The 269,399-nt window shown below is 54.3% G+C and overlaps 8 protein-coding genes, 4 long non-coding RNA genes, 2 other non-coding genes and 1 pseudogene across 29 annotated transcripts; 9 read left to right on the top strand and 6 right to left on the bottom strand.

Annotated features, from left to right (window-relative positions):
• Positions 1 to 7,371: 7,371 nt before the first annotated feature.
• LOC149875484 (uncharacterized) lies at positions 7,372 to 13,605 on the top strand. Its single transcript, XR_016440038.1, has 3 exons — positions 7,372 to 7,728; positions 8,888 to 8,947; positions 13,490 to 13,605. It is a non-coding gene; the product is annotated as an uncharacterized LOC149875484 (long non-coding RNA).
• Positions 8,615 to 8,708, top strand: LOC149875486 (small nucleolar RNA SNORD35). Its single transcript, XR_016440098.1, has one exon. It is a non-coding gene; the product is annotated as a small nucleolar RNA SNORD35 (small nucleolar RNA).
• On the top strand, positions 9,155 to 9,244 carry LOC149875485 (small nucleolar RNA SNORD35). The gene has a single exon (XR_016440100.1). It is a non-coding gene; the product is annotated as a small nucleolar RNA SNORD35 (small nucleolar RNA).
• Positions 12,058 to 16,768, bottom strand: LOC149875483 (secreted frizzled-related protein 2-like). 3 transcript variants are annotated; one of them, XM_090031789.1, is made up of 5 exons: positions 16,669 to 16,768; positions 16,417 to 16,561; positions 14,835 to 15,402; positions 13,601 to 13,678; positions 12,058 to 13,105 (listed from the first exon to the last, which is right to left on the bottom strand). In XM_090031789.1, exons 3-5 carry the CDS (start codon positions 15,313 to 15,315, stop codon positions 12,801 to 12,803), a joined length of 864 nt encoding a protein of 287 aa, XP_089887915.1. In that variant the 5' UTR covers positions 15,316 to 15,402; positions 16,417 to 16,561; positions 16,669 to 16,768; the 3' UTR covers positions 12,058 to 12,800. The 3 variants fall into 3 exon arrangements, with proteins under 3 accessions (XP_089887915.1, XP_089887914.1, XP_089887916.1); XM_090031788.1 differs by lacking the exon at positions 16,669 to 16,768 and having other exon boundaries at positions 16,417 to 16,656; XM_090031790.1 differs by lacking the exon at positions 16,669 to 16,768 and having other exon boundaries at positions 14,835 to 15,321; positions 16,417 to 16,655.
• A 9,582-nt stretch (positions 16,769 to 26,350) lies between these two features.
• LAMTOR1 (late endosomal/lysosomal adaptor, MAPK and MTOR activator 1) lies at positions 26,351 to 44,157 on the top strand. The gene is made up of 5 exons (XM_090030856.1): positions 26,351 to 26,577; positions 36,015 to 36,160; positions 38,905 to 38,982; positions 39,547 to 39,673; positions 43,411 to 44,157. Exons 1-5 carry the CDS (start codon positions 26,536 to 26,538, stop codon positions 43,501 to 43,503), a joined length of 486 nt encoding a protein of 161 aa, XP_089886982.1. The 5' UTR covers positions 26,351 to 26,535; the 3' UTR covers positions 43,504 to 44,157.
• A 1,013-nt stretch (positions 44,158 to 45,170) lies between these two features.
• Positions 45,171 to 49,874, bottom strand: LRRC51 (leucine rich repeat containing 51). 2 transcript variants are annotated; one of them, XM_090031785.1, is made up of 5 exons: positions 49,785 to 49,874; positions 48,756 to 48,853; positions 48,181 to 48,386; positions 47,602 to 47,750; positions 45,171 to 47,322 (listed from the first exon to the last, which is right to left on the bottom strand). In XM_090031785.1, exons 2-5 carry the CDS (start codon positions 48,850 to 48,852, stop codon positions 47,148 to 47,150), a joined length of 627 nt encoding a protein of 208 aa, XP_089887911.1. In that variant the 5' UTR covers position 48,853; positions 49,785 to 49,874; the 3' UTR covers positions 45,171 to 47,147. The 2 variants fall into 2 exon arrangements, with proteins under 2 accessions (XP_089887911.1, XP_089887912.1); XM_090031786.1 differs by having other exon boundaries at positions 45,171 to 47,189.
• A 188-nt stretch (positions 49,875 to 50,062) lies between these two features.
• On the top strand, positions 50,063 to 93,278 carry NUMA1 (nuclear mitotic apparatus protein 1). 9 transcript variants are annotated; one of them, XR_016439672.1, is made up of 27 exons: positions 60,706 to 60,863; positions 68,474 to 68,546; positions 69,294 to 69,379; positions 72,885 to 72,964; positions 73,840 to 73,922; positions 74,306 to 74,386; positions 74,857 to 74,941; positions 75,884 to 76,007; positions 76,583 to 76,740; positions 77,261 to 77,378; positions 77,790 to 77,907; positions 78,769 to 78,909; positions 79,363 to 79,485; positions 80,213 to 83,821; positions 84,669 to 84,710; positions 86,495 to 86,563; positions 86,745 to 86,855; positions 86,955 to 87,173; positions 88,113 to 88,270; positions 88,462 to 88,708; positions 89,153 to 89,420; positions 89,705 to 89,841; positions 90,325 to 90,540; positions 90,762 to 90,878; positions 91,078 to 91,245; positions 91,350 to 91,461; positions 91,890 to 93,278. XR_016439672.1 is itself a non-coding variant. In XM_090030852.1 (26 exons), exons 3-26 carry the CDS (start codon positions 68,505 to 68,507, stop codon positions 91,336 to 91,338), a joined length of 6,693 nt encoding a protein of 2,230 aa, XP_089886978.1. In that variant the 5' UTR covers positions 50,486 to 50,814; positions 56,495 to 56,567; positions 68,474 to 68,504; the 3' UTR covers positions 91,339 to 93,278. The 9 variants fall into 9 exon arrangements, 7 of the variants coding, with proteins under 7 accessions (XP_089886977.1, XP_089886978.1, XP_089886976.1 ...); XM_090030852.1 differs by lacking the exon at positions 60,706 to 60,863 and adding exons at positions 50,486 to 50,814; positions 56,495 to 56,567 and having other exon boundaries at positions 91,078 to 93,278; XR_016439671.1 differs by having other exon boundaries at positions 91,078 to 91,461.
• Positions 93,279 to 94,029: 751 nt separating this feature from the next.
• IL18BP (interleukin 18 binding protein) lies at positions 94,030 to 100,853 on the bottom strand. Its single transcript, XM_090054958.1, has 8 exons — positions 100,223 to 100,853; positions 99,794 to 99,862; positions 99,507 to 99,572; positions 99,288 to 99,417; positions 98,958 to 99,143; positions 94,696 to 94,764; positions 94,414 to 94,479; positions 94,030 to 94,312 (listed from the first exon to the last, which is right to left on the bottom strand). Exons 1-8 carry the CDS (start codon positions 100,239 to 100,241, stop codon positions 94,030 to 94,032), a joined length of 888 nt encoding a protein of 295 aa, XP_089911084.1. The 5' UTR covers positions 100,242 to 100,853.
• A 2,314-nt stretch (positions 100,854 to 103,167) lies between these two features.
• Positions 103,168 to 156,847, bottom strand: RNF121 (ring finger protein 121). Its single transcript, XM_090030847.1, has 9 exons — positions 156,753 to 156,847; positions 149,255 to 149,292; positions 147,731 to 147,872; positions 139,539 to 139,693; positions 138,835 to 138,942; positions 137,255 to 137,375; positions 122,472 to 122,605; positions 111,353 to 111,454; positions 103,168 to 109,499 (listed from the first exon to the last, which is right to left on the bottom strand). Exons 1-9 carry the CDS (start codon positions 156,807 to 156,809, stop codon positions 109,379 to 109,381), a joined length of 978 nt encoding a protein of 325 aa, XP_089886973.1. The 5' UTR covers positions 156,810 to 156,847; the 3' UTR covers positions 103,168 to 109,378.
• A 318-nt stretch (positions 156,848 to 157,165) lies between these two features.
• Positions 157,166 to 167,184, top strand: XNDC1N (XRCC1 N-terminal domain containing 1, N-terminal like). 4 transcript variants are annotated; one of them, XM_090030845.1, is made up of 11 exons: positions 157,166 to 157,291; positions 157,932 to 158,111; positions 160,362 to 160,482; positions 161,122 to 161,260; positions 161,811 to 161,966; positions 162,251 to 162,414; positions 162,892 to 162,959; positions 163,127 to 163,353; positions 164,288 to 164,375; positions 164,562 to 164,713; positions 166,078 to 167,184. In XM_090030845.1, the coding sequence occupies exons 3-11, from the start codon at positions 160,438 to 160,440 to the stop codon at positions 166,311 to 166,313; spliced, it is 1,275 nt and encodes a 424-aa protein (XP_089886971.1). In that variant the 5' UTR covers positions 157,166 to 157,291; positions 157,932 to 158,111; positions 160,362 to 160,437; the 3' UTR covers positions 166,314 to 167,184. The 4 variants fall into 4 exon arrangements, 3 of the variants coding, with proteins under 3 accessions (XP_089886971.1, XP_089886970.1, XP_089886972.1); XM_090030844.1 differs by lacking the exon at positions 157,166 to 157,291 and adding an exon at positions 157,378 to 157,452; XR_016439670.1 differs by lacking the exon at positions 157,166 to 157,291 and having other exon boundaries at positions 157,644 to 158,111; positions 164,221 to 164,375; positions 166,078 to 166,214.
• A 5,042-nt stretch (positions 167,185 to 172,226) lies between these two features.
• LOC149875476 (uncharacterized) lies at positions 172,227 to 181,401 on the top strand. Its single transcript, XR_016440037.1, has 3 exons — positions 172,227 to 173,393; positions 176,066 to 176,237; positions 180,797 to 181,401. It is a non-coding gene; the product is annotated as an uncharacterized LOC149875476 (long non-coding RNA).
• A 3,694-nt stretch (positions 181,402 to 185,095) lies between these two features.
• Positions 185,096 to 208,956, top strand: LOC149875475 (butyrophilin subfamily 1 member A1-like; annotated as a pseudogene). Its single transcript, XR_016443229.1, has 10 exons — positions 185,096 to 185,209; positions 186,723 to 187,070; positions 189,698 to 189,978; positions 193,321 to 193,428; positions 195,287 to 195,319; positions 195,416 to 195,448; positions 195,545 to 195,577; positions 196,523 to 196,543; positions 197,495 to 197,738; positions 202,427 to 208,956. The product of XR_016443229.1 is annotated as a butyrophilin subfamily 1 member A1-like (transcript).
• Positions 208,957 to 215,709: 6,753 nt separating this feature from the next.
• On the bottom strand, positions 215,710 to 223,197 carry LOC149875474 (uncharacterized). Its single transcript, XR_016439669.1, has 5 exons — positions 222,460 to 223,197; positions 220,578 to 222,342; positions 219,756 to 219,870; positions 218,168 to 218,266; positions 215,710 to 216,364 (listed from the first exon to the last, which is right to left on the bottom strand). It is a non-coding gene; the product is annotated as an uncharacterized LOC149875474 (long non-coding RNA).
• Positions 223,198 to 227,859: 4,662 nt separating this feature from the next.
• LOC149875473 (uncharacterized) lies at positions 227,860 to 230,845 on the top strand. Its single transcript, XR_016439668.1, has 3 exons — positions 227,860 to 228,173; positions 229,058 to 229,108; positions 230,724 to 230,845. It is a non-coding gene; the product is annotated as an uncharacterized LOC149875473 (long non-coding RNA).
• Positions 228,685 to 242,276, bottom strand: LOC149875472 (E3 ubiquitin-protein ligase TRIM39-like). Its single transcript, XM_090030842.1, has 6 exons — positions 241,702 to 242,276; positions 237,496 to 237,591; positions 235,912 to 236,142; positions 235,110 to 235,132; positions 234,899 to 234,999; positions 228,685 to 230,948 (listed from the first exon to the last, which is right to left on the bottom strand). Exons 1-6 carry the CDS (start codon positions 242,098 to 242,100, stop codon positions 230,407 to 230,409), a joined length of 1,392 nt encoding a protein of 463 aa, XP_089886968.1. The 5' UTR covers positions 242,101 to 242,276; the 3' UTR covers positions 228,685 to 230,406.
• Positions 242,277 to 269,399: the final 27,123 nt, after the last annotated feature.

Below are 269,399 nucleotides of genomic sequence, written 5' to 3'. Positions count from 1 at the left end.
GCTCAGGACTCAGAGGGAACGGCACGGTTCGGAGGCTGCTACTCCAGCCTCTATATAGGGGCAGGGCAAACGAGCGGGCCGGAGCGCGCTCCTCAGCGGGTAGTAGGGCCATCTCCCTGGAGGCAACTTCATGAATGAGGGGCAAGAGTTTTTCAGCACGACTGACCACAGGGGGCTGGAGACTGCCCTACACCCACCCTTGCAGGGGATCGTTCTGCTGTCCCTGGGTAATGTCCAGCCCTGGGTGCAGCTCCTGGGGCAAGGCTGAGGCACCACACAAATCTCGCTTAAGACCTCTGCCCTGACAGGAATGTCACCCGTGAACCCAAACCCCAGCTACAGATGGTGCAAAAGGAACCGTGGGGTCGCACACCTTTCACGGCCAACAGTCGTGATGGGAACACAGAGGGGCAAACACAGACCCCATGGTGCCGTCCTCTTTTCCCACAGCACCAGGGCTCCCACCACATGCTCAGGGTGGCTCCTGAACAGAGGTAACTCCCATTTGCACGGCATGGGGAAGTAGGACTGGCCCAGGTTCACAAAGGGTATCTAAGTGCCGAATAACAAGTCATTTTAATAGGAGTTTGCCACTTAAACACCTTGGAAAATCTGGTCCCAAGTGCCCATGTTACTTGGGCCTCATTGACTGAGAAGGAGTTTTTAAAGCATGACCCCAATATGCTTTGAGCACCGGGGAGGTTTGAAAGCATGACCCCTATATGCTTTGAGCACTGATACCCCACCTTCCCCAACCCCAGCACAGCAAAGGCAGGCAGTGTTTTGCGGTCAAACACCTGCCCTGTAGACGCTTCTCTATGACTTGATCTCTGTAACGCGGACGTTGCTAACTCTTGAGCCATGAAGCACCCGTGGGTGCCGTTGTAATTTTGGCCCAAGATTTCTCACTGCCATGTACTTACAAAATTAGTAACATCTATGAGAGAAAAGAAGAGAAGAGCTTTACCACAGTGCAAGGCCTCGCTGATCTACCGCGCAGACGTGCCTGGTCAGCATGCGGACATACAACCCGACCGACTCCTTGTATGACTCGATTCTCTTCCAAGGCAGAAGCACCGCGTCTGCCGGACATGCCGTGACAGGCTAGTTAGAAACCCAGCAAGTCCCAGCTGGGAAGTGTCAAGCTAGTGGTTTGTGGTCACTACAAGCAGAATAAAATTGATGGCACTTCTGAGCCATAGATGCCAAGTGGCTTTACAAAGGCAGATAAAACACCACGACCAGACACAGGGCAGGGGAAGCAACCTGTGATAGCTGACAACCCGCCGAGCTCTGCTCACAGCTCTCAGATCAGCACCCGCTAAACGAATGGGCTTCGTGCAAACGCTTGCAAGAGTGATGGAGCAGCTGCCTGGTGCGAGGCAGGTCCAAGGTGGGAAGTGGGATGAGAATCCCGGTCTCCCGGCCCTCAGGCTGGTGCCACAGCCACCGGGCTCTGCTGCCTCCCCAGGGGAGGAGCACGAACCCAAGCGTCCAGCCAAGCAGACGCCTGCAGGGCAGGGGACTCGCCCCACCACCAGTACCAATGGGCAGAAGTCAGGCTGCAGCTGCAGGAGGGAGTTGGGAACAGATGTCAGGGCCGGCAGGAGGGGAAGGGAGTTCCCAGTTCACCCCTAGCAGAGGCATGGCCATGGCAGCATGGGCGTCCGGAGTGGAGTTGCTGTGGCCACAAGCCACCTCCTAGAGCAGGGGCGAGCAAGATACAGCCTGCAGGCAGGATCTGGCCTGTTGAGGGATTTTATTCAGCCATGGTGGGTCCCTTGCGCCTGCGCGGCTCAGGAGCAGGGGCAGCCCAAGCCTTGGTGCATGCAGCCAGTCCCAGGCACGTGACAGGGTTGCTGCCAGACTCAGTCTCCGGGCAGGCTCCGCGGTGGCGGCTCGCTGCCTGGCTGCTGCTGCCAGTCCAACCTGCGCCCACGACCAAGGGTGCTGGCCAGTGCGGTGAGCTAAGCCGGGCAGAGGGGTTGGGGCCGCGGGTGGGCGGGAAGTGGCACCCAGGACCTGGACAGACGGGCTGAGATCACGGGGCGATGACAGCGTGGGCCCGAGGCGTGATCCGCTCCGGCATGTCCCAGCCTGTGGAACTGGTGCCACCGCAGGGATGTGCGGGTCACGGCTCTGCCTCTGCACGATGACGGACCCAGCCCTGGGAACAGCTCACGGAAACTCCTCAAGCAGCCCTGCAGCCCAACTAACTGCCCACCGCCGTCCTAGAGATGGCACGGCCTCCAAGATGCAACCTGCCCTCGCCCTGCAGGCAGAGGCGTTCAGCCCCCAGCGCTCCTGGCTACAAGCAAGTGCCACTGCAGGACAGCCAAGGCTGCCCAGTCTTTCGCCCTGAGCAGCTTCGGGGGCTTCATTGGCCAGGCAAACGCCCAGCCCCGCAGCGAGCAAACCCCCGCGGCGCACGACAGCTTTGTCCCAGCTTCACTGGCGGCGCAGCAGGGCAGCGATGCAGCTGGCAGACCCCAAGGTGCCTGTGCCGCACCCCTCAGCACTTGTTCACAGACACACTCACAGACCGGGGCCTTCGCTGCCAGCTGGCCTTTGCTATGCCAGGACATGGGGGCACTGCCTAGGACTTGGATAGGTGAGCAAAATCTGGGGTCATGCTGGGTCAGGAAGCCAGGGTGATCAGTCCAGGAGCAAAGTCCAGGGTTGAGCTGAGTCAGGAACAAGGAGATCAGACGAAGGCAGAGCTAAGAAGTGAGCTAGAGGGAGCTTACAGGCAGTCTTGAGTCAGGTTGCCCTGTTGCCCTGATTAACATCTACTAATTAATTATAACAAGGCGTGGCAGGAGAGAACGCGGGCGGTTAGCCCAGACACAGATGGGCAGGCCACAGGGAAAGCGGCCCCAAGCAGGCCCCCTGTTACACCCTGCCAGAGACTTCAGAGTGGCTTTGACCAGCCTGCATGGGTAGTGACAGGGCGGCAGGGCAAGACGCGCAGCCGTGGTCTTAGACCAAGGCCCTCGGTTCGAAGTTGCAGCCTGACAACCTCACCCACAATTAAAGTCTGAGAGCACCTGTGCTCCCCCGCCCATCGAACTATTACTTGGCCGGCCATCTATTTTGGTTTGTTTAAGTTCTGTTCAGGGCCAACAGATCCGGCGCCCCTTGAATATTTAGACAAATAGGATTTTTTGTCTAACCCTGTCAAGCCTAGGCTGCCAATGGCCTTGTGCAGAAGAGCACCTTAGAAGGGGGGGTCTTAGTCTTATCCCTGGCAGAGGAAATGCTGCCAAAACATTGTGGCCCCAAAGTCCACTCCATAGTAGGAGAGGTCGGATATTTAACCCAGGTCAGGGTGGCCGCAGTTTTGGTGAAAAACACAGCTGTGGGGGAAGGAAAAGATTGCAGACAGGAGTCACTCCCTGGGTATTTTCAATGAACTCTTCAGAGTAAAAGTGCTTCCGAGTCCAGTGCTTTGTAGTGGCTTTCCATGATACTGTCCTATTGCACTGTAGGAAAAACAGCTGAAAAACAGCCCCGAGCCTACCACGGGTGCTGGGCAGGACCCAGTAGATCTGGGGTTCCCTGGCAACCTGAAGAGGACCAGCAGAAACCCCTGGCAGGACAGAGGTGATATAAAAATCACGGTTCGCTTCTTTGGAGGCTCACGAATAATAATCCTTCAGGCACACATTGTTAGTAACACAAAAGGTATATTTGCAAATAGGGTCAGAGCGAAGACAAAAGACTACACTCTGCCCGCGGGGACAACTTCTCAGCAGGCTTTATCCCCTCTCTCCTGAGCACGTGTGCAGAAGCAGGAACTCTTACAACTCATTTCCGGTTCATACAAACATATATGAAATGACATCACGTCATCCGTCGCATGTGCATTATAATTAACTACTTAAGTATGCGGGGTGGATAGGCTTATATGCATTAGCTAATTGCGCCTGCTCAGAAAGTACTTTAGGTTACCAAAAGTTCAAACCTTCTCTGCCCCAAGGACAGGACCATTAAAAATTGCAATTTACTCTTATCTGCATGAGAACGCTAAGGAGTATATGCCTTACTGTAACAAAGAGATAGTAAATTTGCAAAACAGAGAGAGAGTGATACCTTAATACAAAGAGCCCTCAGTAGCTTCTCCTCCAACCTCCTCCTCCCACCAGGGAGAGCTGACAGCTGTGCTGTTCTAACAACACTATTGATAATGCATTTTCAATAATATTTCTAACAGAGGAGTGCTGGATACCCACAGTGGTGTGGGGGAGCGACAGAGACCCCTCCACGGAGCAATGGAAACCCCCAGCAGAGCAATGGACACCCCCTGGCATCATGGAGGAGCAGAGGAGACCCCCAGCAGCATGGAGCGTCGGAGACCCCCAGCAGCACGGAGGAGTGGCAGAGACCCCCGGTGGAGTGACGGACACCCCCCGATGATGACTGTGAAGCTCAAGCTAAGCTGGGCCTACTTACAAAAGTTAAAATACAAAATATGGATGACAACTGCACAGTGCAAAAGGTTGCGAGTTTGCGGCTGGACCTTCTGAAAAGAAATAATAGGGCATCACTTGCAGCTTCTCTTTCTATATTTTTGACATGCCTGGTATGTAACAGCCAGAGGGGAGCCTGGGGGGTGGGGGTGTTGTGGGCTGCTTGGGGCTCCTTGCGCTGCTGCCCTTGCCCTGGGTGTCTGCAGCCCAGCAGGCAGGACCTGGTGCCGGAGACAGCGCTGCGCCACAACCCCTTCCACTGATGCTGCGTCCCCATTTGGGGTCGTGACCCGCAGTTTGGGAACCGCTGGATTAGGTCCCTGTTGGCAGCCGTGGGGCAGCCCAGGTCAAGCTGTGCTCATTGCATTTCCCAGCCCCTCGGGTTTCATGGGGATCAACCCCAGACAGTGTGTGTGGGCGACAGTCCCTTGCTCACCTGTCCTGTGGGAACAGAGATTTGGATACACAGCAGTGGTTGGAGCTGTGCAAATAATGTTGGATGAAACAGCTTGACCAAAACATGTGGATTTGTGAAAATCAAAGCACTTTTGTGCAATCAAAGCACTTGGCTGGGATGATGCAGTTGGGGCTGGTCCTGCCTGGAGCAGGGGGTTGGTCTAGGTGTGATCTCCTGAGATCCTTCCAACCCTCATTTTCTACGATTCTGTGATCCACCCATTCTAATGAAATGTTTGGTAAGAAAAAGGGAAAACATTTCACTTTGCTACATTTCATTCATTCTTTTATATTCTGCACGTCTGTGTCTTAAAAATATTGGTCTCTGTCTGGGCAAGTCTCTAGTCAGAGATGTCCAGGAGAGTCCCCGGGTGCCACAGAGTCATGGTGCGGGGTGGCCCAATAAGTGTTTCCATCTTTAATCCCAGGCCAAAAACAGTTCCTTATTCAAGCCATTATACTTAGTACAGTGTTCCTTATGCGAGCGATTATACTTAGTACAGTGGGCATGGGGCTGTTAGTTGGCAGCCTGGCACGGCCGAGCCATGCTTTGGGCCAGGCAGGACTGTAGGCATGGTTCCTTGGGACAGTCCCCCAGTGGCATTGACAGGAAATTTGGGGTGGCCCAAGAAATATTTTGCCCCATAATCCCATCCTAATCTGACCTTCATTTAGGGCTCTGTACTTGATGCGGGATATTATTTTACATATTAATTAGTACATATGCATAGCTAATAAATTCATCTCTGTTTAGAACGTACAATTCATTAATAACAAGTTTTTATTGGGTATAGCTTAGCTTTGAAAAAGGCATCAGGAACCAGGAATAAGAAATAGGGAACTGGGAATAAGGAACCAACTTCAGTCTCATCTCCTTGCAAGTAGTACAAACACAGAGAACAACTTTATTACAGAAACAAAGGCAAAGAAAACAAAGGAAACACTAAATACAGTTTAAAACACTACCAACTACAAGGCACAGTTCACAGATTGCACCCTTCTGGGGTGGCTTCACCCATGCCCAGGCAGTCTGGGGCTTGGGGCTCACCCCAAGGGCAGTTACAGGGGACTGTACCCCGATACCTGCCCTTCAGCAATAAACTGCAGAGAGGGCTTCACTGGGGAGTCTTTTCAGCTGCTCCTTGGGTTTGCTGGGCTGTGGGGAGCTGCTTAACGTGCATGCATTTCCAGCCGTAATCCCAGCCCAAAAGCCAATTCTTTATTCGAGCCCATATATTTAGTACCGTGTCTGGGGTTGGGGGCTGTCACATTAACTCTGGCTCTAGACAGCACAAATTCCCAGTCCCAATCCCAGCTCTGCTGGACAGACACTGCAAAACGAAACTTCAAAGGAGAGGTCAGGCCCCTCTCACTGGGCCTGAACTGGGCAGCAAATGCTGGCCAGGCCTGTACTGCACTGAGGCCTAAGCTACGGGTGGGGTTCAGCCATGCAGCGAGGCTGAAGCACCACAGCTGCAGAAAGAGGAGAAGAAAAGGCCCAGGCCTATGGCTGTGCCCTGGACATCCAGTCTCAGCTGTACCCCATGTGCAGCGCGGCGGGGGCACATCTGCTCGCCAGCTCTCACGGCTTTCATCCTTGCTTTGCACCCCACAGCCAGCTCTGGTCCTGCGGAGGGGGAGAGGGAAACCACAGTCGGCACATCGGCCTGGGCTTCAGGACCCCCAAAGAGGGATGAAGGGGTGGGGGCAGGAGGAGAGCATGGGCTGGCTGTGCTTGCAAGGTGGTAGGATGAATGTGTCCCTTCCCTGCAGAGCAAGGAGAGGGCATGGGGCTTTGTTCAACCCTGCAAAACTCAGCAGCCTACACAAATAGCAACTGGAAATCACAGAATCACTTCGGGAGGAAGTGGGGAAATCATTCTCGCCGGGAGGGTGCTGAAGCCCTGGAACAGGCAACCGAGAAAAAACATCACATCAGTGCTCAGGAACTGGGCGCAGGGAGCAGCACAAACACCGCCGATGAGCGCTCCCCCTATGCAACAGGGGTCACCCGGAGAGGTGGGGGAGTCTGCATCCAGCACCTGGGGTGGCTGGGCTGATGTAGTCGGGGGTGTTCCTGCTTGGAGCAGCGGGTTGGACTAGATGCGAGGTTTTTTTAAACCTATGGGTTGGGACCTGAAAGTATGTTGCACAAATATGTGGAGGAGAATGAACAGAGTTTTAAAAATGGATTCTGCTTTACAAGACAGGAAGGTGACAAAGAGTGCCCCCCCAACCTCACACACAGGCCCACCCTCTGCACCCCCACCCGCCCTCACTCTCCTCCCCATGCAGCCCTGCAGTCTGTCCCCGCACCCCTTCCCTTGGGGGCAGGCTGGAAGGAGGGGCAATTTGCCCTCCAGCCAGGGGGCAGGCTGGACTGGGATTCCTAGAAAAGCAGTTGCTCTTAGTTTGCACTTTTTCTCTACTACAGCAAGGAAAAGAGCCGTGTTTTTGCTGCAGAGAGCCTAGAGACCTCAACGGCAGGTTTCTGTCTGAAATCCCTCGGTGTCAATCCCGGAGATTGCGTGAGCCCATGCGGCACCCTTGAAAGGGTTCCACAACACCTTGGTTGAGGATCGCTGGTGCGGGGGCGTGGGTAGCCATGCTGTGGGTGCAGCCTGCATTTCTGCTTGCTTCCTCTCCCCTGTCATCCTTCTTCCTGCCCCTCAGGCTGAGCGGGTGAGCCAGAAGCAGCCCACCAACTTCCAGAACAAGAAGCATGTGATTCTCAAACGGGGGCAAGGAGATTCTCCCCTGCTGCTACCACAACATCGGCCTGGGCTTCACGACCCCCAAAGAGGTATGAGGTGGTGCAAGATGAGGGCATTGAGCCCAGTCAGAGCTGGTTTTAGCTCTGACTTGGTGTTTTTGGCAGAGAAATAGGATTAATGTGTCCCTTTCCTGGACAGCAAGGAGCGGGCATGTGACTTTGTTCAGGGGCTTTGCCAAACTCTGCAGTCTACAGAGATAGTGGCACTTAAAGGCTGGAAATAGAGAACAACTTTGAGAGGAAGTGCAGAAAACTTTCTCAAGAGGAGGGGGGTGAAGCCCTGGAACAGGCTGCCCGGCGTGGTTTCCATAGTGCAGTTTCCATGCAAGACCCAGAGAGATGAAGCCTTGGCTGGGATGATGTAGTTAGGGCTGGGCCTGCTTTTGAGCAAGGGGTTGTACTAGATCTGAGGGGGGCGGGGTTTCAACCTATGGGTTGGGACTCCAAAGTAGGTTGCAAGACTATATAAGAGGGTCATGAAGAGATTTAAAAAATGGATTGTCTTTTTAAAGGACAAAAATGTGACAATCAGTGGCCCTCTGCCCCACACCATGTCTGCACATGCTCACCCCCTTGCTCCAGGCACCCCCACCTGCCCTCACTCTCCTCCCTACACTGCCCTGCCCTGCCCCATGCACTAGGGAGTGGGATTGGGGGCCGGGGCAGCAGGTCAGGGATGAGGGGCACTGGGTCGGGACAAGCCATTGATGTTCACACATGGGTCCTGGTACAAAAAGGGTTGAGAACCACTGGACTAGATGTGACCTCCTGAGGTCCCTCCCAGCCCTCGTTTTCTAGGATTCTTTTGAATTTTGGGCAGCATCAGCAGTTAGGCAGAGTCCTGCAAGCGTTTGTTAAACTGCTGCGTGGCTTGCTATAGAAACCAATTCTTTAAAACTCACTTTTCCCCCTTCCTGACACATGATGTTTGTTCTCATGACGGCCTTCCAAGTCCCAGTGGTGACAGGGCTTTGACGACAGTTGCCAAGTGGCCTGACTGATGTCAGTGGATGGGAGCCGTGTCGTGCAGCTCCAGAACTGGTGCACCAAAAACCGCTGTACAGCTTCAGTGCTGTAGCTATCCAAAGTCCCCTTTTGCACAGGGGTAGTGCTCATCAGTGGTGGTTTTGTATTTTTTTCAATGCCTCTGGTTCCCAAGTACTGATCTCATATTTTTCTGTGTTTTTAGGCTATTGACAAAAATGCCTTTTCACTGGTAATGGGTCTATTTGTGGTCGCATCCTGTCAGGTAAGCCGTGAGGGATTACCTTGAGTTTCACAAGTAGAGAAGAAACGTTTCAGAGCTTCAGTTACGTGGACACAGGCAGAAAAAAAATGCTCTTCCAGGCTTTTCCATGCAGCCTCAATCTGTGTATCAGTTTGAGCAAAGCTTAGGAGCTGCCCCATGTCAATTAACTGCTCTCTCCTCTCTTTACTGCTTCTGTGGTCCTTGAGCTGCAAATGGTGTTGTTCTCACGATGGTCTTCCAGGTCTCCTGGTGAAGGGGCTCTGACAAGACGGCCACAAGGCTTTGCCTAGCAAAAGGACCCAGGATGTGGGTGGAGAGCTTTCTTTAGATTGGTACCTCTTAGCTTGGCTGGAATTGTTCACAGTAACATAAAACTATGGACCAAATAAATGCAGTGAACATTACTTGCACGGGGCATGAGTTTTTAGGGGCTGTTTGGTTGGTTTCTGGGGTTTTTTGTTTTTTTCAGATTCCTTAATATTTTCTAGAGATGGCTGGTATGTCTTTGAAGGTAGATTGTAGAGATCTAAGTGTAGAATCACAGAAAGTCTGGCTAGGCCTCTTTCTATGGCTCAGGAGGTCATCTCGGCCAGCCCCCTAGACAAGCACACTTGTGCTGGCCAGGCTGCATGTCCCCTGTCAACCTGGTGGCAGGAAGCACAGCATGGTGCTGTGCGGCTCCTAGGGCAAAGGCGGCAGGGCACAGAGACCCAGCCTGCAGTGGGCAGCCCACCTCTGCCCCCACGCACAGATCTGGGGGGCACCTGCCCCCTATGCCTCTCCTGAGGTGCATGCAGCAGTGGGAGCCACCCGCCCATGACTCTGTCTCATGACCTGCCCCTACCCCACTTGCTCCCCCACCATGGGGGCCCCAATCTGCCCCCCCACCCCTTCCCCTCCACAGACTTACCTGCTGGGTGCTGCTCTACACATGACAGGAGAAAAAATCCTGAGATTTGAGGGTCCTTTTGCAAGATCATGAGCCAGACTGGATTTTACTTAGAAATTGCAACTCTCATTTCCGAGAGTTGGCATTACTGCCTTTGTAACTTGTTTCTTATCCCAAGTTATCCAGTCTTCAAGTTCCATACTCCAGATCAGACTAAGCTTTTGGTTTTGTTTCCTTCTATGGAAATTGTTGTACCTGGTTTGCCTAGCGTACCAATCAACACTCTCTTTTTTTTCCTGTTGCTTCATAAGGCACTCTGTACAATTTTATTGCTTAGTTTTGGGAAGGCCTAGACTCTGGCTGAGAGCTTTAGCATAACACAATATGCCCACTACAAAGATCACTCCCAGAGCTTCAAGTAAAAGACATAGCTAAATGTGCATCCCCTTCTTCCTATTGTGCTGGAGTTGGATTCATGCACTGTGGCTCCTTATTGCAGAAAGAAAGATTTTTATGTTTGTATTTATTTATTTTTGGAAGTCTGTGGTTCTCTGAGTATTCAAGAGGGGGCAGGGAAATGGTTAAAACAGCATGTTGGCTGCGCCCCTTCCAGGGTGCAGACAGTGAAACTGTAACACCACTTGGTTTCATTTGAGTTGTCAGCTTTGTCTGTCTGCTCCTGTTTCGCAGTAAGTGCACCAAAATGGTGGCAATTTAACCCTGTTTCATTCATACTGCCATGATTCCAGCTTTGCTCACTGCAGAACAGGAGCAGATGAACCACGGGCCCCTTCTCATCCCCTCCCTCTCTCTTCCTGCATGCGCCACGGCATCCTGCTGCAGGCTGTCCAGGGATGGTCAAGGCAGGGACTGCCCTGTACTGGTGGGTCCCCATCTCTGCTGGAGGGATAACAGCCTTACAGAGGGAAGCGGGACTGGGAAGGGGCCCGCAGCCTGTTCTTGGCTGCCACATCCTCCCCAACCCCCAGCCCGTGGGGTGACCACCATGCTGCACCCTCAGCCCAGCTAGGTTGCATCCCCAGCTAGTCTTACAGAAAGGCTGCTCCAGAGTCTCATTCAGTCCCCCTCCCATGCCATCTTTAGACCCCCCTTCATTTGAAAAGTCCCCAAGACCCATTTTCCAGGCTAAACTACACAATGGCTGGAGTAACCGGCACAGGGTTCAATTAAAATCGTCCTGGAGCAGCCCCACCCCATGTAGGTACCTGGGGAGGTGGGCTGGGGGCTGCGGGGCCTGCTAGCTGTGCAGCTGGGGGGCTGCCAGGATAGCCCGGGGGGCTGGAGGAGTTGCCCTGGCCCATCCCGCCCCCCGGTTGCTGTTTTTCTTGAAAAACAAAGGTTCTGTGCCTGGTGGGGCTGGAACGCCAGTACCCTCAGCACTGCCAGCCTGGGGGCCTCCGCTGCCTGCCGAGGGTCTCAGCAAGACCCCCAATCATCTGTGCTTATGTCTAGCCTCCAGCAAGATACCCAGACTCTCTGGGCTGCACGTGCTCCACCTATTCAATGGGACAAACTCCTGCAAACCTGTCTTGGAAAAGGTGCGGGTGATCCACGGAGGAAGCAGCCATCCCTGGAAAGCCTGGGACGTGCACAAGAGCTGCGCCACGGGGTGGAGTTGTCGAACTCTGCCCAGCAGCCGAAAGCGTAGCCGACCGTTTAGCTGTACCGAAAGACAAAGAGGGCAGAGCTATGGGTACCCTCCAGCCTTGATGCAGAACGTTGAATCTTTAAGTCGCCTTCACGTTATGATTTTTCTCCATGTCTTTGGTCACGCCAGGACTGCGGGGAGGTAGGGGCAGTGCATTTAGTTATACACAAACCCCATCCCCATATCTGGTTGCTGATTGGCACAGCAAGGGGTTTTGTACCAGGGAGGCAGGGCTGCAAGGGACCCACTGGCCATCACCTGCTGTCTCCAGGGCATGAGGACGGCCCAACCGAGCTCTATGTTTCTCTGGAGAGCGTCTCCTTGCAGGAAGGTCCCTTGGGCTGCAGAGCCGGGAGATGATTTGCGGGGATGTTTGCATGGCTGGTTGTCTCACACCAGGAGAGAAAGGGACTGATGCCTCCTAAAAGTCCTTTCCCTTAGGGGTGTTGGCTGTAGCCGTGTTGGTGTAAGGACATAGGCAGACAAGACTCTTTGGGTAAACCTGATATCTTTAATTAGACTTGTTATTAGTCTTTCCCTTTGAGTGTGTTCCTGGCTGTGTGTGTGCCAAGAAGTGACAGGGAGGCAGAACAACGAGCAGGAGATTTTTATTGAAGCAAGTTCTCCAGTTCAGCAATGCCGGCAGGTCTCTCCACAGAGCCGAGCTATCAGCAGGACGGGCTCCAGAGTTGGACTGTAATGCCAGCCCAGGGAACGGGCCAGACTGCTCCCCAGACTCCCTGTCCCCAGCACCCCCCACATCCTCAGGGACACTAATGCACTACTCCATGCACAGATGTGTGCAGGTGGTGCGACCGCTGCTGCGCACGTGGTCTCAGGACCCATGCACACAGAACCAGCCTCAGATTTCCTCGCTGGGGCTGGAGGGAGCGGGGAGACAGGCCATTTCCAGAGGGGGACAAAGTGACGCAACCATGCATCCCAGAGGCCCCACAACACCCATCCCCTCCTCGTCTCCTGGGCAGGTGTCTTTTTTGGGGTGCACAAATGCAGCTGTCCGGGGACAGCTGGGGTGTGGGCGATCAGGCTTAACACTCAAGCTGCAAGCCAGGGCATCGGAAGCAGGCACGGCCAGGAGGGGGAAGCAGTGGGTCCAGACTGGAGCCAGGAGCGTGGGGGCAGGAGCAAGGAGTCAGCGGGCAGGAAGCAGGAGTGAGGAACCGGTGGCAGGGCAGCAGGCCGAGATCCCGGACCCATGTGGCTGTCAGGCTAGCCGGGGGCTGGGGGCCTGTTTCTGCAGGTACGACCTGGCTACATCTAACCTGTTCTGCTCTCTAGCACCGCAGCTTCCTCACTGCCCGGCTCAACCTCTTCAGCTCCTTGTCCCCCCGCTGCCACCGCCGGACCCAGGACAGGACCAGGCGGTTGGACACCCTGTGCCCCATGGCCAGCAGCACGCTGCTCGGGCCGCGGAGCTCCTCGCAGGCGCAGGCCTCCCCGTCCATCAGCCACAGCACGGGCTGCCTCTGCTCCTCTTCCGACCAGCCCTTCTGCTTGTAGAGAGTCCGGCTCTTCAGCTCAGGGATGACTTTGAGGTCCCCGTCCACATAGGACAGGGCTTTGATGCTCATTCGCAAGGCTGCGGGAGACAAGGAGGGGGGACAGGTTGCAGCAGGGGCGGCTGAGCAGGACTGAAGCAGGTGAGGCAGGTTCACCTGCAGAGGACAAGCATCTGGAGAAGACAAGACTGAGGGGGGTTGAATAGGAGCCTTCAGCTCCCTGCAGGGGGGCTGCAAGAGGATGGAGCTGGGCTGGTCTCAGATACCAGCGATGTCTTTGCCCCATCTCAGCAGCCAAGCTGGAGACGGCACCCAGCTGGTTTAGGGGGACTGGATGTTTGGACCGGGAGCTGTGCGTGAAGTTGAGCATGAAGTGCTTTGGTTCAGGTGGACCTGTGCTTTGGGGTTTTTTTGGCCTTGACCTCACTCCATCCTCCCTGCTTATGGGTTTTCTTTCCCTCCAGCATGTTGCCCAGGTGCCGCATGAAAAAGGACTGCCTGGCTCTATCACTTGGCTCAAGCCAGCTCCCTGGAGCACTGCTCCCAGACCCACCAACCCCATGCAAAACCCTCACCGAAGTCTTGACTGCAGAAGTTTTCCAGAAACTCCTTCTCATTTTGCCCGAAGCTGACACAGGCTGTGCAGACGGCATCTGGCAGAGAAAGGAAAGCAACGCTGAAAGCCAGAAGAGAGAAACCGTAGCAAGGAGCAGGGGAAAGTTTGTGTGGTTCGCAGCAGTTAGAGATCAGGTCTGTCCCTCCTGGTTTTCCTAGATCGGTGGTTTCCAACCTGTGGTCCATGCACCCCTGGGGGTCCACAGACTACGTCTAAGGGGTCCACAAAAGATGACTACGATCAATCAAAAGGATGTGAAAGCCCACACTTACAATTCAAAGGGATCCGCGCCTCCATTCGAAATATTTTTAGGGGTCCAACAAATGAATAAAGGTTGAAAGCCACTGGCCTAGAAGACTTTTCAGATGACTGAAGAGCCACCCAGAGAGAACTGAGATGGGTTTAATTCAGGCTGGTACCATCTCTTGGCTTCATGTATTTGTTTCCAAATGACTCAAATGTCTGCAAAACACTTGGGAGAAAAGACTTCACTGGTAAAGGAGGCAGCACCTGGGCGGCTTCAGGCAAGTCTCAAGCCACACAAGTGGCTGGAGAAATCACAGGGAATGGATATTTGCAAGAGAAAAGAAAACCCATTAGAAAAGCCCTCCAGGGGTGAGAACAACCCAGCACCAACCACTGGCAGGTCACCTCTGATTGAATTAAGGGCAATCCAAATTGTTCCTGGTCTGCAAAACACTTGAGTCAGTCAGAGGGTGATTTAATCACCCATCAAGGGAGCAGAAATCCAATAGATGTAATGACTGGAAATGAGTCAGGGACGATCAGTAACCCTTCCTGCAGCTCCCCACCCGCTGTGGGGGTGCCACTATACCCTGGGCGGGTGCTGGGCAGGGGGACAGCCCAAGGGCTGGGGAAACCAGAGGGTCCCAAGGCCCTGAGATCCCAGAGGGGGATGTCTGCATGCAGAGGAGGGGGCGGCTGCAGCCATGGCACAGCTGTTCTGCATTTCCAGGCTACCGCAGGCCCGGTGGAGGGGAGACACGGAGTGGCGGGGAGGGCAGCTGTGTCTCGCACAAGCAAAGAACCAGCCCCAGGAGACCCCATTAACCAAGCACAGACTCTGGGGACCCCCAAAACGGGATGAGGGCTGGGTGGGGGGGTATGAACCATCCTGAGCAACATCCTCCAGCCAAGTGGGAGGTGTCACCCCCAAGGTCTCCCCAGCTCACCTTCCTTCAGCAGCGAGGGCCTGTCCCCAGGGCCGGCGGGCGGCACACACAGCTCGTCACCCTGCGGGAACCGGCTGCAGTTGAACATGTCGGGCCAAGGGAAGCCGAAGGCGGCCATGACCGGGGCGCAGCCGTCCCGCACCTCCTCGCAGAGAGCCCGGCAGGGCGCGACGGGCTCCCCGAGCTCGCTGAGGCAGACGGGAGCAAAGAGGGAGCACAGGAACTTCTTGGCGTCCCCGTGACAGTTCTTGGAGAGCAGCGGTGCCCACGAGGACGCCTGCTGCAGGGCTTCCTTCATGCTGTCGTGGCCCAGCAGGTTGGGGAGCCGCATCTCGGTGTAGCCCACGCCGTGGCACAGCGCCATGCCGCGGGGGATCGGCTTGCAGCTGCTGCGCCGGGAGCCCGCGGGGAAGGGGAACGGGGCGGCCAGGGCCCAGGCGCAGCCGGGGAGCAGCAGGGCAAGGGGCAGCAGGGCAGCCATGGGGCACTGCAGGAGCAAGAGGACACAGGCCGCGGGGTTACCGATGTTGGCTGGCCTGTCCGGGAAGGACCGGAGCGTGTGCACAGGCTGCGTGAAAAAAACTTTGGTAACTTTGGGTGTTACGCACCATCTCACCTATTTTATTCCCTCCTGAGAAGCAATTCAGAAGCCAGCCACCCCAAGCCTTGTAGGGCAGCACAGAAATCTAATCAATCAGCCCATGTGGCCTAGCCCCTTGGCACCGGGACAAGGGGGAGTCGCCAATTTAGTGCTTGAGGGTTGGCCCCAACTGACTTGTCTGGGGTCGAACAGAGCTTTTCATCTGACCCCATGCAATTTCCACCCCCACCCCTCCATTTGCCCTAAATTCCCCTCAATGTCCTCACCATGCCTCAGTTTCCCCGCATCCATTCTGGACAGACCTGACACCCCTTTGTTTCCTGCGTAGTGGCCAAAGCTGAGCTCCCGGCTGGCAGAGACGGCCTGCAGCTCCATCCACCATCCACCAGGTCCTGGCCTCCTACGTGCTGCCAGAGGGGAGCTGCCCCTGCACCCACAGCTCCCCGTGCCTCCCTCCCACCCCCTGCTTATGCCATCACAAGGGGGGCCGGTGTGAAAGAGGGAGAGCGCCCCGTGCTCCATCCACATATGCTCCCTGCCTTTGGCCCCAGCTCTGACACTGGCTCCCTGGGAGACCTTAACCATGTCCCTACCCTTGCTGTGCCTCAGTTTCCCCATCTCTAACATGATGATCATGCTCCCTCCTCTCCCTATCTGTGTAATGGATGGGGATGAGTGGGGTCAGAGAAGGGCCAGGGCAGAAAGCCCTGCTTTGTTCAGCACAAGGGTGCCCCCACCTTGGTCTTAACTCTCAGCTCCCCACTGTCAGGCTGCCGCCCACCCCTCAGATGGCACCGACCCTCTGGGATGGGTCTGCCCGTCTCAGCCCAAGCCCAGGACCTTTGCTCCCCTCCTTCTACCCCAGCCTGTTTTCTCTGGGATCCATTCCCCCACCCAGACCCTGAAGATTGCGCTTCCAGCATGCAACAAAAGACCCCAGCCCCAAGCCAGGCCTGCTGCTCGCCCCTCGGGATGCGGTACCTTCTGTGCTTGGAGCCAGGCGAAGCAGCCTCCTCTGGTCCTGGGCCCAGCAGCTCCAAGCAAGTGCCCCCTTTGGGGACCCGGAGCCTCTTCTCAAGGGTGCAGAGCCTCACCTTCGTGAGCTCCAAACCAGGATGTTTATCCTCTGCAAATGATAGGTTTGGGTCCCAGGCTTTGAGCACAAAAGTCCTGGGAGGGGGGGGTTTAACGGCAGGAAATCCCCAGCCTAGGAAGGGGCTGTAAAAAACCCACCGTGTAATTAGACCTCTTTGCTCCAGAACAATAAAGCAGGAGCTGCAGGCGCTGCAGGCACCCATCCACCCATGCTCCCTCCAGCCCTGCCCACAAGGTCCCCGTCCGGGTGGCAGCCAGAGGGATAGGAACCAGCTGGGATTTTGCAAGTGCTTATCTGCAGCATCAGAAAGGGGCTGGGATGCACATGAAAGCCCCCAGGTCTTTGCCCCAGCAGAGCCAAGCCGCCCTGAAAGCATCTGCAGGGAATTATCCATAAGAGACCAGAGTCTTTTATCCTGGCTTGTCACGAGGAAGAGGATTCGGGGTAAATTGGGAGGGGGTGGTGATGGCGAGACGACCGCCTTGCTGTACTGACATCCTTTGCATGTGCCTCCAAACACTCTGGAGGGGGGTCACCACTAGGGACCTCTGCCATGGATGAAGTGAGATGGGCAAGGAAGAGGCTGGGCATGCTGGACCAGTGAGAGAGCTGAGTTATATATATATATATATATAAATTTTTTCATGTTCCAGGTCAGCCAAATCAGTTCCAAATAATAAATAATATCGGTTGAGCAGGACAGAGGCCTTGGGATTTGGATGCCCCCAGATGCTACAGGCAAACATCCTTCATCCCAGACTCTTAAGTCTGGGGGACTTCAGATACAGAGTCATGACCTAAAGCAGAGTCTCCATGAGATGCTTGCAGCAGAAGGGCCATGTCCTGGGGGTGAGCTGCTCAGATTCCCACCAGCCAGGGCCAAGCTGATACCCCCTAACTGGTCCCTTACAAGGCTGGGCTCTTTAGGGAGCAGAAATAACCTTCAACAAGTGCCTGGCAATGCACGGTCCCATTGACTGGGGGCAGCCACCCACTCCCAACCCATCAAGCGGCCTTCCTTCTCCCCGCAGAGGTGGCCGCCTCATCAGCTTTTCATTTAATCTTCCCTGTTTTAAACAGGAAGGGGGAAATTAGCTAGACCGCAGCGAATTGCTGCAGCCTTCAAGGAGGGTGGGACTTTGGAGCCAGTTCAGAGAAGAGCCGGAGGAATGACTTGCAGCTTTGGCAACATGTCTTCCGGGGTGGCGGGGGGCAGGATGTAGGGAGGTTCAGCTCTCCGGCTTCTTGACGGGAAGGCTGAGTGAGGAATTCGCCCCTGCTCTATGAACCCTGGCAAGGGAGCAAGGCATATAAGCCCAGGGGGGCCCTGGCTTAGCAGGCTAAGTTGTACCAGCGCCAGCAGCTGGGAGCTGCAGTGAGTGGGATCAGGAAACAAGGAGCATGGACGTGCCGCTCCACAAGTCCAGGAGGGAGCGGCAGGCTGCAGCTCAGCCATAAGTCACTGGCCCCGAGGCAGGTCCGAGTCCCATGCCGTGTGCGATGCAGGAGGCCGCGGGTGTGCAAGAACTTCCCTGTGCATACGCCAGAGCCCTGCTCCTTGTCTTGCATAAATGCCATGGGTGCATGTGGCAGGAGCTCACGGGGGCTGGGACAGCAGCTTCAGTCCCTGTGAACACCAACAGTGAAGCAATCAGGACTCATGGTGGAGGTGGCATTTTTTATTTGAACAACTAGATTTTTGCAAAAAAAAGCCTTTAATTGCAAGCTTCCGGGCACAAACCCTTCATCGGGCATAGGAGAAAAGACTGTAAAAGTTCTCCTGGGTAGAATTGAAGTTCATATTTCATAGGGGAGCTGAAGGTGTCGTAAAAATCTCCTGCTTGGAACAACTCATTTTAAATGCAGATTAGGCTCAGAGAAATGTTGGAATAGTCTGTTTACCTCAAAGTTGTTTGGCACCAACAGTGCCAGGCATTCGATACCCCCCAAATGCATGTCTCCCCTGTAGCCTCCCCTGCTTGCCCAGTCCTGCCCCAACCTCAGTCCTACCCTGAGCCCCCACTGCTATTGCAGTACCGCCCCTGCCTAGGTGCAGCCTCAGTGCTCCTGCCCCAGCCCAGCCTCTGCTTGGAGCCCCAGGGGAGGAGAGTCCCCATCCCCAGGCAGTTTGTCCCAGTGCCCTGTGGCCCCAATGGGTGGGAGGTCCTTCCCAAGCCCTGCTCTCAACAAACCCATTGCCTCAGGCCCTGCCCTGTTCATTTGGGGGCACTGCCAGTCTCTTTTGCTTTCCAGCAGCCTCTGACCCCTGCTCCATCTCCTGTCCTCCAAACCACACCTCATTCTCACCCTTTTTTTATATGGCGGCACTGCAGCCCCTTTAGCATCATCACTGCTCGCCTCTGGATCCCCTCCAGCTTTTCTACATCCTTCTCAAAACGCCGCCCCCCAGGCTGGACACGGTGCATCCTTTCTGGCAGGTCACTGCCCTGCATGTGGCTATTTGGTTCGTCTGTGTTGAATTTCACGTTGTCTATCGTTCAAGTCTCTCGTGCCAACCCTGTTTCACAGCAGCATTGGGAAGTGGACAAGCATCAAGCAGCAGAAAGGCTGTCAATACACTAAAGAGATTCATTTTACCCATCATTTAACCAGAGCCAGGGTCTGCACAGAGGACCAGACCCATGAATTCAGCCTCTGGCCCCTCAGCAGGTGAAAGAAGCATTGCCATGTTTTATCCTTGCCCTCGTGACCTGGTACTCACTGGACTTCAGAGGAAATTGCTTTGGGAAAGAAAGGGAAGGTTATAGAAGGGCTCTGCGGGCGTGATCTGAGCAGAATGCTGTGTAATTAGCAGCATCAATTACACGCTGCTCTCGGCATGGTCATGGCAGGCCTGGAATTGCAGGCGCATGGGACCTTCCTGGGATCTTGGCTGATTCCCCCACCATGACTGACAGAAGACTGAGGGGGATTGAACAGCAGCCTTCAACTCCCTGCAGGAGGGCTGCAAAGATGATGGAGCTGGACTGGTTTCAATGGGAGCAGATGACAGGACACAGAGCAATGGGCTCAAGCTGCAGCAAGGAAAGCTGAGGTTGGATATTAGGGAAAATTTTCTTGTGAGGAGAGTAGTCAAAGCACTGGAACAGGCTACCCAGAAAGGTGGTGGAATCTCCATCCCTGGAGGTTTTGAAGACGTGGCTTGACAAAGCCTTGGCTGGGATGATATAGTTGGGGCTAATCATATCATATCATATCATATCATATCATATCATATCACAGAAGTCGGGTCTAAGCGACCTTGTAGATCTTCAAGTCCAACCCCCTGCCAGGGCAGGAGAAAAACTGGGCTCAAATGACTCTAGCCAGGCAGGCATCAAGCCTCCTCTTAAAGACCCCCAGGGTAGGAGCCAGCACCACTTCTCCTGGAAGTTCGTTCCAGATCCCTCCGCCCTGACTGTGAAGTAGTTCTTACAGATGTGTAATGTGAACCTCCCCTCCAACAACTTGCGGCCGTTATTCCTTGTTATGCTGGGGGGCACTCAGGGAAACAAGGTCTCTCCCAAAGCCTTCTGGTCCCCCCTAGTGAGTTTACAGACGGTCACCAGGTCCTCCCTCAGCCTTCGCTTGTACAGATTTCATAGACATTAGGGCTGGAAGAGACCTCGGGAGATCATCGAGTCCAGCCCCCTGCCCAAAGGGCAGGAAGTCAGCTGAGGTCATAGGATCCCAGCAAGATAAGCATCCAATTTACTCCTGAAGGTGTTCAGTGTAGGTGCTTGAACCACCTCCGCTGGCTGAACAGGTTCAGATCCCGCAGTCTCTCACTGTAGGGCCTGCCCTGTTGTCCCCGGATCATGCGGGTGGCCTCCTCTGGACCCTCTCCATGCTATCCACATCCCTCCTGAAGTGCGGTGCCCAGACCTGGATGCAGTATTCCAGCTGCGGCCTGACCAGTGCCGCATAGAGGGGGAGGATCACTGCCTTGGCCCTGCTAGAGATGCACCTGTGGATGCACGACAAGGTCCAGTTAGCCCTGCCAACCGTGACCTCGTGTTGTTGGTCCATGTTCATCTTGGAGTCAATAATGACCCCAAGATCCCTTTCTGCCTCTGTGCTCTCAAGAAGGGAGTTTCCCATCTTATAAGTGTGCTGCTGGTTACTACTGCCCATGTGCAGCACCCTGCACTTGTCAGTGTTGAAGTGCATTCTGTTTTTGCTAGCCCACCCCTGTAGCCTATCCAGGTCCTGCTGCAGTCTTTCCTTCCCTACTAGTGTGCTCACCTCACCCCAAATCCTGGTATCATCAGCGAATTTAAACAGGTTGCTTTTCACCCCGTCATCCAAATCGCTGATAAAGAGATTGAACAGCGCAGGCCCAAGGACCGAGCCCTGGGGGACTCCGCTGCCCACTTCCCCCCAGGTCGAATATGACCCATCCACCACCACTCTCTGAGTGCGACCCTTGAGCCAATCTGCAATCCATCTGACTGTGTAGGCATCAATGCCACAGTCACCTAGTTTTTTAATGAGGATGGGGTGGGAGATGGTGTCAAAGGCCTTGCTGAAGTCCAGAAAGACTACGTCCACGGCGACACCTGCATCCAATGCCTTTGTGACCCAATCATAAAAGGCAATCAAGTTGGTCTGACAGAAACTGCCCCTAATGAAACTGTCTGGTTGCCCTTGAGCATCATCCCTGAAGCCGGCCCATCACAGATGTGCTTCATGATGATCTTCTCAAAGAGTTTCCCTAGGATTGAGGCAAGACTGACAGGCCTATAGTTGCCCGGGTCCTCCCTCCTCCCTTTTTTAAAGATAGGGACCACATTGGCTATCTTCCAACCATCCGGCACCTGGCCTGAGCACCACGAGTGCTCGTAAAGCCGTGCCAAGGGCCCTGCAATAACCCCTGCTAGCTCCCTCAACACCCTGGGGTGGAGAGCATCTGGACCCGCTGACTTGAACACGTCCAGCCCCTCCAGAAGCTCTCTAACCCCGTCCTCCCCAACCTGAAGTCAGGAGGCATTCCCCTTGAGTCCGTCTGGCATCCCAGCGGGGAAGTCCCGGTCCCTGCACAAGAAAACGGAGGTGAAGAATTGGTTAAAGAGTTCTGCTTTCTCCTCTGGCACAACCAGAGGAGCCACCATATTGCCCAGGGTATCTTGCAGGGGGCTCACTTTTCCCGGTGCTTTCTTCATCCTCCCTATATATTTGAAAAAGGACTTTTTATTATCTTAGTTCTGCCTTGAGCAGGGGGTTGGACTAGATGTGACCTCCTCAGGTCCCTTCCAACCTGAATTTTCTGAGTTCATGACTGGGCTGGGAAATGATGCAGCCTTATAGCTACAGCTCCTGATGGTCAGAGGGAACAAGGGGCTCCCTAGTCCAGGGGAGTGCTCTGCAGGGCATTTCCACTGCCTTGTCCAGGGCTGTTTAGACAGGCCTGCCCTGGGACGGGGTTCCTGGGGCTGGAGGTAACTGCCTCAGTGCAGCGGTGCCCAAACAGGTGTTGAAGGAATAGACACCCTGGTTTGGAACAGGGACAAAATCTCCCCCCGTTAGGACAGACATACTTTTTGGTTCAAAGGGTCTTCCTACCACATCCCTTGAGCAGGCATTTCTGGAAGCTACTACCAGACAGAAAATCCCCCTTCCTTTTTGGCCTTCACCTAGGAGTGTCCAAAGGGCAGAGGAATGAGGCTTCTGTAGCTGGGAACTGCTCTAGCTCTGACACAGAAGCACCATCTGTCCTTGACAGTGTCCCTTGAGGCTGCACTGTCAAAGGTTGGCGGCCGCAGTCCCCCTTGCCTTCCCTGTGGCAGGGTTGGGTGTGATGCCTGGTGCTGTGCCCATTGACTGTTGTTTTGCTCAGAGGCTGGGCAGTGAATTTGTCTGGGATGGTCTGGACAGGGCTGATGCTACCTCAGGCAGGGGGCTGGACCAGACGTGAGGTCCCTTCCAGCCCCGCTGCTCTCCCTCCAGTGATCCCTCCAGTTTGCACCCAGCCTGCAATCTTGAGAGACAGGATGGAAATCAGCTCCCTCTCCTGTCAGGATTTCAGCTCTGCAAGGCTAATGAGAGTCGCAGCTTGTTAGGTGGGACATCAAAATCATGGTTTGGAGCATTAGCAGAATTTGCAGGGATTACCAGGGATTAGTTGACAGGGGTCACAGTGTGAATGCTTCTGCTAGGAGGCTGGAAAAAAAAAACCTGACAGCAAAAAAAATGGACATTCCAGCAGCTGAGTCTTCAGCACCAGGGGCTGACTAACCGTGGCAAAGGTGGCAAAGTCTCAAGCGCCTACGTACCAGAGCTGGATACTCCAAAGAGCTAATGAAGGAGTGAGGATATGCCATTGGGTCAACCCCACCTGTGACTGCAGCACAGAGCCTCAGACTACACAACACATGCTGCAATGCCTGCTGCTTGAAGGCACACGTGAAGTGAAAGATCCCGCAAAGTAGAATAAATGAGTGGAAGCACGTGTAACAAAACAGTCAAACATGGTGTAGCGACATGAAGAGAAGAAGAAGAAGATGGGGCACTTCAGCTCCCTAGAGAACGGCATGACAGGGCGTGAGAAAGGGTCAGGTGCTGGTCATCTCCGTGCAGAAAACGGCTGCTGCCTCAGGCAACTGTGATGATAAATTCCTAACTGCAAAGCGTCCAACTGACTGGCTGCCAGTTCCGTTTCCCATCGGCTCAGATATCCCAGGCCTCTATTCAGCAAGCTAATGGAGAGCAGTTACTGCCTCGGCGCACACATGGAGGTCTGCTAAAACCTCTCCAGGGCAGGACTAGAGACAGCATGCTCTCTCAGGATACGTGTGTGTAGGTGTGCACGACGCATTGATCTGTGATGCAAGCTTGTGCCAAGAAACTTCCAGTAGCTCCAAAGGACCAGGATGCTGTTCCTGGGGATGATCACGGACTAGTTTTTCTCTCTCTCACCAGGGAAATACGCAATGCAGGCAGGGCCTCTCCGGTAAGTGGCTGGAAATAGCAAGCAGGAGATGTGGCCCACATGGCAGGCCGAAGAGGAACGGGCTCTGTAGCTCACAGGATGGAGAGGAGGGTAAAACTGAAATCCACTCTGCTTCTCCTGCCTCGGAGCCTCACAGCCTCGGTGGAGAACAGACCTTTCACAAGGCAAGGAAGGAAGCATCAGGATGAGCTTGGGTTAGGGGAAGTGAAAGAGGGAAACAGCTTCACCAGCCTGCCTTCTGTTTGGAAAGGAGCAGAGGAGCCAGACTTCCAGGCCACTGTAAAGCTCAGCCCGAGGCTGCCTGTGCTCCATTTACCACGTGCAGCAGTTGCGTGTCCTGTTGATCGAATGGGGACAGTCAGGTGCGTTATCCAAATTTCCCTTCCTGCTCCGGAGACACAGGAGGTTCCTCAGCAAAAAGAGGTATACCAGCTCCAGACCTGCCCCCCCCCACATCTGGGATTTGGCTTCATTAGACACAGGAATCCCTGCATTGGCTCACATTAAACACACACCATGTCCCCCAAAAAGCAGGGGCTGGGAATAGGGGTGCATGTTCTAGGCAAAGAAATACAGTAATAGCAGTTTCAGTCACTGAAGCATCCACGTAGCAAAAGCGACCCCATCCACCGAAAGCAGAACAAACCGGGTTGGGCTCCTTAGCTGCTGCAACTCAGTGACTTAAGTTTCATAGTTTGTAGGGTCGGAAGGGTCCTGAGCAGATCATCAAGTCCGACCCCCTGCCATGGCAGGAAAGAGTACTGGGGTCAAATGACCCCAGCAACGTGTTCATCCAGCCTCCTCTTAAAGCCCCCCAGGGTAGGAGCCTGCACCACTTCTCTTGAAAGTTGGGTCTAGATCCTAGCCGCCCTGACCGTGAAGTTACGCCTCCTGATGTCTAGTCTGAATCTCCCCCCTGCCAGCTTGTGACCGTTATTCCTGGTCACTCCTGGCGGTGCTCGGGGGAACAGACACTCCCCCAGTGCCTGCTGGTCCCCCCTGACTAGTTTGTAACAGGCCACTAGATCCCCCTCGGCCTTCTCGTGCGGAGGCTGAACAGGTTCAGGTCCCGTTGCCTCTCCTTGTATGGCCTGCCCTGCTGTCCCCTGACCATGCGAGTGGCCTCCTCTGGACCCTCTCCATGTTGTCCACATCCCTCCTGAAGTGCGGTGCCCAAACCTGGACGCAGTACTCCAGCTGCAGCCTGACCAGTGCCGCACAGAGGGGGAGGATCACCTCCCTGGCCCTGCTCGAGATGCATCTGTGGATGCATGACAAAGTACAGTTGGCCTTCCTGACCGCGTCCCCACACTGCCGGCCCATGTTCATCTTGGCGTCAATGATGACTCCAAGATCCTTTTCTGCCTCTGCCCTGATGAGAAGGGAATTTCCAGCCTGTAGGTATGGTGCCAGTTGTTCCTCCCCAGGTGCAGCACCTTGCACTTGTCAGTGTTGAATCCCATCCTATTCTCATCCCCCCACCCCTGTAACCTGTCTAGGTCTGATTGTAGCCTATTCCTCCCTTCTAGCGTGCCCACATCCCCCCACATCTTAGTGTCATCAGGAGATTTGAACAGGTGCTTTTCACCCCCTCGTCCAAGTCACTGATGAAGATGTTGAACAGTGCGGGCCCGAGGACCGAGCCCTGGGGGACCCCACTGCCCACATCCCTCCAAGTTGAACATGACCCGTCCACCACCGCTCTCTGGGTGCGGCCCCCAGCCAGTTGGCAACACATCTGACTGTGTGGGGTCGACACCACAGCCCCCAGTTTCTTAATGAGAACAGGGTGAGAGACAGTGTCGAAGGCCTCCGAAAGTGCAGGAAGACAACGTCCATTGCTACCTGCGTCTAAGGATTTGGTGACCTGGTCGTAGAAGGCCGCCCGGTTGGTCTGACAGGGCCTGCTGCTAATGAACCCGTGCTGGTTGCCCCTAAGCTTAATCTCCCCCGCTCGCCCCTCCGGGACATGCACCAGGATAATTTTCTGAAAATGCCTACCTAGGACATAGGTAAGACTAACTGGCCTAGTTTTCCGGGTCCTCCCTCCTCCCCTTTTTGAAGACGGGAACCACATTGGCCTCTTCCAGTCCTCTGGCCCCACACCAGAGCCCCACGAGTGCTCGCACAGCCGTGCCGGGGTCCCTGACTTACAACATGAAAGACTGTTTTTTGTCTTCATTCATGTCAGATGCAGGAAAATACAGTTTAAAAAAACGAAAAAACAAAACCACACTAACCACTGCATTTAATGGCTGCATCTAGTGCAGTGGCTCCCCGGCAGTTTCAGGAGGTGCCCCTGCCTCTCTGGCAGGGGGAAGCCAATCCAGGACATGAGGGTCCCAGGTGCGTCGGCCTCAGCAAGCGCGAGAGCAGCAGCATGACCCCTGGGGATGCAGCTCCCTCAGACACCCGCACCCCAACGGTGCAAAGAGAGCAGAGCTGAGCCGCACTCAGCCGGGGCACTCGGCAGGACAAGGAGCAACGGGCACAGGCTGCAGCAAAGGAAGGCAAGCCTGGAGAAACTCCCTCACTTCGGAATCAAACAGAAGAAAGGGGCTCCATCCCCGGAGGAGGTGAAGCCCCGGCTCCACCGCAGCCACAACTAGCACACACCCCTGCCTGAGAGAACCCCCTCCGTGCCCCAGCCTTTTATATAGCCCTGCCTCTGTCACGTGACCAGAGAGCTGGGCCTCCTTCCCACGTGACCCAACGAACGCGCAGCCGGTTCCCCGCCCGCCCCACGTGACGCCGCAAAGCTCCGGCCTCCCCCACCACGTGACCCCTCCCCCCCAGCGGAGCGCGCCGATTGGCCCCTCCCTGTCTCCCCTGCCGATCACGTGCCGGGGAAGTGGCAGGCAGGTCACGTGCCCGGAAGCGGCGGAGTGGGGCTGGGGGGAGTGGCTGCCTCTTCTCCCTCCTCCCCTTTCACCTACCCCGTCTCCTCCCTCCCGCTTGTTGTTGGAGCGAAGGCTCATGTGACCGGGGCGGCCGGGCCCAGCCGGACAGCGCCCCCCGCTCCCGCCCCTGCCTCCCGGCCCGGCCTGGCCCGGCCATGGGGTGCTGCTACAGCAGCGAGAACGAGGCCTCCGACCAGGTGGGGGAGGGGTTCCTGGAGGGGGTGGTCCCTGGGGCGTATGCGCTGGGGGGTGAAGGGCCCTGAAGGGAAGGTTTGGGGGGGGGACCTTGGGAGGGGAGGGGCTCAGGGGGTCCCTGAAGGGAGGGGGATGGGTAGGCCCTTGTGGGAGGGGGGGCTTGAGGCCTGTGGGGAGGAACTGCTTGGGAGGTGACCCCAAAGTAGGGCCTGCCCAGGAGAGCGTGGGCTGGGCGAAGGCCACTTGGGGTGGGCATTGGGTGTCTGGGGAGGGTGCGTGGGGGCAGGAGGCTGCTCTCCCTGGGGAGGCTGAGGTTGGGAGCAGGGCTTGGGGAGGGGAATCGGGGAGTGCGGTGCCCCCATGTGCATGGGGAGGGGGGTGTCTCCCAGTGTGCCGCAAGCAGGAGTTGCTGTGGGTGCCTGGTGCGTGGGTTGGAGGGGGGGAGCTCAGTCAGGGCTTCCCCATCCTGCCGGTTGACCCAGGAGGGAGGTGGGGCGGGGCTGGGGCCGTTGGGGTGGGTCTCTTCTGAACCTGGTGGAGACGCAAGGCTTTTGGGCGGGTTTCCTCTGCAGCTGCTGTGGGCAAGCGAAGGCAGGCAACTGGTCGGTCGGGTTCCTTCCTCCCCCGTTTGCTGCATTACAGGCTGTGGGGGGTGGAGGCTCCGCTGCTGGTTCTGCCTGAGCTTAGGGTTCTGGTGCCAGAAAATGAGGGAGCAGGCTCCCCCTTTCCACCCCTTGCCCTCCATGCTGCTGGTCAGGGTGCTTGGCTTGGGTTCACCAGGGCTCAGAGGCCTCGTGCCTACAGTGGCATGGAGCTGGGCCCCTCCATCGCTCACAAGTTGCTATTAGTGCCGGTGTTACGGCAGATTCATAGCTGTGCAAGAAGTTTAGGGGTCTCCTTTAAATTCCCAGTAAGCTGGTGTCAGCTTTGCCAAACCCTTCAGCAGAGCTGACACTAATTAAATCCCCTGGTTGGCAGCCTCAGCAGAGAATGGCTTGAGCCTTGGAGACAGTGTTCCCTTTGCATGCTTACAGGTGGCTCTCGCAGAGCTGCCTGGCGTTTGCTGGCAGTGTGTGGTGAGTTTTGGGAGGGGCGGTGGGCTTGTTTTGTTGCATCCCATACTGTAACCCTGTGGACAAAATCTGGTTCAGCTGGTCCTTCCTCTTGGAACAAAGCAGCTGCAAGTGAGACGGGAGGACCACAAACAGCATCTTCCTTTGCTCCCTGGGAATTATGTTTTATCCTGGTCTTCTGGTCTTTTCCCAAATGAATGAACTCAGGACCTCTCTGAATGCAAATAAGTTTTAATTGTGGCCACCATTTAGTGGGAATTGAACTCAAACCAAAGCTCCTTACAAATATTCAACATGCTCCTGAAGGTCCACTGCAGTTCTGGAATGTGCTTGCTTGTGTTCAGTGACGGCCTGCGCATCCCGGTCCAGAGAGAACTTCTAGGTACAAGCATGGGGTAGAGATTTGGACCTTGTTTTTGCTAGACTGGCTAGCAACTGATGGAGGGAAACCAGCCAAATGCAGGATACCCCCTGAAGCCAGGTAAATACCACTGTATGCAAGGCTTGGAGGAGATGGGGTAAGAAGCTGCCCCCTATATAAGGTCAGTGCACGCATGCTGGACAGACGGGAGCTGCTGCTTAAATCTGTCCCAGGAAGACCCTAGATTGCTGATTAGGTGCTATTAGATGCAGCTATTCAGTGACATTGGAGATAGTGGGATTGCCGGGAGGATGGAGATGATAATATTCTAGGGTTAATTAATGACTCTTGGCAGCAAGGTTGCTCCTCAATCAGAGCTGTGTTTGCTTTGCTGGGAGCTTGAAAGGACTCTTGTTTCTGAGGCTCCGGTGATGTGGTCTGGCTTTGAATGGGGCACGCCCGAGTTGCAACAGGAGTGAAGTGGGTTGGAAGTGTATAGGCAAACCCAGTGCAAGGGCTCTTCTTGACTAGGTCACAATCCAGCTGGCTTTAACAAGCACCTGCTGACTGAAACTGGCCCCTTCTGCTGGTCTGGTGACAGCTGAGTCGTCCCAATACTTAGTCAGTGGTGGAACAGCTTACTCAGGCTTGCCACTGGGAAGTCTCGCTCTGTGTTTGTCTAAACCTTCCTTAATTTCCTTACTTCAGCTGTGCAGAATCACCATGGAGACCAACCAGGCCAGACCTTTATTTGCCCTTTGCCCGGAGAGTTTAGTTGATTGCCTAGACTGCCTGAGCCTGCTTTGTTGGAGCTGGTGGTCCTGCTACCTCTCTCAATTCATCCCCTCCTGGGCCCCTACACACATTTGAGGGCATTCATGTGTAGCTGGCACAGGACACACCTTTGCAAGCTCTCATTGTTCAGCTGTGCAAACCCAAGCTTGGCCCCTTCTTCCCTGGCAGGGAAGGCAGAACTTTCACCCATGCAGGATTCGAACCTGTCTCTTCAGTCCTTCCACTGTGTGGATGTTCCTGGCACTGTCTGGGCCTAGACACTGCCTCCCCAGAGCCCCTCAGACTGGAGTAGATGGGGGTTGGGTTCAGGGTGCCTTGTCACAGCCTTGGGAGTGGATGCGTGTGCATATCGGCATGGGTCCATGTTCTGCGCTCTTCTACCCCTCAAGTATAGGCATAAAACATTGTCCTGTGCTCCTGTAGTAAGACTAGGCCCAGGCAGTGAAACACAGGGAGGAAGCAGCTGAGAGGGGCTACCTCTTCCTTCTGCTCAAGAGTGGCCTTCTCTCTGGTAGCTGGGACCCATTATATGATGCCAGCTGGGCCTGTTTCCTGGCTGGGCAGCATGAACTGTACAAACGTCTCCAGCTGTTGTGGTCACCCTCCAAAATGGGAAGTAACCAAGGGCTCGTCTGCAGTCAGCTGCTGCCACAAGGAAGCCAGTAGACTGCAAGGCAGATGCACAACTTCAGCTGGCTCCGGCTGGAACTGCACAGCCTGCTACGGCTGCTGTGTGGGCAGGGATACAGTGCGCCCTGAGAGGTACTAGTTATCAAAAGAGTCGCAGCAGGGAGCACAAGTGCTGCCCAGTGGCTAGGAGACCATTAAGTCTATCCCCCTGCATTTGCAGGCTGCCCTCAAGGACTCCCCAAAATCCCCACTTTATACCCCTGCGCACAGCTGCAGGGCAGACCAGAAACCCTGGGCGCACCCTGTAGCAGGGGAACATGGGCACTGCCTGGTGATGGGGAGCAGTCAGTAAATAGCTGCTCAGAGGATCTCCCCAGGTCACTGCTGTTTGCAGAGCTGGTGTATGGGTGGTAAGCTGGGGGTATGCCCACAGCCATAGTGCCACCGGCTGAGCTCGAGTCCTGCTGAGGGGATACTGGGACTGAGACCCTTGCCATATGGGCCAGAATTGTCCAACCATGGCCCTGAGCAGTGAGCCCCTCCGTTTGGGGCATGCAAGCTCTGGTGTCACTGGCACCTCCTTGCTGATTCTCACGGTTCCCTGGGGGCAGAAGGATGGGCCTCTGGAGATGGTGTTTCCCACAGTGGGGAGGAGAAGGGAATGGAAGTGGGGGGGTCTGAGTAGGTGGGGTTGGGGTGCCCCTTGGCTTTCAGGTTTTGGCTGGGCTGCCTGACTTGTTGGAGGCTATGGACTTTCTCCTCATCCTCTAGCTGTTCCTTCTGGAGTCTTTCTCCACTGCGGAGAGTGGTGGCCTTCACCATGCTGTGCAGAAGTTAGAGTTGAGCCTAGGTCCCAGTGTCACAGAAGTCCAGGGGGTGGGGGAGGTAAGGGCTCCTTTGCCTCCCAATAGCTGATGTTCCCAGTCTGTAGCTGTGGCAACACTTGACAGCTGATGCTCTGAGCCTGTCTTGGCTGCCTGTCAGTGCCTAATCCTCCTTCCTGGCCCTGGCCTGTTCTTAGAAGCACTTGGGAATTAAGCCTCAGGTCAGGCTGGAGCTGCGAGAAGCTGCTGGCTCTGGGGCTTCAAGCTGGTGATGCTCTGGGCATCTGGCTCCTCCATCGCAGGTTTTTTCCTATGCATGGATTCCCCTCTGACTGTACCTCCAGCACCACCCTGCTTTCTGTAATGCCTCTTGCTTTTCTCTTGCAGACAGGAGGATTTCTCTCCTGTCCAGGACTTGGTCCCATTGCTGATCTGACTGATTTCCTTCCCCAGAAGAAGGGACAGGAACATGATGCAGCGTTTAAGTGCTGGCAGGAGAGAGGCCTGTTCACCTGGTCTGAGATACTCTTGTTTGCCTGGACATTGCATTGCCCAGCTTTTCAGCTGCAGGATCAGCCTCTCCATCCTGTGACAGGCAGGTCTGTGGACAGTGGTGTCCCTAGGCCCAGGCAGAGGGGTGGGAATTGTGTAGCCTGCTGCCGAATGCAAGTGACTGGGATTCTGTTAATGACAGAGGTTTGAATTTGGGGTCCCCTTGCCTCTGGCAGTCTGCTCTGTGCTTGTTGGGGTGGCTCATCTGTCTGGGCAGGGCTGGGGAAGTGCTAGTAGTGAAGGCAGGCTCCCCTTGGTGCTAGGGAGTCTCTCCCAGAAGTCAGATGCAGTAGTGGTGCTGTGCTACAAGCAGCCTCCCCTGTGCCCCTGCAGGTCTGGATTTCTTGGGAGAGGGAAGGGGGCATCTCCAGGCCCTGTTTTGGGGGGACGGGGTCTGTCTCCCATCTACTTCTGATTAGTAGGTATGTGATTATCAGGAGCTCCCTGTTCTCTGTCCCTTCTGGCTGCCACAAGCAGTGACAGCTTTGCCAAGGGGCAAAGGGATTTTCCAAGCTTTGGGCCCAAGATCTGTGAAATTATGACACGGGGAGAATAGGATGGGTTTGTGTCACTGGTGTGAGACATGCCAGTCAGGGTAGTGCGCCCCCAGCAGAAGCCTCCCCCGACACCCCTCTATAGAGGGCACGGTGCAGCAGCAAGCTTGGCTGGTGATCGGGCCCTAGGACCTCTCCCTGTCCAGTGGAAAGGCCTCATTCCCCACATGGCCCTCCTGGGGAGCCTGAGCTGCGGACAGAGAGAGCGCTCCTTCCATTTTGCACTAAGAACTTCTGGGAAAGGAAATCTGACACGCTGTGGAGGCTGGGAAGGGCAGTGGCTGGGAGGCGAAGTCCTGGCTTCCACACAGATGCAGCTGTCGTTTAGAAACAGACTGGCTTGCATTCGTGGGCCGAACAGAGAGAGCCCAGGCAAGCTGAGAAGGCTGCGGAGGGCTTGTCTAGCTCCCCAGCCACTCGGCTCTTTCCACTGCTGACCTCAGGCTGGGTGCAAACTGGCTTTGAACTCATGGGGTGCTTTAGGGGTGAGTGCTGCGGGGACAGTGCTCCTGCCTGTTACGATGTGGACCCTGCACCTTGATGGCTTGGCCATACTCCATTTTCCCCCATGCATGGTGCTGATCTCAGTGTAAGGAGGAAGAATCCTGCAGCAGATCCCCAAGCTGTGACCCCTTGGGCTGAGAGCCACATAAACCCAATCCAAGAGGGGGTTGAGCAAGAACCCCTGCCAGCCCCTTCCTTCATGTCAGGGAAGTGCCTGCCTCTTCCAGGGCACTGCTGGAAGCTGGAGAGATCTGCTCCCCACTGAAATGTCAGCATACCCTCTGATCTGGCCTAGCTCACAGTTTTCTTCCCAAGGGACCCCATTGAGCTTTGCACAAGGGCTGCATGACTCGGCACGACTGGTTACGTCAAGGGCACTGACTACCTTTGGGTGCAGCAACTTCGATGTACTCTTGTGCATGGCTGGGTACAGTTGCACTGAGGGACTGTGGCTGGCTCTGCTCCTCCCAGGAAGCACAGCACCCACACAGGCACAGCAGCAATCCCAGACAATTAAGGCCTGCTTAGTAAGATGCAGAACCTCCTCACTGGCTGAATTGCTCTCACAGGCTGCTTGGCTTGGCTGTTGATGCACACAGGGTAGCACAGGACATGGGGACCTTCCAAGCCATTGAGTCCAGCCCAGCCTTCAGGGGAAGGTGGAAGAAGCCCGTTGGGGCCGTTCTGCTCAGTCCAGGATTGTCTCACACCATCTCCAAGCTCTATCTGTGGCTCTGAATTCCCTTTGCGCCCTCCTACCTCCCCTGCTGACTGCAGGAGGTCTCCCCTGGTTATTTACTGGGGCCTCTTTCTAATTTTAGCATAAGGCTCTGGGTGGCCTGTGTTGCTGTAGGGAGCAAGTATCTCAGTGCAGAAGGTCTGGAATAATCGAGTGATATCCATCCTGTCCAGACTAGGAAAATAGCTTGCCCAGAGGTTGGTGGGCAGGGTGTTAAGCACGGCTTTGCAAATGAACTCCTTTGAAAGTTAGCTGGTCATGTCTGGCTGTAGGACAAACCTGTTCTACTAGTTTAGCCAGGGCCTGGTATTGCCCTGGGCTGAGACACATGCCTGGTTCCCTGGAGAGATGTTTCCTTAAGTCCTGGCTGGCTTGTCCTCACCTCACTTAGCTTTGTGAATTCATGGGCATAAGCATCGCAGATTTTCAGCAAGTGTCAGAACTCCTATTCCAGTTCACTGCTTGCTTCCCTAATGCCAGCCTCGCTGCTGCTGCTACCCTGGCTTCTGACTGTGGCGATGTGCTGGACCGAGCTGTCTACAAACGGGATGCTTACTATGGCAGCTCCATGGAAAGCAATAGCGTAGATGGATCGTGGGCATGGTTGCCATCATACTGCCAAACCCTGCTGCATGAATTTGGGGGCCCAGTGAGAGATCTTTGTGCCCCAGCAAGTCGAGCTTCCAGTTTCATTGCTCTGGCAGTGAACTAGAGGTCTTGGCTTTTGCGGAGAAGATGCAGCATATACAGGGGTCTCTTTTGTATAGTGTCAGAGATCAGCTGCCAAATCTATGAGCCCCTGTCTGTTGTTATTGTTCAATGTGCAGACTCCATCTGCCCTGTCTGGGCACTTGTAAGGATTGCAGCTTTCAATCAGGAACTGTGCTGTTTGTTGGGCACTGCATTCACACGGGCTGTCCAAGATGCTCATCTTGTGAAATGTTGTTTTGAAGCATCTGTATCCAGATCTCGGTCTGTTCAGCTTGACCCATGCTTCTCTGTCAAGGTCGTGCCCAATGGGGGACTCATTTGGTGTTGGTGTAAAATGCTGTAGGAGTAGGTTTGACTTTTCCCAGCAGTCGGCCCACTCCATTGCTGCCCATAGGTTTGGTTCAGCCTCTCCTGTCTCTTCCAGGAGCTTGTGGGCTTCGTGTAGGGCTACATCAAGACCATTTAGAAGCCAGGGCTGTCCCACAGATGGCACTTCAGGTATTGCACCGAGGGCAAAGACTGGCTTTGTAGACTTAGTGACCTCTCACTGGGTATGAAGAAGGGCAGCCAGGAAATGGAGGGTCCCTGTTTGCTGGCCTGGTGCAGCTGGTGGGCGGTATGGCTCTAATTAAAATGTGATCAGCTTTAATTGAGTGCTCTGATAGGGAACCCAGAGCACCTCTCCCCTGCTCAGTATGATTTCAGCTAAACAGAGCTGTTGGCATGCTGCTCTCAGCTTTGCAGTTGCTTTTGGGTTGGCTGAGGTGCTGGATACACATCAGGACTGTTTTAAATAGCTGCTAGGACATGTGATGAAGCAGATGATGTCATGGGGGACTCTCACTAAACAGGGCTGATAGAAAATCCTTTGCAGGAAGGGTGAAGGTGAGCATCAGAGGGGCTGGCTCTGCTGGGTAGACCTTTCTTTCGAGGTCTTGTGAACTAGTAGATCTTCTACTTGTGGGTCCCTTTCAAGCAAAGGCTGGAAGAGAAGCTCGTTTTCCTCCTCTTTAAACTTCTGGTTTGGTTCCTCGACTTGGAATTAGAGAACGGTGGGACCAGGTGAATAAACTGACATGAAAAAGCCCCCTCTGCATCTGCGGAAGAGGTAGCTGCCAACAAGCTCTTAAGGAAGCTGTGGGTCCGCAAGCTCTGCCAGAGACTGCACCCATCCGGTGGCTTGGCCCTTTTTCAAGCTGTCCAAGCAGGTGGTGTTTGAATATGTAGCTGCTTTGTTTTATGATGGTAAGTTCAGGCATCGCAAGCTGTTTGAAGGTTACATTTTTAAGCATCAGGCTTACGTGAAAACCATTTGAAGTCTCCTGTGTCCCACCTTGTCTGAGAACTAGCAGGCCCAGGAGGCAGTGCATCTCTGGCCTCTCCTCCCTAGAGCAATCTTTACTCAGGGACATGAAGGCTGGGACTGGGGCAGCAAGCCTGTGGTGTGCCCAGAGGGATCCTTGTACTTGGACCGACTAGTATCCCCCGGATCGGCTGGCCAAGGCATGTTCCCCTGAGTCTGGTAGGGAGTGGATCACGCCGCTGCAGCCTCCATGATCACTGTACGGGGGGGGCGGGGGTGCTCTAGTCCTGTGATGCTCTTCTGAGGGAACTAGCCTGGCTGCGTGTCTGGATGGCACTTGGCTGAAGTTGGATAAAGAGACCTTTTAAGTCATCCACTCAGTACTGGGGGAAGGTTTTCCCCATGTGGCTGGTGGCTATGATGGACACACAACTGTATTATGCCACCTCTCATTACAGTCAGTCCATCTGATGGTGTCAGTGGTCAGCAGAAGGCTTGGCCTGCATGTGACTGCCCCAGAAGGGCCTTACCAGGCAAGGGTGGGCTGTGTGGAGGACAGCTTACCTGTAGTATAGGTACCTGGTGTCGGTCCCCGGGGCCATCACCCTCGTACCTCTTGTGTGCAGTTGCTGATGGAGGCTAGGCTTGTGCGTACTGGTTTAGCAGTGTCTGCTGGAGGTGCAGCATCTCTTGTGATGGCCTTTGGACAGGAGAAAGCTCTTGTGCTTCTGATTTCTGCAGGCAAGAGGGCTCTGCTAGTGCAGCTGAGCTTGCTGGGGGACCTGACAGAGATGCCCTGAGGGCTTTCTGGTGCAGATGTGCCCTAAGAATGGAGGATCTTCACTTGCTCCAGATGCTCGAGAGAAAAACCAGCAGAGTAGTTTCTCGTTCCACGTTACTGGGTTGGGGCACTTATATAACTGTCTCTCCAGTGGGACAGTGTTGTGTTGCAAGCTGGGGGGGTGGGGTGCTGTCTCTTCTCTTCTGTCTTGGTGGCTGGCAAAAAGCTTCCAGATCCTGGAGCATGAGATGCCTTCTGCTTGTGGTGGATACAGACCTCATATGGGGAGAGGAGCCAGAGAGGAAGGCCACAGCCTGAAGGCTTTGACCAGCTGCTTGCCCATGCTTCCCGTGTTTTCTGAGCACTGCTGGGGGCTCTGGTGTTCGGCCTGCAGGAGAGGGGAGCACTCAGCCAAGGAGAAACCTTTCTGGTTGCAATCCAGCAGTGTTCTGATGGGGATGGGTGTGGGGTAAAAGCTGTCCGGAAGCGCCATGTAACCAGGCAGGTGCTGTTTGAAGGGCTGTCGGGGTTTGAGCTAGCTGGCAAATCAGGAACAGATGAGCTTCCTTGGAGCCAGAATTGAGCTTTCCTTCTCTCTTTTGCTCCCTGCAGGAAGAGGAGACAAAGCGGCTGCTGGAGCCCGCTGCCAGCCCCCCAAACAAGGCGCTGAATGGCACGGAGCACAGCTATCACAACCTGCCATCTGCCCGCACTGATGAGCAGGCCATGCTCTCGTCCATCCTTGCCAAGACCGCCATGTGAGTTGGGGCCTGGAGCCATAGCTCTGCCCCCGTGGTGAATGGGGGCTGGAGTGGGGAGGACAGAGCTGGGGCGGGGAGAGGAGGTGGCAATGGGGTCTGCACGGTAAAGGATTGCTTAGACTTCAGCAGAGGAATTTGTCTCTTCTGCAGGCAGGTAGAAAACGGGGCTGGAAGGGATCCCAGGGGGCCAGCTAGTGCAGTCCAATGTGGGTAGGGCCCACAGAAACTTTGTAGGCTGGTGCCTTGCTCCAGACAGAACCATCCCTGTCTAAACCAAACCAAACGAGATCTCAGTTTGGGAGTGAGGAGGAAATGGTGAGCATCCACAGCCAAGCCATCCAGTCTCAATGTGCTCCAGCCTGTGTGAGCCTGAACAACGGAGCTAAAAGAGAGCAGGGTGGGGGCTGGGGGCCTGAAGTCCAGTTGCGTCCCCTCGCAGGCAGCCACACCCCATAACTGCACCCCGCGGCACACCAAACTCCATGTTAAAGCTAGTAGTGCCTTTGGCTCCCTTGCTTCAACGGGTAATCTGGTGCAGAACATCTTTTCTGTGAGGGCTGAAAGCATCCCTGAGTGTGTTCCCATCTGCTTCTGAGGCTGTATTGTGCATGGTGTCCATGCCCCGTTGCACCAAAGCATTAGTGCCTAGTGGTCTGGTCCTTACAGTGCCAAGTAGCCATTGCTGGCCCTTGGCTTATACTGGCAGGCTCCCTGAGGGCACTGAAAGGTGAGAGAGATCACCTCCACAGGGTTTTGTCATGGTGCCACGGTATAGCACTGTTTTCTGTGGCTTGGAGTGCCACATAAATCATCAGAACCATAGAGAAGGAGGGTTGGAAGGGACCTCAGGAGGTCACATTTAGTCCAACCCATTGGTCCAATTGGGACCAGCCTTGACTACATCATCCCAGCCAGGGCTTTGTCTACCCAGGGCTTAAATACCTCCAAGGATGGAGACTCCACCACCTCTCTGGGGAGTCTGTTCCAGTGCTTTACAACCCTCCTTGAGAGAATTTTTCCTAAAATCTAGCGTAAACTTCCCTTGCTGCGAATTGAGCCCATTGCTTCTTGTTCTGTCATCTGCCACCACTGAGAATAGTCCAGCTCCATCCTCTTTGGGATCCCTCTTCAGCTAGATGAAGGCTGCTATCAGATCCCCCTGCTCCCCCCCCCGTCTTCTCTTCTCATTATGTCATGTATCACATTCCATCTGTGCTGCAAAATTTGGACTGAGCTGGCTTTTAGCACCTAGGCTGGGAGGGATCTTCCAGCTCTGGAGCATGGCTGTCACAGGCAGTCTGGATAATTCCTGCTTGGTCTGTCAGGCAGATGAGCTTGGGGCAACGAGGCCTCAGGCCAGGGGAGAGAGGTTCTTCTTCAGGTGTTGCATGGTCTCAGACCCATAAGATGGGGCCTGGCACAGGAGTCACTAGTGAGGTCAGACTGGAGTCTTCTCTGCTTCAGTCATGGGCCCAGCAGGGCAGGATCCCCTGAACCTCTGGCCTGGGAGAAGTCACTTAATTCTCCCTGCTCCATCTGCAAGTTGCGGGGGTGGTGACTTGCATTTGTTCAGTCCTTGGAGCCCTAGTTGACATTGCTTAAGCTTGGAAACTCAGTGCAACTTGCTCTTGCCGCCCAGTCCTCTGTCAACAAGCTGGGAAGAGAAAACTCAAAGTAGGAGCCAGCCCCGAAGCAGAGAGGTTTGAAGGCCATGGTGGAAATGCACGAGGCCCGTTGGGTGCATCTGGCATTGATCTGTGCCATCCCCAAAATGGAAAGCACTGCTGCCCCCTTCACCACTGAGGAGACCGAGGTGCCGGGGCAGAGCATGCAGTGAGTCAGCTGGGGTCAGAACCCTGGTTTCCCACCTCCCAGTGTAATGCTCTGCTTACTGGCCCAGGCTGTCCCCCTTACAGGGCCGGGGGAGGGAGCTTTTCATTCAGCACGGCCTTGGGGACTTGGTGCCCCCACTTGGATGTGGCTGAGCAGAAATCCCTCCTGGGTGTGTGTACACACAGGCAGCACCCCCTCCTCACCCTTCTCCCCCACCCTGGGTGTGTGTAACTTGATTGCATGTGCTCAGCATACTGTGGGCTGCTGGGTGAGAGGGTGTGAAGCTGGGCCTCAAGGCTGGACTCTTTCTTAGTAAGGGAAAGAGAATACAGCCTTAGCCTGGCATTGCTTGGGGAGTTAACATGGTGATCATGGGAGTAGCCCAGGGGGCCCTGTGACCCATCTACAGCCCAGAGGTGCTGGGAAAGCTGGAGCAGTATCTCTGCCTCAGTCTGAAATGGCTGAATCCAGTACTTCCCGTCTGTGGCACAGCAGCTTCCACATGTGGGTCTCCTCCCAGCCCTTGAAGGGCACAGGTATGTTGGGCATGGCGGGAGGCACTGATTTGGACAAGTGAGAGGCATCTTCAGGCCACAGGCAGTCCCTGCTTGTCTGGCTCCTGCAGCTGTCCTAAGCGCACAAGGCTGGCAGTGGCACAGCCATGTTTCCGTGTGGCGGGAACCCCTGCCTGAGAGGACAGGCTCTGTTCCAGCCACCTGACTTCTAGCTTTGTGCTAGACCCACGCTCCCATGCAGGCAGAAGCCCATGATCAGATGGGGGAGTATTACTGCTCCCTGCCCTGGACCCGAGGGTGCAGGGTGCAGCTTCAGCACCCAAGAGACTCGGGGCTGGGACTTAAACTGAGCTGTGTGGGCTGCAGGACTGACCACCTTGCCTCCTTCCACAGTAACATCATTGACGTGTCGGCTGCCGACTCCCAGGGGATGGAGCAGCATGAGTACATGGACAGAGCCAGACAGTACAGGTAGGGGAAGCCCCAGCTTGGGCGGTTGATGCTGTGGGGTGAGCAGAGGTCTCTGGTCACGAGATGTGTGGCAGGACCCTGGTACAGGTGCCCTGGGCAGCAGAAAGGCTGGGAGCTCTGGGGGCTGCACATGACCCTGGCGCCATACATGAAGCCTGCTGTCAGTGAGGAGGCAGCACTGGCCTGCCTTGGCTCAGCCCTACTGAGGTGTTGACACCCTGCTGCCTTCCCTCAGGCTGGGGGTGGGGTGGGGCATGCTGGCTTCAGGACAAGCTTGCTGGACTGGACAGATAACTTTCAGGGTTCTCTGTGCCACCTGGATCCTCCATGGGGGACTTGCTTGGGGATGTGCCCCTCACCAGGAGTCTGGCTGTTTAGCAGCTGCGGTATCTGTAAGTGCAAGATGTGGGGAGGGGACATCTCGTTCAGAGCTGGGGCTTTCTTCAGGTATCTGAGGCCTCAGCACAGCCCTGCCTTGCTGCCCGGTGTAGAGCCTGCTCCACATCGCATGCTAGGAGCTGCCATCTGATTCTTAACCTCACGCTCTACTCTCCCCACACCTAGCACGCGGCTGGCGATGCTGAGCAACAACCTGACACACTGGAAGAAGCTCCCGCCTCTGCCGTCTCTGACCAGCCAACCACATCAAGTGCTAGCGAGTGAACCTGTCCCCTTCGCAGACTTGCAGCAGGTGAGGAGCTCCCTAGACCAGAGAGCAGGTGTCCTGTGAGCTGACCCATGGAGTCCCTCCCAGGCTAGACTTATTCCCCCCCTCCCCCCCAAGCAGTGCTTGGTGATCCAGCAACTCGTGGTCTTCTGGTTGAAGGCACTCTTGCTTTCCAGTCATTGAGGAGCTTCCCAAGACTCTGCCTCCATGTCTCCTTGATCAGTCTCTTCCTGTTTCTAGCCTTACTGAGTGTAACCCAGTGGTTCCCTTCCCTCCAAACTTACAAGCACTGGAACATGGTGTATCTTATAAAGATCCTGCTTTAGCCATTCTTTCTAGCTTCCCAAAGCCTGGATCAAGTCTGACCAGGCTAAATATACCTCTGCGGCCTTCATTTCAATAACCACAGATCTAGATTCTTTCTTCATAGGTTTGTAGGAAACTCAGGCTGGAAGGGACCTTGTAAGGTCATCTAGTCCAACGCCCTGCTTAGCGCAGGATTGTCTGTGAGTAAACCATGCCAGCCATGTGTTTTTCCAACCTGTTTTTGAAAACTTCAAGGATGTAGACTTCACAGCTTCTCTAGACAGCCTGTTCCAATGTTGGACCACTCTTGGAGTCAGAAAGTTCCTCCTCATCTCCACTCTAAATTTACCTTGTTGCAATTTGATACCATTGCTCCTGGTTCTGCCTTCTACAGCCACACACAAGTCTCTCCCATCCTCTTTATAATCACCCTCCAGGTATTTAAAGACTGTGATCAAATCCCCCTTCAGTCTTCTTTTCTCCAGACTCGGTAACCCTAACTCTTTCAGCCTTCCTCATTAATCTTGCTTCCAAGGCCTCTGACCATTTTTGTTGCTCTTTGCGGGGACTGTTTCCAATCTCTCCACATCCTTCTGAAGTGCAGGGCCCAAAACTGGACACAGTGCTCCATGAAAGGCTACCCCAGTGCTGAATGGAGCAGAAGAATCACTGCCCTCAACTTGCATGTAACCCAGGATGCTGTTGGCCTGTTTTGCACACTGTAGGCTCTTATTCAGTTGGTTTCACTGCCTCAAATTCCCCTAACACCCGAGAGCCAGAATTTATTTTTCCTTGGGCCTCAATACCCTACAGCAAGGTCTGCAGAGCTGAGCAATGCCCCACTGTCTCCAGAGGCCTGGCCGGGCGGAAGAGGTTCTGTAGCACTACGTTTTGTAGCACTACCTGTTGAGCAACTGGGTTGCCCAAGAAGGGGCAGGCTCATCCCTTACCATCATCTTAGCTCATCAGAGGGAAGTGTGGGGACACAGGTACATGGATCTCATTTCAGAGGAGGAACTGTTTCTGAAGAGCAGTGGCTGGTGCAGTCTGACAGTTAGGTGTGGAAGAGCCAAGAGCAATTAATTAGCAAAACTGCTCCAACTCCACTCCTTCCTCCAGAGTTAGTTGAAGAGGTAACAAAATGTACCAGCTGCTGCCCTCTTTGAAATGCCACCCTCTGTTCTCTTTCTAAAAGCGTGCTGTGTGTCCATGCTCTAAGAGCGCAGTCGCATTTACCTCTGGGTCATTTAGCTAGGGTTTTCCTCCAGAGCAAGATGGTGGTGTCTGAAGTGGATGCACAGCTGAGCCTCTAGAGATATGTGCAGTAGGGGCAGTTGCAGAGCTTCACCTCTAGCAGGTGGAGGACCATAGCCTGTTGGCATGGAGGAAATGCCCCCCTGGGGTGAAGATGACTGGTTACATAGGTGCACTTACCCCTCACTTCCTGGAAGAGTTTGGCCCTGGGGCTAGTCTAGATGACTTTGTGAGGTCCCTTCTGGCCCTACTTCCCTACAATCTTATAGACAGACATGTGTCTAGGATGGTTTAGTCAGGGACAATCCTGACTTGAGCAGAGGGCTGGACTAGATGACTTTGTGAGATCCCTTTCAGCCAGACTTTCTTATAATCCTGTGACTTAAGCCAGTGTGGCAGGGCTGTGCACCATGCATCTGCTCCACTTTTGCTCTGAAGTAAGTGTGTCATGGCCACAACCCAAGAGGGGTGAAGACACCAGTGATTTAAAGTCAGTGGCTCAGCTCTGCCCAATTTGGAAGCACTGAGGTCCTGTTCCTGCTTATGCCGGGGTGATCTGGAAACCTTCCCTTGTTATCCTGCCCCAGGAGCAGAGGCCCAGCATCACTCAGAGCAGAAGCCTCATAGTGCACACCACAGTGGGGCAGAACAAGGCCTCTGTGTGTGGCTGATCCTGAAGAAACATCCTGGGCTCTGCAGGCTCCTTGAGCACTTTAAAACCAACCCTGTGGATGCTCCTGCCTCAGTGACTTCACTGGCTGCCTGCAGTCCTGCTTTTCTTTGCCTTTCCTAGTTGCCACAGTACGTGGCTGCAGACGGCTTGGCTCCTACGAAGTCCTGCTGGCCTTGATTTAGGAGGAAGCAATCTAGGGAGACAGCTGTCTCTCATCCACTGCACTCATGTGAGGCTGCTTAGCAGCTGTAAACGGCTGTCTCATTAGAGGGCCAAGCTCATTCATGATCAAACCAGGGAGGCAAGGTGAATGCTTGCATCCGTCACTGCAGGTTAACAGGAAGGCTTGTGCAGACCTGCTTGGGCTGGGCTTCTGTGGGATTTCTGACCGCTGTGGGCTTTGGCTGGGCCCGTACCTGTATGAGAAGTCAGAAACAATGGTAGTCTGGTGGCACTTGTTGCTGAGGAGTTCTGAGCCCAGCACAGTGTTCATGGGAGCTGTACTGGGAGAAAGGCATCATTCAGATAGAGATAGAGGTCATGATGCTTGACTGCAGAGCAGCATTTGGAGCAGTTCTTGTGTCAGAGGAGCTTGAGTCTGACTCTTGCTGTCATCTGCTTTCTACTCCGCTGTGCATTTCCAGCTGAATCCAGCCTTCCCTGTGGCACTAAACAGCTCCCCCATCCCCTCGGATGTGGCTGAGATGGGAGCTGAGCACTCTTCCTATAGAAAGCCTGTGCATTTGTAAAATGCCTTGGGGTGAAGGCTTAAACTTCCCATCCTCAGCTGCTGCCGCCTACCAGAAACGCACTGCTGCAGAGCCACGAGCCTTGTGGGGCTGTCATAATTGATGCACCTTTTCCTTATCTTAGATATTTGGATACCTTGGCACCTCTGTGGAGAACACCAGCTCCTGGGCTTTCTGCTGGGCCTCGTGCCCCTGCTTCCCCGTAGGGCAAGAGCTCCCGGGCTGGATTCTCCCTCCCTTGAGGCAGCACTTGGGCAGCTATCTGTAACTGCAGCTGACCCCAGTGCTCCATGTGCTTGGATTATCAACGGGCAGCATTTCCCCTGGGGGTGGAGGCGAGCCTGCTTTCCAGCCGGCTCAGCCACGAGGGCCCTGAGCCTTCTGTACATCACAGGGGTCAAGGGACGCACCTGGCAACTTCAGCTCAGGGTCTCATTCTCCCAGGGGCTGGAGGCTGGAGGGCGGTGGGGGGTGATGTGGAGAGCTCTATATGGGTTGTAACTGCAGCCATGGAGGGGAGATGTTTGGCTGGGGCCTTGACTACCCGGAGTCACTGACTGTGAAGGGGCTGACCAGCAAGCTATTCAAGCTGCTTCTTGGTGGGTACAGCCTGGCAATGCACCTGCCTCTTCCCCTCCCTGCCCCTGCTGCAGTGACCAGCCCTCTTAGGCCAAGGCCCCTCGGTCATTGGCATTGCAGCCAAACACCGGGTCTCTGGGGTATGGTTCTCTTTCGCTTTCCCATCACAGTCCTTCACGTGCATCTCTCCTTGTCCCCAGGTGTCCCGGATAGCCGCCTACGCTTTCAGCGCGCTCTCACAGATCCACGTGGATGCAAAAGAGGAGCTCGTGGTGCAGTTTGGGATCCCCTGAGCTGGCGCCCGTGCCCGCCCGCACCCCCTCGCTCTTTCTGTTGCCCTCTTCCTCTCTCCCACCGGCGCCTTGCTGCCACAGAACTTGTACAGATCCCCCCATTTCCTACTAATTGCCCAGGAGACTGGCACCATCGCCCAGGCCCCGCTGCTATAGGAGGCCAGACTTGGTCCCAGGCTTTCCTTTTCTCTCATGTGCGTGTGTGCGGGGGGCAGGCTAGCATAGCTGTGGGGAGGGGAGATGTTGTATTTCATAGGAAGCCTGTATTGTTGAGCACAACGGGAGGCATTTCTCCAGCTCCCGGGTGCCCTTATTTCAAAGACTGGGGACAAGTTGGACTCCTGGCTCTTGGCAGGTTGGGCGGGCTTCAGTATCCCTCCCAGTCTACCAATTGCTGGTTCAGGGGATGCTGCCCTTGAGGCAATGCCCCCCAGGCCCTCATATGTTCCTGGAGGGCTGGGCTGGTTGGTGTGTGTGTGTATGTGTGAGTGTGACAAAGGCATGGAGCGGGCCCCACTTGTGGTGCTCCGCGCAGAGCTCTGTCTGCCTGACGCCTGAGGCTCCACACGCCCGGGCCTTTCAGTTGGATTTTTTTTTTGGTTGTTTTTGTTTTTTAATTTTTTTTTGGCACCGTAGATAAAGCCCTTTCATTCAGCCCCAGGTCCCTGCTGTGTTCTTTCTCCGCTGTGAGGCAGGAGCTCCCTCAGCACTCGAGGGATGGAGGGGTGCAGTGAGGACTTGGGAACGTGGTTCCCCTCCTTTGGCTGCTATTGGAGGTGGTCACTTTTGTCTGATCTCCTTGGGCTTCTGCAGCCCGTGTTAGCTGGCTGGCTCTTTTCTGTGCCGACTCATTTCGTGGTCCCTGGATAAGCTTGGTGCCAATGCTGCATCTGCCAGGGGGTTGCAATCATCGATACCCAGGTGCTGTTGACAGGAGGCCTGTGCTGGTTTCCAGAGCAGGATACCTGGGAAAGGCTAGACCTGTGGCACTGGGCCCCAGGTATGGATCATCTCAGCATGGTGGGTCTCACTCTGCTTCTGGCTTGGAGTGCTGGGTTCTCTTTTTCATCCCCTGAGCCTCTGTTGTTGCCATTGGGCAGTGGCACCCTCAGGCCTGGGCATGAGGCAGGCAGGAGAGTGCGAGTCCCTGCCCTGCGTCAGCAGCACTTCATGCCTCTTCCCCCACCTCCATAGTTGCTTGTCCCTGCGCTGCTTCTGGCCTGCTGCCTGAGCAGAGTCTGGGCCTGTGGCAGTCAGTGAACGTCTCTGTGCTTGTTTTGCCCACTGGGAAGAGTGCCCAGCCTTTTTCAGTGCCCCTGCCCCTTCCCGAGGCCAACACTGCAGCTCAGAGCCGGGGGAACTGGTCCCCCAAGGCAGCAAGGCAAACATAGGGGTTTGCTCGTCCCTGGGGCAACTGCATTGGTGTAAGTGTAACGATCAAGCCATACCATGAAAGCAAGGGATCTCTGCCCGACTGCTCCCATAGGCAGAGGCCCAATTCCCAGGCTCTGCTTTCCTGGCTGCCTGATCCCTATCTGTGCTACCTTCCGCTTTGCTGAAATTGTCCCCCCAGCTCTGTTTCTAGAGCAGTCCTTCCACTCTGCAGTGGAGAAGCCTGGGCTGTGGCTGCAGGTGCTGGGTTCTGACCCTAGGCCTGAGGTCTGTGCCCTGCCGACCCCAGTGCAGTACAGTAGCTGATCTCAGCTGGACATCCAGACCCAGCCATAGGTGGAAACGGCAGGACTGCTACAGCTTCCTGCATTGGAGCGGAGCAGCCTGCGTCTCCCCCAGCACTGGCAGAGCCTCATGCTCTGAAATGTCTCCAGCCCTGAGAGCCTCTGGAAGGGAAGGGGGAAAGCCCCCAGGTTCTTCACTGAGCAAAACACACCAGCTAGGGGCAGGTTTTAGCAGGGAAGGTAATGAACCTTAGGAGCAGCTTTTGGGGAGGGGGAGAATCTCTAGCAGCAGCTGCCCTTGTGAAATGAACTCAGATTCAACCGGGAGCAGGGGTGCTGGGACAGCCTGGGGGCAGCCCCTGGGCTACTCAAGTGGGGCAGGCTGATGTTTGTGTCTTGGGGGTCATTGCCACTGGGGGCTAAGTCTGAGCCGGATGCATGTGCATTGCTGAGTGTTTAATAGGACGCTGCCACAGGGTGGCAGGAGCAGAGTACATGGGCACCAAGCACGATGCCCTTCCAGCTGAGTGCTCAGGGCAGCTCCTCACAACAGAGCAGGCAGGAGCATGACCCCAAGAGGCTGAGCTGGGACCCTCAAGTCCCCCACTGCTCTGGGTCTCGTGTTCTCGTCCCAGCTAGTGACCTTTTGGCTTTGGTGGCAGAAGTCCCTTGCGGGGGGCAGGTGCCTTGATGTGGGTGCGGGGCCCTATCCGGAGCTCTTCCTTGACTTGATGCCCCAAGGAGCCTCTTCAGGAAGGTGCCTTCCCTTTGGGTGGGCTGGTTTCAGCCAGGCACAGAAATGAGTCCTGTACCCCTCTACCCCTCCCGGCTATGTTGTTGGCTCCTGTGGCTCTGAGCCAGCTGCTGGGACTCGGAGCAGCAGGAGGGCTACTCTGTTGTGCCAGGGAAGGGTGAAATTAGCCCTAGCCCATCACCCCGTCCCCTTGCTGCCTAGGGGGGGTCCCATGTCTTTCTCTGTAGCACTAAGTCCTTTGTTTCTGGGGCTGCATAGGGGAGAGGGCCTGGTACCTTGCTTTGGTAGCTAGCTTGTTCTGCTCCCTGCAGTTGTTGCCTGGAGCAGTCTGCATTGGCAGTACCTGGGCAGCTGCAAGGCTGGCAGGGGCAGCTCCTGCCCCTTGCTGTGAGCAGGGAGCTGGGGGTGGCTTTGGCCAGAAAGGGGCTGTAATGGTAGGGAAGAGCCTTGTGGTTTCCAGGCGCCTGCCAACTACCTGCACCCCAGGGAATGATGCCTGCCCCTGCCAGCCTGGAACAGGCTGCCTGAGGGTAGGATGGATGGAAAGGGGCCAGCCTCCTTGCTGTGGCTGGATTCTGGGGCAAGGTACTTCCGGGCTACTGGCCCTCCCCTACTCGGCACCAAGCCATGCGGGTGGGTTTTGGGCTGTGGATCCCACTTCGTGCCTCTGCCCGGTGGTCTCTGGGGCTGCTGTGCTGGGAAGGGGCTCATGACTTCTGGTCATGGGCTTATGGCCATGGTTGCCAGGAAACCACTCGAGATGGCAAAGGGCACATGAGCTTCTTGGAGGTGTGCGGTCCTGGTGGGTTGTTGCCCTTCACAATTCAAGCTGACTTGGAGATAGGGGTTGGCACAGTGCAAGTAGGACTCATCTCAGGCTAAAGCAGGCGCCTGGGACACCTGGGTCCTTGCTGTTGTTCCCCCTGTTCTCAGGACAGCCCCAGCTCTCTGGCACTGGCTCAGCCCAGTCCTCGGTCACTCAGGCCCTGCTCCACAGTGCGGCGCGAAGGGTTTATTCCTGTGTCCCATGGGGCTTTCAGGCTCTCCAGGCTGGGGAGGGGGCCATGGACCAGTTGTGGATCTGCAGCTGTGGTGCCCAGCTTGAGGCCTGTCCTCAGAAGTGCGCTCTCTTCTTCTTGGCCTTCTTCGGCTGGGCGTTCATGCGCTTCCAGATGGTGGCGGTGGAGCGGTCCTGCTTTGTCACGGTGCTGAAGTCAAAGGACTTGAGCTGGGGCAGTGTGGACAGCACGTAGCTCCTGTGGGGGCATGGGGACAGAGCTGGCACCTGCGGTCACCAGCCGCGATTGCAGGTGGCCTGCAAGCCAGTGGCCCTGCTGCAGCCTGGCCCTTTGCTTTGGAGGGACAGACACAGAGCCATGGGGCAGCCTGCTGGGGAACAAGAGCTAGTTTTTAGCAAGTTCCAGTCCAGGCCCGGTGATGCCACAAGAGAGAGGCCTGGACAAGCACCTCCTGTGCCCACCCCCAGCTTGGCAGGGGCACCTGGGCAGTGCTGTGACACCCACCCCCTCCCTGTGGGGCTGCATGCAAGGCAGGAGGAGTCTGCAGGGGTGGCCCCTGACCTCTCCCCATCCTCTGGCTCCTGCTCCCCCATGCCCTGGGCTGGGGCAGGCAGAGCGATTCCCTGGGGACAGGCGCATCCCTGGGTACCTGTAGCCCTTCTCCTCCTCAATGGGGTTGCCGTGCAACGTGAGGCTGCGCAGGTGGGGCAGGACGGCCAGCTTGTCCACCTCGCCCAGGCCCTGGATGCTGTTCCCGTGCAGCTGGAGGCAGTGCAGGTTGCGATACGTGGTCAGGATCTGTGGAGCCCAAAGCCTGGGGGTTAAGCGGGGGGGCACGGGGAGGTCCTGTGACAAAGTGCCTCCCCACACCCCCCAAGCAGCCAGGAAAGTGAGGCATGGGATGGGGAAGGACCCCCTCCCCACAATGGTCCCCGACTGAGAGAAGCAAGGGGTATGCACCAGTGGTGCTCAGCACTGGTCTGGCTTTGTCCCATTGACATCCCTGCCCCCACCCAGTTGATCTGCAGTATCTGGTTCTGCTGTTCTTCCCTGCCTCATCCCAGACCCTCTGGGAGTAAGTCTGCAGCAGGGGCACAGTGACCTCCAGTGCGCCACACACATTTCACAGGTGGGGAAACTGAGGCACAGAGGGTAGGTGGTCTAAACCGGGGCTGGCAGCAGAATCTGCAGGCCCTGTGCCCAAGGCCTGTGTCCCACGTGCACCCACTGGGTCGATGGTGGGCAGGTCGTTGAAGGAGAGGTCAAGCCAGGCGAGCTCCTCGGGGTTCTCCAGCAGCAGCTCCAGCGTGGGGCCCAGGTCCGTCAGCTCGTTGAGCGTGTTGTTGTTGAGGCGCACGGCCCGCGTCAGCATCCGGCCCCGTGCTGAGCATGGGATCGCCCTCGGGCCAGCCCGTGGCTCCTCCGTCTGCAGGTCTGGGGAGCGGGGAGAGACAGCTGGCTGGGAGGCTGGGCACAGCCGGGCCCCGTCTGCGCCCGAGTACCCTGGGGTGCGCTCCCCCATCTGGCTTCCTGCAGGGCTGCTCCCGGGTTTCCAGGGAATGTGGCGTCCTCATGGTTGAGGCGCTGAGCTGGTACCTGGATTAATATTCCCAGCTCTGCTACTGGTGCTCTGTGCTGCCTTGGGCAAGTCCCTTCCCCCCTCCCCCCTTCATCTCTGCCCCATGGAGGCCACCTGGAACTGGGCAGCTGGGTGTGCAGGAGGTCCCCCCCTCGCTGCTGCCGTGCCCGCCCTGCCATGGCTTTGTGCCCTGCAACGAGGCGGCACTGGGGGCCAAACCGCACCTTGGAGGAAGCTGATGCCTCGGAAGGAGAAGTCCAGGGGCGGTGCCCGCAGCGAGGGGCTGCAGCTGTTCCAGCGCCAGCTCCGCGTCCCGGCCATGCTGGGGAGAGACGGGGCACGAGTGGGCACGGCTCCCCCCGCGCTCCCGGAGACTCCCCCCGGCTGGTTAGCAGTAGAGGGGCTAGGCCACGGCGCGAGGCCGGGCCAATCCCAGGCTGACGGGGCCTCATTTGCTCACGTGCTGCACGGATAAACGTTGGGGGGCCCTTTGCACTCGTCTTCACACTCACTGGCCCCTGCCACAGATCTGCACACTCACTAACCTGCTTACCCTTGTGTTCATGCTCACTGGCTCCCAGCACGTTTGCACACTCAGCAGCTCCCTTGCACTTGTTTTCACACTTGCACAGATTTGCACACCCAGCAGCTCATGCTTTTTTTTACACTAGCTGCTCCCAGCATGGATTTGCAGTCAGCTCCCTTACACTTGTTTTCACACTTGACTACATGTACACCACCACCCTTACCCTTGCTTTCACACTTGCTAGTTCCTAGTGCAAGTTTTCACATTTGCCGCTCTCTAGTTCCCAGCACAGATTTGCACACTCACCAGGCCATTTGTTTTTGTTTTCATGCTCACAAGCCCCCCAGCACGGATTCACACACACACATTAACCTGCTTAGACTCATTTTCACACTTGTCATTTCTCACTGTGGATTTCCACACTCACTCATTGCTAGTTCCCTGGACCAATTTGCACGTGTATTGCCCCCACTTACATGTGTGCTCCCACTCACCACCCCCCTGCACAGATTTGCATGTGTGGCACTAACCCCCTTACACTTGCTTTCACACTTGCTGCCCCCGCACGGATTTGCACGCTTGCTAACACACTCACCCCTGCGTTCGCACGCGTGCCTGCTCCCAGCACAGATTTGCACACTCGCCGCTAGTCCCCAGCAGATTTGCACACCCGCTCACCACCTGCCTCGCACACTGGCTCCTCCCGAGCCCAGCTTTGCACACTCACCGGCCCTGTCGCACGCGCGTTCACACGTGCTAGCCCCCAGCCCGGGTTTGCATTCCACCACCCATAATCGTCTCCATGGCAACCCGAGCCCCGCCCAGGAGCCGCACGGCACGCCGGGAAGCCGAGTCCTTCCTTTCCTCCCCTCCCTTCTCGCGAGATCTATGCCCGCCGCGCGCGGCCTACTGGGAGCGGGAGTCCTGCCACCCGCCACGTAACGTAGGTGCGGACTGACGTCAGTACCGGGCAGCCAATGGGGAAGGGCTCGGGGGGGCGGGGCGCGGCGCAGCGGTTTGAATCGGGGGCGAGGTAACGGCCGGGGGGAGGAGCGGTGTCGGGGGGTGCTGTGCGCTACGGGGGACCTTGTGGGGCACAGCCCCCCCCCCCCCCCGCGGCCGTCTTTGGTTCTGGGGAGTGTGCCCTGGGGGAGGCTGTGCCCTGGGGGGGATTGAGGGGGATATTTGGGGTTGTGCATTGCTGGGGGTCTGTGCCCTGGGGGGGGGATAGAGAGGGTATTTGGGGGGCAGGGGGGTTGTGCATTAAGGGGGTGGGCTGTGACCTGGGGGTGGGAATTGTGGGGGGTTATACCCTGGGGGGGAGGGGGACGCCGGGGGCTTTCCGCAGCTCAGCAGGCGCAGCCGTGTTTTGCGCCCCTCGTCTGAGCTTGGCCAAAGCACGTGACGCTCACGCCCGTCCTCCCTGACAGGGGGTCTCGCTCTGGCCCTGCCCGGACTCTCCTCAGCCACAGGGCCCCGTGGGCTCGTGGCTGCGCGCGAGGGTCGGGACAGGCGGGAATGAGGCATGGATTGCTGCGTGCCCTCACGGAGGTGGTTTGGGAGCAGCTTCATGTGTCGGCGAAGCCCTCGATTGCGTCGCAGACCTCGTAGGTCTCGGATGTCTCCTTTCCTCGCATGGTTTTAACCTCTCCGGAGGCTGTTCGTCCCTGTCTCGCTGTGCGAGCGGATGCCTCCACGTTGAAGGGTGTCCTTCCCGCTCTGGGATCTTCATCTGCTGGTAGCTCCAGCAAAAGCCTGTGAGTTCAAGTCCCGGGTGTGAGGATTTCCCGGGTCACAATCGAGTTTAATTTATACCTTTGCAGCACGAGGTTGGCGTCTTGGTCAAGCGCTGCTTTCTCGTTTTTTGTTTTTTGTTTTCCCTCTTCTGTTTTATACCTTCACTCCCACTTTTTTAACTACTGATTTTTGGTGGTGGTTGCAAAAAGTGGGATTCAAACCTAGTGCGCTGAAGGGTTGACACGACCCCTTGTTTGATTAATGACAGAGAGGCTCTAATAACTATACCACAAGCAAGCTATAAAACTAAATGACAGGAGGGGTGGGGAAACAACTCCTTCCCAATATTCAGTAAATGAGCTGTCACAAAAGTCCGGTATCTGTTAGCTGCAATGGTGTCTCTCGCCAGTACAGTCAAGGAAGCGGCTTCAGTCTTTGGAGTGGCACCGGCGTGGATGAGAGCAATCAGCTGGGTGCAGGTTGCAATACTGTGGTGATTTTTCTCTCTCTCTTCTGAAGCCCATTTTGCTAGCAACTCTCTTTCTTTCTTCAACTCTTGAATTGTATAGCTTCAAAGTATTCCTCCTTGGTAGCTGGTCGATTGAAGTCTGAACAAAGCAGGTAGGGAGGGACCATCATGTTACAGTTGCTAGCTGATCAGATCCTGTTTTGGGTCATCCCGTTGTACAGCGGTTTTTTGCAAGTTTTTGATCTGTCTGGAGGTTACAGTTGGATCTAATGGGGTGGGTCTTGATTGACTGAATGTGACACCTCGGGACATTGCTGCTGTTTGGGGTAATTGTTTGAACAGTGGGGCAGAGCCCCAAATTTTCTGAACCTGGTAATGGTTTGTGGAGACATTTACAAAACCCCAAACTGATATTTCTTCTTGTTTTGAGAAATATGTTTTAATCAAGGGAGGATGTGTCAACCAGGAGGATACAGTCACAGAGGGAGATGCAGTTATTTATGAATGGTTTTGCATAATAAGACATTGGGTACATTAGTAATTAGAGCAGGAGATGAGATCAACTGGGATTGTTTCATTTCACATGGTCCCAGTTATGATCTTGCATTCTTGTGCAAGATGCACTGTTATTGTATTTCGGTCATTTAAATTTCATGGGTAGGTCTGGCCAAGCTTTCATGGTCAGCCATGGTAAAGTAATTCTACTAAGGACCTGGAGTTTGCAAAGGGCATTTTTGCTCTGTCTGCATAAATACATAAAAAGGAAGCTTTCCAGAAGTGGAAACTTGGACAAACGACTAGGGAGGAGTATAAGAATATTGCTCGGGCAAACGGGTGAAATCAGGAAGGCCAGTTGTAACTGGAGTTGCAGCCAGCAAAGGATGTGAAGTGTCAGAAGAAAGGTTTCTACAGGGATGTGAGGAATAAGATCAGGGGAAGTGTGAGTCTCTTACTGAATGGGGGAGGCAACCTAGTGAGTGCGTCTACACAAGACATTTACTGCAGTGCTGACTAATAAGCTCCACAGTAAAACTTAAGTGTCTACGTGTGTGACACTAAACTAATTTACTCTGCCACAACATAGTACTTGTATATACGAGCATTATCCTGCAGCGGAGTCCAATATTCTGCCACAGCACGCGTGTAGACTGGAACCGGGCTGGCTGGGGCATGAGGGTGCTTCGGCACGGGGGTGCCTGCTGAGCATCTTCGTGTCTCAGCCATCCCCTCTGCATCATGTTGAGCTGGGTTGCAGCAGCCCTGGGGTGGCAGGCTGACCTCGCTGGTCCCCTGCCAGCCAGGGCTGCTCTGACCCGGCTCAATGTGCTGAGGTCCCAAGTGCACATGTAAACACAACGCCTGGGAGCAATAAACTCTGGTGTGATATGTGCCGGAGTTTGTATCACATTAATTGAACATGTAGATGTGCCCAGTGATGATGTGGAAAAGGCCAAAGTACTCAATAACTTTTCTACCTCATAGACAAGGTCAGCTCCTAGACTACTGTACCTGGCAGCACAGTTTGGGGAGGAAGTGAGCAGCTGACTATGGTGAAAGAGCAGGTCAGGGACTATTTAGAAACACTGGACGTGTACAAGTCCATGGGGCTGGATGCAGTGCACCCAAGGGTGCTGAGGAAGTTGTCTGATGTGATTGCAGAGCCGGTAGCTGTCATCTTTGAAGACTCATGGCAATCAGAAAACGACCTGAACAATTGGAAAAGGGCAAACATAGTGTCCATATTTAAGAAAGGGAAGAAGGAGGGTCCAGGGAACTACAGACCAGTCGGCCTCACCTCAGTCCTTGGAAAGATCATGAAGCAGATCCTCAAGGAATCCATTTTTAAGCACTTGGAGAAGAAAGTGTTTAGGAACAGTCAGCATGGATTCACCACGGGCAAGTCATGCCTGACTAACGTGATTGCCTCTATGATGAGATGACTGGCTTGGTTGGTGCGGGGAGATGGGTGGATGTGGTATATGTTGATTTCAGCAGAGCATTTGATACGGTCGTCCGCAGCATTCTCGCAGGCAAGCTAAGGAAGTACGGGCTGGATGAATGGTCTGTAAGGTGGATAGAAAGCTGGCTGGATTCAGTGGCTCAGTCTCTAGTTGGCAGTTGTTATCATGGCTCAGTCCTGAGGCCAGTTTTGTTCAAAGTCTTCATCAATGACCTGGAAGATGGGATGAGTGCGCCCTCAGCAAGTTTGCAGATGACTCCAAGCTGCGGGGAGCAGTAGATGCACTGGGCTAAGATTCAGAGAGACCGTGACAAATTGGAGGATTGAACCAAAAGAAATCTCATGAGGTTCTAAACTCTCCATCCTTCAAGGCTTTTGAGACCCAGCTAGACTAAGTCTTGGCTGAGATGGTGTAGTCGGGGCCAGTCCTGTGTTGAGCAGGGAGTTGGACTAGATGTGACCTCCTGAGGTCCCTTCTAACTCTCACTCTTTTATGATTTTATAAAGTATCTGAGGGAGGTAGGTTCTCAGACTTTTCTTTCTCTTATGAGGAAGGAAGGCATAGGTATTCAGAGCAGTCAGTGCATTTAACCAGGAGGTATTCTTGGTGCACTTTTGTCCTTACTTGTTCCTACAAGAGTGGCCCTAACCTTTTTCAGTTAGATCATAAAATCTCCCCTTTTCCCACTCACTATTTAAGTGCCAGTTGCAGTGTACACTGCAGGCATTTGGCTGAGATTATCCAAAATCTTCTATTTCTCCTCCCATGTGGGCTGTATTACTGAGCAGGTTTGTGCAAGATCCTTGTTTTACTTGGGCATCTTCCAGGAAACGTCAGACCTGTTGTAAGTTAGCCTGGAGAGAGTGAAAAAATGACTTCTAAGCTGAAGCTCGATAAAGTTATGAGGAGGATTATGATGCGTTAGCCTGTGTAAGCAGGGAGCTGGACTCAATAGCTCCAGAGATCCCTTGTTGCTGCAGACGAGAGACATGATTTAATGTTTCAGTGCTTCAGCTCTGTGAATTACCGCATGAGTGTCAAGTGTAAACCCCAGGCCACCAGCTAGACTCTGACTGCTTCAGTTGGTATCTAATCATGCTTTTATTTCCTCCTCAGTGTCCAAGAGCTTCACATTTATCAAATAACAATGAGCCAAGAGCTAGCTTGAAATGTGACAACTTAGCAGAGCTCAGGCATAGTATACCGGTACAGATACTAGCCCTTTGACTTGGTTGGTGGGAGAGGAGAGTCATGTACTGATTGTGATCGAGTTTGGAGCGCACCCACTACTCTTCCAGGCTTGCTGCTAACCAGTAGACACAGTCCCTCGGCCTAGGAGGGGTTTTGCACCTCTTCAGGCAGAAGGCAGGTCAGGGTGGCACCTTAGAGACTGATTAGTTCAAAGAGGCATAAGCTTCCATAGGCAATGGCCTGTTTCACCTTTGAAAGTTTATGCCTATCTGAACCAGTTTCCAGTCTGCCCTGTCTTTTGCTTGTCTTCAGAGTACTTGTTCAGGTAAGCTCCAAACTCCCACTTCTGCGGTCTTGGATTTGTCACTGAATCTCTCTGACCTTCAGTTCTTCATCTTATTTGTCACTGCTTGGAAGATACTCACTGCTGCAGTGCTGGGTGATAATGCAAAACCCCAGAAGAGAATACACCTCCTCTCCATGTCTTGTTTCGACTGTGTAAGCTCTGTGGAGCAGAGGCTCCCTTGCTCCTAGTGGTTACAGCATCCAGCCTGACACAGCTGTTGGGCTCTTTTATTATTTTTACGGAAGTACAGTTTTTTTGTTTTTTGTTTTTTTTTTAGCCACTGGTGTCACTGTATCTATCAGTCCTGCTGTTTCCCAAAATAATCAGCTGGGTTCCCTTCCTAGCCCCAGTCTTATGCAGCATAGGACAGGTGGAGGGAGAGAGTTCTTTAAGAATGAAAAAGGTCATAGTAAAGCCACAAAACATGGCAGGGTGATTTGAGAGCTGCTTCTAGTTGGTTATGGACTTAACCAGTCAGACTTTACCCCCCTCCCCCCCCTTTCTGTAATTTTTCTGTATTGTGTTGTTTTTTGTTTGGTCCCAGCTAAGGAGACTGGACTGCCTTTGGCCTTTCTCTTTAAGGTAGGTATCCTGGAAGTAGGAAGCTGATCTGCTTTTATATTAGTGTTCTTTGAAACTCTTCATTGAAGTGATTCGTGCTCCTCTGCTGCAAATGCTCCAGGGTTCAGTCATCATCATAGTTTATTTGCAGTTGGGCCTGGAGGTGGAGGAAGGACTTCATGACGGTCTTGAGGCCCTTCCTGCCCTGTGGGTCTGTGCTGTGGCACAGTAGGAGCCCCATGGTTCTATGCTTTTGCACCCTAGGCAGCCTGTAACCTGGGAGAGCAAAAGTGAGGAGACTGTCACTTCTTGTATTCAAATATGCCTTACATTTGTAGTGGCAAGGTGTGAGCCTGCCTTTACTGCTGTGGTTGTACTGAGAGGCCCTCATGTTGTCCATGGGAGGTCTAAGGGGATTTGAAGCAAAGTGTGCAAATGTGTCCAGCACACTAGTCCAAAAAGATAACCTGCTGGCCAGGGTGAAGAAAACTCTGCCCCATGCTCTCCACTGTACCTTGGCCAAAGCCAAAGCATTGGGCATGGGCCAAAAAGTGCTCTGTCTCCAGTGTGTTTGTTAGAGCACTGATCGCTCCTCAGAGCTCAGTCTAAAGGCAATGCAGACACCATCAAAATATCTCACTCAGAACAGTGTTAAATAGAATGAGGGTGGGAAGGGATCTTAGGAGGTCACATCTGGTCCAACCCCCTGGTCAAAGCAGGACCAGCCCCAATTACATCATCCCAGCCAAGGCATTGGCTAGCCAGGGCTTCAAAACCTCCAAGGATGGAATGTCCACCACCTTTCTGGGTAATCTGTTCCAGTGCTTTACCACCCTCCTAGTGAGAGAGGTTTCCCAAATATCCAACCTCAACTTTCCTTACTGCAACTTGAGCCCATTGCTCCTTGTTCTGTCACCTGCCACCGCTGAGAACAGCGAGAGCTGTTCAGACATGTTCATAACAGAAGTACCAGTGTGGGGAGAGGGGAGGGAAGGAGCATTATCTTGGTACTTCACAGGTATTTGGGGTAGGGCAGTGGGTTTGTGAATCTCTAGGATCCCAGGATAAAAATCTTTGTCCTCTGATAAATTGGTTGCATTTTTTTTTTTTTTTTTTTTTTTTGCTTTATGCTTGGTAGCCTTACTTCTCTTCTCTGGATTAACTTTTTGCAGACAGGGCTGAATGCTGGAGAGTATGATGCCAAGCCTCTTGGTGATGAGACACTGGGAAGACAACTCCCTTAAGGTATGTCTGCCCAGCAAAATGAAGGTGTGGTTGAAGTATGTTGGTGTGCTGGAGTTAGCTTGATTTTTAGCTAGCACAAGTAACAAAAGGAGTGAGAACATGGGAGTTAGCATGTGCTAGCAAGTAGAGCATGGCCTGAGGATGCCAGAAGGGTTGGTACCCTTGTTAGTAGCATATGCCAAAGTTCACAACGTTGTGCTTCCACTGCTGTTGTTACTCCTACTAGCTAGATTATGTTAGCACATGCCACAGTCGCACCTTCCTTTTGCTGTATGGGCATATTCTATGTTGGAAGAAATCTGCTGTGTTGCCATTGGCCTTGCTAAATAGAAAGAAGAGGCAGAACAGCTTTGTAGAGCACTGTGCAAGAATTCCTTGACTGTAGATAATGCTCATAATGCCTTGCCTCATCTCACACCTCACCTGCAAAGGAAAAGCTGGAGAAGGAGGCTGAGATGCCACTACGTCAGAATATTTGAAGCTCTCAGTTGTCTCCCTGTCCTATGGAGAAGAGGTTAAAAGACTTGACCAACAATGGTGCTTCTTGATTTGCCATCTCTTGGTGCTTCCAAGTGGGTGGGTTGCAGGCCACAGTTTTTCAGATCCTTAGTGAAACTCAACTGAAAAGTGCAGCAAGTCTGTCCTGATTCAGTACAGATCAGCTCTTTTGAAGGAGGCTGAGCCATTTTAAGTGTGGCTAAATTAATGGAGCCGATTTGACACGTAGTGCTAAACTTGGGCCCTCTGCTTTTTTCCATAAGTAATTGAGCTGTGGTTGTGGGGAGATTTTTCTCCTTAATCTGGGCTGGGTGAGGTGCTGTGCATTATGAAATGTCAGTGTGGTATTCTGTAATTTCTAAAGTCTTTCACTTGTATTTTAAATTCTGTTCTAGGCCAGTTGTAAGGTAGCTGTTTTCAAAGCATAGAAGTGCTCCAGATACAGCAAGAAGGGAATGCTTATTTTGTTGCTCTGTTGTGCAGTCTTGCTTGGGATTCTTGTGGGATTCTCCTGAGATCCAAGCTGTAGATATGGGTATGTTTAGTAGCACTCTTTTTGCTGGATGTAAGGAAACTTCCCAATTAGATTTGGCAAACAGATTTAAAGGGACATGGTCAGAGATGGAAACCAGTATTAAGAGATTGAGGGAGCCTTACCTGCTGTTAAAAATACCACTGGATTTTGTTGCTGTTAAGAGTCAGAGATGTGATTTTTCTCTCTTGGTAGTCTGAAGATTTGCTTTTTGCCTTAGTGTTGTCTTGGAAAATGTACATGGTGTGAGCATACTCATTCTTCTTATTGGATTCCACTTTCAACACCACATTCACTACCTAGGTGTTGCTAGTGTACACTGCGTCTGGATAAATAAAACAAGCGGGGAAAGTGTAGCTGATGCATATAGAACTGGATTTGATAACTTCCAAGTTTTGGATCAGACTGGATCTGACCCCTTCTTAAAGAGGCACATGAGAAATTTGAGTTAGTGCATCTCTCCAGCTGGTAGACCTGAACATGCATGTGAGTCTTTCTGATGGCAGTGAGCTCCTTTGAATATTGTTTGTGTGCTTACAAGTGCTCTTGTGCTTAAGGCACTGGATGGTGACTTAGGAGACATAGGTTCCATTCCAGCCTCAGCGGCTGAGGACTTGCATGCCCTTGGTCAAGTCACTTATCCATGCTCCTAGTTGGCTATACTGAGTTCTCTTGGGGATTGTTGCTATTCCTGAGTTACTTGTATTTCTTACATCCTGGCATTTCAGTGTGCCCTTGAGGTTTAGGCCTCATGCCATGATGGCTTTCTTGGAATAGAAATACTTATTTCTCTTACACTGTGGGTGCCAGCTGGCACCTAGTCTGAGTCACCTGTAATCACATTAATAGGCCTCTCTTGGGCTTAGACCCTTCACTTCTGTTCCTTCCCAAAGGCACTGCCGATGGTAATTAGTAAGCAGATTCCTTAAAACAGTAATTTGAGAGCACAAGCACAAGTGTATCTGGAACAATAGCTAGCACAGAGGTGGCTCTTCCCTAAGGCTTACCTTGCTCTGTCTGGATGGACAGAGTCCTTTGAGCTTTCTTCATAAAGCTTGTACAGGCAGTGGCCTACAGTTCACCTGTCTCCCCTTCTGCTGCCTCCAAAAAGATTCCTAAGTGCTTTGTGGTCTTTTGATCTCTAGACCCCAGCCTGGAAAAAACAAAGCTCACAGTGTATTGGAGGAGAGATGCACAGGACCCTTGAAGTGAATAGCAGGCTTCTGTTTTTCTAGTTCGTATCTAGATGTTATATGGGGAACTGTTATGTTGCCTTTCTGCATGGCTACTGAATTATGTATTATCAGTCTAAAACATGAGATAGGTACATTCACACAGGAAAGCCTCATAATGCGGTATGGAAGAGCTGTCTAACTGACTTGTCACACAAGGGCTCTACAATTATTGCACAGCAATGCCTACAGCATTCACCTATGAATACTAATAAGTAGCAGTAGTGATCACTTATCTCCTTTCTTTCTCATGTGGATAAATACAGCAAAGTCAGCCTCGTCCAAATCTGTATAGCATGCTTAAGATACCAAATTGTACCTTCACTTCTCCATCCATAAATGAGTGTTTTTCCTTCCGGGTATTTTTAAAGCTCAATTGGTTGGTATGGAAAAAACCTTTTGAGAGCTTCAGCAAGAACATGTTGTACAGAACAAGGCAGAAAACACTGTGTACGAGCTGTTCTCTGAGGATCTTGATGAACTCATTAAACCTCCAGGCTCCTGTGAAATAGGTGGAAGTGTCCTTGTTCTTGTAGGCTGATCTGATAGAGGCTGCAGCTTGGTCAGCCTCAGCCGTGAGCATCTTCAGGCCACGACTAGAATTTAATCCTGTGGTCTATCCAGGCATCCATCTCTGAACACAGCCTTCTGTTGGCAGCTCTCCACATCCTCAGCCAGCACAAGACGAGTAGCTAGGATGAACGGGGAAAGGAAACTGTGTCTCTGAAGGTTGTTGCTTGCAGTAACTTGGGTGGGCAGCTCCTGTGTAAACTAATGCAGCCTCCATTTGTGCTCTTGGCTGTCATTGGCATTGGGTCCTGCCCTGTAGACAAAGGGTGCCCGAGAGCTTTCCAGCTTCTCCGGGTTGTGCATCCTGTTGGCACAGTTTTAGGATGCCTCTGTGAGAACAGTAGGACACGGATCTTCCCTCTCTTTAGATTTTCCCTGTCATTGGGAGGCAGCTGGACTCCTTTTAGGCACTGCAGGAATGCTCACGCATTTCCAGCAGCTGTTTCCAATGGGTATACTCGGCCTTAGAAAGGGAGGATTGTTGCAAAGGCCTGCGCTTCTGTTGGCAGTGAAGAAGTTAACAGCTGAGGTGGCTTGGCTTGAAAAGCTTTTTCCATCCTCCTTTACTTTCCAGATGCTTTCCTCGTCACTGGGTTTTAGCATCTTCCGTCTCCATCTCACATTGGCCAGGTCCTTTCTAACCCCCATGTCTCTGGCTCCATGCAGACAGTCAAGAGTTGGTAGGTTAAGAGATGTTCCAGCTGAAATGGTTTCTGAGATGAGCTGGGCCAAGCAGGGCACATGGGGCCTGGCTGTATAAAGCCATGCATTGAAGGAGACTTGCCTCTGGCCGAGCCATCTTGGAGGCTGGTTTATCTGGTCTGCACTGGAGCATGTAAGGGGCTCCATTGCAGCCTGGAAGTGGCGATTTACAGGGGTCCCTGAGCCCCTGCGTTGATGAGAGCTCTGCACAATGGCACGGCGCAAAGGGGATCATCTCTGTATTTAGCCCTACATCTCTGATCACAGAGGCTGCAGGGTGGGGGTTGGCAGTCGCTCTCCATAGGCTGGGTCCTGTGACTAACACAGCTACCTTTTAATATTTGTGTGGCGCCATGCCCGTGCCGAGCTGGCTCGCTTTCTCCCGCCTGCTACGCCAAGGTATAAAACAGTCGCCGAAGCGAATGCGTCTCCGTGGAGGGAAGAGGCTTCATGGGGGCAGATGGGGCTTTCTGACAATGCGCCTATTTAGTAGGACGTTCCAGTCCCGAATTGGTGGCAGCTTGCCACAGGCCGAGGCTGGCTTTTTGTGCTGTGTGCCTTTAAAGAAAGCAGACTCCTTGCTGTGACGTCTCTCTGGCTCCCGGCCAAGAAGGGGGGGGGACCATCTCCTGCCAGCCTGAGAAGAAAACCAACAACTTTTCTTTTGTGTGTGGTTACTCTCTTATTTTTGTCTCTTTCACCGGTTTTAAATGCTAATGGCGGATTCAAAACCTTACCCAGGTTGTGGCTTTTAGAAGTCTGGTAAGGCCTGAACAAAGACTTTATCTTTCTTGTTTGTTTAAACCCGGGTGGGGAGGGGGAGCGTAAAATCCTCTTTGGGCTCCAAAGTCGGGCTGGCTTGGCTGGATTTTTTTCTTTTCCCGCAAAATCTGTAGGGTTGGAAACCTTCTGCGTGTCCTTCAAGGTGCAAAGAAATAACTAAACTCTGAGGGCGACAGGCCAAGTTCGATTCGCCAACATCCGGGTGTTTGGGCTTTCCCGTGGGGAGGGTGTATTTTCTTTCCTCGCTAGCAGTCTCGGTGTCTTTCTGCGTAGCTGCGGTTGGGACGATCCTTTCATCCAGCTGCTGGGGGCTGGGATGGATGTGGACCCGGTGCTGAGGCTGGTGCGGGGGATGTAGGATTGTGCATTGTCTGTTCATGACCCAAGTGGGGAGTGCTCCAGTTCAGGCGACTAGCTTTGAGCTTTCTTCAGGAGGCTGACCCCCCCTCCATTTCCTTGCTCAATTCAGCCCCAGCTCAGAGGCGCGGGGAAATCCATGGCATGAGCAGACAGACAGCATAAGCAATCGGGCGGGCTTGTCTCCTCCCTGGGCTGTGGTTTTGAGTCCAAAGGAGCTTGCTTGCGTAACGCGGTATTTTGTCTGTTGTAACTGCGGGGAGAAGTGGCAGGGGACAATGCTGTGTCAGGGGCAAGCCATGGTGGCCTGGGCTTCTGCTGCTGTTGCTGTCGTCTATCAGGTCTGTCGTATTCCTACCAGCTTGGGGTCCGCTCCTCTTTGTATTCAGCTGGGATGTGTTCTTCGAGCTTTGTGTCAGCACAGGATGCGTAGTTAAAAAAACACTTAGCAGTGAACCTCACGGCAAGACTCAGGTCCTTGTCATGTTATGTCTTGAAACCTTGTTCCGCGCCTTTCAGCAGAAATGAAATTCCCTTTCCCTCTGGCCCTCTTGAGCTCCTGATCTGCTCCCTCTGCCTGGAGGAAAGAGCAGTTCCTTTGCAGATCCACTGTGCCTGCCTAAAGCCTGCCGATGGCTAGCACAAGGCATATTGCCTACTCTGGAAGGAGTAAGCGGGTGTCGAACAATTTGTCAAGCCTTAGCAGTGCCATCTGCCAGCTCTGACAAGATGCAGTGGTTTGGGCATGAGGCTGGGATCCAGGAAGGCTGGCATTAGCATCCTAGCTTGGACACGACTTCCTGCTTAGTCCTGACTTGTCTTATGGGTCTCTTTATCATGGCAACATCTACAAGCCTTCCCCAGGCAAAGCAGAGCTGCCGAGGAGCTAAGCTGTAATTACCAGGGTATTTCACTTTTGCCTCGTTTTCTGGTCCACATAATAGAACTAATGCTTGAATTATTGGAAATGGTGGGTGTTTTAAGTCACAGTTTTCAACCTTTTCTTCTGAAAGTCAAGTACCTTGATGTGAGGGGTGTTTGATGTTCCACTGAAGTGAGTGGGAGAGTTGGGTACTTGGCAAAGCAAAGCAAAGTGATTAGAAAAACAGTAGCCTTCAAATTTGCTGGTAGAAAATGGAGAGCTCCAGAACCCCAAAATGTGCTTGGGTGCTCTGCTCCCAGCCCTTTCATTGTGCCTGGGCACTTCCACAGCTCCTGGATAGCCTGGGACTCCTGTCAAGTGGAGTCGAGATTGGGCTCTCCCAGACCATGAGGTCTCTGCTGCTTGAGGGCCAGGGCTGTCCAAAGCCTCTCCTTTTGCATGAGCCACGTTGGTGATCAGAAGATAATGGTGTTTGCTTCTGCCAACCCCTGTCCTGCCACCTTGCGCTGCAGGAATTTGGGCAATAACAGATGGTAGGATCCCTCCTCGGGTCCCTTCACTAGACTGACCTGCCAAATGGTGTCATATCACTAGGGCTTGACCTCTGAGCAGCTACCCACCCTGTAGCCAGTGCAAGATCTTCCCTGGGGACAGGCGGCTAACCCAGGACTTTTTGCAGCAAACTCAGATTTTTGCATTTCTAAGAGTGCTTTCCCTAGGGGAATGGAGCGTGAGGCAGTACTGTGTTGCCTTCTCAATACTGCAGACAGGCCACCTCATTATCTGTGTTGCTGCTCCCAGCTCTGCCAAGCAGCACCTGAGTTGAAATGAACCATTTTGCTGCCGTTCTCAACATCTGGACAGCAGCAAAATGTCAAGAATGGCCTGGACTTTGTGCTCCTTAGGGAAAGATGTTCCTCACAACAGCTCCCCAGGTGGTTACTTGGCAGAGGCATAGAATAGAGGGTCTCCCACTTCTTAAAGAAAAATGATGCTGAAAAAGGTGGGACCTATGGACCATTGCAGTCAGACACCTGCTAGACTGAGGGTGTAGGGAGAGCTCTCCTCAACTGGCCCAAAGGCTGGTACCTGCTACAAAGGGCAGCACCTTCTAAGGAGAAGCTGGGTGTGCCATAGGGGCTGGCCTGTTCCCCGGGAGGCTGGTCCTGGATTTGCTGAGGTGTGCCTCTTACCTAGGGGTGGGCAATTATTTTGGGCAGAGGGCCGCTTACTGAGTTTTGGCAAGCCATCGAGGGCCGCATGGCAGGCAGCCCAGGGCAGATTAATATTAATTTTCTAAATTTTCTAGGGGCCCCGTGGGCTGAATAGAATGGCCTGGTGGGCTGCGTCTGGCCCCCGGGCCGCATTTTGCCCACCCATGCTCTTAGCTGTTTAACTAGTGGCTTTAGTCCTCTCGTTAGTTTTATCTTTTGAACCCTGGTCATGCATGGAAAGGGTGCTACGACAATGGGTTTATGACGGTAGGGGCCTGGACTTGATGGCCCTGGATTTCCCTTCCAGTCTCATGTTCCTAGAGCTACTTGCACATCCCAGATACCGGGCAATCCTGCTAATCAGTCCATTCTCCTAAAACTCTGCAGGGCAGTCTGAGAGCTATGCATGTCTGCCTGCAAGGTGCTCTGTTGTCTTGCCAGCCAGCCTATAACAGCGTAGCAACTCCACAAGAAGCAAGGGTCACTGCCCAGGAGATGCCGTGATACTGGGGCAAAGAGGCAGTCGGGTCTGTCCTCCTGGAGCTCTGGCTGTGTGCTTGGCCTGCCACCCAGAACGCCAAGCTGTCAAATGTTTCTCTTCTGCAGCAGCTGATTTGTGCTGGGCCCAGGTGGGGAGGGAAGGGAGGCGGCTGCATGCTGGATGCTTAAGTGATTGGCTTCCCATGCCTGTTTTGGGGGCGGGGGTCAGGCCAGGGTGCCTTCTTGCCATGCAGGGCAGTCTCTAATTCCTTGCGAGGAATCACTAGGGCAAAGTGGGGAGGAGTTTGTGCTTTCTGAAATGTGAGAAGGGAAGAGGACCATACAGGAGCCCTTTGGTCTCTAGTAGGAGCTGGTTTTCCCTTGGTCAGGGGTAGTCCTCAGCCTTCCAGGGAGCTCCAGGGGAGAGAGCTCCAGAGGGAGCCTTCAAAACCCCCTAGTCTTGTTTTGGGAAACCTTTTACTGGTGATGGGCTCTGCCTTGGCTAGGGAAAGCCTGGGATATGCTCATGGCTTAGCTTCTACTTGAGCCTGCAAGAGGTTTGGCAGCGGCAGGTGAATGCATTTTGATGGATAGATCTGGCGTGGCCAGCCTTCGGTTTTGGAGGGAAGGCTTGCATCTTGCAGTGACCCTTGGTAAATATCTCCAGGTCTGGGTGAGCCCCCAAATGTTCTTGGGATGCTTCTTACCAGCCCAGCTGTGCATTCAGAGGACACGGCCCACAGCCACGCTGGCACGAGGGTTCAGTGCTGCTTGGGGTACGTGTGAGGAGCTGGGTCCACAGCACTGCTGGTCTTAGCACAGAGGGAGTTTTGCCAAGGAGAGTCAAAGCACGTGAACGGCCGCGTCTCCATGCTGCTGTGCAGTGTCCTTTGCCGCCTCTGTCGCCATCCCAGCTGGGGAGGAGGGACTGTCAAGTCAGCTGAGATCCCAACAGCTTGTGGTTGCTTGAGGTCCCATGACCCTTTCAGCAGGAGCTGGTTGTTAACACCAGCATCCTGCCAGATTCCGGCATGGGTAATTGCATTCTGCTGACCTGGATTCCCTCTGCTCCCTTTTCTAACTTGTGCAGTGTGGTGGAGTGTGGCCCTGTGCTGTTCAGCACCTGCTCTGTTGACTCAGGGCAAAGGGATCCCCCTGAGGCTGCCTCCTATCTTGTTAGGGCCATTGTGAAGCCTGGAACTGCTCCCACCCTTTCTTCCCCAACCCCAAATTGGCGAGTCCTCAGGGGTGAGCCACACGCTCCACTTCGTTTCCCTGTTGCTTGTGGTTATGTTTTCTTAGCTCCAGTCCAGGCCCCTGGGGCTTCCAGATACTGCGAACCACCAGCTTTGCTTCCACACCCGGGCAGGCCCAGATAGACTAATCACAAAGGCAGGATCAGCTGCTGCTGCGCTGCCAGCTCCTGTGCTGAGAGTCTGCCATACTGAAGTGAAAGCTGTTTCTCCTGCTGCAATTGAACAAAACCTCATCTGGGGAGACAACCAGCAGAGGCCAAGAGGGGTAGGGAAAGCTGGAAGGGGCTACTGCTGGCCAAAGACATCCCTTCTGCAGTCCAGCCCAGTGGGCAATGAGGCAAAGTGCCTTTTATGTGCCCCCCCCATCTGAGTAGGGGGCAGGAGACCATTGCTGCTGCTGTGGCTACCAGTGCAGGAAACCTGTCCGTTTGTTACAGAGCCGGGCATTTGAGGCCCTTACTCCACAGGCTGGAGGGACAAACCCAGCAGAGGACTGCATTCCTCCCTCCAGATTAAAACTAGGAGGTGTAGGGGTGCAGGGTCCGAAAGGAGCCCAGCTTCAGTGCTGGAAGGTGCTCCGGAGTGACTCATTGCACTGTCATTGCCCTTGGGACCCCAAATAGGAACTTTTAGTGCTTTAGGATGCACTGATCTGCTACATGGAGCAAATCCCAAATGTCCTCTCTTTACAGAGTGGGCAGGCTCTCTGTTGCCCAAAACAAGAGATGGGCTCAGCCTAAGTTTAAGGGCTGGAAGAGGAGACTTTAAAGCACGGGTGGCAAACTCAGGTGACCTCATGAGCCGGCTGGGTGTTGCTGGGCTGGACGGGACTATACCCCCTGTGCAGCTTCTGGTGCTGGGTCCAGTTTGTGCTACTGCCCCAGAGTGTGTGCTGCCCATGGTGCATGGGCTGGATCCAGCACTGCATGCATCATGGGGTCAGTTTGGGGTGCCACGTTCAGCTTGGGTCCATATGCTGTGTGCAATGCTGAATCCTGCCCACAAGCTGCAGGCAGAACATGCCCTATTCCAGCTCTGGGGGCCATGAGCAGCATGGCCCAGACCAGTGCCTTGTGCTGCTGCCTGCCATGCCAAGTACTGTCCATGGGCAACACATACCCCATGCTGCCTCCCCTTGGCTGGAGTCCTGGGGTTCACTGTGCATGTGGGGCCAGCTTGGGGTGGGCATGCCCACAGCATGCAAGCCAAACCTAGCACTGCATGCAGCACAGGGGGTCTGGGGTGAGGGCTGCACATGGTGGCCCCTGCATGCAGTTAGTAGGATGGGGACTAGTGCATGGGGTTGGGCCAGCAACCCATGGGCTGGATCCTGACCCATGGGCCATGTGTTTGACATCCCTGCTCTAAAGTGACAATAAGCGAAAGATTGGGGGATGGCTAATGGAACAAGACTGACTGTATTTACTTCATTCCGAGATAAGGGTTTTTTCCCCCCTTTAACATGGCAGGGGGAGAAGCCCCTTGTCTTGGAATCAAGCATGAGGCAGTGCAGATGCAGGCTTCTGCTCTGGCCCTCGCCCCAACCCTAGCAAATGCTTTGGGGTTTTGAAATGCTCTAGTTGTGTTCCTCCAAAGGCTTTTTAGTCTTGGGCTGTAAGTGATCACTTGCGGGAAATACCTATATCTGGAGTCCTGTGTCCAGCTTTGGGTCCCCCGCTACAGAAAGGATGTGGACACATTGGAGAGAGTCCAGGGAAAATGGTTGGGGGGCTGTGGGACATGATTGGTGAGGAGAAACGGAACTTAGCTTATTGAGTCTGAAGAAGAGAAAGCTGAAGGGGATTGAACAGGGGGGTTGCAAAGAGGATGGAGCTGGACTGTCCTCAGTGGGGGCAGATGACAAAACAAGGGGCAGTGGGCTCCAGCTGCAGCAAGTTTAGGTTAGATATTAGGTTAGATATCAGGGAGAATTTTCTCAGTAGGAGGGTGGTGAAGCACTGGAACAGGTTACCCAGAGAGGTTGTGGACTGTATCATGGGTGGTTTTTAAGACGGTGTTAGACAAAGCCTTGGCTGGGATGATGTAGTTGGAGCTGGTCCTGCTTTGAGCAGGGGGTTGGATTAGAAGTGACCTCCTGAGGTCCCTTCCAGCCCTCATTTTCTTTGATTCGATGATCCAGCGGGCAGGTCTGCGTGTGGCGTCCAGCATGCTGCAGGCCTCCTCTTATCCTTATGCTTGTATCTTAACCAAAAACCCTGCAGCTTGGACTGGGTTTGTTCTCCAAATCCTTGGCTGCATCTTCAAGCCCTCAGCACGAGAGCAGGCCAGGAGGCAGGTTGGGGGCAGGTTCCCCACTTGGCTGGCAAATCTAAATCTGTGAGTTGCTGGAGTTGCTAAATCTGGAGGGGCAAAATCAACTGTGGTGGATAGGCCCCAGGCCCTGCTAGAACCCTCTGAGCTACAGTGCTGGAGCAGATGTCATGTCTCACACAAAGGTTCCTTGCAGGGCACTTGTCCTTTGCTTCCCTGTTCAGCAGGGATGGGAGAGGGATGGAAACACCTTGATCCCAGACTTGCCGGTTCACAAGGTGACCAGCAGAAGGTGGCATTTGGAGGACAGCCTGGCAGTCGCTCCCCTTCGAACCAGCTGGTTCAGAGGTTTGCTTCCCCTCTGTCCTGTGTGTTCAGCTTGTCTGGGAGCTGCTTGGGGCAGGGACTTCCTCCTCCTCTTTCAGCATCTGGTTCTGTGCCGTGCTGGTGCACGCCGGCTCCTCGGGACTTCCATAATAGACATGATTAATAGGTAGCTTGCCCCACAGAGAGAAGCGAGACAACCTGAAATAATAAACAGACTATTCAACGTTTATGGCTTTCAGCTGAGTCCCAACTCTCATAGAAATTGTAGGGCCCAGGCATTTTTTAATTGCTATCTGAGCTGCATTTTAACTTGAGAATTTAGGTCATCAGACTATAATTGCTTTGCTGTTGTCAATTAGATGGGGACTCTTTTTCTCGCTGTCTAAACTGTTGTAAAATTGTTATGGGTGGCTGAAATGCCCTCTTTCCTACCCCCAGAAGTGTGTACACTGTGGGTTGGATGAAACTGTTTCCTCTTGACTAGCCCATGTGGAAGATAGGAAATAAATACCTGGCAGTGTTTAGTATTAGCAGCTGGAGCAGGGGCCTTCAGGCCGGCAGACCGGGGCATCATTTCCAGTTCTACGTCATGTAACCACTCCCAGCATCTTTCCCTGCCTGTAAACCAGACTGCTGTGTTCTCAGCAGGTTTCACAGCAGTGGGAAGGCACAGGGCTAATGCCAGCCCTGTGTTAGCTTCTCCTTTGCCAGAATTGGTGCCCACTGTCAGGCACTGCCTGGATATGAATCTTGTTGCTGCATTTAGGCTTTAACAGCTCTTTTTCTTTTTGGCCCTTCTAGGTGCGGAGGGTAAGCTGGCAGCGTTGCAAGGATGCCTCTTCACACCTCGAGAGCCACGGCTCTTCTTGCCTGGGTAAAATGTCCCTGCTTCTTTTGGTTCTTGCCTATTGGTCTTTTGGCCTTGTTTGATGCAGTTTCTTCCCCCTGGGCTCTGATAGGGAAGGGTCAGGGGGATGTTTCTGCAAAGCACCGGGCAGGGGGTATTCATTTGAAGGAGTCTCTTTGTGACTGCAATGGGAGGGTCCCGGCAGGGGTTGACCCTTCCTGCTGGGTGTTGTTACCTTCTGGCTGCTCCCTGCAAGGCTACTAAGTTCTAATGGCATGATATGGCAGGAAGTGAGGGTGTGGGGCAGAGTTTGCTCACAGGTCCAGTTGGAAATCCTGGGCCTCCAGGCTGGGGTGGAGACAGAGCTCAGTGCTTAAGGTAGAGTTGGAGGTTAAAGGGAATGTGGTCAGGGCACAGTAGGTGTAAAATGAGGCAGGGCTTCTCATGGGCACACCCAAGCAGTGTCTGAATTGACTTGAACCTCCGTGGAGAAACAAATGAGGGTCTGTATTGGTGTCTTGGCTTTGAGTTGGCCCACGTTTGACCACAGAGTGCAAAGCTGTAAGTCCCAGGAGCTGCACTGGCCTTTCTCCTTCCAGATAGGTAGTCTCAGGCTTGGTTTTGGGGATGGAAGCAGGGTTTGAAAGAGACTGCCTTATGCCCCAGAAGCTGCATGTTCAAAGCCAAGTGCTTCACAGAGCAGGCAGGTGCTGGTAGTCCTAGACTGGCTTTCTGCTGGGATCCAGCTTTTTGATTGTCCTGTCGCATCCCCAGGTCAACAGTCTGAAAGTTGACAGTGCCCTTGGTGACCTGGCACAGCTCCAGGACTGCAGCGTCTTCATCAAGATCATTAACAAAATGTGAGTAGAAAAGAGCTACCTGGTCCCCCCTTGAACTGCCTGGCAGGACTCTACCCAAGAGTGCAGGGGTTGGCAGCTTTTTAGAGTGGTGAGCTGCCATGCCTCCCTCCATAGCACCCACCCTCCTGCTGCCTGTACCACCTGTGCCATATGCTGCTGGTTCTTGTTCCCAGAAGCAGTGGGTAGCGGTGAATTCAGTACTGTAGAAGGCAAGAGAGAGCAGCTGGGAAGGCTGCAAAGGGGAATAGCAGCAGGGTAAGGGGGACATGCCAATCTTAGCTGCATGCTGCTTTTCCCCAAGCTGTGGCAGCCTAGATCCAACCCACAGGCTATAGGTCACCAGCCTCTGATTGGGACGGTTTTAGTCTACCATCCACTGGCACGGGATCCAAATACAAAGCCCATCTGCCACAGGAACAGGTTTAGAGCCTGCCTGGGTTATCTGGGAGGCTTATGAGCAGCTTCTTTGCTCCAGGAGAGAAAGGACTGTAGGCCTAGCCTGAGGGGGTCCAGAGCACCCTCAAGTCTCTCAAAAGCAGGGTCTGACTTTGAGAGGTTCAGCCAGTGCTGAGGAACCCCACTGAAGCACAGCTCCATTCAGACCAGCTGCGTGTAGGCGATGTGGCGGGACTCTGACTGTGCTTCCAACTTCAGCACTGACTTCAGCGTGCAAACAAAAGGGTGGGCTGCCAGCTGCAGACCCAAGAGCACCCCTTGGGCCTGAGTCACATGCCTCATTCCTTCTCATGCATCCTGGAGAGATCCAAGGGTCTTATGTGCCATGGCTTGTGCGCTTCCATGGGCTACAGCTGTGCAATGATGCCGAGGGCAAGGACAGAGCATGGAACTGTTAAATCGTCTAGTGACACAGTGCCCCAAAGAGCCTAGCTCACTCCCACAGTTGCTGTCTCTGCCGTGGTGCACAGTCCCAGACTTGAGCTGTAGAAATTGCCCCAAGTGAATGCAGAAATCCAGGAGGGGTTGATGGAAAAGACCCATGCACCAAGTTAGTGCCGCCTTCTCCTAGTCCTGGCAGTGACATGGAAGCCCAGAAGCTGCTCCTCCACCTCCACCTGACAGGGGTGATTTGTGGCAGCTGTGGCTGCTGAGTCACCTGTCAAGAGATGGCCTGGCTTCTCTCCACCAGTACATTTCAAGCTGCCCCTGGGAATGCCAGGCCTGCTGCTGCCTCGTGTCTCTGGGACTCCGAGGCCTCTAGTGTGCTATGGGCTCTGTATGCCATTCCAGCACTGAGCAGTGCTTGGCTGTCTGGGGAATATGGGGGGAGGAGGTGACATGGCTTTGGGGACTGAGCTCATAGCAATGCCTCGTCCAGGCACAGCTTTTACTGCCTGTGAGCCGGATTATAAAAAGCCTTTACAACATAATGGAAGCTGGAATTGGAATTGGGCACGCTCAAGCGCTGAGTCGCATGCAGGAGCTGAAGCAGAGAGGAGCCATGTGTGGAATGGGAGGCTGTTATTCCTAGTTGGGCGCTGCCTTGCATTGCAATTTCTTCCTTTGGGAGCCTTGGTGGACGCCTGTCTGCTATAATTATCCCTTGCTGTGTAACAAGAGCCTGCTCCAGAGCTGGGATCTGACTGTGCAGTGGGTGGGTGGGGAGGAAGGAGCTGCCTGCAAAGGATATATTTAGTCAGACCTGGTTAATCTAATTCCGATTAACAAATTAGCAGACCTGTCTGTATGAACTGACTTGCTGGGCCTGACTCCTGTCCAGAACAGGAAGAGGGTATGAGGGAAAGCCTGGCTGGGGGGAGCTCTGAAATGAGGCGAGTGGATAGAAAGCCTTCTAAAGTGTCTGCATGTGGTAACCTAAAGGTCCCAAACACATTTGCAGTCACTGTCCAGCTTCCTTCGTTCCTGGACAAGTCCCAGCATTTGAGCATCTGGGTTTGTGTCACAATGGGAAAAGACCTCGGCCAACCTTGAAGCAAGTGAGCCAACAGTGGGCTCTTGTTGCCAAAAAGGGTAAACAGCATCCTGGGCTGCATTAATAGGAACGTTGCCAGCAGATCGGGTGATTCTTCCCCTGTATTCAACACTGGGGAGGCCACATCTGGAGTCCTGTGTCCAGTTGTGAGGCCCCTACTACAGAAAGGCTGTGGTGGACACATTGGAGAGAGTCCAGTGGAGTGCAGTGAAAATGGTTGGAGACCTGGGGGACATGACTTGGGAGGAGAGGCTGAGGGAACTAGGCTTATTGAGTCTGCAGAAGAGAAGACTGAGAGGGATTGAATAGCAGTGTTGAACTCCCTGGAGGAGGGTTGCAAAGAGGATGGAGCTGGGCTGTTCTTAGCGGGGGCAGATGACAGAGCAAGAAGCAATGGGCTTAAGTTGCAGCAAGGGAAGTTGAGGTTGGATATAAGGAAAATCTCTCTCACGAGGAGGGTGGTGAAGCACTGGAACAGGTTACCCAGAGAGGTAGTGGACTCTCCATCCTTGGAGGGTTTGAAGACTCAGGTAGACAAAGCCTTGGCTGGGATGTAGTTGGGACTGGTCCTGCTCTAGCAGGGGGTTGGATTAGATGTGAGCCCCTGAGGTCCCTTCCAGCCCTTATTTTCAATGGGTGTAAACGAGAATTGTAGATGGTTATTGCCCAAGTATGTGCTGCTCTTCCTGGCTGTTGGAAGAAAAAATGTGGTGGTTTGGACCTAGGGAAGTGGAAGCTGCTTTCCAGGGGCCCCTCAAAGCTGCACCAAGCTGTCAAATGCACAGAGAAGGTGCTCGTAGCCTGGGTACAGTGCACAGCTCCTCTGACCTTGCTGGTGGGCACTGCTGCATCTCCACGCCAGAATCTGGCCCCGAGCTGATGTGAGAAGCGTTCTGAGCCACCGGTCCTAGCAGGGCCATCTGTTAGAAATTGGGCTTCTTCACAGGCTGCCCGGGTAGTAAGGGACACTCCTGCAGTTCAGTCATGTTCTGGGGAAGGGGCTGATTGGCTTGAACTGGCAAGCAGATGCCCACCAATTTGTAAATGGCTGGGGCACCCAACGCATTCTCTAAATCTAGTAGTTCTCTCTCCCCTTAAAACTTGTGTCCCTTCTTGAGCTCCTTCTGCTGACTGCTCTGGAACCATAGTATCCCCTCCCAGCCTTCCCTTCCTTTCCCCTCCCCGCCTCTTGGCAGCTGCACAGGCAAGGAAATAAACACAGCCATGTTAATGCGGGCTCTGGAAAAGACTGGGAGGGTGGATCTGTTTATGAGCTGGGTGGGGGAAGGGAATGTGCATATTTTATGCTGGTTGTAAGTACTCCAGGCAGCAGCGTCTTGTCAGCAACGTGCTGTGCGCGTGCTCAGTCCCCGTGGCAGGCTGCCGAGATCCCGTCATCTGGACCAGATTTGTTCCCCTGCTGGTGCAGGGAATAGGGAAAGCAAGAAACCTATTGCGTAAGGCTCTGTCTTCCTGTAACAGAGCACCAAGCCTTGCACGAGCAGCTTCGGCCTCATCCCCAGGGGGTCAAATAACCCGTGTGTACTCTTTCAGCCATGACACAGAGGAGGGAGAGTCGGCTCTGCAGCAGCCCCTGCCGGAGAGGATAGCGTTTATCTGCAGCTTTCTACAGAGTAAGGAATTCCACCCTTCTGGTTGTGGCTTTCTAGGTACACTCAGTCCCATGTGAGCTGAGTCACTGATGTAACCAGTGCCCCATGGATGTAAGCGGTGTTGCCATGAGGCTTGGCAGCACAGGGGAAAAGTATCTTACGGAGATGTCTGCAGATATGCTCTAGAGGCAGAGCAGAGCGCTTGCTCTGGGATCTGCCCAGCACAGGAGGTGGATATCTGGCATGCTAACGGCATCCCCACCTGATCATCACATGCCATTAGCATAACCAGCCCAACACATCTGATGCAACAGGGTATGGCTGGATCTTTAGGTGTGTTAACCTTGGGTCTCAGTCAAAATGAGCTGGAATATCTGATCAAGAAGCAGCGACTTCTGTGACAACTAGATATTATGCTTGCTTTCCATAGTGGAAGTGGGTGTATAAATCTAAAGGGGATGCAATTTGGGGCCAATACTGGGACACCAACAGGAGTAGAGGGATTGCCAAAGGGAGCTGGATCAGAGGCTTGGACCAGGGAAGGCCCAGCCTGATCCCAGCAAAAGTGAAAGGTTAAGCAAAAGACCTTGCCTGGTTACCCTGTTTAGGGTCCAAGGCTGAGCTTCAGCAGCGAGCTTGTTGCCCTGTCTTGTGTTGCCTGGGCAGTGCAGGTGGGGATTCTCCTCCCCTGGCATATTGGATGTGTTGAGCTGGTTATGCTAGCCTTGGTGTAATGAGGGGGTGGGGATGCTTTTAGCATGCGATGATGGGGTGGGGATGCTGTTAGCCCTCGGGGTTGGAAAGTGAGGAGGAGGGAGGAGGTCTTGAATCCTGCCCCTTGGAGGCAAGTGCAGCAGAGACTCCGGTGTAACCAGCCCTTTTGCTTTCCATTGCAGAGCACTGCAAGCACAAGTCCACCACGGAGAGCCTGGTGTCAGTGGAGAAGCTCTTGGAGGGAGAGGAGCTGGAGCTGGCTAAGGTACCTGTAGGTCTCTGGTGTCTGTATGAAGCGGTAGCCAACAATGGGTCCAAACAGAGAGGTGAAGCCTTCTGGGACAACTGTAATGGAGCTCTTATGTTACCTAAACCTGTGGAGGACATGTGCAGTAAGAGAGCAGGCATGGTGCTGGGCGCAGCAGCTTGCACAAATTCAAAGAAACTGAGAATGACTTTTGGGTGACCGAGCCAGTGGTGCAGGGAGAGGGGGATGCACGTGCAGACTCATTCTCCTCTTGTGGCCTCACACAAAGCAGGAGGCAGCACACAAGGGACGATGCAGCCACCAGAGTGAATCTGTGTCCAGCTGAACGCATGTGTTATGGAGCTTAATTCCTCCTTGTGACCCATAGCATCTGTTTCCAGGTGACTGTGCTACTCCTGTACCACACCTCCATAAGCATCAAAAGCCCCAAGGACTGGAACGAATTTGAGTACAAAATCCAGGTAACCCTCCTTGCAGGCTTGTTGTATGACACTCCATCCAGCCACTGATCCAGCCACAGGTGTGGGGGGAGGAAGCGTGATCGTGTATAGGGGTGTCAAGTGAGCAGAGACAATTTTGTGCCTGCGGCTTTGGGTTGCAGTCCCAAGCCTGTCCCTGATGGGTTGTGAGGCCTTGGGGTATGGCACATCTCCTCCCTTCTTTGTCAGTTAGACCTCCCAGCTCCGGTAGTGCTTCCTTCCCTTACTTCCATAAGCCTCTCCTGGCAGCTGGCATGTTCCATGCCCTTCTGCCTAGCATGATAGGTAGAGAATCACGGGCTTGGCAGGGCTCTGATCTCTGGGCCACTTGTTTTGCTTCTCAGTACCTCTCTCTTAAACGGTGCTAGGGGGGGTGGCAGCTCTGGTGTTCCTTCCCACCAATGCGTACCTACAGCAGCCTGGCTGCTCATCCCGTGCTATCTCTTCCTCAGGCTGAGCTGGCCACCATTCTCAAGTTTGTGCTGGACAATGAAGAGGGCCTTAGCGAGAACCTAGAGATCTTTCTGCAGAAGAGAGGTGGGTTCTGTGGTGGTGGTGACTCACCAAAGCTGGCTTATCATATCACTTAAAATAGCAGGCGCTGTTGGCACTAGCCCTGCAGAAGTGGCTGGGCCCTGCACAGGGAGCAGCAGTTTGCTTGGCACGTTCCCATCCCCCATCAAGTGGGAAAGGTTGACCCCATTAGTCATCAGGTTTATTATAGTAGTTCCTAAGGTCTAAATGGGAATGGGACAAAAATAGCCCTCAGCTACAAGGGCACTAGGGTGAGAACCAGTTCCCAGCACGGGGACCTTCCCTTGTTCTTTTGCCCTCTTGTGTTCATGCTGCTGCCATCTCAGTTGGCTACGATGGCCTTTTCCAGCAGACTGGTGCCACCAAGCGGTGGATTCCAGCGCTCCAGGAGCAAACTTGCTGTTACGCAGAACTTGCCAAAATGGGGTTGGCCCAAGCCCTCAACACAGCAGTGGAGCCAGCCAAGGCTGCCAAACACTGAAGGACTGCGTTGTTTTAGTGAGCAGATCCTCCTTCCCCAAGGTCCTTCACTTGGGGATCATGTTTTGTGCCACGGAGCGCTGCCAAGAGCCAGACGTCCTGCCTCGCTGCTACTGAGCACTGCAAGAATGAGGGCGACAGCTCTGCTTTTGGTCCCACCCCACCTCTCATGACACTGCTCTTGGGGAGGGACAGGGTGGATTGTGCTTCACAGCTGTGATGGCAGCAGATGTCTTGTCTTGTGCAAGGACATCAGGGCAGGGCAGACCCCATACTCTCAATACCCCTGTGGAGCTGACCAGCCTATGTGAGGAGGATGGTGTTGGTGCAGGACTGACCTCACTAGTATCTGACCTGTGGTTTGTAGGACACAAGCATTCAATCTTGAACATTTAAGCTTCTAAGCCTTCCCCATCCCCTGCATCAGGGCAAGCTCGTTTGATGTCTCTTGATTTTTCTCCCCAGCATCATCATGTAGTGTCTCCAGCAGCAGCTCTGAGGAGCATTCCCCAATGTTCTCACGCCAGCACCCGCGTGAGGTGCGCTTCCTGGAGCTGCAGAAGATTGCCTCCTCCTCCAGCCTGAACAAGTATGTTCCCAGCCTCCCTAGGCAGCTTTGGCTTTTTCCTGTGACCCTGGCCTGGGATCCGTCCAGCAGGAAAGCCCCTTCATTCAGTAAGGAAACAGAGATCATACTGGGATGCTCTGTTATCCTGAGTACTGATGTCCCCATAAAGCAGTTGTTTCTTAAGTACTGGTTCCCCTCCCATGTCCCAAGTCAATCTGACATCTTGTGAAAGGTTTGAGAGACTGAGGTTGGTGGTAAAGATCAGGGGCAGGTTGGGAAGAACTGAGCTGAGATCTCTTGCACTGAGGAGTAGAGCTCACCATGTCCTGATGACTTACTGCAGGGCAGAAGGGAGTTTGAAGAGCCACTGTCCTGGAAGGGAAAGTCTTTGTATCCACACCCCAATGTCTGGGACTTGGCATGGGTAGGATCAAGGGGTAGGGGTCCTTCTTTCCAGGCAGTCATCATGTGCCAGTATCCTAGATGTCGGTGCCCCAGTGGGTCTGGGATTCTACTGAGGGTGTTGGGGTGGGGGTAGCACCCTCCGTCTCTTGGCTCTCAGTCTTGCACAGTGTGTAGCTATGGTTTCGTGACAGCTTCCTTCCTGGCATGCCTGCTTCACCCATGGGTGACATCCTGCAGACCCCCCAGTTCCAGCTGAGACGACTGAAGAAGCAGCTGGTGGCAGAGAGGGAGAACCGGGATGAGCTGGAGCTGGAGCTGGCGGAGAACCGCAAACTCCTCACAGAGAAGGGTCAGTAGCTGTTGGCATGTGCTGGGCTGGAAGGAAGTGAGCGGCACTGCAGGCCATGTGATTGTTAACTGCTCAGACTCGGTCTGTGCCAACAGCCAATAGAACAGGCTTATCCTGGGGGCTTCTGGTTCCCTTTTTTCCTACCAAAATAGAGGGAGGTGGTGGCTGGAGCTGCATCCTCCACACTTGTGTGGCGTAAGGGAAACTTCTGAACCAGAGACTCTTCTGATCCTCTGCCCTGGCAGAGCCCATGTAGCTGATTCCCCTCTTGCACTGCTAGCAACAGAAAGCTGCTACAGCCAGCCCTGCTGGAGACTTGTTAGTTGGGTGGCAGCTCCTAGCATGGGAGCTAGGCAGCAGCTACAAGCCAGGCACTGGGCAATCCCACCAGTTGCTCCTGGTGTGACCGGGATCGTGCAGCGTGGTCATTCACCCGTTGGGGCACAGAGGCACGTTGCTCAGCTTGTGCCCTTTGGGCATTGAACGTGGACAGTAACAGTGCCTCCCATCTCCTCTCCAGAGACTCAAATCACCATGCTGCAGCAGCGGATCGACCGCCTGACCCTTCTGAATGAGAGGCAAGCTGCTGAGCAGCTGGAGCCCAAAGAGCTGGAAGAGCTGCGGGAAAAGAATGAGAGGTAACTGCTCAGGGCTGCCCTGGTCCCCTTCTGAGCTGGGCTCAGACCCACATCCTTTCTGTAGCACACAGGACAGGAGCTGAGGCTTATGCTAGTCTGAAGCATGCAACAGCTGCTATTGTCTCTCTCTGATTAGATTCAGCTGAATTCCCTAGGGGTATGAAAAGGGACTTTTCTTCTCCTCAGTTCCTCTTAATCCTCGTAACTGGCAGGTTCGGAGATCCAGGAACTCTTTAGTTCTAAGCTGGTTTCTGAGTAAAATCCAGCATCTCTCAGTGCCTCGGGACCCTTATCATCTTCCTCTTAACATTGAAAACAACAGTTTTGCAGCTGCTTCTCCCCCTTCTTTGCCAGTGGCATTCCCTCCTGCAAGGCAGGAAACCTAATCCGCTCCCCTCCTCTCTCCCGTAGCCTGATGATGCGTTTGCATGAAGCTTTAAAACAGTGCCAAGACCTGAGGACCGAAAAGGGTCAGATGGACCGAAAGATCACCCAGCTCTCAGAGGAGAATGGGGACCTCTCCTTCAAGGTACAGGGCACCCCTGCTTCTCCAAGGTGATGATCTAGCCGAGGGGTGCTCAACCTCTGGCCCACGGGCCAAAACTGGCCTGCAGAGTCATAGCATCCAGCCTGCAGGGCTTCCCATGGGTGGGGGAAATTGGCAGTGGGGGAGCAGTGGCAGTTAATATTGCCACCCTCCCTGCTGCCAAATTCCCAGGCATGACTGGGATCTTTCTTCCTCCCTCCTCTTTTCTCTCAGCTACTCTGGGCCATACCCCCTACCCTGCTCCTGTGGCTGGATCAGGGCTAGATAGTGTCCCTACCTTGTCATGGAGACATGTTGGAACTGGGCCAAGCCCCCTTCTCCCATGTGTCTGGATCAGAGCTGGGTCCCCTGATGTGTCTGGTCCAGATGCTAGATCAGAACCAGTGTCTGGATCTGGCCTGCAGGTAGACTGGGCACTGCCCATCAAGCCCACGAGACAGAAAGGCTTAGCACCACTGATCTAGCCTGCTGTAGTGACAGCCTGGGATAGCACCATGCTTTGGACCTGGGCAGCAGCCATTGTTGTAGGAGCTGTTCTCACATACAGCTTGATTGTTGACTGGCCCCTGGCTGTCATCAGAGGCATGGGGGGCTGGGTTAGGGGATGACACCGGGGAGAAGAGTGATCTGGTGGTGATAAAGCTCCCTGGACTAGGACTTGCTCACCAACTGCCTCTTGTATCTTTGGGCAGGTTATGTTGCCCTGCCTTGGTTGAGAGAATGAGCTGTATGTGAAGCTCTGGGATATTACGATGTTGGGGGTCCCAGACACCTTGCCAGCATGCTGTGTGTACCCTCTAACCAGGCGGTATGTCGGGGGGGTGGGGCTTCCATTCCATCCAGCTGCGGGAGTTCGCCAGCCACTTGATGCAGCTGCAAGAAGCTCTGAATGAGCTCTCTGAAGAGCACAGTGCAGCGTTGACACAGGGGGGTGAGAAGCAAACCCACCTGGAGAGCGAGCTCCACAATGCCATCCAGGAGAAGGTGAGGATGCACTGGTGCAGTACAGGGAAGCAGCCAGAGCTTGGAGTCCAAGGGTCTCTGGTACTTCCAGGAACCCTGTTGGGGTGGGAAAGGGGAATCCAGCACTCAATGTCTTTGGGCTTGTGGGGCCTAGGAGCACCGCAGAAGCAGCGTGCCTGTCTCCACAGGAGGAAACCCTGCATTAATTATGAGGGAAACGGTGCTCAATTATGCATGGTATTAGCTAATTCCTGGGGTGGGGGGTGGGATCCATTGTACCCTTGTGAGGAAATAGTGTCTGCGGTGAAGGTCCCAAGTGGGGAGTGAGCAGAATCCAGCAGTGGAATGAGCAGCCACGGAGCCCCGACAAGAATGCAGAAGGTTTTGCCAGCCTGAGTGAGAGCTTTTGCTGATGTCTGAGTTCCTCCCCTGCCCGCAGCCCAGATGTGCTAATGCATGTGCCTCGTTCCCCAGAAATGTTTGGAAGAGAAGATAGAGATTCTGCAGGGGAAGATCTCCTTGCTGGAGGACCAGTTGGCGAAGCTGGGGGACGGCGCCATGGAGGAGAAAGGAGAGGTTATGGGAGATGTCCTCAAGGTATGGCGGGGTCTCGTGTGAGCTAGAACAGAGAGAGCAAGTATAGAGAGGTTTTCAGAGCAGGCTGTAGGGGGAATCTCGCTTCCAGCTGCTGTGGGAAAGCACAGCTCAGCCTGCTGCCTCTTGCCTGTGCACAGGGATCAGCACTCCCCCCCGCCCCCTCCCCCCCCCGCTCATTTAAAAGGAGCAGCCTCCAGGCTTCCTGCCAGCATGACTGGAAGAGTCTGAAGAGCATCTCAGGCCATCTGTGTGCCAAGGAGAGCTCAGCCCTTTCTGTTGTTCATGTGGATTTTACTTCTCTAAGCACCGCAGCAACTGACTGTCCTGGGTGGCTTGCCTGGCAGGGCTGGGCAATGGCAGCAATAGGTGGGTGAGGTCCTGCTGCTGGCGCAGGTGTTCTGTAGTAAAGGCAGCTCGGCTCTCCTTTGGGGTGGGTATGTTTGGTATTGCAGGACTGAGGAATCTCCAGCTTATTTTGCAGCGTAGCTTCTGCCATGGTGGCTGGGTGTAATCATCTCCTGTCCCCACACAGTGGTGGGTCCGACCCAGTCAGTGAGGCTTTCTGCCCCAGGACTTGGAAATGGTGGGAGAACTAAAGAAACTAGCTCTTGCTGCAACTGTAAGGCAGCAGAGCACTTTCCAGGCTCCCTGTTGGGCAGAAGTGTCTAGGTCTCCTCTGGAATATTACTGAATGCCATCGATGTTTCATTTCTCTCTGCTCTCTCAGCTTGAAGATCTAAAGCAGGAAGTAGCAAGCCTCACTGCTAAGGTGATGGAGCTCCAAGCCACCATCGTTCAGCTGGAGGAGGAGAAGAGCCTGCATGAGGCGAACCTCCAAACTGAACAGCAGCACTTCAAAGAGGAGAAAGCTCAGCTCATGGAGCTTATTGGCAGCCTCCAGAGCTCAGTCTCCGAGATCCACCAGGCCAAAGAGAAGCTGGAGCAGGACTCCCAAGAGCAGGAGGCACGCCTGACGACTCAGGTGAACACGCTTACTGCAGAGATCGCCAAGCTCAATGCCTTCGTCCTCCAGAAGGAGCAGGAGCTCATGAGCCTGCACCAGCAGGTGCAAGAGGAAAGAACCCAGAAGGGACAGCTAGCCAAAGACCTCCAGAAGCAAGAACAGTCTTCCAGGGAGACGATCCAGGGGCTGAGCCTCCAAGTGGACCAGCTGAGCAGCACCCTGAGGCACAATGAGGAGAAACTGCTGCACGTCACCCAGCAGATGGAAGTGACCAGCCAGGGGGAGGCCAGACAGCTGGATGCCTTGAGAGAAGAGCACGAAAAGGCCCTCCATGAGAGGGAACTGGCTGTGCTACAACTGCAGGAATTCCAGCAGGGAAAAGAGGCAGAGCTGGCAGCCTTGGCCACCCAGATGCAAACCTTGGAGAAAGCCAGAGACACCAGCCAAGCCTCTGTGCTAGACCTGCAGAGGGAGAAAGCCCAACTGGGCCAGCGAGTCCAAGACCTGGATGCCAGAGTCCTTGAGCTCACTGCAAAGTGCCAGCAGAGTGAGGTCCAGGCAGCAGCAGCCGAGTCGCTGAAAGCCCAGCTCCGAGAAGTGGAGACCAAGCTAAAAGAAGGTCAGCAGAAGCTTTTGGAGAAAGAAAAACTGGCCAAGGAAAATGCCCGGCTCCAGGAGCGGCTCCTGTTCCTGGAAGAGTCAGTCCGGAACACGGAGGGGATCTTGGAGGATGAGAAAAGGAGGGCTTCCGAGACCCTCGAAGGGAACCTGGCCCGGATAAACGAGCTGGAGACTGAAATCCAGAAGCTTTTGGAGCACCGAGATCAGATGGCTCGGGAGGTGGGTGAGGAGAAAGCTAAGGGACAAGCGCTGGAAAGGCAGCTGCAGCAGCTGGGAGAGGAGTATGGGGAGAAGATGGAGACGCTGCAACGTCAACTGGTACAAATATCCTCAGTGGCCAAAGGGGATGAAGGTGCGCGTGAGCAGCTGAAGGAACAGGTAAGATCCCTGAGCAAAGACCACCAAGAGGCCTGCCGGCAGCTGCAAAAGGAGCAGGGAAAAGTGGCCGAGCTGGAGGAAAGGATCCAAGAGCAGCAGGAGAGGCTGGCGCTGGCTCAGTCGGACCTTGCTGGCTCCCTGGCACGGTTCAAGGAGAAGGAGAGTGTGGAGCAGAAGCTGAAGGCCAATCTCTCTTCTCTGCAGGAGAAGATGGCGGCTTCTGACCAGGAAACAGCCCAGCGGGTTGCCCAGCTGCAGGCAGAAGTGAGAAAAATGGCTGGGGCCCTTGAGGGGGTCACCAAGGAGCTGTCTGAGGAAAGGCTTAGGAAGACTGAGCTGGAAGTGAAAGTGAAGCGTCTCCGAGAGCAGAAGAGCAAGGACCTCACCATGGCGGAGGCCGACCTTGCCCGCGCTTCATCAGTCACAAAGGAAAAAGAACTGGAAGCAGAGAAGCTGTCTGGGGAGGTCAAGCGGCTGAGTGCCAGGCTGGAAGAAACCCTGCAAGCTCACAAACATGAGTTAGCCCTGCGGGACAAGGAAGCCGAGCACCTGGCTCAGGAGGTGGAGCAAGCCAAGGCAAACCTGGCGGCGGAGAAGGCTGGCAAGGCAGAGCTGGATGTCCAACTGCAGAACACCCTCAATGAGCAGAGGACTGAGCGTGCCACACACCAGGAGGAGCTGGCTAGGTCCTTGGAGCTGATCGAGGAGAAGGAAGGGGAGCTGGAGGAGCTCCGTCTGAAAAACGTCTCTCGCGGCGAGGAGCTGAGAGACCTGCAGAAGACGGTGAACAAGCTGAAAGGGGAGCTTGCCTCCGTGGAGGCCCTGAAGGAGCGGGCGGCCAAGATGGAGAGCGAGCTGCAGGGCTTCCTGGAGGTTGCCAGAACCCGAGAGGCAGAGATCGACAGCATCAAGTCCATCGTGTACTCCAAGGAGATGTCCCTCAAAAGCCTGGAGGAGAAGATCCGGCACAGGGAGCAGGAATCCAGCTCCTGCCAAGACCTCTATCAGGAGAAACTGAAGGAGACTGAGGTGCTGAACTCGGAAGTGCAGAAACTAGAGCAGAAGTGCAGGGAGCAGCAAGACATCATCACCAGCCTGGAAAGAGCGGCTGCTGAGACCAAAGCAATGACGGCCAAACACCAGGAAGCAGAGCTGGAAGCTTTGAGGGAGATAGGGCAGCAGAAAGCAAAGGTGTCTGAGCTGGAGAAACTCCTTGAAGCCTCTAAATCAACCCAGGCTGGACAGGGGGGCACCATAGAGACCCTGAAGAAGGAGCTGCTGGAGAAGGGGAAAGAGCTGTCTCGGAGCAGAGAGGCCATCACAGCAGCAGAGAAGGAGTTGGCATCTCTACGTTCTTCTGCTCAAGAGAAGAGCAAATCGGAGGAGAGCTGGAAAGAACAAGTGTCGCAGTGTCTCCAGGAGGTGGAGAGGAAGAACAGCCTGATCAGCAGCCTGCAGCAGGAGAGGTCCATCTTCCACCGGCAGGCGGTGGAGAAGGAAGCGGAGAGCAAGGAGCTGAAGCGCCTGATCACGGCAGAATCGGAGAAGAGCAGGAAGCTGGAGGAGCGGCTGCGGATCCTCCAGACAGAAATGGCCACCGCTGCCTCTCGCGCGGCAGAGAGGTGCTCCATCATGAAGGCTGAAGTGCAGAGCTACCAGGAAGAGACAGAGAAGCAGAAAGCATCCATTGATGCCCTGAAGAGGCAGCTGAACTCCCAAGGCGAGCGCCAGGAGGAACTCCGTGCAGAGGTGAAGGCCTGGCAGGAGAAGTACTTTCAAAAAGAACAGCTGTTGTCCCCCCTGCAGCAAGAACTCGCCAAAGCCCAAGCCCTTGTTGGGGAGCTCATGCCCATGAAACGTCTGTACCAGCAGCAGCAGGTCGAGCAGTCCTCTCTGGAAAGCAAGCACCGGGAAGAGCTGGAGCAGAGGCAGAGAGCTACCAGCACCTTGCAAGCAGAGCTCGCCAAGGCCAAAGTGGAATTGGCAGAGGTCCGCAGCGTGAAAGAGAGATTCGCCGAACAAGACCGAGCAGTGCAGAGGCTACAAGTGGAGAACGCCAGCTACCTGGAGCGTCTCGCCGTGCTCCAGCAGGCCAATGCCAGGCTGGCTGAGGAGAACAGAGGGCTCAGCGAGAAGTCCAGCCACGGGCGACAGAAGTTCGATGCTGAGCTTAGCCAGCTGAAGGAGAAGCACGCCCAAGAGCTGGAGCGCCTCAAGCTGGAGTCGGGGAAGCTGGTGGCTGGGAGCAAGCAGGAGGCTGAAGAAGCCATGAAGAAGCTGGAAGCAATGACGAACAAGTACGAGAATGCCAAAGTCAAGGTCCTTGAGGAGAGGCAGAAATTCCAGGAGGAGAGACAGAAGCTGGTGTCTCAGGTAAGTCTCCCTTGGGGCAGTTTAGCTGGATATGAGCGTCCTCAGGCTGAGGGGAGGGGGGCGCTGACGAGAAGGGAAGGGGAAACCACTTCTTGTGCAGCCTGCAGTCCTGTATGCATACAGCCCAGTCATGCATAGTGTCCCACCAGGTCTCAGATCGTTTTCCAGAGCGGGGGAGGTTGGACTTGATCTTTCGAGGTCCCTTCCAGCCCTTAATTCCTGTGATTCACTGGAGACCCACCCACTGGGTCTCCAGGGCTCTGGATGTATGGCTCCTCTGGGCAGGACTGTACCAGAGAGCGTTAGGGTCCACTCTTAAATACACCCCCAACTGACTGTATTCAGGTCTTACTTGGGTGGGAAAAGGAACAGCTGCTTCCATGGACCCCCAGGAACCGGTGCTCCTGTCTCTGCCAAAACATTGATCCTTGCTTGGGGAACGCCTTTGAGAGACATAGGTGACCTGGCTGGGTAATTCTGCCACATGCTCAGTTGGACAGGTTAGGAGGCTGGAAAACACCATCCCTGTCCACAAGTGACCCAGCAGTGCAGTAGCTCAGGCTTTCTTTACGTTCCAGCGTGGCTGTGACTTCAGAGAGGGGCACTGGGATGACAGAGCAGGTGCTAGCACTGCACAGGGTTGAGGCCCTGCCTCAACTCTATGCATGAATTGTAGAGCCAGTGCGGTCATGTAGGTCGTGGTCTTGGTCTCCCTCTCCCCTAGCGCCCGGTCAGGGCTGAGCAGAAGCCCTCCCCAAGCTCCCTCTCCCTGCCCTTAGGCATAGACCATCTGTTTCCAGCGTGCGCTGTATTCACTGTCCCTTCCTTGCCCACCCCCTTTACGCAGGTGGAGCAGCTAGAGGTATTTCAGAAAGAACAAGCTAAGCAGGTAACACATGCGAAGTGCCCGCTGCTTAAACGGTGACAGTGCATGACTCTAGCTGCTGCTGCTTCCCGCCACAGCTGCCGTCTCCTGTTGTGAACTGTTTGCAATGGGGACTTGGCTCTGGGTGGTCCCAGAGCGAGCCACGAGCGCTGGTTTGCTCCGAGTAACTGGCTTGGGCTCTCACCCCACTGTGGGGGGGCAGTGCCAGGGCCACGTGGTCTCTAACCCAAAGCCACCAAGTCCCATGTGTCTGCCCTAACATCGCCGAAACGTCTCGGCACACAGGTCAGCATGGCTTTCCTTTTCTCCTTTCCCGCTGCAGTAGCACAGCAGGAAGATAGCTGTGCAGGCTTTGTGCCCCTGGCAGCATCTGAGGGATGGGCACTGCCAGCCTGGTCCTCCCTCTTAATTGCTAGTCAGACCTGCCTTGCCCCCACCCTTCCAGAGGCTGAGCCTCAACTCTCTGGGGCTCTCCCATCCTTCAATAACAAGGCTGATGTTCCCTCCTGCAGCTGAGCTGCTATGCTAAGCTGAGTGCTCTGGTTCCAGCGAGGCACTTGATAAGGGAGCATCAACCAAGTGAGAGACCTTGGTGTAGATCCGCTCTGGAAAGTGGCCTTAAAAGCACCTCCCCTCTCAACCCCGCCTCAAGCGTCTGCTTCCTGTGTGCACCAGTGCTGCAGGGGCTGGCTGGCAGTTGCAGTCGAGGGCCTAGTGTCACCACAGTGCTGTCTCTGGTGACACTTGAGTTGGAAAGGAGCCCAGCTGGCCTGAGTCCAGAGCAGGTCCCAGCACCAGCTGTCGAGAAAGAGCATGCTCCCCTGGATGGCTTTAAAGTCCCCTGTCCCAGTGTCCAAGCTCACCTACATTCCTCAAACTTCTGTTGCATGGCGTCCCCTTCTAGGGCTGTGCGTATGTCAACCCTTTCTGCCCAGTCTGGGCCTTGTCAGCAAGCTTCTCGACTTGCGATCTGAAGTCAACCCCATGCCGAGCAAACCAGATTCCAATTCTAATACTGAATTCCCCAAACCTCCTCTCCAGAGGCTGGTCTGGGCCACACCAGTGAGGGTGACTATCCAGAGGGCACCAAAGACTCTCTTAATCCCTGGTTCTAGCTGCCTGTCAGGCCTTGTATGTGTATGTCACCTCCTCATGTTGACGCTTGGATAGCAAACAGTTGGCAATGGAGACAACTGCTGGAGCTTCTGGCCATGGGGGAAGATCTCTTGGGTCGTTGTGTAGTGTCTCTACATCTAACCCTCTCATTCCTCGCACTGGTTCCTCATCTCTGATCTTTATGGTTCCTCATCTCTGATCTTCATGGCTTAATGGACTTTGCTTCTAACATGACCCTGCTTTTCTCATGTAAATCAAGTGCTTGTGCCAAGAAAGACTAACAAGCTATTATGAGCTTCCAGAGCCTGCTAACCCACCCCCTGGGGTGCAAGCTCCAGCACTGGGGTTGCTGGAATGAGTTCTGCGAGCGGCTGCATTCTCTGCTGGGGAAGGTTAGGACTGTAGAGGACTTGGCATTGTGGACAGCCCTGAACTCCTCCAAGTGCAGCAGGGGTCCGAGCAGGTCTCAGGGCAGTCACGGAGGACTTGGACCTGGCTCATGAGGCAGGGGGTGGCACCAGCCAACCCTCTCATCTCTAGGAGGAGGCTGGGTCCCGTTAGTAGGGAGGCATGGATGCTGTGAGGTGGATTAGCATCTGCGGTTGGCTTGCATAAAGCCCCCGGCCCTGCAGTCCCCAAGGAAATGGTATGACTGACCCCTTCCTTTCCAGGTAGAGGAGCTGAACAAAAAGGTGGCCCAGCATGAAAGAGTCACTCGCGCCCAGCAGCAGAAAGTGAAGGTAGCCGAGGCGCGGGGTGGAGGGGTGCACAGAGCCTGCTGAATCCCGGGGGCTTTTGAGCAAACTCGGGAGGTGACGGCTGACTTCTCTCACTCCTGCTGCGTGTGGGGGTGGCCAGACAGAGCTGGGCATCATCCAAGCTGGGCACCATCTTGTCTTCTCCATCTGCCTCTGACTGTAGGTGCTGGAAGGGGAGCTCCAGGAAGAGACCAGTCGCCAGCAGAAGAATATCTCAGAGCTGCAGGAGCAGCTGGCCCAGAAGGAGCAGGCTGCAGAGCACTACAAGGCTCAGGTATGGAGAGCTGGCTCCCTCAGTGCCACTCCCTTTCCCCCAGGACCCTGGAGGGTTAGGATGGCTTGACTGCAGTGTGGTGCTGCTCCTTGCCCCTAGATGGAGAAGGCAAAGACTTTCTATGACGCCAAGAAGCAGCAGAACCAGGACCTGGCCGAGAAGCTGAAAGGGCTGGAGCAGCTGCAGACAGAGAACGCAGAGCTCAAGGCTGAGTCGGAGCGGCTGGCCAAGGAGCTGCAGCAGACCGTTCTGCAGGCCAAGGAGTCGGAGCTCAGCTGTAGGAATCTCAGCAGCCAGGTCCGCAGCCTGGAGGCTCAGGTATGCCCTTCTGTGTGGGGAGGCACCAGCTCCTTTCCTTCCATCTGACCTCATCAGACCCTGCTTTGGGGCATCCACTTGCCATTGCTAAGTTGTGGCTTGTGGTGCTCCTTGCTCTCCCAGCAAGCCCACAGCTAAGGAGAGGGCAGACTTCCAACCCAACATCATCCTTGTGGTGGGCAGTGGGGGGTCTCACTCTCGAGGTAGTGGGCGATGCTGTAGGTGACCAGCTTCCACCTACAGTCCTACAGTGTCTTTCCTGTGCTCTGACACTCTCCACTGGGCACATGGGACATCCGGGCTGCTCGGTTCTGCCAAGCCTCTGACCAGGAGACTCCTGCAGGAGCAGTGGGCTAAGGCCTGGGGGTGGTCTGAGCCCCTGGGACCCGGTTGGCTGATGGCTGTGGGCAATGGATCCTAAGACTGAAGCAGCTTGTCCCGTGAATGCCATGCCTTAGTGGGCACCAAGCCTATGCCCACAGCGCAGAGCCAGGCTGTAATTCCTGCTCCTTCTCCAGGGCCATGAGCTGAGCAGTGCTGCACACTCTGCAGACTAAAGAACTTGACCTCTTGCCTAGAACAGACCCTAGGTGTCTCGATTCCCAGCCTTTTGTCTGCAGCCAAGAGGCCATCCTTCCCCCCTTGTTACCTGCAGTTGCTGCCACATGCTCTAGGGAAGCACTAGCTCCACAAGAATATTGTTGCTGGAAGTTGGCCATGTCCCCTAGTCCCGCTAGTGGTGCTGGCTGGGCTGCATTTGCCCTCTAAGCTCATAGGAGCAGGACCTGGCTGGATCTGCTCTGTCCTAGAGTGTCCCCATGGCCTAGAGGGGTGGACAGGAGGGGGGTCCTACTGCACTTGAGCTGTGTGTCCAGTGAGGCTCACAAACCGTGCTCCATTCCCATGCAGCCTGTCTCACTGCCCCTCCCGCCCTGCCAGGTGGAGTTTGCAGATCGCCAGCTCCGGGAGCTGGGCAAGTCCCAAGTGGCTGCAGACTCCCTGAAGAGCCGAGACCCCTTCAGTCAGCACCCCGGTGACATCAGCACCGACAGTCTGGACCTGAGCAGCGATGAGTTGCAGCCGCTCAACTCCACCAGGTACCTGGGGAGCGGGGATCCCGGGGGCCTCTGACTGGGGGAGGGCATTGGCTGTGCTGATCTGTCATTGGGGTCCCCTACCTCCCACAAGCCATGCCAGTGGTTCTCTGCTCCCCACTAAATCCAGGTTGGGTGCCCCCGCCCTGCCCAGGCCGGGGGCTGCCACATCACGCTGTGTTCCCTCCCTGTAGGAAACCGGGCCGCTCCAAGTCAGAGACCTCCGCTGTGCCCGACAGCGCCGAATCGATCACGTCCCAGCGCCTGCCGCGGAAGGTGGAGTCCCTGGAGAGCCTCTACTTCACACCCATCCCCAGCCGCACCCAGTCCAAGCTGGAGAGCAGCCTGGGCTCCCTGGGTGACCTGTCACTCGACTCTGGCTGCAAAACCCGCTCGGCGCGCCGGCGCACCACGCAGATCATCAATATCACCATGAGGAAGGTAACACGGGCCAGAGGCACCCCAGGTTCACACCCCCGGCAGCACCAGGAAGGATTTCTTTGGTGTTCCCTGACCTTCTTGCTTCAAAAGCTGGCTCAGGACCCGGCACCATAGGCCCCCTCCAGGATGCTGAGCCCTCCCTGCAGGCAGTCCCATGCCAAAGAACCCCTGGGATGTCTGGCACGTGGGAGGGCAGCAGAGGAGCACCAGTTGCACAGGGTGTCCGCCTCACACTGACCACCCTGGGGGACAGTGGTTTCTGCTCCCTTCCTGTCGACCAACTCCCATGTACTGAGGCATCCGCTGTCCCAGCCCGCAGTGAGCTGGAGAGGCGGCTGGGTCGGCCAAGATTTGGTTGCCTACCTGAGGTTAAGTGGGTCTGCCGTTTGGCAGGGGTCACACTCTGGCTGGCCTCCTGTTCTAACCCCTGGCTTCCCCCTGCAGAAGGAACCCGACAGCGCTGCCGACACGTCTTTCTACAGCCTCCGGTCAGAGCTGTCCCAGAAGAGCCCCCTGGCCAAGGGCAGGCTGCGCTCGGGGGTCTCCACCCGCTCGCTCACCAGCTGCCCCTCTCGGGAATCCCTCGCCAAGCCAGAAGCCACCTCCCCTGAAGAGACCCCGGGCAACTCTGCGCTGCTCAGCCTGCCTGGCTACCGGCCTGCCACCCGCAGCTCCCTGCGCCACTCTCAGGCGGGCAGCAGCACCAGTCTCGGTGAGCTTGGGCTCCATGGGGGCGTTGAAATGCTTGGCTAGCGGCCTACGAATGTGGCACTGAGGTGGAGGCTCAGCCCAGGCCATGGTGTAGGTCTGTCTGAGGGGCAGCTTGGAAGTGGCTGCATGGGGTCAGGGTTCCCTGGCAAAGCCATGTGGAGAGGATTTTTGTAGTGTGTGGGTGGTAGCATTGTGGCCTGTGGGAGCTGGCGAAGGCCCGGGGCGGAAGTCCCACCTCTGCGCCAGGGCCTCGGGCGTGCTGATGCTTCCTGCTCTGGTTTGCAGGCCGGAGCAGCCTCTACCTGGGCACGTGCCAAGACGAACCAGAGCAGCTGGACGACTGGAACCGCATCGCCGAGCTGCAGCAGCGCAACAGGGTGTGTCCTCCCCACCTGAAGACCTGCTACCCCTTGGAGACGAGGGTAAGAGCCGGGGAGACCTGGGGAAGCACAAGCTGCTTACCTGCCCGACCTGATCATCCTCTGCTCTAGGGCCAGGCGAGGCTGCTCAACTCCTGGCAGTTTCCCTGCAGCTCCTGGGTTTGAGGACTTCCATGCAGTGGTCTGGTAACAGGCTGAAGCCACAAGGAGCTGCCCATCCTGGATCTAGTGAGGGTTCCCCGCAGTTGCCCATGGCTTTCAGCTTTGTTCTTCCAGGCCATGTCCACTTCAGTGTGTGCTTCTCCAGCTGGGATCCCTTCCTGTAGCACCCTGTCCATCTTCCCTTCCCTCTGCGGGACAGAGAAGCCATAGACTGCTTTAGCAACAGTATCCAGCCCCCTGCGGGGGGGACGGTAGTGAAGATGGCTTCTTTGATGCCCAACGTGCACAGATGCTGCGGTGACAGGCCTGTGCACCCTCAGGCTGCCCCTCACTTATTTCCTCCACGCCTGCGTGTTTTTGCAGCCCTCCAGCTCCTTGACGGCCATCACAGACGAGGATGTGAAAACAGGCGACCCGCAGGAGACGCTGCGCCGGGCCAGCATGCAGCCCTCGCAGATCGCCGAGGCCATGGGCCCCCGCCACAGCACGCTCGGCACCAGCTGGCGGGGAGGCATCACCACCCGGCAGCAGAGAAAGCGGCTCTCGGGCGAGTCTCACCAGGGCCCAGACACCCCTGAGGTGAGACCAGCGGAGCCTGGGGCATGGAGCTGCAAGTGCTACGTGCAGCCTTTGCTCCTGCACCTCTGCTGGATCTTGCCAGCCCCCTCCATTGCCTCCGCTGCTGTCTGCCCCACATGTGCATGCTTCTAGTGGATATGTGTGGGCACTGACTCGTTAGGTGGGTGGGCAGGGAGAGGGGACTTACCTCCCTGGTCCTCAATCCCTCCTTCTTTCCGTAGTCCAAGAAGTCAACCAGTTGCTTCCCGCGTCCTCAGACCCCCAAGGACCGCAACGAAGAGCGCAAGCGCAGCACCCAGGGCAGCAAAAAGAGTGAGTTGCAGGGAGCCAGCAAGCAGGTGAGTGCCTAGTCTGCCAGGTGCCGGGCTGGCTTGCCTGGCAGAGATGTATCTGAGTGGTCAGGATCGGGGCTGGGTGCGCTGCTCCAGCTCCTGCCCCACTGCTCTCCTGCTGGGGAGTGAGGAGGCTTTGCAGGCACTAGGAAGCGGGGCCGGCAGTGCCGTGCTAAGCATGGAGGCCCCCTCTCTGCCCCTGCAGTCAGAGAGGCGCCAGTCCATGGCATTCAGCATCCTGAACACACCCAAGAAGCTGGGGAGCAGCTTGCTGCGCCGTGGGGCCAACCGGAAAACCACTCCCAAGAACTCCCCGCATGGCAGCACCCGGCGCTCCCCCCGCATTGCCACGGCCAAGTCACCCAAGGGCAAGGTATGGGGACCCCGGAGCTGGGCAGGGTGGGGCAGGGCGGCCTGTGTCAGCACCACCATTGGGCGCCTGTTCCCCTGCACTGCCCCCAGTTAGGGACTTTTCAGTCACCAGCCTGAGCTCCTGTGCTCCCCAAGCCCGAGGAGGGCTGCCACGAGCCCTGTTCCAGGCCATCCCTGCGTGCAGGATTGCTGTGCTCCTCCTTGAGGGGAAGAAGAGGTTTGTCTTAACCGGAGGGATACGGTAATTTGGGGGCTTCAGGCATTCCCTGGGGGCCCCTGGCTTGAGGCAGCATGTAGTCAGCCCGAGGCCAGGTCATGCAGCGGCATCCCTGGGGCCCCTACTACTGTGTCCCCCTTCCTCCCGCTTCCCAGTTCTCGGGCCTGCCCTGGGGAAGCTGAAGGGTGGCAGCAAGGCCCTGCGGCTGGGCCTGGCTCAGAGACGTGAAGCTGGTCCCTGCGCGCTGCACCTCTGCTGGGTGCAGAGGCCTTCAGGGAGGCACCTGGAGAGGCTGAGATGTGCCAGGTCTGGCTGCAAGTGCTGTGGGACGCACGAGCTCCCCTCACTTCAGCCACCTCCTGGCCCTGCTGGGCCTGCAGCAACTCCCGCCCTCGCCAGCAGGTCTAAGCAGCCTCTCTCTCCCTCAGGCCAACCACAAGTCGCTTAAGGACATGAAATTCTAAGCGCACTCCTGGCTGCGCTGCCTGCCTGGGCAGAGGCTGCCCTGGGCACTTTCACCTCCAGCCTGTCGCCAGCCGCCTTCCATCTCGCCGCCACTGCCCTCTCTCCCTCCCTGCTCAAAAGCCGCCAGCAGGGCTGCCCCGATGGACGCTGCCGGAGGAGAGGAGAGGAGAGGAGAGGAGGGGGACAGAGGGGCCTGGACTCCAGCTGTGACAAGTGCCCAGACACCGCCCCTGCACTGAAGTCATGCCAGGCAGGTACCGTCCCACATGCCTGAGCAGAGTCTGTGGGGAGCGCCCCAGCTCCCTGCGATGTGGAGGGGGCTGTGGAGGTGTCGGCACCTCAACTCCCTTCTCCGGCCGTCGGAGGATGCAGCGTGCCTGGCGTGCAGAGCAGAGGCCAGCAGTGGGCACCGCTGCCCTGCGTGGCCCAGTTCTCCTAGCTCCTCCCCCCATCAGAACCCCGTTTGCCTGCCACGGGATGTGGCTTTCCCAGCAGGGCTGCCTTGTATCCCCTACGGCCCTGCTTGCGGCGCTGGGGGCAGTGCTTGTACAGAGCCCGGGAGCCAGCAGGCTGCCACGCGCTGGCCCTGGCACTAGTATCATGTACGTACTAATTCCTTATCATGAACATATCTCCAGTGTGCACTTGGGCCTCGCTTGCCTGGCAGCTTCTCGCAGGGCCCGTAGCGGGGGCTCCCTGCTCCATAGTAGCTCCTCACTCGGCCTCCCCTGCCCAGACCCATCTCCTCAAGCGCTGGAGGGAGCCGGGTCTTCCCTGCGTCGACATGAAGCGCACAGGGCTGACCAGAGCCACGTCCCTAGGGCAGGCCACTGCCATGTGGGCTGTGGCCATGGGGCATCTCCCTCCACAGCAACTTCTCGTGGCCTGGCAGCCCCGGAAGTGCCTGCAGCGGATCCAGACGGGCAGCCCTGTGGCAGGGCTGCTGGCTGTGTGCAACTTGCCTGGCCCTAGGGGCACCAGGATTGTGACCTTAATGGGACAGGAGAGCAGGAGCAGTAGAGCCCTGGTATCCCCGCAGGGACCCTCACATCTCTCGGTGTAAGTAGGGTTCGGTGGCTATGCCTTGGCTCCCTGCCCTGCCTGCAGGTACGAGCCATGCCAGGAAGGTGCCCCTCGTTTCCTTGACCCAAAGCTGCAGCATCCCCTGTCCTCGTGTCTCTCACAAGCAGCGGCTTCTCCAGCCCCCAGCGGGGGTGTGGCAAGGGCAGGGAGAGGCACCTGCAGAAGGGACCCCTCTGGGCAGCCCCCCAGCCCCTGCCTCCTTGGCCCAGCCAGCAACAAAACGTTTTTAAATGTTTCTACTCTGTAAATAAACTGTATTTTTCTCCTGAGGCCTCATCTCTGAACTGCTTTGCAGCCAGCTCCACCTTCCTCCCCGGGGCCCCCTGCTCAGGGCGTTGGCACAGCGGAGCGCTGGCCCCAGGCTTCAGGGCTCATGGCAGCCCAAGGAGCCGGCACACGTTTGAACAGGAGAGCCTGGGGGAGCTCGTCCAGCTGCACCATGTGCCAGTTGTGCCTCCGCACTCCGGGAAGGGCCAGCTGCGTTCACCTACCCCCCTGCCCTGGGGCAGAGGATGGTGCAGCACTGGGGCAGCTGCAGTGGTGGTGGGGGGGTGCAGGTTTGAATAGCTGCTCTGTGCCTATAACCCTGTGTCGCCTCTCTTCCCCTCCTGCAGCACCACCTGTGCACACCCCCGTCCTGCCCTGGGGCACATCACCAACCAGACAAACCCAGCCTGGGTCCCAGCATGTCTGGTCCCAGCAGGGCCTGGACCTCTCGGCTGCTTTCCAAACTCCTTGCTGGGTCTGTACCCCTGGAGCAGCCCCAGCTTGGCGTTGCCACCAGCACGACCCCAGCAGAGGAGCGTGGCTGGAGCTGAGACGTGCGTGGCAGGGAGGTCCTAGGCTTTTTCTGCCCCGAGACACTTGGTACAAGGCGGGAGGGAATTTGCCATGGGAAGGGTCTTTATTGAGCTGTCCCCTAAGGGGAAAGAGGTGGCGCCTGCCCCTGGCTTCAGCCCCTAATTGCACGGCCTGTCACCCGGCTGCTCTGCTGCCCAGGGACGAGGGGACCTGGAAGAGTCAGAAGCGCAAGTGCTTCTTGCGGCCCAGTGCGCAAGGCTTTCCAGCCACCCCCATCCACCTGCCAGCTGGGCTGGTCTGGGGCTGTGGGCCCAGGGCCATTAGGTGCACAAGGAGCCTTGTCTGGCTGCCGCGTGAAGGGGCATGGTGGAAGCGGCACAGGGCCAGGGCTCTACCCAGTCCTGTCCAGTGCCATCGGGGTGCAGTATCTCGACCAGCCAGCACACGAGCGTCCTGTCTGGGAAGGCGCTCTTCGTCTCGCGTGACATGGAGTAGTTTGTCCCTGCAAGGGGGGGCAGAAGTAGGTGTGGGGCTCTCTGCTGGGGGTTGCAGCGCTGGAGCAGGGGGTGGGTGTCAGTGAGGTGGGGCTGGGGGTGCACTTACCCAGGGCAGGTCTTGGGAGTGGTTTGAGGGGGTAGATGATCTCCGGGAGCAGCTTGGAGCTCGCGTCTGAGGGCAGAGAGCGGCTGGTGAAGCGGGGAAGGGGATCTGGGACTGGGCACTGCCCTGCCTGGCTCCTGGGGTAGGGCACTGGCTGTACAGGCAGGGAAACTGAGGCATGGCATGGGCAGGGGCCAGACTCAGCCCAGGTGCTCCACCTGGGATCCCCACCCCCGCCTGGGCAGGCTCTGGCCACAGCCTCACCCCAACCTGCCCGCGCCTCACCTGCGTGGCGGAGCTGGATGCAGCCGCAGAGCAGGACGAGGGGGAGCTGCGCGCCCGCTCTCCTGGGACCTGCAACCAGAAGAGGAGGCAACGCTGAGCCTGGTAGGGGGCGGGGGGAGAGGGAGCTGGGCGGGGGGTAAACTGACCCTTCACCATGCCTCAGTTTTCCTACCTGTGCAGCAGGCAGAGGGGTCTTCCCTGTACCTGCAAAGCCCTCTAGCTGTTCCCCAGTCCCACCACATCCCCCACAGCTGCCTATCCTCCCTCTCCCCCAGTCCTCCTGCATCTGGAAGGGGGCTTGGACCCCCCTCCCACGCCAGCAGCAACCCTAGCGCAGCAAGGCAGGGCCGGGGGCAGCCCCTGTGTCCAGGGGCCCTACCTGCCGCCGGGCCTGGGCTGCACATCCTGCCAGCTGGCTCCAGGCTTTGGAGGTGGCATCTTATAGAGCCGAGGCCCTGCCTAGCCGGAGCTGACTTGCAGACACTGGACCAAGGGGAACCCTGGCAGCCCGGGGACTGTGAGGGACGTGGCAAGTTGCCTTCACAGGTCCGAAAGTTGGAAAATGCATCAGTGCTGGCACCTGCTGAGCTGGGCAGGGTGAGGACGGAGTGGGGGCCGCCTGGCCAGGGCTGAGGGCACAAGGGTAGGGTGGCGGGGAGAAGTCGTGGCAAGGGGCCAAAGCCTGGGGAGCTGAGTGCTGCTGTGTTGCCAAGCAAAATGAGCCCAGCTGCGCTGGACTGGGATCCCCAATGCAGGCCATGGAGGGGCCTCAACTTCCCTGCAACTGCTGCCCTGCACAGCCTTGGTCATGTCCCTCCCCATGATTTCCTTGGGCCCATCTCTGCCTGGGGGGATGAGGTGGGCAGGGTGCCCATCCTCCTCCCCATATGGGCACCATGTCACCCTGACCCAGCCCCACCTCAGGCCCAGTCCCTGCCCCTCCTCCAAGGCCCTCCCTATAGTGTCGGTGGGGAGCAGCCTCGCTGGCCCCTGATGGAGGCAGGGCCCCATGCACCCCTCTGTGCGAGCGGCTGAAGGGAACGCCAGGGCCATCATGTCCTCCAGGCCCCGGCCCGTGTCCCCACAAGACGTTCTCCTGTGGGTACGGGGACTGCATAAAATCACTGTGCAGGAGAGAGAAGGGTCAGACGCAGAGTCACAACTTTTGAGCGTTTTTTTTGTAAATATATATCTCTATCTCTGTATCTAAAGAGATATGGATATAACGGTCACATATAGATGCACACACCTAGTCACTGCATTCGTACCCCGCCATGGGAACCCGTGCACCCATTACATACAACCCTCACGCCTGCCGAACAGTGCTCCCACACACCCATCCGCAAGGCATTATCTCCCTTAAAAACCCTTGTCTCTTACTCCTGTCCCCGAATCCAGGGTTTAAAACTCGGTTCATTTGCTGTTGCTTTTGCTGGAGGACCTGCAGCTGTTGTTGCCCTCATCGTCGTCCTCCGATCCGGTTGTCTCGAGGTCCTCTTTGCTGGCGCTCTCCGTTTCCCCGCTGCAGGGTCGTGAAAGACCCTGAGCCGAGTGTCCCTCTGCCAGGTGGGTTTGGCTGCGTCCTCGCTGCTGCCAATTTGTGGTAGTGGGCCTCGCACTCGCTCGGAGCCACTGGGGTGCAGTCTACCCCCTCGAGGTCCACGGGTGTGCTTGTCAGGAGGTGGCTGCACCTCCACGGGGCGCTCCTCACGCACCACGTGACCTGGTCGAAGCGGGCGGACGAGCTCCCCTGGTGTTTCGGCAGATGTCCACATAGCGCCGTCTCTGGTCAGCGGTCTGAGCCCTGTTGCTGCTTCGCAGAGCCGCTTTACCTTCTTCCACACCTCCTTACAGGAGGTGCCACTAGTCTCCTTGGCAGATTGCCCTTGGGCAGCTGGGTCTCCCCGGTTGCCCTTCTCTACATCTCTGGGCCTCAGTGGGAGGGCTCGGTGGGCTATCCACCAGTTCAGGTCTCTGCGGTCTTTTATATGTTTCCTCACGCCGTGACAAGCATCGCCCCGGAGCAAGCCCACGATGCATCTCACCGCCTCCTGCATCTTCTTGTGGCTGGCCATGGTTGTGGGGCCTGCACGCTGCAGCCTGTGCCCACTGCACGGCTCGACCAGGGTTGTGTGGCTCCCCAGCGGGTTCGCGAGCCAGTCGGACCGTTGGTCAGCATGAAAACCCCCTGCTGTCTCAGGAGGGGTCCTGCAAAATATCTCACGAGCCCGACTGTGTTGGACCGTGCACCTGTCGCCAGTTTGCAGCTCCAGGTCGCGTACGTTGCCCACAGGAACAGGAGGATGTCTGGCATGCCCCTTTCCCCCAGCCCGTTTCGTCTTGTGCAGGGTCTTCCTAGCTGCCTTCGCCCATGTGGATCCCCGCAAGAAAATGCACGTGGCTCCCTGGATCCTGTGGGTGAACTGCTCGGATGTGGGCAGGACCTGGGCCGTGTCCAAAGCACCAGCACGACGCTGCCTCCACAAGTGCCAGTCACCCCCCAGAGAGAGGCAGTGCAAGTGCTGCGGACCCAGCTTCTGCTTTCTCTTCACCTCTGACATTTCCCATGTTTTCTTGCCACTCAGCTCAGGATTGAAGACCCAGCCCCTGCACCCTGCTGCCCTCGGGCTTACTCCTGGATGCACGGGTACCAGCCAGGGCAGCCATGCCAGGAAGGTGCCCATGGTTCCCATGACCCAAAGCTGCAGCATCCCCTATCCTCCTCATGTCTGTCCCACGAGCGGTGGCTTCACCCCCAGTGGGGGAGTGCAGAGGGGACCCAGACCTTGCCCCCCGCTCCCTGTGCCTGTGCTCCTTTCCCCGGCAGTGGCCCCTGCTCAGGTGTTGGCACAGCGGAGCGCTGGTCCTGGGCTTCAGGGCTCGCGGCAACCCAGGGAGCCCGCACCTGTTTGAATGGGGGAAGCTTGTCCAGCTGCAGCATGTGCCTGCTGTGCCCCCATCCTCCCCCATTCGCCCACCCTCCTGCCCCATTCCCCTCCTGCAGCACGGCCTGTGCACACCCTGTCCTGCCCCGGGGCACAGCGCCACCCAAACACACTGGAGCCCAGGCTCGGTTCATCTGGTCCCAGCCGAGCCCGCGACCCGCTTTGGCTGCTTTCCAAGCTCCGCGCTGTGCCTGCGTCCCTGGAGCAGCCCCAGCCTGGCACTGCCAGCAGCATGACCCCGTCTCTCCCACCCAGCTCCTTTCCAGAGCTTTGTTTAGTCCAGCCCCTCCTGCAATGCCCTAACTGCCTGAACGGGAGACTTTAGACCAGCCCCGATCGTAATCTCCCCACAGTGATGTTGAAATGGGGGCATGGGCTCGGCTGTGCGTCGGGAACCTAGCGCAGGACGGTTTATCAGAGTCCTCCAGACAAGATGGGCCCCTTTCAGGTGCTTCCAGCTGGACACCCAAGGACGGCAAAAATATCAGCCATGTTTAAAACATTGGCTGTGAAGTGCAGGCTGCATTGGTCAGAAAGAAGTTCACAAACCTGGAGTTTGCTGGGCTCAGTTTTTAAGTTAAAAAAAAAAATCTTCCTTTCGAGCACATTTTAACCTTAAAAGCTCCAAGCCTTTTACAGGGTGCACGCAAGTGCAAAGCCACCTCTGGGGTAGGAGTAAGGTAAAAAGGGAGAAAAGTTGCCAGAGGCTCTTCCCACCCCGAGACACTTGGTAGGAAAAGCAGGAGGGAATTTGCCACGAGTGGGGTCTTTATTGAAGTGTCCCCTTAAGGGGAAGAGGTGCCGCCCGCCTCAGGCTCCAGCGCCTTCTAGTCGCGTGGCCCATCATCCAACTGCTGCTGCCCAGGGATGAAGCGCAGCTGGTCCTGGCGGCCAAGCACGCGAGGCTTTCCAGCCATGCCCGGTCACCCGCCAGCCAGGAGCCTTGGAGCAGAGCCCGGAGCCACCAGGCCCAGGGTGCGTGGTGCACGAGCAGTCTTGTCCTGCTCCCGCCTGCAGGGAGGTGGTGGTGGCGGTGGCAGAGGAGTGGGGCCTGGGCTCGGCCTGGCAGGAAAGGCAGCTGCGGTGTGATGCTGATCCCCAGGGCTGGCCCCTGTCTTCAGCTATACCGGCTGGAGAAAGGTGCTGGGTGAGAGCCAGGCTCGTGGGGCGCCCTGGACACTGTCCCCTGTGCACGCAGCGCAGGCTCGGCCTTCCCCTCAGCTCCAGCAGCTGGGGAGCCCACCGACCCAGCTCGGTGGGGAAATGCGGCTGCCTCTGGGGTGACACACGGCAGCACAGGCACCTCAGGGCTCTCACCTGTCCCAGCCTGGGCCCTCTGTGCCTGCTGCTTCCTCTGTCGCGGGCTGCCACTGGAGGGTGGCGGTGGCCAGCCCGGCAGGGCTCTTCACCACACACATGAACCAGGTGCTCAGGTCCTGTTCGGAGAAGGCCTTGAATCGCAGCTCCCGCTGCAACACAACGCCGGTGCCCACGGGCTCCTTCCTGCAGACGGAGACATGGATGAGCCTCGAGCATCCCTCACAAGAGCCGCGCCGTGCCCTTGAATGGCCTAGTGCTGGGCACCGGCGGGAGCCCCAGCCCCAGGAGCCAGCCCCGGGGGTCCCGCCAAAGCGGCCTGGCACTCACTGCACGGCTCCTTCCTGCACGGCGCCGTCAGGGTACAGTTTCTCTACGAAAGAGCGGTTCGCCAGCCAGTACATGAGGGTCATGTCCGGGAATGCGCTCTTTGCCTTGCACGACACAGAGAAGTTTGCCCCTGCGGGGGTGGAGGGGCAGAAGCAGGTGTGAGGCTCTCTGCTGGGGGTTGCAGCGCTGGAGCAGGGGGTGGGTTGGGGGTGCGCTTACCCAGGGCAGGTCTTGGGAGTGGTTTGAGGGGGTAGATGATCTCCGGGAGCAGCCTGGAGCTCGCGTCTGAGGGCAGAGAGCGGCTGGTGAAGCAGGGAAGGGGGTCTGGGACTGGGCACTGCCCTGCCTGGCTCCTGGGGTAGGGCACTGGCTGTACAGGCAGGGAAACTGAGGCACAGCGTGGTCTGGGGCCAGGCTCAGCCCAGGTGCCCCAAAGGGGACCCTGCTTCTCCCCCCGCCTGGGCAGGCTCTGGCCACAGCCTCACCCCAACCTGCCCGCGCCTTACCTGTGCGGCAGAGCTGGATGCAGCCGCAGAGGAGGACAAGGGGGAGCCACGTGCCTGCTCTCCTGGGACCTACAACCAGAAGAGGAGGCAACGCTGAGCCTGGTAGGGGGCAGGGGGAGAGGGAGCTGGGTGGGGGCAGTGATCCTGGAGCCCTGCTCCCAGCCAGAATAAGCTGTCCCTTCACTGTGCCTCAGTTTTCCCACTTGTACAATGGGCAGAGGGGTCTTTCCTATGCCTGCAAAGCCCTCTAGCTGCTCCCCAATCCCACCACATCCCCCACAGCTGCCCCTCCTCCCTCTCCCCCAGTCCTCCTGCATCTGGAAGGGGGCTTGGACCCCCCCCCCCCATGCCAGCACCGACCCCATTGCAGCAGGGCAGGACCGCGGGCAGCAGGAGCGCTGAGTCCTGCCCTTGCCTGCCGAGCCCTACCTGCCCCTGGGCTGCACATCCTGTCTGCTGGCTTAGCTGGCTTGGGACGTGGGAGGCAATAGCTTATAGAGCTGAGGCTCCGCCTGCACAGAGCTGACTCACAGGCACCGGGCCAAGGGGAAACCCTGCTGTGGTTTTTCCAGTAGCCCCGGCACTTACGGGTGAGCCACAGGGAATGGGCCGGGCCAGGCCCTGGGAGTGCCAGGGTCTTCAATGCCTGGCAGGGGCTACAGGGCCAGTGGTATGGGGCAGCTACTGGGGAACCCCCCCATAGTTAGTCACCTCCAGTTCCATTTTCAGCAACCGGCTTTCTTGCCTGCGTTGCCTGCCGGGCCAGCCTCCGGCTTCTTTCTGTTCCCTCCAGGCCGGACCGGGCGGCGCACCCACTGCAGGTACTGCCGCAGCTGACAAAGGTTTTCAAGCCGAAAGTTTCCTAAGAGAGCTTTTTATGGGCTTGGTGTTTTTTCCATAATCAACTTATCAACACAAGAGAAGCCATCACACAGCGTGAGTAGCAGATCTCCCACACACCCTCTTTATGTTTCCCGGTTGCCTGCCTCCCACCCTGGACCGGCGGGCAGCTTCCCTGTGGGGAACGGCCCGGGACCTGCTCCTTCCCCTTCTTCCGGCAGGGAAGCATTGGGACAGGGCTGCAGCTGGGAGGGAGCCCCACAACCCCCAACATGCCCTCTGCCCCCCCCACAACCACACTCCCCCATACGCACCCACACCCCACACACGCCATGCACACAAACTGCATGTAGCACACACGAGACAGATACACCCCCCCATCCCACACACCCAACGCACACCGTGCACCCCCCCCAGCAATATGCAAAGCAAAGACTGCTCTGACGCAATCCCCTCTATATACACTACGCAAACACAGATCATGGCAAAATAGGTATTTTAATTGTATTAAAAATGTATACGTGCGACTGTAGGCATTTGAGTTTTGGTGGAGGAGCTGGTCTTTCCCTGGCTCTAAGATGACAACCCCTTCTCCTCCCAAAAGGAGTCTTTTGTTGGGGGGTGGGGCAAGGGGAGGGATGTCCAGGGGGCAAAGGTCAGGGGTTAGAGGGTGGGACTTATGGTGACAAGGGGGCAGGGCACATGCCAAGGGGAGGGGCTACATACGCAGTACTCCGCGGCTCACCAAAACTCATTAAGCGGCCCTCGCCGGAAATACTTGTCCGCCCCGGTGTGTGGGGTCCCAGTGCACCCGGGAAGGTCAGGGGGCTCCCTGTTGCTTCGGTGTCTCCCCGAGGATTGATGCCCGCGTCAGCGCAGCGGGGCGCTCCTGCACGGGCCTGTCCTGGGCTCAGCTGCCTCGGGGCGTCGGAGGCAATGTCTTGTAGAGCCGAGGCCCGGCCTGCGCGGCGCTGACTCGAGGGTCCGCTCTCGTCCTCCCAGAGTCCCTGGCGCTCGCCAGTGAGCCATGGGGAATGGCCTGGCCAGGCCCTGGGCGTGTCAGGGTCCTCGATGCCTGTCAGGGGCTACGGGGCCAGTGGTATGGGGGAGCTACTCGGGGACCCCCATGGTTAGCCCGTGCCCTGCCAGCGGCTCACAGTCAGGTGTGGCCCGGCCGTGCCCGCTCCGTCATGCCCAGCTGACTGTGTGTGGCCCGGCTCCGCCTGTCAGCTGCTCCAGCACCGTGCTCACCCAGCCAGGAAGTACTTGTGCCAGGGAGACAGCCCATGGGACTCTCCTGGCCATCCCCTGTCACCTGTTAGGCCCCTGCACCACTGTGCCGGGCTGTATGCAGGAGCACAGGCAGTGTGGTCCAGTGGTTAGAGCAGGGGGGCAGGACCTGCACAGTGGGGGAGCTTCTGCCTGGCTGTGGGGGCAGGGAGAGGCTGGGTCCAGGGGATGCTGGGGAGGAGGCGGCTGTCGGGGCACTGGGGCTGCTGCCTCCGGCTGACCCCGCACCCTGGGGCCGCCTGGGGTCTGCCGCACCATGCCGGGAGCACTGCAGCCGTGGCGGACGGGATGGGGTGGGGGGGAAGAGGCAGGTTGGCTTCACAGCTCCGAAACTTGGAAAATGCAGCAGTGCCGGTGCCTGCTGAGCTGGGCAGGGCAAGGATGGAGTGGGGGTCCTGGTCAGGGCTGAGGGCACATGGGGCAGGGTGGGGGCAGAAGCCTGGGAAGCAGGTGCAGGGTACAAATGCTGCCCTGCTGCCAAGCAAATTGAGCCTGGGAGCCCCCGATGTGGGGCCCCAGGCAGGAGTCACTCTCTGCCACTGCTGCCCTGCGTGGCCGTGGTCATGTCCCTCCCCATGATTTCCTTGGGCCCATCTCTGGCTGTGGGGTTCAAGGTGGGAAGATAAGTCCATACCACTCGTGAGGGAGAACAAGGCTTATGTAGCCTGGTCCCTCCTCTGCCCCACACGGATACCACGTCACCCTGACCTGGCCCCACCACAACATCTTTGCTTCTTGCTGTCAACTCCTTTATAACAAGAAAGGCTGTGACCACAGCATCTGTTCCTGTGATGGTGCTGGTGCTTTTGGTGTTGAGCCAGCTCAGTTATTTTGACCTGCCGTCATTTACAGTGGTGGACTGGTCTGAGGCTGCAGGGGAGGAGGAGACCTCACGGGGGCACACTGCCGTGTTGCGCAGAGGCCCCAGCGCCAGGAAGGGTGCGCGCACACACACACACCTGCCTGCAGCCAGAGGTGCAGGGCCCCAAAACCCAGACTCTCCCTGCACCTATCTCCTTGACAGCTGGCAGCCTGTGTGGCCGCAGCAGGCCCTAGCTGGCCTCCAGTTGTCACCCCTGTGCCTTAACACACACACGGTGCCACTGATGTTGTGAGTTTTGCTTGTCAGCAGTTTGAGGTGCAGTTTCCCAGAAACCCCTGCACCTATCATCTTGAAACTTGGCAGGCTTCATGCCCTCAGAGGCTACCACACCAGCAAGTTTCATCCGAATCTACCAAAAAACCAAAGTTACAGATATTTCATTGATTCCCCATTATACCCTATGGCCGAATCTCTGAATTGGCTCTGAATCGATTTGGGCAAATCAAATCGGAAAAGCAATCAAATCTCCGAATTGAAATCAGTTGAATCCGAATCTGACAGTTGCCTATTCACACAGGCCTACTGAATGCCCCCAGGGGCGCTGATAGCACTGACTTGGTGCAGGGAATTTCAGTGCTTCATCAAGGTTAGCCCTGCACCCAGCTCAAGGGCATGGGCTCCTCTCCCAACCCTTGGCACTGAGGCCCCCAGGGCCCTGCTTTTTGCAGGCTGCAGATAGTTGTGCTCCCCCCAGCTGCGAGGTTTTGTTTCCCAAAAGGCCCCAGCTCCGTCCCCTTCTCCAGAGTCCTCGCAGCAGCCGGGCACCCAGCCTGGGAGCAGTCAGGCCTGCCTGGCACCAGCGTCATGGAAAAAGCCTGGGGCTGCTGGTGATGTACTGAGGTTAGAGCGCTCAACTGTGCTGCGCTTGTGCTTTCCTCATCTGTGGGCTGCCCCAGTTCATTTCCTTTTCTGCTTCCCTATTTGTCACAGCGCTCGTCAAGAGGACTTCTATATCTGTGCGCGAGAAGCTGCAGGTTTGCTCGTGACTTCGGTGGCTTGCACCCACCAGTTGTGGCGATGGGGTGGCGAGTTGGGCACAGCTTTTCCCCCGCCAGGGCTCTGCTATGCTGGAGCTTTTGCGGGGTCTCCCAGCCGGTGCTTTGGTTTCCTGCCTTCGCTAGGCTGCGGGGCCTCTGGCTCGTCCCAGCCGCGGTGCTTCAGCAGTGGCTGTTCATTGCAGGGAGTGGGGAAAAAAAAGACAGGGGCCAGTTCAGGGCCAGGAGCCAAAAGATAGCTTTGGGGTGGGTCTGTTGGCACAAAGAGACCTCTGCTCATCATGCTGTGGTGCTGTCTCTGCGGTCCTGGTGCTCGCCCCTCTCTGCTTCGGGGCTGCCAGCTCTTCACTTAGGCTCTGCATTAGAAGAGCTCGGGGAAGATTAGGCCGTACTGTGGGCAGCGTCTGAGCTCCTCACCAGCCATGGCAGAGTGGGCAGAGGATTAGTTGACTCTGGGGACAGGCGATGGGGTTGGCTCCACTGGGGACTGGAGTCCTGCAAGCTGCCTGGGCGCAGGGTCACCCGCCCGAGGACACTGCAGCCAGCGCCGCCGGTACCCTGTGACCTGCCTTGACACCAGGTTTCTGTACCATGGACTCCAGCTCGAGGTCTTAGTCCTCATTGCCAGGGTGTTTTCTTGGTCCAGCACATCCAAAAGTCAGGCCGCAAGAACATGGAAAAGAGCTGCTAGCCCTTCGGTCAGGCATGGTGAGAAGAGTGGGGGGGTCCAACATGAGGAGCTTTGCCTGGTGATGAAACCAATCCCGACACTGCCAAGCTCACCCCGTCCCAGGCTTCTTCAGCCACGTCTCCAGCCACACCTTCACCCAGCCTCAAGACATTAAAACCTACATACCTCATTTGTTTTCCACTAGAAAGAAAAGGGAGATGATGACCCTGTATCCTCAATGTGCCTCCAGTGCAAAATGGGTGCAAGAGCCTGAACAGAGCCCAATCCTGGGCTTCCCATTCCTGACCTTGGTCTGGTCATCTTGTCTGGTGGGTTCGGCACGCTTCACTTCAGGGGCGAGGAAGACAAAGGAGAGGACATGCTCAGTAGTTTCCATTGAAGTTCGCAGGGGGACTGGGATGAGTGGGAGCCCTGCTCGCAGCACAGCCTCAGACACTTACACAGCCCCGGGGATAGTTTCCTTCTCGGGTGGCAGGGAGCCGCTCTGGCCGAAGACTGATGACGTGCTAGGGGAGGGAGATGCTCCGGGGAGAGCATGATGGGCTGCCTTGCAGCCAAGATCTCAGAGCTCTTTACTCCTATAGCAGAGGTCAGGACCCCGCGGCAGGAGCCGAGACGTCAGCAAGGCCGCGGATCAAAAGGAGCCGCAGTCTCAAACCCCAGTAGACCAGGCTGGCTTTTAAGCAGCGGGTTGCTGTCTTCCCTCTGGGGCATTCACCTTCCTCTTTCCAACCCAAATGGCTTGCTAGAGGTACTGACCGCTTCTCCTCCAGGCTGCCAGCTCCTTCTGTCGGAGCCGGCATTTCTGCTAGCAGCTTCCCTGTGGAAGCAGACGCGGTGCCTGCGGAAGTCCCCAGTGCCAAATGGCAGCAGCCTGGCCTCCAAACACATGGCCCAAGGGGGCTGCAGCGTGGCTTGCAACAGCCACGCCAGGCCAGGGTCCTGTCTGAGCATTTCCCATCCTCATGAAGTCTTGCACCACTCTGCTGCGGTTTCCACTGGGAGCTGGTGAAGCAAGCAGGCCCCATCTCCTGGGCACAGAAACATCCCTTCCTTTCAAAGGCCAGGGACAGATTCTTGCTCTTGGCAAGCCCACATTCATTCTGCTATGGTCACACCGCCACACACCGATGCCAGTCAGGAGCCAGCGCAGAATTGGGCGTGATCCAATTAAGAAGCAGAACAGATGGCAGCGTGCTCTTCTGCGCCTTCGGGAGAGTTGTGTCGCCTTCCCCTTTGCTTCTCCCTACATATGGGGTGATGCACAGTGCTTCTACCAAAGCACATGTCCTCACCTGTGGTCACTCTCCACATCTGAACGCTCCCTGGGGCTTAAACACTTCCAAGGATGGAGATGCCACCACCTCTCTGGGGAGCCTGCTTCAGTGCTTCACCACCCTTCTTGTGAGAAAGCTTTTCCTAACATCCACACTCAACGTCCCTTGCTGCTACTTGATCTCCACGTGGACCAGGCCACTCAGGCACGTTTGCATCTGCCTAAATTGTGGGGAGGGGGACGGACAGAGACAGAGGGAGCTATCGAGGGCTTTGCTAGGGTGACAGAGATATCCTGAGTGGTAGCAGCAGGACACCGCAGGGGAGATGGGGAAGCACAGGGAGCCCGGGTGGATGAATGCTGTTAGGTGACCTGCTTAGATGAGACCACAACACGAGTGATTTGGATAGAGACGATGCAAGGAATGGCGGATGCCAGTGGTAGGGGAGACAGCTGCCAGGACTGCTACTGGATTAGTACCAGCATGCACTACGTGGGCACAAGTTGTGGTCACAACCCACCATGCCGCTTGCAACCCACCGTGACACTCATCCATTCAAGTCTTAGCGCCCCCAGGGCCATAGGAAGGAACCAGACATCGCCACAGGAAGCTGGAACAGAGACAAACGCAAAGCGCATCTCGCGTTCAAGGACTCTATTTTGGTTTGGCACAGAAGTTTCCAGCGTTGTGACTTGGCTTTTAATAATAATAACAATAAAAAAAAACACCTTTGATTCAACGGAGATTGTTATTACAGTCAAGTCTGTCTTGCTCTCCAGAGCAAACAAGATACAGTCACTGTTACTTCAAAGTGCTCGCTAAGAGGCTAGAGGGGAAACATGGCTTTTGTTCAGAGGGAAATCTGCTTTGGTGCATCCCTGAATTCCCTTCCTTCCAGTCCCTTAAAGCCACAGATTTGAAAAAACCCAGTCAGCCCACCATGCACTTTCGCTGCTTCATTGTGCTAAGGGGAAGACCCAAAACACCCACAATTTAGGGACAAATTGAGACATGATTTTATACCTCCACAACTGTCATTTCTTAGAAAGCAAACCTCTAAAAACCCCTGGCCATCACCCATGCAGGCAGCAGGAAGACCTTTAAACGGACGGAGATGAGGAAGGACTGCTTCCTTTTTAACCACAACTGAACTTCTGGGAACAGACCTTGCTGGAAGCGCTCGTCCCATCGAGATGCATTGTGCATGCTCAGTAAGTGAAACGTGCCGCCACGTCGACAGCGTGCAGTCCCCATAGCAAAGCAGAGCCAACACTACAGTGGACAGGAAGAAGCGCTACTAGTTCAAGTGCAACCTTCTCTCCCAATTCTTGCAACCCTTTCTTGCTGCTATCACTGGGCCAGACTTCAGCATGGACTGCCACATGCAGCCCTGCAGGACCGACCATCATTGTGTAGGTCCCACGTAGCAAAGACACGTTGAGTCAACATACTGGCTGGAAACGAATCTAGACCTAGAATACTGAGCACTATTCATGGCGGAAAGGAAAAGCTTCCCATGTATCCTGAAAGACAAGCTTGTGGGTACTGATCCTTTCACTGGACTGTAGAGGACTACTGCCATGTACTGGCATCTTCAGTGATGGGCTGCGGGGCAGGGATACACTACACGACTGGCTGCCTAGCTCCCTGCTCCAATGGGTGCCATCCTTGCCTATCCAAGTAATGAAGCTTTTGCTCCGGGGACCTTCCCACGGCTCTGACCCCATTTAACTAAGTGGGCTTCTGCATAGGAAAGTTTCCTGCATCAACCAGCAAACAAATCCCGGGGATCCACCTGGATCCTAGTGCTCATACATGGGTGGAAAAACCACGACCTCATCCCTTAATACATACTCTGTGGAAGCTAGAGATGACCAGAGAGGCATAGTTTAGCTCAGTGTTCAGGTGACATCAAATTTGGTGGCCAATGGAGTCCTTTAAAGCCCGTTGACATCAGAGGCAAGAAAGCCAGCCATAACAGCTCCGCTTGCTGGGAAGATCCCTCTTTGGTCTGCTTGGACTCTCTGCTTCCCTGTAGGCCACCCTAGGGCAAACTACAGTTGAGCTTTCCCTGTGGCAGCTGTGCACAAAGATTGATCTCCAGTGACCAAGACACTGTTGCTTTGATGGCTGTTACCAACATAATGGGATGCGTCCCTTTGAACTGCGTTGGTCAGACCCTCGCTTGGGATGATTGGTGACTCTCCTCCAGAGACCTATGGACTAATGTGGGATAACTCACAGAGGAAGCCTATGATGCGTGACCCATAAGCCAGACTTAAGTGTACAAAGCATATTGCTCCCTTTTCCGTCCTTGCACATCCCATGATACAAAGTGGGCCAGGTCCTGCCTGTTCCCACAAAGATGCACAAGTCCCTGGAGCTTGCTTTGGTAGGTGGCTTAGACCTCCATGCACCAGGCAGAAGTGGCCTTTTTACCCCGAGAGTGCTCAAAAAGACAAAGTGGGGAGCAACCTGATGCCTGCCGCTTCCTCTGCTGTTGGGAAATACCAAGTCGCAGCTTACTGCTGCGGAGAGAAAGAGGCATGTGGGCGCACGAGGGAGAAAATGGGGCCTACACCGGGGTCTCGCCAGCATGGAGAAAATAAAGCACGGCACAAAACTATGAAGCTAGAAAAAATATTGTTGCTTTCTTCTGAGCCAGACTGAGTTCCTGGTCTCAGTCGGGTCAGCGGATTTATTTCCTTTGTATGGGTCACTGAGAGGGGAACTGTTAGGAGTTAATCTATTCCTTACTTGTTTTCACTGAAGGCAACTGAGGCCCCTTGGCTGTGGTCTCCCTCCTTTCCAATGAAAGCACGATGCAGGACTTTGATGCTGCCCTCCCGCTGATGTAGTCTGCTACACCATGCTACTGCACTTCCACAATGAGCCTCCATCTGTGGGTTCCCCCTCAGCATCTGCCCCTCGCAGCAGTGCTGGACTCCCAGGGTGTTATGCACATAGGTGCAGTGCCTGCAATGCAAGCCCCAGGTCTCCCAAGTGCAGATGTGCAACTCCAGGCCTAGTTCACTGCAGGCCTGGCTGCTCCTGGCGGTGGCATTCACCCTACCGCTGCTCAGGTGGGAATCCAGTTGAGTCTTGCAGTGAACGAGGCTGCAGGAGCCATCTGTCTGCTGATAGCGGAGCTGCTGGCAAGAGGGAGGAAGAACAAAATTAAGCAGACAACAAAGGATGGGGATGAGCCTGACTATGCAAGAAGACCTAGCAAGCTGTGCCGAGTTTCCGTGAGCAGACCCTGCTAGCTTCCTAACACGCCGTGCCTTTCTTCATTCTAGAGGAATAAGACAATAAAGGGTGGGGGGGGGGAAAAAAAACCCTCTTGAATCTGCAATATAAAGTTTTAAATATGCGCATTAAAATAATTGCTTTAAAAAATAATCGCCCGCTCCAGCCCCGGCAGAAACTCGCCGTGCTGGGAGCTGCCCGGCCCAGTCTTTGGGCAGCCCCTGGAGAAGTGTTGCATGGATGGCCGAGATCCTGAGAGGTGAGTGATAAAAACTTTTAAGTCTTCCCGGCCAGCTGTTGTCCTCTGCCCTTGACGCGGGTCCTCCTTGAAGCAGCTCTGCAGCTCCCCAGCCACAGAGATTATTCCAGACCCAGGATGTAGTTAATGCCTTGTACCAGTCCGATTATAACCGGCTGCCAGGCCACGAGGTAGCGCAGCCAGTCGAGCAGCTGTCCGTACATGACGTGTGGCCGTTCCCAGCTGGATGTGGGGAGGAATTAAAGAGGCAAAGCACAAGGGAAGCGGAGACAAAACAGGGCTGCCCTAGAAGAGCCTTGGGGAAGGCATTCGTCTTGCTCAAAGCTGCGCGAGCAGCCCTGCTACTGGCATTAGCATCACCTGGACCTGGAGACAGCCCGCGGGTATTGGTGCAGCCGTCAGACGAAACAGACCTATGCCGTGCTACTTCTTCATCAGAGATCCTACTAAGAGAGAATCACAGAACAGCTGGGATGGCAGGACCTGCCGGGGGGGGGCATCTAATCCAACCCCTGTTGGAGGCAGAATCATCTCTACCCAAATCATCCCATGCAAGTGCTTATACCCACTCAACCCTACTGCACAACTACCAAAGACACCAACCTGCCTCAGGTAAAGCGGGAGGATGAGGGTTGGTAGCATCTCTTTTAAGTCAGGGTCTAGCATGGGGCCCACCTGGGCACTGCTGATGGGGCTTATCCTAAGAGGGGTCCGAATGGTGCAATCCCAACGCAGTGGAGTAGCCTCACCCCTCCACGCAGTGCTGGGCAGGCAGCCACAGCCAGCCTTTGGGGCCACGCAGGGCAGAGCACAGCCCGGGGACTGGAAAAAAAGCATCGCTCTGCTGAGGGAATGACTGAAACATTGCCCCCTTTCAACCCAGCGTCAGGGCTGCGATGCCCCTGGGGACAGCTCCTCAAAGCATCCGTTATTACAGCACAGAAGCCACGATCCTACACATCTGCCAGCTGGCAACACAGAGGAGGGGGCAGGTTTAAGGCAAACTCAGTGTTAAATTCCCCTCAGACTCATGCTAAACCTGTGCTCCAATAAGGGCAGAGAGTGGCCCTTAGAATCACAGAAAACGAGGGCTGGAAGGAACCTTGGGAGGCCACATCCAGTCCAACCCCTTACTCCAAGCAGGACCAGCCCTAACTACATCATCCCAGCCAAGGCTTTGTCTACCCAGGTCTTAAAAACCTCCAAGGACGGGGACTCCACCACCTCTCTGGGGAGCCTGTTCTGATGCTTCACCACCTTCCCGTGATAAAGTTTTTCCTAATATCCAACCTCAACTTCCCTTCCTGCAGCTTGAGCCCATTGCTCCTTGTCCTGTCATCTGCCCTCACTGAGACCAGCCCAGCTCCATCCTCTTCGCAACCCCCTGCAGGGAGGTGAAGGCTGCTATTCAATCCCCCTCGGTCTTCTCTTCTGCAGACTTGATCAGCCCAGCTCCCTCAGCCTCTCCTCACCACTCTTGTCCCCCAGCCCCACAACCACTGTCGCAGCCCCCTGCTGGGCTCTCTCCAATGTGTCCACATCCTTTCTGTAGTGGGGGCCCACAACTGGACACAGGACTCCAGATGTGGCCTCCCCAGTGCCAAATAGATGGGAAGAATCACTGCCCCTGATCTGCTGGCACTGCTCCTACCAATGCAGCCCAGGATGCCGTTCACCTTCTTGGCACCAAGGGCCCACTGCTGGCTCCTGTTCAGCTTCTTGTCCCCCGTCACCCCCATGTCCTCTTCGACAGAGCTGCTGCCATCAGTCAGTCCCCAGCCTGCACTGGTGCATGGGATTACTCCATCTTAAGTGCAGGACTTTGCACTTGTCCTTGTTGAATCTCATGAGATTTCTTTTGGTTCAATGCTCCAATTTGTTAAGGTCTCTCTGAATCCTAGCCCTACCCTCTAGTGCCTGGTTGCACGGCATTACTGGCAAAGCTGCTACTGGAACAGAGGGGGTTCTCCCACAACCACAGCAGGTTTCTGGTTAATTGCAAGACTAGCTTTGCTGGAGAGCTTATTTTCAAGGAATAGACTGTAATAATCTAAGAAGTGCCCAGAAAAGGATACGGGTTGCTGAACATCCTCTTGAGGTCCACCTTCTCTTTGCAGTATGGACACGTCTGCTTCTTCCCCACAATGCACCAGCCTCGGATACAGAACTCGTGAAATCTGAGGCGGTGACAAGTTAAGGGAAACTGCTGTTTGGGAGGGGGAAAAAATCACGGTAAAGCAGAGTTAGTGGCAAAACTGCAGTGGGGACTCATCACCTCTAAGACCCAGTCAATTTGCTTTCAGTGCTCAAATGGCTGCTTTCAAATCGGCGCCAGCAGCCACACGTCCATTGCTTTTTCACAGCTCACATGTACACGTGAATGACTCAGTTAAGAGCCAGGAGCAGCTGTTTTGCTATGACCTCTACCCCACCTCCCCCCAGACACAAGCATTTCCTAAGCAGATAGTCATTAATGGAGAAGTACAAGTCTTGTTCCACTCTGTTATCCTTACCGCTCAGGACAGGCTTAATGGTCGTGTTGATAGGGAAACCTCCTTGGCATCAGAAATGTGTTTCAGTTCCCAAGCAACTGGAACACGGAGCAGATGTTCCCAGATGTGCTGCTGGCCGAGTTACTGTGGCTCAGTGACTGGGCGAAGTCCAAGGCGCTGCCCTTCTAGGAGCAGCTGTCTCCTGTGCTGGGTGCCTGCCCACACTGAGGGGAGGTGTGGTAACGCTCAGCCAAAAGGCTTTAGTTGCTGCTGACACCAAGAGGATAAAGCCCGTTTTACCCTTGTTACCGTAATTCTGCCTGACCGACCGATTTCTACACTTCTCTGCTTTGGAGGTACGTGATCAGGACCAAAGATCTAGACCAGGCTTGACCTGGTATTAAGGACATCCCCTGCAACAGCCTACCTATGAGTCGATCAGCTTAACCACCTCTGCAAGGCTGCAGTTTGCATGTGCTCTGCAGACTCAGCCAGGGAGGTGATGTCTTCAAGGACTCTTACTTACACTGAGCTCAGGAATACTAGGGCCAGCAAGGACTTCCCTGCTATTGCTCTTTCCTTTAGCAGCCAGGGGCTTGGCTGGTGCATCACCTGCAGAAGTGGAGCCTGAAGCAGCATAACATAGCATCATTGTGGATGAAAATACATGCAGAGGAGTGGGGCACTGCGTGCAAGGGGAGAGAAGCAGCAGCACCAGGGTTTTAAATGCATGTCTTCATTTTTCTTAAGAACTCATGCGTAGAGCTTAAACGCTGCCCGAGACTCATTTGGGGAGTTTCTAGGTTATATAGGAAAAGCCTGGAGAGTGTGACCTGAATTGCAGGTAACCTTGCAAGCTGGCTACCGATACAAGAGGCAAGAAACAGGTCCGCAGCTCGACCTTTTATTGCTTACTTCACTAAGCAAGAAAACCAAGAGTTATCCCACCGCCTAATCTGGTTACCTGAGACAGCACACCATAGAGTCTTACCTATATCGGCTGGGGAAGAGACTCAAGCCAGGAGAGACTGGTAGCATGAAAATTCGTACCTGCTTCTGCATACGCTGCTTGCTTAGATGGTGTAGGCCTGTGCTGTGGCTTACGTGATCATAATCCTGATACCTATTCACATCCAAGGCCATTATAATTTGACATGAGAGCCAGGTTTTGTTAAAAAGGGGAAGGAAAAGCATCTGAAGAAGTGCAGTCCAAACACGCAAGAACCAGCACAGGCCTGTGCAACTGTATTTTCTCCTCCTTGTGTACGTGCTTTACAACACACTTTGCCCTGAGCATATACATCTCTAAAATACTAAGCAAGCTGAAAACAAGCGTAGGAGCCATCATGACCGACAACACTGGAGCAGGCAGTTAAGAGAGGCTTGACCTGCTTTTCAATGCACTTCTCTAGTCCTTTCCATCTGCCGTGGCATTTACCACAATTAGGGCCCCGTGAAGATGAACTCTACACACTGCGCCCTTGGCCGACTTTGCTACTTCACTGTTCCTTCCTCTTCCAGCCTACAGATGTCAAATGCTGACCTGATTGCAAACTCCTAGGGCATCCCCCAGTCTCTCTGAGCCTGTTGAAAACTGACATTGCTGCTGTTTCATCTCAGCCAGTGCAGTGCAAAGCTGCTTGTAAAACCCAGCACAGAAGCCTATGAAGGAAAAAGTGCCAATTTCCTCTCCTGTTTACCTTTATCCACTTTTGGCAACTCTGCTTTGGCTCAGGCCTAGGCTGTCCTGTGCCTGGAAGTCATTTCTGCAGAAGAGGGAATGAACGGGATGGTAGGAAATTCCACACATGAGTAATTGTTTTTAGTCTCTAGGATGTTAGGTGTTATAGTAACAAAAATGAAATGTATTGCCAACGCAATTGCCAGTCACTGCATAATGGAAGCACGCAGGAGGTCACATGCTTCCAGAATCTGCTTGAAGAAAAATTCTTTATTCATCTTTGCTATTTTAAGAAGCATGTGGTCACGGAGCACTGCTGTCCTCCCCACATCTACGTCACAAATGACTGAGTATGACACAATGTAGCATGTCTGCTTCCTCCCTCTTTGGTTTCTTTTCCTGGGTTAAAGTTAGACACAGCAGCAGCTATAAACTCTCACCCAGTATGGTCAGTATAAGCCTCTTCCAGGAACCTCATGAAAAAAACTGCAGTTTCTAAGTATCACTATTTTAGTTTGCCACGCCTAATAGTAGAGTTAAGTCTTATTTTCTTTTCATACAATGCCAGAGGGATGTCTCATTTCCTTTCATACGATTCATGGATTTGTGGGTGTTGTGGTTCATATAGAATCATAGAAGTCGGGTCGGAAGAGACCTTGTATATCTTCAAGTCCAACCCCCCCAATCTGGGCAGGAGAAAAACTGGGCTCAAATGACTCCAGCCAGGTAGGCATCAAGCCTCTTCTTAAAGACCCCCAGGTAGGAGCCAGCACCACTTCCCTTGGAAGTTGGCTCCAGATCCTAGCCGCCCTGACCGTGAAGTAGTTCTTGCGGATGTCTAATCTAAACCTCCTCTCCAACAACTTGTGGCTGTTATTCCTTGTTATGCTGGGGGGCACTCGGGGAAACAAGGTCTCCCCCAAACCCTTCTGGTCCCCCCTAGTGAGTTTATTGACTGTCACCAGGTCCCCCCTCGGCCTTCTCTCGTGAAGGCTGAACAGGTTCAGGTCCTGCAGTCTCTCATTGGAGGGTCTACTTTGCTGTCCCCAGATCATGCAAGTGGCCTCCTCTGGACCCTCTCCATGCTGGTCACATCTCTCCTGAAGTGGGGCGCACAGAACTGGACACAGTACTCCAGCTGCGGCCTGACCAGTGCCGCATAGAGGGGGGGATCACCGCCTTGGACCTGCTTGAGATGCATCTGGATGCACGACAAGCTCCGGTTAGCCCTGCCAACCGTGACCCCACATTGTCGGCCCATGTTCATCTTGGAGTCAGTAAAGACCCCAAGATCCCTTTCTGCCTCCATGCTCTCAAGAAGGGAGTTTCCCATCCTATAAGTGTGCTGCTGGTTACTACTGCCCAAGTGCAGCAACCTGCACTTGTCAGTGTTGAAGCGCATCCTGGTTTTGCTAGCCCACCCCTGTAGCCTATCCAGGTCTTGCTGCAGTCTTTCTCTCCCTACTAGCGTGCTCACCTCACCCCAAATCCTGGTATCATCAGCAAATTTGAACAGGTTGCTTTTCACTCCGTCATCCAAATCGCTGATAAAGAAATTGAACACCGCGGGCCCGAGGACCAAGCCCTGGGGGACTCCGCTGCCCACTTCCCCCCAGGTCAAATACGACCCATCCACCACCACCCTCTGAGTGTGACCCTTCAGCCAATCTGCAATCCGTCTGACTGTGTAGGCATCAATGCCACAGTCACCTAGTTTTTTAATGAGGATGGGGGGGGGGGACCTCAACAGATCATCGAATCCAACCCCTGCCCGAGGCAGGAAAGAGCGCTGGGGTCATGTGACCCCAGCCAGGTGCTTGTCCAGCCTCCTCTTGAAGACCCCAAAGGCGGGGAGAGCACCACCTCCCTTGGGAGCCGATTCCCGATTCTGGCAATCCTAACCGTAAAGAAGTACATCCTGATGTCCAACCTAAATCTGCTCTATCACCTTGTGCCTGTTTTTCTGGTTATGCTAAGGGATGTGCTGGTAAACAGAGCAACTCCTATTCCCTGCTGCCCCACCCCGGTGAATTTGTATACTGCCACAAGATCCCCCCTCAGCCTTCTCTTGCGGAGGCCGAAAAGGTCCAGGTCCCTCAGCCTTTCCTTGTAGGGCCTTCCCTCCAGGCCTCTACCCATATCAGTGGCCCTCTTGGGGACTCTCTCAAGGTTGTCCACATCTTTCTTTAAGTGCGGCACTCAAAATTGGATGCGGTACTCCAGCTGCGGCCTGACAAGTGCCGCATAGAAGGGGAGCATCACCTCCCTGGACCTGTTTGTGATGCACCTACTAACGCATGACTAAGTGCAGTTAGCTCTGCTAATTACTTTGTCACATTGATGACTCATATTCATTTGGAGTCGACAATGACTCTGAGGTATCTTTCTGCCACTGAGGTCATCCCCCAGCCTATAGATGTGCTGGTGATTCCCTTGCCCTAGGTCCAGCACCTTGCACTCGTCCTTGTTAAATTGCATCCTATTTCATAGATTTCATAGACATTAAGGGCTGGAAGGGACCTCGGGAGATCATCGAGTCCAGCCCCCTGCCCAAAGGGCAGGAAGTCAGCTGGGGTCATAGGATCCCAGCAAGATAAGCATCCAATTTGCTCTTGAAGGTGTTCAATGTAGGTGCTTGAACCACCTCCGCTGGCAGACTGTTCCAGCCCTTGGGGGATCGGACAGTAAAGAAGTTCTTCCTTATGTCCAGCCTGAAACGGTCTTGCAGGAGTTTGTGACCGTTCGACCTCGTCATCCCTTGGGGCGCTCTGGTGAACAAACATTCCCCCAGATCCTGGTGGTCACCCTTGATAAACTTATAGGTGGCCATCAGATCACCTTTGAGCCTGCGCTTTTCCAGGCTAAAGAGTCCTGTGGCTCTCAGCCTGTCATCATAAGATCTGTTTTCCTGACCTCTGATCATGCGCGTGGCTCTCCTCTGGACTCTCTCAAGCTTCTCCACATCCTTTTTGAATTGTGGAGCCCAAAACTGGACGCAGTACTCCAGCTGCGGCCTCACCAAGGCCGAGTACAAGGGGAGAATGACGTCCCGGGATTTGCTCGAGAAGCATCGATGGATGCACGCCAGCATTTTGGTCGCTTTACTAGCCGCAGCATCGCATTGCAGGCTCATGTTTATCTTGTGGTCAGTGATGACCCCCAAGTCTCTTTCTTCTGTAGTGCTAACCAACGTAGCACGGCCGAGCCTATAAGGGTGCTGCAGGTTTTTCCTCCCCAGGTGGAGAACCTTGCATTTTTCGGTGTTAAACACCATGAGGTTCTCGTCTGCCCATTTGCTGAGCCTGTCCAGGTCAGCCTGGATCACCCGCCTATCTTCAGGCGTGGATGCTTTGCCCCAAAGATTGGTGTCATCGGCGAACTTGGCCAGCCCACTCCTGACTTCGATGTCCACATCGTTAATGAAGATGTTGAACAGGATGGGTCCCAGGACAGAGCCTTGAGGGACCCCACTGGTCACAGGGCACCACGATGAGTGACTGCCATCAATCACAACCCTCTGGGTCCGACCACGGAGCCAATTTCCCAGCCAGCGGACCGTGGTGGAGCCAAGGCCACAACTGGGCAGTTTGGCCAAGAGGTGATCATGGGATACCAGATCAAAAGCTTTTTTGAAGTCAAGATATATGACATCAATCTCTCCTCCCTCGTCCAGGTGATAGGTCACCTGGTCATAGAAGGAAATGAGATTGGTCAAACAAGACCTACCTGCAACAAACCCGTGCTGGCTGTCCCTTAGGATGTTAGCCTGGGCCAGTCCATCAAGGATGGCCTCCTTAATAAACTTTTCTAAGATCTTCCCTAGGATAGAAGTCAGGCTAACGGGCCTGTAGTTAGCCGGATCCACTCTCCTCCCTTTCTTGAAGATCGGCACCACACTGGCCTTCTTCCAGTCTTCGGGCACTACACCAGAGCGCCAGGAGTTTTCCAAGACCCGTGCCAGGGGCTGGGCTATGACGCTCGCCAGCTCCTTGAGTACCCTGGGGTGCAGGTTGTCAGGGCCGGCTGACTTGAAGGTATCCAGCTTCTCAAGGTGTTCCTTCACGAGGTCAGCATTGATGGAGGGTAGGGGATTCCCCTCACCCGGATCTCCCTGTCCCATAGCAGGCATGGGCGTCCCACGGGACTGATGAAAGACTGATGCAAAGTACCTATTTAATAGGTTGGCTTTTTCCTGGGCGTCAGTTGTCAGTTGCCCCATCTGGTTTAGCAGGGGTCCAGCGTTGCCCTTGCTTTTCCTCCGGCTCCCCACGTATCTGAAAAAGGGCTTTTTGTTGTCCTTGATGCTTGAAGCTAGTTGGAGTTCAGTTGCAGCCTTGGCTTTCCTGGTTTGCTCCCTGCAGGACTGGACCAGTGCAGAATAATCCTCCTTGGAGGTGAATCCCATCCTCCATCCTGTGTAGGCTTTCCTTTTTAGCCGCAGGAGGTCCACTAGGTCCCTAGAGAGCCAGGAGGGCTGCTGTGCCTTCTTGTTGCCTTTCCTCCGTGTTGGAATAGATTTAGCTTGTGCATTGAGGATCGCTCCCTTGAGAAGCAACCACTCTTTTTGAACTCCCATCTCCCTGGGGTCATGGTCCCTGAGGGCCTGACCGACAAGCCTCTTGAGCTTGTCAAAGTCGGCTTTTCTGAAGTCAAGGACTTCTGTGTTGCTGACTGACTTGCCAGCTTTATGGCGGATGGTGAAGGTGATCAGCTCGTGGTCGCTGCCACCCAGCTTCCCATCCATCACTAGGTCGCCGATTAGGTTGTCCCCCGTAGCCAGTACCAGGTCAAGCAGCGCTTTGCCTCTCGTTGGCCCATAGACTTCTTGAGTCCAGTAGAGGTCATCCACGCACAAGAGAAAGCTTTGCGATTGCTCGGATTTTGCTGAGTGATCTTCCCACGAGATGTCCGGGTAATTGAAGTCACCCATGACAACCAAGGTCCTGGAGCAAGCGGCCTCAGCCAATTCCTGGGCGAACTCCTGGTCAAGCTCAGGACTTTGAGTGGGAGGTCTGTAGTAGACTCCCACCGTTGTGTCCCCCGTGCCGTGTTCCCCACGAATTTTAACCCAGAGGGTCTCTAGCTGTCCATGCCAGTCGCCAACATCAGCTTGCAGGGACATGTAGCTTTCCTTCACATCGAGAGCTACACCCCCACCCCTTTTGTCAACACGATCCCTCCTGTACAGGGTATAGCCCTCTATCCCCGTGGTTCAGTCATGGGTGGAGTCCCACCAGGTCTCCGTTATCCCAATGACGTCATAATTCTTTGCACTGAGCAGGAGGACAAGCTCCTCCTGCTTGTTGCCCAGGCTCCTGGCATTAGTGTATAGGCAGGCAAGTGTGCCCTTAGGGGCTCTTGCCTTGCCCACAGATTGTGCCAGGGCTGGGGCAGGGGTGGGCTCCCTTAAGTGCCTTGGTCTGCTGGCTTTGCAAGGGTTGCTCAGCGGGCCAGCAGTGGCAGTCGTCTATTGTTCTCTGCCCACTTCTCTAACCTGTCCAGGTCCACCTGGATTCAGTTTCTTCCCATCAGTATGTTTGCTTCGCCCTATAGTTTGGTGTCATCTGCGAACTTGGACAGAGTGCTTTCCCTACCCTCATCCAGGTCACTGATGAAGATAATGAACAGCACCGGCCCAAGGACAGAGCCCTGGGGGAGCCCACTGCCCACATCTTTCCAGGCCGATACTGACCTGTCCACCACCACTCTCTGGGTATGACCCTTCAGCCAATTTGCCACCCATGTAATTGTGTAATAGTCTAAGCAGAGCCGTTCAATTTGTTTATGAGAAGAGGATGGGATACCGTGTCGAAGGCCTTCTTAAAATCCAAGTAGATGACATCTACCTCAACTCCTGCATCTAAGCATTTAAAGACGTGGTCATAGAAAGAGTGACCTGGTCACAGAAATGCTTTAGTATGCTCTCCGCATTACAACAAACACAGTCTGTACCTTGACAAGCCCATCACTGAATTTACCCTGATGCACTGTGCCAGGACTAGTAAAGGAGAAATAGGAATGGTATAAGGGGAGGGAGGGGAAGGGAACAGAATTATAGCACTTTCTTGATGGCGCTGTGGTATTTTAATCAGGACAGAGAAGCGACAGAACAGGCAGAAAGGAGAAAGGGACAGAAAACAGGTGAGGTGATGAAATAGGTGAGGTTGGAAGTGACAGAACAAACAGCTAGTTGGAGCAGCACAACTGAGCTGTAGATCTGAAGGAAGATAGCAAGATGGGAACTATTAGTTTTTGAGACTGAAGAGAAAAATGGAAGGAAAGGTCCAGGACAAGGAGAGAAAGCAAGGAAGGGATATTGCAGTGAAACAAGACCAGGGTCATCACTAGGTCCAAGCTACTGACTCTTGGAGAATGGATCTGTTTATGGATTGCCTTGCATGTGGGGTCCTGTCCATGGTGCTGCTGCAAACAGGCTGAAGGTCATAGGCTGGTAGTGCAGTTCTGTACAGATGTGCTACACACCCGCATGTTCTACACATCCCTCCTAGTTGTACAGCAAGCCATGAGTGAGATCAGACTGCATGCAAGGACGTACAATTAGATCTGTTAGCCCACGGTAAAAGTTCAAAATGAACCAACCAACAAATAAGTTACTGCCATCTGAAACCCGAAAACCAACATGGGGTACAGATACGTAAATACCTCACTGCAAAGAGTGGGCTGAGGTTTTCCCTGCTTCAGCTACTCCGTGTTAACTGCCTGCATGTACATCTTTACCGTGTGATAAGTGGAAGATGAACTGCCAGAGCTTATCCTCAATGAAAGGTGACTAAACTATTAGTCTCACTTCCACTTACGAGTATGCATGTGGACAGTCATCACTAAACAGCTGATGCAGGGTACAAGCTTTGTCTCCTTTAACCCAGTGGGAAATTAATCCTATCCTCAACTCTAGATTTTACCAAGTCTAATATGCCGGCTACTCAAGTTTTAATAATACAGTCTTAAAACAAAAACCCTGAATACTTATTTATCCTTAAGTTAAAATTATATTAAGATAATTAAACAATTAAAATTAATGTAAAACAGTAAGACAAGTGACAGTAAGATTAGTTCAGACTCTGAGATTTGTAGGCTGCTCCCAAATCTAAAGTTTCTTCTGAAATAAAAAAGGATATTTATCAAGGTGATCATGGAAAGCCATGCTAGGGAAAGCTTTATCATCCAAGCAGGATGACAAGGGTTTCAAGGAGCACACACTTGTTTGCACATTTTTTTGCTAAAAGCCCCAGGATCTGGCTAGCAATAAGCGACCAATGCAATAAGATGGTGTCCGCTTCAAAGGGCACAGTGCTCCAGTGGTTCTTCCAAGCAGCTTCACTCTGAAGCTCAATGGAAATTTTCAGTGGTGCTGCTAACTAGGGCAATGGAAGCAAGTAGTTGGTTTGCTCTGTGTACTGGATTTGCCATATTTTAGGGCTCAGGGACCTGCAAATAAAATACCACATGAGGCGGTCTCCAGCCTTCACATGGATAAGTGGATGTCTCAACGTGAGCAACCCCAGACCAGAACAACATCATATGCTGCAACCAGTGTTTATGCAGAGCCAAAGAGGTAGAACAAGTGGCTTGGGTTGGTTTTCAACAGATCATGCTTGCTAGGCCAAGGCACCATACCTGCTGGAAGCACAAAAGGTATGAAAAAAAACTGCCAGCTGCATCATAAGCATAGAACAAAAAGCCCCAGACTCACTATTTGCATAAGCAACTCAGACCTTCCATTTGTGAAACTGCATTCAACTATTTCTTGCATGCAATGTTTGAACGTTTTCCTAATGCCAGTACCACCTGGCTTACAGAGAAAACCACACCCTGAAAAATGTGATAAGAAACCACCTTCCCGCTCTGGGGGAAACAGTGCAAGCTTTTCAAGCCTAGCCTGGAGAGTCACTTGTGATAGCTGAACCTTTGTGCCAGGTTCAACATCAACAAGGATCTCTCGGTGTCTGTTTCAGTGGTGGGTGCTTATCCCTGGAGAACTAGGGTCCAAACCAAGCTCTTTTCCACCCTACAGGCAAGTCACAAAGACCACAGATAGAAGTGGTTTCATTATTAGCCGTTTTAGCTGAAATGACAGCTGGTGAGCCCAGACGGGAAGGCTCCAACACTCCACTAGGAAACTCCCTGGTGCCTGGCAGAAAAACATCTGATCTAATTAACACATTGTCCCTTGATTAAAAGGATAAGAAAGCAATTCCTGGTGCCAACGTACATGTTGCTTATGTGCTTAGCTGCTTTGCTCCCCTGCTGGAATGCTGCCCAAGGTTTCCTTTTCGGAGAAAATGAAAATACCTCCCGTACTGGAAACTGCAGGGGGAATTCACGGCAGCAGAGTGAAATCCCCCCCAGCAGGAATCTGACTGGGATGCCAACCTCTGCAAGCCAAAGCTCTCCAAGCAGTACTCAGACCATTGCTCCTATGGCTCATCTGGAAGACAGCACCTCCAGCAGCAAACTGCCAACCTGGTATCATGCTAGGACAGCAGTCTGCAGCTTTCCAGAGATGAGGCTGGAGCAACCCCGCTTGGGTCTGGGGCAAGCTGGTGCCACTTTTCTCTGATGCCGCATTTCCCCAGCCTCAGCTGCACAGCACAGGCACAGCTGCCTGGACCCAGCAGCAGGGCAGTCCCATGCCACTGAAACACTGCTAAATTTCCTGGCTCTGTGGGCTGGATCCAATGGCACCCATGCTATGCCCTCTATCTACTGATACACAGTACCAGTTTCCTAGGGCACCTGGGTGTTTTCCCATGGAACACTTTAAATTCGGGTGCTGATCAGCCAGAAACGCAAGTTTACAATAGAAAACATTAAGCCAACTGAAGAGGCAAGGGAGTGTATATATTCCTTTCACCTCAGCTCCAGACAGTACATCCTGCCCCCCAAGATGTGCACAGCCTATGTCAAATGGCACCAAGAACAGCCCTCCGTACCAGAATTGGAGACAAAAACGCTGGTAGGAAGCAGGTTGCACGAGGCACTGTGTCCAGAAAAGGATACACATGATTGCAGGAGAGTCTATACGTGTTCTCTATGATCCCTTCTTCACTGACATCCACGAAGATCTGCTGCCCGCACACAGCACAGACGCTGTCCGAAAGGTGCTTCGTCGGCATTCCTGACGCGCTGTAAAACTGCGGGAGGTCAGGGAACGAAAGAAGAACTGGTCAGGATTAACATGCATTTATTAGATAAAGGAACATCTGTGACAGCTCTAAAGGAAGGATTGGCCAACCAGTCTCCAAAGCATTTACGGAGCACAGCTTTGGGTCTCTCGAGGGGGTAATCTTGCCACTCAAGTCATGGGCCAGGCCCAAAATCAGGGACAGCCATCCCAAGCCCACAGCAAGAAACCAAAAGTAGGAACTTGCGTATGAATAAAGTTCCCAGCACTGCCACTGATGTCCTGGGCTAGTCATTGCCTCTTTCCTATCACTCACATGGTAACACCAGCTCCCAGTGACACAACGGTCATAAAACAGTTATCAGGATATGATGTCTTTATTCCTAAGAAATGCCTTCCAGTAATTCAAAACACCTGACTTGCAGCCTCTCCCAAGCTGGGACTGACACTGCACTGTTTGACATTACAGAACACTGACCGGCTACTTTACACACCTCCGACAGGACCTGTGATGCTGCAGGTCCTGCTCGGTCCGATCCCTTGGGGTGCCCTTCCTTATTGTTTGCCTGTGGCCCTTCCAGCCCTACTGGTGCCCTGGGACATGTAGTGTCTTAAAGGCTATTTTCGTGGCCTCCACCTTCCCCTATAGCCATGCCCATGCCTCACAGGAGTACATGATATTATTTCAGGGGGGCTGCCAGTCCCACAATGCTTGGCCCTCTCTCAGGTTTCAAAACCTTTGTTGGGGCTTCAGCTTTCTTGGCTTTGGCCCCTTTTCTCTGGCTGTGCCCTTCTCAGCCTAGGCTCACTGCACCAGACCTTGGCTTCTGGGCCCTCAGGCCTTCCCCTTCTCAGGTTCTGGGCCCTTCTTAGGCCCCCAGACCCTGGTACCACGCCTTCTCGGGCCCCTGGGCCAAGCCAGCTCTGCCGTTATAGCTTAGCTTTGCTGCTTGCAGTCTGTCCTATGGCTGCTTGTGAGTCTGCCCTATTCTTCCAGCTTACTGTGCAGCTGGCCTTGTCTCAGCTGCTGGCCCACCTACACAGCCAGGCTAGCCAGCTGTACCTTCCCCTTTGTAGTGACATGGGTCTTTGGCTCCCTGCTACAATGCCTCGCTCAGGAAAAACATATATATATTCCCAGGAAATGACATAAGGAAGAGGTCCCTACCTCCACTTCACTGAGAGCCTGGGGAGCTAAACATGCCCAGAGGCTGTTACAGAAGGAAACGAGGGGGCCTGGCATCACTTGTGCCCAACTCAGATATAACCCACCTTGTCTAACACACCATGGGGCCCTCTGGCCTCACACGCCAACAGAATTACAGCTTGATCAGAAATGGGTTTAGTCCTTTAAAGCAAGCAAGCTAAACCCTGGACTGCTGCAATTCTGAAGGCATCACTCCAGGACCTCGTGCTCCAGTCCTCTTTTGTAGTCCCTGGTCAGACAACACCTGCCATGAAGCACAACAGTCTCCCCGCTCAGTGAGGGGGAGTGATACAAGATGGGTGAGGGACCCACTGGGTCCCTCTGCAGCATTTTGGAAGGAAACATGCAGTATTCCAGCCATTTGCAATTTGGGTTAAAAAAAATAAAAAAAATAAAAGCAAGACGATTTATCAGGATGGTGTTACAAACCAGGCCCCTTTCAGATGCTTCAAGCTGGACACATGAGGACTGAACCACTCCAAAGACCTCAACCACTTCTAAAAATGTTGGCTGGGAAGCAGAAGTTCACAAACCTACCGTTTGCTGGGTCCAATTTTTTAAGTAAAAAAAATAAATCTTCCTTTTGAGTGTATTTTAACCTGAAAGCTCAAAGTCCTTTACAGACTATGGGAAAGTGCAAAACCAACTCCAAGGTGAAACAAGGCATCTGTTTCAAGGCAGAAAATTGTCAGAGAAGACTGGAGCTTATGCAAGCAGAACTGCAATTGCCCACACAGCCAAACATCCTCTGCTATTATGGTAACTTCCTAAGTGCCATGGGAGACTTAAAAAAAATGCAAAACTCTAGAAAGCTTGGTTCAGAGGTGATACCTTTTACTAAAAATATATATATTTTTTGCAATTTCTTAGTTGGTCTAATAAAAGGTATCAAGCGTTCTAGAGTTTTGCATTTCTTTCTGTCTCAGACCAACACGGCTATGAAATACATCCTTGAAACCAGGACGACTTAACTAACTGGTTCCATTTTGGTCTTATTCAAGACTTCTGCAGCATCCCCATAACTAGGCGGGAGTCCAGGGAGAGGACAACCGGCCAAAAAACCTAGTCCTTTTAGCTGCCACTTTTGGTCACCTCCTGTTTAAATCCTAGCCACGTCTTACAACTTAGCTGGCGAAGTCACAGCCTGGACTGCCAGAGGCTCTTGTAACAGAGACCTTCCCTATTTGACACAGCAATGAGTAGCTGAACAGTGTCCTTTGAACTCTGCAGGTGGGAAAGGAGCCATAATGAGCTCTTTCTGGGGGTTTCTTCCTTCTCTAGAGAAACGATTCAAACTCAGCGTATGGAAAGCAGCTGCTGAATAGCTCTGTGGCAGACATCTCACCCCTTTCAGAACACCACTGAGACAGAACAATCATCGATTTGTGCCCTGTAGTGCCCGTACAAGAAACCTTGCTGCTGTGGAATAACCAGTCCATAAGGGGGACTCGTCCAGGTTGCAAAGCAGCTTGTGACTACTTCTCTCAGAAAACTGCCTAGCTCTTCAGCTAGAAAACTTGTCTCCTTGAGCCCTGTTAAAAGGCACATCCTTCTTGACTGTGCGCCAGGAAGCTAAGGATGCTTTGTATCAGAATCATTTCTTGCACTGTATTCTACCTTTTAGTTTCAATGAACGTTGCTATAGTAAGTAGAAAAAAATGGCTGTATAACGAGCAGAAAAATACTTAAGAGGCAGAAAAAATGCTCAAGTTACTTCTTTCCACCCTGGTCTTTCCCACCCAGGCATACAGTTCTGACTTTCCCAGTCTACAAGGAAAAGTCTCTGAACCCTTCATTATTTTTCTTGGCTGTCTCAGCCCTTTCCTTCATACAACAGTGGCTCATAACTGACTCAGTATTCACAGTAGAGGCTAAAAAACCCAAGTTAATTCTTGTATAAGCATGGTATTTTCAGTACTGCTTTAAAATCCGGTCCTTGTGCATCACAATACTTGTTTTTCTAACCTATGCTGTATGTTGAAACCCAGCCTTTCCACTGAACTGTCCAGAAGAATATTAGCAGATCATTTTCCTAACCCTTGGCCAACAGCAGAAGCAAGGCATGGAGCTGTATGGGGTCTAGGGGCCAACTGGAAAACTGCATCTACTTCTGGGGAAAAGGTATGACTTAATTACAGTGACCTAATCTACATGTATGAGATTCTCTGGAGGCCTCATCTCAGCTGGTCAAATAGGCCAAAGGACCCGAGACCAAAAATCAGATCACCTGAAAGAAGGTACTCAGAAGCTGTGGATAAGATATGCTCGCATGGGGACTGCAGCGGCAGCTGAAGCATCAAGTCACAGTGAAGTCCTGCAAGATTGCAGTCAGTTGCACAAATACAGCAACTGCAGCAATATCCCCTTCAACCAGCTCCTGTTTTCATCCACTGTGATAAAGCCAGCAAGACTCCAGCCTTTGGGTCTTGTTATACCTTGCGCTGTAAGCTGAATGAATGCTAAGCGGCTTAGTGTTATTTGGTTTAGTGGAGCAGTCACAAGAGGAGGGAAAAAAACCTGCTGACTGTTCTTCACCTGCACAGCTGTGACTTGCCACTAGAGAGGCTCAGCTGCAAGCCCTGCTGCAAGCAGCCTGGGCTCTGTGGTTGGCAGCAACTACCAGAGCCTGGGCAGGCTGCAAACGGCTGTTCCAGGCTCTGGCATCAGCTCCATACTGGCAGGTGCACGCACGCCTTGGAGTGGATGGTGAGGATAGGGCCTGAGGCAGCACCGCCCTCCCGCTGTGCGCTCTGAGGTGCATGTGCAGTCACTGCCAGCATGGAGCTGATGCCGGGACTGTGGAGCCTGCTACAGCTGCCCAGAAACCAGGCTGGCTACAAACAGCTGTGCCAGGCTCCAGAGTCCAGTCAGTAGCTCTGTGCCAGTGGCAGGGGAGAGGCTGGGGTTGTGCTGCCTCAGGCACCTCACCCACCATCCACTCCAAGGCGCTTGAGCACTCACCGGTATGGAGCTAATGCCGGAGCCTGCAGCAGATCTTTACAGCTTCCTGGCTGCAACTGGCTCAGGCTTGGGGTAGCTGCTGCCAAACCAAGGAGACCAGTCTGCTTGCAGCAGGGCTTGCAGCTGCCCAGCTGCCTGCCGGGAGCAGCCTGGGCTTCATGGCTGGCAGCAGCTGCCTAGAGCCCAGGCTGGTGGTGGTGGTGTACTGAGCAAAATTGCCTTGTGTGCCATGCTCAGCACACGTGCCGAGGATTGCTGACCCCTGCCCTAGAAGCAGCTTTCCTGGGGCTCTCTGGTCTCACCAAGACTGACACAGTGGCTCTGTACCAAGAGCAGGGCTGTCAGGGCTTAAGCCTGGAGGCCCTGCTCTTAGTGTGGAGTGGCTGTATCAGTTTCAGAGAGACCAGAGAGCTCCAAAGCTGCAACCCTGGAACGCATTCGCTCTGAGCAGCCCAATCCTTTTTTTTCCAGAGCTCAGGTGGTGCCCACCCCTCTGATAAATCTGTATTACACCAAGAACATTCAGATCCCACAATTCAGCACCACAGAAATTTTTAGCAACACGCGGAGCACTGAGCTAGCATCAAGCCTGAGGGGCAGATCAGGGGTGAGGTGAACAGAAGACTCACTAAGGGGTGAAGTGAACAGATGGCGATGGTGCCATTGTGAGGGGTTTGGCTTCTTTGACCACATTCTGCACTTCAGTGAGAAAGCTAGAGGACTGTTGGGAAGGGATGGCTTCCACCTCACCTGGAAAGGGAAGCAGCTCTTTTTGGCCAGCATGGCTGACCTACTCGACAGGGCTTTAAACTAAGATCATTGGAGGATGGGCAGTCAAATCAACAGTTCTAGCCCAGATCATGCCAATCTCAGCAGAAACAGCTTAGGTAGCCCAAGGGAACCCACTCTGATGAGAGCCCAAGGAAAGGTTATGCCCCATGACATAAGGAAGCTTAGGGCTTCCCATGGCAGACTCAACTGCCTGTACACCAGTGCCAGGAGTTTGGGTAACAAGCAAGAGGAGCTGGCCCTCTTCCTGACCAATAATGATTATGACCTCGTAGGGATAACAGAGACCTGGCGGGACTCCTCCTATAACTGGTCAGTAGGTATAGAAGGCAATACCCTCTACAGCAGAGATCGTGTTGGGAAGAGGGGTGGAGGTGTATCACTCTATGTCAAGGAGCGGCACACTTCCCTTCAAACTGTATTCATTAACCATGAAGGGCATCTTGAGACCCTCTGGGTTAAAATATGGGGGGGAACATGGGGAAGAGGATAGACTTGTAGGAGTCTATTACAGACCTCCTAACCAAGAAGAAAAACTGAATCTCAAATTCAACAGGGAACTGACTGAGGCCTCACATTCCCAACATATGATCGTCATGGGAGACTTCAACCTTCCTGTCATCTTGTGGGATCAGCACATGGCCAACCAGCCTGACTGGTTGTGTAATTTCTTTGCCTGCACTGATGACCTTTATCTAATGCAAGAGGTCTACAGGTCAACCACAGGAGAGGCGCTGTTGGATTTGGTTCTGGCCAAAGGGGATGATCTGGTGAGTGATCTGAGGATCGAGGGCAAGCTTGGTGACAGGGACCAAGATTTGATTACTTTGTCTGTGCAACACAGGGTGGGCAAATCCCTCAGCGAAACAAATCCTGAACTTTGGGAAGGCTACTTCTAGAAACTCAGACTGGTCAGTCAGGCACTAAGAGACCATGAGGAATGGCTGTTCCTAAAGAACTCAATCCTCAGTGTGCAAGGGAAGTCCATCCCGTCCCACAGGAAATGCACTCAGAGGGCAGGGGAGCACCCTTAGCTCAGCAGGGAACTTCTGGGTCTCTTGACACAAGAGAAGCTTCCACCAGATGTAAAACTATGAATCACCACAAAGGAGGAGTACTCAGGGCTAGCCCTTACTGGTAGGGTGCAGTTCAGGAAAGCCAAGGCAGCATCTGAACTCAAGACAGCCACCAGAATCAAGTATCTCAAAAAGTTGTTCTTCAGATATGTTGGAAGTCAGAGGAAGAACAAAAGCAACACTGGCCTTTTCTTGGGTGTCAGCCGTCAGCTGCCCCAGCTGATCTCACAGGGGGCCAATCTCTTAAATGATTACTTTACATCAGTTTTCCACCCACCCAAGGGGGTCACACTGTCAGACAGGACGCAAAGCAACCAGGGCTCGGGAAATGGGACCACAATTGATGTAGATCTGGTGAGAAAACACCGAGAGGCTTGACATCCGTAAGCCCGGACAGATTACACCCCAGAGTCTTAAAAGAGTTGGTGGACATCATAGCATGCCCTAGGGCCGAGATATCTGAAAGCTCGTGGTGCTTGGGTGATGTACCGGAAGACTGGAAAAGAGCCAATGTGGTCTCAATCTTCAGGAAAGGGAAGAAAGAAGATTCAGGGAATTACAGACCCATCAGTCTGACATCCATCCCTGGAAAGATCTTGGAGAAAATTATCAAGAGATCCATCTGCAACAGGCTAATGGAAGGCAGCCTACTGAATGCCAGTGAACATCGTTTTATTACTGGAAGGTCTTGCCTGACCAACCTCATCTCCTTCTATGACCAGGTGATGTATTGCCTGGACAAGGGAGACAAGGTTGATGTAATTTATCTGGACTTCAAGAAGGCCTGACCTGGTCTCCCATGATGTCCTCATGAGCAAGCTGGGGAACTGAGGCCTCAACCATCTCACAGTCCAATGGCCTGGGAACTGGCTCCAGGGTCAGACACAAAGGGTACTAGTTGATGGGAACAAATCAACGTGGTACAAGGTTACTAGTGTAGTCCCCCAGGGCTCTGTGCTTGGGTACTCTTCAATATTTTCATTAATTACATGGATTTGGGCATCAGTTGCAGATTGGCAAAGTTTGTGGACAAAACTAAACTATGGGGGAAGGCAGTCACTCTGGAGGACAGGCTGACCTGGACATGCTTACAAAGTGGGCAGACCAAAACCTGATGGCATTCAATGTGGAGAAATGCAGGGTACTCCACCTTGGGAGAAAAAACAAGCATCATACTTATAGGCTTGGCAGTGCTATGCTCAAAAGCACCGTGACCAGAAGGGACTTAGGGGTCTTGAATGATCACAAGACGAACATAAGCCACCAATGCGATGCTATGGCTGGCAGAGCAAACAAAACTCTGGCATGTATCTACCGATGCATCTCGAGCAAAACCAGAGACATCATCCTCATGCTTTACTTGGCCTTAGGGAGGCTGCAGCTGGAGCACTGCTTCCAGTTTTGGGCCTCTCACTTCAGGAGGTATGTGGATAAGCTCAAGAGAGTCCAGAGAGCCACCTGCATGATCAAAGACCAAGAGAGCAAGCCTTATGAGGAGAGGCCGAGGGACATGGGATGCTTCAGCCTACCGAAGAGAAGGCTCAGGGCGGGGATTTGGTGGCTGCCTATAAGTGGGGTGCATCAGGATCTGAGAGAATACCTGTTCACCAGGACTCTGCCAAGGGATAATTAGGTCTAATGGCCACAAACTTCTAGAAGGCCGATTCAGCCTCGATATAAGGAAAAACTTCTGTACAGTCCAAGTGTCTAAGGTCTGGAACAGACTCCCCTGAGAGGTGGTGCAAGCACCTACTCTAGACTCATTCAAAAGGCATTTGGATCTTTATCTTGCTGGTATCATCTGATTCCTGCAGACTTCCTGCCTCTAGCAGGGGGGCTGGACTTGAGGATCTCACAAGGTTCCTTCCAGCCCCAAATGTCTATGAAATCACCTATAGTATATTTTCATGTGGTTACTGGAGAGGTCTCTCTGATGAACAACCCAAACCAACAACAGGAAGTTATTTTACACAGTGTGTAATTGAAGTGTGGAACTCATTGCCATAAGATGTTGTGGAAGCTGACAGGTTATCTGGATTCAAACAGGGACTGGACACATTCTTGGAGGAAAGGGGCATCAGTGGCTACTGAGCACGGGAGTTAGCAGTACAGCTTTGAATCAGAACTTCCTAGACGTTAAACACTGGAGGCTGCAAGTAGGAGAGGAACAGTGGAAAAGAAACCCTGGCCAGGGTGCGGTTTGGTTTAAACATGCTGAGAAACATGTGTGGAGGTCAGGGCTGCTGCAGCTAGTTCACTCTCTGGCTCTGTGCGACACAGGAGACTGGGCCAGACCTATCGTGTAAGCTGGTAAATGGCAGTTCTTATGGCCAACTACTTGCATAAGTTTCTGGGCTTCAACTTAAATGCAAAAAGGTGTCACTGTAGGTAGTTCAATGAAAGACTTGATCAGTGAACCGTGGCACTAAATAGTCTACACTATGTTGGCATATGCAAGGAGACTGACTGTGTTGCCACTATACGAGACAGTGGCACCTCCTACCCAGAAATACTATGTTCAGTTCTGGCCACAGGGTTAAAAAGATACAAGCTCTTCCTGCTTTAGCCAGCAGAGGCTCAGAGGGAAAAAAAAAGAGCAACTGGAAACATAAAAAGACACAATAACAAAATAGTAAGGTAGCATTGTTGAATTAAGAATGCTTTAAATAAAAAGAGAAACAGAGGATCAAAGATGCAAGTGGATCCTTAGAGGAGCCGCTGCTGCATTAGAAAGCAGAATATTTCCAGAAGGGTTACGAACCCTCACCCTGCTTTGGTGCATGTCCTGAGAACTGATGAGGGCTAGAAAGAAGTACTCCCATACAGGTAAGTTATTCTCCAGCTGCCCACTAGGCAGGGGAAGGGAGTGGGGTTTCTGAGTCTTCATTTAAGCAGGTGATAACTGGACCACGAGCCTGATCTGATATTGCAATGCTTGTGATCTCGTTCAAGTACTGAGCCTGCTCAGTCCTGTTTCAAGCTTTGACTGGATCACAGCAGAACATGCTGTGGTGACTGGAGTTTCAGAGACACTTCAATACCTGAAAAAAGAAACTGAAAGGCACTTAAAAAAGATCCATGTGTGGCAAGCCAGAATTTTTTCTTATGAATAACCACTATAAAAAAAAAGGTGCAGCCTTGGCCAGTCCAGGGCTAAAGGAAAGTTAATGTCTAAAGTATACTGGGTGGGTAGGAATACCAGGAAAGAGATTATTACAGGTGGCATATCTAAGTAAACAGATTAAACTCATGTCGAGTTTCAAGCTAAACTTGCTCAAAGTGAAATCCGTAGGGGTTGCATAGTGGTCTCCGAGCAGGGGTAGGAGGGCAAGGTAGAGCCGCCACCAGTATGTCAGTCAGGCTGGGCAAACATAGCACCAGCGATAAGAAAGGATGTGCTAGACCCCTTAGGCAGACAAGGTTCTTTAGGTAAACGCAATATCTTTTATTAGACGAATTAAATAGCTGAAATGATTTTTTCAACTATTTGGTTGGCCTAATAAAAGACATCACATTTACCCAAAGAACCTCATCAGCCTATGTCCTTAGACCACTATGACCATAACCAACGTTTCCTAAACCTCTTAGGTCTCTTCTCGCCTGCAGCTTCTTTGGGGAGGAGTCACGCTGTGAAAAGCCCAGATGCAGGCTGCTGTTCAAGGCCCAGTCTTCACTGACCCTGTTGAGTCACTCGCCTGACTAAGAGCAAAGCTACAGTGCCAGCTAGTGGAAGAATCTTTCCTATGCAAGGCAAGCTTATAAAATTGCCACCAGAAGCCCAGGCCAAGGTCCATGTGAATCCAAGAAGACAGGAATGTGAAGAGACTGAGCTTCCCAAAGCCATAAAAACAGGCTTTCTTTCTCATTTCTCAGAATGCTTTATCCCTCTCACTGCAGCCTGGAACTTGACACGATCAGTCAGCCTACAATGATGCACTTCATAGTTTCATAGTTAGTAGGGTCAGAAGGGACCTGACCAGATCATCCAGTCTGATCCCCTGCCATGGGCAGGAAAGAGTACAACCCCAGCAAGGTGTTCATCCAGCCTCCTCCTAAAGATCCCCAGGGTAGGAGCCAGCACCACTTCTCTTAGTTTCATAGTTTCATAGTAGAGTCGGAAGGGACCTAGGTAGATCATCTAGTCCGACCCCCTGCCTTGGCAGGAAAGAGCACCGGGGTCAGATGACCCCGGCAAGGTGCTCATCTAACTTCCTTTTAAAAATCCCCAGGCTAGGAGCCTGCACCACTTCCCCTGGAAGCCGGTTCCAGGCCCTAGCCGCTCTGACTGTGAAGTAGCGCCTCCTAATATCTAATCTAAACTTATCCTCCGCCAGCTTGTGACCGTTATTCCTGGTCACTCCTGGCAGCGCACGGGGGAACAGGGACTCCCCCAATACCTGCTGATCCCCCCTGACCAGTTTGTAGCAGGCCACAAGGTCCCCCCTTAACCTTCTCTTGTGGAGGCTGAACAGGTTCAGGTCCCGTAGCCTCTCCTCATAAGGCCTGCCCTGCTGACCCCTGATCATACGAGTGGCCCTCCTCTGGACTCTTTCCATATTGTCCACGTCCCTCTTGAAGTGTGGCGCCCAGAACTGGACGCAGTACTCCAGCTGCGGCCTGACCAGTGCCGCATAGAGGGGGAGGATCACCTCCCTGGACCTGCTCGAGATGCATCTGTGGATGCATGACAGGGTACAGTTGGCCTTCTTGACTGCCTCCCCACACTGCCGGCCCATGTTCATCGTGGAGTCAATGACGACTCCAAGATCCTTTTCCGTCTCCGTGCTGGCAAGAGGGGAGTTCCCCAACCTGTAAGTCTTGGAAGTTGGGTCCAGATCCTAGCCGCCCTGACTGTGAAGTAGCGCCTCCTGATGTCTAGTCTGAATCTACCCTCTGTCAACTTATGGCCACTGTTCTTTGTTACCCCCGGTAGCGCTCAGGGGAACAGGGACTCCCCCATTGCCTGCTGGTCCCCCCTGACTAGTTTGTAAATGGCCACTAGATCCCCCCCTCAGCCTTCTCTTGTGGAGGCTGAACAGGTTTAGTTCCCTTAACTTCTCCTTGTAGGACCTGCCCTGCTGCCCCGATCATGCGAGTGGCCTCCTCTGGACCCTCTTGGTGCTGGCCACATCCCTCCTGAAGTGCGGTGCCCAGAACTGGATGCGGTACTCCAGCTGCGGCCTGACCAGTGCCGCATAGAGGGGGAGGATCACTTCCTTGGACCTGCTCGAGATGCATCTGTGGATGCAGGACAAGGTGCGGTTGGCCTTCCTGACCGCGTCCCCACACTGCCGGCCCATGTTCATCTTGGCATCAGTGAAGACTCCAAGATCTTTTTCTGCCTCTGCCCTGATGAGAAGGGAGTTCCCAGCCTGTAGGTATGGTGCCGGTTGTTCCTCCCTAGGTGCAGCACCTTGCACTTGTCGGTGTTGAATCCCATCCTGTTCTCATCCGCCCACCCCTGTAACCTGGCTAGGTCTGACTGCAGCCTATTCCTCCCTTCTAGTGTGCCCACATCCCCCCACATCTTAGTGTCATCTGTGAATTTGAACAGGTGCTTTTTACCCCCTCGTCCCAGTCGCTGATGAAGATGTTGAACAATGCGGGCCTGAGGACTGAGCCCTGGGGGACCCCACTGCCCACATCCCTCCAGGTCGAAAATGACCTGTCCACCACCACTCTCTGGGTGTTGACTAGAGGGCTGCTAGTGATCCATTTGACTGTGTAGGTGTCAACGCCACAGTCCACTAGTTTTTTGTTGAGAACGGGGTGAGAGACAGTGTCAAAGGTCCTCCTAAAGTCCAAAAAGACTATGTCCACTACTACACCTACGTCTATGGTTTTTGTGACCTGGTCATAGAAGGCCACCAGGCTGGTCTGACAGGACCTGCCTCTAATGAACCCATGTTGGTTGCCACTCGATTAGAGTACTATTACTATGCAAAACAGACAGGGAGATGCAAAGTCCCTGGGTCCTTAACTGATATGCAGATAAGTGGAGTTTGTTACAAGGTGATCAGCTCGGCTGGCACTCCATTCCACAGTAAGCCAGCTCCCCACCTCTCTGACATGCACAAGTTGAGCACGCTGTATGCCGCAATGAAGACAAGTGGCTCAAAAGTGCAGTATTTAAACAAATCAGAGACGTAACCAGATATCATCAACACTCCACTGAAGTCAATGGGGTACACGTACAAGGCACAAGGCAGCACTGCAGAGACCAGAGCTACCTTTACACAATCAAGAGCTAAGGTATTGGAAGAAGCATAACCACATTAAACAGAGTGCTGTGCCAGTACTCAATGAGGCTACTCCCTTTCTAGTACCCAAGTGACTTAAGTTACCTGAGCATGGCAGTGACCTGGGTTAGGAACCACAAGTCTGAACAGCCTCCGGAGAGGCTTTATGGCTGAGTGGCCGAGGAGTAAACACAAGCAGACAGAACAGAGCTGCCATACTGGTCAGTGCACAGGCCCACCCTGTCCAGGATCCTCGACCTCATAGTGACACCATAGCAGGCAAGGAGAAAACATTTATGCAGGGCCTGTCCAGCCTGATCTGTCCCCTGCCCATTCGCAGGCTAAAGAAGTCATATTTGGAGGCTGCACCCCATATCACATTTAATATTTGCTGAGTACGGATGACTTTGTTCAATCTCCTTTGGAACCCAATTAAACTATCAGGCTCAAAAACACCCTGTGGCAATGAATTCTACAAGGGAATTGCATGAAAAATCTGCCCTTTGCTTGCTTTAAGCCTGCTCCCCAATAATTTCTTTGTGTGTTCCCTAGTTCTGGTATTACTTTCTCCATGCCATCCATGGATTGATACAACTTTGATATTCCGCCATAGCTTGGCAATGATGAGGAAGGACTAAGAAAAAAACCAAAACACACACATACATTAATTGTGATGGTTTGGCCTTGGGCAGAAAGTCAAACACTTATTCACTTACACTTGTGCCAGTTCACAAGCTCTGCCACTCTAGCCTGCAGCCTGCTCAGAGTCTGGAGAAGAGAAGCCTGCTCCAATAAAGACTCATGCTCTTAAGATGATGCATGAGGGCTGCCCTTTCCACATGACAGTAGTCCTTAAACCTGCAAACTGGTGTTCAAGGGAGTTGACCTCAGAGGATTTGCTGAAGTTGATTTACTCTCTTAGGCCAAGTACAGACATTACATTTTTACCAGTATAAGTGATCGGTCAGAAACTGGTCTATACCTGCAATAGAACAGAAGTTTGGCACGCACAGACTGGTTTAAAAATGGCAGAACCTGATCTAAGATTTGCTCCCTCCCACCAAAGGGAGAACGTATGTTCTATTCACCACTGGTCTAACTACACTGCTTACAGAAAACCACATAACTTAGATCAATTCTGCCCAAGGGCTTTCTTGAATGTCCGTACCTGGCCTTAACCTCCAATAGAGATTCCTGGAGCATTCATTGGATGTTGGATGGTACAGTATGCAAAGACCCCCAATCCAGAAATGCTTTTTGCTTCCCCTTCAGGCAGGACTTAGATGGTTTGGATAGGGATGATCTTGCCTCAGGCAGGGGGTTGAACTAGATCAGCGTTTCCCAACTTTTTCCAGCCCAAAAAACACTTGCATTAATAACAACATTTCTGCAGTGCACAACCCCCACCCCTAATTTCATAGAAATCAGAGAGATTAAGGGCTAGAAAGGACCTTGAAAGATCAGAGAGTCCAACCCCCCTGCTCTGGGCAGGACCAGGTCTAACTACTTTCAAGTTTGGGGACTGCACCACCTCCTTGGGAAGTCTATTTCAGATTCTGGTCACCCTTACCATAAAGAAGTTCTTCCTTGCATGCGACCTGAAACTATCCTCCAACAGTTTATGGCCATTGTTCTTTGTCATCCCCTGGACCACTCTAGTGAAGAGTTTCTCCCAGCTTCCAATATTCACCCCTTACATACTTATAGATGGCCACCAAGTCCAACGAAATTTGTAACTTATATAAACAATGTATTTCCATTTATTCATTTATTTATTTTTCTAATATATGCCTAATTTTCCAAAATTCTGTGGCACACCTCTTCATTTCTGATGGCACAACATTGTGCCACGGCACACTGGTTGGGAAACACTGCACTAGGTCACTTCCAGAGGTCCCTTCCAGCCCAACTTCTCTAAGAGTCTATGATTCTAAGAAGGAAGGGTGCTACGGGTCACCGGTGTAAAACATACATGGAGAAGTAATGAGTACCACCCTGAACATCTGAGCATGAGAGTGCTGCTTGTCAGAAGGAGGGCAAAAGTAGCACAAATCAAAAGTTTGTTCCTTCTTTAGAAGAGGTTCTTGAATAAGGCGCCAGGAACCATGACCATTCATTGGCAGAAATGACCCATTGGTCCCTTGAGGGGCAGGGAGATGCATGGAACTCAAGCTTCGAAATACCGTGACAACAGGTCCCTTTGAAAACTGACCCAGGCAGCTGCTTGCGTGAGCTGTTCTCCCTGTGTCATTACTCCTGACACATTTCCTACAACAAAAATACCATTTCAAGGGAAAACTTAACAAAAAAGTTAGTTCTCTGATGAGTAAATGCTCCTCAGACAAGAATATTCACAGATCCATGACATGGTACCAGCATCAACTCACCCCTATGGTCGATGCCATGTAGTCTGCACACATTTCAGCAAAGTCCCGCTCCAGTACCCCATAATAAAGCCCGTAGAACAGGAGTGAAATGCCAAAATCCATTGCATCTTCTGGTTTGATTCTACAAGAAAGACAAAGGAATCTCATTTAACACCGAGCACATGCAAAACCAGCTGCTGTAGAAACAGAGTGATCGTGGCAAAAGCCTCACAGCACATTAACTCCACTGCCAACAAACCCTGCCAGCAAGTAAGTGCTTGTTGTTTTTAAATCTCCTCACAGAATCATTTGCAACAGCTACATCACAATCCTAGTCCATAATTCAAGGCCTCTGGGATGTCTCCCCAGCTAAGCTGTCGGAAACAGCTTCATCTTAATGCAGCAGAACACATTCATTCCAGTCTGCGCAAAACACAGGCAGTCTCTGCACTTTCCCCTGGAGGCAACAGACGTGCCTAGCAGTGAAGGCAGGACAGCTGGCGAGATGCATGTGACATTCACTAGCTCCCACGCAGAGTATGCCAAAGCCTTAAAATTAGGCAGTGCGGCTAGTTTGGCAAGGCAGAGTGTGCAACAACAAGCAGGCCTGAGAGAGAAAGCTGGGGCATGACTCCGGGCAGGTGCTCGGGGCTGCACTACACAGGAGATCCTGGACTGTTCCTATGAGGGTAGCTCACAAGCTGCTTAATTCACAGCAGGTTGCTGAATTAAGGATGAGCTGCCCAGCTGTTCGCTGCAGCTTTTACTCCAAAGGGCATCACACAGCTGGAGCTCAGTCCTGTGCAGCTGACTGATGTGACTCTATGCCCTGGTCACTTTGCAGAGGCAATAAGAATGCCTGCTTTCTTAGGCTTTTGCTAAGCGGCAAGTGGGAATGTGCTTCCTGGGGGCACTCCCTGCCCCATGGCAGAGGCAATGCAGATTTGCTGGTAAAGACCAATTCTGAGAATTAAGCTGAAATTGCTCTTTGTGCTATTTGGTACTTTCCAGAAGAAGCTTAGCAGCAAACCTGGACATGTTACACTTAAAAATAGCTTTAGAACACAAAATAGGCTTCCAGCTAAGTGCTACATGCCTCTGCAGGTGAATCAACTCTGATCAGTACAGGCCCAGGAAGAAAAAAAGCCATCAAGTACTTCTAGCTGGAGTGCTGGGTCTGGGGGAGCTGGCTGCAGGAGTAATGTCAGGATGCTGTTTTCCCAGTATGGCAGAGGACAACTGTTACTGGTATTTGGCCTGGAGCTGCACAAGAGGATTAGAGGAGAAAGCATAAAAAGGTGGTGACAAACGCTGTACACAAGAGAAAGGGATTGTGTGTGTGACACCGGAGCATCCTCACTGGAAGCCAGGTGCTGGTTTGGGAGCAACCTGAACAGTCACCTGTGATTGCTCAGAAGCTAGAAGAGAATCCAACAGTTGCTCTGACCTCCTGCCTTACGGATCACATGGCTACAACTTATTTCTAGTTACCATCCTTTAAAGGAACACCGTGCTAACACCCAGATCTACAGGACTTTGACAATTCACCATGCTGATAATTCACCATGCTGATAGCAGCTAAGCATTAGAGATTTGCTCACCTGAATAATAAGTTAAGACCAAAGAGTGTAAACATTACAGCCATGTACCCAACAATTCCCGTCGCGTAGCTCATCTTGTATATTAGCAGAAACCATTTATACACCAGCCTGTAAGAGACGTATAAAAATGAAGGCATTAGGGTTTCTTGTAGTGAAGTCTCACAGAACACCTGAGAGTTTTGCTGTATCTTAGGATATATGTAGCTGTCTGCATGAAAAGGAGGTAAGATCTGGCATGCCCGATGGAAGCTAACAGCTCACAGTCCTAACCCCCCTCTGATGATTATTCTACTCATGACTCTAGATTGCCACAGCATGACAACTTCTAAATCCATTAGATCTTGACCTTCAAGACTAGGAGCAAATGCTGTGTCCTAAACTGGGAATAGGAGGCGAGTGCCCCTCATGCCCAGAAGAACTGACATATATCAAGCTTTCAGTCAATCACTCAGATTAGCACTGTTCTGGGAAAATTAAATATTTGTGATAGGCCCATTGGCAAGCAGCGTAGCAAGATGGTTAAAGGGGCGTGTTTAACCTGATTTATCGGATGACTCTTCCCACAGGCAAGAATATGGCTCAAGTCCAGAGTTGAACTGAAAAGTTTAACCACAATCATTCTGTTAGAAAGAAATCAGCTGCTGTCGCAGATTGTGTGCTTCTAGCCTTGGGCTTGCGATTCACAAGGAGAAGTGCGTGCTAACCTGGGAGTTGTTTGCACGAGAGGTTTACGGGTGGCTCTGAATGTGACGAAGGCTGTGACGGTGGAGAAGAGGACCCAGATCACCAGGAACCGCCACCAGTGCAGCTTCATTGTGAAATAAAGAGGAACAACCCACATCTGAAAGAGGGTCACCATCTGCAAGGACAAATCAAAGGCATGTCAGATAAATACAAGATCACACTGTTTAACCAGCATTGAAGGGCACCCCAGATCTGGTAACCTTTGTTCTCCCTTTATCTCTTAGAGAGGGTGTATTCCTAGAGAGAGGGTGCAAATATTAATTGTGAAGTTCAACCCACTGAACACTGGTAGTGCAACACGAGATTTAAGTCAGGCTACTGAGCTCTGCTCAACTCTGCTAGAAGAGGAATACCAGCAGAGCTGCTCTCTCATCAGTTGCTGAGGTGGTCACATCAGCTTTTCTGTACTCAGGATTCCTGAGAGTTTCATGTTCACCTTAAAGCAGGTGCTGAACGATGGATTCAAACAGCAGTAAGTTTCAGACTCAGTTGTACCATTTCAATTGTTCCCCTGTACTCAGTTTTTCCAGTGCAAATAAGAGTTATTTGCAACACAGCAGTTTTAAAAAAAACCTGAATCAAATGTTTTCTTGACCAGTTCATTAGCATAACCACCACCTGGGGACCCAGAAGAGAAACGTCCTTCATCTCAAATGGATAAGTGCAGCCTGATCCAAGTCAGTGGAAGGAGAAAGGAATCAGTGAACTGAATGATCCAATGAGTGTAACCCAAAAGGTCAGCAATCATGAAAGCCAGCTTTCATTCACCAAGCTGTTCAAGGTATTCTACTAATCACATTATTTTAAGTAAGCGTGATGGCACGATCATCTGGTCCCATTGTTTTTTTAAGGATTAGCACAAGGGTGCTCAACCCCCAGCCCATGGGCCAGGGCTGAATCCTGGCACAGGCCATGTGGTGGTGGCACAGGGCCAAATCTGACCTGTGGACTTGACCTCTGCTATAAAACTGGCTTGCAGGGCCAGATGAATGGGGCAGTGCCAGTCTGCATGTTGGGACTCAGTCATGAGAGCCTGATGTTAGCCCCTCCTGTGTCAGGACTAGGTCCCAGTGCTGCCCCCTCCCAGCCCCCCACACTAGGATTGGGGTCCTGGGGCCCAGCACCATCTTTGCCCAGGCCTGCATGCACTGGGATTGGGCGCCCCATCCAGCATGCTGGGCCCAGGGTTCTTCATAGGTTGGGAAATATGGCACCACGGGAGTAGTGGCACCACTCCCCTGCTGCCAAATTTCTGGACCTGCAGGGCATCTCATGAGCCTGATGAGACTGTGCCATAGGTTGGATCTGGCCTATGGGCTAGGGGATGAGCACCCCTGGACTAAATGTATTAAGTGATGAGGTTTTACGTGGATTCACTTAATTACTCAATGAAGTACTGTATTTACTCAAAGATAAGGCAAGGTCCCACCTGCCCCTCCCCAATCAGTGTGGGGAAAAAAACCTCTTCCTCTTATATGGTTTCCTTGTATGCGAACATTAAATACATTGTCTATCTCTGAACTGGTGCTAAAAACAGCATGTGCTCAGTAATGGAACCAGCCATGAAGTTGATTAAATGCAGCCAAAGCTGAGCATGACTACAAAATACATAGTGGCAACCTTGCCAATGGGAACCTACCACAAGGATAGACTACTGCAGCCCAACTGAATAATACCTATTGTGCACAGTCCCCCTCAGCGCCAACTCTTTCAGAGGAGGGGCACTCTGAAGTGCTTTGGGTTAGAATACAAGGCAGTCGTGGGGAAAGAGACTCAACGGTAGGGGTCTACTACAGACCTCCCAACCACGGGGAAGAGCTCGACCAGGAATTCTTAAGTCAGCTCACGGAGGTTGTTAGGTCAAAGGATGTGGTCATCATGGGGGACCTGAACTTGCCAGACATCTGCTGGGAAGAGCAGTCAGCCAGGTCTGACTGCTCACTTAGGTCCCTACCCAGAATGCAGGACCTCCATCGAACCCAGGAGGCGCACAGCCCCATAGGGGAGATGCCTTGTTGAACCTGGTGCTGCCACGGGAGACGACCTGGTGAGGGGGCTGCAGGTGCTTGATCACCTGGGCGACAGCGATCATCGCCTGCTGGGATTCACCATCCAGCGCAAGGTGGCAAAGGCCTGCAGCAAGGCAGCAGCCCTAGATTTCAGAAGGGCGGACTTCAATGAGCTAAGGAGAATAGTTGGGGAAGCACTGAGGTCCCCAAGGGGAGGGGAACCTGGTGTCCAAGAAGAGTGGTTGCTCCTTAAGGAGATGATTCTCCAAGCCCGAAGGGAGGTAATCCCAACACGGATCAAAGGGAGCAGGAGGGCGCAAAAGCCCCCACGGCTCACCAAAAGCATCCGGGAATGTCTCCTAGCTAAAAGGGAGGTGCACACCCAATGGCAGGGAAGGGCCATCACCAGGGAGGATTATATTGTGGTTGCTCGGGGATGCAGGGGGGTGGTCAGGAAGGCCAAGGTGGAGATGGGACTGGGACTAGCTTCCTGGATCAAACGCAACAAGAAGTCCTTTTTAAATACATGGGGGGCAAAAAGAAGGTAGCGGGTAACGTGGGGCCCCTGCAGGATGCGCTAGGAAATTTGGTTGTCACACCAGACGACAAAGCCAACATATTTAACAATTTCTTTCCGTTTTCCTGAGCAGGAACTGGAACAGTCACCCACAGTCACCCCTGCCCTCTGGGCCCCCTTAGATCTCAGGGGAGGCACACCTAGGCCAAGGATTAGTGAGGACCTAGTCAGGAAACGTCTGGAGGGACGGGACGTGTTCAAGTCAGTGGGTCCAGACGATCTCCACCCCCGAGTGCTGAGGGAATTGGCTGAGGTCATTGCAGGACCCCTGGCACGGCTGTACGAGCACTCGTGGGGCTCTGGTGTGGGGCCAGAGGACTGGAAGAGGGCCAATGTGGTTCCCATCTTCAAAAAGGGGAGAAAGGAGGACCCGGGAACTATAGGTCAGTTCGTCTTACCTCGATCCTGGGCAAGCTTTTTGAGAAAATTACGCTGGCACATATCCACAAGGGGCGAGCGGGGGAGATCATGCTTAGGGGCAATCAACGCGGGTTCATTAGCGGCAGGTCCTGTCAGACAAACTTGGTGGCCTTCTACGACCAGGTCACCGAATCCTTAGACGCAGAGGTAGCAATGGACGTAGTCTTCCTGGACTTTCGGAAGGCCTTCGACACTGTCTCTCACTCCATTCTCACTAAGAAACTGGGGGTTGTGGTGTCGACACCCACACAGTCAGATGTGTCGCCAACTGGCTGGAGGGCCGCACCCAGAGAATAGCGGTGGACAGGTCATGTTTGACCTGGAAGGACGTGGGCAGTGGGGTCCCCCAGGGCTCGGTCCTCGGGCCCGCACTGTTCAACATCTTCATCAGTGACTTGGACGAGGGGGTAAAAAGCACTTGTTCAAATTTGCTGATGACACTAAGATGTGGGGGGATGTGGGCACGCTAGACGGGAGGAATAGGCTACAATCGGACCTAGACAGGTTACAGGGCTGGGCGGATGAGAATAGGATGGGATTCAACACCGACAAGTGCAAGGTGCTGCACCTAGGGAGGAAGAACCAGCACCATACCTACGGGCTGGGGAACTCCCTTCTCGTCAGTGCAGAGGCAGAAAAGGATCTTGGAGTCGTCACTGATGCCAAGATGAACATGGGCCGGCAGTGTGGGGATGCGGTCAGGAAGGCCAACCGAACCTTGTCCTGCATCCACAGATGCATCTCGAGCAGGTCCAGGGAGGTGATCCTCCCCCTCTATGCGGCACTGGTCAGGCTGCAGCTGGAGTACTGCGCCCAGATCTGGACGCCGCACTTCAGGAGGGATGTGGACAACATGGAGAGGGTCCAGAGGAGGCCACTCGCATGGTCAGGGGCAGCAGGGCAGGCCCTATGAGGAGAGGCAATGGGACCTGAACCTGCTCAGCCTCCACAAGAGAAGGCCAAGGGGGGATCTAGTGGCCTGTTACAAACTAGTCGGGGGGGTCAGCAGGCACTGGGGGAGTCCCTGTTCCCCCGAGCACTACCAGGAGTGACCAGGAATAACGGTCACAAGCTGGCAGAGGGTAGATTTAGGATAGATATCAGAAGGCGCTACTTCATGGTCAGCGCGGCTAGGATCTGGACCCAACTTCCAAGAGAAGTGGTGATGGCTCCTACCCTAGGGATCTTTAAGAGGAGGCTGGATGTGCACCTTGCTGGGGTTGTTTGACCCCAGTACTCTTTCCTGCCATGGCAGGGGGTCGGACTCGATGAGCTGCTCAAGTCCCTTTCGACCATAGAAACTATGAAGTCACAGTGAGCCACTGAAATGAACACATTTTCACTTCCTGTTCACTCCCACAGCTCAGCTGTGCCCTTCTCTCTCATTTCTAATGATTCCTGTTTCTTCATCAGCCTTAAATGTCTGGGAAACACCACCAAGTGGGCCCCCAAATGGTTCATCCAGAAACCCTGTTGCCCCCTCTCAACCTGCCTCACATAATTAGTGTGGCCTCACCCTCCACGAGGTGAAGCCGAACCAGGTTGCCCTTCACCTCACCTCATCTACATACATTTTTGGAGGATCCCAAGACTCGTGACAAGAACACCTGGTCACAGTCATGAGTGGGGGACTACTTAGCACATGGATCCTTTGTCACGGGGTGGGGAAGTATCTGGAGTGCACACATGCTGAGCAATGCCAAGCTATGGGGTCACCATGGCTTGATATGCTGTTCATAGCATTTCACAGAAGTAGGGTTGGAAGGGACCTTGTAGATCTTCAAGTATGACCCCCTGCCTGGGCAGGAGAAAAACTGGGCTCAAATGACTCCAGCCAGGTAGGCATCAAGCCTCCTCTTAAAGACCACCACGGTAGGAGCCAGCACCACTTCCCTTTGAAGTTGGCTCCAGATCCTAGCCACCCTAACTGTGAAGTAGTTCTTACGGATGTCTAATCTAAACCTCCTCTCCAACAACTTGTGGCTGTTATTCCTTGTTATGCCAGGGGCCGCTCAGGGAAACAAGGTCTCTCCCAAACCCTTCTGGTCCCCTCTAGTGAGTTTATAGACAGTCACCAGGTCCTCCCTCAGCCTTCTTTTGTGAAGGCGGAACAGGTTCAGGTCCCGCAGTCTCTCAGTGTAGGGCCTGCCCTGTTGTCCTCGGATCATGTGAGTGGCCTCCTCTGGACCCTCCCAATGTTGTCCACATCCCTCCTTACGTGGGGTGCACAGAACTGGACACAGTACTCCGGCTGTGGCCTGACCAGTATCACGTAGAGGGGGAGGATCACCTCCCTGGCTCTACTTGAGATGCATCTGTGGATGCACAACAAGGTCCAGTTAGCCCTGCCAACCGTGACCTTGCGTTTTTGGCCCATGTTCATCTTGGAGTCAATAATGACCCCAAGATCCCTTTCTGTCTCTGTGCTCTCAAGAAGGGAGTTTCCCATCCTATAAGTGTGCTGCTGGTTACTACTGCCCACGTGCAGCACCCTGCACTTGTCAGTGTTGAAGTGCATCCTGTTTTTGCTAGCCCACCCCTGCAACCTGTCCAAGTCTTGCCGCAGTCTTTCCTTCCCTACTAGCGTGCTCACCTCACCCCAAATCCTGGTATCATCAGCGAATTTAAACAGGTTGCTTTTCACCCAGTCAACCAAATTGCTGATAAAGAGCTTGAACAGCGCAGGCCCAAGGACTGAGCCCTGGGGGACTCCGCTGTCCACTTCCCCCCAGGTCGAATATGACCCATCCACCACCACCCTCTGAGTACGACCCTTCAGCCAATCTGCAATCCATCTGACTGTGCAGGCATCAATGCCACAGTCGCCTAGTTTTTTAATGACAGGGTGGGAGACGGTTTCAAAGGCCTTGCTGAAGTCCAGAAAGACTACATCTACGGCGACACCTGCATCCAATGCTTTTGTGACCTAATCATGAAAGGCAATCAGGTTGGTCTGACGTGACCTGCCCCTAATGAAACTGTGCTGGTTGCCCTTGAGCATCGTCCCTGAAGCCGGCCCATCGCAGATGTGCTCCTTGATGATCTTCTCAAAGAGTTTCCCTAGGATTGAGGTAAGACTGACCAGCCTATAGTTGCCTGGGTCCTCTCTGCTCCCTTTTTTAAAGATGGCAACCACATTGGCTGTCTTCCAATCATCTGGCACCTGGCCCGAGCATCACGCGCGCTCGTAAAGCCTTGCCAAGGGCCCTGCAATAACCCCTGCTAGCTCTCTCAACACCCTGGGGTGGAGAGCATCTGGACCCACTGATTTGAACGCGTCCAGCCCCTCCAGAAGCTCTCTAACCCCGTCCTCCCCAACCTGAGGTCTGGAGGCGTTCCCCTCGAGCCCGTCTTGCATCGCGGTGGGGGAGTCCCGTTCCTCCCTGCACAAGAAAACGGAGGTGAAGAATTGGTTAAAGACGTCTGCTTTCTCCTCTGGCGCAACCACGAGATTGCCCAGAGAATCTTGCAGGGGACCCACGTTTCCCCAGTGCTTTCTTCATCCTCCCTACATATTTGAAAAGGATCTCCGATCTTGGATGCTAGTCCTAGCTCTATGTCCGCCTTAGCTTTCCTGACAGCCCCCCTACAGGACCAAGCAGAGGAGGTATACTCTTTTTTGAAGACAGCACCCCCCCTTTCACCGGTTGTACTCCACCTTTTTGGCGATCAGGCATTCCCGTACACCCTTGGTGAGCCAGGGGGGCTTTCAGGCACTCTTGCCCCGCTTGCTTCTTGTTGGAATGGTCACCCCTTGCGTGCTGAGTATCGTCTCCTTAAGGAACCACTCATCTTGGACACTAAGTTTCCCTGCCCTCGAGAACCCCAGCGCCTCCCCCACTAATCTCCTCAACTTGTTGAAGTCGGCCCTCCTAAAGTCTAGGGCTACCGTCTTGCTGCTGGCCCTTGACACCCTGCGCTGGATGGTGAATTCCAGCAAGTGATGATCGCTGTCACCCAGGTGGTCAAGAACCTGGAGGCCCCTTCCCAGGTCCTTGCCTGTGGCCAGGACCAGGTCCAACAGGGCATTTCCTCTGGTGGGACTGTGCACCTCCTGAATTAAGTGGAGGTCCTGTATCTCGGCCAGGAACCTCCTGGAACTGTCCGACCTGGCTGACTGCTCCTCCCAGCAGATGTCATGGGTGATTTAAATTACTCGGACAACTACATCCCTTGCCTTAAGTGCCTCTGCAAGCTGGCCTGAAAATTTCTGGTCCAGCTCCTCCCCTTGGTTGGGGGGGTCTGTAATAGACCCCCCCACCTTTAGACCCCTCTCCCCACAGCCCCCTTGTATCTTGACCCAGAGCACTTCAGCTTGCCCCTCCTCTGACCCCATTCTGCTGGCAGAGGATGTGTATTGCTTCTTGACATAGAGCGCCACACCCCCACCTTTCCTTCCTTCTCTATCCCACCTCTAAAGCCTATAGCCCCTAATGCTGTTAGGTGTTGAGGCCCAGCTCAATGAACTATATGGCAAGTCATGAGCATTTTGGCTTTGGACTAATGTCATGCATAGGTTGTGCTATGTATCAGTAAACACAAAAGTGCTGCTTAAAAGTGCTTATGGAATACCTGTGCTAAAATCTGGAGCAATTTCAAAAACGGGGAAAATTCACCATTTCTGGATGAACTAAGTCTATGGGTGCCTGTAGTAATTTACATATGTTTATTTCAAGGTCACCGTTTTCAGATTTTCCTGGCCTTCCCTGTGCTCAAGGAGAGCAGGGTCTGTCAGTAAGGGGGGGAAAAAAGGGGAGGAGTGAAGGGCAAGGGGCTTACCTGATCTCCCAGATTTATTTTCCCTGCTCTAGCAGTGGGATGGGACCAAATCAAAGGCGAGCCTCCAATAATTAGATTCTATACATGTACCTGGAAAATTATAACAAATTTATACTTTTTCTATATACTGAATCTAATCTAATTATTTTTTTTGGGGGGTGGGGGGGGTGTCATCTTATATTCAAGTAAATACAGTAATTCTGTGGCCGAGCTGCACATCTCTATATACGGTTCTGATACACTCTTGGAAAGAGCTGGCAAGGGATGTTTCAACATCAAACAGCAGAAGAGTGACAATTCATGTGCTCAATAGCTAAAGGTTTAGCCTCAAAGCCAGAGGGTGGACAAGGTGGAATCAGATGCTTACATTGTAGGAGCGAGGGTGCCTCTGTTTCCATTGTACCAATAGGAGTTGTGCTACTACTAACGTGGCGATGAGGATGAGGACCATTTCTGCATGCATCGCTTCGTGACCACGGTGCTTGGCATGCATCCGAGCATGCTCGACCCTGGAATGAGAACAAGGCAGGTCAACTTGGGTGTGAATCAGGTCCCCCTAAATACACTGAGCTACAGTGAATGGCTTGGCAGGAGTTTGTGTGGGGCCAGGAGGACTATATTGGAAGGGGAGTGGGGGGTACGTGAGTACTGGAGGGTAGGGAAGCATGCTGCTGTTGACAAGCTGAGAGAGGCAGAAAAAGGCACATCTGTTCTGGCTTGGATTTAAGTGCTATAAAATGTTAAAGAAATGCCTGCCTCCTGCTCTTTGCAAACAGGGCAGATGATGGAAAATGGGGGTTAGAAGGGACCTCAGGAGGTCATATCTAGTCCAACCCCCTGCACAAAGCAGGGCCGGTTCCAACTACTTCATCCTGGTCAGGGCTTTGTCAAGCCAGGCCTTAAAGATCTCCAAGGATGGAGACTGCACCACCTCTCTGGGTAGCCTGTTCCAGTGATGTTAAGGGTTGGGTTGGTGTTCCCACCTGCTGGGAGCAAGGAGAAGCAGACTACATCTCTTACAGGTACTGCCTGGCACTGATTATGGCAGCATTTGTTTCTGAGGAAACTCCCTCCCATTTATGTTTGTTGGGCAAATATTGGACAAATGAACTAATGCTCAGAAGAGATGCAGCGAGTCAAACAGAATGGGTGAAAGGCTCTTTCACTTCAACTTTTTGAAGCAAGTTAATTCTCTCCTGCTCACTCAACTGAAGAGGAAAGCAGCCCCAAGGAACACACGATTTGCATAATGTAAAAGAATGACAATTCAACCTGCTTGTTGTGAGAGGAACAGAGACCACAGGCCCAAGCTGCTATATCCCACCTTGAGATGAGAATCATCACCACAGCAGAAGAGCAGCCCTAACAAACTGAAGGCCCAGCATGCATCTCTCTACTTCTGTTCACGGCAAACACTGGCTCACTGCTACAGGCCCAGGATGCAGTGGCCTATCATGAGAAGGAAGCCAGGAGCTTTTATAACAACAGAGTCTAGTCAACCTACAAGCCAAGACTTGCAAGCAATGCATGGGTTGGAGAAGTGAGCACAATGTGAATCAAAAATACGCATTTTCAGTTTAAGGAGCCTTGAGAATGTTTTACGGATAAATGTTCAAAGAAGGCTGGTCTCGTTATGCTCTTACAAAGAAGCATCTAATTAAAATTGGTGTGCTTAACAGGAAGGGTGGATTAAGTAGCAGTCAATGGGGCTGGAGACTGAGCTGGTGGCTCAGGACAGGTGACTTCCTCACTGTAATGAGGCAAGGCTTTTTTAGGCACATAGGCTTTACATTTCAGGACAGGCCTCCTTTGCTGTGCACTGTTGGTAACATCAACACCGCACACTGGGGAAGTCCAGTGAAACACAAGCTGGCTGCACCCCACCACTCACCTCCATTTCTCCTCTGGAGACAAATGTGATAGATCAACCTATGGAGGAAAAGCAGTCAGTTACTGGAGTGTGACAGCAGCAGTATCAGCCTGGGGAAGATCAGTGTAACATTTATTTCTCGAATAGAAAGGGGTTGGTTTCTGCACTGCTTGAGCAAACATTTCCTGTCTAAATGCTGGCACAGACATTTTAATTGGTCCCAAGTGTCCAGCTTCTTATGCATCCCTCTTAGCACCTGATTCGGACTGCAGGCAATGCTAGAGATAAACAGCTAGCTGTAACTGTCACAGGATCTTCTTCGTGGAAGTGCTTCTGAAATTCAAACCAATAGGTTAGGAAGAAAGAGGGACTCAAAGGGGAGGGGGTACGTATTAACCACAACCCCACTTTCTAACCATTCTGCATCCAAGACAGAAGAGTGCAGCCAGCTGCCGTCTTCTGAATATTAGCCTTTGGCAACCCAGAGTTCACACCAGTGCCTTACAGCCTGGGCACTGCCACGAGTTTTAAAGAATTAGAACTTCGCACAACTCCACACAATTGTTACATCACTTGTGCATCTCTGGCTGTGCGCACAAGCACACCGCTCCGTGAGCTGGGCTATGCAGCTTGGGATCCTAAACTATGCCCTCAGTGGGGGGCCAAACTTTTTGGCAGGCTTGCCACAAATTAGCCCCACTCCCCGAAGGCCACTCCCATCCCCTTCCCATGACTGATTTGCTGCCCTGCTTTCCTCTCCATGCCTTCTCTGCAGCTGTGCTGCCTGTCCTCTCCCCATTCTGCCAAATGTGCAGGCTGTCAGCTGCACAGAGGCTGCAGGATGACCGCCGTGGTGTAGTGCCTGGGAGCTGCAGTCAAAGACCATGACACCCACTTGGCAAAATGCAATGCAAACACAGAATTATAAGCCATTGCCTGCATTTTCTCTGGGGCAATCTAAGTAAATGGCAACAGGAGCAGGCTGATGCTGCCGTCCATGGAGGCAGCATTATTTAGGGGGTGGTCTCCAGACAACAGCAGCCTAGCCCTCGTCAAGCACTCCTCAGAGGAATCACAGAGGAAAGTTTCAGGAGGGATTTAACTGAGAACCATGAAGGAGCTTGGCAGATAGTTCTCAGAAGCACGTCTTGGGCACAAGGAGCAGCATAGATGTCAGCATGAAGCTGCTCATTTTAAAATGAATGTGCAGACGAGCGAAGCCAGCAATGCAGACTGACCAAAGGGGGAGTCTCCACCTCAGAGGCTGATGCTGCTAACAATCTTTGCTTCACACAAATTTAGCACAGCCCTGCCATCCTGAGGAAGCTGGGGATGCAGGCTTGGCTCAACAGACTATGGTGACCATAAGGATCACCTAGTCTGCACCACACAGGCCAGAGGATTGCACCCTGTGGTTCCTGCACCCAGCTCCTCCTTTGTAGGCATCTCTCCTAGAAGCATTTAGATGCTTGTCAAGCATCACCTGCAGCCCTGGGTGGGATACTTATTCTCCGGGTTAACATTTTTGCTTACTTCCAGTCACTACATCTTGTTACGCCCTTGCCTGTTACGTTAGAGCCCTCGACTATGAAATCCTTTCCCCGCCGCACAGGTACAGCTGGGTAGAGGATCTTAGCCCTCCCTCACAGTAACACAAACATGGTCATGACAGGATGCGGTGAATGAAACGCCAGCCCATTTCTGCTTACCCTGAGCTCTGTTTATATTGCTAACGGTTAAACCCAACAGAAGCAACTCGCTTGGGGCCAAAACCAACTGACAGTCACAAGGAGCTGTTTATAAAACACCAGCTGCTTAAGTATGTGGCAACATGCTAATGGAGTCAAGGAACCAACATGCTATTTGGACTGATGCTTGGGTTTTCCTCCCACTGGGTTATAGTAAATAGCAAAACTGCTCTGAAGGACTTACAAGTGAGGCTGCCCCACATACAGGTGCTAGGCCACAGCAGCTCAGTTTGAAGGCAGGTCATGCCAAGGACTCTTAGCAAGCATTTCTGCAGTTGCAGCACTGGCCCTGAACGAAGCTCCACCTTGCTTCAATGCAAGAGCATTAATCAAGCAGGGGCCTCCCCGGTCCAGAGTAAACCTTTACCCTTTGTATCTTTTCATATCAGCACTGTACAATAGAGCTGACTTCTCCCAACATTTTCTTCAGACGAGATGTAGGCCTAACGTCTCACAGAGAGGCATTAGCCCCACTGCCCTGACTGAACTCCGGCCTGGGTGAAATCACACTGGCTATTTCAGCTGGCAGTGTATTCACCTCTGCTTCATCCCAAGCCATTAATACTGCTGCTGTGTGCCATTGCAGAACGACTGAATTACAAGAGATTTAGTTCCCAGTGGCTTTGAAAAGTATTTTTGTGTGAAGCAGATGGGAGATACAGCGATATGAATGCTCCCATTTAAGTTTCAGGGTTTGCCTAGGAAGTAGGTGGTGAAGGTTTGATACTGAATATCAACGTGAGACCCCACGCTCTTGAATCACAAGCAGCCACGCTGTTTTTTTTGTTAAAATAATTCCATTTCAGGGGTGATCTGATAAACAGCTGGTGCCAAGAAATTCAATACAACAGAAGACCTGGCTACAGCTCACTGAGTAGGAGAAACACAAAAATGTAAGGCTGTGTTTCTCAGCACAACTCAACTTTGAATTGCTTGGATTTTGCAGACGTGGGGAAGTTACTGACATTCCCCCTGGAACTGTGGAAGCTTATTTAATCAAGCACGAGACAGAGCTCCACGTCTCCATGCCCACGATGGATTTCTGAGCTGGTGCCAGCATGCTCCTGGCCCATCCAGGTAACCTACCACTGATCTAGTCTGTGCCAGGGAGCCTTCAAAAAATGTCCCCGTTGCAGCTAAAACCAAATAGTCCAACAAAATAAGGAAAACAAAAATGAGACCATTTCTTGGGTCCAGCCTATTTTGCATTTTCTGTATTAAGCCACCTAAAAAAACAAAACAAAACTGTCAACACCTCAAAGGGAGGGAAGTGCTACCAATCTACAGCTAGAGAAACAACAAGATTTGGTCATGATCTCCCAAAAAATAACTGGCAGAGCAGGTACCTGAGTCTGGATCTTCAAGTTGCAGACTACTGCTTCTAAATTGAGTTACACTCAGCCTAAGTAGTATGACTGTCAATTTAGCCATGAACACTTGTCCCTTGTCATGCATGGTACCTAGCGACAAAAAATGAAAGCCCTTGGTGGGTCACCATGAATAACCCTGTCACTGTATAGCAACTGAAACACCCAAATCCATGCAATACAATTAAATCAGATTTATTTGTAGATTAGAAATCCAGAAGACTAAAGCAATCCAGTTCAATTTCCTGAACAACAAACCAGAGAGGGTTCCCTGCTTCATTCTTTTAACTTCTCTTTGATCCAGAGCACCTCTTTTTAAATAAGCATCTAATCGTGATCCAATATAAATCACTGCAGCCACTGGAAAGTGATTAGTTACCTTCACTGTTATGCAATCGGGTTTTATTCCTCATCTAAGCCTGGCTGGCTTTGATTTCCAGGCAGTGAATCTTGTTACAGCTGTCTGCTACACTGAAGGGCTCTCTGTCATCAAGTTTCTGCTCCTTACATAGGTCTAGAAAGATCAGATCACTGCTTAATCATCGTCCTCTCCCTGCTTAGCTAAGTAGGCCGAGTTGCTTGGGTCTCTCTCTGTAACATATACTTTCTAATCCTTTAGTCATTCCAGGGGCTCCTCACTAAACCAATTTCACAAAACCTTTCTGGTGTTGCTGGACACAGAGTTCCAGTAACATCTCCACCAGTATAAATGCTTTCTTTCTACAGGGGAGGGCATGGGCGGAAATCTCAGTATACCACATCCTTCCACCTCTCCCCATGGCAAATCACACTGCTGAGTGCTAGCCCACCCAGAGAAGCAGATGCAAATCATGTTCACACATGTGTATTTTATACAACAGATTGCTCTGTGCAACAAGCACAGAGATGGAGGAAAGTTTTCAGTTCCACATAATGCTTTACAGGGCAGTTCAAAAGCAGGATAAAATGCACAGAAACCAATGACCAGAAACAAAAGGACAGTCCCAGGATGCACATTTTGTACTGTGAAACAAAACAATCACCAAAAAATGCTTCTTTTCTGTAAACCCCTACTATAAATGTCCAGCGATCCAGGAGACGAGCAGTACGCTTACTACAAGCTCTACTACACATTGGTTTTGACCTCATGCTACTATGCCTGAGAAAGAGCTAAGGCAGACCTGTAGATGGAAAAATAAGCAGTCATTCCATTTAGTTATCTAGCAATGGACCTTTACATGCCAAATACTACCTAAAGCTGTAGTATTTATAGATACCAATTATGACCAAATGCAGAATAAGGTGCACATTTCACACCTGAACAATACTGTACCTTGTCGGCAGGCAGTATGTCCTCTAATGTTATTTGTATTTATGCAATAAACTTTAATCTCAAACAATTTCAGAGCCCATATACACACACACTGCCATTAACATGCTGCCAAACTCTGGTGTGGGAGATGGCAACTGGGCAGATAAGCTGCGCAACATTATATTCCAGGACAAGAAGTACCAGCCAAAAAGACTGGACTTCTTGGAGAAACATCACAGCATCTTTAACATCCCTGAAGAGGTACTTTTTAATATGACATGAGAAGAATCCACATACAGCGAGCTCATTATATGCAGCACAGAAGGCTGATGGGCTGAGATGACTGCTGTAGTTTGAACCTGCAGGGAGCACAAATAGCTCAAGTCCAACTCTTATAATACTAAAACATGCATAGTTCTACAGGCTAACCGCTGATGCACAAGATATGCACGAAACAAAGGTATGCATGTCTCTGAGCCCTGTAAGTGGGGCAGTGGTCAATCAGATTCACACCCAATGCTAATCTTCCTTTAGAGAGGCAGACAGGGCTGCTCCATTTGCCTTCCCAGTGAGTTTCTAATGCCTTGGAGTCAAACTGATCGATGGGGAGCTCATTTAAAAGGGTCAGACCACAGTCACCTCTTTCATGTTATCCCATGACAAGAAAGATATCTTGCAAGTCCCACCCAGCTGCTGATACAGAACTGAGCAGCTTTTGAGAGCCTGTAACTAGCTCTACCTTCCCATGATTTTTCCTTCAGTGACAGAACTCAGCCCTAGCAAGAAGGATGATTTTCTTTTTGTGAATATCGAAGTAGTGAAGCTTATGGTTTCACAGGGCCAAGCATGAAGCAATCAGCTGGATATAGTAAGGCAAGCTGCTGGATTTTGTCTGGCACCTCTTGAACGGCTGACTCCGGTGCATTCAAATACAATCTGGTGCCTTGCTCCTGCCTTATTAGTAAGACAACACAGACACATGCAAGATGCATATGCCACAAGTTCATATTTAGCCTCTGCACAAAGAGACTGTTGTTGAAGACATTCAATTATAAAAAAGGAACCCTTAAAAAGTCCACATGGGTCAGACATTTCTTGCGCTTGTGCAACTTCCCAAAGGGACCAAACTTAGCACGTGCTGAACACAAGAGAGAAGCTTGAATCCTTGGTCTTAGATTTAACAGCCTGCAGAGTTCAGCCCCCAGCATCACAGATCCTTTTCCCTCTTCCACTTAGTCCATCTCCTCCCATGCCTCTTCTCATAACCACCTTCTTCCTAGGGTACTGATCCCCTTGGAGCAGCATCCTGTTTCCTGTGCTATGGCCACCTTGTCCACTTCAAGTTTCCTCCGCACATACTTACAACCTTAAGCCTTCTAATAACACTCTTTTCTAAGAGGCCGGCTCCCTCTAGCTATCAAGTACCGAGTGTACTGGATATCTTCATTGCTAACAAGCGTCATGAGCCAGAGAGCAGGTAATTTTAAACATTTCTGCCGTAATTAGCATGCTGACTGGTAGAACTGTGCCTGAATAGAAGGTGCACGAAGAAACTACTAACACACATATGGGTACCTTGCAGTATAGTGTGCAATGATGGAGATACTGTACCATTATGCCAGTTTAATTAGATCCTTCAGGTCATTTTAAATGGACACACCTCCTCCACCAATCTATGACAGCTCTCTTCCACTCTGGATCATCCATGACACATTGCCCAGAGCCTGGTAGGTGCTTTACTTGCCTGCAAGATGCATGCTGCATACAGGATGCACATACTTTCATCTTGCTTTTCCCCACACAGAAACCCACTAGCCCAGCTACAGTCACAATGAGATGAAGAGACAAGCACTAACCCAATACTCTGACACTGCCCTGACAAACGAGGCAAGCTCTTAAGCAGGGGATTAAACTCTGCACTGCTCCGAGATGCGAGGGCACTAACATCTGGTGTCATGATCCCCTTTGTGATCCTGCTTACCTAGCGCAAATGGCATAGCTGGCTATACAGAGCCCAGGCACAGAGCAGTCATTATGAAGATTAACAACAATGCTGTGTTTTAAAGACAAGGGCAGCTTTAGCAAGTGCCATGGCTCATGGCTGTGAGAGATCCCAGTTAACAGTGAAGGGTCTTATCTGCTGAGGAGAGGCCAGCAAGCAGGGACTGTTACAAGAGAGAGACGAAGCAGCCAATCTTATGTTAGCGCTATGATGTGATTCTGCACCTGGTGATGGTTGTAAGAGAGAAAGAAGCACTGGGAACAAAGACAGCAAGAGCATGCCTGCGCCCCTAACTCCAGACAGCGTCGATCTGCTGACCACCACTTCACCTGCCAGCTAGGCCCCCTGCCTGCCAAGAGCAGAGCACTAACCCTGGCCCCGAGCCCCTGGGGGCAGACCCTGGCTCATCTTGCTTACTCCACCAACACGGCAGGAATGACTCTCCTCCCCAGGAGAAGCTCATGAGATGTCCCACCACCACGCTCAGCAGAGAGAAAGTGCAGAGAGGTGTCAGCAGTGACCAGAGGGAGCAGAACTTTCTGCTGCGGTGCACTGCAACCCCAGACCCCCACAGCACACTGCGACCTCAGAGCTCACCCAGCAATTCAGACACCAAGACCCCCCAAAGGAGTGGGGTGATGTGGCTTGGTGGGCAAGACTGCAGCCCCCACAGGCACCTCCCAGCCCCCACCAGGAACTGGGGCAGGCCCCCAGCACCCTGGAAACAACCTGGGCCTGGGAGTGCCCGAGGGAAGGTCCCCAGTGCTGAGGGCCACGCTCCCCTGACACCCAGGGATGCTGCTCCTTGCATGCCCCAACCCAGAGACCCTGCCCCCCTCAGGGCTCCACTCACCACCTAGCACCCACCCCAGCACTGCCCCCACCCCCCCAACCCAGAGACCCTGCCCCCCTCAGGGCCCTCCACATCCCCTACTCCCGGGCCCCCCCAGAGCTCCCCGATCCAGGGACTATGCACCCTGCCCCGCCTTGGGGCTCCCATCATCCCCTGCCTTATGTACTGGCCCCCAGACCCCCCACCACTACCCTCAACCCACCCCCGCCCCGGGGACCCCACCCCCCACAGACCAGGTCCTCGCCCGGGGTCTGTTACCTCGTCCAGGTCCCGCTCCACGGCGCCTGCCACCTCCACCTCCACCACCGCCGCCATCTTGCCCGCCCACACAGCCGAGACGGAGACTTCCGCCAAGGCCCAGCCAATCAGCGGCCGCACTGGCCCGCCCGCCCTCCAATGGCCGCGCGTGGAGCCACGCACCTCCAATGGGAGAGCGGAGGGGGCGGGACCTCGCGGTCACGGAGCAGAGGGAGCGTCTGAAAATCACTATCATCGCACAGAGAGGAAAAAGCCCCCGAAGGAGCTGCGCAAGAGCGAACCCGTCCCTCAGGGTTTTCTATTTCTGTTTCTGGCCGACACGGTGCTGCCGATTCCGGGGTCTGCGTGTTCGGCGCGACTTTACGTTTTGGTTCGGGCGCGAGACATGGCTGATGCTCCCTGCTGCCGCCTAGTCGCGCTGGCAGTCCTGGCGGGGAGGACTACAAGGCCCAGCATGCCGCGCGCCCCCCTGACCTTTCACCCCGTCGCAGCCCGCCCGCCAAGACAAGAAGATTTATGGGATGTCCCCCCGGGTGGGGGTGAGAGCTGTGGAGTGGGGAAACAACCAAAATATCTAAATATTAAAATAAGCCTAAACGCCCCCGGAAGTGCGTTGAGGCCACGCCCCAGTGGGGGGGTTAAAGGTCACACTTTTTGGCGGGAGATCGGGTAGTAGCTGTGTCTTGAGCTGGAGGAGGGGGTAAGGGTGGACGGGACGGGACGGGACGGGACGGGACGGGACAGAGGTTAAAGGTCAGGTCTTGGGCTGCGAAGGGCGGTGTACATATTCTTGGGGGAAAGGGGCATTTTAGGGGTGAGGTCAAAGGTCAGGCCCTGGGTGGGGAAGGGCTGTATGCATATCCTTGGGGGTGGGGGGTTGGACCCACATGGCATCCTGGGGAGGGGTCAAAGGGAGAAGAGCAACTTTGGGGTGGGGTCAAAAGTCAGGCCCTGGGCTGGGACTTGCAGCGATGCCCCCTGGTAGAAGTGGTGCGGGGATGTTTTGTGGGTGCGATGACTTGGTTGCTTCGGCGTCCTCGAGTACAAATGGCAGCAGGGGGAATGGGATCCAGTTGACTTCTTTACATAAGATCACCAGTGGGTTTCCCACAGGGTCTGTGGGGCATGTCTGGGCATGAGAGCTCCAGTGGAAATGATGGTTGGTTGTTTCTGTTCTAGACACCTCCCTTGTGGGCCGGATAGTGCTGGGCGCTGTACAGACATGGAGCTAAAAGTCAGCCTTGCCTCTGTGGAGCTTGGCAAGAAGCCATGGGTAGACTGGAGAGCATGAGGAAGCACTAAGGCAGTTTCTTACCTATTGCAATACCAAGGCCCTGTCTCCCTTGCTCCTTACTGGAGGTATGTTATAGAGCAAGGTTGTCATACTTTCCTGGGGCCCCTGGCTGGATCTGTACCGAGGGGCTTTCTGGGTTGGGTTGTCCTGAGGGATTGCCCACCCTGGCAGTGGTGCCATTGAAGGGTCTGGCAGCAACTGCAGGTATGGGAAAGTGAGTCCAGGGACAGCAGCAGCAAGCTAAACTCACACCCTGCAACCATCAGTAGGTTGCCAGTAGTGCTGCAGGCTGGATAGAGAGGTTCCGTGGGCCAGATCCAACCTGCAGGCCATATGTTTGTTACTCCCGTTGTACATTATTCTTCCATAGGCTGCTTTGGAGGGCTGTGGAGTATGAGAGGGGTCAGAATGGATGATTTTGTGGACCTTCATGGACAAATGGGTGCCTATAAGTAAAGGGGACTGGACTTGGTGAGGCCCTTTCCAGTCCTATATATCTCTGGTAGTTGGTGGTTGCAGCACATCCCTTGCTTAGCTGTTCTCAAGGCGGTGGGTTCATGTGGTTTTGTTGCTGCTTTTGTTTTTAAAGAGTTGCCACAAAAGGGAGTTCTAAGCAGGGTTTTGATTCAATTTTATTAATGTCGCAGGAAGCTCTCAGTCGGAGGGGTTGAATAGGCAGGCAAGGGAGGCTGGTGCTATGGGTTGGTTTGTGGCAAGATTAAGCTTTTGATAGACAATTTGTGGTGTTAAGTAAGGTGGAGAGATGCTGTGAAAGGCCTTGAAAGTGAAGATATGCAGACTTGTATTTGTGATAGAGGAGAGCAAGCAGGGGAAAGATGCTGAAGGAGGTTTGCTATGTCCTAGGAAGACTGTGGTGTTTGCAGCAGACATCAGAATGGATGGGAGTCTGTCAGACTGCGTTTGAGGGCAGAAAAATGATGTTGCAGTGATCCAGATGTAAGGGGTGTTAGCTGTGTGAGTGAATAGGCACGGTGGTGTCTTAGAGAAGTTATGTGCGACGAATTGGCAAGCCTGATCAGGATGATCTAGGCATAGTGATACCCATGGTAGAAAATAAGCATTTCCCAGGCTTTTGGGCTTTGGTTGCTCCTACCCCCATTCCCCTACACTTTTTCTGCTATATATGTCATGGTGTTTTTAAGCTTCCCCAGAGGCATTGGGTGTTAGTTACAGCTAAGGCTGGGGTGTGCCGATTCTCCTGCTAGGAACAAAGCTGGAGGTTCCTGGCTAGACAGTCTTTCCCTTCTGCTCAGGGTCAGACCGAGGCCATATTTGGAGTCGGGAAGAAATTTTACCCCGTGGCCAGATTGGTAGAGAGAGGGGCGGGGGGCTTGCCTTTCTTTGTAGCTGGGGCATGATCTTTGTCTGGGATCTCTTAGGCATATATTGACAACAGTTCATAGAAGCAGGACATTGGCTGTTGTGGTTACTCTGCCTTACCTGTGGCAGGTTAGGTCTATATTGTGTCAGGGTTGAGGGTAGTCTTATGTAGAGTTTGTTATGGTTGTCTGGGATGGCTTGGACAGGGCTGATCCTGCCTCTGGCAGGGGGGTTGGACTAGACGTGACCCCCGGAGGTCTCTTCTAACTCTGCTTCGCTATGACTTGGGTCCAAATGCCAGGAACTTCAGAGAAGCATCTGAGCCAGTGTGGCTGCAGATTGCATGTTGGTTAATTGTACACGTGTCAGGAATAGATGGACATGAGATTTTCCTGGGATAGCTCCGTGCATTAGATGCTCTTAGTGTGTCTTGCCATTGTGTAGTGGGGAAGTGGGTAACAACCTGTTTTGCCTTGACGAGACAACTGACTTGTGACGAACAGCTGCAGACCACGCCTAAACAGCTGGAACTTTGCTGGTAGAGTTTTACATGCTTCTGGGAAATTTACCTACATTTGGGGAAATCCTCCACCAGATCAGGCAGAATTACTCCAGTTTTGGGGAGGAGTCTCTTGCCTGTGTCAACATGCCCTCTCTGTGTTCCTGAAATAAAATACGTGCAGAGAGATTTGCCTGGGTTAGTTAATTTACAAATGCTTCCACTTCCACCTGTGATCTGATGCAGAGAGAGGAGGACAGATGGGGCCTCGCGTTGACATGGGAATGCTCATCATTGCTCTTTGGTTTGTGCAGCAAGGGCTGCAATATACCCAAACCAAATCCTCCTGGGAAGGAAGAGGGAGGGAAACGAACATGCTCTGATCTTTGTGCCTGCTTCAGTTGCGGATTCCTTGGCAAATGCACCTGAAGTGAGACACGATGGAAACCCCTTCTGTCTCCCTTGTTTCTGCTAGGCACTGACGGCCCAGATGAGGTGACAGCCCCATCTCAGCAAACCCATGGGCAGCTGGGGTCTTAGGAGGACCAGGAATGGCTCCAGTTAAAATTAACCACGTGGTGTCCTTCACATCGCAGGTAATCCCAGGGCTTGCATCTTTAGTGGCCTTCATTTCATTGGGCCATGGGGGTTGCCAGGTCTCGCTGCAAGGATTTATGTCCCTCTGTTCCTCTGCTGGTATGGGTGGCTTCCCAGATGCTGAGGCTCTGATTTTCTAGTAAGGGGCCTAGCGGAAGGTGATTAAGGCATCTTTCTGGGGCTCCAGAATTTAAGTCCTGCTCCAGACTTGTGGCAGAGGCTGCAGCCAGCCAACCCTTCATTCAGGCTGGAGGACTGAATGCAGCTGTCAGCTACAGAAAGTGGAGTCCCTTAGATATGCCCCTGGCTGCTGCCTCAGGAGGGGCTTGGACCTTTCTGACTCTGGGTTGGTAGAAACTAAGATGGTGGAACAGGTGTGCTGTGGAGCACCAGCTGGGGCTTTGGCCCAGAGGATGGTGCTAACTGAAAACTGGATAATTTTTCTTCTTCTCTCAAGCTCTTGGGTGGTGTCTTTGGTTTGTGCTCTTAAGCCAATGTCATGCGTCACCCTAGAGGTGGCTGCACACTAGGAATGTGGGAGGCGTGATGTCCTCATATTGCGCCATGTGCTTTGAGGTCGTTACTGCTCATCTGCCCTTGTCTTTGCTTCTCCCCTCCACCTTCCCCGTATGGAGCAGGACCCCAAGCACCCAGTGGAGAACCTGCTCTGTGAGGACAGCCTTCGTCCCTGGCTGAGCTGTCCCCGGGACCGCAGCAGGCAGCTCAGACTGGAGCTGCAGTTGGAGCGGGCAAGTCCCATTGGCTACATAGACGTAGGTAAGGGAGAGGGAGAGACCAAGACCCCCGACCCTTTGAGGAGGAGTTTCAGTTGTGCCTATTTCAGCAAGGAAAACAAAGCCTGCAGGAGGTGTCTTGCCCAGAGCCGTGCAGTGAAGCATTGGGAAGGGCTCAAGACATCTCACGATGGCTCCTGAGCTGCATGTTCAGGCTTTGCTCAGACCTGATGGGGGGCTGTTCCCAAGTATAAATGTGCAGCTGGTTCCTGGGGCTGGGGAGCCAAAGCCAGTCTTATCCCTCCTTTGTTCACCACCTCTGGGAACTGGGGTGGGTCTTGCAGCTGGGCCAATCTTTGGCATTTCTGGCTTACTGCAGGCCAGGCCTCTCTCCTCCAGGTCAGGGTTGAGGCATGGGGCAGGCGTTCTCTCCTGCTGCCCAGCCTGGGACAGACAGAACTTGCCCCCAGGGTGGCAAGTCTCCCCTGGCGCCAGCATGGCTCCTCTCAGGGCTCCTGTATTGAACCTGGCTAGTGATGATGAAAGCCCAGCTGCTCTGAGCCTGACCTGACCTTCTCCACACCCTTGCCCAGGGAACTGCGGTTGCGCCTTCCTGCAGATTGAGGTGGGGCGCTCATCTTGGCCTCTAGACCAGCCCTATGTCACCCTACTGCCCAGCACCACACTCATGACACCGGCGGACTCGAAGCTGGACCAGAACCGCTTGGGGGTCCGCATGTTCAAAGAAGGTAGAAGAGGATCTGGGAGAAAAAGGTGGTGGGGTGAAGCGGGGTAGGTCTGAAGGGTGGGGCTTCCTAGGTAGTGCCCCATCACGCCTGCCTTCCTGAGCCCTCTCTGGCCCCGGAGGCAAGGTAATGGATTGGGTGACTACAGCAGGAAGTGGGGGAGTGGAGAGGCTGGCAGGCAGGAGGATGCCAGGCGCCAACAGTTTGGCAGAAAGGCTGCTAGCAAGCAGTAGGACAGAGTCCAGGAGTGAACTTCTCCCTACATCCCTCCCTGTCGCTGTCCGTAGGGGATTTCCTGGCCAGTGCGAAAGGCGAGAAGTGGGATCGCCTGCGCGTCACCTGCAGCCAGCCTTTCAACAAGCAGACCCAGTTCGGCCTCTCCTTCCTGCGCCTCCGCACCCCACTGGACCCTGACCCCAGCCAGGCAGCACCGGTGCCACAGCACAGCTCAGTAGGTGCCTTAGGGTAGTGCCTGGGTCCCCTCCTTTCCAGCGCAGCTCCTGGGGCTTCCTCTTGGTGCTGGTGCAGCCGATACTCTTGCCCACTGGCCATATTGGGAACAGGTGGTGCTGAGGCTCCTGAAGTCCTGACGGGCTTCCGTAGTAAGGTGCGCTAGGCTGCAGAGGGAGGCAACTGCTCACCCAGCCCTTGCAGTGCAACCCTCCGTTGCATTCTCCAGGCCGCAGGGTTGCCATTAAGCTATTCAAGGGTCCAGATTACATCACATGACACACCTTCCTGGTATGTGTGTGTTGTCCCAGGCCCCAGTGTCTTAACTCCTCATTGCAGGGGGAAGATAAGAGGGGTGCAATGCTGCTTTCAAATGCATTAGCCTGGCCTAGTCTCTTGGATCTCTGCTGCATGTCTGGTTGGGAACTGGGGGAAGGGTCCCTGTCTTGGTCTGCAGTCACATTTCCCTCTCCTGCAGGAGCTGACTGCTAGCCCCTGGCTTGCCAACCCTGCTTTCCGCCGGACGTTTTTCCCTGAGGCACAGCCGTGAGTTGCCTGGACAGGGAGCCCAGGGGGTGCATTGGGAGCCCTCGGTCTGGGCTGGAGGCAGTGGCTAGGTTGGCCTGCTGGGCCCTGGGAGCTGGCTCAGTGCTGGTGTCTCTGGCTCAGGCTGGAGATTTCTTGAGGTCACCAGGTGCCTGTCTGTGATGCAGGAGCACGGAGCAGCAGGAGAAGCTGAGGAGCTGCCTGCAGCAGCTGGAGCCTGGCTCTGGGTCCCATTCCCGCAGCCCAGCTGGTCTCAGCCGGACAGCTAGGATGGTGCTGTCAGCAACCCAGGCCCGTGCCTGCCCACCTCCACCTGTGCCCAGCATGAGCTCTCCTGCTGCTGATGGCCTGGAGCAGCAAGCCCAAGACCTAGCTGTGAGCCCCACGGCATCAGGTGAGAGGAGCTGGGGCGTTACATAGGAGTGAGGATGCTGTAGCGCCAGTGCCAGAGCCGTCCTGCCAGGGAGTGGGAGCTGATTCTCTCTACACAGAGGATGGTGGATGGGGGTGTAGCACAGACCCTCTAGCTCTGCCCAGGGGCTGCTCCTGCAGGGGCATTGCCAAGGACTGGGTCGGGGAGGCCTGGGTAGATCCCTGCCCTGCCCTTTACCCTTTGGCTGGTGAGAGGAGTGCTGTTAGGTTGCTTGGCCCAGGGCAGGTTGGCTCTAATGGTCTCCCCAGACCTGCTTTGTCACCCCAACATCTGGGGGCTGGGCCAAGGCTGTGCCATCCCCATCGGCTCCCCTGAGCAGTGGGCTGTTGCTTCTGCTCTTGGGTATCTGAAGATCCCAGGGGAGCTTGCTGTGGGCACTGCCTGGTTCACTTCCCTCCCCGTGCTTTGCCAGCCCCTGTCCTGCTCCAGCCAGGTCCCCCACATCAGGCTTTCCCTAGTCACCCAAGAGCCTCCAACTCTGGCCCCACAGGGTCAGCTCCCAGGCGCTGCTCAGCTGGCTGGCTTCCCTCCTGCCCCAGCATATCCCTGCAAGTCCTGGGTCCGTGCCTGTGTTCAGAGATGGATCTTGGTGGTCTTGAAGTATGTGGAGCTTCTGTTCCCCAGGCACCAAACAGCCTGTCTAGGATCCCCCTACACAGACAGTGTGGTCAGCAGAGTGTGACAAAGTGGGCTAGCAGGTCAAGCACTGGACTGAGGCTTACTTTCTGGCTCTGGCTCTGTCCTCAGTCTGCTGGGTGATCTTGGGTGAGTCCCTGTGCCTTGGTTTCCCCATCTCTGAACTGAGACTCACGATACCTTCTTTGCAAGGCTCTTCTCGGCAGAACGTCTCCAGGTGGGTTAGAGGAGGGTGTGACGGCCATTGTTTGCTCCCCAGGCCCCATGCAGGACATCCAGGCCCCTCCAGCCCTGAGGACACCTACGAAGTCAAGCAGGAAACAGAGATCACAGGGGCCCTGGGGCAGGTGAGTGGCTGCATCCATTGCATCCTTCCTTGCCTCCAGTGCATGCCAGTCCCCACTCCAGAGTTCATTTTTGAGCCCAGCATCCATGCTCCCCCTGGATGGATTTTCTAAGACAAGTTGGCCCTTGACTTTCTGGGCTGCACAGGGCGAGGGAGACGCAATTGTTCCTGGAACTCTTCTCTGTAGGTCTCCGCTGGCCTCCTCTGCTCAGGAAGGGACACGGGGAAGAACCAGGGGCCGGGGCCGAGGCCGAGGAGGAAGAAGGCCCAGCAGGCAGGGGAATGATAAAGAGGAGAACAGACGAGGAATGGAGATGGGCACCTGCCCCATCTGTGCAGGTGAGTGTCCTGCGCACGGGCTGTGGGTTGTGAGCATCCTCCAGCACATGTCATCCTGCCCTAGTCAGCCTGTGCAGAGCCCTTCAGGTGTGCCTGACATGCAGCACACCTCAGTGGGAATGATACTCACCTCTGAGATGCAGCCCCATCTGGGATGGAGTACAACCTGCGTCTCCATTGATGTGGCCTAGGGAAAGGGTGAACGGCAGCTTGCTGTCTACGTCCATTGCAAATGTGATGCCAACAGAGATGGTTGGTTCAGGATCCTGGTTCTATTCCTCCTCCAGACCCTGGGCTAAGAGCTGATCACAGAATGGATGGAAGGGAATGTTCTCATCCCAATTTTTGAAGCCAGTGGCCAAACCAGAAAATCAAGAAAATGATGTGTGTCAAGTTATCTCATAGCACGTGTGACCAGAGCAGGGAGGTTTGGGTTCCAGGTTGTTTAACCTCTTATTTTATCTCTTAAACTTGAATTCAAATATCAGGCTTGGAATGCAAGTGTTTTGAAATGGACTGTCCAAGCATTTCATTTTAGAAATGTCGAAACCAAATGAATTTCCTAAGTTTGTTTGTTTGTTATTTTTATTCCCCACCCCCCGATTAGGGCTCAGGCTGGGATTCAAACCAACCTCAATAAACTGGAGAACTGGTTAGAAATCAACTTCATTAAATTTAAGAGAGACAACTGTGTGCATTTGGGACTGTACAAATAGACTGGGGAATGAGGGGCTAGGCTGCGGCACTGCAGAGAAGGGCCCAGGGTAACAGCCATAAGCTGAATATGATACAATAACATGTTCTTGTTGCAAAAAAAACCCAACAACATCCTGGGTTGCTGCTCTATCCAGCACTGGGGAGGCGTTGCCTGGAGTTATGTGTCCAGTTTTGGGCCCCTTACTTCAAGAAAGCTATGGAAAGATTGGAAAGAGTCTGGTAGAGAGCAACAAACATTATTAGAGGCCTGGGAAAAACGTGACTTAAGAAGAAAGGCTGGAAGAACTGGGGTTGTTTAGGCTGAAGAAGAGAAGACTGATGGGGACATTCTTCCAGTCCCTGGCAGGTAGTTATATGGAGGATGGTGATAGACTATTCTCAGTGGTAACAAGAGAGGACAAGGAACAAGATTGTGAACTTCAGCAGGGGAAATTTAGGATGGAGATTAGGAAGAACTTTCTCATCCTGAGGGTGGTTGTGCACTGGAACAGGCTGCCTGGAACAGGTGTGGAGTCTCCATCCTTGTCTGGGCTGGTTAGGGTAGGGCTGATGCTGTCTGGAGTAGGGAGTTGGGCTCGACATGACTGAACATCCCTACCAGCCCTGCTTTTCTGTGACAGTCCTGTTTTCTCTCTTCCCCACTGCAGGTTGCTTCCGCATGGATCTCCTTCCTGCTCATGCCTCTGCCTGTGGGGAAGATGACGTCTTTCCAGGCCCAGACCGGCCTTGGGAGAATCCCCCAGGCCAGGAGCCCCCAGAGGCCTGGGTGCTGTGCCCCATCTGTGAGCTGCAGTTCAGTAGCATGGAGGTGGAGGAGCATGCCAGCACCTGTGGGGAGGAGGCAGGAGCCCTGGACTCTCAGCCATGGACCTGGGTTGAATAGGACTGGGCGGGACAGTTGGAACTTAGGTAGCTCTTCCTGCCTTGTTTTGATCTGTACGTGTGAGCACCACACTCGCCATCAGGCCACTGGGGCTCAGGAGCCTTGCCACAGCCATTGTGGGCTGTGTGCCTATCTCGGGTGCATCTCTGTTGCTCACAGCAGGAATGGGTTTGGCCCTAGCATGTTGTCTGCTTATCCAGGGTGGGAAGCAGATCCTCCTGTCTTCAGGCAGGCATGTTTAGGCTTCCCTGGACTGTGCAGCTCCTGGTTTTGAAGGCAATAGCTGCTTGTGTTTGTCCTGGGGCATGAGCTGGAATCTGGACTTGTACTTCTCCCAGGCAAGAGGTTTCTGTTCTAAATCCCTAGGCTCCATCCCACAGGGGCAGTCAGTGGGTGCTGGGGGTGGCACAGCCTGGGGGGAATGGTAATATCAACCAGGTGCCCGTCCCTCACTTGTGTTGGTCCCTGTGGCTCTGATGCAGACAGCTGGAGGGTTAGACTTGGTCATGTGTGCTGAAGCCAAGTGAAGTGAACACCATTGGCACTGACTGAGACCACTGGCCTCCTTTTCGCATATGAGGCAAGTTGTTGACTTTCATCCGAACACCTTGGATCGCCCAGCTCAGTCCGTGGATAAAAGGAGGGACATGCCCTTGCTCTTAGTAAAGAACCCTTTCAGTTCCTTGCTCAGATCCACCTCCCTTGGGCAGTGAAGCCTGTCAGGGGCTTTGGCTTTTGTGTACAAGCAGCCACGTCTCTTCTCCAAGTCCCCTTGGGAACAACACGTGATGCGGTGTGAATCTAGCAGCTGCCCTGCCATTTGTGTTGCATCTCTGTCCAGCAAATGCAATAAACTGTTCTTCATGCTGGGCTTGCTCTGGTTACTCAGCATTGCTTTCACTGGGGAGAGCTGTGGCTGGCATGTGAGCTGAGGAAACCACAGGCCCTCTTGCTCAAGGCATCTCAATGTCTGGTAGATATTAGTGATTTCAGATGTGCACACATACACCCATGCCTCTGCATGTCCCTTGTGGAGGACTCTAAAATTCCGATTTTCTCTCTGTAAAATAGGAAAACAGCTGCCAGGGCGTCACTTGGCAGGGGTCAGGGCTTGGATCTAGATCCAGAAAAGGGGCTTAGCTTGCTGAACACCCTCCACCCCCTCCTATTCCCCCATTGATTTCCATGGGAGTGGAGCTGCTGAAGGACCTCTCTGGCTCTTCAGGAGCTGAATTTGACTGTAGCCACATACTTGCTGCCCACACAGAAGGCGAGGTTATGGGTCATGCCTGGTCCTCACCCTTGTCCAGCTGGTGCATCACGGGCAGGTTTCCATCCTGGATGGTGCCAAGCAGACCCTGCGGGATCTTCAGTTTCCTGTTGATGATCTCCCTCCATTGATTCATAGATGTTAGGGTTGGAAGGGACCTCAGTAGGTCATCAAGTCCGACCCCCTGCCTCAGGCAGGAAAAAGTGCTTGGGGCCAGATGACCCCAGCTCTAGTTGGGTTGCTGTTGGGGAAGTGGAGCTGGTCAGATTGGGAGAGATCTTCGAGTTTCTCCCCCTGCCCAAGTCAGCCACAGGGCTGCCCACCCTGACCTGCTCAGCATCTCCCGTCATTGTGGCTGGGGACTGTGACCGTGGCCACGCGCCAGGCTGTTCTCCCTGCTGCAGTGGGGCTAGAATTCAGAAGCCTTGACCCCGAGGGCTGGTTTTAATTGCCTCAGCCCCTCCCTGTTGCAAGATATCGATGGTGCACGGAGCAGGCTTGCTTGGGGAAGTTGCAGCCTGCAACGCCTCTGGCCCTGGGGTAGGCAGGGATGGGCCCTCGGGCTCACCCAGCACAAGGAGAAGCCAGGCTTAAGCCCAGCTTGAGTGTGATGATCTAACCCTGCTCAGCGGCTGCCCGCTTTCCCTCCTCCATGGGTCCTAGCTCTCAGCTTTGGGCATCCTTCAGATGTGGTCCCTTCTGCGCCAGGCGCTTCGCGTGCATCTAGAAAGACCTGCTCCCTGCACCTTGGGGTTTGGGATTTCAAGAGAGCAGGGAATGGCTCCTTCCCCATGAGGGCAAGGTCATGATGAGGTACATTTTATGCATGTGCTTGTAAGCGGTTTGGCCCATGGAAGGGCTCATGGCGGTGGCAGCCTGGGGGTGTCATGGCAGGGCCTGTGCTGTGTGGTGCCGGCGAGGGCCGGGGGAGCCACAGCCATGGGGAGCCAGGCCTGAGGTGGACCCTGGAGGCAGGGGATGGGGCCTGGGTCACTGGGGTGAGGCTTGTGGCGAGCCAGTAGGAGGCGCTCCTGAGTTGAGCCGCCCACCTCCCTGCACCCGACCACCTTCCAGGCTCCGAATGCCTCCCTAGGGGCGCCTTAGGCTCGGCCGACCCCTCTCCCGGAGCACACTCGCTAGTCTGGGGGTAACGTCGCCCCCACCACCCTGAGAAGGGACTGTCTCGGCCCTGTGTCCTCGGGGAAACACAGGCCTAATAGTCCGACAGGTACTCGACCCGGTACAGGCACTTGGGGCATTTCCCCAAGTTAAGGGGGCAAAAAGCAAAGTCTCCCTTAGTCCGCAGACCTAAGGGGTCTCTTAGGCATAATTTAGACCCACCCCTCAATAAGTCTCCCTCACCGGTCAAAAAGGAGAACTTTATTGATTACAAGGGGTTCCGCAGGGCTCAGTCCTCGGGCCCGCACTGTTCAACATCATCAGCGATTTGGATGAGGGGGTAAAAAGCACCTGTTCAAATTTGCTGATGACACTAAGATGTGGGGGGACGTGGGCACAGTGGAAGGATGCAACAGGCTACAATCAGACCTCGACAGGTTACAAGGGTGGGCAGACAAGAATAGGATGGGTTTCAACACAGACAAGTGCAAGGTGATGCACCTCGGGAGGAACAACCGGCACCATACCTACAGGTTGGGGAACTCCCCTCTTGTCAGCACGGAGGCGGAAAGGGATCTGGGGGTCATCACTGACTCCAAGATGAGCATGGGCCGGCAGCGTGGGGACGCAGTCAGGAAGGCCAACCGCACCTTGGCATGCATCCACAGATGCATCTCGAGCAGGGCCAGGGAGGTGATCCTCCCCCTCTACGTGGCACTGGTCAGGCAGCAGCTGGAGTACTGTGTCCAATTCTGGGCGCCGCACTTCAAGAGGGATGTCGACAGCATGGAGAGGGTCCAGAGGAGGCCACTCACATGATCAGGGGACAACAGGGCAGGCCCTATGAGGACAGGCTGCGGGACCTGAACCTGTTCAGCCTCCAAAAGAGGAGGCTGAGGGGGATCTAGTGGCCTGTTATAAACTAGTGAGGGGGGATCAGCAGGCATTGGGGAAGTCACTGTTTCCCCGAGCACCGCCAGGAGTGACAAGGAATAACGGTCACAAGCTGGCAGAGGGTAGATTTAGGCTAGATATCGGGAGGCGCGACTTCACGGTCAGGGCAGCTAGGGCCTGGAACCAGCTTCCAAGGGAAGTGGTGCAGGCTCCCACCCTGGGGGTGTTTAAGAGGAGGTTAGATGAACACCTTGCTGGGGTCGTTTGACCCCGGTACTCTTTCCTGCCATGGCGGGGGGTCAGACTAGATGATCTGCTCGGGTCCCTTCCGACCCTACTAACTATGAAATTATAAGGGGTAGGGGAAACTAGGGTACAGGGTTGAGCAATATCTTAGAAATCCTAGAGAGCAAACAGTGTGGCTGAGGTAGCCTTTTGATCACGCATCTGTGTTACTGCCAGCTAGATATCTAATCCGATCGAGTAGCTTACTCACAAGCATCTTCCAGAGGTCTCCAGTTTCCCCTCTGGAGTCTGGGGGTGAGAGAGAGCTGGGTCCCGATGGCAAGGCTCCTCTGTCCCCCCTGCTTTGCTGCTGCTTCACCTCATGGCCGAAGACAGCAAGCCTCCTTCCCCCCAACCTATACAGCCCCTGTGACCTCATTCACCTGGGCCAGGGGAGGTCAGCCCCAGCTGGCTGTCAGCCAACCAATTTGAAATGCATCACCTGTTACCGGGCAGATTCCAGCTCCCCAGGTAGATGCCCCTCACCCAGGGGGCTGATGCCAGCCCCGTGGGCAGAGGGAGCAGGTTCCCCCCCTCAGGACTGCAGCCAGCTCAGGTCACCTAAAGAGACAGGCTGAGGTGTGACTCCTCCGTGCTGGCCCCTCTAATCACATAGTCACAGGGCAGAGATTTTGGGGAGAAACCAAGGTGGCTTCCTGCCACACTTCCCCCCTCTCTTAATAAAGCTTGGATCCGTAGCTTCACAGAGGTATGGAGACAAGCGTGCTAGTTTGGAGGGGTCACCTTTCGACCCTACAGAGAACTTACACCCCACATAATACTGATTTTACCAATAAAACATATAAAACATAACAGCACATTCAGGAACTTCCCCGCCCGAGCGCTCTCAAGCAGGCCTGAGTCCACCCGACCCACGACCCCGAGTCCTTTCGTGACAGGGCGTCTGGGACCACGTCCTGGCTTCCCTGGGTGTGCTCGACGGTGACGTCGAACTCCTGAAGCTGCCGGGCCCATCGCTGCGGCTTGGCAGTGGAGTCTTGCATCGTCTGCAGCCACCGCAGTGGGGCACGGCCCGGTAGGACGGTGAACGGCTGCCCCCATAGATAGGGCCTCAGCTTGTTCAGTGCCCAGACGATTGCCAGACGCTCCTTCTCCATAGACGACAGATTTCGCTCCCGAGGGATTAACTTCCGGCTGAGGTACACCACGGGGGGCCGCGTCCCTTGGTGCTCTTGTAGCAGTACGGCTCCTAGTCCTGCGTCGGAGGCGTCCGTGGCAACGTAGAAGGGTTCATCAAAGAGCGGTGCCTTCAGGATCGGGTGTTTGACCAGGGCGGCCTTTAGGGTGTCGAATGCTTCTTGGCACCCCGGCCTCCAGACCACGGGATCAGGGCTGCCCTTCTTGGTCAGCTCGTGTAGGGGAGCCACCGTCACCCCGAATCCCAGGACAAACAGTCTGTAATATCCGGCCAGGCCAAGGAAGGCTCTGACTTGCTTCTTGGTTTGTGGAGGCGGCCAGTCCTTAATGGCCTCGATCTTGTCCCATAAGGGAGCAATCTGACCTCCACCCACCCGATGTCCCAAGTATACTATTTTGGATAGTGCCCACTGGCACTTTTTAGCTTTCACCATAAGACCAGCTTGCTTGATCTTGCCTAACACAGTGGTCAGATGGATCAGGTGCGATTCAAAGTCCTGACTGAAGATGGCGATGTCATCGATGTACGCCATGGCAAACCGCTCGCACCCTTGTAGCAGGTTATTAATCAGCCTTTGGAAGGATGCAGGAGAGTTGCGCATACCAAAAGGTAAAACTGTAAACTCGTATAGTCCCACAGGGGTGGTAAGGGCAGACTTGGCTATGGCATCTGAATCCAGTGCCATTTGCCAGAATCCTTTGGACAGGTCGAGAGTAGAGATGACCTTAGCCAGTCCCAAGCGATCGAGCAAAGTGTCCATCCGGGGCATAGGGTATGCATCAGGGGTGGTGATAGCATTCAGCTTCCGGTAGTCCATGCAGAACCGGATGGACCCGTCCTGCTTCCAGACAAGTACCGCCGGGCTGGCCCAGGGACTCCCTGAAGGCCGGATTACCCCTAACTCCTCCATCTCTGTGATCTCTCGCGTTATTGCTTGCTTCACATTCTCATAAATTGAGTACGGTCTGGAGTGTACAGGGCGACGGCTGCCCGTGTCTATGGAGTGCACCGCCAGGTCCGTTTTACCTGGTTTGTTGGAGAACACGGTTTCAAAGTCTTTGTGTGCTGCCCCAGCACACACAGCCCCTGCCCCAGTGTGTCTCTTACACGTTCACACGCCTTTTACATCCCTCTCCAACTATTACTCCCTCTCTCTCTCTCTCTCTCTCTCTCTCTCTCCAGACATTTAGGGCTGGATGGGACCGTGTGAGATCATCGGGTCCAGCCCCCTGCTCGGGGCAGGAAAGACCGCGGGGATCCAGTCACCCAGCGAGGTGTGCGTCCAGTCCCCTGCTGAAGCTCTCTCGGGCAGGCGCCTGCCCCACCCCGCTGGGAGACCAGACAACGTCCGCTAAGTCCTGGACTCCTGAGGGCCCTGTTGCCCCACAGCGCCTACCTCGCTACCTCCCAGCCGAGACTCCTCTCGTTCCTTTGTTTTCGACAGCAATACTCCAGATTTCCAGGCAGTACCCTCCACATGGCCGTGAAGACCCGTGGCCCCATATCTCAGTCCACAGAAACCACGCACAAGTCTGCTACGTCAGTGGAGTGACAGTGGTACCATTTACTTCTGTCCGAGGCCTGAATGCCAGTCCTTGGACCCAGCGGTGAAGGAATTGCTGAAATATCTGTTTTGCATCTCGGATGCAAGAGTTGGGTCACAGGGAGATTCGGGGTGGTGTAAAATTCGTGTCCCAACGAGTGAAGCCCAGCAGGGATGGGTGTCGGGGCACAGGTCAGAAAAAGCTGAGGCGGGGATGCTGCTTCGTCAGCCCTAATCTGCGGTGAGACCGTGCCGAGCTGGGTGCTGTGGGGATGAGGCCCATGGGCGGGCCTGGCTGGAGCTGCCCCAGGCGTGTGTGTGCAGTTGTGAGATAACGATGGTGGGACACAAGCACCCAGACACGCAGAGGGGCAAGTCTGGGCTGCCGGGAAGGGAGGGCTGAGAACTGAGGCCCCAGACGCCAGGGCACGGAGAAGTGACGGCTCCACGGTGACACCGACTCCCCCGGTCGGCTGCAATGTGATGCCCACATCTCACCCGGAAGGGACCAGGGCCCCCTCCTCTGGGCCAGGCCAATGGGGCAGGATTGGTGCTGCTGAGGGACCTTCCCTCTGGGCCCCCCTGAGTTGTGGGGGTTTCAGTTCTCCCCGGCTGCTGCAGGGACCTGAGTGCAGATGCTGCAGCCTGGACTCCCCCTTGCCCCAGCTCCAGGCAGCCCCAGGGGTTTGGCCATTGGGGACCACAGGGCTGGCCCGTGTCTGCGCTGGGTCCTGCTGCGGTGTCTCTGCTGTGTGAATCCTCACCTCTCTGCTCTTGATTGCAGGATTGGAAGAGTCTGAGGACACACAGGTGAGTGACCCTGACCCCGTATCGGTGACCCCAGGCCCCTTCCCGGGAGAGCTGTGCTCCCTGCAGCCACTTCTCCCACCCCTGCGGTGCCCCGCACATGGGCTTTGAGCCTGTGATGAGACAGAGTCACTGCATCTCTGCTGGCTTCTGCCCTCACCACCCCTTTTCCCAGCACACTCGGTGCCCACTGGGCCTGGGCAGGGCTGGGCACTTGGCCATGTCGGCCCCCAGGTACAGGACTGGGCTGGCAACCTGAGCCCACAGCCTGGGCACCTCCTTTGAGGAAAGCACCAGCCTGGAGGGAGACTCCTCTCCTCCCTCTGGCAAATCCCCCCAGGCAGAGCCCCTGTCACAGCCCCTCCAGGGCCAGGGCTCACCCACCTGTGCCCCCATCACAGCCTGTGCTGGAGATTGTCCCTGCGGGTCCATGGGAGCTACCGCTGGGCAGGGGCAGGAGGGCTGATGCACGGCCAGCTGCTGCCTTGGAGGCTGACGGGGAGAGAAACCGCTCCACATCCCGGCCCTGCAACGCAGGGGACAGAGACGGGAATGGGGGCGGCGGGTGCTGGATGCGGCTGAGGGGCAGAGGGAAATGCAGGCTCCTGGCTCAGCCCAGCTGTTAGTACACACAAATTTATTTTAATATTTGAAATGTGCAATTTAATATTATATGCAGCAAAACAAGAGCTAGTAAAAAAACATGGTATTTGTCTAAGCACGGCCCCATGCCCTCTCTTTGAAATGGGCTGGCCTTGGTTTGGTTCTTTCTCAAGGCAGTGCCACTTTTCTGGTGGGACTTGGCAACAGTGAAAGGAGACGGACACGGCTGGAGTTTCTCCCATTAACAGGAAAATGTGACCTGGTGCTTTCCCTTGTCAGCTTGTATCTCACTGCAGCATCACCCGCAGCGGTCTGGATCCCAGCCGCCATCCACCGACACCCCGGCCATGGCGCAGAGAGCCCAGCTCCCCCCTTGGGGCGCGCACCCGCACCCCAGCGCCGTGCGTCACCCGCCCTGCGCCAGTCCAGCTCTCCCTGCTCCACCTCCTCCTCTCCCACTGTAGGAATTGGGCAATCCTCGGGGTGAAGTGTTGGTCCTTATTATTATGGGATGGAGCCTGAGACCAGAACTCCCCCCCGTTGCTCCAGAGTTACTTTCATTCCCCTGTTCAGTGTTGTTTGTTCCTGAATAAAACAGCCTGAGGTTTTGGGCCTGCAGAAAAGGAAGTCTCAGTACTCTTTGCTAAGTCCGGAACTTAACACCTACCTCCTCTGAGTCCCTTGCACCACTGCTGCCGCCCTCCCAGCGTGTGCCCCAGCTCAGCTGCCTCCTTGGGCTGAGGCAACCCCCAAAGAGAAGCAGAGACAGGAGATGCCTTCAGGCCAACCCCTTGCCTGGTGCTCCAGGCCCCGGGATAACTGCTCTGAGCCCTGCACCCCAGCAATGGGCCCTGCTGCATGCGCTCCCCCAGCTCCCCCATACCCACCCCCAGGCTGGCTCCCAGACAGTCCGTCCCACACACCCCCACACACCCCAGCACAGGGCAGGGCGAGCAGGGAGCAGATCGTGCCTGTCCCTCTCCTCGCACTGCTCTTCGCACACCACGCCCCAGAGGGGGGTTTGTGGTGAGTTATTGCAGAGGGGGGTGGTGCTGACCCAGCCTGCAACACCTTGATGCAGAAATCGCGGTTCGTTTCTTTTGGAGGCTCGCGAATAATAATTTCTCAGGCACACACTTTTAGCAGCACAGAAGGTGTATTTGCAAATAGGGTCAGAGCAGAGACAGAAAATCTCAGATTACTTTGCACCCCCGAGGAAACCCGCAGCCGGAACTTATATACCCTCCCTCCTAAGCACGTGTGCAGAAACAGGAACTCTTACAACTTATTTCCGGTTCATACAAACATATATGTTATAATGTCACGTCATACGTCCCATGTGCATTATAATTAACTACTTAAGTATGCGGGGCGGGTAGGCATATATGCATCAGCTAATTACGCATGCTCAGAAAACCCTCTAGGTCACCAAAAGTTGAAAATCCCCCTCCCTCCCCCTTCAAGGGTAGTCAGTTAATTGAATTACAGCTTCTGTATTCTTCATGTGGATTGTCAGGGGAGTGTGTGATTTAGCATAGAAAGGCTGGCAGATTGGCCAAGACAAAAGAAAAGGGAGTGTTTCTTTTAGCACAAAGGGTCCTTGATAGTGTTTCTTTTTATCAGATACGAGATGCAGACTGTGCAGTTCTAACTACACTCTATTCATTATGCATTCCTAATAATATTTCTAACAACCTCGTCACAGCTCCCTATGTGGCCCTGGGGCCCAAATAATTGCCCACCCCTGGGATAAGCTCTCAGTATTGCTCAGGGAACCGTGTTGCTGTTTTCATTTTTACCTGCTTTTTACGACTTTGTAGCTGGAAATCAACGAAATGAATCAAATTATGGAATTATTCGGGGTGGCCTTTGAATTCTTTATATACTAATCTTTCATCTCCACATCACTACAGTGAAGAGCAGTGACCTGGTGCGGTGTGGCACACCCAGGTCTTTGGACTTCGGAAGTGCAGGGAGTGCTGGCATTGTGTGTCTCTGCTCAGTTATGGGTGTGTGTGGGTGTGTCAGCAGGCCCCTTCCAGGGTCATTCCTGTAAGCAGCTTTACTTTCAGTTTTGCAGCTGCAGGGAGTGGCAGGAAGGCGGGTGCCCAGAGATCCTGAAATGCATTAAATGAACAAAACGACGGTGAGGGGTGTCTTCCCTGAGGCCTCTGGGCCAGGACCTCCTGTCTGGACATCGCCCCACCACCGGAGAAGACGACATGGTGGTCCAGCACTGAGCAGGTAGAGGTGGGGGTCTGGGGAGGGGGTCCACGCTCATGCTGAGATATTCACACATGGACCCACTGACCACTCGTGGGACCTGTCAGTATGAGGCCTGCAGACACTGGGGCAGGCAGACACTGCTCACGAGTCAGAGCCTGGACACACGTGTGACAGGGTCCCCTGCACCATCCCAGGGCTCTGGGACTGGCACAGACTTAGCCTAGAGGGTCCCCGGGCGATGGCCCTGGCTGCTCACCCCTGAGACCAGCCCGGCTGGCTGTGGGTGTGTGAGGTGCCCCTGCCTGTTTCCCTACACTAGTGTGTGCAGCCCGTGCATGTGTGCCGCAAGGGGCAGGGGGTCTGGCTGGGCCTGGCATGTGCGTCTGGGTGCGAGGTAAGGGGAGGAGGTGGGACGGAGGCGGAGACACGGGTGTGGCAGAAAGCCACCTTGTTTCTCCCCAAAATCTCTGCCTTGTGACACTGTGACTAAAATCTCCGAGCGGCAACCATTTGATTAGGGTGGGCCCAGCACTCAGGGGACCGCACCCTGGCCGGTCTCTTGAGCTGGCTGCATCCCTGAGGGAGGGGGAACCTGCTCTCTCTGCCTACGGGACTGGCATCAGTGACCTGGGTGGGGGGCATCTACCTGGGGAGCTGGACTCTGCCTGGTAACAGGTGATGCATTTCAAATTGGTTGGCTGACAGCCAGCTGGGGCTGACCTCCACTGGCCCCGGTGAATGAGGTCACAGGGGCTATATAGGTTGGGGGGGGAAGAAGGCCCCCTCTCTCCTCTTCGGCCATGAGGTGAAGCAGCAGCCATGCGGGGGAGACAGAGGGGCCTTGCTATCGGGGCCCAGCTCTCTCTCACCCCCAGACTCCAGAGGGGAAACTGGAGACCTCTGGAAGATGCTTGTGAGTAAGCGATTCAATCGGATTAGATATCTAGCTGGCAGTAACTCAGATGCGTGATCAAAAGGCTACCTCAGCCACACTGTTTGCTCTCTAGGATTTCTAAGATATTGCTCAACCCTGTACCCTAGTTCACCCTACCCCCTGTAATCAATACACTTCTCCTTTTTGACTGGTGTGGGAGACTTATTGAAGGGTGGGTCTAAATTATGCCTAAGAGACCCCTTAGTCTGCAGACTAAGGGAGACTTTACTTTTTGCCCCCTTCACTTGGGGAAGTGCCCCAAGTGCCTGTACCGGGGCGAGTACCCGTCAGACTATTAGGCCTGTGTTTCCCCGAGGACACAGGGCCGAGACAGTCCCTTCTCGGGGTGGTGGCGGCATGTTACCCCCAGACTAGCGAGTGTGCTCCGGGAGAGGGGTCGGCCGAGCATAAGGCGCCCCTAGGGAGGCATTCGGAGCCTGGCAGGGGGTCGGGCGCAGGGTGGTGGGCGGCTCAACGCAGGAGCGCCCCCTACTGGCCCGCCACACGTGGTGGCTGAGGTGGGATCTGAATACCCTGCTGATTTACAGGCATAATTTGGGAAGAGTAATAGAGTCACTGAAATCCCTTGAGCAAACAATTTCTAATTTGGCATCAGGTCGACTGGATAGTGTAGATAGCCAGGATGGCAGAGCAGTACACCCAAAAGACCGTGCCTGAACTGAAAGAGCTGGCGAAAGAGAGAGGCCTTCATGTGAAGAAAGGGCTAAAGAAGGAGGAACTGATTAAACTCCTGTGCGACAATGACTCAGCCATAGAGCAACCTTCACACACGTCAACTCCTGAGTCCTCCCCAGAATCACAGCGCCGCATGCCAAGTTCGCAGTCCTCAGGGAGATCAACCCCTATGGAGGAGTGCTGGAAGTACCAGATGCGGCTAGAAGCTGAAGAGCGGGAGCCGGAGTAAAAGAGCACGCTTGAGCATGAGCTAGAATTGAAAAGGATGGAGATAAAAATGGAGCTGGAGAAGGCAAAGATGGTGAAAGAGGCGGAGGCCCGAGAGGCAGAGGCTAAGCTCAAGCACGAACTGGAGGTACTCCGTCTGTGGACCAGCGGGGATGATGCGGGCCCTCCGCGAGCGCCCGGGGAATGCCCCAAACCGAACTCCTCAGCCTTCGCTTGCTACCGACCTGGAGATGACCCCAAAGTATTCCTCAGCATCTTTGAAAAGCAAGCCCGACGGTTGAAGGTGCCTGAGGAGGAGTACATGCTGCATGTAGCGGCTCTGGTAGATGGTGACCTGGCGGCCGTCCTGAACAGCCTGCCCACAGATACAGCTGATGACTATGATACATTTAAACAGGCCGTGGCTGCAAGGTTCAAGTTAGGGCAGGACTATTTCCGGAAAAAATTCCGGAATCTCCGCCCACAACCGGAGAAGTCAATGGCTGATTATGTGGCCTTGATATGGGATGCTTTCCTTAAATGGGTAGGGGGAGCCAAGGCTGACACTGCCGAGAAAACGTACCAGCTCATGGCATTGGACCAATTCTATCATTGCTGTCCAAGGGAGATTAAAACCCTAGTCAAGGACAGGGGCCCCAAAACAGTCCAAGAGGCCGCTGAAATTGCGGATCAGCTGTTGCTTAATTGTGAGGGGTCAGACAAGAAGCCTCCCTACTCTGGGAAGGAACATAAAGGGGTCCAGAGAGGGGCGAGGGGAGGGCCAGGTCCAAAAGGGGAAAAGGGGCCATCCCAGACCAAGCAGAAGGAGGCCCCTGATTGGACCAAACACCCCAATTTGGAGAAGAGGGGGTGCTATAACTGCGGGGAGCCGGGCCACATCAAGCCCAACTACCCAAAGTTAAGCAACAAGCCCAAGCCCGTCAGACATGCAACAGCTGTACGCAGTGAGGGGGAAGACCCGAGCCCCTCCGAGGGGTGTGCCTGTTGCTACAGGATCACAAACCCGGAGGAGGTGATGGCCCCCCACCGGACTAAGATAACGGTCAATGGGAGAACCCTTATTGGGGAACTGGACACGGGGTCCAGCGTGACATTAATCGATGCCAACCCAGTTTCACCTGTGGATATAATCCCCGGGAAGACCCATACCATTCAAGGGGTGGGGTCTCCACCATTTGAGATACCGGTAACCCGGTCACCCATCGAGTGGGGAGGCTGCGTGATGTAGAAATGGGTGTGATGGAAGGGGCTCCAGCTCCCATCCTGGTGGGACGGGATATACTTAATTGAGAACTCCTGCACAGAGAGACGGACCAGGCCCTAGAGCTACAGCCCTACCGCATTAATGCGGTGACACGTCTGCAGAGCAGAAAGGCTAGAGGGGGAGGGTTAGAAACTCCCCAAGAGACACCCACGCCATTGGCTGCACTGGGAGAGGCCCCAGCGGAGGGTGATCGCACACCAGACCCTGAGGGAACTAGCAACCCCGAGGGTGGGTGACAGTCCCAGGGAAGTGTCTGTTCCGAACTCTCTGCTGATGGCTTAGCCGGGCAAGGGGAGTTCAAGCAGGAGGTTCTGGGGGACCCCAGCTTGGAGGACCTCCGGCAGATGGCTCAGGAGCAGGAGAGCAAGTTTACCCCAGAGAAGAGGGAACAGGTGGTCTGGGATAAGGGACTTCCCTACCGGTTGTGGGTGCCCAGGAACTGCACCCAGACCTGGGAACCCCATTGCCAGATCATAGTACCTCGCAAATACAGACAACAATTGCTCTCCATGGCTCACGATTTACCGCGTGCCGGTCACATGGGCAGGGAACAGACACGCCGGCGGCTGCAGGCAAACTTTTATTGGCCCCGAATTGCCCAGAATGTGACGGACTATTGCAGATCCTGCGAGACATACCAGCGGAAGGGCAAAAGTGGGGACAAGAACAAGGCTCCCCTACAGCCCCTCCCTGCTCCCTTGTGGGACAAGATCGAGGCCTTTAAGGACTGGCTGCCTCCACAAACCAAGAAGCAAGTCAGAGCCTTCCTTGGCCTGGCCGGATATTACAGACGGTTTGTCCCAGGATTTGGAGCGACGGCGGTATTGAATTAAAATCGTGGTTCGTTTCTCGGGAGGCGGAAAAAAACCTTCAGCTACAGACACACTTTATTAGCAACACAAAAGGTATATATTTGCAAATAGGGTCAGAGAGAGAGACAAAAGATCAATCACTCTGCCCCCGGGCACAATCATTAGCAGGCTTTTATCCCCTCTCTCCTGACCAGGTGTGCAGAAGGAGGAACTTTTACAACTCATTTCCGGTTCATACAAACATATATGTAAACATGTCGCTTCATACGTCCCATGTGCATTATAATTAACTACTTAAGTATGCGGGGCGGGTAGGCTTAATATGCATTAGGTTATCACGCGTGCGTAGATGGGACCCAAGGTTACTCAAGGTTCAACCTGAAGGCAAAAATGGCATTTGCTCTTATCTTAGCCTAAGAATGTGGGGGTCATGAAAGAAAGTGTGATTTAGTGTAACAAAGAGATAGTAAATTTGCAGAACAGAGAGAGAGTGATACCTTAGTACAAAGGGCCTTTGGTGGTTTTCCCTTCAATTTCCAACCCCCGCCTTCCCTCTCCCATTAAGGAGACAAGGAGGGCTAGCAGCTGTGTTTTTTTTCTAAATCTGCTATTGATAATGCATTTTTAATAATATTTCTAACAGCGGCACCCCTCCGTGAGCTGACCAAGAAGGGAAGCCCTGATCCCGTGGTCTGGAGGCCGGGGTGGCAAGAAGCATTCGACACCCTAAAGGCCGCCCTGGTCAAACACCCGATCCTGAAGGCACCGCTCTTTGATGAACCCTTCTACGTCGCCACGGACGCCTCCGACGCAGGACTAGGAGCCGTACTCCTACAAGAGCACCAAGGGACGCGGCACCCCGTGGTGTACCTCAGCCGGAAGTTAATCCCTCGGGAGCGAAACCTGTCATCTATCGAGAAGGAGTGTCTGGCAATCGTCTGGGCACTGAACACGCTGAGGCCCTATCTATGGGGGCAGCGGTTCACCGTCCTACCGGGCCGTGCCCCACTGCGGTGGCTGCAGACGATGCAAGACTCCACTGCCAAGCCGCAGCGATGGGCCTGGCAGCTTCAGGAGTTCGACTTCACCGTCGAGCACATCAAGGGAAGCCAGAACGTGGTCGCAGACGCCCTGTCACGAAAGGACTTGGGGTCGTGGGTCGGGTGGACTCAGGCCTGCTTGAGAGCGCTCGGGCGGGGAAGTTCCTGAATGTGCTGTTATGTTTTATATATTTTATTGTTAGGACAAGTATTACGTGGTGTGTAATTTCTCTGTAGGGTCGAAAGGTGACCCCTCCAAACTAGCACGCTTGTCTCCATACCTCTGTGAAGCTACGGATCCAACCTTTTAAAGGAAGGGGGGGGAAATGTGGCGTAAAGCCACCTCGTTTCTCCCCAAAATCTCTGCTCTGTGACTCTGTAATTAGATGGGCGAGCACGGAGGGGTCACACCTCACTCAGCCTGTCTCTTTAGGTGACCTGAGCTGGCTGCAGTCCTGAGGGAGGGGGAACCTGCTCCCTCTGCCTATGGGACTGGCATCAATGACCTGGGTGGGGGGCATCTACCTGAGGGGCTGGGATCTGCCCGGTAACAGGTTTCATAGTTTCATAGTTTCATAGTAGCTAGAGTCGGAAGGGACCTAGGTAGATCATCTAGTCCGACCTCCTGCCTTGGCAGGAAAGAGCACCGGGGTCAGATGACCCCGGCAAGGTGCTCATCTAACTTCCTTTTAAAAATCCCCAGGCTAGGAGCCTGCACCACTTCCCCTGGAAGCCGGTTCCAGGCCCTAGCCGCCCTGACTGTGAAGTAGCGCCTCCTAATATCTAATCTAAACCTACCCTCCGCCAGCTTGTGACCGTTATTCCTGGTCACTCCTGGCAGCGCACGGGGGAACAGGGACTCCCCCAATACCTGCTGATCCCCCCTGACCAGTTTGTAGCAGGCCACAAGGTCCCCCCTTAACCTTCTCTTGTGGAGGCTAAACAGGTTCAGGTCCCGTAGCCTCTCCTCATAAGGCCTGCCCTGCTGACCCCTGATCATACGAGTGGCCCTCCTCTGAACTCTTTCCATAGCCCAGAACTGGACGCAGTACTCCAGCTGCGGCCTGACCAGTGCCGCATAGAGGGGGAGGATCACCTCCCTGGACCTGCTCGAGATGCATCTGTGGATGCATGACAGGGTACGGTTGGCCTTCTTGACTGCCTCCCCACACTGCCGGCCCATGTTCATCGTGGAGTCAATGACGACTCCAAGATCCTTTTCCGTCTCCGTGCTGGCAAGAGGGGAGTTCCCCAACCTGTAAGTGTGGTGCCGGTTCTTCCTCCCCATGTGCAACACCTTGCACTTATCAGTGTTAAACCCCATCCTATTCTCATCCACCCACCGTTGCAACCTGTCAAGGTCAGCTTGTAGCCTATTGCACCCTTCTAGTGCACCCACATCCCCCCACATCTTAGTGTCATCAGCAAACTTGAACAGGGCGCTTTCTACCCCGTCATCCAAGTCACTGATGAAGATGTTGAACAGTGCGGGCCCGAGGACCGAGCCCTGGGGGACCCCACTGCCCACGTCCTTCCAGGTCGAGAAGAACCCATCCACCACCACCCTCTGGGTGCAGCCCTCCAACCAGTTGGCGACCCATTTGACCGTGTGGGCATCGACACCACAGTCTCCCAGCTTTTTGATGAGGACAGGGTGAGAGACAGTGTCGAAAGCCTTCCGGAAGTCCAGAAAGACTACATCCACAGCAACCCCTGCATCTAATGATTTGGTGACCTGATCGTAAAAGGCCACCAGTTTGGTCTGACAAGACCTGCCACTGATGAACCCGTGTTGGTTGCCCCTGAGCATGCATTCCCCCGCAAGGCCCTCCTGGATGTGTGCCAGGATAATTTTTTCAAAGAGCTTACCCGGGATTGAGGTAAGACTAACTGGCCTGTAATTTCCCGGGTCCTCTTTTTTTCCCTTTTTGAAGATAGGGACCACATTGGCCCTCTTCCAGTCCTCCGGCACCTCGCCAGAGCACCACGAGTGCTCATAGAGCCGCGCCAGGGGTCCCGCAATGACCTCGGCCAGTTCCTGTAGAACCCTAGGGTGAAGATCGTCCGGACCAGCGGACTTGAACACGTCCAGCCTCTCCAGAAGTACCCTAACTAACTCCTCGCTAACCCCTGGCCCAGGCGTGTCTCTCCCGGGGCCCGAGGGGGGCCCAGCAGGGAGGTGGCTGAACTGGTCCCTACTTAGGAAGACAGAGGCAAAGAAATCGTTAAATATGTTAGCTTTATCATCTGGCGTGATGACTAAGTTGCCCATCGTGTCCTGCAGGGGCCCCACATTACCCGGGACCCTCTTTTTACTCCCTATGTATTTGAAGAAGGACTTCTTATTGTCCTTAATCCGGGAAGCTAGATGGATTTGGAATTGGTTGGCTGACAGCCAACTGGGGCTGACCTCCACTGGCCCCGGTGAATGAGGTCACAGGGGCTATATAGGTTGGGGGGGAAGAAGGCCCCCTCTCTCCTCTTCGGCCATGAGGTGAAGCAGCAGCAAAGCAGGGGAGACAGAGGAGCCTTGCCATCGGGACCCAGCTCTCTCTCTCACCCCCAGACTCCAGAGGGGAAACTGGAGACCTCTGGAAGATGCTTGTGAGTAAGCGACTCAATCGGATTAGATATCTAGCTGGCAGTAACACAGATGCCTGATGAACAGGCTACCTCAGCCACTCTGTTTGCTCTTTAGGATTTCTAAGATATTGCTAAACCCTGTACCCTAGTTTACCCTACTCCTTGTAATCAATAAAGTTCTCCTTTTTGACTGGTGTGGGAGACTTATTCAGGGGTGGGTCTAAATTACGCCTAAGAGACCCCTTAGGTCTGCGGACTAAGGGAGACTTTACTTTTTGCCCCCTGACTTGGGGAAGTGCCCCAAGTGCCTGTACGGTCAAGTACCTGTCGGACTATTAGGCCTGTGTTTTTTCGAGGACACAGGGCCGATAGAGTCCCGTCTCGGGGTGGTGGCAGCACGTTACCCCCAGACTAGCGAGTGTGCTCTGGGAGAAGGGTCAGCCGAGCATAAGGCGCCCCTAGGGGGGCATTCGGAGTCTGGAAGGTGGGCGGGCGCAGGGAGGTGGGCGGCTCAACACAGAAGCGCCCCCTACTGGCCCGCCACAGTGGCCACCAGGGCTGTGCGACACGGCACCGTTCTCTTTTGCCTTCAATTTTGATGGGTCAGTCTAACACCAGGGATGGGAGGTCGACTCAGCTGGGATAAGTTCGTTTCGCCAGTGCTATGGTCGAAACATTTTGACTACCCTCGTTTTGCTTTGAGGCTGTTTCACAGCCCTTTCTCTTGTTTGGATTTTGCTGTGTTGACCTCCGAAAGAGTTGAAACAGTGTCAAAACAAAACAGCCATGGGAAATTTGCACAGCCGTAGTGGCCACCACTCCCTGCATAATGTCCCCCAGCGTGTGCCAGGGCTCTTGTGCATCCAGAAGTCCGTCCCTGCCCTGAGATACTCACGGGGGAGAAGGGAGGCTGAGGAGGGGCATCCTGAGACCAGATCCCTCCCTGCTGGGTGATCGGGGCTATCCCAGCAAACAGGCCCTTCCCCAAGCTGTCCGTCTCTGCCATCTTAACTCCTGGCAGTGTCATCTGTTTTAATGGCTCTGCAGAGCCCTTTTCCATATGCGTACACCCACGACATCTGGTTCCCACCCACAGCCCAGAACAGGGCCCTTGTCCCAGGCAGGGTAGCTCGGGGCGCAGATGCTCGTACCTGCCGGCTCCTGCTGTGGGGTGCGCCTTGCTGCTGCGTGGCACTGCCCAGGCTGGTGCCTCTGGAGAGCCCCTTCCCTTCGCAGCATCCCACCTGCTGCCCTGGCACCAGCATCACAGCCCTGGGCATACTCAGGCTGCGCTTGTGCTTTTCTCTGCTTCCCAGGCCTCACTGCCATGAAAAAGGAGGTTTCCTTCTTCTTCCTCAGCCCCTCAGCGAGCCCCTCTGTGCCCGGCTGCATCGCTCTGCTCATCACGCTCCAGGTTCACCGTCTGGTGGCAGGTAGGACCCCTGCTTCTCGTGACATTTGCTGCTTGCTCTCCTGCACAGATCCATTGCCCAGGGGTCCCGACACGGTCAGAGATGTGACCCAGCACCCACTCCCCCAGCCTTCCCCGCTGGACCCGGCACGGTCCAGGGTGGGCAAGGAGCTTCCTTCTGCGCAGCCTGCCCCCAGGCCTGTGCCAGCCCCGCTCCTGCTCCTGTCATCTCGGCGTCACCCTCCTCCCCGAGCCAGCCCAGCCCCGGCCTCTTCCCTCCCCTTCCTACCCCATCCCCGCTGCAGGTTAGAGGTCTTCTCCACGGCATCTCCTACCACTGGGCGCTTCCCCTTGTCCCTAGTCATGCCTCCAGTTCAGTCTGCGATGAGCCCCTTGCAGCCCCTGAGTCCACGTCTCAGGTCTGTCTCTCCCTTGGCTACAGGGTGTCAGCCACAGTCGTCTGACCTCCGGCAGAAGGCAGGGCAGGGGGCTCCTTGGATCAGTGGGTCACAGCCTGGTTAGACTCACAGCTCACGTGTTAGACTCAAGGCTCACCTTGGAAAATGCCAGCTCTTAGCAATCACTCATTTCTTCACTATGGAAAAATAATGGAGCAATTCCTGTGGTGCAAAGAAGCTTCTGTTGCAGGAGCACGTATGTGAAGTAGTTAGTCCCTAGAGGTATTTTTAAACATGTGCCGGCTACAGCGCTGGGTGCTTTTAATGAGCAGTCCACACTAATTAAAGCGCCCAGCGCTGTGCTGCATTGGGGGCAGTTGTATAAGTGGCGCAGCACGTGTCAGCACCGAGAAAATGGTGGCAGTGCGCTTTGAACGAAAGCACATCAAATGTATTTTAGTTTAAACCGCACCGCCCACCATTTTCTCAGTGCTGATGCGTGCTGCACCACTTGCACAACTGCACCCGATACAGCTCCAGGTAGATTAATTACGTGCTCCAGCAGACTCAATTAATCAAGTCTGTCGCAATGTGCTGGGTTGCCAACATGGTGGAGCAGACTCATGGTCTGTGTATAAATGCCCTAAACTGCCACCTTGCCCTCCCTTTTGTCTGCTTTTGCTGCTAACCATTTGTCTCTCCTGGATTTACAAGGGCGCCTTTCCCTGGTCTCTGACTCAGGAAACTCAATTCACGGCTGGGATGCATAGTGAAATGTGGCCAGCCGGCAGGGCCTGGGACTCTCCCCTGAACCCGGTGGGCTGCGGTGCGGCTGGAAGACCCAGGCCTGGGCCTCCCCCAACATATACCTGGCCCGTCCTGTCAATGCATGTGCAAGGCATGTGCAGGGCCCTGTCCCCTCTCCTTTGTCCCTGCTGGGCCCAGGGCCAGAGAGCTGACCCGCTGCAGAGGGAGGCCGAGGGAGGCCATGCTGTCCTCTGCCCGCTCCGGCCAGGCTGCTCTGCGTGCATGTTTGCCTGTGTCCTCCTTTATGTTATGGGGCCGTTGAAGCTGCATTGGCAGAGTTCATGGCTCCTGTCCAGTGTCATTTCCCTCTGGTCTTGCACTCTTCCCCAGCCCAGTTCAGAGTGATTGGACCGGACCGGCCAGTTGTTGCCTCTGTGGGAGAAGTCGCGGTCCTTCCTTGCCGCCTGTCCCCTGCGACGAGCGCGGAGAGCATGGAGGTGCGGTGGGTCCGGTCCCGGTTCTCTCCATACGTGCACCTGTACTATGACAGCCAGGATCAGCCTGGAGAGCAGATGCCGGAGTATGTCGGGAGGACTCAGCTCCTGAAGGACAACATCACCTCTGGGAGCGTCTCGCTGAGAATACGCGGGGTGCGCCCCTCCGACCACGGGCAGTACACCTGCTTCTTCCAGGCTGGGGTCTCCTCTGAAGAGGCTCTGCTGGAGCTGCAGGTCACTGGTGGGTAACTCCTGCTAGAGTCTGGGCCTGCCCACAGTGCACTGGCTGGGGCTGGAGGGCTCAACGGGAGCAGACGATAGCTCACTCGCCAGTCCCCAGATCCCATCTCCGCCTCCAGTGCCTGCAGTGTGCGCGCCCTGGGAGAGGAGGGGGATTTATTTCCTGAGAGCAGCCCAGGAGGGTTTTCCATTCACATCCGTACCCCAGGGTAGCCTGTGGACTTTGGGGGCTGGAGCGCACCAGGGGAGGACCACGGGGCTGGGGCAGAAGGTTTCAGTTTGACAGACTTTTAACACTTCATTTGATGAACTTGTCATATGTACTGGTGGCGGGAGAGGGATGCTATAGATATGGTCCAGGAACAATGCGAGAGGCAAGGATTGTTTTGGTTGATATCTTTCCTGGTTATATTGATCTTTATGCCATTTTGCTTACATTGGATATATTTTGATATTTGTACATATGTTGGATATGTTGATTTTGATGTGAGTTTTCATATATTGATTTCGAGGCGAGAGGCAAACCTTGTCCCTTGCATACCAATGCCCCACTCCTAGAGAAAGTGAGCTGTGGGGGGGAGGGGGGGAACTTGTCCTGTGTATGGATGCAGACACAAGAGTCCTAATCCCTGCGTGGAGAGTTTTGCTGGATTTCTCCAGCCTCCAGCCCCTCTGGAATAAGGCTGAAGCACTGGGGGCTCTGGGCTTTACCCCGTCTTGCTAATCTTCAGCCAGTTCACATACTGGTCGTTGTGCCCAGGGGATGTTTGCTGGTCTCCTTGCTCGTCACCTTTTCTGTATAATTCAAAAGGATACGCTGCGGGAAATGCAGTGTGTTTATCAGTGACAGGATAACACAGCTAGTCTAGAGACCAACCGGGACACTCTCCGGGGACCAGCAGCTGTAGCCTGGGCCAAGGCTGTTGAAGCAGAGGCCAGTCCATCTCTCCCCTTCGGTGCCTGCGGGGTGTGTTTTCATGCCCTTCACCACCCCTTGTCAGGTCACGGCCCAACCCTGGATGCAGCCCAGCCCCAGCCCCAGCCTCTTTCGGAGTCAGCTCAGAGGAAGATTACACAGAGGCAGATTCCCCAGTACAACCTGGGCAGGGACGTGCTAGACGTGTCTCGGCTGCTGGCCGCACTGCCTGGCCTTTGCCCATCCCGCCTGGCCCTTGGTGACGTGCTGAGCCCAGCCAGGCCGGACACGCAGCTCGGCCCAGCTCAGCTCTGAGTTTGCAGCTGAGAGCTGGGAAGCTATCGGTGCTTCCTTGTGTAACCCCCCCCCCACCTCACCTCTGCCCCGGCATCTATTTGTTATCAAAGCCCTATTTAAAATCAGCAGCTACTTTAATTCAGCCAATCAGAAAACATCTTCTAACATATGTATGGTAAGATGCACCAAAACCCATGGGATCTCGTTTGCTCTCGTATGAGCTGATCAGCATGCTCTGACCATCACGCAGGGCATGCGCTGGGGAAGCTGCGCTGCCCTCGCACTGCATGAGAGCCCGGATCCGTGCCAGGCCCTGGGTGGGATCCCGTGCAATCAGGCATGGTCAGTGTAGGGCACAGGCCTGCGGCCGGGGGTGAGAGCACCCACGGAGATGGACGGAGCAGGTTACCCCCTTTAAGCTCTTGCTCCCGGCTGTGTTCATCTCACAGGGCTCTCGCCCAGCTGAGAACAGCACAGTGCCCCTCCCTGGGCCTCCTGCCCTGCACAGCGACGTGTCGCTGCCCTGGCTCAGATACCAGCTCCCAGCCTGGGGCAGAGACTCTGCACCTCCTCACTCCTGTGCCTCTCTAGATCACTGCCCATTTCTAGTCCATCCCCCCTCCCCCTCCAGCAAAAGGCCATCACAAGCAGTGTGCAAGTGCAGGTTGTGCAGGTGGGTGACTGGGGTTTAGGGGCTGGAAGTGAGACAGGGTCCAGGGTCCAGCCCTGTGAGTATCGTGAAGGGAAGGGGCTCCCAGACTGCACAGGGCCCATTCCCCAGTGTTCATCCTGTAGCGGCTCTGCTGAGGGGCCTGAGGAGGCTCCTTCCCGAAGGTCTGAGCTGCTGATGTAGCAGGAGGGACTGGGATTTCCAAGGCCAAAAAGGCATTTTGCAGTCCACGTCCCTTAGGGATGACCAGGAATTGAGTACTCACACCCAGCGGTGGTGCTGGGCGAGTCCCCCGTGCATCTAGAGCAGTTGTGTCAGACGATGAACTGCGGCTGAATCCCGCCGGGGAGCAAAGCGTGCAGCCTGTGGGGCTATAGAGGGGCTGGGGATTCAGGCAGTGCCCAAGTGGGGATGGGGCCTGCTGCCGAAATCGGGGGCAGGGAGCCCTATTGGTGATGTGTGTGAGTGGTGGGGCGTGAGCAACTGGGCTGAGCTGCATGTGTCCGTGTCAGGGGTTAAGTCTCCCCCCTGCTCGCCCCACCACGGCCATTACCTGTAGCATGGCGGCTGCTGCTGCCGTTGACCCTACCACCACCACTGGTTGCCCCACTGCCACTGCCACTGCCCCCGTGCCGTGTCCAGACCCAGCCCGCAAGGATCCCTGCAGTCAGCATCTGGCCCCGGGGGTGGCTGAGTTTGCAGCCCTGGTCTAGACCTAACGCAGGGTTTGTCTCTTCCTCTGCAGCACTGGGCTCGGACCCCCACATCTCTGCTGAAGGTCACCAGGATGGAGGGATCCGGCTGGTGTGTCGATCAGCTGGGTGGTACCCAGAGCCCGAGGTCCAGTGGAGGGATCACCGTGGGCAGCCGTTACCAAAAACATCTGAGAAGATTTCCGCAGACACTGAGGGCTGTTTCACGCAGAGGTTGCTGTTGTGATCATGGAGGAGTCGAACCAGATCGTGACCTGTTCTGTCGGGAGCCTGTTCCTGACCCAGGAGAAAACAGCCTCCATCAGCATTGCAGGTCAGTGCCTGCCACACCGTGAGCTCGGCGTTGGGGTGGGGAGGGTGATCCCTGCTCACGTGTCGGACATGTAGGGAGCCGTTTCCCCGGGCAGCACAACAGCCCGTCTGTGCTGCTCTCCGCAGGGCTTACGGGGACACGGGAGTTTGCCGTGACACCGACACCAGGACTCAGGCCAAGCGCCCTGGGGCTGAGCCGAGAGCCGGGCCCGGGTGAGCCGGGGGGGTCAGGCAGTGCGTCCTGCCCAAGGTTTGCAAATGCCACTTAGGGCTGGGGGGCATCCGCTTTGGGCACCCAGCTGAGACACCCGAGGGAGCCTGGCGTTCGAAGGCAGGTGCTCAGCACGTCTCCACTCCCAGCCCCTCTGGGGTGTCTCGGGCTGGGTGTGCAGAGTCACTGCTCCCTGCCGCTGCTGCCAGGGGCTGCACAAAACATGGAAGTCCAGAGCAGGAGTCTTGAACTTGGAGTAGCTGCAATCAGAAATGCGGTGCGAGGTGTGAGCAGGGCAGGGCAAAGCCGAGGACGCACGGCCCTGGGCTGGCCCGGGCCCTTCCTCTCCGGGTGTGCTCGGTCCCAGCCAGGAGGTGCTTCTCAATGGCAGGCTTTAGCCAAGCCCTGGTACTGCTTTAGTCAGACCTGCATGACTGGGCCCAGGGCAGGGGAAACCAGGTCATCCATAAACTCCTGTGTGTAAAAGGGGTCAGATTAGGCTCTCCACAGTCACCTGAACCCTTCCCTGGTGCCGCTGTCTGTCCCGGCTTTTCCTTGCAGAGCCCCGCAGTGCACGCAGGGTCTCTGGGTGCACGAGGAGACTCAGGGGTGCAGCTCCCTGGGGGCGCGGGGACGTCAGGGTCACTCGGGCAAGAATCCCATAGTCCCCAGTTCCCAGGTCCTGGCTAGAGGGTGTAGTTCCCAGTTCCTTCTCAGGGTCAAATCAAACACATTTCAGGTCAGGAGGGAATTTTCCCCTATGACAGTAATGGTAGAGACCATGGGGGAACGGGTTGCCTGCCTCCATAGCCGTGGGAGTGGGGGGAGGCAGAGGGCACTGTTACCAGATTGGCCCCTCACTTTGGGGTGTGCTCATTTATTAGGGACACGTATCTGGGCTCCCTGTAATTCTATCAGTGTGCTGCTTGCGTTACCTGTGTTTCTATACGGAGCTGTATGTCTCCCTTCTGCAAGTCCTCGCCCCCAATGGAGCTATCTTGCAGGACTCTGTTTCAATGGGGCTGGGTTCCTCCAGTCCCCAACTCAGTCATACACAAACACATAAAAATTAACGTGACACGCCTGACCCGGCTGGGCTGATCAGCATGAACAGGCTGACACCCGCATATGCCAGGAATCAGGTAATCAAGGTAACAATACAATGCAGTCAGACACAAGCACACGGGTGAGCAGAATCCCTCTGAATCCGGCTGGGCGTCCAGCTGACACCCGCAGGGGCCCGCATTCAGTTCATCAGGGCACGTCTGAGCCAAACTGGGTCAATCAGCCTGTACAAGCTGATCCCCTTACGTGTCTCAAACTCAGCACGTCCCAATCTTTTGCCCCAACTGTCCTGGAAGTGGTAGCCTCTTGATGAGCAGACCCCACCAGTATTTCTGGGCTTCACAGAGATCTTTGGCTTGGGTAAAAGAAGCATTGCTTCACAGCAAGTGGGGAAAGGGAAGTAGAGAAAGAAAAATACACCTGGTTACTACCAGTTCGACTATAAAAGCTATTTATTGCTAAATATATGAAATTATGATGTTACTAGTAGTAATAGCCATGCAAGGAAAAACAAACAAAAACAATTACAATATCACTTTGGCTCAATTGAGTATTTGGGAAAACCTAGCTCATGCTTAACTAATATAATTCAGGTTCAGAAAGCTAAGCCTAGAGAGAGAGAGCGGGAGCGGAGGGAGAGCGGGGATCTCCCCATCCCGAGGCACTCGGGTGGTTTGTTGGCAGGCAAAGTTCCCGGCACAGTCCTTGAAGTCAGGTCAGCATCAGGGTTTTGTATTGTACCCGTTGTGAGTAAGTCTCAGCTTAGCATGACTCTCAGATGCTACTGCAGTCTTTTAACAAACTTAAGGGGATTACTTGGAGTGCTCATAAAATTTGCGGGGAGGACTTCCACCAGTCATCCCGGGAAAAATACGACAGCATTTGTGGTCAGGGCTCCAACAGACTGGCCATTGTGGTGAACCCTGAACCATTGCTCAAATGTTGCCCATACCTGCTCTCACTCGGTCTCTTGGCTCAGCTTTCCCTAGCCTGGCAACCGAGATTCAGTCAGACTTGCCCCCTCGCTCCCCCACAGAGCAGCGGCTCCCCAGGCAGGCACAGAGCGAGGGGCTCTGGAGCGATACGAGCTGCTTCGGGCTCTGGGTGCACGTGCAGAGCCTGCCCCGCAATCCCAGCACGGGGCCGTGCTGCACCACGCAGACATCCCCTGAGAGACCTCACTGCTCCTTGGGACACGTCCCCATGACCCTGCGCCTGGGGCTGCGCTGGTGCACTGCCCACGAATGGCTCACTCCCAGCCTGCTCCTGTACCTGGACACACTCTGCGGGGAGGCCTCTGGTGCAAGGCCTGACTTGAGTCCAGTTCTACTTTAACCATGAGAGTTGACGTGCTCACAGCCCTCGGGAGAGCACTGCGAATGGGGTTGGTGTTGGTCCATTGGTAGCTCCCGGGGTGCGAGAGCAGGCGCAGGAGTGCCCTGAGGGCCACAGCTGGACACGGCCGGCAGAGCCCTGGGGACAGGCTGCTGGGACAGACGAGGGCCTGGCTCCCGGCGCCAGTCGCCCTGTGCCTGCAGCGCTGCAGGGGAGCGTGTCTGTGGCTGCACCGACGGCACTCGAGCCCCTCGGTCCTGACTGCGCCCTGGGGTCAGCCTGCGCCGCCCGGCGTGAGGGGTCACACCGAGATTCAGGACAACCTCACACTGGCACAGAGCTCAGCTTTTGCCCTCTGACTGGAGGAACATTGCTTGTTTCTGGTGACCTGCTGGATGAGGAGCCACTTCCCATGAGGGTGCCATGATGCCCTGAGGAAGGGGAGGTCGCTATCTCTCTTCCCTCAGTCTGGCAGGGGTTTCTGCATCCAGGGGCTGTGCTGCTGGGTCCCGTTTATTCCTGCAGTGACCCCTCTGCTGCCTCAGGGCAGGGGCAGGACAGCGGGTGCATTAGCCGGGCTGGAGCTGGGCTCCCAGTGTGCTAAGCATGAAGCACGGAGGAGCCCTGTCAGCCTGAAACCCATGAGGAGGGTCCCAGGGAAAACCACTGCTGCCCCCAGCCCTGGGCATTTACTCACGCAGGCTGCCAAGTGAATGCCATATTCTCTTGCAGGTCACTTTTTCCCACGCGCCTCCCCCTGGATGGTGGCTCTGGCTGTGATTGTACCCATCATGTTGGTGGTCATTGTCCTGGGCAGTTTCTACTTCCGCCGTGCAAAAGGTAATGTGAGAAGTTGGGGAGAGGAGAGCTCCTCTGAGACGGGGCAGGACAGGACGGACGGGGGCTCCATCCTCTGCTCTGAGAGGAGCTCCAAGCACCGGGGATGGGCTGAAGCTGTGGGAGCAGTCTCTGAGCAGGCCAGACCCCACCTCTGAGCCAGGAAAGGGGCCAGGTGGATTCACAGCCCTGGAGCTCAGTGAGGAACCCAAACCAAACCCTGCAGCGAGCTGTGCCGCCGGATCAGCGCTGCTCAGCTGGAAACATGGACGAGGCGGGAGGAGCTCTGTGCTGGGCAACTATGACCGTGTTTGTCCTGATCCCTGCACACAGAGCAGAAGGGAACGGGCTGGGGGTGCGGGGTGGTTAGGACAAAATCCTGTCCTCTGAGGCAGGTAGGAGCTGTGGATGGGCAAAGTGGTGCTGAGGAGAGTCAGCAATTCCCTCCCCAGTCCTAGGGCTGCTCATCCTGAGATCCTAGCAGAGGAAGAGGCTGTAGTGCACGATGGTGTGCTAGTGTGTCCCGTGCACTGTGGGTGCTCCCGGCTGCTTTGCACTTTGGTCTCCAAGGGTGGCGATGGGCCGGCAGGGATCTGCCTGTGGGTGGGGGTGGGATCCTAGAGCCGCTGATGGCTGAAGTGACCGACTGTCTACAGCTGACACAACAGAGAAATGGCACTCAGGACCAGCAGGGCCGTTCTCAGACATGGCTGATGCTTGGGCCTGGCTGCTCTAGCTCCAGCTGTGCCGAGCAGTGACTGTCAGGCATGACGATGCCTCCATGTCCTGCCAGACATGTACCCCAGGGCAGGCGCCCCGGGGGGACCAGCTCCAAGTGGAGCACCCCAGGCCCATCCCCACCTCCTTCACTAAGCCCGGGCTGCCGTGAACAACTGCTGGAAGAAGGCCCCTCTCCCCCCTCCCTTCATGGACACGTCTCCTCTTCCCTGATACCAGTGGCAGGTTCCCCGCTTCATCCTCACAGCTAGAGTCTGGGACTACCCACAAGGCCAGGGGTTGGCCTCGGATGGAGCCCGCCCTGTATCCAGCCCAGACCAAAGCTTCTCTCGGCTGACCCGTTTCACTTTCCTCAGCCCCACGCCAGGATCCCAGGAGGAGCTGGGTCAGGGCAGGGGATGGGCACAGAAAGGAGCAGGAAAGGGAGAGGGAGAAAGGGACACAGGAGAGGAAGGGCCCACTGGGTCCAGTCCCTTGTGACCACGGGCAGCCACACAATGGACATTTAGCCAGAGGGGCCCACGAGAACATCCACCGTGGTCCCTGCTCCCTCTCATTGCCACAAGGACCTCTGACCCTGAGGAATATCCCACCAGGCTGTAAAACCTACCCTCTGCCCAGAGCAGGAGAGACAAGGGCCCCACCAACACCTTGGGCACCACAGGGTTGCATTTGTTGGGTAAAAGATGCTTGATGATCCCAGTAAGCGGAACAGACAGCCATGCAGTCCTGGCCATCCTGACCTGGGAGATCATTCCCTCCCTCAGTGCCAGCAGGGACACCAGCTGTGCCCTCGCCACCCCCGGGCCAATCTCCCTCTGCTACACCATCACCTTCAGTGACCCCCATGCCACAAGGGCAGAGGTCAAAGGGGACCAGAGCAGGGGATGGCTCCTTTGGGAGAGACATTTTAGAGGGGATAGGAAAAAATGGGGCAGTTTAAACCATGCCCTGGAGCAGGTCAGTGCCAGGCAGCAGGGATGTGGTGTGCAGGGAAGCTGATGCAAACCTGTGTGTGCCCGTCTCCTTATGTGCAGCATTGCATGCCAGCCCTGCTCAGGGCAGGAACCTCACTAGTGACTGGAGAGGGTGAAATCTCACCTCTGCCCCTTCTCTCCCCCAGGGACTCTGCAATCTAAGCTGGAAAGTGAGAAAGGTGAGTGTCTGAGCCCAAATACATGTCCTCCCAGGAAGATGATTCCCAGAGACACCACAGGGTGAAATCTCATCTCTCTCCCCCTTGTCTCCCCAGAGGCCCTGCAGTCACAACTGGAGAGTGAGAAAGGTGAGTGTCTGAGCCCAAATACATGTCCTCCCAGGAAGATGATTCCCGGAGACACCACAGGGTGAAATCTCATCTCTCTCCCCCTTGTCTCCCCAGAGGCCCTGCAGTCACAACTGGAGAGTGAGAAAGGTGAGTGCCGGCATCTGTGCAATGTGTTAAAATGTTTCTGTGACCCTTTCCAACAAAAAAGATGAATGGAAACAGGTCACAGATCCGACACACACGTGCCCCATCCTGAGCTGAAGGGAAGCGCTGATGCTGTGTAACAGCACAGGGAGCCCCTCACTCCCCCGGGGACACGGCTGCACCTGCCAGTCCCAGGGGAAGTTGTGCTGAGCTCTTGTCCAGACATGGAAGAAAGGTGGTTTCTTCAGTCCCATTAGCTCAGTCAGGCCAGCTCAGGTCTGAGAGGGGACTTGCAGGGGCAGGGCCAAGACCCTTTGCTTGATTGTAGTAGGTCAGGTGAGCACCTGATAAGGTGACCCCAACCTCACAGCCCTGGCCAACCTGACCTGGGAGATTATTGCTTCCTGAATCCATAGTTGGCAATTGCTTTAATCCTAAATGCATGAGCAATGCCGCTAGCCCAGCACCAGCAGAGGCACCAGCCCACCTGGGCCAATCTCTGCTACAGCACAGCCTTCAGGTGCGGGTGGAGTTTGCAGTTCTCAGTCAGGGGATCACGGCTCCTAAAAGTGGGTTAGGGGTTCCCCCTCCTGAGATTGTCATGGCAGGGCAGAGATTAGGGGGTTTAGGTGCCTTAACTGCATTTCCAGCCTGTAACCAGCTACCCCTTCTCTTCAGGTTCCCCTTAGCTTTCGTGGGTGTGCAAGTCTGGGTGGGGGATGACTACACCACCCTTGCAATGTGCCGCCCCATAAGTCACTGATGGCTCCTTTCACCCCATGCGGAGGGGCAAAGGGTTTGGGGACCCAGGTGTCCTGTGGCCAAGGGGAGCGGTGAGGGGCAGCCCCTGCGTGCACAGGTAGCAGTGGAAAGGTCGTTGCTTGGCGCTCTGCATCACTGTGTCCAGTCTCCATCTGTGTAACACGTCTCTCCTGCTGTTTGTTCCAGAGAGGCGCCGTGCAGATAAAGGTAACTTTTCTTCATGAATTTCCCCGGGGAGGGAAGGGGGAAGTCTCATGTTGTGCAGCTGGTGTCCCAGCAGCTCTTCAGGGCCCGCTCTCTCCCTGGGAGCAGAGGCTGTGTGTGAGGTGTGCTGCGGAGCTCCCCAAGAAACCTCATCCCCAGCACCCCCAGCCCTGCCCTGTCCCCCCACCCCGTGCAGTGCTGCGTGGGAGCCCCCGGGCAGGGCCTGTCTCCATGTGCAATGGGCTAAGGGGCAGCGTGGAGGTGGGGGCTGGAGAGGAGGGGATGGCTTCGCTGTGGCAGGAGAGGAGGGACGTGAGAAACTGGGCTGCCAGGTTTAGAGGCGGATCATGCAGGCAGGGAGGAGCAGGATTTGGGGGTGGGAGTGTGGGGGGCAGGTGCAAGGAGAGAGGAGTCGCAGACCCCGAGACTGTGGGGCTGAGCGAGGCGGGGGTGCTGCGGTGTGCAGTGAGAGGAGGGGCAGAGAGGAGGGCTGGGAGGGGAGGGGGCAGTTTGCTTTGCCCCCCTCAGTCTGAGGTGAGCAGGGCAGGATTAGAGCGGAGGCAAGTGAGACTCGCCGGGCTGGGGCGCGGGGGCGGGGGGGTGCAGCCCAGGGCAGGAGGTGGATGTGAGAGCTGTCAGCCCCCGATGCGAGCTGAAGATGACGTGAAGTGAGGATCAGTGTGAAGGGAGGAGGGCAGAGGAGGGCAGCGCTGTGGACCCTGTGCCCGGTGTGCGTGCAGAGCCTGGCGCAGAGGATGCCCCGAGGCAGCCGGGCCAGCAGAGCCGGGTCCTGCCCCCGCGGCACATGCCCCGGGCTGGACTCAGCTGGATGCGGGGGCACAGACGGCTGCAGGGGCTGCCCATGTGCGCAGGCGGGGAGAGGCTGCTCCCCTGGGACCGGGCCAGGGGACTTGTGGGACTCCAGGTTCATTCTCGTTCTCTTTCACTTCGCAGCGCAGTATGAAGCCATGAAAGGTAAGCGCCTTTTACTGCCTCCCTCACGCCCTGACTTCACTGGCAGCACCCGGGAAGCCACCGCACGTCCCTGCCCATCGCCGGGGGGTCTGGTGACAAGGACACTTCTGCATGAACGGCCCAGTCCTGGGCGCACTCCCAGACCTGCAGCCCTATTTCCTGGGGCAGGTCTGGCCCCTGTGGCCCCTGTTCCCTTCCCCTCCCCACATACACTGTGTGACCGGCACTGACTGCCCCGGGGCCCATGGGCTGGGATCCAAATTCACTGCAGCCCCCGCCCCCCCCATGCTCACCCAATTTCCGTGTTCAATCCTTATACACCCAGCCCCTGCGCCTCCAGCCTCTGGAGCCCGTGCAGAGCCCAGGGCCGCCCCTGGCCCCGAGGCGCTAGGCCCCGACATGGGTGCAGGTCCCGTGTCCAGCAAGCCCCTGAGTGCTGGGACCCCGCGCTGCAGCTGCCTCTGCCTCTGCCCTGGGACAAGGACTGGCCCCTCAGCCTCTGGTCCCACCAGGCTTAAGCCCAGCCTTTCCCCAGGCTGCCAAGGTGTGAGCCTGGTATGGACATGTGATGGCAGAGCACGGCACACAGAGACCTTGCACACAGGGTCTGAGCACCCCCTGCTCTTCACTTAACGGCACAGGAAATGCTCATTTCTGGACAAAGATAACAAGCTCTGCCCACGTTTTCCTCCCCGGCTGCCTTGGCTCCAGGGGGCACCCGTGGGGCTGGGGTCAGGGCCTCTGGGATCCTAATTGACTTGTGGACCACAGAGCCCTTCAGCTCAGCTTCCCCGACCTCAGGTAGCTGCACAGCCAAGCCTGCCCGCCTGCCTCTCCTCCCCCTCTGTCCCTGCCCCACCTCTCCTGCCCCGGCTGCCCCTGGCTTGGCCCAAGGCCTGATGCTGCTCTGGCAGTCTGGGCCTTCCCCCAAATCCTGGTGCTTCGTTGGATGGTGGGTCACATTGGACTCTCTTTTCCTGAGAGCCGGGATAGGCAGGTTCACCTCCGCCGTCATCCCACCCACTGCCCCAACCCATTTCCACATCAATGCGGGCCCACTGTGGAGGGACCCGTGGCCCTGGTCTGGATGAGACCTGTGAGAGGCCTTGTCCACAGAGGTGGATGGGCACAGACAGAGAAGCATTTGTGGTACAGCAAGATCACAACAATCCCCCGTGCTCATGGAGGGATGCCCCAGCTCACCGCAAGGGCCTACGCCTGATCCTGTGCAGAGCTGAGCACCCTGCACCCCACTGAATCCCACAGGCCATCAGAGCCCCATTGGGTGTGCAGTAGTCGTGGACTTGGTGCTCGGGGGAAGAAGAGGGAGCTGAGCTGGGCGCAGACACTCTCCAGCCCAAGGAACGGGGCTCGGGGTGGCAGGCAGGAGCTGGTCGTGCTCCCTGGTCCTCGGGCGGCTGTGGGGGCTGCACAGACTGCAGCTGCCCGCGGTCCCTGGGGAGGAGCCATGCGCTCTGCTCTGCCCCACACCTCCCCAGCAGGATGGGGCAGTTGGCACAGCGCTTGTGCTGGGGGTGCTGTTTACACCAGCTGAGCAATCCTTGTTCCTGAGCACTGCTTGGATGTGCAGGCAGGGCCAGCTGCAGCCAGTCTGACCAGGCTCTGCACAAAGGGCTGAGCAGGGGGAGGGCCCAGTCCTTACCTGTGGTCCCTTTCTGTCTGCTTGCACCCGAGTGTTGCCCCAGGGGCAGCTCCCCTGACTTCCCAGAGGGGTTGGGGAGGTCTCAGGATCAGGAGCTTCACAGTAGCTTCCCTAGCGGGGGGGGGGGGGTCTCAATCCTGCAGTCTGACATCAGGCAACATGTGCACTGAAGTCAGTGTGGGTTGTGTTCAACACAGGGGCAACTTTGTCAGTAAGGAGCATGGCTACGGGCCAGGGTTGGCAACCCTACGTGATTGCAGCAGTGGTATTACCACACGGTGCCCCCACCCCAGGGCTCTCTATGCACCCCCACACTCTGACACCCCTAACCACACTGCACACGGTCCTGCACCCTCCCTGGCCCATCTCCAAGCCTTACCTCACCAGTGCTGCTCCCCAATCCTGGCATGGACCTCCTCCCACTCCGTCACCCACTCCTGACCCTCAGCTTCTTGTCAGCCACCCCACCCCACCCTGTACCTTTGAGATGTGAAGCTGTTACAGGCAGGGGACGGCCAAAGGGCCCGAGCGGCAGCACATGGCTGGGGAGAGGAGAGGTCTCAGCAGGTTCCTGCGAGCCCCAAAGCCCTGACAAGAGCTCCCTGCAGGGCGCTGGGCTCCCGCTCACACACTGGGGACGGTGCTGTGCTCTGCCTGTTTATCCAGCTCCCTGTTGATCGATTATTTATGGAGGACTCAAGTTTTCCCATGGAGCTATTGGCCTGTGTTGTTTTCCATATGTTATATGGGACACCAGCAGAGTTGCAGAGAGTTGGCAATTGTGGTACTGACTGACTCATGTCTTTATTTTCTCTCCTCCCCTTTCCATCGTCCGCTCCAAGGGAGAGAGGAGCTGCACCCCCCCAGGACTCAACGCCCGACGTGCCCCTGCTCAGCTGCCAGGGCTCCGGCTCTGTCCCTGGAGAGGCCACAGGGCAGTGCAGGGCAGGTACTGGGCAGGGGCAGGGGCAGGGGCAGGGGCAGGCTGCTTTATGACCCCCTGCAGCTCACAGGGCATCAGGAGGAGCACAACATCCATCTCTGATTCCTGCCAGGTGCTGGTACTGTGACTGTTTTTGTGAGAAGCAAAGTGATGCTCAGCATCAGTGCATGTGACAGGATGTGGCCACCAGTGTGCAGCTGCATATCGTCCAGCAGATCCAGGGGGAGATCGCTGAATTCAGGCCCCTCTGGGCTGGGAGTCTCAGGGACAGAGTAGGAGACCTCCCCTGCCCTGAGGGGCTCCCCGCCCACAGGGACCAGGCAGACGAGGGCAGGCCCGTTCTCCCCCTTCTCCAGCCTGACGCCCAGGGACCTGCAGTGACGTGTCCCAGGTTGCACAGAGAATCAGTGGCTGGGCATCTGATCTGCAAACTCTACCGGGGGATCAACCAGCTGGGGCATCAGGTGGGCCCTGCTCCCCTCCGTCCTGGCTGCTGGGAGGGGTGGCAGAGCCCCCCGAGCCCCCCTGGGCCCAGCTCTGCAGGCTGCTCCGTGGACTGGTCTCGGGGCTCCTGGCTGCAAGACGCTGGTGCCCAACCCTGGCTCAGGGGCCACATCCCAGTGCTGCAACAGCCCAGGGCAGGGGCCAGCCTGTGCGGCGGGGAGGGTGGCAGTGGGCTGTCCGGCTGAGGGGCTGCCTGGGGGCTTCTCCTCCCAGCCACGCAGCCACCACATCCCTCCCTGCCTGCCGCTTCCTCCTGGTGTCCCTGCGCGCTCTCCCGGACACCCACGTCCTCTCCCAGCTGCCGTCCAGGCTGTGCCCAGCTGCTGCTTTTGCCTTCAGTGCCCAGGGAAACCCCTCTGCTTTTCCTGCGGGCAGCTCTTGCTCAGGCCGTGTGCATTGCCTGGGCTTTGGGCGATGGCATCTGTCGCTCCAGGTCCCTCCCTCCAGGAAGGGGCTTCATTGCTCCTTCCCTGAGGCAGCAGGAAGGGCAGAAAGCAGCCTCAGCCAGGCCTGGGGTTGCCCAGAGAGCTCAGACACACCAGTTCAGGCACCAGCCCCTCCCAGCAGCAATAGATGCCGACCCAGATGCCTGGGTCCCTGCAGCTGTTCTCTGCCCAGGACGGTGCAAACCAGCAGTGAGTCCAGGCCTGACCCACACACAGCTGAAGCCAAGAAGCTGCTTTCACGTGGGCCTGGTACACATGCGCCTGGGTCTGGGAGGGTCAATCCAACAGACCTTATAGGGGCTTTGGTGGTCCAGGTCAGCCCTGTTGGGTGGATGAGCCCTGAGGTCTTCATGGATGGAAGGGGCTCTGCACTGAAACCCATCATGTCCCACTCCTTACATGCACACTATCACAGTCATAGCAAGAAGGACCAGGAGGGACCTGTAAGATCATGGGCAGGAGGGAATTGGGCTCAAACGAGCTCCACGAGGTGCTTGTCCAGCTTCCTCTTGAACACCTCCAGGGATGGCCACTGTACTACCTCTGCTGGGAGTGTGCTCCAGATTGTAGTTACCTTTATGGAAAAGAAGTTTTTCCCTGTGTCTATCCTAATTTAGTGCCCCTGTCAGTGCCCCCCTGCCCTTCCCCTTCCCTGCCCACCCCTGCGCCCAGCCCCATGCACGGCCCTGCCCTGGGCTGGCTCTGGGGAGGCGCTGGCTGCGGGCTGCCCTGGCTGCAGTGCTGTGCCCACAGGGCTGGGGACATGGGGGTCCCCCTGGGGCCGGGCAGCCCAGCCTGGGGTGGAGGGGGGCAGGCAGCAAACCGAGTGACCCCGGCCCTGAGCACAGAGACCCCCGGGGCCCTGCCCTCTGCTCCCCCTGCCACCCCTCCCCCGGGCAGGCTGCAATGGGCCCCTCTGCTCCCTGCTGTCCCCCAGCCCGTCCCCCCCCGCAGCCTCCCTGCTCCCCCAGCCCCTTCCCCACAGCGCCTGCGACACCAGCTCATGGTGTGGAGCCCACTCCCCTTGCCCCCCCGGCAGAGCAGCCCCTCTAGGTGTGGGGGAGGGGCAGGGCGGGGACCTGCTGGGATGACATCATCACATGCCCCTCCCCATCCCGGGGCCTGCCCTGCCCCCCATCCCATGTCCCTCCCCCCCTTGTGGCTCCAGCGCCCAGACCGGGAATGCCCTGGGGGTGAAGGGGCCGGTGGGGACGTCCCCCTGTCCTGTTCCCGCATTTCCTGTCCCCCCATTTCCCCGTGGGGCGACGGTGACTCCCCAGCAGGGACCGACCCGCGATTCCTGGGACGCGGCGAATTCCCCGTGACCTCGGGACCCGCCTGCCCCCGCCCTGACCCGCGACTCTCTCCCCAGCGGACGTGACTCTGGACCCAGGCACGGCTCATCCCCACCTCGTCCTGTCTGAGGATCGGAGATGTGTGAGACTCGGAGACACCCGACGGGATGTGCCCGACACCCCCGAGAGATTTGACACTTGTCCCTGTGTCCTGGGCGCGGAGGGGTGCGCGGGCGGGAGGCGCTACTGGGAGGCGGAGGTGGGAGACAAGGCGTGCTGGGCCCTGGGCGTGTGCAGGGAGTCTGTGCGCAGGAGAGGGTGGGTCACATACACACCTCACAGTGGATACTGGGTCGTGCGGCTGCGGGCTGGGGGATACAAGGCCCTCACCTCCCCCCGACCCTCCTCTCCGTGAGCGTGCGGCCCAGGCGGGTGGGGGTTTTCCTGGACTACGAGGGGGGCGAGGCCTCATTTTACAACGTGACCGACGGGTCCCATCTCTTCACTGTCACTGACTCCTTCTCCGGGACCCTGCGCCCTTTCTTCTGTCCTGGTCTCAATGCTGGGGGCACCAACGCGGCTCCCCTGACCCTGTGCCCGGCCCCAGCCCAGCCCTGAGGCAATCCCTGTCCCTGCCACGACCCGCGGCACAGACTGTCCCCCCCGCGCCCGACTGCCAGCCCCTGGGTGCCCCCGGGGGGGGGGCTGGGGCCTCCATCACAGGATCTGCTCCCGCCTGGACCCTGCTGCTGCCCTGGCCCAGGGGTCGTCTCCCAATCCCCCGTGCACAGCGCCCCGCTGGGAGGGACCGGCTCCAAACTCTCATCCTTCACTTCCACACCCCTGCATCCCTCGGGGTTTTACCTGGTTACTTTGTTCACCTCTCTCAGCGCTGTCCCCCTTTCCCCTCCCTCCCTCCATTCCCTTTTATATTTAAAATAAACACCTCTGCACTGCACACCTGCTCCCTGCACATCATTTCTTACCCTCTGAGGAGCTGAGCGCTTGCTCCGGAAAGCTGGTGCGTCTGGGATTCAGTGGGTCTGGCGGTGCTCAAGCTTTCTGGTGTGCGAGTCCAGGGCCACGCACCACGGGCCTCACGTGGGTGGGACGGCACATGCGGCCCAGGCCCAGCACACGTCACACGGTGCCCGAGTGCCCGGGGTACAGGGTGCTGGGGGTGGGGGGCAGCAGGGAGCGGAGAACAGCATCCCCAGCGGTGCCCCTGGCAGTGCAGCCGCTACCATTTTTTCCCCTCCTGCCCCTGGGGTCGGTGCCCAGAGCGTGTGCCCCAGTCTCCTACTTCCCTCTGCTACTGCCGGGGGCTCCCAACAACTCCAAAATTTCACCCATCACCAAATCACTGGACCTGTGGGGATGGGTGACTTGGCCTGCGGGCAGGATCTGGCCCACGGGCCAGGGGTTGAGCCCTCCTGAGTCTATAAGGGGCATCTCTATCCTGCCGTCTGTCTGACTTCACGCTAACACAGCTAGCTGCCTCTCTCAGGACACATCACTGGTTCTCCATTGTTTTTGAGTCATTTGACTCAAGGCGCCCTCAGAAAATGTCTGCTCTGTGTTGTCACTTGTTTTGCTACTAAAAATAATACTGCAGGTCTTCTGGTGCAAAGAACTGAGAAAGGCCACAATGGGCCAAAAATGTTTTTGACACTGGATTCCTATTTCAAAGCTTTGGGTTGGTTTTGTGAATAGTGTATTGGTGTTTGTACACCTGCCAGGGCTAAGGAGCTGACAGCACCCGGGCGGGAAGCACTGCTCCAGATCAAACTGGTATCGAAGCCCCTTTACAGGCCAGCATCTCCACTGTGCTGGGCCAGAGACAAAGATAGAATTGGAGCAGATCTTGCGAGGGAACAGCTGGAGAGGCTGGACATCCACAAGTCAGTGGGCCTGGCGGGGAACGCACCCAAGAGTGCTAAAAGAGCTGGCTGACATCACAGCATGACCCACGGTGAGGGTGTTGGAGGGTGTCTCTTGGGAGAGGTTCCTGAAGACTGGAAGAAGGCCGGGAGCACAATACGATAGACTGCCTCAAAGACAAGCCTTTAGGGGTGCACAGTCTGGCATTGCACACCCCACACATGCAGATGCTTCCTACACTACTAATTGGCAGCTTTGTGGGGAGGAGGGGGTTGACCCTGGGAATCTCCAAGAAAAGTTGGGTAGTGCATGTGGTGGGAGTGCATGCCCCAAAAACTGGAGCCTGGCTGGCTGGAGCTATACTCCAGCGTATGGCCAGGCTCCCTGCTGCAGGATCCCTAAGGCTGCAGCTCCCAAAGGCCCCTGGGACCCCAGGAAACACTGCTGGGGTAAGCACAGTGTCTGGCCCCAACCTCCCCTACCCCACAGATTATTGGTGCCATACTATATAGACACATGCACCAAAATGCTCCGTCACTTGTAGCAACAAGTCTGCACATGTCTACACAGCAAAGCACTTTCTATTTTATACTGCTGCTTTTATTACATATCTGCCAGATTCAGAAAGGAGGCGGCAGTGAAACTGAGAAACATCCTCATCTGTGATGTGTTAACCAGCACCAAGGGTGCAACGCGAGACTTGTCCTCAGACATGTGCTCCGTCGGTTGTGTTTTTATGCAACAAGGAGCAATTCCTTCGATGGCTTACCTTATACTGCAGTGTAAGCCTTCCCAAAGCAGCCCTGGGCACCTGCCCAATCTGAAAAAAAAGCATTTTCCGTCCAGACAACATCAGGAAATGACAGAGGATCCTCTACCTGAAGGGGCAGAGCCTCAGCTGAGAGACGTTGTCATTGCTTCCCTGTGGTGAACTGAAGTCAGCCAGGGGTCTGTCCTGGGGAGAGGTCCTAGCTCAGCATGCCCCAGCTCTACGCAACAATTTGGAGGCTCTAGATGCGTATTTGTGCATGTGATCGATATGCCCCCGTCCCACCAGAGGTGCAGGGAGCTCCCGTACAAGAACAGAGCAACTCAGCACACGGGAGAGGAGAAGAGAAAAGGGAGAGGCGAGAGCAACACGACTTCAGCGGGGAACGTACAACAACCCCCTGTGCAACACGGCAGCCGAGCGTTGTGTCCCCAGACAGGAAGGTTTTACCCTGCTTCGGAAATACAGAATGAATCAGTGAGGAGCCTTTCTGTATTTCTCTTCGAAATCCCTCCTCCAGGTTTCTTATCACTTCAGGAGGGGTTTGGTTTTTGTCTCAGATCCTATAGACATTTTGAGAAAGACACGCCAGGTGTTGATCAAGGGCAAGGGATTGCAACAAAGACAAATGAGCGGTTTGTATGAACTGCCGATGCACACATTGCATTTGTAATCACAGACAATACCGACACCAGGATACCTGGGGGAGATGAGAAGTGAGTTTGTGGTGTAAAGACTAAAGCGTGTGCATCTGGATTGGGCCACCGCTTTCCTAAGGGACCTCTGTGCCGCAACCGAGCTCATGTAACGCCGCAAGCGTTGGACCAGGCGTTGGGAGGACAACAGCTCTCCCGCTCCCTAAGCCCATCCTTGGCACGTGCATTTAAAATCAATCATTAGAAGAGAATTAACAAAAATCGACTAACAATGTTCGCCAGTGGAGAGAAGCTAAACCTTAATGTCACGTCTGAAGAGATCTACTCCTCCGCGGCTGTGTTTATCTTGAAATTGGTCACTTGAACTTGGTCCCCGTACTCCAAGGCATCTCGAGGATTTGGGCTCATTTCCAGCAACATGAGACCTTGTCCCCGTCCGCTCTCCCTGCGACAACGAACAGCCCCCGCGTTCGAACGGTTGCCAGCAGAGACACCGCGCTCCGGTCTCCACCAGCATTACTAGCCACGCCAGGAGGGACGTTAGCAATGCCTACGTCTAACTTAAAATTAAAACAAAAGTAATTAATCCTGTGCTCTCAGTTACTATACTGAGATTTAACCTAACAGCTATGGAGAATGTCATTCGAGCTCTGGATTTTCTATACCTAACTACGGAGCTGGGGACTGACTTTCCCTTAGAAATGTTAATTTTTATTCTCCATGTAGACAATGTAAGCTCCCTTCCTGGCATCATTCACTGCCTACATCCTAAATTTGGAAAAAATAAATCATTGGAATTAGAGTCATATTTGGAAGACTGGTAAAATGCAGCTAAATACTCAGTATAAAACTTAAATCTCTCAAGGGACAGCCACACAGGTCTGCTTCTCGTGGGCACGGTTTCCAGTAGCCTGAAGACACCGCTCAGCACACGGCCCTGACCCTCGGGGCCGTCGGGATGCAGGGGAAAGCCCCCCGGAGCTTTCCACCAAAAAACACAAGGCAGGCGTGGAGGGGAGGAGGAGGAGTGTGTGTACCATTGCTCATACGTTACACCCCAATACTTTAAAACTGGATTTGTTGCTCTTGCTTGTGCTGTAAGGAGAATGGGAATGAGTCCAATTAAAGAGAAGGGGAGTAGATGAATAAAAGGAGCACGGGGTTAGAAATAAAGAAAGGAAGAGCAACATTAAAGGGAGCGTGCTCTACAAAGGACAGGCTCATTTGAACACCACTCTTTGAAAGACTTCCCCTAAAATTTCCCTTGTGCTACACAAAATGCTGACATGAAGAGCACATTTCTGCACCTTGTTTCTCTGTACTTTGCTGCCACAACTGAGTTACACGCCATGCAGATGCAATGCTGCCTTCCCCAAGGAGCTCCAGGGAGCACGCTGCATTCAAAGGGAAACCTGTGCGATGTGAGCAGAGCGCACAACGACTCCTGGGAGGGCGCAGGGTGGGACTGTTTTCTTGTTTTAAAGTTCAGACCACTTGGAAGAAGACCTGACATGAGAATATAACAGTGTACAGGTGTTGCACTCGTATGTGGAGCACGACTGCATTGAGATCAGACGAGACCTACAACGAGCAGATCTTTTCTGTCTGCAGTGGTCCACGATTAGGCATTTCCCTGGCACAGACCCCGTAGAAGAGTCAACACGGACGAAGGTAACCACCTGCACTTCAGAAAACACATGTGAAATGATAAAAAAAATAACAATTTGGCAGACTTCCCCATTCGGTGCACAGAGCGGGGGAAGGCATCGTCTTTGAACAGAAAGTCTCTATTCTTGAATCCTGACATGGCCAAATCCAGGGCCTGAAGCAAAGCTGCCAAGAATGGTTTCAAATGTAAATGTGGCAACAAAAAAGTGTGTTTTGTAGTTGTTCCTCTGTGTGCTCCAGCATAAATTTTTGCAGCAGAAGCCTGGGATTTCTTCCATGGATTTAAGAAGGGGTAAGATGCTTCAGAGATCATACTCAGTTAGGATAAAGTTAAAAAAATATATCTGAAAAGGATTACTGAATGAATTATGGCAATGAATGATACAGTATCCATTGTGTGCTTTAATTAGATATATAAAAGGTAATTGTACAGTTTCCCTTAATTACTGATTTAAAAACAGCTGCCAAATTGTGCACGGAGGACACAGCTGCATTGCACACATGTCTGGGAGAGCGCCGGAGTGAAACCCCTGGGAGGCCTGGAAAAGCCAACTCCGGACTGTGGGAGAAGCCGGCTGGTTTGACATGTCTGCTAGTAAGATCAAGGGTCAACCAGTTACCCACGTTGATATGAGCCGCCCTCGTTAGGATTCAGAGTCAACACACCGATGCATGCACAGGGCAGCTGCGAACTTGGAGCTAGTCACAGACTTGTAGGAAAAAGAGGCTAAAAGGGACGCGGGAGGTCAGTTCGTCTATCTCCTGCTCAGGGCAGGATCAGGCCAGTGGGAACCGTGCCCCACAAATGTCTGTGTGACCTCCACGGCGACCCCTCCCCAGACAGACTTCACAACCTCTCTGTGTCCGTGTTTAATCCCCCTCATTGCTAGCAAGCCCTTCCTGCGCTTCGGCTCCGGAAGGCGTCGGCACCAGGAAAGTTCGGCAGTAACAGCCGCGCAGCCAGCGCGACGGCAAACGATTGAGCTGCTAGAATAAATCCAGATTGCCCCGAACAGAAGCAATCGAATCGATCCTCATCTCCATGTGCAACCCACAGCCCTCATCTGCCCCACGGCTGACCCCCGACCGAGTCACGGCCCCGCGGGGCTGCTCTGACTTCTCTCCTCCGGCAGCTTTTCTCCTGAGCGCCACGGCTGGAGAGGGGGGTTGGCTGCAGCCGTGTTGGGCTGAGGACGTGGGCAGGCCCGGTTCCTTGGGCAGATGTGATATCTCCTATTACACCAACTAGATAGCTAGAAAAATTGTTCGTTGCCAGCTTTGTGGCACAAACGCCCTTCTTCAGGCACAAGGAAACTCTGCCTGATGGCTGGAAACTGAATTAAACAGGATGCTCATCATCACCTTCCTGGCTGAAGGAAACGGCCTTTACATCTGCCACAAAGGCATGGTCAGCTGAAAGCCCCTGGTTGCCCTGCAGAAATATTGCTGGAGGTTTGAAATCTCTGACATCTTTGCAGAGGACCAGCGACACGAGCGGCTACGCCTTCCCCTGGACGGGATTCGTGGCATCAGATCACAGCAGGGCGCGCTGGGTTTGCTCGTAGGGAGCACGGCGCAGGACTCGGTCTCTTCTGTAACCCGCACGGGGTGAAGAAGCTGGGGCGGCAGGACCGGGTCTTCTTGTCCAAGCCTCAGCAATTCTTGCTGTGCCCCAGGGGCAGGCGTCTTCCCAAGCCTGTCAAGCCTGTGGTGCTGGAGACGTGCTCTCCTCTCCACCGCGCGTGTGGGGCAGGCGTGGGGCAGCAAGGGCTCCGGGGCAGGGAGAGGGGGGAAGCGCCGGAGCAGCACAGCACCACCCCGCAGCAGCGAGCCCAGGGGCGCGGGCAGCCGGCGCAGGGGCTGCAGACAGGGCAGGGAAGCTCGCAGCGCCCCCCCGCAGTGTCCGGGCAGCCCCCAGCCCTGCGCATCCGGCTCGGGCAGCCCGGGGGGCAGGGGAGCGGGGTTGCAGCCCCCTCCCCTGCTGTCTGCGAGCCCTGGCCCAGTGCTGCGCCCCCCCTGCCCCCGCCCCCGCCTCCCCCCGGACCAGCAGTGCATGCGTGTGTCTGTCCGCGTGTACGTGCCTGCATGTGCGTGTGCATGCATGTGATTGTGTGGGTATCAGCCATCAGTATCAGCCCCAACAATCTTTATCGATACAGCCCTAATAAAACCAGCTGCCCACATCCACTGCCGATCATTAAAACCAGGTGTATCGCACCCGGGCGCGCCCGGCGCGGGTGGAACGCGGGAGAGACCCAGTGCGCGCGCCCCTGGCGCGGGACGGGACCCCGCTTCCAGCCACTGCGCCTGCGCGTGCATGCACGTGCCTGCACTCGTGTGTCTGTGTGTGCATAAGCATGTGCATTCATGCATCTCTGTGCATTCATGCATGCATTTGTCTGTGTGCCTGCATGCACATTCATGTGTCCATGTGCATGTGTGTGCACATGTGTTTGTGCATGTTCGTGTCCGTGTGTGCATAGATATCTGTATGTTTGCATGTATCTGTGTGTGCATGCATGTGTCTGTGTGTGCATGTGTCTGTGTGTGCATGCATGTGTGTGTGAGTATGTGCATGTGTGTGCATATGTCTGAATGTGTCTATGTACTTGTGTGCATGTGCACATGTGCATGCATTCATATATGCCCGCGCATGCATGTGTCTGTGTGTGTCTGCATGCATGCATGAGTGCCTGCATGTGCTTGTGCACGCATGTGTGCGTTTCTGCATGAATGTGTTTGTATGTGCATGCACGCACGTGCGAGCATGTGCATGTATCTGTGTGCATATCTGCACATGTCTGCATGCATGTCTTCATGATGTGCTTGTGTGCATGTGTTTGTGTGTGCTTGCATGTGTGTAGGTGTGTGCATGTCTATGTGCACGTGTGTGCATGCATGTCTGTGTGTGTTCATGCATGCGTGTGCATGCATTGGCATGGGTGGATGTGTGGGCATGTGTCTGTGCATCTGTGTATGTGCCTCTATGTGTCTATGTGTGCATGCATGTCTTTGTGCAGATGTCTGTGTACCTGTCTGTTTGCATGTGTGTGCATGCGTGTTTGTGCATGTGTATCTCTCTGCATGTGCACATGCCTGTCTGTGTGTGTGTGTCTGTGTTCATAGCAGGGAGAGTGTATTTGTGTCTGTGTGTCCATGTGCAGAGAGTGAGTGTGTAGAGTGAGTGCCTGTCTGCATGTGTGTGTGTGTCTGTCCATGTGTGCATGCATGCATATATCTGTTCATGGCATGGAAAGTGTGTTTATATATCTATGTGCAGAGTGAGTAGAGTGCACACCCAGCTCTGTCTCTGTTAATTAATGGGGGGGGCTGTATCTCTGCCTCAGACTTGTGCAGCCTGTCCTATTATTTATGATTTTGTTGTGTCTCTGCGTGCACACACGTGCATGCGTATGTCTGTGTTCATGGCTGGGAGAATATGTTTGTGTCTGAGTGTCCACGTGCAGAGAGACGGTGAGTCATGAAGGACGTGCGTGTGTGCGGCGGTGGCAAGAGCACTGCGGCGTAGGCAGGAGAGTGGCGGAGGTCAGCGGGAGCTCGCACAGACACCGCTGGCACTGCCGGCAGAGGGGGGCGAGCGCTGACCAGGGGTCGGCGACCCCCCCCAGATGCTGCCGGCAGTGTCGGCAGCTGCCTTTTTGTAGGGCTGAACCACCACACTCAGGGGGTGCATGTGCATCCCTGTGCACCCACTGCACTTCGCCCCTGTGGTGAGTAGAGTGTGCACCTTTCTGTGTGCACGCCTGTGTGTGTGTGTATTTAGCCATAATGGGGGACGGAGAGGTAGGTAGCAGGGAGAAGAGGGGGGGCATGTGCCCCACCACGGCCAGCCAGGTGGGTCCCCCAGCCTCCCCTGCTAGCACCCGGTGGGAAAGGGCCCCCCTCACCCCGCTGTAGCCCAGGGCCCCAATACACATGAATCCGCGGGGGTGGGGAGCATGGATGACGACACATGGATCTGCACCCAGAGCCTGTCATTCTTGACAGGCAATGTGCTAGTACTGTCTCTAAAAAGTTAAACATTTCATTAAAACATCTGTTTCATGCCCAGTAGGGAAAGCACACGCATGTTCATGTTTGCTTGGACGTTTCGATAGGCAATATCCCGTCCGCCTCATGGAGCTCCAAGTCTGCACTGCCCATGGCATTGAAATGTACCTGATCGAGGCAGTTTCCCCAGACATTTCATTGTTCCTGGCACTTAAAAAAAATGCAGAAAACCCCTGGCAGATACACACAATGGCAAATTCCAGCCCTAAAATGAGCTATACATTACGATTAGTGCTTAAAGTGTACCATTTTATCAGCTTTCAGACCTCGGAGACTTCACATGTTCTCATGAGAACACACACTACCAATCTCCAAGGTGTTTAGCACATTGGTACTGCTTTATAGCTATTTTTTTTAAATGTTTGAGATGAACTGATCTCACCAAGGTGAAAAAACTACTTTTTATTCTTCTACTTCACCCCGCTTTTCCAAACAAGGCCGTGGAGCCTGTATAAAAATGGATCATGTGTTTCACTCTTATGTGACAAAAGGGATTTTATACAATCTTTTGTGCCGCTGGTTCTGTCCCTTTAGTAGCACACCGAGAGTTCATCGAATCATACAACACGGGGCTGGAAGAGACATTGGGAGGCCGTGTAGTCACCCCCTGCACAAGGCAGGATCACCCCCTACAAACCCTCCAGCCAAGCATTGAACCTGCTTTTATGCATTGGCAAGCATGGAGATTGCACAACTCTCTGGGGAGCCTGTTTCAGTGCTCAAAAAGAAATCACCCTCATGTAGTGGGAAAGGTCTAATATCAAACCTAAATATCCCCTGCTGCAATTCTTCATTGACTCTGAGTCTGTTTCTGTGGCTGAAGAAAACAGGACACGTCTCCATCCTCTCCGTGGCCACCTTCAGGTGTTTGAAGACATCGAGCTCTCAAGGACTAATCTTAGAGCACAATCATTCAACCAAGATACATCCGTCTCCCAGTGCTTTCATCTCAAAGCAAAGAGATACCATCATTATTGGTAAAGGATCTGGCAGGAAAGGTAATTTTAGGATGGTAGATGAGGAGCAAGACCTCAAGGCACAGTGAGCACATGATATCCATGGAAAGAGGCTCGTTAGCCACCGCTCTGGTGAAAGGGCCGTTAGGGCAAAGGCAGAAGAGGGAGGTCGAGGACGCGGGTCTGTTTAAACAGTTCATCCTCCAGAAAGGGAAAGGGCTTGAAGGGAACTGAGGGAAGTTGCCCATGAAGGTGGAAAGATGCCGAGAGCCTGGGGGACGCACACCAGCACAAGGCCCGATGTAGGTGGCAAGTAACCCAGGGCATTTGTCCCAGCTCAGAGCTGGGAGCCAGCGGGCCCCCCCGGGCTACAGGAACAGCGGTGACAGTCACCGCAGGGGACACGTGGGAGATGGACCTGGGCCGTACGCTCTGTGCACGGACAAGAGATGGTGTGAGTTGGGAGCTGTTGTTGGAGTCCCTTTCCTCGTGTGCGGGCGCCGTGTCCCGGAGGGAAACCCTTGCAGGGGCCAGTCCTGGCTGAAGCCCCTCCTTGTGAGTCCCATCCGGCCGCGTGCAAGCCCACGCCTGGTCTCACGCCCGTGGCGGACGCAGCGGTGTGGCCGGACGCGGCCGAGACGTGCCCGCGGGGCGCCCCGGAGAACGCGCCGTGTCACAACGGCCCCTTCTAGAACCGGCTCGTCGCTGCGCACGCGGCAGTTGGACTGCTCCCAGCTGTCACTGGCTGGGGGTCAGGGACGGCCGTGTCCGTGCTGTGGGCCTGACCGCAAGGGTAAGTGTGGGCACCCGGCTGAGCGCGCTGCCCCGTGGGCAATGGGGGTGTTGCACCCACACTTGGGGAGTCCCAGGGGTGGGTGACTTGTGCCTGGGGGTATTGTCACTTCTATGCTTTCATTTCCTTCCCAGCCGAGGACTGAAGTGTGCCGCGTGCTTGCCTGCCGTGGGGGGAGGAGAGCGGGGGCTGTGCTGGGAGCTGGGGCGTGTGGCTGGGCAGGCATGGGCAGGGCTTGCAGCGGAGCAGGCGGGGAGGACGCGGAGGTTGCTGTAGGGTTACCGTATTTCCAGGCCCAAGAAGCAGGACACCTGTCACGTGGCGGAGGGGGGCAGGGGAATATGATGGTGGGGGGCAGTGAGATGCCAGTGCCCTGTCCCTGCCCCTTGTGTTGCCCCCCACTGCCAAGCCACAGCCCCCGCCTGCCCTGCTGCTGCCCCTCACTCCCAACCCACTGACCCCAGCCCTGCCAGTGCCCCTCACCCCCAAACTGCAGGACCCTGCCCCCCCGGGCCATGATGGTGCCCCTCACTCCCGACCCGCAGCCCCCCAGCGCTGCCAGTGCCCCCGTCCCTCCTCATCCGTGCAGCGAGTTCAAGTCAGATGAGGAATTTCTGAGTAAGCAAGACACAATATGGACATGAAGTAACTGGGAATTACTGGTTGTGGTTTATCTTGCTCTTCGTTATTTCCTTCATACAGCTACAGAAGACAGGATAGTCTGTTGTCCCGGTTCACAAACATGGGATGCTTTGGAGATGGAGAAAGGTAAATCAAATAGAGATGCCAATTCTCCTTCTCTAGACTCTGCTTGTCTGGCCTAATTTGATAGGTTCAGGTGTGAATGGAGGAATGCCGTGCTCAGCAGATCTGCGCAAGGTGTGGTTAGGAAATGCACTCTTTCTCTTACAAGCTTCCTGCTTGAATCTCGTTTAAGTATTTATTTCTACGCATCCAGTTGGGTGTCCAGCCTGGAATAAACTGCCCGCAGTGGTGGCGCAGTCCCCTACCCTGGAAATCTCCAATCGGAGACGGGACGGTCACCTCGCCGCGGTCACTTGAGCCCGGTGTCTTGTCCTGCCTGGTGCAGGGGCTGGACCCGAGGATCGACACGGTCCTTCCAGCCCTGACCGGCCATGAATCGATGAACAGTTTGCTCCTCCCCTAACATCCTGGGTTCCCCTTTTCACGCTGTACTTCAGGCTCTGGGCTCCTTTTGGATTTCAGTTTCCATTTTCTAAATTATTTGATACAAACAGTCTCCTAAGACTTGTTATTTAATATCATGACACTTTTCTTCTTGCCTTACTGCGTCCTTTTTTGTTGTTAAGAGGTATGGCTCTGTGCCAGTGTGCTCACGGTCCATGTCTCCACTATGGCATGCTGTTGAATTTAAAGGAAGGATATACATTTACTTAATTTTAACTTTAGGATCTTCCCCATTTTTCTTTACACAGTTCCCCTTTGTAAAACACAACACCGCTGTACTAACTTTCAATCTCATTCTTTAGAAGATGCTGAAATGAATCCTGTGGTATTATTACTGCTGGACTAACTCTGGGTGTCCGTGTTTCTACTGTCTGCGGGAGCACGGCGATGGCCACGCTCTCGTACACTCAATTAGTCGAGTCTGCTCCAGCGTGCTGCATTTCCAGCCTGTCAGAGCAGGCTCCCTGCACATGTATAGGATCCCATAGTGATTCACCAAAATCATAGAAATGTTTTTACATTTTGCTTTTAGTAATACATACGTGATCACCTTCTGTATACATTTCTGCAGCTTTCTTTTTAATGGTTTTAGTTTAAGTATTATACATTACATCTATCTATCAGTTATCACAGTTAGGCTGTATGCCATTGAGGGGAAGACAGTATTGAGTCCCAAGATACTGCCGGAGAATTTCAATAGAAGACAGATAAATAGTGTTTCCGAGGCAGACGTTTCTAATTCATCGTCCACTCTGTGTTGCCTAGGTGCAAACATCTAATTTATAAATCACGGGGGAGTCTCCTATTTTTCAACAGTTTGGGCGAGAGGTTTTTGCATGGACTCGTCCCCTCCGGGTCGCTGTCACACAGGCTGCTTCCCTCCCACCCACCCCACACCTCGTGGTAATTCAGACCATTGCTCACATGAGAAAAGCTGCCCGGGACGGCGGTTACTAGAACTTCATTTCCCTGCAATGCAAAAAGTGTTTTGTCCTGCCCATAATGGCAAAGCAAAATACAGAAATCTTCACCACTCTAGCCTTACCGAAACTTAATTCAATATATCTCAGCTCCGAGGACACAAAATAAAGTAGATGAAATGAAGTTAAGTTAATAATCCCAGCTTTTCAAGGCAATGACTCCCATCATGGCATCTAACCATTTCCTTCAAGCTTCGTCCTGGTATTGCCCCTCTGGGGCAGCTGGCAGAGGATCCTAGAGTACAAATGCCCTGTGTCTTATTCCCTGCTTCCTTTTGGCCCCACATATCACCTTCAAGACTCACTCAAAACTGCACGGAGTCTGGAGATCTGTTTCTTTAAAAATATTTAAATTGACCGGCGCCGCACGAGGGGGAGCAAGACCTCTCTGGCCCTGTCAGTGATGCCCTGTTGCTGCAGGACAGGGTGCAGTCGGCTCTGCCTATTGCTTCGTCGCGTTGGCGACTCACATTCATCCTGGAGTCAGTCCTGACTCCAAGATCCCTCTCTGCCTCTGTGCTGCCGAGAGGGGCAGCCCCGAACCTATAGCCGTAATGCTGGCTCCCTCTCCCCAGGTGCAGCACCCTGCACTTGACCTTGTCGAACCGCATCCTGTTCAGATCCGCCCACTTCTCCAACCTATCCAGCTCTGCCTGGACGCGGTCCCTGCCTGCCGGTGTATTCACTTTACCCCCCAGCTTGGTGTCATCAGTGAACTTGAGCGGGGTGCTCTCCACCCCCTCGTCCAGGTCGCTGATGATGTTGAACACCACCGGCCCAAGGACCGAGCCCTGGGGGACTCGGCTGCCCACACCCCCCAGGTCGACATCGACCCGTCCCCCCCACCTCTGGGTGCGCCCCTCGAGCCAGTCTGCCACCCGTGTGACCGTGCATTCGGCAATGCCGCAGCCCCTCAGCTTGCCCACCAGAATTGGGGGGGACACGGTGTCGAAGCCTTCTGGGAGTCCAAGAAGACGACACGGACTTCCTCCTTCCCATCTAAGCTCTTTGTTCCCTGGTCATAGGAAGAGACCAGGTTGGTCAGGCAGGATCGGCCTGGCACGAACCCGTGCTGGTGACCCCTCAACATCCCTTCCCCTGCAGGGCTCTCACAAATGTGGCCCTTTCATAGATTTCATAGACATCAGGGCTGGAAGGGACCTTGGGAGATCATCGAGTCCAGCCCCCTGCCCAAAAATTGATACATTTCAAAGACCTTCCCCAGGACAGAAGTGAGGCTGACTGGCCTGTAGTTGCCAGGCTCTTCCTTCCTCCCCTTCCTGAAAACAGGGACCACACTGGCCCTTTTCCAGTCCTCAGGGACTTGGCCCCAGCACCAGGAGTCCTCGAACAGCCGTGCCAACGGCTCCGCGATGACACCAGCCAATTCCCTCAGCACCCGCGGATGAAGGTCATCCGGGCCCGCCGACTTGGACACATCTAAGCCCTCCAGGTAATCCTTAACTAGGTCTGAACTAGCAGTCGGGGGCTCGCAGCCTTCCCGGCCTCTCTACGCTGTCACCCGAGAGCGCCCCGTTGTCAGCGGACAGGGACACGGAGGCAAAGACCTTGTTGGAGAGTTCGGCCTTCTCTCGCGCCTCCGTCACCACCTGCCCTGCCCTGCCCCCCCTGTAGGGGTCCAATGTTACCGTAAGGCTTCTTCTTGCTACCTATATACTTGAAGAGGGACTTTTTGTTATCCTTGATCCCAGAAGCTAATCTAAGCTCCAGTGCTGCTTTCGCCTTCCTCACCAAATCCCTACAAGCTCGGGGCAGGGAGGTGTACTCCTCCTGGGTCCCTGCCCCTGCTTCCACCGCCAGTACGCTTTTTTCTTTGCCCTCAGGCCAGCCTGGATATCCACGCTCAGCCATAGAGGTTTCTTGGGCCCTTTTCCCACCTTCCTGCGCAGAGGAAATGCTTCCTGCTGCACCCCAAGGATAGCCTCCTTGAGGAAGGACCACCTTTCCTGGACCCCCAGACTAGCTACCCCGGGCTCCGAGTGCCTCCCTGACTACTGCCCTGAGCACAGCGAAGTTGGCTTTCCTAAAGTCAAGCATTTGCGCTGTGCTAGTTCCCCTCCCTGCCTTTCTCTGAATAGCAAACTGGATCATTTCATGATCACTGTCCCCAGCCTCCCTTGTACTAGCACCTCCCCCACCAGGTCGTCCCCAGAGGCTAACACCAGATCCAGTACGGCATTTCCCTCGTGGGGACGAGCACCTCCTGCATGAGGTGCAGGTCCTGGATGCACGTCAGGAGCCTTCGTGAGGGGCTCGACCTGGCCGCCTGCTCCTCCCAGTTGATGGCAGGGTAGTTCATATCCCCCATGAGCACAACATCCCTTGCACGCCGGCCTCCCCCAGCTGCCTGGAGAATTGCACATCCAGCTCTTCCTCCTGGTGTGGTGCCTGTAGTAAACCCTACCACCAGCTCCCTCCCCCCGCCCTCCTTGGAGCTTGACCCACAGGGTCTCAGTTACACCTTCCTCTGGTCCCATTTGGAAGTAGAGCTGGTATACTGGTCCCTGACACAGAGCGCAACCCCCCCCCACACACCTTTTTTCCCCTTCCCATCTCTTCTAAACAACCTAGAGCCCTCGAGGTCTACTGCCCAGTCAAAAGTTTCACCCCACCATGTCTCCACCAGGCCACCCAGGTCGATTTTACTACTTGCAAGCAGGAGAGCAAGCTCATCCCGCTTGTTCCCCAGGCATCTTGCATTAGTGAAGAGACACTTAATCCCCCCGAGGAAGTCCTGGGCACCCCCCGCCCCTTCCTGAGGGACAACGGGTCCCTTGGTGTATACCTGAGCTCCTACCTGGGCAGGTCCTACACCTGGCCGAGTTGTCTCTTGCTCCTGTGGATCCCCGTCCCCCGACGAACTTAGTTTAAAGGCCACTGGAGGAGGTCAACTAGCCTGTAAGAAAACAAACCCTTACCTTTGGGGGAGAGATGGAGACCATCACGCCCCAGGACGCCCTCTGCTCTGAAGTGCGGGTCATGGTCCAGGGAGCCAAATCCGACGTGACGACACCAACCCTGGAGGCGCCGGTTCACCTCACGGATGCAGGCGCTCTGCCACTGACGTGAGGTGAACGTGGACGCAGGGTAGCAGTGGACATCGTCTTTCTGGACTTTCGGATGGTCTTCGACACTGTCTCTCACCCCGTTGTCATTAAGAAGCTGGGGACTGTGGTGTCGACCCCCACACATTCAGATGTGTCGCCAACTGGCGGGAGGGCCGCACCCAGAGAGCGGTGGTGGATGGGTCATGTTCGACCCGGAGGGACGTGGGCAGTGGGGTCCCCCGGGGCTCAGTCCTCGGGCCCGCACTGTTCAACATCTTCATCAGCGACTTGGACGAGCGGGTAACAAGCATCTGTTCAAATTTGCTGATGACACTAAGATGTGGGGGGATGTGGGCACACTAGAAGGGAGGAATAGGCTACAATCGGACCTAGACAGGCTACAGGGGTGGGTGGATGAGAACAGGATGGGTTTCAACACCGACAAGTGCAAGGTGCTGCACCTGGGGAGGAACAACCGGCACCATACCTACAGGCTGGGGAACTCCCTTCTCGTCAGGACTGAGGCAGAAAAGGATCTGGGGGTCATTATTGACTCCAAGATGAGCATGGGCCGGTGGCATGCGGACGCGGTCAGGAAGGCCGACCGCACCTTGTCCTGCATCCACAGATGCATCTCGAGCAGGTCCAGGGAGGTGACCCTCCCCCTCTATGCGGCACCGGTCAGACCGCAGCGGGAGTACAGTGTCCAGTTCTGGGCGCCGCACTTCAGGGGGGATGTGGACAGCATGGAGAGGGTCCAGAGGAGGCCACTCGCATGGTCGGGGGCAGCAGGGCAGGCCCTACGAGGAGAGGCGATGGGACCTGAACCTGTTCAGCCTCCACAAGAGAAGGCCGAGGGGGATCGAGTGGCCTGTTACAAACTAGTCAGGGGGGACCAGCAGGCACTGGGGGAGTCCCTCTTCCCCCGAGCACCACCAGGAGTGACCAGCAATAGCGGTCACAAGCTGGCGGAGGGGAGATTTAGACTAGACATCAGGAGGCGCGACTTCACGGTCACGGGGGCTGAGATCTGGACCCAACTTCCAAGAGAAGTGGAGCTGGCTCCTACCCTGGGGGGGTTTAAAAGGAGGCTGGATCTCTTTCCTGCCATGGCAGGGGGTCGGACTTGATGATCTGCTCCGGTCCCTTCCGACCCGACCAACTATGAAACTATGAAACATGGAGACATAAACACACTCACCATGCCATGAACACAGATGCATGCACGCACACACATGGACAGACACATGCACACATGCAGATGGGTGTGTCCCTGCCATGAACACACACACACGGACAGACATGCATGTGCAGATACAGAGGCATGCACTGGCTTACCATTTGACATGTTTTCCCCTCTTTTAATTTAAAGCTGCTTCCGCTTCCTTTTCTGGCCACAAAGAGTCATTTGAGAGCGGCAATCCTGCTTGGTTAGACTGGACGACGGGAGCAACTAGGAATGACGGGAGCAGAGCTTCACGAAACGTTCCCAACCAAGCGTGCAAAACTTTCTTAGTTTGGGATTTCATTACAAGCTCAAAACACAGACCACACAGCTCAGAAGGTTTCTTAATTGTACAAAGTGATTTGGGGCCAAATCCTGCCACACTTGTACAAACAACACTCCTATCAAGTCACATCTGAGCAAGGACTTGACAGTCCACACCCTTTGTGTTGGTTCACTTTCTTCTGAACAGACCTTGCCCCTGCCTTTGAGCACAGGGCAGCAGCCTTCCTCTGACACCGACTGGACCTTGCGACCCAGCCACCCGGGCTGCGAAGTCTCTGCCCTCTCCCGCAGGGACCTGCCCGGTGCCAACCCCTCTGGGGCCAGGGTTGCGTCTCCCCTAGGGTCTGTAGGCACTTCCAGAATAGAAAATGAAATCCATAAGAGACAGTGACATGCATATTTGTGGTTAAAAGAAGCAAGGGGAACAAGCATGCTTTGTTTGTTCACCCAGAAATTACTGAACCCCAAATAAAAGACCAGATCTGTTCAGTTTGGGGGCAGCATCCCAGTCTCTGTCAATTAATGTAGGCATGATACAGTTAATTCTTTGTTTATACAAATAAGCCTGGCTGTGTGTATATATATACATACATACATACATATACATACACACACACACACTTATCATATATATGGATGATTAAATTTACCACATCCTCTGAATCCAGACTGAGGTTTTGCTGTACAGCAGAAAGCCGCACTTACTTCCCGAGGACTGTTCTGGACTTGGAGAAATCCTGACTGGCATCTCCTGAACCATTCCAGGTCTCCACATTTCCATGCCTAAATATCAAAATGAATATTTTAGACAGTTATTAAAAGAACAGTCTATGTCGGAAAGGTAAGGCAGTTTATGTCAAAACCTTGCCCAGACAATGAAAAATCAAGATTTCTCTATTCAAACTTTCTTAGAGAAAAAAGAGGAAGAATATCATTCTCTTTACTCCCCTTACTCCTAATGTCATCCGACTAACATTTTATATCAAGTTCATGAATGGATGGACTCCGATTTGACACCCGCTCCAGAAAGACCCACAAGCCTTTGGCCGAGCCCTGTGACGTCCCTGCACGCTCACGGCCCTTACTCTTACCTGCAAACAACTTGGACGCAACATTGGAGAACAAGAACTCGCCCATGGACAGGACTGGGTTAAGTCTGATCTCCACTGAGATGATGGGTTTTTATCCCATTTCCTGGACTTGCTTTTATAAACCTTAGTTCCCTTCACTGGTTAACTGCTGCTTTTCTCCTCCTTGGCCTCTTCAGTCCACTTTCCCCTCGTCTCAGCAGTCCCCCTCTGCCTGCCTCTTCCTCCCCTCTTCCCTCGCCTTTGTATCCAAGTGACTCTATTCCTTTCTGTTCAGTCCTCCTGCTCTCTGCAAGTCCGGTCGCAGCAGCTGAGGAAGGCCGACAAAAGCCTGCACCTCTCTGAGCAAGTTAGTCTCTCAGGTGCCGCCCTGCCCTGCCTTGTGCCACCCCTAGCAGTGGGGGGAAGGGAGCAGGGGCCCAACAAACAATCCCTGGATCCTCCAAGTGACTCCACAGCAGAGGTGCTAATGATTTGCAGCAGGCTTTGGGGGCAGGACAGTCAAAAACTCAAGGCAGAATAAAGAGCACTTCTCTACCAGTCTGAACATCGAGATCAAGTAACACTTCATTGCTAACTCCACCTCAGCTTGGATTCCTTGGAAGTCAAAGTGTTTTCTGTTTGAGATGTGGGATATGGTGCCCGTGGACATCAGCGCTCCCAAAAAAACAGTGCCAGAGACAAGAGCCCCTGGTCCATCTCGTCCGGCTCAACCAGGATTTCCCTGAAAACCAAAGCTGTCGGTGTGCTGTCCCTCCACGAGAGCAGAGCTGGAGGAGTATTGCGGCGCAGGGTGAGGAAGGGACGATGCTTTGTGCCTCGGGGCCTGTGAAATCCCTGTTCTGATCCAGCAGAGCCCGATTCATGGAGCAGAGTTGTGCAGGGGGGTAGCGATAGCCTGGATGTGTTAACGTGGGAGTTTTCCAGCAGTGTGTTCAGCGGTTCGGAGGACTGCTTGCCTCCAGCTCTCCTGCCTTTCCACCGAAGGACCAAACAGTCCAGTTTCCTGATTGGGCTCCTTGTCTGAGGAAGCACTGGGATGGGAGGAGGCATTTCCAACCCTGTTTCAGCTGACTTCGTCAAGCTTGATAGAAATACATGCCTCTCATTTAGCTTCTTAAGTATGCCTTCTTCACCACTACTTGAGAGCATTTCTTGCCATGTCCCAGCAGCAAAGGCCATCACAGCTTCCTCCACAGCTCTTGGCTCTTACCTGCTGAGGAGCACGGCTAGGACCTCGCCAGGAGAAGCGAAGGCCCTGTATCCGGAGAAAAATGTGCTCATGGTGATGACCTCCTCCAGCAGTGTGTACACAGTTTTGCACGGCCTGTGAAACAAAAGATCACAATCGTGACATGCCGGGTGAGCAGCCGCCCTGCTCCGACCCAGTGCAAACCCCACGTCCACCCAGCGCCGGAGCGGGGGGGTCCTTGATCAGAAGTACCTGTCGGTAGAGGAGCTGGAGAACTAAGTCTTGACCAGATGGACTCAAACACGTGTTGTGAAGGAAGAGTGTTAATCCCACTGGTCCAGGCAGATCCCAGAGGTACCCCGATATTTTGTCTCCCTTTGTCCCTCTTCAAGTTTTACCATTGTGACGCGTGTCGCGTTCTCCGGGGCTCCCCGCGGGCACGTCTCGGCCGTGTCGGCCACACCGCTGCATCAGCCATGGGTGTGAGACCCGGGCTTGGCTCGCACGCGACCTGATGGGACTCATGAGGAGGGGCTTCAGCCAGGACTGGCCCCTGCGAGGGTTTCCCTCCAGGACACTGTGACAGCGGATGAGGAAAGGGACTCCAACAACAGCTCCCAACTCACACCATTTCTTGTCCGTGCACAGAGAGCAGACGGCCCAGGTCCATCTCACACGTGTCCCCTGCGGTGACTGTCACCGCTGTGTCTGTAGCCGGGGGGTCCCGCTGGCTCCCAGCTCTGAGCTGGAGAAATGCACTGGGTTACTTGCCGCCTCCACTGGGCCTTGTGCTGGTGTGCGTCCTCCCAGGCTCTCAGCATTTCACCACCTTCACGGGCAACTTCCCTCAGTTCCCTTCAAGCCCTTTCCCTTTCTGGAGGACGAACTGTTTAAACAGAGCCGCGTCCTCGACCTCCCTCTTCTGCCTTTGCTCACACAGCCCTTTCACCAGGGCGGTGGCTGACGAGGCTCTTTCCATGGATATCATGTGCTCACTGCCTGGGCCTGGAGGTCTTGCTCCTCATCTACCAGCCTGATTTTTCCTTTCCTGCCTGATTGCTTTAACGATAATGACGGTACGTCTCTTTCGTTTGAGATGACAGCACTGGGAGATGGATGCATCTTGGCTGAATGATTGTGCTCCAGGATTAGTCCCCGAGAGCTCGCTGTCTTCAAACAGGGGGGGCCTGCGGGGGGGGGGGCGCCGAGCAGGTGGCCGCGGAGAGGATGGAGTCGGTGGTGGGACGGCACAATGGGACCCCGCTGTCTGTCTGGCCTGGGTCCCGGGGCGGGGGGGCCCCCCCCGCACCCCCCACCCGCGTATTTCTTTTCCTTGTCTTTTCCCAGGCTGGGAGGTGTTTGGTGCCTGGCCTGGTAAAAATCACCCAGAAGCAGTGCAGGACTTCAGCAGTGATGCCCTGAAAGCACGGCGAGCAGCGTGAGAAGGGCGCACCACGGCGCTCGCTGCAGAGGCCTGCGCCGCTCTCCTGCGCCAGGGCGAGCCGCCGCTCTCCAAAGAGGCTCCTGCCGGGAGGGATTCAGTAGCCAAGATGTACTGAGCACGGGGCCAGATAACGAGGGACCCTCATCTAAATGCACCCAGCAGTGAGGGATGTCGGCTACACACACTGATAAGAATAAAGTAAATGTTTTCGATCCGAGCCTTCAGGAGGCCGACTCAGAACCACTGTCCCCGGATACTCACCGTGTGTTTAATTGGTGCAGGGCTCTTTTCCACCCCCCAGAAGGGCTGAGAAATGATGGTTGAAGGGAAACTGGTTTCAGGAACTGAGGGATTTACTGGTGGAGGTGGGTGTGTGCCGGTCTGGATAGGAGCCTGGTTTTAATGATTGGCAGTGGATGTGGGCGACTGGTTTTATTAGGGCTGTATCGATAAAGATTTTGGGGCCGATACCGATGGCCGATACCAAAGCGGGCAATACAGATCTGCTGGCTGGTCTGCAGCCCGGCAGCTTGGACCGCAGCGTCTGGCTGGTCAGTGTTGGGGGAAGGTGTCGGGGGGGCAGATCGAGGGAGGGGGGAGTAGGGCAGGGGCAGGGGCAGGGGCAGGCGCTGCCCAGCCAGGGCAGGACAGGGTGCGGCTCGTCCACAGGGCACAGGGGAGGGGGCGGCTTCTGTGCTGTATGCACCCCCGGGGGAGGGGCTGGGGGTATGTGCCCCCCAGATCTGTGCATGGGGCGAGGGCAGGCTGGGGCCAGAGCGGGGGGCTGTGTCAGCCTTTCTCTGGTGGGGGGCTGGGGTGGGGCTGTGCTTGGGGCAGGCGCTGGTAGCACCGGGACAGGGGTGTATGGATGGGGCTGCAGCCACCCGAAATCTGCCGTAGCCTCCTTATACCCCCCCCCCCCGCAGCGCTGCTACCCGTCCCACCCCTCCTACTCTGAGCCAGCCCGGGCCCAGCCCTGCCCCCAGGAAGAGACCAGCACAGCCCCAGCCTGCCCCCGCCCCGTGTACAGATTGGGGGCACATGCCCCCCATGCCTCTCCTGGGGGTGCGTACCTCCCCCTCGCGCCCCCCGGATGAGGCACTCGCGGCTCCGTTCTGTGCTGCACCGTGCCCCGCCTGGGCAGCGCCTGCCCCCGGTCCTGCTCCTGCCCCAGCCCTGGTCCCCCCCTCATGCTGGGGGCCTCGATCTGCTCCCCCCAGCACACCCGTTCCTCACCCCGTGCGGGTTACAGAAGAGACCGAGTCCTGCGCCGTGCTCCCTACGAGCAAACCCAGCGCGCCCTGCTGTGATCTGATGCCACGAATACCGTCCGGGGAAGGCGTAGCCGCTCGTGTCGCTGCTCCTCTGCAAAGATGTCAGAGATTTCAAACCTCCAGCAATATTTCTGCAGGGACAACCAGGGGCTTTCAGCTAACCACGCCTTTGTGGCACATGTAAAGGCCATTTCCTTCAGCCAGGAAGGTGATGATGAGCATCCTGTTTAATTCAGTTTCCAGCCATCAGGCGGAGTTTCCTTGTGCCTAAAGAAGGGTGTTTGTGCCACAAAGCTGGCAGTGAACAATTTTTCCAGCTATTTAGTTGGTGTAATAGGAGATATCACATCTGCCCAAGGAACCGGGCCTGCCCACGTCCTCAGCCCAACACGGCTGCAGCCAACCCCCCTCTCCAGCCGTGGCGCTCAGGAGAAAAGCTGCCGGAGGAGAGAAGTCAGAGCAGCCCCGCGTGGCCGTGACTCGGTCGGGGGTCAGCCGTGGGGCAGATGAGGGCTGTGGGTTGCACATGGAGATGAGGATCGATTCGATTGCTTCTGTTCGGGGCAATCTGGATTTATTCTAGCAGCTCAATCGTTTGCCGTCACGCTGGCTGCGCGGCTGTTACTGCCGAACTTTCCTGGCGCCGACGCCTTCCGGAGCCGAAGCGCAGGAAGGGCTTGCTAGCAATGAGGGGGATTAAACACGGACACAGAGAGGTTGTGAAGTCTGTCTGGGGAGGGGTCGACGTGGAGGTCACACAGACATTTGTGGGGCACGGTTCCCACTGGCCTGATCCTGCCCTGAGCAGGAGATAGACGAACTGACCTCCCGCGTCCCTTTTAGCCTCTTTTTCCTACAAGTCTGTGACTAGCTCCAAGTTCGTAGCTGCCCTGTGCATGCATCGGTGTGTTGACTCTGAATCCTAACGAGGGTGGCTCATATCAAGGTGGTTAACTGGTTGACCCTTGATCTTACTAGCAGACATGTCAAACCAGCCGGCTTCTCCCACAACACAATGGATGCTGCATCATTCATTGCAAAATTTAATTCAGCAATCCCTTACAGACATTTTTTTTTAACTTTATCCTAAATGAGTATGAACTCTGAAGCATCTTACCCCTTCTTCAATCCCAGCCTTCTGCTGCAAATATTTACCCTGGAGCACGCAGAGGAACAACTACAACACACACTTTTTTGTTGCCATGTTCACATTTGAAGCCGTTCCTGGCAGCTTTGCCCCAGACCCTGGATTTGGGCATGTCAAGATTCAAGAATAAAGACTTTCTGTTCAAAGACGATGCCTTCCCCCCCTGTGCTCTGTGCACCGAATGGGGAAGTCTGCCCAAGTTTTTTGCCAAAGGGTTTTTTTAGCTGGCTTTTTATCTCTTTCCTCCTGGGCACGTGTGCAGAAACAGGAACTCTTACAACTCATTTCCGGTTCATACAAACATATATGTAATCACGTCACTTCATCCGTCACATGTATATTATAATTAACTACTTAAGTATGCGGGGCGGATAGGCAAATGTGCATCAGCTAATTGCGCACGCTCAGAAAGCTCTCTAGGTCACCAAGAGTTGAAATCCCCGCCCCTTTCAAGGACACAGTCAGTTGAATTCCAGCTTCTGTAATCTGCATGTGAAAGTCAGGGGGAGAGAGAAAAAGGGAGTGATTCTTAGCATAAGAAAGAAAGAAAGGTCCTTCGCAGTGTTTCTTCTTATCAGGTATGAGATGCAAACTGTGCAGTTCTAACAACACTCCATTTCTAATCATATTCTAACAATACTCCATTTAGTGTGCATTTCTAACTATTTCACATGTGTTTTCTCAAGTGCAGGTGGTTACCTTAGTCTGTGTTGACTCTTCTACGGGGTCTGTGCCAGGGAAATGCCTAATCGTGGACCACTGCAGACAGAAAAGATCTGCTCGTTGTAGGTCTCGTCCGATCTCAATGCAGTCGTGCTCCACATACGAGTGCAACACCTGTACGCTGTTATACTTTCCTGTCAGGTCTTCTTCCAAGTGGCCTGAACTTTAAAACAAGAAAACAGTCCCACCCTGTGCCCTCCCAGGAGTCGTTGTGCGCTCTGCTCACATCGCACAGGTTTCCCTTTGAATGCAGTGTGCTCCCTGGAGCTCCTTGGGGAAGGCAGTATTGCATCTGCATGGCGTGTAACTCAGTTGTGGCACCAAAGTACAGAGAAACAAGGTACAGAAATGTGCTGTTCATGGCAATATTTTGTGTAGCACAAGGGAAATTTTGGGGGAAGTCTTTCAATAAGTGGTGTTTAAATGAGCCTGTTCTTTGCAGAGCACGCTCCCTTTAATGTTGCTCTTCCTGTCTTTATTTCTAACCCTGTGCTCATTTTAATTTATCTACTCCCCTTCTCTTTCATTGGATTCATTCCCATTCTAACTGCAGGACAAGCAAGAGCAACAAATCCAGTTTTTAAGTATTGGTGTGTAACGGTTGAGCAATGGTACACACCTCCTCCTCCTCCCCTCCACGTCTGCCTTGTGTTTTTTGGTGGAAAGCTCCTGGGGGCTTTCCCCTGCATCCCGACAGCCCCGAGGGTCAGGGCCGTGTGCTGAGCGGTGCCTTCAGGCTACTGGAAACGGTGCCCACGAGAAGCAGACCTGTGTGGCTGTCCCTTGAGAGATTTAAGTTTTATACTGAGTATTTAGCTGCAGTTTACCAGTCTTCCAAATATAACTCTAATTCCATTGATTTGTTTTTTCCAAATGTAGGGTGTAGGCAGTGAGTGATGCCAGGAAGGGAGCTTGCATTGTCTATGTGGAGAATAAAAATTAACATTTGTAAGGGAAACTCAGTCCCCAGCTCCGTGGTTAGGTACAGAAAATCCAGAGCTCGAAGGACATTCTCCATGGCCTGTTAGGTTAAATCTCAGTATAGTAGCTGAGAGCACAGGATTAATTACTTTTGTTTTAATTTTAAGTTAGATGTAGGCATTGCTAACGTCCCTCCTGGCGTGGCTAGTAATGCTGGTGGAGACCGGAGCGCGGTGTCTCTGCTGGCAACCGTTCGAACGCGGGGGCTGTTCGTTGTCACAGGGAGAGCGGATGGGGACAAGGTCGCATGTTGCTGGAAATGAGCCCAAATCCTCGAGATGTCTTGGAGTACGGGGACCAAGTTCAAGTGACCAGTTTCAAGATAAACACAGCCGCGGAGGAGTAGATCTCTTCAGACGTGACATTAAGGTTTAGCTTCTCTCCACTGGCGAACATTGTGAGTTGATTTTGGTTAATTCTCTTCTAATGATTGATTTTAAATGCACGTGCCAGTGATGGGCTAAGGGAGAGGGAGAGCTGTTGTCCCCACAACCCCTGGTCCAATGCTTGTGGCGTTACATGAGCTCGGATGCTGCACAGAGGTCCCTTAGGAAAGCGGTGGCCCAATCCAGATGCACACACTTTAGTCTTTGCTCCACAAACTCACTTCTCATCTCCCCCAAGTATTCTGGTCTCAGTATTGTCTGTGATTACAAATGCAATGTGTGCATCGGCAGTTCATACAAACCGCTCATTTGTTTTTGTTGCAATCCCTTGCCCTTGATCAACACCTGGCGTGTCTTTCTCGAAATGTCTATAGGATCTGAGACAAAGACCAAACCCCTCCTGAAGTGATAAGAAACCTGGAGGAGGGAATTTGAAGAAAAACACAGAAAGGCTCCTCACTGATTCATTCTGTATTTCCGAAGCAGGGTAAAACCTTCTTGTCTGGGGACACAACGCTCGGCTGCCGTGTTGCACAGGGGGTTGTTGTACGTTCCCCGCTGAAGTCGTGTTGCTCTCGCCTCTCCCTTTTCTCTTCTCCTCTCCCGTGTGCTGAGTTGCTCTGTTCTTGTACGGGAGCTCCCTGCACCTCTGGGGGGATGGAGATATATCGATCACATGTAGAAATACATATGTAAAGCCTCCAAATTGTTGCGCAGACCTGGGGGCATGCTGAGCTAGGACCTCTCCCCAGGACAGACCCCTGGCTGACTTCAGTTCACCGCAGGGAAGCAATGACAACGTCTCTCAGCTCAGGCTCTGCCCCTTCAGTGTAGAGGATCCTCTGTCATTTCCTGATGTTGTCTGAAGGGAAAATGCTTGAAAACTGTTTTTCAGATTGGGCAGGTGCCCAGGGCTTCTTTGGGAAGGCTTACACTGCAGTATAAGGTAAGCCATCGAAGGAATTGCTCCTTGTTGCATAAAAACACAACCGACTGAGCACATGTCTGAGGACAAGTCTTGTGTTGCACGCTTGGTGCTGGTTAACACATAACAGATGAGGATGTTTCCCAGCGTTCATTGCCGCCTCCTTTCTAAATCTGGCAAATGTGTGATAAAAGCAGCAGTATAAAATAGAAAGTGCTTTGCTGTGTAGACATGTGCAGACTTGTTGCAAGAAATGATGGAGGATTTTTATACATCTGTCTATACAGTAGAGCACCAATAATCTGTGGGGTAGGGGAGGTTGGGGCAGCCACTGTGCTGGCCCCAGCAATGTTTCCTTGGGGAGAAGACATTTTCTGAGGGTGCCTTGAGTTGAAAGAGTCTAAAAACAGTGGAGAACTCGTGATGTGTCCTGAGAGAGGCAGCTAGCTGTGTTAGCGTGAAGTCAGACAGACGGCAGGATAGAGATGCCCCTTATAGACTCAGGGGGGCTCAACCCCTGGCCCATGGGCCAGATCCTGCCCGCAGGCCAAGTCACCCATCCCCACAGGTCCAGTGATTCGGTGATGGGTGATATTTTGGACTTGTTGGGAGCCCCCGGCAGTAGCAGAGGGAAGTAGGAGACTGGGGCACGCGCTCTGGGCACCGACCCCAGGGGCAGGAGGGGAAAAAATCGTAGCGGCTGCACTGCCAGGGGCACCCCTGGGGATGCTGTTCTCCGCTCCCTGCTGCCCCCCACCCCCGGCACCCTGTACCCCGGGCACTCGGGCACCGTGTGACGTGTGCTGGGCCTGGGCCGCTTGTGCTGTCCCACCCACGTGAGGCCCGTGGTGCGTGGCCCTGGACTCGCACACCAGAAAGCTTGAGCACCGCCAGACTCACTGAATCCCAGACGCACCAGCTTTCCGGAGCAAGCGCTCAGCTCACCAGAGGGTAAGAAATGATGTGCAGGGAGCAGGTGTGCAATGCAGAGGTGTTTACTTTAAATATAAAAGGGAATGGAGGGAGGGAGGGGAAAGGGGGACAGCGCTGAGAGAGGTGAACAAAGTAACCAGGTAAAACCCTGAGGGATGCAGGGGTGTGGAAGTGAAGGATGAGAGTTTGGAGCCGGTCCCTCCCAGCGGGGCGCTGTGCACGGGGGATTGGGAGACGACCCCTGGGCCAGGGCAGCAGCAGGGTCCAGGCGGGAGCAGCTCCTGTGATGGAGACCCCAGCCCCCCCCCCGGGGACACCCAGGGGCTGGCAGTCGGGCGCGGGGGGGACAGTCTGTGCCGCGGGTCGTGGCAGGGACAGGGATTGCCTCAGGGCTGGGCTGGGGCCGGGCACAGGGTCAGGGGAGCCGCGTTGGTGCCCCCAGCATTGACACCAGGATAGAAGAAAGGGCGCAGGGTCCCGGAGAAGGAGTCAGTGAAAGTGAAGAGATGGGACCCGTTGGTCACATTGCAAAATGAGACCTCGCCCCCCTCGTAGTCCAGGAAAACCCCCACCCGCCTGGGCCGCACGCTCACGGAGAGGAGGGTTGGGCGGGAGGTGAGGGCCTTGTATCTCCCACCCCACAGCCGCACGACCCAGTATCCATTGCAAGGTGACAGTGTGACCTTTCCCTTCCTGCACACAGACTCCCTGCACACGCCGAGGGCCCAGTATGCCTTGTCTCCCACCTCCGCCTCCCAGTAGCGCCTCCCGCCCGCGAACCCCTCTGCGCCCAGGACAAAGACACAAGCATCAAATCTCTCCGGGGTGTCGGGCACATCCCGTCGGGTGTCTCCGAGTCTCACACATCTCCGATCCTCAGACAGGACGAGGTGGGGATGAGCCGTGCCTGGGTCCAGAGTCACGTCCGCTGGGGAGAGAGTCGCGGGTCAGGGCGGGGGCAGGCGGGTCCCGAGGTCACGGGGAATTTGCCGCGTCCCAGGAATCGCGGGTCGGTCCCTGCTGGGGAGTCACCGTCGCCCCACGGGGAAATGGGGGGACAGGAAATGCGGGAACAGGACAGGGGGACGTCCCCACCGGCCCCTTCACCCCCAGGGCATTCCCGGTCTGGGCGCTGGAGCCATGAGTGGGGAGGGACATGGGGTGGGGGCAGGGCAGGCCCTGGGAGGGGGAAGGGCAGGGGCATGGGATGGTGTCATCCCAGCAGGTCCCTGCCTGCCCCTCCCCCACCGCTAGCGGGGCTGCTCTGCCTGGGGGGCAAGGGGAGTGGGCTCCACACCATGAGCTGGTGTTGCAGGTGCTGTGGGGAGGGGGCGGGGGGCAGGGAGGCTACAGGGAGGGGGGGACGGGCTGGGGGACAGCAGGAAGCAGAGGGGCCCATTGCAGCCTGCCTGGGGGAGGGGTGGCAGGGGAGCAGAGGGCAGGGCCCGGGGGTTTCCGTGCCTGGGCCGGGGTCACTCGGTTTGCTGCCTGCCCCCCTCCACCCCAGGCTGGGCTGCCCGGCCCCAGGGGGACCCCCATTTCCCCAGCCTGTGGGCACAGCACTGCAGCCAGGGCAGCCCACAGCCAGCGCTCCCCAGAGCCAGCCCAGGGCAGGGCCGTGCATGGGGCTGGGCGCAGGGGTGGGGAGGGAAGGGGAAGTCTTGCTGGGGTCAGAGGATCCCAGCAAGATAAGCATCCAATTTACTTTTGAAGGTGTTCAATGTAGGTGCTTGAACCACCTCCGCTGGCAGACTGTTCCAGACCTTGGGGGCTCGGACAGGAAAGAAATTCTTCCTTATGTCCAGCCTGAAACGGTCTTGCAGGAGTTTGTGACCGTTCGACCTCGTCATCCCTTGGGGCGCTCTGGTGAACAATCGTTCCCCCAGATAGTGATGGTCACTGGTGGTCACCTCGATAAACTTATAGGTGGCCATCAGATCACCCCTGAGCCTGCGCTTTTCCAGGCTAAAGAGTCCCGTGGCTCTCAGCCTGTCATCGTAAGATCTGTTTTCCTGACCTCTGATCATGCGCGTGGCTCTTCTGGACTCTCTCAAGCTTCTCCACATCCTTTTTGAATTGTGGAGCCCAAAACTGGACGCAGTACTCCAGCTGCGGCCTCACCAAGTCCGAGTACAAGGGGAGAATGACGTCCCGGGATTTGCTCGAGAAGCATCTATGGATGCACGCCAGCATTTTGGTCGCTTTACTAGCCGCAGCATCGCATTGCAGGCTCATGTTCATCTTGTGGTCAATGATGACCCCCAAGTCTCTTTCTTCCATAGTGCTAGCCAACGTAGCACTGCCGAGCCTATAAGGGTGCTGCAGGTTTTTCCTCCCAAGGTGGAGAACCTTGCATTTTTCAGTGTTAAACACCATGAGGTTCTCATCTGCCCATTTGCTGAGCTTGTCCAGGTCAGCCTGGATCACCCGCCTTTCTTCTGGCGTGGATGCTTTGCCCCAAAGTTTGGTGTCATCGGCGAACTTGGCCAGTCCACTCCTGACTCCAATGTCCACATCGTTAATGAAGATGTTGAACAGTATGGGTCCAAGGACAGAGCCTTGAGGGACCCCACTGGTCACAGGGCACCATGGTGAGTGACTGCCATCAATTACCACCCTCTGGGTCCGACCAGGGAGCCAATTTCCCAGCGAGCGGATTGTGGTGGAGCCAAGCCCACAACCGGTCAGTTTGGCCAAGAGGTGATCATGGGATACCAGATCAAAAGCTTTTTTGAAGTCAAGATATATGACATCAATCTCTTCTCCCTTGTCCAAGTGATAGGTCTGGTCCAGGCTCATCTGACCTACAAGAGATGGTGACAGGCTGGGCTTGTGCATGCAAGGCTCCCCACGGGAGGGCATGGTGCAATGGGTGCAAGCTAGTTGAGAAAACCTTAGGAGAGACATAGGGAAAAACTTTTTTTTCTGTGTGGATAGCTAGAGTCTGGAGCACGCTCCCAGCAGAGGCAGTACAGTGGCCATCCCTGGAGGTGTTCAAGAGGAGGCTGGACAAGCACATCCTGGAGCTCAGTTGAGCCCCATTGCCTGCTCCCCATGGCAGGGGACGGGACTTGCTGAACTTACCGGTCCCTCCCGGTCCTTCTTGCTATGACTGTGATTGTGTGTGTGCGAGGAGTGGGACATGCTGGGTTTCATTGCAGAGCCTCTCCCATTCATGAAGGGCAGCCCAGCTGAGCTCAGCTGCACCAGGGGCAAGTCCCAGGTCACCTCCAAGCAGCACCTCCTCCATGGGTCTGGACAGCTCCAGCCTGACCTCCCCTCCCCAGTGTCCCCCTGGGATGGGAGATCTGTGCACACCTCGTCCTACCTCACCGTGAACCCAGAGCTTGGCTCAGAGCCCCCAGGAGGGCCTCCACTGTCCCCTGTCCCCACTCTCAGGAAGCAATGCTCCAGGGGCAGGTCCAGGCAGGGCTGGGGGGTCCCTGTGGGGCTGCAGCTCTTACACACCACTCGGGATGCAGACTGGCCCAGGACAGGCCCCCCCCCACTCAGCCTGACTCCAGGCTCATCTGAGCCACAGGGGGAAGGTGACAGCTCTGGACAAGGTGAGTGAGACTCCCCAGATTTCCCTGCCAAGCCCGCACCACTCAGGAAAGCCTCAGGCCCCCTCCGCACCACAGACTGAGCTGGCTCATCAAAGCCTCTTGAAGGACAGATGCATTGACTCTCCCGGTGAAACCAGCTGCTGGGCTGCGGCTCTGTGTGGCCAGGACTGTGCTGGCTGCTGCTTTGCACCATCACGAGCAGAAACAGCTGCCGAGACCAGGCTGGGACCTGCCCGTTGGGTCCGTGCTCGTTGCTGCCTGGAGGGGGCTGGGGGCTGCGGGCGCCTGTCGGCACTCCCAGGGCAAGCCCGTGCCTGGCTGAGGCTGACGTCTGGGCCACCTCCCCATTGCCGCAGGGAAGGGACCGTTCTGCCCTGCTTTGGAGCCAGAGCTGACATGACAGACATGGGGACTGAAAGCCTGAAGGCCTGAGTAAGGGATGCCCGGGCCAGGAGAGAAGTTTCCCGAGGATCTGCATTCAAAGGAAGTGGCAGGGCAGGGACTGAGCTGCATCCAGGGCAGGGAGCGTGTGGAGGGACACAAAGCCCCATATTGCCGGGAGTAGCAAGCAGCAGGTAGGGATGGGCCGGCCATGGGGCTGGAAGAGGAAGCCCAGAGCATCATGCTGTAGGAGCCGAACATCGCTGGAAAGGAGCTGGGAATGGGGAGCAGGGAACAGGCTCTTGCTGCCTCATCTGCCTGCGCTCGGGGCCTGTGCACAGCCCTGGGAATGAGCAGGATGGCACCAAGGGGATCCCGGGGATGGTGCTCAGCTCCCTTGGGTACTGCAGGCTGCACCACACTGCAGGGCCCAGGGACTGAAGGCTGTTGGACACTGTGAGACCTTCCCCATTGCATGCAGAGACCCAGATTTCACTTCAGCCCTTGCCCCTGAGTTGAGATTACCCCAGAGATTTAACCAGGACACGGTGTGGCAGCCCCTGGGGCTGGGGCACACGGCAGAGGATAATCTCAGCGCACCGGCACTTGGCTGTCCAGCTCTGATCACAGCATTACCCCCTCCCTCCTGCAGCAGGAACAGGGGTCCACCTGTCTGACCATTTCCCTGCTTCCTAGGTCACCTGTCCCCACTGGAGTCACCCAGCCGTGCCCTGCATGGAAATGACAACGGGACTTTTCCCCCTGCCCATCCAGAGGCCCTCGGACATGGGCTGAGGAGACGGCTGCAGGACTGCGGAGGCTCTCTGCCAACACGGCAGTCACATCCCCCTGTGCTGTGTGTGCTACATCCCCAGTGCGCCCAGCACGGCTCTCACTGCTGCCAATGACCCTGCCATGTGCTGCGGTGTACCTCTGAATTTCCTTAGCATGTCCATCATCCCTGGGATGCTGCACGGGGTCTTCACTTCTGTGGAAACAGCTTTTGCTTCCTGAAGATTCACATCCTTGCTCCTAAGAGGAACATATCCCCCATCATCGCTCAGCCCGGCTCTTCCAGGGAGATATTCCTGCCACAGCCCAAGCAGGAATCTCCTGGGAGCGGGAAGGGGAAGATACCGCACCTGGCCAAGGTCCTTTTCACATCCTAGAAAGGGAAACATGAGGGTAACAGTGATTATTTCCTTGCTGGGTGAAACCATCTGCGCCAAAGTTCAATGAGTTTATGACTTGTCTGTTCGATGGGCATCCATTTCTTCACTGTCTGAAAATCCCTAAGTCTGCCTCTCCCTGGTGCACTTGGATGTAGTCAAGGGATGATGAACCATTTCTTGGCTGTCACCTCTGTCTCAGCATTACATTGCTCTGAACGTGTGCATGGCTACCTCCAGATGTGCTTTCCCGTCCATTTTGGCTGCTGACAGAAATGATTAAAAAAACCCCCAAAACCCTGTGCTTTATTGGAAGAGGCAGCATGTTAGTTTGCCTCGCTCCTTAGCATCTGTATAGATCATGCACTTCAGCAAGGCTTTTTGGTGCTTTAATATAAAGCAGATTCAATCAACTATTAGAGATAAGCTCCAAAAAAGCCCCATTGAAGCGCCCAGTCTACACAGACATTGGGAAGCCAGGTCCAACTAATGTGGTGCCTCGTCTGGGGATGCGCTGGGTTCAGCGCGGGGACACACTGGACTTACAGTACAGCCCTTTTTATGCTCATGTCTGCAAGGAGCCTTCATGACTAATAACCTGGCACTTCTCCCAAATCAGAATTTCCTCCCGGTACAAACTGGTGGATCTCCAGACTGATGGAAAGTCTCGCCTGAGTCTTGGCCCAGTTTCCACCAGTTGCGGGGTCCGGGCCGAGGGGCTGCTTTGCGCCAGACAGCAGCAGCATTGGGGGCCGCATCAGCAGCGCACGCTCACCTTCAGCAGCTCAGCAGGTGTCTGCCGGCTCTTCTCCTCTACCTCCGAGATCAGCTTGCGCAGGGAGGCGCTTTGCCGGGAGAGTTGGGCTACGTTGGCCTCCAGCCTCCGCAGAGTCTCCCTCTCCTCCTCCTCCAGGCTCTGCAGGAGCCGCTGCTCCTCCTCGCTCACGAAGCGATGCAGCTTCTCGCACTCAGACTTGATGCTCGCTCTCTGTCGCTTTACCTTGTTCTTCCAGGACAAGCAGCAAAAACAAGTGTGAGCTGCCATCTCCACTTTCAGCTTTGCATTGGCAGCGGGAAGGCACGAACTCGGGCTGTGCAGCCCTTTGTCAGTAGCTATACTGTCACCGGATATATGAGACACATTACATATAGTGATGCACTCTCTGGAGAAAGGGTCACACAATACTTTCACCCCATAGGAAAAGGGCTGCTATCCAGAGCAGAGATTTAGGATCTGGGGCCTCTGGAAAGGCCCTGGGGCTTGGAGCAAAACCCAGTGGGCCACGGGTCATCTCTGGCCGATCTGTCGATGTCAGTGCTTTTGTGCCAGGCCTAGGGCTGTCCCTGGGGCGAGACATGCAGGAGGTGCTTCATGCAAAGCACTTGGAGGCTGTGTTGGCCAAGGGAGATGGGTGGGAAGGACCCCAAGAGAGCCGCCTTGGCCAACAGGAGCTCTCTACAGAGGAGACAGGCTCCTCTGCCAGGGGCTTTTCCCTTCCAGGGTGGGGAAAGTGGAAGATCCTAAAACGACTGCCCAAGAACCAGGAAAAGCACAGAAGAGACACCTGAGGAAGGGGCTGCAGGGCGGAAGAAGGAGCCCGTGCCAGTCCCACAAAACATGAACTCTGCCCCGGTGAGCGCTGCCCCGGGCTGGGGAGCCTTGACGCCCCTGTGCACGGGCCCAGGGCAGGGGAGCACGCACTGCCTCCCCTTGGCCTTGGGGTGGGGAAGAGCAAACTCCAGAGCCCCTTTCCCTTCGTGCGGGGGCACCGGGGGTGAGAGAGCACAGGGCTCCCTTCCCTGCAGGGCAGGGTAATGCCGAGTGCCCAGCCTGCCTGCCCCCGGGCACCGCAGGAAGGGCTCTGCACCACTCCTCCTCTGCCTCAGCGATGCCCATCGTGACACGAGGCTTTCAGACTTCAGGGAAGCGCTAGAAGAATCTCAGAAACTGAAACACTGATGTGCTGGAAATCCTGCTGTGGTGCCCACAGCCCTGGGACAGCTGGGAAAGGCAGAGACATGGGCTTCGGGGTGTGCAGAGAGTGCAGCAGCTCTGGGAGCAAACACGGCTCCAGTTTGCAGAGTGTGGCCCATTTTATGGGAGGTAAAGTATGTCATCCAGGCCAGCAGCAGTGGCTCGGTACCACCCCTGGGAGAGTGGCAAGGAAGGGTTAAGCTGCCAGCACCTCAGTCCAGTCTGGTCCCAGCTCTCCCCCAGACTGCAGCACCCCCCCGATGTCGAGGAAGAGCTCCCTCCATGACACACAGCCCCTCGGGGGCAAATCTTGCAGCTCCCCCACCCCTCACTGCCGGCTCTGCCACGGGAACGAGCTCTCGAGGAGCACAGACTGGCACCTGCCTTCCACGCCGTGGTGGTGTCCTTCTCCTTGGCCTCCATCGCCAGGGCCCTCTCCAGCCCCTTCCTCAGAGGATCCAGGGCCCGCCGGAGCTGCACCTGGCAGGAGAAGCATCAGCTCCTTATTCCTGACCCTGACACGTGTCGGGACAAGCGGGGTTTGATACGGGAGCAGTAAATGTGCAGGGAAAGCAAGCGGCAGAAGCAGCCGTGTGGGGGGCTTGCTGGCCAGCCCCCTCCCCGCTCCCTTCGACCCCTCGTTGCAGGCGCTGGCTCAGGGGCGCTGGCACTGGGTACAAGCAGCAGCTGGAGGGGAGAAGTCACCTCAGGGTTGCTCTGCAGACACTTCATGAGCAGGCAAAAACCCTTCTGTTTTTTAGCAGCAAGAAAATGGGGCAACATCTCCCTCCAGCACCAGCAAATTCCAGCTGCTGCCCCTCGGCAGAAGTGCATTTCCCACAATGCCCTGCACCCACCTGCCCTGCTCCCCCACTCATCCTGATGCCTCTGCATCAAACAGGCTTGGCCAAGCAGCTCATTCAGAAACGTGCCCGAGGTGTCTGACCCTGGGGCTCGTGCCCGCCCCTGGCATGCACAGCTTCTCACTTCACTTGGGCCAGTTTGGGAAACAGGCTGGGTTACTGCTGGGGCAGGAGGGGTGGGCGGCTGGAAGGGGGCAGGTCTGCAGCACACAGGCTTTGCCCTGGACCAAGGGCTGTTGCATTTCCTACACCTGCTTCATCTCCACATTTCCTCTGGTCTCCTCCAGACACTTCTTCCACAGCAGGGCCCGGCCCCTGTGACAGAGCCGGCTCCCATCCCTGTGCCAGGCACGAAACATTGGCAGGGCAGGGTGCGAGGGCAGACCTACTCAGAAAGCCCAGTGGGGCTGCGTGGGCACCGGAGCACCCAGAAAAAGGGTCCATGTGCTGTCGGGGACAAAGGAGCAGGTTCCCTGTTGCACACAGTCATACATGGAGGCAGCCAGCTCTTATCGGTCCCCAGGAGCTCCAGTGGGCTCAAAAACAAGGACCCGGCCCACACTACAACTGGTGTGGGGAATGCACGGCTGGTTTTGGAAATGCTGTGCCCTGCACGTGGAGATGCAGAGCACAAAACTACAGAAAAAAAACAGGACAATTAATGTAATTAGTATGAAGGATGAAGACTTATATACTCAGGAATAACTAACTGATCTCTGGGGCACCAAGGGAGGCTGGTGAATTCACTGATGATGAAGCGCTCAGCCACGGGTTGGGTGGGACTGTGGAATTCATGGATATTAATTCATTTCTGGGGGGAATCAAGCGAGGCTGGTGACTAATCATGAATTAACCACCTGTGGATTAAGTGAAGCAGGGGGATTCGGTGACAACCACTTGATCTTCTGTTGTCTGAATGGGGGAGTATTGAATTTACTGACAAGTACTTGTGAGGCCGTGCACCAGGAGACACTGTGACTTCTGGCTTGGGGCAGCAGAGCAAGTGGCAATTGGAGACTGAGCGGTTCAGGATCCCAGGGGTAAGGCTACACATTTGCACACTTGGCCAGGAGTAGGAAGGAGCAGGATGTAGGGGTGGAAAGAGGCTTGTGAAGAGGACCGTCCTCATCCAGGTGGATTTTAGCTCTCCTCTTACCATCCTCTTATCACCTGACCTCTCTTCAATTTTCTTAACAACAAGGCATGGCAGGGGAGATGTAAGGGAACTGGAGGTGGAGACCTGGACAAGAGAGGTGGTGGCTGCCGCGTGCTCCTACCAGAGGATGCTTTGTTACCCCCTTGCCCCCACAGTCCTTCACTTCCTTTGACCTGCAGCATCCCACACAACACTCCCTTTCCCTTCCCCTTCCGCTTCCCCTTCCCCCTCCCCCCCCCCGCAGGCTCTTCTTAGGCTGAAACGCAGCATTTGAGACACCTGGGACTGGTCAGTTAATTCAAGCAGTGAGGGCTGGCGTCTAGTCTAGGGGACTGTAGTCCAGAGATTTTTTTCTGGGAAAGGGAGAGAAAAGCATTCCTAACTCTGGAGTAATGTGGATTTGGAGGCTCTGGCATCCATGCTCTATGATCAGCCAAAACCTTTCCAGCAGGACAATCCCGGGGCATGGGGACTGATTCCTTAAAGCTCAGCACTCCTGCAGCCATTCAGCGTGAATCTGGGCCCACTGGCAACACCTCCCAGCTCAGTGTCAACCACAGACTTTCTGAGCCCGGTTCCAGTCCAGTAACAAGGTCACAGACAGGATTGTTGAACAGGATCAGGCCCCTGCCCTGCACACCCCAGGGCCCTCCCCGCGCCTCCGGCTCCAGCCACATCGCTCCCATCTACACAGACCGTGCTGCCGTCTCCCTCCGAGACAGCTCCCGAGCTGCCGCACAGCGCAGCAATGACCCCTGTCCCCTCCAGTCTGGCCAGTTATATCCCATGAGACTCTATGAAACACTTCATTTAATCTAGGAAATGACCATACTTTTTCACATACAACACAGCCTTTCCCCTCAAAACCAGCTGCTGGAAATTGTAGTGGGCATTACATGTGAGAAATGTGGTGAGAAGAGATTCTGCTGAGCAGAAGTGAAAGTCAGATCTGCACTGGGGCAGAAGAGGGAGCAGTCTCTGCTCCCAGGCTGCTGCTCCTCTGTTCCTTGCTACAGGAAAAGCTCTTTTAGCTTTATTCTGCCTTTCTAAACCAAGTTGTGTCATATTCTGAGCTGCACTGTATGGAGAAAATACTATTTGCCCTCTGCGTTGCCCTGTTCAGTTTGTTCTGGGGGCTGAGCTGAGTTAAAAGGCCAGGGACTGCCCACCCTGGGCCAGGGATCCCAGGGCTGGGACACACTGCAAGACAGGGCCAAGGGGCCCAGAGACTTGAAATGAAGAGGGCTAAGACCAAGAAAGTTGTGGGACTCAGCGCAGGACATGCCCCGAGGGCAGCTGTGACACCCTGTAGTAGCCACCTTAGACCAGCCCTGGTAGCTAACTTTGCTAGGCTTGCTAAGGTGGGCTTAGCTTTTCTTTTCCTCCTGTAGGAAGGAAGCACCCCGAAATCCCACAGTGGGTTAAGTAACCCCAAGGTCTGCAGGGTCTGTGCACCCTGTGTGGCATGGAGCCCTACCAAAGACTCGAGTCCGGGTGGTAGCAGCGGTTACCCCAGGCTTGTGACTGGGCTCCAGGAAGGGGGGCGACTGGACTTAGGTGCTGCAGGGGAGACACTCAGAGCGTGGTTTTCGGCCAGGTGCAGTGAGGTAGGAGGCTCAGCACAGGAGCAACCCAGACTGGCCCGCCGCCGTTAACTAATTTTATCTCTTGGCCCAAATCAGTTCTGAATTCTGTCAGCGAAGCAGAGCTCAATCACTCCAGTCTGTGCTGCACGACCACCGACAACTACCCTCCCTTGCGGACACTTCAGCTTGGGACTTCAGGTACTGCCCGGTACATGGCAGGCATCCACTGTGCAAGCCACAAGCCCAGAGGCCTCAGAGTCCAGATGCCCACTAATTTCACTCCACCAAAAGGCCGAAGGAGCAAGCTAAAGGGAAGCCCAAAAGCTGTACCCTATGAACGTAAGTCTTGTAGCCAAGATCCTGCATCGCGAGGCATTTGCAGACTCTCTCGGGGTCAGCTTGCCTGCACTGCAAGAAATAGACCTTCAACTCAACTGCTATAAGTCATTCAAGACCGAGGAGAGGGAGATTGCCCTTCCTGGTAAGTACAACCACCCAAGCCGAAACCAGTCATGGTATCTCTCCTGCCAGTGAGTTTTGTTCTGTTTGTTTAAAGACATTTTTCACGTTCCACGCCAAATCAGCCAAATCAAGTCCAAGTCCATGAGTCAGTCCAGAACCATCCGGGGCCCTACAATGGGCACTCGTCGTCCACCCCCACCAGGGGCCTCAGGTATTTCCAAAGTCTTCAGACAGGCAGCCTTTGTGCAGGCGCAAGCCCGGAGGCTTGGGGTTTGGATGCCCCCAAGTTTTGCCTGCCCTCGGCCATATGGGTGCAGAAGCAAGTTAGGGAGGAGCCTCCCATTTCCATAAAGTGGGCTTTGAGCCCCAGCACCCTGACAGGTACAAAGCCACGGCAGGAGAACAGACATCCCCAGGGACACTTAAGGAAAACTGCTTTCCTTGACCCAAATACACGGTGTTGCCCTGCCAGGTAAGTGTGTGTCTGTGCAATGGGCTCTCTGGGGCCAGTGGTGTCACCTACCTGGTAATCGTCGGCAGCCTCCTGGATGGGGAGCACTGTGTGACCGCGGTGAGCCTGGGACTGCATGCAGATCACACAGATGGCTTCCCCGTCCTCCTCACAGAAGAGCTTGAGTTTCTCCTCGTGCTCCACACACTGATTCTCCATCTTCTCCTTTCCTGGCTTCAGACTCTGCTCTTTAATCTTCTCCACCAGGTTTTTGAGCTGCGTGTTGAGCCGGAAGCTCCCAACCTGGAACTCTGTTCTGCAGCTGGGACAGGGGACGGCGTCGCCTGAGCCATGGACACGGTCCTCACAGTACTGGGTGATGCAGGCTCGGCAGAAGTTGTGCCCACACCCGATGGTCACCGGCTCCTGCAGGAGGTCCAGGCAGATGGCGCAGGTGGCCTCTTCATCCATGTCCTGTCCTGGAGGGTCTGAGGCTGCACGGCCCCGGCTTCTGCTGATTCTTCTTCCTGCTCCGTGCAGGCTGGGCCCATCCTGGGTGGTGCCTACCTCAGCGCAGCAGCTGATTTCCTGTAAGTCAGCTTCTAACAAGGGAGAGGAGAGGCCACGGGGCCAAAGGGAAAGTAAAAGTAAATGGAAGAATGAAACTGAGTGGAGAGGAAGGAGGGGTGAGGGCAAGGGAGCAATGGAAGCAGGGAGGAGGAGGGCTGGGGAGACAGGGTGTTCACAGGCAGGGGGGCAGAGATGAGAAAGCCCCCGACTCTCAAACACATAGGAAACAGTGCACCCAGCGGTGTGCTCTGCAGCGTGCCATCACCAGGGTGCAGGATTTTAAAAATGTCAGTTCATTTTATAGGGCAATGCTTAGGACTAACAAGGGCAGAGGATGATCACAGGTTCTCATCAGGCCCGTGGCAGAGGGAGCCGCTGAAACACCAGAGTCCCATGGAGCCATCGTGACACTAACGGGGTCCATCAGCCTTCCCAGGCGTTACAGAGAGCTGGGTCCAGCACCCAGGCAAGGGAAGTGAGCCCAGACCCCGAGCCACTGGGCAGGAACCAGCCTGTCACAGGGCTGTCCCCTTCATTTCTCCCCTGTCAACCCCTGAATAGCTGTCCTCCCCTTATGGGACTACTGCCAGCTGTGATGCCCCTGACCTGAAGGCATTTGTTATCACCCCGGGTGCACCCCAGCTCTGTGGAAGTGGGGCTAGCTGATAGCCCCTACAAGCAGGAGCAGGAGCAGGGCTTAGCAATCCCAGCACGGGTGCCAGCGTGCGGCACGTTTTGGCATTTTGCGTGGCACATGTGCCTCACGTCAGACAGCAGGGAAAGGGCTGGGTCTGCGCTGGCACAACAAGGATTAAGCCCATGATGACTCCCATGCCATCTGCCCCTGGCACACCAACCTCTTACAAGCTGAGGTTGTGGATGTTTCTGGCACTCTGGCCAAAAAACATTGCTGACCCCTGCGCTAGACAGAGAGCAGCTTTCTGCAGCTGGACAAGCCAGCCACTGGGGCACACGAGGCTCAGGGGTCTCACACCCGCCATGCACTCGGAGGCAGCAGGTGCCCAGAGAAGGAGGGAAGCTTTTGCAGTCCCGTTACTGCAAGGAAAGCTAGAGTGTGAACTTGGTGTCAGGTCCTCCCCCACGGTAGCTGGCTGGGCATGGTTGTTAGAAATATTATTAAAAATGCATTATCAATAGTGTTGTTAGAACAGCACAGCTGCCAGCTCGCATTATCAATAGTGTTGTTAGAACAGCCCAGCTGTCAGCTCTCCCTGGTGGGAGGCTGGAGAAGCTACTGAGGGCTCTTTGTATTAAGGTATCACTCTCTCTTTGGTTTGCAAAGTTACTATCTCTTTGTTACAGTAAAGCATATACTCCTCAGCTTTCTCATGCAGATAAGAGTAAATTGCAATTCTGTCCTTGAAGCAGGAAAAATTTGAACCTTTTGTAACCTGAAGTACTTTCTGAGCACGCGTAATAAGCTAATGCATATAAGCCTATCCGCCCCGCATACTTAAGTAGTTAATTATAATGCACATGCAATGGATGATGTGACGTATTCACATACATGTTTGTATGAACCGGAAATGAGTTGTAAGAGTTCCTCCTTCTGCACATGTGCTCAGGAGAGAGGGGATAAAGCCCGCTGGGCAGTTTCCCTCGGGGGCAGAGCATGGTCTTTTGTCTTCGCTCTGACCCTATTTGCAAATATATCCTTTGTACTACTAAAGAATGTGTGCCTGGAATTATTCATGAGCCTCCAAAGAAACGAACCGCGATTTTTACATCATGGTGACGGCCCCCGTGTGTGCCCTAACCACAAAGTAGATGCAAAAGACCTTGCTCCATGTTTGTGGGAGCACTGAAAGCTCACACACAGCTTTCTCCTCTGTCTCCCTTTCTGTTTCTGGGCAAAGGGACTGCTGAGCAGTTCACCTACCAACAAGTACGCAGGGAGTAACAGGCCTCGGGTTGATAAGAGTGAGTTTTTGATTAAACTTCTCTGCCTTTATTCCTTCTGGGTCTAAGGTTCACGGTCCATCCGTTTCCTGGCTTCCAGCTGGTGACTTCAGTGGTAAATGTGGCCAACTCACACCACAAGATCAAAGGTGCTTTTTTATCAGTTCAGTAATGAGATCATAATTCATTGCCAGGGAAAGAAGGTGTGAGAAAACGAGAGGGAAATAAATTATAGAAATATTATATATTATTTAAATATGGTAGAATACTAACCAATTGCCCAACACGAATGATGGACTTCAAAGGAGTGATTACATGGCCGGCCCCGAAGCGTGGCCCTGCCTCTGCCCATTCTGTTGTCCCCACAGCCAAGCCACAGCCCCCCCAGACTTGCTGCTGCCCCTCACTCCCACCCCACTGAACCCAGCCCTGCTGGTGGCCCTCACTCACTGAACTGCAGTACCCTGCCCCCTGGGCCATGATGGTGCCCCTCACTCCTGACCTGCAGCCCACAGTCCCGTCCCACCTGATGCCCCTCACTCCCACCCCACAGCCCCCTGCCCCCACCAGCCCTGCCAGAGGGGCCACAGCTGTCCCCGTCCTGACCAGGCCAGTGTGCGGTGGCTTCGATTCATGCAGGTGGCGGAGGAGCATGTCTGGCCCCAGCATGGGCTGAGGGGAGAGGAGGGGAGACTAGTGGCATCCACCACCCTGGGCTGTGGCTGCAGTGCCCTGCGGGCAGCCTGGCCAGGGCCTCTTCCCTCCCTCGCCCCTTCCCCCCTTCCCTCCTGGCCACTCAGCCCCTCCCAGCACAGGCACCAGCCCTTGTGCAGTCACCTGGCCATGGAGGTCCCCGCTGCCCCCACCCCTTTCCCCAGCTGGAGAACAGGCCACCCCCCCACACACCCTACCGCAGCTGCAGCCCCCGCTCCCCCTGCCCTGACCACGTCTGCATTTCTCCTTTGCTCGGGGGCTGGGAGAGGGGGCACAGGCAGCAGGGAGCACCGCACGGGTCTGCCACCTCTACAGCTGCAGACCGGTCTGTGTGTGCCCCCCACTGCCTCCGATGGCCCCCTCCCTGCTCCCAGCCCACAGCAAAGGGAAAGCCCAGACAGCCCACCAGGAGGGAGATCAGAGGGCTTAAGAAGAGTGGGGACACATATGGGAAAACCCAGATATTTGGAAACCCTATCTCGGCGGTGCAGGCACATTTGAGCAAAAGCTTTATGGACAGACAGCTAGACACACAGATTAAGCCCTTTATTATATTGGACTTTTATTAATATATTATTGACTCTTTATTATTATATGCACCTTTAAAAAGTGGGGGACTGGACATGATGAGACTCTTCTTGCTCAGCTCCAGCCCTCTCAAGTTGCAGGGCCTTAGAAGAAGCCTTCGTCTCTCTGAACTTTTCCTTCTCGTGTCTGCACAACCCACTGTACACCACACAGACATCAGGTCACAGCTCTGCCATTCATACATCCGCAAGGGTCCCTGCTGGAGCATGCTGTGCAGGTATCTGGAGAGAGGTGCAGGTTTTTGATTTGTGTCATTACAATTTTAATACTGCCCGAGCCAGGAAACCTTTCTGCTCACCTTGCTTGGGAACAGAAATCGAAGCTCACACAGCATTTGATTTCCACGCCATCCTGAAGTCTGCAGATCTTAGGAAGAGGATACCTAGGAATTTATACCTCATTAGGTCTAAATTGCTTTCAGCTGTCTTGAGTGCAAGTGTGGAGGTGCATGGCAAAAAAGGCAAAGAATGGACTTGGCTGGATCCAGAGGCAGCCTAATGCCTTTTGTGTTTGTAGGCCTGGTCGGGGTAGGGATGATAGGGGGAATGCTCTGAACCGCGGCAGTGTTTTTCTTTTGTTTGACTGTGTGCTGTGTGCTGGTGTTTGCCTGTAATAAACCGTGGGGTTTTAGTCATACTGCTTGCGAGGGAAGGGTCAGCTCCCTAGTGATTCATTTAGGGTTTCCCAGGTGGTCTGAGTGGGGGCTCAAGCCATGGTGAAATATATTTTGTACCCCAAAATAGGACCCAGCCCTTATTGCTGCTGACAGGTGCTCAGCAGATGGGTTTCAACGCTGTTTGGGGGCAAGGAAACTCCAGAGCCAGGCAGGCTGAATGGGGCTGGGCTCTGCTGGGAAAGGGAGAGTGGTGAGACAGCAACTGGAGAGTCGTCACAGAGTCATAGAAATGGGGGCTGAAAGGGACCTCGGGAGCTCCCGTCTAGTGCAACCCCTGCTCAAAGCAGGACCAGCCCCCACTGCACCATCCCAGCCCAGGCTTCGTCGCCCTGGACCTTATACAAATCCCCAAGGATACCTCTCTAGGTAATTTGTTCCACTACTTCACCACCCGCCTCGTGAGAAAGTTTTTTCCTAATATCCAACCTAAATCTCCCTTGGTGCAACTTGAGACTATTGCTCCTTTTTAGTCCTCTTCCACTGAGAAAAGTCTAGCTCCATCTTCTCTGGGACCGCCCGCTGGGGAAGCTTGTGCTTGGGCAGCTCCCAGCACCCCGTGCACCATCCCGCTGCCTCCTCCGGCTGCCCGCACCCCCTGCCCCCTCCCGCCGGCGTTCCCTCTAAGCCGCGTAGCCTGAGCTTGCCCCCGCACTCCCGGGCTTCCAGGCCCCAGGTGCCTTTAGATCTGGCGGGTGCTGCTTCCAAGCTGGGACAGCTCGCATGCAGCTAGCACCCGGCCTGGGTGCTCCGGGGGGCCTCTGCAGCTTGGAGCTTTGCAGCCTGGTAGCAGCTCGTCTGGGCAGGCTCTGCGAGGAACAAAGACAAAAGCGGCAAGGGGCCTGCTTTTTTTGTCCCCCCCTCCCCCAGGTGGAGCTTGCCTGTGTCTCCCATGGCCAGGGAGCAAACTGCTGGTGGGCCGAGTGGCCCCTGCACTATGAGAGTCTGTGGTGCTTCCCTCTGCTGCGGGGCACCCTGCCCGGGCAGTCCTGGGGGGCACCGCCACTGCGGAGGGAAGCACACAGCCAGTGTGGGGCTGGGGCAGATGGTCCGGCAGGCGCGGTTCCTCTATTCCTGCCTCCCCATCCCAGTCACCGGACATGACCGGCTTCTCTGGGTCCTCAGGCCATCCTTCTACTGAGGAAATCCAGAACACCGCATCCCCTCTGTCAAAGTAAGGTTTAAGCATGTTCACATGAACAGTCTCCGGCTTTCTCCCACTCCTGGCCACAACATAGGTCACATCATCCAGCTTGTCCAGGACAACACGAGGACCTTCCCGAGCAGCTTGTAGCTTGTCTGTCTTTAGTGGCAGGAAAACCATAACCTTATCACTGTGGTCAAAGGTACGTAAGCAAGCCTTTTCATCGTACCAGGACCTCTGCTTCTCCTGGGCCTGTCCCAGGGACTCTCGTGCCACTCTCATCATGTCAGTCAGTGTCTGACGAAAGTTCAGCACATACTCCACCACGGAGGTCTTGGTGGGAGGGATTTTCCCTTCCCACTCCTCTCTCACCAGATCGAGAGGACCTCGAACTCACCTCCCAAACATCAGTTCGACTGGCGAGAACCCCGTGGGCTCCTGGGGCACCTCCCGGGAGGCAAAGAGCAAATGCGGCAGTTTCTCATCCCAGTCATTGGGGTTCGAGTCCACATAGGCCTTTAGCATCCCTTTCAAGGTCCCCTTGAACCTCTCTACTAGCCCATTTGTCTGAGGGTGGGAGGCTGTGGTCTTAAGGTGTTTCACCCCACAGCACTCCCACAGGCACTTCATCACCTCCGCCAGGAATTCCCCACCCCGGTCAGTCAGGATCTTGGAGGGAAAACCCAGCTGAAAGATCTTGGTGAGGGCATCAGCAACCACAGGTGCCTCGGTGGAGGTCAGGGCAACGGCCTCCGGGTACCAAGTGGCAAAGTCTACTAGAGTCAGGATGTATTTCTTCCCTCTCCAGGTCTTGTGCCTCAGAGGGCCCACAAGGTCTATCCCCACTCGTTGGAAGGGCTGATCAATGATTGGGAGGGGCTGTAGGGGAGCCTTGCTCTTGTCCCCACTTTTGCCCTTCCGCTGGCAAGTCTCACAAGATCGGCAGTAGTCCGTCACATTCTGGGCAATTCAGGGCCAATAAAAGTTTGCCTGCAGCCACTGGCGTGTCCGTTCCCTGCCCATGTGACCAGCATGCGGTAAATCGTGAGCCATGGAAAGCAATTATTGTCTGTATTTGCGAGGTACTATGATCTGGCGATGGGGTTCCTAGGTCTGGGTGCAATTCTTGGGCACCCATAACCGCTAGAGAAGTCCCTTATCCCAGACCTCCTGCTGCCTCTTCTCTGTGGTGAACTCGGTCTCTTGCTCCTGAGCTATCTGCCGGAGGTCCTCCAAGCTGGGGTCCCCCAGAACCTCCTGCTTGAACTCCCCTTGCCCGGCTAAGCCATCAGCAGAGAGTTCGGGGGCTCCTGCAGGGAGTGCACCTTCCCCCTCAGGGACTTCCTTGGACTCCTCCCTGAGAGTCTCGCCTCCCTCTGCCATTGACGGACTAGACACCCCCCTGGGACTGTCACTTAGCCCACCCTTGGGGTTGCTAGTTCCCTCAGGAACTGGTGTGCCATCACCCTCCGCTGGGGCCTCTCCCAGGGCAGCCAATGGTGTGGCTGTCTCTTGGGGAGTTTCTAACCCTCCCCCTCTAGCGTTTTTGCTCTGCAGACGAGTCACCGCGTTAATGCGGTAGAGCTCTAGCTCTAGGGCCTGGTCCGTCTCTCTGTGCAGGAGTTCTTGATTAAGTATATCCCGTCCCACCAGGATGGGAGCCGGAGCCCCTTCTATCACACCCATTTCTACATGCATCACGCAGCCTCCCCACTCGATGGGTGACCGGGTTACCTGTATCTCAAATGGCGGAGACCCCACCCCTTGAATGGTAAGGGTCCTCCCTGGGATTATATCTGCAGGTGAAACTAGGTTGGCATCGATTAATGTCACGCTGGACCCTGTGTCCAGTTCCCCAATAAGGGTTCTCCCATTGACCGTTATCTTGGTCCGGTGGGGGGCCATCACCTCCCTTGGGTTTGTGATCCTGTAGCAACAGGCACACCCCTCGGAGGGGCTCGGGTTTTCCCCCTCTTTGCGTACAGCTGTTGCATGTCTGACGGGCTTGGGTTTGGTGCTTAACTTTGGGCAGTTGGGCTTGATGTGGCCCGGCTCCCCACAGTTATAGCACTCCCTCTTCTCCGAATTGGGGTGTTTGGTTGAATCAGGGGCCTCCTTACGCTCAGTCTGGGATGGCCCCTTTTCCCCTTTTGGACCTCGCCCTCCCCTCCCCCAGCTTTGGACCCCTTTCTGTCCCTTCCCAGAGTAGGGAGGCTTCTTGTCTGGCTCCTCATGGTTTAGCAACAGCTGATCTGCAATTTCAGCAGCCTCATGGGCGGTTTTGGGGCCCCTGTCCTTGACGAGGGTTTTAATCTCCCTTGGACATCGGTAGTAAAACTGGTCCAGCGCCATAAGATGGAGCAGCTTCTCTCTAGTGTCAGCCTTGGCTCTGTCCGCCCATTTAATGAGTGCGTCCCACAACAGGGCCATAAAATTAGTCATTGACTTCTCGGGCTGTGGGATGAGATTCCGGAATTTTTTCCGAAAATAGTCTGGTCTTAACTTGAACCTCGAAGCCACGGCCCGCTTAAAGGTATCATAGTTTTCAGCTGCGTCTATGGGCAGGCTGTTCAGGACCACCGCCAGGTCGCCATCTGCCAAAGCGGCTATGCGCAGCATATACTCCTCCTCAGGCACCTTCAGCCATCGGGCTTGCTTTTCAAAGATGCTGAGGAATACGTCGGGGTCATCTCCGGGTCGGTAGTGAGTGAAGGCTGAGGAGTTCAGTTTGGGGCGTTCCCCGGGCGCTCGCGGAGGGCCTACATCTTCCCCGTTGGGCTGCTGACTAGGTGCCTCTCGCTGTGCTGTCTTCTCCGCCAGCTCCATCCTTTTCAGCTCCAGCTGGGCCTCCATCTCCTTCTTTTTCAACTCCATCTCCATCTTTGCCTTCTCCAGCTGTGCCTTCTCACGCTGGGTCTCCATCTCTATCCTTTTCAATTCCAGCTCATACTTGAGCTTGCTCTGTCGCTCCCGCTCTTCAGCGTCTAGCCGCATCTGGTACTTCCAGCGCTCCTCCGTAGGGGGTGATCCCTCGGAGCGCTGTGGACTTGGCGTGCGGGGATGTGATTCTGGGGAGGACTCAGGAGTTGGCGAGTGTGGAGGTTGCTCTATGGCTGAGTCATGGTCGCACAGGAGTTTAATCAGTTCCTCCTTCTTTAGCGCTTTCTTCACATGAAGGCCTCTCTCTTTCGCCAGCTCTTTCAGTTCAGGCACGGTCTTTTGGGCATACTGCTCCGCCATCCTGGCTATCTACACTATCCAGTCGACCCAATGCCAAATTAGAAATTTTTTGCTCAAGGGATTTCAGTGACTCTATTGCTCTTCCCAAATTATGCCTGTAAAACAGCAGGGTATTCACATCCCACCGCTTCCACCACGTGTGGCGGGCCAGTAGGGGCGCTCCTGCGTTGAGCCCCCCACCTCCCTGCGCCCGACCACCTTCCCGGCTCCGAATGCCTCCCTGGGGGCGCCTTAGGCTCGGCCGACCCCTCTCCCGGAGCACACTCGCTAGCCTGGGGGTAACGTCGCCCCCCCACCCCAAGAAGGGACTGTCTCGGCCCTGTGTCCTCGGGGAAACACAGGCCTAATAGTCCGACAGGTACTTGACCTGGTACAGACACTTGGGGCATTTCCCCAAGTCAGGGGGGCAAAAAGCAAAGTCTCCCTTAGTCCGCAGACCCAAGGGGTCTCTTAGGCGTAATTTAGACCCACCCCTCAATAAGTCTCCCACACCAGTCACAAAGGAGAACTTTATTGATTACAGGGGGTAGGGGAAACTAGGGTCCAGGATTGAGCAATATCTTAGAAATCCTAAAGAGCAAACAGAGGGGCTGAGGTAGCCTTTTGATCACGCATCTGTGTTACTGCCAGCTAGATATCTAATCCGATTGAGTCGCTTACTCACAAGCATCTTCCAGAGGTCTCCAGTTTCCCCTCTGGAGTCTGGGGGTGAGAGAGAGCTCGGTCCCAATGGCAAGGCCCCTCTGTCTCCCCCACATGGCTGCTGCTTCCCCTCATGGCCGAAGAGGAGAGAGGGGGCCTTCTTCCCCCCCCAACCTATATAGCTCCTGTGACCTCATTCACCTGGGCCAGTGGAGGTCAGCCCCAGCTGGCTGTCAGCCAACCAACTCGAAATACCTCACCTGTTACCGGGCAGATTCCAGCTCCCCAGGTAGATGCCCCTCACCCGGGTGGCTGATGCCAGTCCCGTGGGCAGAGGGAGCAGGTTTCCCCCCCCCAGGACTGCAGCCAGCTCAGGTTACCTAAAGAGACAGGCTGAGGCGTGACTCCTCCGTGCTGGCCCCTCTAATCACAGAGTCACAGGGCAGAGAGTTTGGGGGGAAACCAAGGCGGCTTTCTGCCACAGGGCTTATGGAGCCTGTGGGGAGGAGGGGCCAGTTGGAGCAGGGAGGGGCTGGGGCATGTGGGGCCAGCAGTGACTTGGCAGGAGGTGGGGCTTAGAGTGCAGAGTGGGCGGGGCTCTGGGCCTAGCGAGGGAGGGTGGGGGTGAGGCCTATTGGCTGTCAGGAGGATGGGGATGGGACCGACTCGGGTGCTGCAGCTGCTGCTGCTGCTGCTGGGGCCAGGTGGGTATGGCGGAAGGGGCATCCGAATGAGTCTGTTACATCGACCCTATTATCTATGTCACACTTGTAACATCCAAAAAGAAAGTCAATTAATGGACAAGGTCCTTTTCTCTGGTGCGTTCGTTTGCTTCTGCCGCCTGGCCTTCATGAACCGCGGAGCGTGTTTTCTTTTTCCCAGTTCTGCATGGCCTGTTCCCCATGCTCCAAATGTGGCCAATAGGATTTCGGTCACTGAAGTCATCCCCTCTTTTAATTTTCATTCCTACCCTTGGCCCTCTAAACCTCATTACAAATCAGCCCGGCTGCCCAGCTCTTCCAAAAGCCGTTGGGTTTGTGCTCTCGGTGCCTGCAAGGGTCTACCAGAGCTGTCAGCAGTTGCTTAACCTCCTCCCGAAGCCTTGGGGAAATGAACGGTTTTGTCAGCCCTGACAAAGACCTGCTACCACTTAATGGGGCAAAAATCTGTATCGAAGGTTTCAAGGTTGTTGGTTTTAGCTGTGTTGTGTCTGAAGACATAGGCGGACACAGATCTTCTATCCAACCAGTGAAAGAGTTGGGAAATTCGTTTTTTGCAAGCCTTCACGGACAAATGCCCTTCTTCAGGCACAGGGAGATTTGGAGAAGGGCATTTGTCCTCAAAAGCTGCAAAGAACAATTTTTTCCAGCTATTTAGTTGGTCGAACCTCGTCTGCCTATTTAATGTTTCTGCTTGTTTATACATCAGTTCTTTTACTTTCCTGTCTGGATGGATCCGTACTATTATTAGATCCATGATTATTAATGGGTCTATTGCTATTCCTTCCTGATACACTTATTTTCCTTCAGTCTGCTGACCATTGATTTCTTCTCACGTGCTTTTCCCTTGCCAGCAGGGATGCTCATTTGTGCATGAAGTAATCTGCAGTTCTGCCTCATCTGGAAGGAGGTATTCCCGGCATTGCAGATGTGAACAGCCAGATCTTCAGCTAGTGGTGGTTGGTGTTGCCCCTACTGAATTCGGTATCCCGTTCTCACACACTTGTATTTGTTTCTCTTTCTAGGCCTTGCTGAGATGTCAGGCATGTCTTACTCTGAAATAATAGTGCCCAGAAAGCTAGAAGCAAAGGATGGCATAGACAGCAAGGTAATTCTGTTTTTAGGAAAATGGGAATTGCTCTATGGACTGTTGTCCTGCCCCAGTACAGTCAATGTTGTGTCTGCCAATTGCTGGCAGTAGACCGGGTAGCGTAGGTAGGGCAGTAGTTCGTTACAAGGGCTAAACAACCTGCAGAGGCAGAAGTCTTCTTCCTAGTCTAGTAGTTGGATAATAGTTTTCAAAAGCACCAGGGTTTAGAAATAAAGCTGAGCTAGTTGGAGACTTTTCTGTAGACCCATAAGCTCTCAGAATGAGCAGCCCTGTCAACACTGAAGGGCTTCAGAAAATCAGGTTGGTTTAGCAGACATTTTGTTTTGGAGAGGTTCTTCCTCGGTCAAAACTTCCATTTCAGTCTTTTCAACATCAAATATTTAGAGTTTTCATTTTAAAACCAATCACCTTTTAATTTCAACCCCCCCCCCGCCCCAACTTGTCTCTTATACTATTCTGAAGATTGAAACCTCATCTTTCAGTCACTTGAAACCTGAAAGTAGGTTTTTTGGACTTTCCCTTTGTGAGAGCTTCACCGCTTTGGGTTTTATTTTGGTTCTTAACGAGGCTGAATTAGAAATTCTCCAGGCCGAGGGTGGCCAGGCTGCAGCACCAGTAGCCGCTGTGTGTGACATGTGGGAGATGGGGGGGCAGCACAGCAACACCTAGGGCAGGAAGCTGAAGCAAAGCAGCAAATGAGGCAGGGAGCACAAGGAAGGAACAGAAAGCAGAGCAGCAGGTCAGAGGGAGCTGGGAGCAGCCAGCGCAGTTGTAGATCGGGTAGGAGACAGGAGCAGGAAGTAAAATATAGATTGGGCTTCTGTCCTTAAGCATACAAGTTGACAGTCCCTTCAAAGGTTTCATCTTTATTTTTGGATAAGTTTCCCACAGGACAAAGAGCCTAGTTGTGGCCCTTGCTTGCATACTCAAGGTCTCTCCAAGCCATGTCTTTTTATTTAAATGTTTTCTGTCTCTTGGTGTCCCAGAGCAGGAGTGAGTGCATGGGACTTCTTTCGTCAGCAGCAGTCCTATGTCAGAAGGGTGATGGTGTAGATGGGCCCTCAACTGACTCATCAAGACACAGAAAGATGGTTGTAGTCCCGCTCGAGAGCGGCTCGATTTCCTGTTGTGACAGTCGGCAGCTTGGTAAGGCCCCAAAGGCCTATCTTGTTCTGCAGTGCATTCGTTACTGTCATGTCAGGTTATTGCTTGATTGGACTTAGGGATGAAATGGGAGATGGATGTTCAAAAGTAGTTTGTTGCAAAGTTTTGAGGAACTCACGATGGGTTAGGCAGTCTGTGCTATTTTTAATGCAATCGCATTATATTTCTGGTATCGTAGCTATTTCTCAATGCTTGTAGTAGATCCTATTTTTGTTAGATTCTGTTTTGTACGCGGCGAGTTCTTGCATTGTGTGCCACTGGTTCTGCGATAAAGGGATAAGTACAAATACTTTCTAGTGAAGATGGATATAATCATATAACGATCATCATCAAGGCCTTCCTTATCTGCAGGGATCCTGGTTTTTTCTGATTTAAAAAATATCTCCAATTTTCGGATTAGAAAAAGGAACCCCAAATCTACATTTTCCTGTGATCAGAATGAAGCACTGCTATATATACATCTCTATATTAGTGGTGTTTCATTTTAATCATGGAAAAAGGTGGATTTGTGGTTCCTTTTTTTAAGTATGAAAATTGGGGATTCTTTTAAATCAGAGAAAACCAGGATCCCTCTATCTGTCACCCTTGATGCAGTCTGCTTCTGCCATGTGAGGCTGGAGTTTGCAAAATACTTTTCACTTAAGTGTGATAGTGAAAAGATGACTCTATGGGTATTCAAAACATAGGGGCTTTGCATCAGGGAATGAGTAGAAATCAAACTGCTTGTTTGCTAAGCTTGCCATGTGCTTAAAACAAAGACAAGGACCTTGGCTGAAAATCTGAAAAAGTAGAATGCAAAATACCTCCTTTGAGCTAATCATTTTGGGACTAGGTGGAAACCTCTGACTGCTGTTCAAGGAGGTAGGCGACCTGTGTTAAACAGCTGTCACTGTATTATGCCTATATGCAACTTGGTTGAGCTTGGCTAGCTGGAGTCCTGGGTATTTTTAAATACTGAATCCTGGATGTGTTTGTTGAATGGTGCTTTGAGGTCTGCAACCTCCAAATTCCCCTTTACAGTTCTTTTCAATTCAGTGGCACAGGCCTTCAACGAAGGAGCTTCCTGCTGGCATTGTATAGTGGTTCTGTAAAACTGTTTGGGTAGTGCCACATTTGTTACCTGTTATATTTTTTATTGGCCTTTCCTTCCTCTTCTCTAGTACCTGGTAAACTCTGGTAATCACAGAGAAGGAGGGAACTTGAGAGGTCATGTAGTCCAATTCCCACCCAAACCATCCCATGCAAATCCACTAACTTCTTAGCAAAGCTGCAGGTTTGACCCTAACACACAGCTCAGGACATCACACCCTAACCTGCCCCAGGTAAAGCGTGGGACTACAGCAGCCAATGTCCTGCTGCTGTAAAAGTTGTTGATATATGCTTGAGAGATCTCAGGAAGAGGCCGCATCCCTTGCTACAGAGAAGGGCAAACCTCTGATCTGACCCTGGGGTAAAATTCCTTCCTGACCCTGTATATGCCAAATGGCCTGACTCTGAGTGGAGGAGCAAGACCCTCTGGCCAGGACCCTCTTGGGTTGGTCCCATCAGGAGCATTGGCACAGCCCAGTCCCCACCTCCAGCCTTGGTTAGAGCCAGCACCCAGCACCTCTGGGGGAGGCTTAAAAACACCCTGACAGCTTGGCTGAGATGATTTAGCTGGGGCTGGTCCTACTTTGAGCAGGGGGTTGGACTAGGTGTGACCTCCTGAGCCCCTTCCAACTCTCACGATTTATGAGATTACTATGTGATTAGTGTTTGACTCTTCCTGGCAGCTTCCCATTACAAATGCTAGAGAGCGTGCAGACAGTCCAGTTAACGTCTGCTTATTGCGAATGGGAATGAAGAGGCTGTGACAGGGAGGTCCCAGCACGTTCATATGTCTCGGAGCTGCTGTTTCAGGCTCTCTGCATACGCAGGCAGGTGACTTCAATATGAGTCTGTTACTATCTCAGTAACCATTCTGGCTAGCAAAATGACTTCAGAAAAAAAGGAAAGTCCGTTTCTGGAGAAAGAGTCTGAGACAAGTGGAGACAAGTTGTGAATTCCCGGGCAGATTCAGTGAAGGGCCCAGGTCCCAGCAAATGGTAAAAGCCCTTAGTGTCAACTCTCCTGGCTTGTCTGTCCTGCTGGGACACTTCACCTATCCCAATATTAACTGTACTTCTGCAGTCAACCATGTGTGCTTGAGGTGGAAGGAAGAAATGTCCTCTGAACACAGGCTGAGCACAACAAATGTTATGAATGTCTCTGCATGATGGAGCATAGGAATTGCTTAGGCAACATCTGAAAATCTCATTTAAATCCTATGCTTCTCTCTTGCCTGCCACAGGAGGAGGTGTCATATTTAATTGAAATAGAAGGAAGTTGGCATATTATTCACCTACAGCAAAAGTAAGTGCTCTTTCCCAAGCTTTTCTTTCACTTCCTTCTTTTGTAGAAAGCAGTAGCTGTGCATGGCACTTAGAAGAAATAAATACAAAGAATAGTCCCTGTATCAAAAAGGTTACAACTCAGATAGGAGCAAAGGGATGCAGATCCACTTCATGAGGTTATCAATTAGTGCAGTAGCAGCTCTGGGGAGACATGATACCAGGTTGTTGGAGTGGAAGTACCTTTCTCACTGTTGAGTCTGGTTTTACACCTCTCAGTGGTATCTGCACAGATATTTCAAGTGCAAATGAATCCATGGGAATTGTTGCATGCATGACCCTGTCCCTGGGAACCATGTCTCCGAAACGTTTGATACAGATCAACTCAAAGGGCAAGAGGTTTGTTTCTGAGACAGCTTTTGCTGGCTTCTGTCTGTGGGCTGTATCTGCTATGCTGCTGTGGTTCAGGAGCCTGCAGCGCAGGGGCGGGCAACCCATGGCATGCGTGCCACAGCTGGCATGGGCAGCTGCTGTGTTTGGTACATGGCAAATTGGGGAGAGGCTTAATTTGTGGCATGCTTGGACTGTGGCCTACCCAAAGGGTTGGCCACTGCTGCTTTAGAGCCTGCTAAGTTAGCAAAGACTTTCTTTCCAGCTGAGTCTGTATAGTCCATTGTCACTGGGGTTCCTTCCTTCTGCGTCTAGCTCCCAGCCCCCCTTGGCACCCTTCAAACAATCTTTTGGCACGATGGGTGGTTGGGAACCACTACCCTAATTGCGCTAGCCATTAAGTTGTGCTCAAGCTTGTGTCTGTGTGGGTCATATGAATGGTGTGGGGCTGGTCTACAGGCCTGGATTGGGCCCTTCACTGCCTCCACCTGGCCTCGCGCCCCCAGATTGGACTCTGCGTGGCCTCGGCTCATGCAGGGCTGAGGACCTGGTCCACCTTGCGCACCCAGTCTAGCTTGTAGGACCTGGGTCTTCCTGTGAGTCTGAAAATTTAGCAGAAGGCTGCTGCTGCCAAATTTTCAGCCCTGTGGGGTGGGTGACAGGGCACCAGGGGTCACATCTGGCTTGTGGGCTGGGGGTTGAGCACCCCTGCCTTAAATCATTGGTTTCCCTGCCTGGGCAGGGGCGAACAGTACGCCTGCCCACATGTAACTTGAAGCCCTTTGTACAGGGACGGTGAATGCACAGGCATGCAGGTACTTTTGGGATACCGAAAGCAGTAGGTGGTATTACCCATTTCCCTGCCACCAAGCCTTCCATGTGTCCCAGAGGACCTTCGTGGAGATCTGTGCTGAGCTGGGCCCCTGCCTTGAGTGTCAGGTTGCTGGGATCATGGAGCTCCTGACCCTGGAAGAGCATATTACCAACAGCCACCAGTCCACGGGCAACCAGTCTGGCGCGGTGGGGGAGACGTACCTGGTGATCAGGAGCTGGGACACTGCTTCATCTGCCTTGGCAGACTGAGCCATAAGAGATTTTCCAATTGTGCTTTTGTCAGCACGTACGTGGCCCTCCTGCGCTGTGCTGTGCCCCTGGAGCATGGAGTACCACCGTCACAAGTGCTCCTCCTCTGTAGCAGGGTGGTGCAGATTATTGTAGCCCCATGTGAGAGGGTCCCCATATGTGAACTCTGGGTGGTCAGACAAGGTTCACGGTGCCAGCATATCCTGCAGCTCTGGCATCCAGGACAGGAGGGAGCTGCATGTGGTGGGGAAGGGGGTGGTTTGCCCTGAGATTTCTAGCATCCAAGTGGGGAGCATTGCAGCCTTGCCCCCCGCTGCTCTCTGCTAGCTGGGGAATAGCAAACCTGTTCACCTCTAGCTCATGAAGCCTTACATGGGAGGTTGGATGCATGTAGGGAGCTTTAACTCCCACCTCCGTGGCTGCCACATGGTTGTGCGTGTAATTTTGGGTGCTGCCAGGCTCACTGGAAGCCACGGGGAATCCATCCAATGTTGCTGAGTGCTGTGTGGCCCTGCCTACATCTTTGTAATGTTTGTGCGGAAGGGGGAAGCTTTCCATGAAAGCCGGGCAGATGAAGCGTGGCTGGTGGTGTATCACCAGGCTGCAAGTGCCAGGGGTCAGGAACCGGCGGGGTGGGAAGCCCTGGCTGACCTGCTCCAATCCCAGAGACTTTGGAAGCTGCAGGGGAGTGACTAGGGGAGGTGGTGACCTTGTTTTTCCCTTTCAGCTTTCCCCGTTTTTCTCCTAAACACAACTTTAATAATAGAGGCTGCACTGACTTGAACTCTGTCGTGTGCTCGCCTCACTTGTTGCAGCAGCGTGTTTGGATGGCCATGCTTCTGTGTGGTGAGAGAGGAGGGAAGGACACATCAAAGTGCTGTGGTCAGGCAGGGAGTTAGGACAGAGCTGGTTATTAGAAAAATAAGTTTGAAACTAGCAGTGCCGGGGAGTTCACTGAGGAAAAGGTGCAAACAAAAGGGAAAAACAGGAAATGGAAAAGTCGAACCAACTGGTCGGAGAAAGCAAAAAAAAAAAAAAAGCAAAACAAACTGAAGGGGTCCTGCAGATGCCAGCTGCATGCCTGGGTGACTTGTAGCTCCACGCTTCAGGAGACTTGTCAGTGCTGAGTGGTGATGAAGAAAGTCCTCATGACCCAGCATGGGGTCAGACCAGCTATCGGTGCTCTGGCTGGAGGCATCATGTGCTCTTGCACTACCAGCCTGGTGCAGGGTGGCTGTGGCATGCCCCATGTACCTGAATCCTCCTGGAAGGACGGGGTCCTAGCAGCAGAGCACAAAGTGTAAGAGGGGGGCTCGTGGCCCTTGCCTCAGAGCAACATGGCTGTGTTGGTCCATGCAGGTCCTGCGAATGAGAAACGGTGGGTACAGGTCAGCATAATAGATCCTGGGACCAAGGGCTGGGGAGGATACATCACCCAGTGTGTCCTGCCGGCAAACACAGACCTGTGCTGGCAGACTTGCAGGAGTCTGAGCTGCTGGAGGCTGAGGAGGGTCCAATGAACAGGGGCTGCTTTGGCAAGCTGCAGGCAGCTGGACTGGGGTCGGGCAGCTGGACTGCTGCTGGGTGGCTTGGGTGTCTGCAGCCATGGGGCAATAGGCTGGTATCAGTGCTGGGGCAGGCAGCGCTGCACCCATGGGATGTTGCAGAGACAGCATCCGGGATAACCTCTGGCAGCATCCCAACGGGTGCTGGAAAATCAGCCTGGGACTCGCGCCTCTGCTGAATGGTCTCCAGCCTGGCATCTGTGGTGTGCTTCATGACATGGAAGCCCAGCCAATGGCATGTGCGTGCCTCCTACCCTGCACTATGACCGTGCACCTGCCCTAGGATTGGCCTCTCAGGATCAGAAGGTATGGCACTTCCAGAAGTGTCATACCTCCATACACCACTTCCACTCGCTGCACAGCCCTCCTGTGCACATGCTTTGTAGGGCATCACCTTTATAGATAAGATGAAGGACGCCTCAGCATTGCCTTGCTTGAGGCCCTGCTTGCTTTCTGCATTGCAGCTTCTGGCTGCTGGGATAGTAAGTCTGTGATTCCCGGTGCTCCCAGTGACTGGCTTGTGCGATGATTACATCCCTGTTTCTGCTGCTGCTTTTTCTCCTCGAGTCCTGTGACCACGTTCAAAATTCAGTGCAAACACTGGCAAGTGCTATTGCTTGATCTGTATCCATATCAAAGTCCTCACCGGTGTGTGGTTTCTTCATATGTGGGCAGGCCAGGATCTGTTCTAAAGCCTGAAAACTTCCTCACATCTTCGCACAGTGTTTGTATCATTAGAGTTTCCTCAGCTGTGCGTTAACTTTAATCTTGCTGGCCCCCATTTGGAGGTGGTTCGAGCTTCTCCATGTTGGCTGCCCATGCTCTGCACCTGCAGGGCAATGTGTTTGTTCATCCCAACTTCCTCCTGGGCTATGTCTAAGTCATGGGCGCCACAACCCTAAAGCACTTAACACATATGTTTGTCTGTGCCTGGAGTCATAATTTGCTAGTATAACTGTATCTAGAATGGATTTCCTCCGTGCTGGTCAGATGAATGCTCATTTGAGTGACTTGGGGAAGTTTCTGTATGATATTTACCCAAATCCAAGAAAACTTTTAATTTAAGCCCTCCCTGACCAATAATTATATTCGGTGCATGGAAAATGATAAATTTTAGAACTTGAGAATTTTAAAATGATAGAGTCCAGTTGTTTCAGAGTTGTCTTACATTTATAACCCTGCTCTCCCTGCCTGCCACAGTGGTGGATGTAAGTGGTACGGAGGCAGGTGGCAGAGGGGGTGGTGGGGAAGGCATCTTGCCCTCTCTGCCACTTCCCCTCCTCTCCACAGTGCTGGGCCCCTCCCAGCTCTCTACCCCGCCACATACCCCATCCCTCCCACTGGTCACCCTATGCAGCGGTGCTGGTTCCAGCTTTGACTAGCCTGGGACATGGACCACACAGTAGCTCTGGCCCCAGTGCAAAGGCTCTGGCTTGGGCCAGGGAAAAGGTATGGCTCTAGCACCTCTCCCAAGCCCAGGAGAGCCCCAGCTGCAGCTGCTGCCTGCAGAGGTTGAAGGAGCTAGAGGTGTTCAGCTTGCGGAAAAGGCGTGTAAACAGTGACATGACAGCCGTCTTCAAATACTTGAAGGGCTGCCGTAAAGAGGAGGGAAAACACCTTCTTTTTTGCTTGCTGCAGAGAGTAGGACAAGGACCCATGGCTTGAAGTTGCTACAAAGTAGGTTTAGATTGGATTTCAGGAAAAAAACATCACTGTCAGAGCAGCAAGGTAGTGGGATTAGACAGCTAGGGAAGTTGGGGACTCTCTATCACTGGACAGGTTCAAGAAGATGTTGGACAGCCATGGGTCAAGGTTGATGTAGGTGTAGCGATGCCTGTGGTCTACTATGGGGATGTTCCAGGCTTCTGGGCTTTGCTGGTTGCTGCACAGGGCTGGGAGGGAATTTTGCACCTTCCCTCCCCTTGCCCCTTCTTGCTGCTACGCGGCAGGTTTTTTAAGCATTCCCCAGAGGTGCTGGGTGTTGGTTGCAGCCAAGGCTGGGGATGGGGACTGGGCTGTGCCAGTGCTCCTGCCTGGACTTGAACCCAGAGGTTCCTGGCTAGAGAGTCTTGCCCTCCTGCGCAGGGTCAGGCTGATGCCAGGTTTGGGGTCAGGAAGGGATTTTACTATATGGTCAAATTGGCACGGACTCAGATGGAGGGGCGCGGAGGAGGGTTGCCTTCATCTGTAGCAGGGGGTGAGGTCTCTGCCTGGGATCTTTCTAGTGTGTAATTATTGTCTTTATAGTTGCAGGGCTTTGGGTGCTGTGCTCCCTCTGCTTTACCTGTGGCAGGTTCAGGTGTGATGTCTGGTGCTGTGTCAGGGTTGACTGTAGTTTTGCCAAGATTTTGGATAATGAATGTATCTGGGATGATGTAGTTGGGGCTGTTCCTGCCTCAGGCAGGGGTTGGACTAGATATGACCTCTGCGGGTCCCTTCCAGCCTCACTTCTCTATTATTCTGTGACTTTGTCCACCTCCTCCTCCTGGTTTGGTAGCTTGTTGCAGATGCCCACTATGACATCCCCTTGCTGCTCTCCCCGCTGACCTTTACCCAGAATCTTTCAACAGGCTGACTTTCCGCTTAGTATTGCACCTCAGCATGAGTATATCGCCTTTATATATAGGGCAGCACTTCCTTTTTTATCCTCTTCCTATCCTTCCTGAACAAGCTATCCCTATCCATGACTGTGCTCCAGTCTTGTGAACTATTCCACCAAATCCCTGTAATCCCAATGACATTGTCATTCTCCACTTCTGCTGGGATCTCCATTTCTTCCTCTTTGTTCCCTATACTTCTTGCAAAAGTATAGAAACATGTCAGGTATCTAACCAGTTGTCTTATCTTTTCCCTGAGACCATTGTTAAGGCTTCCTTTGTTGCTTACTCTTACTAAGTTTTTATCAGTGAGGGATTTTTATCCATAGAGGATTACCTCTATGAGTTAATAAGAGTTAATACTGCAGTATTATTGCAAAATACACAAAGGAGTGTACATTCTGTTCTGGTATGTGTTAAAAAGAGCGTTACCTGGGAAGTTTTCCCCTTTGTTCAGCCTGGGTAAGTCTTCTCCTAGAGTTTTCTTTCCTGTTTTGGTCACCACTGTTGAGAGTAACAGGGAAATACTGGAGCCATCCCAGAGAAGAGCAAAGAAAATTATCAGTGGTGTAGAAAGCATGGCCATTTGAGGAAATTATGGGGAAAATTGAGATTATTTAGTCTAGAGAAGAAATAGTTGAGGGGATGGAGTCTTCAAAGAGAGAGGGCTGTGAGAGAGAGCTTGGGAATCTGCTGTTCTTCATGCCCATAGGGGGAGAAGACCATTTGTTATGGGGAAAATTGCATTAAGGGTGATCTGAGCTGTCCACTGGGGAGATCTAGTGTAGACAGGGGTGACTTTGCCTGGAGCAGACAGTTAGATGAGATCAGTGGTACTCAACCTTATGGTCCCACAGGCCAGATGAAAGGCGCAGGGGTGGTCCATGGGTTGGATCTGGTGCAGAGGGCTGGTCTGTATGCTGGCCCCCATGCACTAGATCTGGCTACAGAGTGACCCTTTGTGGCAGCCCCATCACATGGCAGTGCAATCTAGTGTTTGGGAGCCCATTGCCCAGCCTTCAGGGCTCCCCCAAGTCTGGAAATTTGGCAGCAAGGAGTGGCAATTAACATTGCTACTGCTCCCTCTGCCAAATTTTCAGACCCTTGGCAAGGCCCAATGACAGCCTTGCAGACTGGACCTAGCTTGTCAGCTGGAGGTTGAGCACCACTGGACTAGCTGACTTCCTGAAGTCCCTTCTAGTCCAGTTATTCTATGATGCTGTGATTTTAAGGTAATTTCACTGAATCAGCTCATGTTTACTCGATGCAAGCACATTTTTCTGATTTGGTTTCTGATCCTTGCTTCTTACCAGAAATACAATCCCCCGCTGAGTTAGTAACTGCCTAGAACAAAGGAATCTGTCAACGGTTGCATTCAAGAATATTTGGGCCTTACTATTTTTAATGGTCTGACTTCCCAGATATGGACTGGAGATGGTCTAATTTCCAGTAGCATGCATCTCATTAGTAATAAAATGGATGTGCCTGTTTATAATAAAATATGACTCCCAGATCTAGAGCAAATCCATAACCATTTTTTTAACTTTTTTTTTTTTTTTTTTTTTACTACTGTACCACTTTTTTACTATTGTTTTATGTTTTTCACAAATTCATAGATGCTATAGTTGGAAGGGACCTCAGTAGGTCATAGAGTCCGACCCCCGGCCCTGGGCAGGAAAGCACTGGGGTCAGATGACCCCAACTAGGTGCTTTTAATTCCTTCCCAGAATGACCGAGTCCAAAACCAGTTGTGTATTAGCCACACTACCCCTTCTTTTTCTCCACGGTCCATCACCTCATTCATGAGACCACTACTCTTCCACTTATACCACTATTCCAGTCTCTTCTGAGCAGCATCTAACTGTCAATGCTCCCATTGTCGTTCTGGTTTCTGTTTCAGCATATTTCCATTTAACCCGACATATCCAGTACCAGTAGTTCCAGTTCCGCCGTTTTGTCACTCAGGCTTCTTCCATTCATGTGCAAACACCTAGTTTTTGATTTCAGACTCCTTTCAGTTTATTAGTTGGATATAAAGTTCAGTCCTCTCACTAACTTTGCCTATTTGGTCTCATCAGTACTGGTATTTCCTTCCTCCTTGTCGTTAAGAGCTGCCACTTCCTGAGTCCGACCATCGATCCATCTACCCCAGTATCTCGTCTCACACGGTGGAGGAGTGTGGATGCCATGGAGGAAAGTGAGCAGGTCATGCCCTGAATCTTCTACACCCCGATCCTCTTTCCTTGCAACTTCCAGCAATCAGAGTTTTAGGAAGCTCTGACTTTGAGGTTGTCCCGCGTCTATCGTGCTCAATAGCAACCATTGGCTCTTACCTCCAAGAATGTGTCCAGTCCCCTCTTGGACTGGGTTAAGCTGTCAGCCTCCACAACATCTTCTGGCCATGAATTCCAGAAGTTAATTGCACTTTATTTTTTTTAAAGAAACTTCCTTTTGTTAGTTTTAAAACCTGCTAGCATTTACACTTACTCACTGGTGTTCCTTCATCCACTGGTGTATCTGTTGTTTTCTTGATTTTTATCTTCCTCTGTGTTAAAGCCAGGCATGGAGATACAGCCAGACCTGTCTACTTAATTAGTGTACAGGCGCTACCTGGGCATAGAGCCAGGGGAAAAAAAACACCATATGGGGCACCTCGGTTTAACTGCAGTCCCTCTTTCTTTTGCTGCCACAAAGGGTTGCAGGACTGGGTGCATTGCAGCAAGGAACTTTAAATGATTTCGGGTCTCTGTGAGAGAGAAGTTTAGACACTGCCTCAGCATATCTCAAATAGCACCCCCCACAACAACAAAAATAAAAAATTGTCCTTAGGGTAGGGTTGGCAAGCTGGTCAATTGACCAGTCAAATATTGGCATTTGACTGGTCAGTTGACTGCATATTTTTGGCTGGTCAAAGATCATAGCAACTTTACAAAAATACCCCTATTTTTTTCAAGTTTTCTTTACAGAAATATGATTTTTATTGTTTTTTGGCACATTTCTTAATGGAAGATTTGTGCTTTTTCTATGCATTATTTGGACTTATTGGCAATTTTTGACTGATACTTGACTGGTCAGTTGACTGAACAGTATTTGATGGGTCAAACACCCAACCCTACCTTTAGGAAGTAGCATTTCCTAGGACTGTCAGCAGCCACTGAAAATTGATTTGTTGGTATAATGTGATTCTGTTTGATTTCCAGTACTGCTGAGGAGAATGGGCTGCTGTACAGAATGATCCGTAATGGTTTTCTATCCTGGTGAGCAGCAAAACACAAGTATTGTACAGGACAGAATTGCAATGTAATGATCTGATTTTTGCATGCCACTTAACTCCCTGGGTATGCTGCATGTAATCCTCCGTGTACTCCTGTACTTCCAGGATATTCATGGTCATCGGGTCTTGTATGGACATACCAGATACTTAGAGTTATTTTTTGTTACGGACACAAAGCTGGTAAGCATCATGAAATTTGTTCTGACTTACATTTCAGAGATTTTAACACTACGCTATTGACTTGCATCAAAGACTAGGCTCCCTCCTCCTCCATTCAACACTGGAGGGGTGAGCGGGGGAGAAGCACCTCGTCTTAGATTTGAGTACAAGCCACAGGAAGGGAGGGAGCAGAGGCTGCAACTCCATGTCTGAGCCCGGTGTCACTTACCTTTCCCTTGGTGCTCCTGCTGCAGCTCCAGTGATACCTTCCCCCACCCCTGGTGTCACTTACCTTACCCCACTGCCACTTACCATTCCCTTGGTGCTTCTGCTCCAGCTGGGACCCTGCTCTTACTGGGGAGCGGGAGCATAGAGCACGTGTTGTTTCCAGCTCCAACTCAGCCACACAGTCTTAGCTCCCCTCTGCCCCAGGGGAGCCTGTTGCACCTGTCTGACCTCCTCCTCCTGCCCCTAGTCCTGCAACAGTGCATCCCTGAGTAGTTCTGCTGGAGCTGCTAAGAGCCTATTGGCTGGTTCCTCCGTTAAGAGATCTCCACAGTAACACTCAAGTATTTTTGAATTAAAGCCTTCTGATATTTGTATCCGAAAGGAGTAGCGATATGAGTATAACGTTGATTTTTCCGTCCAGTACTAAGATTCTACATTTTCTCTTTTTCCTCCAGAACAGGAGCACAGAAATGAATCTTGGGTGATAAACTTAATGCTTAAATTGGCCAATCTGCTGAGCACTGTAAGTTCCCCTATTGGTACTCTGAATGTGAATTGTAGGATGAAATTCTCTTTTTCTTTTTTTAAATTACTCTCTTGACAAAATCAAGACAACCACAATTGTCATTCTGCGTGAAACAAGTGGTCTGTCTAGTTGGGCGTCTTGTCTTGCCAAGAGCGCTCACCGAGATGGCTTAGTTCTCCTTTGCTCTATGTCCATGTTTCTCTCCTATTAGGGCTGTGCAAAACTTTGGCAGCTGTTTTGTTTTGGAGGTGTTTCGGTCCATTCTGGTGTCTGAAACACTGAATCCAAATCAAATGGAAAGCTCCGAAACATCTCCAAAACGAAATGTAACTATCCAAAATGTTTCTGAAAATTTTGGAGTGTCAGAGCCCGGTTTGCAGGGAAACAGAAACTAAGAAGAGGGGCGGAAGGACTGCTTTGCTGCTGACTGTGTAGCTGGGCAGTGTCTGCAATCTGTCCCTGAGGTCTGTCCAGTCCCAGTGCTCTGGGGGAGGGACGGCAGCCTAATATTTACTGTTTTTCAGATGTTCAGGACAGTTGATGTTCGCATTTTTCTGATTGGAGCAGAGATGTGGATGAAAAGAAACTTAGTGGCACTTGTTGATGACGTGTTCAAGACTCAAAGGGCTTTTACTAAATGGGCTGAAAAGTTCCTTATTCCCTGTGTATCGTTTGACCATGGACAGCTGCTTGTGTAAGTTTTTTTTCATTTCATAGTTTCATAGTTTTATAGTTTCTTAGTTTCCAGGGTCGGAAGGGACCTGAGCAGATCATCTAGTCCGACCCCCTGCCATGGCAGGAAAGTCTACTGGAGTCAAACGACCCCAGCAAGGTGTTCATCTAGCCTCCTCTTAAACACCCCCAGGGTAGGAGCCTGCACCACTTCTCTTGGAAGTTGGTTCCAGCTCCTAGCCGCCCTAACCGTGAAGTCGCGCCTCCTGATATCTAACCTAAACCTACCCTCTGCCAGCTTGTGACCGTTATTCCTGGTCACTCCTGGCAGTGCTCGGGGGAACAGGGACTCCCCCAGTGCCTGCTGGTCCCCCCTGACTAGTTTATAAGAGGCCACAAGATCCCCCTCAGCCTTCTCTTTTGGAGGCTGAACAGGTTCAGGTCCCGTCGCCTCTTCTAATAAGGCCTGCCCTGCTGCCCCCTGATCATGCGAGTGGCCTCCTCTGGCCCCTCTCCATGCTGTCCACATCCCCCCTGAAGTGCGGCGCCCAGAACTGGACGCAGTACTCCAGCTGCGGCCTGACCAGTGCTGCATAGAGGGGGAGGGTCACCTCCCTGGCCCTGCTCGAGATGCATCTGTGGATGCAGGACAAGGTGCGGTTGGCCTTCCTGACCGCGTCCCCACACTGCCGGCCCGTGTTCATCTTGGAGTCAATGATGACCCCCAGATCCTTTTCCGCCTCTGTGCTGACAAGAGGGGAGTTCCCCAGCCTGTAGGTATGGCGCTGGTTCTTCCTCCCGAGGTGCAGCACCTTGCACTTGTCTGTGTTTCATAAATTTCATAGACATCAGGGCTGGAAGGGACCTCGGGAGATCATCGAGTCCAGCCCCCTGCCCCAGGGGCAGGAAGTCAGCTGTGGTCATAAGATCCCAGCAAGATAAGCATCCAATTTGCTCTTGAAGGTGTTCAATGTAGGTGCTTGAACCACCTCCACTGGCAGACTGCTCCAGACCTTGGGGGCTCGGACAGTAAAGAAATTCTTCCTTATGTCCAGCCTGAAACGGTCTTGCAGGAGTTTGTGACCATTAGACCTCGTCATCCCTTGGGGCGCTCTGGTGAACAGACGTTCCCCCAGATCCTGGTGGTCACCCCGATAAACTTCTAGGTGGCCATCAGATCACCCCTGAGCCTGTGCTTTTCCAGGCTCAAGAGTCCCATGGCTCTCAGCCAGTCATCGTAAGATCTGTTTTCCTGACCTCTGATCATGCGCGTGGCTCTTCTGGACTCTCTCAAGCTTCTCCACATCCTTGTTGAATTGTGGAGCCCAAAACTGGACGCAGTACTCCAGCTGCGGCCTCACCAAGGCCGAGTACAAGGGGAGAATGACGTCCCGGGATTTGCTCGAGAAGCATCTATGGATGCACGCCAGCGTTTTGGTCGCTTTACTAGCCGCAGCATCGCATTGCAGGCTCATGTTCATCTTGTGGTCAATGATGACCCCCAAGTCTCTTTCTTCTGTAGTGCTATCCAACGTAGCACTGCCGAGCCTATAAGGAAGCTGCAGGTTTTTCCTCCCAAGGTGGAGAACCTTGCATTTTTCGGTGTTAAATACCATCAGGTTCTCGTCTGCCCATTTGCTGAGCTTGTCCAGGTCAGCCTGGATCACCCGCCTATCTTCTGGCGTGGATGCTTTGCCCCAAAGTTTGGTGTCATCGGCGAACTTGGCCAGTCCACTCCTGACTCCAATGTCCACATCATTAAGGAAGATGTTGAACAGTATGGGTCCCAGGACAGAGCCTTGAGGGACCCCACTGGTTACAGGGCACCACGATGAGTGACTGCCATCAATCACAACCCTCTGGGTCCGACCACGGAGCCAGTTTCCCAGCCAGTGGATCGTGGTGGAGCCAAGGCCACAACTGGGCAGTTTGGCCAAGAGGTGATCATGGGATACCATCAAAAGCTTTTTTGAAGTCAAGATCTATGACATCAATCTCTTCTCCCTCGTCCAGGTGATAGGTCACCTGGTCATAGAAGGAAATGAGATTGGTCAAACAAGACCTACCCGCAACAACCCCGTGCTGGCTATCCCTCAGGATGTTAGCGTTAGCCAGTCCATTAAGGATGGCCTCTCTAATAAACTTTTCTAAGATCTTCCCCAGGACAGAAGTCAGGCTGATGGGCCTGTAGTTAGCCGGATCCACTCTCCTCCCTTTCTTGAAGATCGGCACCACATTGGCCTTCTTCCAGTCTTTGGGCACTACACCAGAGCGCCAGGAGTTTTCCAAGACCCATGCCAGGGGCTGGGCTATGACGCTCGCCAGCTCCTTGAGTGCCCTGGGGTGCAGATTTTCAGGGCCAGCTGACTTGAAGGTAACCAGCTTCTCAAGGTGTTCCTTCACGAGGTCAGCATTGATGGAG

The sequence above is a fragment of the Crocodylus siamensis genome, chromosome 1, assembly GCF_052110815.1.
Source record: "Crocodylus siamensis isolate JL-2025a chromosome 1, ASM5211081v1, whole genome shotgun sequence".
Taxonomy (NCBI): Eukaryota; Metazoa; Chordata; order Crocodylia; family Crocodylidae; genus Crocodylus; species Crocodylus siamensis.
This window is presented reverse-complemented; position numbering and strand designations above follow the sequence as displayed.

Coding starts and splice junctions, on each gene's coding strand:
- LOC149875483 (XM_090031789.1), bottom strand. CDS start 15,315: ATGGCTGCCCTGCTGCCCCTTGCCCTGCTGCTCCCCGGCTGCGCCTGG. Junction 13,679..14,834: donor GCCCTCGCTGCTGAAGGAAG/GTGAGCTGGGGA, acceptor TTTCTCTGCCAG/ATGCCGTCTGCACAGCCTGT. Junction 13,106..13,600: donor CTTCTGCAGTCAAGACTTCG/GTGAGGGTTTTG, acceptor TGTCTCCCGCAG/CCTTGCGAATGAGCATCAAA.
- LAMTOR1 (XM_090030856.1), top strand. CDS start 26,536: ATGGGGTGCTGCTACAGCAGCGAGAACGAGGCCTCCGACCAG. Junction 26,578..36,014: donor AGAACGAGGCCTCCGACCAG/GTGGGGGAGGGG, acceptor TGCTCCCTGCAG/GAAGAGGAGACAAAGCGGCT. Junction 38,983..39,546: donor GACAGAGCCAGACAGTACAG/GTAGGGGAAGCC, acceptor CCCCACACCTAG/CACGCGGCTGGCGATGCTGA.
- IL18BP (XM_090054958.1), bottom strand. Junction 94,480..94,695: donor CATCCAGCTCCGCCACGCAG/GTGAGGCGCGGG, acceptor CTCTGCCCTCAG/ACGCGAGCTCCAAGCTGCTC. Junction 94,313..94,413: donor ACTCCCAAGACCTGCCCTGG/GTAAGTGCACCC, acceptor CCCCCCTTGCAG/GGACAAACTACTCCATGTCA.
- LOC149875472 (XM_090030842.1), bottom strand. CDS start 242,100: ATGGATGAAGAGGCCACCTGCGCCATCTGCCTGGACCTCCTGCAGGAG. Junction 237,592..241,701: donor AGGCTGCCGACGATTACCAG/GTAGGTGACACC, acceptor TTCTCCTGCCAG/GTGCAGCTCCGGCGGGCCCT. Junction 235,000..235,109: donor GTGAAAAGGACCTTGGCCAG/GTGCGGTATCTT, acceptor TGTTCCTCTTAG/GAGCAAGGATGTGAATCTTC.
- RNF121 (XM_090030847.1), bottom strand. CDS start 156,809: ATGGCGGCGGTGGTGGAGGTGGAGGTGGCAGGCGCCGTGGAGCGGGAC. Junction 139,694..147,730: donor GGCACCCTCGCTCCTACAAT/GTAAGCATCTGA, acceptor TTGTCCTTGCAG/ATGGTGACCCTCTTTCAGAT. Junction 138,943..139,538: donor CTCGTGCAAACAACTCCCAG/GTTAGCACGCAC, acceptor CGTCTCTTACAG/GCTGGTGTATAAATGGTTTC.
- NUMA1 (XM_090030851.1), top strand. CDS start 68,505: ATGCCTCTTCACACCTCGAGAGCCACGGCTCTTCTTGCCTGG. Junction 68,547..69,293: donor CCACGGCTCTTCTTGCCTGG/GTAAAATGTCCC, acceptor TCGCATCCCCAG/GTCAACAGTCTGAAAGTTGA. Junction 74,387..74,856: donor AATTTGAGTACAAAATCCAG/GTAACCCTCCTT, acceptor TCTCTTCCTCAG/GCTGAGCTGGCCACCATTCT.
- LRRC51 (XM_090031785.1), bottom strand. CDS start 48,852: ATGGCCGGGACGCGGAGCTGGCGCTGGAACAGCTGCAGCCCCTCGCTG. Junction 48,387..48,755: donor AGGCATCAGCTTCCTCCAAG/GTGCGGTTTGGC, acceptor CCCGCTCCCCAG/ACCTGCAGACGGAGGAGCCA. Junction 47,323..47,601: donor GAGGAGGAGAAGGGCTACAG/GTACCCAGGGAT, acceptor CTTGTTCCCCAG/CAGGCTGCCCCATGGCTCTG.
- XNDC1N (XM_090030845.1), top strand. CDS start 160,438: ATGGCTCCAGTTAAAATTAACCACGTGGTGTCCTTCACATCGCAG. Junction 164,376..164,561: donor TCACAGGGGCCCTGGGGCAG/GTGAGTGGCTGC, acceptor TCTTCTCTGTAG/GTCTCCGCTGGCCTCCTCTG. Junction 164,714..166,077: donor CACCTGCCCCATCTGTGCAG/GTGAGTGTCCTG, acceptor TCCCCACTGCAG/GTTGCTTCCGCATGGATCTC.